Source organism: Hoplias malabaricus, chromosome 7, assembly GCF_029633855.1.
Source record: "Hoplias malabaricus isolate fHopMal1 chromosome 7, fHopMal1.hap1, whole genome shotgun sequence".
In the NCBI taxonomy this organism is placed as follows: domain Eukaryota; kingdom Metazoa; phylum Chordata; class Actinopteri; order Characiformes; family Erythrinidae; genus Hoplias; species Hoplias malabaricus.
In genome coordinates this window covers 11,310,257-11,598,614 of record NC_089806.1, presented here as the reverse complement: position 1 = coordinate 11,598,614, position 288,358 = coordinate 11,310,257, and the positions used below count along the sequence as shown (strand labels likewise).

Below are 288,358 nucleotides of genomic sequence, written 5' to 3'. Positions count from 1 at the left end.
AGCCAATAAAAATCAGATTCTTTTGGTTGCACCACTGTAAACCAAACCAGAAAATCTACTTACATTTTAAATTGCTGAATTTTCTAATTCCAAACTGGTGAATTTTGCAGATTTTATTACATGTCTGAACATATTTCAATCAGTTAAAAAAAACTTTAAATTTAACACTGATATCCACAAATGGATTAAAATAATTAACAAAACAGATGTCTAGCTATTGCTGAATTTACCACCAATTCCATGCTTTAGAGTGGTGCAAGCAACAAAAGCAGACAATCTACCTGCATTGTTTTGAAAGTGCACAGTTTAATCCAGGTTCCAAAGTTGTGAAGTATCAACCCAGCAAAATGCTGGTTCTCTAAAATAGAGACTGAATTCTTGAAGAGGAAAGTCACAGTCATAAATCTGAGTATAATGGCCAAAACCTTAACAGGAACACTTTCAAACAGGTGATATACCAGGTAGGGCTTGAAAAGTTTGCTGTATAGGGATTGAATTCTGTTGGTGCATCTGTCTCATAGTCCAACAAAAATGTTTTGCCTAATTTTTGTTTTAGTCCGTCTGGATATTTCAATTTCAGTGCATACTACTGTCCAAAAAACAAAATGAAGAATGTGGTGAAATGAAAAATCATTCCATCACCACTGCTCTCCTCTTGGGTAAGACTCCTTAGGATGGGTATCCTAAATAAAAACAAAAACATGAAAAATTATGGTGTCCTTGCATGCTCACTCAATTTTAATTACACTGTTTCTGAAACCTTTTACAATAAAAATAAATATATTTTCAAGCAACAGAATTTTCTGGCTCATTTACATTTGATTTTGATATCAAGCTAAATTCAAGCAAATCTTTTAAAAATCAGCGACAACCTTTTATTATTATTAATTTGGAAAACTTGCTGTGCTCCAGCATCTGTGCAATAATCATGCTGTCTAATCAGCATCTTGATATGCCACACGTGTGAGGTGGATGGATTATCTCGGCAAACGAGAAGTGTTCACTAACAGAGATTTAGACAAATTTGTGAACAATATTTTAGAGAAAAAGACCTGCTGTGTACATAAAAAGGCTTAGATCTTTGATGTCAACTCATGAAAAATGAGAGCGAAAACAAAAGTGTTGCTTTTATATTTTTGTCCAGTATCTAAAAAGAACTATCAAATATGTCTGATTTATCTGTGTTTAATGCTGTTTCACACTCCCTGTGGCAGTCCCTTTAGAGATGTAGTCCTTCTGTGTTGTTTACAAGATGGAAGAGAATCATATATAAAATTCACAAATACAACTCAGTTTACTGTAAACCAGAGATGTTCACCTCAGATCCTGAAGAGCCTGTGTCCAGCATTGTTGGATAATTTCCCTACTTGAGAAGACCCACTTAAACGCAGCACTTAATAGAGGAGTAGAATATGCAAATCCGGTTTACCAAACACATGCGCAAGTGCACCCAGCAATTTTATATGCCGTGTCTAAATCTATACACACACACACACACACACACATGTTGGCATAGCTATACTTATAAGGACGTCCATAGAAATAATGATTAATGTAGCTAAATAACGCTACCCAAGCTTAACTTCAGTAACCAAAAATAGACCTGTTTACTCTTATATTTTCACACAAAAGTACCCCTTTGCAAAAAAGCTGAGGACCAATAAAGTGCCCTGACAATATAACAAAATGTGAGAAACATATCCTTGCGAGGACATCTGGTCATAACAAACAAAAATATGCCACCCCACACACAAAAGCAGTGTTAATTCACTAAAAACTTAATCCAATCTGTAAAAGCTACCAAATACCCTTTTTCAACCCAAGTCAACTTCTATCTGAAATAATAGTAACAATTAAAATTAAGGTGCTCCGGTTTCCTCCCACAGTCCAAAAACACACATTGGTAGGTGGATTGGCCACTCAAAAGTGTCCGTAGGTGTGTGTGTGAGAGTGAATGTGTGTGTGTGTGTGTCTGTGTTGCCCTGTGAAGGACTGGCGCCCCCTCCAGGGTGTATTCCTGTTTTGTCAGTATGGTACTCTGTGGATTTTTTCAAAGTGGCCAATAGGTCGTCATTTTACCATACAGCAACGTTATTTAATAATAACCTTGTGACAACGTTGTGACAATGTTGTTCAGACAACGTAATCAGTTCTACCTTTTGACAACGTTGTAGCAACGTTGTAAGAAAGTAGACAACGTTGTGACAATGTTGTGTGTTTGCTGGGTGGTTGGTAAATATATTAAATATGACATACAATTATGGACCCAATATTAAATGTGGCATAAAATTAAGTACAAAAACTTTTAAAACAGTTTGTACACTGTAAAAATTGGGACTGGGGTCAAATAAAATTTAGTTAAAAACTAATAGTAACTTACACTTAATAAAAAAGACTTTATGTAGTTTGTAATCAAACTGAGCTAAATTCAACAAATTTGAACAAAGTATTAATTGCAATTTACACCATTTTTGGCTGAAAAAATTAGCTGGGATATGTTGAATAGAATTTATTCATGTTTTATCAGTAACACCAAATTAAATTATTAATAGGAAAAGAACAATTTGATCTAAAAATGTGTATTTTGTTTGAGGCGCTCTTAAATGTGGGGGCACGCAGTTCTAAGCTCCGCATTTTTAATGTGGATCGGTGTGTTTGAGGGGGAAAAACGACACTTGTTTGTATGTGGATGAAGTTTAACTTGTCTGTAAGTTTTTAATTCACTGACTGAATTACCAGAGACACTCATTTGTAACTCGAGATGTTTAGTTTTGTATCACTTTCAGTAACGCAGTTGGCCGTCTCCGGAGTTTGGAGGCATTTCCACCTTAAGTGATCCGAAACAGCAAAATCATGGAGCAGGAATAGAGTAATCCTCATATCTGTTCGTGGTTTTTAACGTTTGGGGTTCTTTTTGTTGTCTAAAAAAACACCCGATGCCGCTGCTATGAGCAGGGAGAGAGAGGTAACGGACTGAGACGGTTTATTTACAAATACTGATGCTTCGTAAACACAAGACCGGTTTCGAGCACAGACTGGAGAGTTAGCAGATGGCGAAGAACTACGTTTGACTAAAAACAAAGTGTTTTTGTGAATACAATCCTGAATTACGGCTTTAAGAAGCTGGACACTGCACACCACGAAATCAGTGGCAATGATTCGTCTGTTTACTAAACATTTAACATTTTACGTATTATGTTAGCATTCCATACTCAATATATTTGAATGCATTTTTTCATAATATCTGTAGGAACACCTAGCTACATTTGTTTTTTATTTTTATTCTATTTTGTTTTCTGCTAAGTTTAAAAAAATCTATTTCCCAATCGCATTTACATTTATTATTTCCCACGCCATATACCTGATGGTTTCTGTTAAAGTAGACCATTCAAATCACTCTTAATTTTTACTGCTGATGTCATTTCTGTGTCAGAAACGGTGTTATATTCACTGTTTAATTGCTCTAATTGGTGTTTCGGCCATTTTGTAGTGTTCGAAAACAGGCTGTAGCCGATATGGCTCCAGTTTACATTTTTACTGTGAATATAAAACCAAATTTGAGTGTGACTTGAGGGCACTACTATAAACAATATAATTAGTACTTTTTAAAAGCAAGAAAAATTCCAATTCCAATCCTTTCTATAAAATTTTATGACCTGTGTTTGCTCACGGTCTACAGTCTGGTTTAAATTATTTGACTGTACAGCAAGGTTATGTCTGTTTATATTTTATGTACATAATGTATTTGAAGTACAAGATATCATCTTTTGTTTACAATTATACAATCTAATTAGAACACAGGATGCACCTGCAAATAGATGAATAAAAAAGACTAACACTGAAACATTACACTTGCTTATGAAGTTAAAACTAATATTCATCTATTTGCAGGTGTACGTTGAATCCTAATTAAATTGATCTGGTATAAGATGAGTGCAGTCTCAAAACATTGTTGTGATTTAAGTGCACCAACAAGCTTTGACCTTGCATCACATCCCCAAAATATATTCTGCCTGTGATCCTTGTTGTATTTGTATCAATTTTCAATTTTTGTATGAATAAATGTTGCAAGAGTTGAATAAATGTTTACCTGGTATTATTTTTATGCATATTGATCTGTTGACTCAAACATGGCACAAAAAGGATATATTAAGTAGATTTAAAATAAAAAAGTATGGCAACAAAGTGACACGTGATATTATTGAATAGATATGAAGTTACTATAATTAGTAAATAGAAACAAGTTTTCTCCAGATACTTAGTAAATATAAATCAATACTTGCAAGATATTTAGTAAATATTAATTAAGTGTACTCAGATAAATAGTCCTTTCCTTGTGAAATTAAGTTGTACTTACTCAATATTTTTGAGCTATATTAATTCATATTTAGGCATTTTATTACTAAATCCAACATATTTTAACTGTGCATTTTATTAACATTTACATAACTTTTTTGCTTAAATTTAGTTAATTTATTCAATGAATGTTACTTAAAAGTTGGAAAATTAGAAGCTACTGTTACGTCTAGTGAATTTTGTGTTGTGTTTCTGTACTCTGAGTAAGTGCCACAGGTGCTGCTGCTGATTTGCTGCTGGAACCGTGCTCTGGTTGGCTGACAGGATTAAGGCAGAACAGATATAAAGCCCTGCTGGATGACTGAAAGAAACTTCTCCTCTTCTTCCTCCTTGCCATTGCTTCTTCCTGCCAGACTAAGGCTTGTGTGTGCATATGTTGACATGCTATTGTGTGTGAGATTCAGCTCATGCTATTGTGTGTGATTCAGCTCATGCTATTGTGTGTGAGTCAGCTGTCTAATGTGGTGTTAACCTAATAGTTATCCTACTAAGTTGGAAGCTGTAGGGGGTGTAGCCTTATTTCTTTTCTTTAAAGGGGTTGAATTGCTTCTATTTATGGTAGGGAGTTAGGTCATGTTTTTGTATTTTCTTTCTTTATTTTTTAGGGGTAGGTAAGTTATATATGTTGAGTGGAAAGGGGTTTTGTTTATTTTAGGCTTAGACCACTCCTGAAGTTTTGCTTCCATTATAATCTTGCAGTCAATAAAACATTTGGAGACTGGAGTCTGGTGACCTTGTGTAGTTTTCTTGGTCTGGTGGGATTGAAGTGTGAGGAGTTGGGGGAGACATATTATTATTTCTTTTTTTTTTTTTTATAATTTATGTTGCAGCTTACCTAGACAGGCTGTAACACTAATCATTAATATTACGTGTCACTTTGTTGCCAAAATTTAAGTAACTAATGGGTCACATTTTAGTGTATAGATGGTAAATATTAGATATAACATACAGGGAGAATGCATTTTAGAATAGTTAGATTAAAGAGTAAAAATTTAATATGGCATAACGTTAAGGCCAAAAACTTTTAAAATAGCTCACTTAAAGGGTAAAATATTAAAAATGGCATATAATTAAGGCCAAAACCCTTTAGAATAGTTTGCCTGGCTTCATAAATAAAATCTTTTAGAATAGTTTGCCTGGACACACACATCACTACATTACATGTGAACAGGTATCTAATTACTTTTTTACATGGTAAAAATGCATGTTTATTTATGTCTTGGAACCTTTGCAGCTAATTATTGACTATATCTGCAAGTCAATAAGTATCAATGTGAATACACTTAGATTTGCCATCTACAACACAATTTATATTTGTGTCTAGGTGAACAATTCTGGGAAATTTTCAACCCAATTTTATGTAATAGCTCAAAATATGTAGTAAATGATGCTTTTTGATGATAAGGCAATGCGATTAATCTTTGGGAAATCATCACAACCCTTTCCCTGTAGAATATGCTGGTTGAGTTAAAGTTGAGTTTGGAGGAACACAAAAATATGTAAAAGTTCCACAGTCCAGTAAAAGCATGGAATATAAGAGATTTCTTCAAGACAGTATTTTGTATTTGTGAAAATAAACCATTAATAATCCTTTTGAAATTAGAATGTTTTCTGTGAGTGTCACAGTTGAAGGAGGATGAGGAGGTGGACGTACATGCAAGGAAGATTTATTAAACCAAAACTAAGGCAAACAGCAAACAGGAGCAGGGAGGCAAGAAAACAAACAAGAACTCAGGGAACATAACTAATCCAGGAACATAACTGTGATCTGGTGGTAATGTGTAAGACAGCAGACAAAGAAACACATCTACAAACAGAAGAACCGACCAGGGACCACTGAAACAATGGGACTATATATACACAGATCACTGATAAGGAACACCTGGGGACAATAACAAGAGGGCAGGACTACAAAGGAGACTCAGACAAGAGGGTGGAGCTAAGGCGGAACTTGGGCGGAGACAGGAAGAATAAACAGAGCCATGTGCTAAATGAGCACAGGCTAGGAAAACAAACACAGGACGTGACAGTGAGAAAATGGCTAATTATTTTAGCAAGTGAATGATTTGAATATAGTAAAATTTATATTGCTGTCTCTGTGCCTAGGTTGCTTACTGCAACATGTTTTGTTCTCCTAGTAACAGTGAAACTTTGTCTGCAACCTGAATGCCTGAGAGAGGGTCAGGTCATTTTAACAGATGAATCAGGAACAGAAGTGGAAGATATCTTCGAGGAGCTTGTGAATTTGGGTGTACTGAAATTCAAGATCTCTTTTAGACAACCAGTTATAGGTAAGCCTATTTAGTGAATGGAATGATTTTTGCTCATAAAAATAGAGAGAACATGACATAATAAAGAATGCTGCTTTTTGTGTGTGTGTTTTATTTATTTCCTTAATTTTACTCATTCATCCAGTCATATATTGTTTGTAACTGCTTATCCAGTTCAGGCTCGCAGTGTGTTATGAGTCTACCTGGAATCACTGGGCACAAGGGAACCTTAATTTTACTACATCTCCTTATTAATACTTTATTGTTTCTTAGATCTGGATGTCCAAATTGTCCGGCATGAATCAACTTCTTCTGTAGTATCAGACACTCCTCTTTCCCCACTGTCATCCGGTTCATCCGATTCGACTGTCATACTTGAATCAACAAAGAGGAAGAGGGCAAAAGAATTTATGGATCGGGATCAAGCAAGACAAGTATAATTCAGTATATTATGATTTTAATATGAACTAGTTTTAGTAAAAATGAATTAGAAAATCTAATATGCCATTGAATTATGTTTTGGAAGATGGTGGAAGCTGTCCTCAAGGCTAATCCAAAGGGCGAAGAAATCTTCATGGAGTATGACAAGACTAAAACATTTACAGATGCAAAACGTAAACAGATGGTGAACATCCTGGTTGCAGATATGATCGAAACACATGGGTAAGACATTCAAGTGAATTTGAATTAGGGTCCACATACACTGAAAATGTCTAAGATATTTATTTTCCTTTTAAAGGAGGATTCCACCATCAAGTGCTCGAATTAATTATGCACTGGGAATTGTGACACTTTTTCTGTGCCTCCAAGATCCATACTCTGGTAATGGATATGTAAAGTAATGTTATTATTTTGCTGAACACCCAAACTGCTGTGTCACAAATTGGCATTTGTGTTTCTTAATAAAAAAAAATTGGTAGTGATTGGTTTGTGTTCAAAACAGGAACACTACTACGATCCTGTGGATAACACAGGCTACCTAGCATGGAGGTTTAAGACAGTTCAGCGCAATACCTCTGTTGGCTCTCAAAGGCAATCAAGGCCTACTTATTAGGATAGTCCAAAAAGCAGACAAGAAGCTCTGCCAAGTGGTGAACAACTCTTTGATGACGTGTGCAGGGAGGCTTTATCTACAATGAGGCACATAACAGATGAGTCTGTGGTCAAAGAGAGAATGAGAGCAACTTTCCAGTATAGGCAAAAGATGGTTCATGATAAGGATGCATCAGTTTCAGTCCTGGATGTCTTCCCTCGTTTCCTTGATATTCCTGGATTGGTAAGAAATGTCATCTTAAATATTAGACAGGTCTCTACTCTTTAACTAACCTGTATATGTAATCATGTATGGAAATTGCATGTCTCCTTCTTCGAAGATTGACCAGGACTTTGCCATGATGTTTTGAGATGAGGTGTCCAGTAGGTTTTTGGTGAAGTGGCCTACTTTTTTAAAGTCCAGAGTCATTAGTGACTGCAGGACCCTCAGCCCAAATCAGTATGTTGAGGAACTGCTGTTAGCAATTGAACCCCGTCCTGAGGAGATGTATGAGTGGGACTTTTTATTCCCCATATGTTTCTGAAGATTTTTAAAAAGCATTTGTAAATTTAGCACTGTTTGTTCTCTCTTGCTTCTGCATCTACTGCCCCCAACCTCAAGAGGCCAGAAAAAAAAAACAGTGAAGATCAGTTCAGCTCAGGCAGCCAAACATCTTGTGTGATACCTTCAAGTATGTAGTGTTTGACTTTTGTACATATTCATTGTTTTCTTTTGTCTCTTGTCATTTAGAAATCTTTGATTTATATTAAGGTTGGCACGGTGGTTTCACTCTCACACAGCTCAAGGGTTCTGGAGGAGTGGGTCAAACCCTGCATCAGGACACTTTGTGATGTGGTGTGTTCTCCCTGTGTTCTCCAGAGGCTATGGTTTCCCCCACAGTCTAAAAACACATGCTGATTAGTTGATGTATTGGCTATTGAACAGTATTCAAAAGGTGTGTGTGTGTGCTGCCCTGTGAATGGCTAGTACCTTGTCCAGGGTGCATTCTTGCTTTCTGCCCATTGATTCCAGATAGACTCTAGACCCATCATGACCCCGAGATTAATGAAGGAATGATTCAAAGTACATTTAGGAGTAGTGGTTCTCAGTCCTGGTCCTGATGGGCCTTTGCTCTGCGTGTTGTAATTTTCTCCTCTAGGAGAAACCCTAGGGTTGGCTCTTTAGTTGCATCAGGTGTGTTGGGAGCAGAGGAATCTCTAAAATGTGCAGGGTGGCTGAACAAACCAGTATTGAAAACCACTGCTTTAGAGGTTAGAATGGGAGATATAACTTCATTTTTACTTTTACTAATGCCATTTAGATTGCAATAGGTGGTCTAATGATGTAATGGCACTACCAGAAATGATCCTCAAAGAGAAAATGTCTGTGTCATCTATTTGCACTGACTTTTAACATGTCCTCCATTTCTAAACTATAAGAAGGGGCCAGTCTTACTACCTTCCTTGAGAGAGCTGAAACAAGACAACCCGTCTTCCTCTGCATTGGTGAGCAAAAGAACAAAATCTTAAAGTTCTACATCATCATCGATCAGAAGGCTGTCCCATGCAAGGCTCAGACATCGGTGGCTGCTTTTGATGAGCTATTTAAAGCTCACTTCGTCTTCAGTCTCGTCCTATGATGCAGCTCTGAGCAAATTCTATACATTGGTGCAAACCACAGTGTAAAATATTGATGTTGGAAGTGCTAAGGAGAGCCCCTGTGTTAAGGAACTTAGAGCAAGACTTCTGCAGCACTAAGTTTTTTTTTTTGTTTGTTTTTTTAATATATATATAAATAATGTTCATGTGTTTTGTTTGTAAAGTGCACCACAAAAGTTGTTCACTTATTTGTCAGCATTTAAAATTTCACCATGGCTTATATCCTGGCAGATGTTTACGTTTGAAATGTGGAGAGCAAGGATGTTCTTTATCTTTTTGTACTTACAGTGGCTTCAGAAAGCACCTGAACAATATACATAGGCATGCCACAGTTCCCCATGTGAAGCCTAGCCAGAATGTCACTATTCAAAGTGAAGATGCAGTACAAATAGCTTCAACTTCTGTTGCCACTGGAAGAGTTTCCTGTTACTTCAGAGAGCTCTGGTATGTCCCAACTGTCTTCTATGTGTGATTCAATTGTTGCACATTTGCAAGCGGCAGGTCTCTCTGAAAACACTGTCCAAACAATTGTTAGCTCAATGGAAGAAGTTGTTAGTGATGTTCACAGACATGCACGAGTGCCAGTTTTCAAAACATTTTCTCCTGAAGAAAAGGATTCAGATATTTGTAAAAAATCGTGAGAATGGATGTACATAGAAATAAAACTACAGGTACATACAGCCAGTTCCCTGTAACAGACAAGTATGTGCCCATTCTTGGTACTCTCAAATACATTTTCAAAAACAGTGAAATAAGAAGTTTCTTGCAGGACAAACTGAGTGAAAAGGGCATTTACAAAGACATTAATAACGGCTCATATTTCCAAAATCATTCTGTATTCTCACAAGAGACGCATGCTCTACAGCTTTTGCTTTATTATGATGATTTTGAAACAGCCAACGCTTTAGGTTCCAAGAAGGGTGCACACAAAATTGGTGGTGCCTATTTTACTTTTCAAACCTCTTTCACGTAAATGTAACTCTGTGCTAATGAATGTACATCTTGCAGCTCTTTTCTACACTAACGATCTAAAGAGATATGGTTTTGAGGAAATACTGAAGCCTCTTATTTATGACCTAAAAATTTTGGAAACAAAAGGACGTAGTGTGGTGTGAAGCAGTGTAATAATCATTTAACACTGGGTAGTGTTGAATAGTATTACATTTTAATTCTCCAGAGAGTCAGAATTAACCATATTACAGTGTTAAAATTCCAACACTTTGAAAAGTGTTCAAATAACACCCCTGAGAGTGGACCCATATAGACACTTTTAAAGTGTTGAAATTAACTCTCATGGAGTTATTTTGTGTCTGTGGATTTTGCTGTGTGGGAAGGGTTATGTGATCAAATCCAATAACCAACATTGTATAATCCAGGGCACTGGCCATTATTACAGCCACAGAGAATCGCTCTCTAATAACCCACTAGTAATAACTCATTAGTGCAGTGACTCCCAACAATCTGCTGAAGACCTGCTGGATGGGAACTTGATTAAGAAAGAGAGGGGCGGGAGAGTTGGGTGATAAAGAGGTAAAGAGTAAAGGGTGGAGATTGTGAGAAAGGGGTGTGTGTTAGAAAAATAGAGAGAGAGAGAGAGAGAGAGAGAGAGAGAGAGAGAGAGAGAGAGAGAGAGATGGGTGAGGAGATAGAGTTTATAAGAGTGCAACAGGAGCTGCATGTCGAACAGCTTGGGTCTTAGATAAAGAGAGAGTGTGTGTTCTGATATAGTCAAGCAGTAAGTTATGGGTGCTGTATCTCTTCTCCTGCCCCTGGCCTTGGCCCTGTCCTGTGGTTGGGGGGCTGCGGTGGACCCCACACTCCCATTTTTGGAATCTCTGGACCCAGGGAACAGTGTCCAGCTGCGATGGGGTTTTGACCAGTTAAAGGACTCAATCGTCTTTGAGCTGAGTGTAAAGACCACAGGCTGGGTCGGCTTTGGTTTCAGCCCCAATGGAGGAATGACCGGCGCTGATATTGTGACGGGAGGAGTGGGACCTAATGGTGTATATTTTACGGTAATAGAATCACACACAGAATGTGGTTTATAAACAAATAATAGTTCTTTTATTATTAAAAGGATGCAAGTGTGTATAAAGTCTATGTCTGGTATTATGCAGACACATCCTCTACAGAAGTTATATTCTATATATAAAAGGAAAAATGAAGAAATGTGTCTTATATAGCAAATATGTGCATATATTGTCACTTAGAAAATTAATTAAATGTCCAAATCTCCCCATATTTTGCATGCAACCGTATAATACATGCATGCTTTCAACCATAAAGGAACTAATATAAGAATTCTTATATTAACACGGTAGATCTCCTCTGTATTTCTTCTTGTTGTGTTGATCTAACTAATCAATCTAAATACAGCCGAAAAGACTCCAAATTTAAAACTATTCCTATATTTAAACTTAACTTCCACCCAAAAACCTGACACTAACACAGTAGATATCTGAATGAGTTCATTAGTTCAAATCTATAAGGGATTAACAAAACATAACCTGCATAATATCATGTATAATCATGTACTTTTATGTGGTTAATATATATCACAGGTGTGTAATTAAGATAATTAATCATGTCACGGTGCAATTATCACTATTAATTGCAGTTGGTTTATTTGCAGATATTTGAGCATAAACTATGGATTTACTATTTTAAATTATTGAATTTATTTATAGCCGAGTAGATGAGAATTGTCAGAACAGAATTTTATATAAATGCTTTTACCCATTAGCCACCTACTGCTGTGCCTCTAAACTATGTTTGAAGTGCAGAGCATTTTTTCCGCACTTGTCTAGTGTAGTGTATGTTGTGTATACACCGTGATATATATAAATATATATATTATATATATATTTATATATTGTGTTTGTAGCGTTGACCTTATTCAAACTCTTATGATTACTGATATTTGACTAATGATAATAATTAAAAATTTATAATTGGCTTAAGTAATTAAAACGTTAACAAGTAGTTTGAGAATGAATAATGGCCTAGCTACGTGAGTTCTTCAGGATCTTCAGACTTTTAATGAACAGACTCCACACACTGTGATTTCAAATAATGGAAGTATTTATTAAAAAGAAGAAGAATATTTACTTAACATAGCATAATCTCAAAATCTCACGGCGTCAATGCAGGTGAAGCCGATTCGAATTTAAAGATAAGCTAGGCGCTAGGACTTGTGACTAATGTGTTGCTAACTGAGGTTTTAATTAATGTATAAATTTACCAAGAGACTTAATTAGGCACCAGCTCCTGGAAAGTGAGTGAAGTTTGCTTGCTTACTCTTTTTGCTGTTTTCTCCGAGCCGTCGGGTCCCGCTGTTTTAACCTCTGTGCTCAGGGTTTTTGCTTCTTGTCCTCCCCGCGTTGTTGAAGGTAGGCTCGCTGGAAAGGGGATTCCTTCCAGGTTGAGTCAGACACTCTTGGTCTTAGACGTGGTGACGTCAGTCGGGGGTTCCCCTTCGCGGAGGACTGCAGGCCTGGCTGGTCTTTCCCCTGAGTGGGGTGGCGTCTCAGAATCGTTAGCTCGTCACTCGAGTCTCCAGAAGAGGTGCCCTCAGAAGTCGGCTTATGACGCTAATGTATCCGCTATCAACTAATCTAAAGGGGTGATATCTTATTCTGGCCACGAATAAGTTTCACCTGCTTTGATCAGTCATGAGATTAAACTTCGGTTGGGCGATAAAACATAAACACAATAAAAGAACAAAGGATTATTCGGAATTACTCGATGTTACTGGTAAATTTTCTTTCACACTCTAGCTAGCGCAAGACGTCTCCTGGGAAGCTGAGTGAGGTCCTTTTAGAGTCTTTGTTTCGTCGGCGTAAGGAAGAGAAAAACGTCTCGCTTGGAGAGGTTGAAAATCAGAGAGAGAGAGCGTAAGAGAGAGAGAGAGTGTAAGAGAGAGAGCGCGTAAGAGCGAGCAAAGTAGAGAATAAGTGTAGAAGTAGAAGTGAGTGGCGTGGTCCGGCACACTCTTTTCAGAGGTGGCGCCGTCATGCCCAACTGGGAGGTATCCTTCCTTTGATTGGATCCTGGGTCTGAAGCTCACGTGACTTGTTTCACGTTTCAGAGAGAGAGAGAAAGGATACACGTATACACAAAATTGAATAACATAAAAATTACCTATACATACCTGGTGGTATAGCATAATATGTGTCCTGGATTATTAATATCAAACATCTACGTATATATATCTTGGGTACTTTATGATTACATCCCACTACAATATTATGTTAGAAGATATGAATTCATTTTCTTAATTAGAGACAGAAATTTCTTTCATGATTGAAACAGTAATACACATCACTTCATTGGTTGGTAGACGTTCATCTGAGGACAACAAAAGGGGCTGACATTACTACATATTTGCATAAAACAATGTTCATGAACGCTCGTTGCTTAGTGTGCATTTAGGAGTCAGTAGGGCGAAACACGATTTCGCAAACGTCCACTTGGGGTCGCTGTTGGTCCATGCTGTTCGTCCTGTGCGGATGGGTTACCGGAGGTCAACTTGAGTTCAGTCGGCGCTGCCATCTGTTGATTTTCACACGAGATAAGGCTTCGCCGTTTAGGCGCCACAGCCATAAAGCTGAATTATCACCCACAGTTGTTCCCCACTTTGTTTGATCTCCCCTCTGCCTAAAAGCATAATAACTGGCTTGTTATGTTTCATTCATGGCGGAGATGAGGGGGTCATGGACAGCGTCCTGGTGAGTTCTTTGATGTAAGTTTGTGTGTGTGTGTGGGGGGGGGTGGGTGAGGGGGGTGGACGGGGGGAGTGCAGTGTCTTTGCACACACGCAGTTCTGTGGAATGTGGGGTTCTGTTCCAAACAAACTCCTTATTAGAGTGGAGAGTTCTTATTCAGAACTTTCCATTTCTTTATTTCTTCATTTGATTTGATCCATACTCCACTACATTCCCCCCTTTTTTCAGTTTTATGGTCCGGCAGGGAGCATGGAGCTGAAAAGAACTTTTGCTGTGGAGGAAGGTGAGATCAGCAAGCATATTCAAACACATTTCCAGAGCTGATGTCTTCCTATCAGTGTATGGGGGCATATGGGGTGTTGATGTTTGCATGCTGAAGGGATTCTAATTATTTAGGGGTATGTCTTGTTCAAACGCGACCTCGAGAGCTGGTTCTTCGACATGGCCTTCGGCTTCATATCTAAAACTTGGGGGTTCACCTCTTTGGGCTCTCTTATGTCTAACGAATTTGACCATTTTATTAGACCAAGTATCTAACCTGCTCTGGAGGGCTCAAGTGCGTTTGAAATAGAACCAAGCTATACCGAAGGTCAAAAGATATCCTAATCCTACCAGTGTAACTAGTAAGGTGTCCGGAGTGGACCATGCATAGGTGACAGGCTGAACTGGCCATAAGGGTTGAGACGACAGTTCTCTAAGAGTGTTATCTATGGGGGTTAGATCAATGACTTGAGTTCCCTCATATTCTAGGCGAGTTAGTGTTTTAGTATCTAGCTCGATGGTGTGTTTGGAGAAGAACTCTGAGATTTCTATGTTGCTCTCATATTGGTCAGGGTTCAGGTGATACAGGGCCAGGTCTCCTACATGTAGGATTGCGTTTACGGGGACATCTACCCAGAAAGTTTGGCTAGGAAGGAGTACCCTTTCTGAGATGTCATGTTGATCATAGGTTAGTAGGGCCTCTCTAAAGGAGGTGTTAACCAACCAACGGTTTTCAACAATCTCAGCTTGGGTACTAGTTACCAAACGTCGGGGTGTGACGACCACCGGACATTGAGTATTACTCATCATAGGCTTAAGGCCACAGATCCCATTTGCGCTGTCATGAATAAAAGGTTTGCTAGGGCACAAGTAGTGGATGTCTTTAGTTAGTGTGCACATAAGCAAGTTGGGTACCAGATATAGGTCAGTGTTATCGTCTTGGTATGCTACAAGAGATGTTGTCTTTACACGAACATAGGCAGAATCTTGCCAGAAACCAACGTTGACAACATCTTTCAAATGGTAGATGTTTTCAGGCGCCATTATGGGAAGGATAATGATGAATGCTAATTCTCTGTCTTGAGGATCGACATAAATTGGGATGGCGCTACCTAAGGTATAGGCTAGGTGGGCCTGGAGATCAGTAACTACTTCTCGAGTTGCTGTAGACAAAATCTCCTGTACTAAGGATAGAGGCACCAGGTAGGGAGGAATTCTTCCCATGGCTAGGCTATCCACAGAGGAGCTGATTTCTTGTAGCATATCAGACAATAGCATATTCACAAGCTGGATGTGGGCAAGGTCAAGTTGCACTACTGAAAGCATAGAGTTAACCGTCTGGAGCATTTTGTTCAAAGCGACACTGTGAGCATTGAGCACTACGATGGTGCCACGTAGGGTTTGCCCAATTGTTTGCAGGTGTTGTTGCTGTTTGTCTAATTGGGTTTTAATGTTTGGAATTTCAGCTTGCAATTCCCTTACTTGACGTTTGACAGTGGCTACATTGACGGCGTTGACAGCGGACATTCCGAGACTCAGTAGTAATCCCACAGTTGCAGCTGCCATTAGCAATCTGCCTATGAAGCATTTAGGTCATTTGTTAAAACCATTTAGTTCTGATTGTGTTACGGTAAACTTTTGTAGCTGGCGGAGCATATGAGTTACATCAGCTTCAGCATGGCTGATAGCTTCCTCAGTCCATCTAGCTTCATTCCGGCCAGTCTGCAAGGCAGTTATTGGTAGGTTTTTACTACACGCTTCGGCGGGATTCAACCGTACAAATACTCTCTGGGTATGGAGGCGGCAATTAGTGATTAGCAGTCCCGGCTGGTCTTTCAGTATTATTCCTGAGTCAGGACCCGGTTCAATCACTTCAGGGAGTACGGCGGTTCCTAGGGAGCCGACGATCAGGAGAATGACCAGCGGGGCCATCCTACCAGGAGAGATGCTCATGGTTAGAGTTAGGGTATTTTACGGCGAGTCGTTTTAGACAAGTTATAAAGTTTTTCACTATACCCCCCTTTTGATAAAAATTTCCTAGGGTAAACACTCTACAATAATTGACGATGAGGGACTAGGGTCTTGCACCCTGAGTGTCCTCAGTCTGGTTAGAAGCTTGTTGCCTGCTGAAGAGTGAGGAAAGGGGAAAAAGGGATAGAAGAACTAAGGTGTGAGTAGAAGGTTATAGTTGTCTGTTAACCAACACCCTTCCTGCCTTTGGTTCTGTTGTTTATGACCTAACACAAGCGTTAGTATCCCCTACAAGTCCCATGGGGGTTGTGTGTTGTCTGATTTGGTTGCGGTGGACCCACTTGAGTTCAGTACTGCCCCAAGCTTTGTTTATCTTGATCCTGTAAACAACAGGGGACAGTTTGTCTGTGATCTTATAGGGACCGGACCATCGGGGTAGGAATTTGCGGGCCAGATTCCCCCTACTTGGAGTTCGTCGTGGGATGCCTTGTGATCATAGTACGCTTTGCGACCTTCTGCACTTTTTTCCAGTTTCTGCTGGGCAAAGGCGAAAGTGGCTTTGAGGTGTTTCTGCAGATTCTCCATATACTGATGAGTGGTGTAGGCTACTGCTATGCTAGCTTCACCTGGCTGATATCAGGCGATGCCTTCGTTACAGTTTGAGACCGTGTAATAGCTAGGACTTCGATGTCGGGCGGGTTTGGATAAAGGGAGGGATCGAATATCCATGATGTGCCTTCGCAGGCCCCTTGTTTGGCTAAGCTATCTGCTTGGTCATTGAATTCTTTGTCATCTCCCGGGACTCGGGAATGACCCTTTACTTTCTTCCAGTAGATCTGCAGGTCATGTGTGTCTACCAAGTGTTCACACACCGCGAAAAGCTCTTTGTGTTTGACTGGCTTTTTGTTTGACGTGGTGTAGTTGTTGGTTTTCCACAGTTTCAAGTGGCATGTGAAGCTTAGGCGTGCGTAGTTGGATTCTGTGCAGATCACCAACGTTTTTACGCTTTTCTGGACCGCAGACTGAATTGTGATGAGAATTCCTGCTATTTCAGCATATTGGGAGGACTGAGCACCCAATTTGAAACTTAGGGGTTCGTGAGGCCACCCGTTTATTCCGACAATACCCACCCCTGCCATCAGGGTGTGTTCTCGGCGGAACGAACAAACATCTACATACGCAGTGACAAGGTCTTTGCATGTGTTAGGATCGAAATAGTGGTGGTTAGCCACGGTGGGTAAGAGGGTTTCTAGAGCCTGTGGCACTTGGGAAAGAATGTCTCCTTCACATCGCCTACAGGAAGCAAGGCCTGTGCCTAGGGGGCTCTTGTAGTTTTGTGCGTAATGTACCTCCAAATCAAAGCTTTGGAGAGCCATTAGCCAGGAGGCTACTCGAGCGTTAGTTACTACACCCTCTCGAATTCATTGGCTGTTCAGGAAAGTGACTAGCTAATGATGAGTTTCAACAATCACCTTCTGACCACCTAGGTAGTTGGAGAAATGTTTGACTGCCCACACTGTTGCTAGTAGTGCTTTTTCGCAGTCACTGTATTTGTTTTCAGCAGACAGCATAATTTTACTAGCATGGGCTATGACACGTTTGTCTCTGTCATGTAATTGATACAGACCGGAGCTGAGACAGTGGTCAGAGAACCCTACTTCTAGGTAGAATTCTTTGCTACTGTCAGGGTAGGCAAGGCATGGGGCCGTGCACAGTTTCGATTTTAGTGCTTGCATGGCTTGTTCCTGGGCTTCGCCCCAGGTGAATGGAGTATCCTTTTTTTAGTAGGTCGTAAAGTGTACGAGCTAGATCCGCATAGTTTTCTATGAATTGGCGTGAGTAGTTGCATACTCCTAAGAAACTTCGGAGTTCCTTAAGATTGGTGGGTGCTGCGAGGTTTGTTACCCCTTGCACTCGACTCACTTGTGGTTCAACACCATCAGTGCTTACGAGCAGACCGACGTAATTCACCTTTGTTCTGCACCACTGACATTTGGAGAGTGATATTTGCGCACCTGCTGTTGTGAGCTGGTCAAGAACATAATCAATCTCGTCAATGTGTGCCTGTAGGGAGTGGTTACGCATGAGTATGTCGTCCACATAAATGAGGGTGCCTCGCTCGTGGGCATCAGGGCATGCTTTGTTCAAGAAAATGTTGAACTCCGCTGGCGAGTTGGCATATCCAAAGGGGCACCGAGTGAAGGTGTACTGTCGGTTTGCAAAGGTGAAAGCTAGATTGTGTTGGTCTTCTGCTTGCACCGGGATGGTCCAGAAGCCAGAGGATACATCGATGGTGGAAAAGTATTTAGCGTTTCAGACCAAGGGGAGTTCTTGCTCCAATTGTGTCATTGGCCACCGAGACAAGGGAACCTGTTGATTTAGTTTTCGATAGTCGATGGTCAGGCGCCATTTACCATTGGGTTTTATGACGGGCCATAATGGTGCCGAGTACGTGCTGTTGCAGGGTCGAATTATGCCCTTTTCCAGCAAGTCATCAATGATTTCTTGTACCGGTTCATAGGATGCCAACGGAATTTTGGCGGACAAATGTGGGTGGTGCTCCTGGACGAGTGGGGATGCGCACTGAATGAATGTCAGTGAGACCACAGTCTGTTGAATCTTTGGCATTTAAGAAGCACTTCACAGAGTTTCTCACGTTCATCTTTGCTTTGGAGGGCATCGGCCTACTTTAGAACTTGTTCGACTTGGATACGAAATTCGGAGTCCAATAGTTCTTTCGAATTGCATGAATTTGAAGTGTCTTCTCCCGCTTCGGGAAGAAGAGATGGTTCCCAGGAGGATTCCGGGGATGAGTCTAAAGAAAGAACCATGACCGTCATTTGATCAATAGATCAAATAGATTTGATCAGAATAGATCGTCAGCAAGATCTATTCTGTAAATGGCGTCTTTACCCATGTCCAGAGCTGAGAAGAGAGCAACAGCTCGTGTCGGATGAGTATAGAACACCTTTGATTCTGGATGATCAAGAAGCAGGGATTCAGGCATTGATCCTATAATCGGGATTTGCAACTCGAAGTCATGGAATTTCGTACTGACCAACCAACCCAAAGGAGACGAATGAGGAATTGTCAAGGGTTGAGTGGTTTCGTTTCGTACGAACAGATAGGTGGATCTTGCTCGTGTTTCCACCAAAGGTGTGGCTTCAAGGGTGAGGCCTAGATCAAAGAACTGAGGTGACGGTTGGAAAAGTGCATGTGCGTGGCTTAAGTGTTGGCCAGGTCGCATGACCAAATGGATGGGTACATTTGCAGTGTTCGCAAGGTTCGCAAGTGAACCTTGGTTAGTGACCTGACATACCTCGGGAATAGTTTGTCCTGAGCCTAGGTTGCTGGGATCTGAAGACCAGGTTTCCGTTGAAACCTCAGTCAAGGACCACAGCACACTATTGAGGGTGTCTACGTGGACATCAAGGTGCACCAAGAAGTCACTTCCAATGTAAGCGTCATGCGGCAAGTTAGGGACGACCAAGAAATAGTGGGTGAGTACCCTTTTGTTCCACTGGATGGTTAGAGCGCAGATTCCTTCAGTGGGTGACATTACTTTTGATGTCAGGTCGAGAGGAAAGCGACAAGGACTGCTCACCAAAGGAATATTTGGTTGAGTGAGGCGCAGGGTTTCAAAGAGGGTTTGGCTTATGGCGGACTTGTCAGTCCACAGAGCCAGAACTACATTGTCCACCTGATGGTCCTGCATTCACGATGGGAAGGCCGGGAGTGTCTGTTGTGGATGGCTTAGTGAAAGTGCACAGGAATGTGTTCCGCTGTTCTAACATGGCATTAGGGGGCCAGGAAGAGACTGCAGTCTCTGGTGTGGCCGCCATGGGCTCAGTTTCCTCTTCCTCAAAGTGAGGGATCTGACTTGGTGGATCTCCTCTTGATTCAGGCCGGATTTCAAGATGGCAACACTGACCTTCCCGGTGGTGTGAGGTGCAGATGAACAAAGGCTCACGCATTTGTGCCCAGATCTTTGACCTTTTGAAGTCAATCAGTGGTTCGAATCGTTTAAGTAGATCTTTGCCGATGAGCAAGGGAATTGTTTCAAGAGGAGACACATGAACTGGATGCACTAAAGTCATTGGTCCAATGGCTAAGTGTATTAGTGCCATAGATTGGATCGTGAGGCCTGCATGTGAATACGGCTGAATTTTAAGAGAAGTTTTGGAGCTGTATCTCGCGATTTTCACGCCGTGCAATGGCTCGAACCTGGTGGAACAAGGTGGAAGACATGAGGGTGACATCTGATGCAGTGTCCAGCAGGGCCTCATGTACTAGCCTTCTCTCCACAATGGTGGACAAATAGAATTTGCGCGCAACCCCTTTCTCAGTTAAGTGTCCCATGAATTGTTGGACGGGTGTGTCGCCTTCAATGACTGAAGGGTCGTTTGGCATTAAACCTTCCTTACCATCTAACTGAACAACCAAGACAGCACTGGCGGGTGTTTGTGAGTCACCCCCCTGTTTCATTTGGTCTTCAGCGTTTGCTTGGGTCATGAGGAGATTGCACGGTGCGCTAGAATACGGAGCTTCGCTTGTCACTTCTCTTACATAACTCTCTAACATTTCTGGGGTGTTAGAGGATGGCTCTGGGTTAGACCGCACAGAGGTGATAGAAAGAACGTCAGGTTTTTTCTTTTTCTCTTTACAAATCATTGCAAGCATTCAGCGGATGTCCTTTAACTCCTTAGAGCTGAATTCCTTGGCTTTAAGCTTGTCTTTGGCGTGATTTTCTTTATTTTGATACCAGTATTTCTCTTTCTTTTCTCTATTAGAATCAGAAAGCTGGTTCTGAGCTGTTCGCTCATATCCCTTATGGGGATGTGCTGGTTTTCCGCGGCCCGCACCACGGTTTTCTGCAGAGTAATAGTCATGACCATACCCAGCCCTGCCCCGAGGGTTCCAGAAATCTTTGTCGCGATTTCTGTCTGGCCTGCGAGGAGGGTAGCGCTTGTATTGGTGTGAGGGCGGAGGAGGTTTCGGGCCCTCACTGGCCCACGAAGTGGGGGAAGGGTCCCGGGCGGATCTTTGTGGATCGGCCTGGGTGGCACCCTCCAACTCTAAATGTGGGGAGTTGGAGTCGACATTAAAGACTTGGGGTGTTTCGGACCGTCTGTTGGGAATTTGTTGGGATTTTAGGAAACCTCTGAGTGCTAAATCACGCAGCTGTCTGCTAGACAGGGTGCGAGGGCAAGCTGAGACTCCCAGCTGATGACTGGTGTGGGGATGGAGGTTTTGGATAAATAGTGATTTAAAGTTGAACTCTTCCTCCATTCCGGAGTCATTTCTAGGTCCGAAATATGCCTGTCTGAGTCGGTTATAATATTGCTGAGGGGATTCCTGGCGTTGCTGTTTTATGTTCAAAGCAGCGGCCAGTCCTGCCTGTGACAGGTAATTGGAGAATTCTACCTCCAATGCTTGGCACAGCACATCATATCGCGCTTTCACATAGTCTGGCTGACGTTCAATGAAGTTACTTATGTCTCGGTTGAAGGTCAGTTTAATCACATATAGTCTGTCATCTATTGTGATCCCGGGGAACCGTTGGAGGTAGAAATCAATATCTTTCAGGTAAGAAAATATATCATTAGAACCGTCAGGTTTGGGATCAAATGGGTTATATTACGCGCGATTTTGTCTAGGTCCTTGTATGAGGGACCGGGAGAGGGTAAAGGTTGAGGGGGCCAGGCACTGGGTTGCAGTGCTCTGGGTCTAGCAGGGCATTGTAAGGGACGGCTGACAGGTAACACAGGGGAGGGTGAAATACCTGTTGATACCAGAGGAGGTGCTGCAGCAGCTCTAAAGGTTACAGTACCTGAGTCTGGTTCCTGATCCTCACTATCTTCCTGCTGGCCTTGTCTTTCTGTAGCGGCACTAGGTGGCATGTCAGGAGTGACCCGGGGCAGTGTGTTCCCTTCAGCCATTTCACTTTGAAGTTGACTTAACTCTGCCTCCACCTTTGCCTGCTGTCGCCGTGATACGTCAAGTTCACGTTCACTGGCCCTGAGCTGTACTACAGCAAGGATGGCTATTTGACCTAATGCCTCAGTTCGGGGTTTGCCCTTGAGGATGTCTGTTAAGTGGTTCTCTATCCACTTGGCCACCATGTGGTTACGACTGACCTGTGAGGCTTTCTGCACAGTTTCTGCGAGTCCAGGCATCACATCACTGGTGATGCTGGTCAGAACAGAGAATGCCTCATCCCACAAGCCTTCTACATATACTCCAGAGGGAGAAGTCCCTTCTGCCATGTTAGCTGCGTCTAGCTGCGAGGTATAACTTACTTCTATTTAGTTAGGATTAATTCCGTTAATCCTTTTTAAACTAAACCAAACTAAATTCACCTGTACCGAGTGCTCTAAGAGTAACTGCAAGTCTGTATGGTGTTGGAGTTCACTTGTGAATCTCTAAAGGAAGTCTGTTAGTAGTAGAGGGTGGAGTGAAAGTTGCTATACGCAAGTGAGCAAAAGAAGAAAAAAAGTTTTTTTTTCAATAATTAAAATTATTAGAAATTTAAAAAATTTGAATTAAAGGATTGTCGAAAAAAATTCAGATTAAAGAATTTAAGAAAAATGTTTAAAGTAAAATGTATTAAACTAAATATAATTTCCAATTAAAGAATTATGAAAGTAAAAGAATTTTCCAAATTTAAAAAGTTGTTAAGAATAACGAAATTAAAAGACTTTCTCTTTTAACTGCGTTTATGATCTGGTATCAAGTTAAAATGTCAATCTCTAATTACTGCACACTGTTTGCTATAGCTGGATCAGCCTACTATGTTTCCAAGCCTTTAATCGTAATTAAGTCAACAATTTCAATTGCGAAATTGCAAGTTTCTCCACTAGAGGCTACTGAAGGTAAATCTGAATGGCAACAGCAAGCTTCAGTATTAAAGTTGAACTTAAATTGTACTACCAGACTGGGGTACCAGAGGGCGACAAGCAAGTTTATAATGCAATAACAGCAATGAACACCAGTCGGCGCTGGTGGGAATTCTAATACACACAGCACGAGCAGACACAATGTAACACAAATGGAAATTTCCACTGTATCGGGAAGTTTTAACACTAGAGGGCGTTATCAAATTAAAATCTAAAATGGGATAAAGATTTTAAACGCTCAGGTACTTTATCAAAATTAAAATTTAAAAGGGAACAGAGATTTTACACTAAGGTACTTTAAAAGAATTTCATCGGTAATGACAGCTTTTAAGCACCAGAGGGCTGCTAAACACTTAAGGTTGCCTCGGCGGACAACCTCCCAACCACTAGAGGGTGTACGGGAATCAAACGTCAAGGGTAGCACCACACTTGACCACAAGGAGGAGCACGGGAGGACACGCTTCAATAGACTCTAGTTATGAAGTGATTTCCCTGCAATTACGCACTTTGACCACAAGAGGGAATTAGTCTTCCTCTGTTTTGGGGGCGTTTCTGGGAGGTATCCTTCCTTTGATTGGATCCTGGGTCTGAAGCTCACTTGACTTGTTTCACGTTTCAGAGAGAGAGAGAAAGGATACACATATACACAAAGTTGAATAACATAAAAATTACCTATACATACTTGTGGTATAGCATAATATGTGTCCTGGATTATTAATATCAAACATCTACGTATATATATCTTGGGTACTTTATGATTACATCCCACTACAATATTATGTTAGAAGATATTAATTCATTTTCTTAATTAGAGACAGAAACTTTCTTTCATGATTGAAACAGTAATACACATCACTTCATTGGTTGGTAGACGTTCATCTGAGGACAACAAAAGGGGCTGACATTACTACATATTTGCATAAAACAATGTTCATGAACGCTCGTTGCTTAGTGTGCATTTAGGAGTCAGTAGGGCGAAACACGATTTCGCAAACGTCCACTTGGGGTCGCTGTTGGTCCATGCTGTTCGTCCTGTGCGGATGGGTTACTCGGAGGTCAACTCGAGTTCAGTCGGCGCTGCCATCTGTTGATTTTCACATGAGATAAGGCTTCGCCATTTAGGCGCCACAGCCATAAAGCCGAATTATCACCCACAGTTGTTCCCCACTTTGTTTGATCTCCCCTCTGCCTAAAAGCATAATAACTGGCTTGTTATCTTTCATTCATGGTGGAGATGAGGGGGTCATGGACAGCGTCCTGGTGAGTTCTTTGATGTAAGTTTGTGTGCGTGTGTGTGTGTGTGTGTGTGTGTGTGTGTGGGGGGGGGGGGGGGGTGCAGCGTCTTTGCACACACGCAGTTCTGTGGAATGTGGGGTTCTATTCTAAACAAACTCCTTATTAGAGTGGAGAGTTCTTATTCAGAACTTTCCATTTCTTTATTTCTTTATTTGATTTGATCCATACTCCACTACACTAGAGCAGTGTTCAAGACACCACTGTAGAGACACTGCAGTAAAAAGTTGGATAACGTGCACGATTCAGGGCCACTGTTCAAAAATCAGCTTTCTTACAGCTGCAGTCCTGTTCCTTGCAGAGTTTGTGCTAAATGTGGTAACTTCTCTTGAATGTTTTACTGCTTTGCTGTGTCCATGTAATGCTTGGTACAGGCTTTGGCAAAGTGCCTGTCTGGTGCCTGACCACAACCAGACGAGGTCAGATTACTGGTTATTTCAGCTACAGTAAGTTACTCTTTTTCTTTTTTTTTTTAATGAAAAGAAATCAATTACAAAATGACTATAGATTCCTAAACATTACTCTAGCAGTGATTGTAAATTTAACATAACTTTTAAAGAAAGGTATTAATAATATTAAAGAAAGAGAGGGAAAAAAATTAGCTTCCTTTAAAACATATGGTAATCCTCATCTTAGATGTAGTTTCAATTTTGCAAATTTACAAACAGCATTTTGTTTTAAAATATCACTTACTTTTTCTTTTACATTTTCTCTGCCATAATAACTGGTTCATTTAATCAGAATTTGTGTGGTTTACAACAAACAATATTTTCTTCCTATTGAATGTCTGTACAATCTAAACTTTGTATATAAGTCATTTTTCAGCATGTATGTTATTCTTTCTACTGGGAGGTTTAGTAACATGTGTCTTCTCCAATGTGAAATATTTGGTTTTATTTGGTTATATGTTTTTTTCCAAAACAGTGCTATTACATTTTTTCACATTTAGAAAAATAAAGGTCCATCAGTATCACTTTATATTAATTATAATTGTGATTTTCTGGGTATATACCTAATAAAAACAACTTGTGATCCAATGGAATATCTTTAGAAATAATCTGCTCACACGTCTCTCGTATCTCCTCCCAAAATGTTTCAATTCTTCTACACTGCCCCACACAATGAAACAAAGTACCTTTGGCCTTTATGCATTTAGTGCAAATATCTGGTATATTTTAATTCTACAAATTTAGGTTCACAGGGGTTATATAAGTTCGCATTAGTCAATTATATTGTGTATATGAGGCGTGTATCCATCGACTCAGTGTGAATTTCATCACAAGCTAATTTCCAGTCTGCTGCTGAAATGTTTCCAGACCATTGTTTCAAGCAGTAAGCTTGTGCAATGAGCTCTCTGGAGAAGTAGATAAAAAACATTCTGATATGATTTCTTAAGTGATCATCATAATTTTTTTCAACTATAAATCGTGGAGGTCTAAGAAACGTTTTGATTTGATTTGCTTTTACAAAACTTTTGTAAAATTTGAGTAAATTTTGAATACGCTTTGCCAAAATTTTACGCATTATTTTAAGATCTGAGTTCAACAGGCGCCAGTCCTTCACAGGGCAACACACACACACACACCTACCTACAGACACTTTTGAGTCACCAATCCACCTACCAACGTGTGTTTTTGGACTGTGGGAGGAAACCGGAGCACCTGGAGGAAACCAACGAGGACACGGGGAGAACACACCAACTCCTCACAGACAGTCACCTGGAGCGGGAATTGAACCCACAACCTCCAGGCCCCTGGAGCTGTGTGACTGCGACACTACCTGCTGCGCCACTGTGCCACCCCTCCTTTTAATTTTTTTTAATATAAATAGAAATCATTGGTAAGACATCAGGCCCTGCATTCATACCATCAATTACACTTTCAGTTTCTTCTATGGTAATTTCCGACTGCAGAACCCCTTTGTATTCATCTGATATGGTTGGTATTACCAATCCATCCATAAAAGCACTCATATACTTTGGATCAGGTTTAACTTAACTATTATACAGTTTTTCAGAAAAGGTTTAAAAGCATCATTAATTTAAATTGTTTCTATAAAATTTACGTTGTTACTTATAATTGAAGTAATTAAGTTTCTTGTTTCTAATTATTTAACCTGCCATGCTAAAAGTTTACCTGGTTTATCGCCTTGATCTTTTTTTTTTTACCTTGATTTTACTTTCCAAATACTGTCTTTTTTGATGTGGTTTTTTAGACTGAGGACTTGTGTAGCTTATTATGTGTCCCCTTAGAAAAGCTTTAAAAGTTTCCCACTTTGTGCAGGCAGATGTTTGTGTTGTATTTATTTAAAAAAATACCACACTAACTCACATAGTTTATAAATTCCTGATCCTGTAACCAGATATGCCAGAAGTGCCATCTTAAGGAGTCTTTTATTAGCTTACTATCCTCATAAACTAAACAACATGGTACATTATCTGAAATTACTGTATTATCATAAAAGCAGTTCTGTATTTTATAAAATAACCCATTCGAAACCAAGAAATAATCAATGAGACAATATGTTCCGGTAGTACTAGAATAACATGAATAAGCCTTACCTTCTAAATTTATTTTCCTCCATATATTTAACAGACCTAATTCTTCAGTAAATCGTCAAATAACAGATCGGCATCTATTATGGGATATAACTGTGGACCTGTCCTTACTCGGATTCAATATGCAGTTAAAATCACCTGCTATTACAAATTGACCTTCAAATGTAGGGAGTGTAAGAAATAGCTTCGAAAACAAAATTGGGGTCATCCAGATTCAGGCAATAGAAATTCACTTAATTTAACTTTTAAGACAGAAGTGAACCTTGAATAATTGAATACCTGCGCATCTTATCCTTGATTATATTCACCACTTGGAATGAGAATGATTTGTGAATTAGAGTCATAACTCCACTAGGCTGAGATGCAAAGGGATGGGCGGTATTCACATTTTTCATACCGTCATACTTTCTCAAAATATATTGTAGTATACGGTATTGCCGTGGAGAGGGGGTGATCTGTTGGGCTGCGCTAAGCCTTAAATCTGTGAGCACAAAGTAGAGTTAATTTAACTAAACACAGGCCGACAGTTACACGTTTTGATGATATAAACCCGTTTCTGAGAGAGCAAATTTCAGCGACTGGTGCTGAAGGGACAGAAAAGTTCAAAAATAAGTGAAATAAGATGGTGTACACTGTTTAGAAGCACAGCTGCCAGTAACAGGCACTTGCACAGCAGATTTTTCAGGGAACTGAGCCTCAAAACGCACATATTTAGAGGATAAAGCCATATACCTGTGAACACAAAGTCGAGTTAAGGATTTTCTGAGTATTTAAATTAAATTAGACACACCACACACATGTCATAAATACCGTCAACATTTTTAAATACAGCGATATACATGGTATTATTGTTATACCTCCCAGCCCTAATGGATGCTATAAATATATTACCCTGCCACCTCCTTCTTATTTTAATAATGTCTTCTTCAAATATATGTGTTTCCTGTATGAAAACAATTCTAGAGTCCATATCCTTCAGCCTATTCATAACCTGTTTGATTTGTTGAAGTTTGGGTAAACCTCTACAGTTCCAAGGAATAAAATTAAGCTTTAAACTTTGAGGAATAATGACCTAAAATATCTACAAAAATGGATAACCTACTAACATACAATTAGTCACAAACTAATTAGCAAACATCAACAGAAAAGCACCCAGTGCTGCTTTCATATAACCAAACTACACAATGGTCTGCATTTATTAAATTCTCTTTCAAAATGTATTGCTGTGCCAATGATAGAATAAAGAAACAGGCTGTTAACCCCAGTTAGGACGTTAAAGAGAATATCCAGATTATGTGGCAGACGTTATCAAAAATGAAATGCCCATTTCGATATATTCATATTCCTCCTATCCTTCTGACAGAGAGAATGTAGTATGTCATCCATGGGAGCTGCTCATTAAGTCCATGAGGTCTCATCTATCAATTACCTACAATCCCTTGACAACAAAATAGCCCTAATCAGCGGCTAGGACTTATTGTAGGTATCCACATTGTGTCACTGCTTAGGTTCCCAATTAGCTCTCACATGTTTTGCTTCTGATCTTCGCAATGAAGTATTGTGCCTCTGTTGGAGTGTTGTAGATGCGGGTTTCTTCTTTATATGTCACCAAAAGCTTTGCCGGTACAATCAGTGGCGAACAGGGCCATGCTCCTTAGCTATTTGTGGATTCCCCATCTAGACCTGAAAAAAATCTCACTTGTTGGTTCTTGTAGAAGCCCAGGCAGCGTGGTTGACTTTGAATTTGTCCCTGTAGTTCAAGAACTTCATTATGAGCATTCTTAGTGGAGCATTAGTATCCCTCTTTGGCCCGACCTGGTGTGCTCTTTCCAGAACAATTTTGCTTTCAACCACCAACACCTCTTGTATCCCGTTTTCCTTAAATAAGCACAGGTCTGATCCCTCTGTTAGTATCCCTCTGTTAGCATTCATGTTAGTTTACCAGCCTCAGGTTATTCAGTCGTGACCTGGTATCTAGGTCTAAAGATTTTCCCTCCAGTGTTTTAGAATAAAAACACCAGAGGTGTTAGCCTAAACCCTTGTCTTCAGCCATCGAAATTTGTAACTCGGTTTGAACTACTCGCTCTGCACAGTCAGTTATCTCCTTTCTAGTTTCTGCGAGGGCTGCTATGATTCCATTCAATTTTGAGGAAAACTCCAAAGTTTTCAGGATTAGCAGCAGAGCGCTGCGTCACACATTTTACACAGTGTCCACCATTACCGCAAGTCCAGTAAAAATATTGCTAATGCAGTTCTTAAATTTTGAAATAGGAATTAAGTGGTGTGTTCACGTGGGTTTCCTCCAGGTGCTCCGGTTTCCTCTCACGTTCCAAAACACACATGTTGGTAGGTGGACTGTCGATTCAAAAGTGTCCATGGCTGTGTGTAAATATGTGTGTTTGTGCCACCCTGTGCCACCCCTTCAGGGTGTGTTCCTGCCTTGTGCCGAATGATTCCAGGTAGGCTCTGGACCCATCGCGACCCTGAACCGGATAAGCGGTTACAGATAATGAGTGAGTGAATGAATGAATGAATGAATGAATAAAAGCCTCCAGAGTTATCTGAAGTGTATTCCAATCTTTAGCAGCAGATGACTGAAAAGATGAGGAGCCCAAAATGGTGTTTGTTTGGGGGATTTTCAGTTGGATGGTAGTTGAGAACCTGTTGTTGTAAGTAACAGATACTGGTAGCAACAGGTTTTGTACTATATGCAAGGTGGTGACTGACTAAACAGTGTTTTGTAAATGAGTGTGAGCGAGTGTACACTGCGACACGTGTGTAACAACAACCAGTTAACCAGAGTGTAAAGTTCTAAAGTGAGCATTTGTAACAAAGTGAAGGGCAGAATGGTACATCGGAGGAACACCCACACAGTGGGCAGAGCAATGTGGTGCACAGTTATACGGTGAGGAATAGTGCAAGTCAACGAGTCAAACTACAAAAACATGTTAACGGCATTTATAAAAACAGTACTGATTATGACACTCCTCAACCCACACAGAGCTGGTCAGTCCTGGTGGCCATCTCAATTTGTTGTGGAATTTCTGATAACACATAAATATGTACATTTAAAGACGTGAAATACTAAAATGTGATGATGTGCCATAAATGTACCTCTGTACTGAGCATCCTGTGTGTGTTTTGTGAAGGACAGACATTCGGTGGGGAATTCCCTGCCTCTAGAGGACAAGCAACAGGATTATGAATGGCTCTCTCTGACCGAAACAGATGGACAAACAGTGATGAAGTTCCAAAGGTCAATCAGTGCCTGTGATGAGAACGATTACCCCATCACTGTGAGTAAACACAGTCATTTCATAACACTCAGCTCGTCTTCAGATTCTGCTGCTGTCTCATCTGTATCAGCCTCAGAAATGGCTGTGGTACTGCTACAGAAAAGAACAAAAAACAGGACTTTAAGCCCCTGTGGATCGGCAGGTGTGTGTGTTTCAGGTGATTTCACTCCTGTAGATGGGTCTCATACAGAGAGAGGTCTATTTTCTGCAGGGAGCCCTGAGGTGGACAGTAACTACACTGTACACTGTGTGTTTGTTCCATTACATTAAACACCTTTTCTCCCTAAAAGAGATATCTTCTGAACATTTAATAATATGTATTAATAATATTATAATAGTTAAATTTTTTTTTTTTTATCATTACCTTTTTAGTAGGTGCTAATTCTACTTGTGAAGGCTAAATGTTGCTTTCTCACGTGAAATCAGACTTCTTTTCAAACTGCTTCTAACACAACACTAACAATAAAGCTAGGAGGAGGGTACTGCCTGTGCAGTTCCCTTATATTTGTTTTTTCACATGCCCACATTGGCCAACCCTGATATATTTAAATAAACCCAGTTCCAAATGGCCACCATGTGTTGTGCCTCCATGTTAAAATTTAAACAGTATCTACATATTGCATAAAAAAAACCCCTATCTTTTATAAGGAAGTGGCAGTGAAGCTGATTTATGCCTATGGAAAGAATGATGACTTCACCTACCATGGGAGCCAGAGGGGCACCAAGGAGGTGAACCTGCTGAAGTTCATGCCCAAGGCCAGTCTGCCGGACAGCAGATACTTTGACCTGACCATGACCAACGTAAGGCTGAATTAGTTCATTCATTCCCTTATTCATGTTCTGTAATGTTTCTTTGTCCCGTTCAGGGTGGGTGGGGGGTGGCTGACTGTAGGCTACACAGAATTACTGGGCGCAAGGCAGGAATACACCCTGGAAGGGGCCCCTGTCCATCAAAGGGCATCACACACTCTCTAAGTCACTCAGAGCTATGGGCAGATTCACAGAGCCAATGCTTCTACAAACATGTATTTGGATTGTGGGAGGAAATTAGTGCATATTTACAGATGAAGTACAATCGTTCATTTATTGTTGATTGTATTTACACACTTCACAAAAAACTACACAAATTAGCATTCCTAATATTAGTTTCAAATTATGCATTGCATAAGGATTTAATTTAAATTAAGAGGCTTCTTTAATACCCACATCCATGGTGTTTTAATCTGGTACTTAGAAATTCACTGGAAAAAGAACTCTTCACATAATCTATGAAAGAAAAATAACCCTATCTTTTAATGTACTTAAGTACATGTAAACAATACATTTCAAAATACACCCACAATCAGGAATCAATAATTGAGTAAAAGTTTCACACATAACAAATTGCAAAGTGTTCATTAGGAATTCTATAATTATTTAAAATATTCTGCATAATTCATTGTTTGAGCTGTAAGTACGTTTATTTAGAGTGATGATAGGAAGCAGGAATCATGGTATCTACTATGAAAATATATAGAATATAGCCATTTTATCATCCCAGTGAGCACACACTTTAGGAAAGGAATAAAAGAATGAGAAAAAAGAAATAATAAAAAAAAAAAAAAATCTCTGTCCCAAACCTTCTTTTACAGTTTAATGTCCCAGCCCTGAACACATACTACCATTGCAAGATGATGAGAATCCCTGCACTTGATCAAAAATACCACATCTATCGGGTAAGAAAACTGCACTTCATCTGGCCTCACATGAACTGGACAACCCTGCAGCTTTGATTGTGATCTGAAGTTTTGTTTAGAGATATAAATCTAAAGTCATTACAGTAGATTTCAGGGTTTATATATTGTTTCCAGGTGGAGCCTCTGATAGAGAATGTCGACTTGGTCCGTCACATGGTGCTTTTCCGCTGTCCTCCCACTGTAACATCACCCAAAGAAGGGCCCTGTTACTCTGGCCAAATCCAGAAAGATTGCTTCCAGACCATGGCAGTCTGGAGGGTCGGCGGAGGGGTAAGCAACACTTTTGAGAAATAAAATATTATCCTGGCTACTGTTCTAGATTAGTTCATTTAAATAGATTTATAATTTTACTCCGTCTATGGCCAGCCTTAGTTGTTGGCTAGGTTTGAGGTGGGGTTAGATCCATTAGGGTTCACTGTGCTTGGAAATACATTTTGCAATCATCTTGAAATACAGAAATACAGCTAAACATTAATTCAGTGGCTAATCCTTGTTCTGGTGATCAGCTACAGAGTTCAGTCCTAACCCTAATCAAACACAGTTGATCCAAGCTATAAAAGCATCCAAGGGAATCTGTATATCACTCGATCTGAACTCCCTGCACAGTACAGTTGAGTTATACGAGATGTTTACATTAACTGAGAAGTGGCTCAGGTACAAAGGCCAACTTAATTTAACGTTCAGGCAATCTGCAGTTCAGGTAAATATGCGCCACCATTTTACCACAACTTTCCCCAGCTTCCTCTTAGTTTTTAGTGGACACTTTGATGAAAAATATCAAAAAAGTCATGGAAACTTGTGACATGGTTATTATGGGCTGAAACTTCATATACTCATTAAAAACAGGATGTGTGTTTGTCTGTATCTATTCAGTCGAACTCTGCCTGTTCAGACTGCACTCTTGTTGCTGATGCTGTTGCTGATGCACTTGTCCCCTTTTGGTGACGTTTCAGCTTGGTCTAACATTAAATCTCGGACTAAGTTAGATTACTGCAATGTACTATTTCATGGCTTACCTTGTAAAACTCTTCACCCTCTTCAGTACATTCAAATTTCTGTGGCCTGAGTCTTAGTAAAGAGTAAGAAATCTCACTGGCTCCCAGTTACAAAACCCTTCTCTTATAAAAACCTACTGTTGATATTTAAGGCTCTGCAAGGCTTTGCTCCCACCCATGTGTCCTCTCTCCTACATCTGTGCACTTAGTTTCTTTGATTCTGGTCTTCTGGCCATTACTAGGTCTAGGTTTTGTTCTGTGGGCATCAGGTCTTTCAGTTTTGCTGACCCCACCCTTCAGAACTCTTTTCCTCTCTTTCCATTTCCAAAGCCTAGCTGAAAACATATCTAAGAATGCTTTCTTTTTTGTTTCATTCTCTCTGATGTTAATGATTTTTTTGTACGCATTTGTAAAGTGTCCTTGGGTATAGGTGAAAGATACTATATATATATTTAACATATTCCTCCTCTTGCTCTGAGAGAGTTTTCCCTTCCTGTCTACTCTGTAATTATTCTTAAAAAGTACTCCATCAACAAAAATAAAGCAGAAAACATCAGATGCCAAGCATAACATTTTTGCTGCACTTCTTTTATGGAAGCACAGACATTCTTCAGCACATCTTCACCAGTGTTTAATCAACACTTTTATTGTTAAATTACCACTTTAAGTGTAAAATAGTAACACTCATCAACACTAATAATGTAGAGTTGATTTGACACCGGCGAATGTGCTTTGAAGCTCTGTGTTTTTCACATTTCCAGACTTTTGAACTCCCTGAGGTTGCTGGGATTCCTGTAGGAGGTAAAGAAATGAACGTCCTCTACAGACTGGAGATACACTACAACAACCGGAATAAAGCTTCAGGTTGAGTAACCGGGTGCAAATGCTAACATGAAAAAAGCTTACTGGCTTAATAGATACGTTTATTTCTTTTCTCCATTGATACTCATCATAAAGCAACAGCTTTACCTGGCATATCAACACCTGATTTCTCTCACGTTTTTCATCATTAAAGCTATAAACTCATTAAAGAATGATGCCATGACCTAAATATAAAACAGGAATAAACATTAAGCTCCCTCCTCCCCATCATAAACTATAATAATAAAAAAGTTAAAATTTTACTACACCCTATGATGTGTTTTCATTAACAGCTGCAAAATATCCCAACCTTGCTTAAAGTGTCAAAATATATTTTCAAACAATAAAAGAAAAACATGTTTATTGTGGTCAGTTCTGTCTCTGCAGCACCACTCTCTGGTACAAAACAGTACAAAAACAGGTCACAATATGGAAATAGATTTTGTAATCCAAGGATTCTTGTTTACTGTTGTTATGGAAAAGAAACAAGCAACCCACTAACCCCTACCAGCCCGCCTCCAAACAGGGCCTGGAATAATGTATTGAACCTGTGACCTATCAACAACTAATTTCACTAACATTGTTTATCAGAACTACAATAAAGAATGATCCCATGACAACAACGCATATAATTACCTGATAGTTCCAACCCCTTAAATATAATAAACTTTCACAGAGGGAAGCATTTATTTTATACACAATTGTTCCAATCAGGAGGGTGCATTGTTTTCCTAACAACACGCCATTAATCACCAAAGATCTGAATGATCAACTGAACAAAATGCAGCAGGCATTCTGTGGTGGAGACCACTGTAAATCTTTGGAGGCTACCACTGATACGTAGTTTGTCTGTGTTCAATCGGGTGTGTCGGCCAGAACACCACTCGAGGCCAGAGTTAAATCAAGAATTTATTAGTCCATGGACATGAGGAATGAGAGCTATGTGTGTGTGGTGGTCTGTAGAAAACAAACACATACAAGATTGTAAATTTTAACACACAGACCATAAAAAATGAATAAATCTACACTTAAAGTAGGACACTATCAATAGGAAATAAATTCACAGTACACAACCGAGAGAAGGGAAACGGAACGTACAAAAGGAGCACATGGACTGAACACACTCTCCTAATTAAGCAATAATGCTCATAAACATGAACTCGCGGCATTTCCTTCGCATCAAGGTACTAATATGAATTAATAAAATTTGACTCACGTTTCATCAATGACGCACATTGGCTAGTTTTGAATAACACAATGCGGACTGAGAAGGAACTATGGTGGCTGCACTTAACTGCTCCCCTAGTAGACGATGCTGGAAACTCACACAAGTCATGTGACAGAGCTTCAACCAATTAGAAATAACTATGGCTAAATGCACATTTATAAGTATAACAAAATATTAACATACACATTTAAGCTGTTATGTACTGAATGATCATAGTCTGTTATGAACACTGGGCCTTTTGAACAGCCGCCCCAAAATGTATGTAATACATTTTGTAGCGTAGTAACAGTATTTGATCTGGTTATGTTTAATGGTGATTATCACTTATAATAATTATTACCAATTTTTACAATTTTCACTCAATTTCAGCGTTGGCTCTTATTCTGGCCAAAATAAGTCTCACCTGCTTTGATCAGTCGTAAAATTAAACTTGGGTTGGCTACAAACACAAATGAAAAACTTACTGACAATTAATTGACCATTTACTCTTTTAGTTTCTGTATTGTAATGCTAACTGGCACAAGGCGTCTCCTGCTAGTTCGCATGAAGGTCTGTCTTCTTTTAAGAATCTTTGGAAGAGTTGGCTTGTCAGCATAGAGAGAAAACAGAGTGTAAAGAGCGTAAGGGAGAGTGTAAGGAGTGAAAACGAGAGTGAAAGAAGAGTCGAGAGTGCAAGAAGAAAAAGCATAAGCGAGAAGAGTGCGTAAGGGAACGCGACTCCCTTTTTTATAGGTGGCGCGATCACGCCCATTTGGGAGTGTCTCCATCCTCTGATTGGTTCCTGAGTTTGGGGAGTCCACGTGACCATCTCCAGTTCCAGAGAAAGAAAAAGATCACATTTTCTGGGTGAATACATAACCTTAATTAATAAAAATACTTCATGCATACTTGAATATAGCATAATGAGTATACTGCAGTATTTTTATCAAATATATATATATATATATATATATACATATATATATACCGAGTATATTATCCACTATTCTAGATGTTAGAGATTAATTAATTTTTCTAAATTGAGACAGGAATTTTTCCTCGTGATTAAAACAGTAATTCACATTACTCGGTTAGTTAGTAGACAGTCACCTGAGAATAACAGAGGATAACATTAATAACACATTGCATAATACATGCTTAGTTTCAGCAGAAAAACATGCGTCCAATATCCTTTGTTATAGGGAGAGATGGCGAAAAATGATTTCGCAAATGTCCACTTGGAGGCACTGTTGATCCTTGCTGTTTGTCTGGTTTGAACTCGGGTTGAGGGAGGCCACCATCAGGCAGTCCTGTGCCGTCTGTTGATTTTTTGCGATAAGATTGCTGTTCGCCAGTCCGACGCTGACGATAATAAATGCTGGGGTTCTTTAATCCCGATCTCCAAGGCTCTGATTGATCTTTTAGGCTTAATGGGGTCATAAAATTGGGGGGTACCACTTAGTGTCAGAAGACGAAGGGGGTCTTAGTCGTCTGGTCATCATAAAGTTTAAAGAAGATGACTCAGTGCCATCCTGGGGGTCACTGAAAAGTGTTCCTTCATGATAGCCTTCGATATCAGATATAGGTGTGTGCGTGAGTTTGCGTGTGTGTGGGGGTATGTAGTCTTTCAACACACACACTCTGTGGAATGCAGGTCCCGTCTTCTCCCTCCATACAAAACAGAATGGAGAGTCAGAGTCTTAATTTTTCATTTCTTGATCTGGATCCATACTCCACTACATTCCCCCCTTTTTCAGTTTTATGGTCTGGCAGGGAGCATGGAGCTGAAAAGAACTTTTGCTGTGGAGGGAGGTGAGATCAGCAAGCATATTCAAACACATTTTCAGAGCTGATGTCTTCCATTCAGTGTATGAGTGCATATGGAGTGTTGATGTTTGCATGCTGAAGGGTTATTTGCATAATTACTTATGGGTAGGTCTTGTTCAAACACAGCCTCGAGAGCAGGTTCTTCGACGTTGCCTTCGGCTTCATATCTAAAACTTGGGGGTTCACCTCTCTGGGCTCTCTTATGTCTAACAAGCTTAACCATTTTATTAGACCAAGTTTCTAACCCGCTCTGTAGGGCTCGAGTGTGTTTGAAATAGAACCAAACTATACCAAAAAGGTCAAAAGATATCCTAATCCTACCAGTGTAATTAGTAAGGTGTCTGGAGTGGACCATGCATATGTGACAGGCTGTACTGGCCAGAAGGGTGTTATCAATAGAGGTTAGGTCGATGACTTGGGTTCCCTCATATTCTAGGCGGGTTAATGTTTTAGTATCTAGCTCGATGGTGTGCTTCGAGAAGAAATCTGAAATATCTATGTCGCTCTCATATTGGTCAGGGTTCAGGTGATACAGGGCCAGGTCTCCTACATGTAGGATTGCGTTTACGGGGACGTCTACCCAGAAAGTCTGGCTAGGAAGGGGTACCCTTTCTGAGGTGTCATGTTGATCATAGGTTAGTAGGGCCTCTCTAAAGGGGGTGTTAACCAACCAATGGTTTCTAACAATCTCAGCTTGGGTACTGGTTACCGAACGTCGAGGTGTGATGACCACCGGGCACTGATTATTACTCATTATAAGCTTAAGGCCACAAATCCCATTTGCGCTGTCACAAATAAAAGGTTTGCTAGGGCACAAGTAGTAGATGTCTTTAGTGAGTGTACGCATAAGCAAGTTCGGTACCAAGTATAGATCAGGGTTGTAATATTGGTATGCTACAAGAGGTGTTGTCTTTACACAAACATAGGCAGGATCTTGCCAGAAACCAACGTTAACAACATTTTTCAAACGGTAGATGTTTTCAGGTGCCATTATGGGAAGGTTAATGATGAATGCCAATTCTCTGTCTTGAGGATTGACATAAATTGGGATGGTGCTACCTAAGGTATAGGCTAGGTGGGCCTGGAGATCAGTGACTACATCTTGAGTTGCTGTAGACAGAATTTCCTGTACTAAGACAGCACGACTTTTTCAGTATGCTAATGACAGTTCTGTTGACTCGCCCTACCTGACCTGAGCTTTGAGGATGGTAGCTAATGTGAAGACTGGCTTTCACTCCTAAGAGTTGCCAGAGCTGCTGCATGACCTCTGCTGTGAAATGTGTCCCTCTGTCAGAGTCGACACGGCTGGGTAGGCCAAACCGTGAGAAGACATGGTTCATTAGTAAGTAGGCCGTGGTTAGCGCTGTGTCATTCAGTGCGGGGAGGCATTCTACCCATTTAGTGAATGCACACGTGACTGTGAGGAAGTACTAGTTACCTCTCACTGTTCGGGTGAGTGGTCCAACCCAGTCTATCTGGAGGTTTGACCAAGGGAACGATAACCCTTTCTTTTGCAAGGGGGCTCTATGAAGAGGATTTGAGGGTTGAAATTGGCAACATACCAGACAGCCTTTAATGTAATCAGCCACATCTTTTACCATGTGGGGCCAATATGCCACCTGCCAGAGCGCATGTTGTGTTGCTTTGACCCCTTTGTGTCCCGCAGATGGGGAGTCATGAGCGTGCATCAGCATCACCCCACTGTGGCACTTAGGAACCACGAACGCAGGTGAAATGTACGAGTCAGTGGCATGGTTTGGATAAAGGGAGGGATCAAATGTCCCTGATGTGCCTTTGAGGGCCCCTTGTTTGGCTAAGCTATCTGCCTGGTCATTGAATTCTTTGTCATCTACCGGGATTCGGAAGTGACCCCTTACGTTCTTCCAGTAGATCTGCAGGTCATGTGTGTCTACCAAGTGTTCACATGCCGCGAAAGCTCTTTGTGTTTGACTGGCTTTTTGTTTGATGTGGTGTAGTTGTTGGTTTTCCACAGTTTCAAGTGGCATGTGAAGCTTAGTCTGTGCAGATCACCAAAGTTTTTACACTTTTCTGGACGCTTTTCACAGACTGAATTGTGATGAGAATTCCTGCTATTTCAGCGAAGGACTGAGCACCCAATTTGAACATTAGGGGTTCATGAGGCCACCCGTTTGTTCCGACAATACCCACTCCTGCCATTAGGGTGTGTTCTTGGCGGAACGAACAACCATCTACGTATGCAGTGACAAGGTCTTTGCATGTGTTAGGGTCGAAATAGTGGTGGTTAGCCATGGTAGGTACGAGGGTTTCCGGAGTCTGTGGCATTTGGGAAGGAATGTCTCCTTCGCATCGCCTGCAGGAAGCAAGGCCTGTGCCTAGAGGGCTCTTGTAGTTTTGTGCGTAACGTACCTCCACGTCAAAGCTTTGGAGAGCCATTAGCCAGGAGGATACTCGAGGGTTAGTTACTACACCCTGTCGAATTTGTTGGCTGTTCAGGAAAGTGACTGGCTGATGATGAGTTTCCACAATCACCTTCTGACCACCTAGGTAGTTGGAGAAATGTTTGACTGCCCACAATGTTGCTAGTAGTGCTTTTTCTGAGTCACTATATTTGTTTTCAGCAGACAGCATAGTTTTACTAGCATAGGCTATGACACGTTTGTCTTTGTCATGTAATTGATCCAGACCGGAGCTGAGACAGTGGTCAGAGAACCCATTCTAGGTAGAATTCTTTGCTACTGTCAGGGTAGGCAAGGCATGGGGCCGTGCACAGTTTCAATTTCAGTGCCTGCATGGCTTGTTCCTGGGCTTCACCCCAGGTGAATGGAGTATCTTTTTTTAGTAGGTCATGAAGTGGACAGGCTAGGTCCGTATAGTTTTCGATGAACTGCCGTGAGTAGTTGCATACTCCTAAGAAACTACGGAGTTCCTTAAGATTGGTTGGTGCTGCGAGGTCTGTTATGCCTTGCACCTGACTCACTTGTGGTTCAATGCCATCAGTGCTTACGAGCAGACCGACGTAATTCACCTTGGTTCTGCACCACTGACATTTGGAGAGTGATATTTTCGCACCTGCTGTTGTGAGCTGGTCAAGAACATGATCAATCTCGTCAATGTGTGCCTGTAGGGAGTGGTTACGCATGAGTATGTCGTCCACATATATGAGGGTGCCTCGTTCGCGGGCATCAGGGCATGCTTTATTCAGGAAAATGTTGAACTCAGCTGGAGAGTTGGCATACCCAAAAGGGCACTGAGTGAATGAATACTGTCGGTTCACGAAGGTGAAATCTAGCTTGTGTTGGTCTTCTGCTTGCACTGGGATGGTCCAGAATCCAGAGGCTACATCGATGGTGGAAAAGTATTTAGCGTTTCGGACCGAGGGAAGTTCTTGCTCTAATTGTGTCATCAGCCACTGGACAATGGAACCTGTTGATTTAGTTTTCAATAATTAATGGTCAGGTGCCATTTACCATTGGGTTTTATGACAGACCATAATGGTGCAGAGTATGTGCTGTTGCAGGGTCGAATTATGCCCTTTTCCAGCAAGTCGCACTGTACACTAAAAGGCATAGCTTCGCTTGTCACCTCTCCTACATAACTTTCTACCATTTCTGGAGTGTTAGAGGATGGCTCTAGGTCAGACTGCACAGAGGTGATAGAAAGAACGTCAGGTTTTTTCTTTTTCTCTTTGCAAATCATTGCAAGCATTCGGCGGATGTCCTCTAACTCCTTAGAGTTAAATTCCTTGCCTTTAGCATGTGTTTGGCATGATTTTCTTCATTTTGATACCAGTATTTTCCTTCTTTTCTTTATTAGACTCAGAAGGTTGGTTCTGAGTGGTTCGCTCATATCCCTTATGGGGATATGCTGGTTTTCCGCGGCCCGCACCGCGGTTTTCTGCAGGTAATAGTCACGACCATACACAGCCCTGTCCTGAGGGTTCCAGAAATCTTTGTCGTGATTTTTGTCTGGCCTGCGAGGAGGGTAGCGTTTGTAGTGGTGTGAGGGCAGAGGAGATTTCGGTCCCTCACTGGACCACGGAGTGGGTGAAGGGTCCCGGGCGGATCTTTGTGGATCGGCCTGGGTAGCACCCTCCAACTCTAAATGTGGAGAGTTGTAGTCGACATTTAAGACTTGGGGTATTTCGGACCGTTTGTTTGTATTTTGTTGTGATTTTAGGAAACCTCTGAGTGCAAAGTCACACAGCTGTCTGCTAGACAGGGTGCGAGGGCAAGCTGAGACTCCCAGCTGATGACTAGTGTGGGGATGGAGGTTTTGGATAAATAATGATTTAAAGTTGAACTCTTCCTCCATTCCGGAGTCATTTCTAGGGCCAAACTATGCCTGTCTGAGTCTATTATAATACTACTGAGGGGATTACTGGCATTGCTGTTTTACACTCAAAGCAGCGGCCAGTCCTGTCTGTGACAGGTAATTGGAGAATTCTTCCTCCAATGCTTGGCAAAGCACATCATATCGCGCTTTCACATAGTCTGGCTGACGTTCAATGAAGTTACTTATGTCTCGGCTGGAGGTCAGTTTAATCACATATAGTTTGTCATCTACTGTGATTCCGGGGAACCGTTGTAGGTAGAAATCAATATCTTTCAGGTAAGAAAAGATATCATTAGAACCATCTGGTTTGGGATCAAAGCGGGTAATATTGCATGCGATTTTGTCCAGGTCCTTGTATGAGGGACCAGGAGAGTGTAGAGGCTGAGGGGGCCAGGCACTGTGTTGCAGTGCTCTGGGTCTATCAGGGCGTTGCAATGGATGGCTGACAGGTAACACAGGGGCAGGTGAAATACCTGTTGATACCAGAGGAGGTGCTGCAGCAGCTCTAAAGGTTATGGTCCCTGAGTCTGGATCCTGATCCTCATTATCTTCCTGCTGATCTTGTCTTTCGGTAGCGGTGGTAGGTGGCACATCAGGAGTGACCTGGGGCAGTGTGTTCCCTTCAGCCATTTCATGCTGAAGCTGACTGAAGTTCACGTTCACTGGCCCTGAGCTGTACTACAGCGAGGATGGCTATTTGAGCCAATGCCTCAGTTAGGGACTTGCCCTTGAGTATGTCTGTTTAGTGGTTATCTATCCACTTGGCCACCATGTGGTCACGACTGACCTGTGAGGCTTTCTGCACTGTTTCTGCGAGTCCAGGCATCACATCACTAGTGAGGCTGGTCAGGACAGAGAATGCCTCATCCCACAAGCTTTCTCCATATACTTCCGGGGGAGAAGTCCCTTCTGCCATGTTAGCTGTGTCTAACTGTGAGGTATACCTTAATTATATTTAATTAGGATTAATCCCGTTAATCCCTTTTAAATGAACCTGAATGTAAATTCACCTGTACCGAGTACCTTACGAATAAATACTAGTCTGTATGGTGTTCGAGTTCACTTGTGAATCTCTAAAGGAAGACTGTTAGTAGTAGAGTGTGGAGGGAAAGTTGCTATATGCAAGTGAGCAGAAAAGGGTAAAAAAAAATTTTTCAATAATTAAAGAATTATTAAAAATTTTAAAAATATTTTCAAATTAAAGAATTATTTTAAAGAATTCAATTAAAGAATTATTAAACTAAATAAAAATTTCAAATTAAAGAATTATAAAAGCGAAAGAAATTTTCCTAATTAAGGAGTTATTAAAAATAACAAAAAATAAAAAGATTTTCCCTTTTAAATGTATTTATGAATTGGTATCAGGTTAAAACGACAATCTCTAATTACTGCACACTGTATGTTATAGCTGTATCAGCTTACTGTGATTCCAAACATTTAATCGCATTTATTCATATATGCAGAGTTTAGAGACAGCCACTAAAACTGTAATACCAGGTTTTGTGAATGGGAAATAATCAAACAATTTCAATTGCGATAGCAAGTTTCTCCACTAGAGAGCACTGAAAGGAGATCTGAATGGCAATGGCAAGCTTCAGCATCGGAGTTGAACTTAAATTGCAATACCAGACCGGGACACCAGAGGGCGACAAGCAAGTTTATAATGCAATAGTAAACAATGCACACCATTTGGTGCTGGTGGGAATTCAAATAAACACAGCAGGAGCAGACACAATGTAACATGAATGAGAATTTCCACTGTAGCCGGAAGTTTTAACACTAGAGGGCGTTAAATAAAAAAATCTAAAATGGGAACACAGATTTTGGACACTAAGGTACATTAAAAGGATTTCATTTGTAATGGCAGCTTTTAAGCACCAGAGGGCTGATAAACACTTCAGGTTGCCTCAGCGGACAACCTCCCAACCACTAGAGGGTGTATGGGAATCAAACGTCAAGGGTAACACCACACTTGACCACAAGGAGGAGCACCGGAGAACACGCTTCAATAGGCGCTAATTATGAAGTGACTTCCCTGTAATCACGCACTTTAACCATGAGAGGGAATTAGGCTTCCTCTGTTTTGAGGGCGTTTTGAACTCCCTCCTTAGTTTAAGCGCCGCCCCTTCAAAGGGGTCGTTAGTTTCCTGAATTTCCGTTCAGTCTGCCAAGAAGGAGCTGAAGAGCGCAGACTGCTCTACACACAGGCCGTATTTTTCACGGCGGTGTTCTTAGTAACCTCCAATCGCCTAGCGCGCGATTCATGATTAACGCTGGGAGCGACCCAGTTTTAAAACGAGCGGAGGAGTTTGGTTTGGTGGTCCTTCGTGGCCAAGGGTCGAATCGTAGCAATAATCCACCGCGGAATACGCGCAATGGGGATGCTGAGGCCTATACAGTTTATGCATGCAAGATGGCGCAGAGCCGCGCACTTCAAAAAGCAACCAAGCTTATTTTCGACAGTATATATCACAGAACAGATTTTCAACAGTAACACACACACAACATGAAATTGCCCACATCAACCTTTGAATCTCAGTCGTTATTCAGCAACATAAACAGCGGAAAGGATTTCTCTACCCCAAGCTGAGATTATTTCAGTGTCTAGTCCGTTCATAAGTCTTTCTCCTGCCTCGCGGGGGCACCAAAAATTTAATAAAATGTATATATGTAGCGTAGTAACAGTATATGAGTTGGTTATGTTTAATGGTGATTATTATTAATTATTATTATTATTACTAAATTAAATGACAAAAATCTTAATTTATTAGAGATTGAAATACTGTCAACGCTAGGGATGAGTTCTTCAGGATTTTCAGACTCTTAAGGAACAAACTCCACACACTATTATTTCAAATAATGGAAATACTTTATTAGAAGGAATGATAATAGGTTGATAAACATAGCACAATTATCAAAATCTCACAGAATCAAGGCAGGTGAAACCAGTTCGAATTTAATAATTGGCTAGGCTATATGACTTGGGAATAATGTGTAGCTAAATTATTTAATTAGTGTATAAATTTATCAAGAGACTTAATTCATCATCAGCTTCTGAAAATGAGGAATTTACTTGCTTACTCTTTGTCGCAATTCAACCACTCGATGGGTACAGCAGCGCGTTTAAGTGATTGTAGAGAGGCCCAGCCTGGCTCCTGCTGTTCTGTTCGTGGGAGTGTTGAGGCTGGGTTAGCATAGGAGTTGTCACTTACGAGGCAGACCGCTTCAGGCGCCCTCAGAGCGTGGTGACGTCAGTTGAAGGATTTCCTCTGGCTCGCTGTCCTGAGTGGGAGTCTCCTCCAGAAGGAAGAGGAATCAGAATAAAAGTTCGCTGTTTTCCTCTGATCCTCAGAAGCGATGTGCTCCGAATTAATTAACTAATACTAATTTTACGTTAGGGCGGCACGGTGGCGCAGCAGGTAGTGTTGCAGTCGCACAGCTCCAGGGACCTGGAAGTTGTGGGTTCGATTCCTGCTCCGGGTGACTGTCTGTGAGGAGTTGGTGTGTTCTCCCTGTGTCCGCTTTCCTCCGGGTGCTCAGGTTTCCTCCCACAGTCCAAAAACACAAGTTGGTAGACAAAACTGTCAGAGTGTGTGAGTGAGTGTGTGTGTGTGTTGCCCTGTGAAGGACTGGCGCCCCCTCCAGGGTGTGTTCCCGCCTTGCGCCCAATGATTCCAGGTAGGCTCTGGACCCACCGCGACCCTGAATTGGATAAGCGGTTACAGAGAATGAATGAATGAAAGAACAAAGTAAATTTAAAAGAGTTTAAAGTGACCAGACCCTCTCTGCTGTTTGTGCAGGTCATGTAGATAACTCAGGTCTGAGGTTTTTTTACACTGCTCAGCTGCGGCAGTATGATGCTGCTGTTCTGAGGACTGGATTAGAAGTAGCTCCAGGTTATGCCATCCCCCCCAACGCCACGGACTTCCTCGCGTACGGCCTGTGTGACACCAGCTTTATACAGCAGGTACAGTGGGCACTTCTACACAGTCAGACCTCCCTGAAACTCCTCTCCCTAAACAAACACTCACATCTGGTCAGTACAAATTTTAACAAACTAAGCCCTTTGATATCCCTACCCTCACATTTCAAAGCTGATGCCTGTTTTCATAGGGAACGGATTTAAATTTTCAGTACAGAACATTTAAGAAAATTGCAGTTTCATTTAATTCCTTTTCATCCTCTTCATTTCCAGTCAAGACGGCTTTACAGTGCTGTGAAAAAGTTTTAAAAATCTAATTATCTGAGCAGTAAGAATATATTTGTTCAAAAACAATCAATCAAACAAACAAACAAAAAAAAAACACAGAATATTAGAATAAATGCTGGTTTAACCCTTTCCAAATCTCACATCATGGCAGTCCAGTATTATCTGAGGATATAATTCAATACCTAGTTTTACAGATTAAAAAAACCTTAATTGTCTTAAATCCAGTGTGCTGTTGGTTTAACAAATCCATACGATCAAGAAGAACATCTGAAAACCTTGTTCTTCACACTTGCTGAAAACACAGCTATATTTTAGAAAATAATTCCTTTTTCTGGGCGGCACGGTGGCGCAGCAGGTAGTGTCGCAGTCACACAGCTCCAGGGGCCTGGAGGTTGTGGGTTCGATTCCAGCTCCGGATGACTGTGAGGAGTTGGTGTGTTGTCCGTGTGGGCTTCCTCCGGGTGCTCCGGTTTCCTCCCACGGTCCAAAAACACACGTTGCAGGTGGATTGGCGACTCGAAAGTGTCTGTAGGTGTGAGTGAATGTGTGTGTGTCTGTGTTGCCCTGTGAAGGACTGGCGTCCCCTCCAGGGTGTATTCCCGCCTTGCGCCCGATGATTCCAGGTAGGCTCTGGACCCCCCGCGACCCTAAATTGGATAAGCGGTTACAGATAATAGATGGATGGAATTCCTTTTTCTGTATTTATGTTTTTGCATTTATTGTAATTAATTATAAAATGATAACAATCGTAGGTACCTAAGACTTTTGGAAAAATAGGCGCACTCTCTCACTCTCTTTCTCTCTCTCTCACACACACACACACAAACACACACTAATCAACCATAACTTTATGACCACCTCGTTTCTACACTCACTGTCCATTCTAGATTGTCACAGTCCAGACTGTTTTGACTAGAATTGAACACAAAGTTAAGTTTCAGGAGGGAATTGGGAATCCAGCTTCAGTGAATGATGAAAAAGTCCTAAAGTATGTTTCCTCTTTCTCTTCAGGTCATCCCTGAGCGTGCACAAGATCTACAGGTTTTTTCAGTCATTTTACACACACATCTGGCAGGAAGGAAGGTGCGAGTTGGCCACTTCAGGTAAAATTCAAGGACTGTGATGTGCATTGAACACATTGAAGAAAACAAAAAGGGGGTGGTGCAGACTTTAAGGTAGTTATCTTGCCACCTCTGTTTGGAAGCATTAGTAAACATGTATGGCAGGTCTTTCTAATAAAATTCCCATTGTGTACTGGTCAGTGTGTATCACAAGGTCACCTGGGAATAAGATTTATTCAGGAGTGAAGAAGTTTCCTGTTGGAAAAAAGGGATGGGACGTGAGACGAAAGAGAAGTGAGTCACGTGACACCAGTCCAAACAAATGGGTTTACAAACAGAAACCTGATGATTTTGTACTGAGGGAATATCTGATATCTTCCATTCTCTGACTGGGCCCAAGGACACTTCAAAATTAATCCATGGTCTCCAACACCACAGGAAATAATGGTCAGATGTGAAAACACAATGATTTCAAAAGTCCATGGCTGACTGTACAGTATTGTACTCCTTTTCTACAAATGAACATGGAGACTCTGGGGACTCTGGGGTCTTAATGAAACATCTGTGACATGCTTTAGTCAAAACATCACAAGGATCAAACACCACAACAGTGTTCCTCCCCCTGTCTGAACAGCCCTGTTCAGGACTGGTTCCATCGCCTGTTTGTTTAAATGAGAATGAGCCACAGCCCAGTGCAGAGCAAGAGCCCAGGAGTGAGGAGCGAGAAACTCTGGACTTTTGCCATTTTGTTTTCTTTCCCTCTGTTCTCGTTTTTCTCAATATTTAATCAGTACACTTTATCCCTCTGCGCTTATTGGGTTTATTAGGCTCTGTTAAAACTTGTGTTGTTTTATTTCACAGTTTGTTTGCTGTTAGGAGCTCCAGATCCCCAAACTAATGCACTAATGTGCTCAGAAAAGAGATTTTTTACCCATGTCTTTAAATTCTTGTCCATTTTTTTATGTTGTTTGCGGTGGTGTTGAACTTTCCTCACAAAAACACTGCCCAAATATATCTGCTCCACTCTTTGTGGTTTCTGCTGTGTGAATGAAGAAAACAAAGCAAAAAATGCAGAGCCAATTAGAATCTGTTGGCTGTTGCGCTCATGTCTGCTCTTCTCTCCCTTAGGAAAGGAATCCAGATTGATTTCTTATTGAAGGATGATAACTACAATTTTGAGTTTCACCAGATTACGAACCTGGGTAAAACCAAGACGGTTCAGCTGGTAGGTGTCTACTAGGAACATCTGTGGATTTCTTAATCACCATCTTAGTCACTGTGGGTGTGGCTTGTTAGGCAGACTCCACCACACACCATTCAACTAAACTGAGAGTGAGACAAGCACATGTTTCCTCTGAGATATGTGAAGCTCCTCTGCTCTGTTCAAACTCATGGACACCGGAGAGATCAACACGCTTGATGGAAAATATTAATTTCCTAGTTCTGTTATGTCAGCTCGCAGACATCCACAGGTGTCCGGGGTCATGCTGAGTCCCATTATGATTTTTTTTATATATATATTTTAATGAATTTCTTTATTTTGGTTTTGGAAGCTCCTGGTTCAGGAATGTTTTTCTGTCTTTTGTCTTGGCTCCCTTCTTTCTGCTAGTGGATTATTTAAAGGCTGTTTTTAATGAAAATGGTGGTTCTGACTATTGCCCAGTACCACACACAGTCATGTAAAAATGCCCTGTTATTTTAGTTTCTGCTATTTAGGGTGACCAGATCTGAGATGGTGAAAAAGAGGGGTGGGGGTGATGAGATCATGCCCCTCGCTGCAGTTGTATGCTTTTAGATGTGTGCTTTTAGGTTCTTTACACCTTTATTTGCTACACAAGACATGGGAATTTCTTTTTTAATTCATCTTTTTAAGTCTAAAAAGAGGACATATCTAGGTAAAAGAGGACATCTGGTCACCCTACTGTTAATAGACTGAAATCAACTTAGTTCTCCTCCTGCAGGGTGACAAGCTCCTGGTGCAGTGCACATACAACACTGAGGATCGAGCAGGTCTCACTTGGGTTTGTCACTTTACATCAATTAAAATGTTTTTTAATTTTCCTTCTTAAAATCTGAACCAACTTTAAATGGATGGAAGACGTAAGTCGGCCACTAACTCTAAAATATACATTCTTCAGATTTCTTTTTTTTATATTCTGCCCACAGGGAGGGGGGTCCACTACCGACGAGATGTGTCTGGCCTTCCTCTTCTATTACCCAGCCATGTCTCTCGGCAGTTGTGTTAGTTTCCCTGACACCCAGGCCCTCAGGCAGGAAATGGGAACAGCTAATAAAGAGTAATTCACTTAACATTTGACATTCTTCTAGGGGAAGTATCATTTATACATGTTTTAACCTTTGTCTGCTGCATCTCTAGCATATTGTCAGTGCTGGGACAAAACCAAAAAAAAATATATTCACATAAATGTAAACGATTGTTTCACATTGTGTTCATTGAGAATGGACCAATAGTAATGCTGCAAAATGAAATGAAGAGGAAGATGAAAGAAAAATGTTCCATGTCAATATCTTTCCTTTTTAATAGAAAATAAAAATAGCCATGATAACAGACTGTATTTTTAAACCTGTGACTTTTTTAAACATATGACTATATTAACAACATGATCACAGTCAGTCTTCAGACTCTTTATAAACCACTACTTTTTAAACTGAATTTAACATATTTTACAGTGAATGGGACAAACTAATGATGTCTAAGAGCTGGGATAAGAAGTCGGTGAAGGTGTATGAGCAGACCCTGATGAAGGTTCAGCAGATCACTTCAGTGGGAAACATAGCGGTGTGTAGTGAACATGTTTCTGCTGCAGCAGAGTTCTGATGTTCAGTTTAATGATTATATTCTCATTTTTCTGCTGCATTTCTCGCACATTCAATTCAATCAAGTTTAACTGTGTAATCAGTAAACATATTATAATTACCATATGCTGCTGCTGTCTAAAGGAAATGACGCATCTCTATTTGTTATTGTGTTATAATTTCCTGCCTCACTTCGCTGCTTGTTGGTTAAAGGTTTTTAACATATGGCCATCTTCTCAGACATGGATTAAACTTAGTCTTACACTAGAACCAATTGTGTTTGATTATAAAAGTCCTATTGTCTTTCAGGTTAGATCTAGCCTGGCTTTTTTGTGAAACACCTATGTGTCCACTCTTGACTAATGCTGATTTCATTTTTCCCCCAGAACAAAATCTTTGTACACATGGGTCTGATTCCTGAACTCAGAGACTCCACCACTGTGAGCTGTACCAGAAACAAGGTTGACATCCTGAGACCTGCAGTGGGGTTAGTGCTGCTCCTCTGGATCTTAGCATCACTGAGTCTGCCATAACATTCACAACATGAGCAGCAGAGGGAATCCAACCACAAGACAAGAGACATTCCCGGGAATACTTGATTACCTAAACTTTTTTTTTTCTTTGCATTTTTTGCTCAGACTGCAATAACGATGAGACCGATTGGTTATCAGTAATGAGTCTTCTTTATAATGCCACCTAGTGGTCTGCATGCATTAGAGCAGGGGTGCACAACTCCAGTCCTGGAGGGGCGGTATTCAGAAAGGTTTGGGGATTCCTCTGCAAGAACATACCTCCGAAACCTGGTAATTAACAGGTGAGTTGAGTCGTGTGTGTGTGTGTCTGTGTGTGAGTGTGATAGAAAAGGAATCACCAAATTTAGCTGGATACCACGCCTCCAGGACTGGAGTTGTGCACCCCTGCATTAGAGCTTCTATAATAATCCAATGTTAAATGTTTATTTCTTCGTTCTTTGATTCATGTAAGTTGCAGTTTATAGAAAGATTTTAAACATATAATTCACTTCTTTAAATATGTTATACTGATTTTTGTGATTAAGTGACTTTTCCTTTGTTCATGTGACTGATCAACAGCAGTATGTGATTTCTTGGCATGGCATTTTCAGTATGTCTATATATATATATATATATTTTTTTTTTTTTTTTTTTTTTTTTTTTTAGTCAGTCAGTTCAGACACAGAACTCAGCAGCTGCACACACAGTTTGCACAGTGTTCATGGAAAGGTATTGCCAGCACATGTGCTCAAAGCCCAGCATGGGCCAGAAGAGAATAAAACCACCCAGCAGTGAGCTAAGGAACAGTGGGACTGTGTTCTCTGGAGTGACAGAGATCAGTACAAAGCTTTTGGATGAGTTGGAGTGGTGTTTTTATTCCAGACCTATTCATCCAACAGCAATACCTGAAATCAACAATGCTCTTGTGTATAAATACAATCAAATCTACACTTTACACTTTAGTGCAAAATTTTCTGTGAAGATTAAAAGCTGCAGAGGAGTGACAAATGTCCTTTATTACCTTTCTGTTCACAGACAGCTTTCGATGACCAAAGCCTTTTAGGCCTTTTCCAATGTGGTGAATGTCACTTCAGATTTTTGTTCAAAATTAAGACAATGAATATATTGATCTTTAAGTTATTTCTTTAATGAATTTCAAAAAGACTGTTAGAAGGAATTAAATGATCTGAGATGATTACAATAAAAAATATATTTTTAAGAAGCAATTTTTTTGTCTTTTTTTCTTTAATATATAGTTTTTTCTTCCAAAAAGAAGAAAAGTATTCTTGATGTCAACAACTGGTTTAAAAGTGCACTATGTAATTTCCCTGAAGTTCCTGGCTGTGGTTCTTGCAGTTGCATCCCAAATCCTGATGAATGCAGTAGTGCATTGGTCAAGGTGGGCTCCAGTGGTCCGCCAGGTGAAGCACAACAACAGACAGCCACTCTGTTCAGGAGTGTATGTTTCCTCAGGCACAGAACATCCTTGTCCTGATTTAATTGTTAAAACAATTTTCGATTATGTTCTTCATATAAAAGAGTTAATTTGCGCTAGTTATAAATCTGATAAATTTGCCTAGTGCACCTTTAACCACGGTCACGCCATCTGCACTAGGATTTCCTGTGCGCGTCTACATCGCGGTTTACGGTAGAACAAAAATTAATAAGAAATGGAATTTAAAACATAATTCCACATAATTCACTATAGTTAATATTAAAAAAGGCCTGATTGGCTAAAAGAACGGTTTGCAAACCTTAAAAAGTCCAGAAAGCTCCATAAAATACAGAGAATTCAGTTTCACTGAGATTAAAATTAAAAACCCCACTGTTGTATTGAAAAACATGTCCTCAGGTACACAGGGTATAATATTTATGTCTATTTACTGTAAGAATTTGGAGTAATGGGCTTGAAAAAACTCTTAATTTCTATTATTAAATTCCATAATGTGGTTAAACTGTTACCAGACCACTCCACTGCAGTCTTGAAGAGCATGTTCTCAGGTACTCAGGGTATAATTTCCATACATTTTTACTGTAGGAATTTGGAGTAATATTATTTCAAAACCCATAAAAATGATGTTTAATTTACATATATGGCATATTTTGAGTGTTGTTAAAGGATTACATCAAATGGTTACCAAACCATTCCACTGCAGCCTTGAAGAACATGTTCTCAGGTACCCAGATTATGTTTTTCATACATTTTTACTGTAAGAATTTGGAGTAATAGCATTGCAAATTCAGTAAAATTTATGTTTAATTTACATATATTGCAAAATTGTGAGTGCTGTTAAAGGGTTACATCGCACAGTTTTTATATAAATATTTATATATATATCAGAGGCGATTGCTCTAAGACTGCAAGGGAAGCTCAGCTTCCCCTAAAATGTCAAAAAATAATTGATCAAATATATACTGTTGTGTGTACATGTCATTGAAAAAATGTGCACTACAGCGCGCTCATCTTTTGTTCAGAATCAGCTTCTTATCACTGATAAAGACGCAGCTTTCCTCTCAACCATTCCCCTAGCTTTCACAGTGATTTAAACAGTGTAGAGGCTGAGCATCCACAGAGTTCAATAGCGATGCAGCGAAACGAGATGAGTGATTGAATAAATGCTGGGCTTTGTCCCGCCCATCGGACGCTCAGCGTCTCTGGGGGTCTATGGGGCAGTGGGCTGGCCTCGGCCGGCCTGGGCGCTCAGCTTCTGCATGATGATTGGATGATCTGTCTGAGGCTGAATCCCTTTTTGATCGAGCGAATCAGCGATCCTTTGGTGTAAAGATCCGTGGGCGCATTACATTTTCATGCTGTTCTGCGTTGAACCGGAGATTTTCTGAATCCTCTTAGCAGTAGTTTCTGTCCAGCGGGTGCTGCTGAGCCCCTCCACCATCACAAAGCACTCACAGGCGGACACACTTCACATGGGCCAAGGCCGTTTAAGCAGCCTAGCTCTGCTGGCCATTGAGAGGACCCTAGTCAAGTCCCTGGAAAAGACACCTTGTTGGTATGACAGGGTCACAGATCATTTTCTTGAAAAGGAACGGAGGGTAGAATTTACGTATAAATAAACTGACACATTTTATGATGTAGGCCGAAATTGAGCATCCCCTCCATGAAAGACCAGCATCCGCCACTGATATATATATACAGGCATTTTCTTAAAGCTCCTCTGAACAAACAAAAAACATGTAAAGTTGCCCCGGTGGTTCCCATTTCCTGTGAGGCCGTTGCTAAGGTGTTGCCAAGGTACAGGTGTTGCTAGTCGGTTGTCAAGCGAGTACCTAAGCGAGTACCCATCCATGGACAGATTACACTGGAAATACAAAACACCACCACATTAAGATAACTGCCAGTACATTTTGATTGCTGCGTTTAAAAGAAACCCACTTTAAAATAGATATTTTCTTAGACTTCCACACTAACTAAATGACCACATCAAATATACCTTAAGACCTTAAAAAGACTGCCAACATATTTTGACCGCCACATAAAAAATTCCACATTAAAAACTGCAATTTTATTTACACTTCCACATTAAATTAATAAATGACCACTTAAAATAAACCTTAAAAACCTTTAAAACAAACAAACAAATAAGCCAATATCTGTTGATTGCCACATTGAAAAAAAATCCACCTTTAATTTAGACTTCCACATTAAATAACTGGCCACTTCAAATAAACCATAAAACCTTTAAAAACAGCCAGTATACTTTGACTGCCACTTTAAAAGTAATTCCAATACTTTCTCTCAATATTTGCAGCCCCTCCTCATCACTCACTCCCTCCCTCATTCCTTCCCCCTCTTTCTCTCACATGCACGAACACACACAGCTCCTGCTCTGAGAGAATTATTTCAATGCATTCCTATGGGAGCGTACACCCTCCAATCAAATGCTTGTAGCTTGGAAGATATTTCCAAAATTGCTAAACCAAAGACATCACTGTGACAAGAACAGTCTGGGGATTGATTTGGTCCAAATATTGAGTAGATTGAGAATGAGAATTGCTCATGTTTTCACAGGATAAACAGAGAAGAAAATTTGCAAAAGCCATGTGCTGACCTGCTCAGAAAATAAATTAAACTCTATGGTGGCCAAGACCCTCCCTAGTGCCAAACAAATACTCATAACTCAAAACCTGTATTGTCAAACAATCTCACATTTAAAGGTGCTAGAAAGGGGAAATGTCTCTACCATTTACAGTTTAAATTAACTCTCTAGGTTAAAGTATAAGGATTTTATGGGGAAATGTTCTGCTGAAAAGTGGAAAAAGCCTGCTTGGGCAGACGAGGCAGAGTGTATTGTGACATTAGCACTCTAGCCACCCCCATTCAAGTAAATGGAGGAATATTGATTGAAGGATAAAATGGGACAGATGAACGTGAGCGGTCAGAAATTTGACATGATGGTAGAGTGGCCAATTTCATAACCCTAAAAAGGAGGACATCACACCACCAAAAGAAAGACATGACACCAGAATATCAGGGGGAAAACCCTTCTAAAGATTGCAATTATCAATTTCAAGAAACTCACCGTATGGCATGGTGTCTAGCTGAAATGCTTTCATGAGTGTACACAATAATTTTAACATCAAATAACATCAAAACCTATATAAAAGAGCTAGCCAGCTTGAACTACACACCTCTAATACAAATTAGAATTATCCTCACCAAACCTAATTAAGTCCTTTCCTTGCTGCCTCCAGGAGTGCGTGGTGCATCTCTGTACACCCTTCTCAGAGATTCCCATAAATCTGCAGCTCTGCCTAGACTCTATCCACAGCGTTTGCTTGTGGTTGTTGTTAGAACATACTAATTCACTAGCACTTAGAGGGCTGCTTTTCTGCAGTTAGCTGTTTGGTGGGTTATGACATCACATAGCGATGCTGTAAAACCAATTAAATTCAATGTATTTGTTGCGACAGGTTAATGAACCAATGACACGCAAAACTATATATGTCAAATGCAACCTCAGCTGCCCTCCAAAAGGACTAATACGTGTCCGTCCAGGCATTGAGCCGGACGGAGGACAGGGACCAGACAAAAACGGGCTGTCCAACCAAAAGCCGGATGTCTGGCTACCCAACGTGATGGCCTGGCTGTGTGCCTGTGTCCAACCATGTGAAATTTCATGGCCTGTAGATTAAAAAAGGACTGAATTAGAGCAGGGAAAAATCCATAGAATGAGTGTGAATAAGTGTGAGTATCCAAAAGCTGTATTCAAGCCCACATCGTCACATAAGACGCACAATTTCCAGTTACAGGGTGGAAATCTCAAAAATTCTGGGTGGAGTTAACTGGAAAATGATAGGCTGAATATGAAATTATCACTAGAACTGCCATTTGTCAGTTATACCTTTAAATTTCAAAGAACTGCCATTTGGCAGGTGTGAATAGCTCTTCTTGCCTCCAGTGTTATGTAAATGAGGCCATGAGACACAGGAGTTGACATGGTTGAGGATCATGTCCAAAGCCTGCTGTGTACTGTAAACCATTGCCATCTTTGCTTCTCAGTCAAAAGAATAAGTGAAATATGTGTGGTGAAGTGGCTTTTTATCCACATCGAAGTGGATACACACATAATAGTTATCATCATTGTTCATGCTATCACCCATCATACCCATCCCTGTTCACTGTTACCTGGTACTGGCATATTTCGATCTAATGGCTGTAACAACATTTTAAAAATAAATATAGAACCCATCTCAGTTACCTCCATCGTGTATATTTGTAATATTGTATTATAGTGGGCGGCACGGTGGCGCAGCAGGTAGTGTCACACAGCTCCAGGGGCCTGGAGGTTGTGGGTTCGATTCCCACTCCGGGTGACTGTCTGTGAGGAGTTGGTGTGTTCTCCCCGTGTCTGCGTGGGTTTCCTCCGGGTGCTCTGGTTTCCCCCCACAGTCCAAAAAAACACGTTGGTAGGTGGATTGGCGACTCATTTGAACTATAATTCCAAAACATCTCAAGTCTGCCTCCTTTGTACTAATTTTGGATTGTTTTCTCACTGATGATTGGTCAAAAAAGCTAAAGTTCAGATTTTTTAACCATTACTTTAAGTAATTTTGTCTTTTGAAAAATAGGTAAAGATATTTTTACATAAATGTATACAAACAAAAACCACTCTCAGCTACTTGTAAATAAGACATTTTTACTCAAACTTTCTTAAAACACAAAGTAAAAGAATCTTATGAGGACATTTTGTCTTGTTTTAAGTCTAAATATCTCACCACATTGGCATTTTTTTGACAAGTATATATGACTCAAATTAAGATACAATACTATTTTTCAGCAATGTTTACTTATTAACTTAAGGTTTTTGTAGGTTTCACATCAAATAATATTGCATTAGATCAACAAATGTAAACTAAAAAGCTTAAATAATTCTTTATATAAAAAAAGCTTAAATAATTCTTTCTTGTGTGTATTCTAAATAAACAAGTATTATTTCATCATATTTTAAAAGATTATAATAATAATAGACTCAAAAGTGTCTGTAGGTGTGAGTGTGTGAGTGAATGTGTGTGTGTCTGTGTTGCCCTGTGAAGGACTGGCGCCCCCTCCAGGGTGTATTCCAAACCATGCGCCCAATGATTCCAGGTAGGCTCTGGACCCACCGCGACCCTAAACTGGATAAGTGATTACAGATAATGAATGAATGACTGAATGAATAATAATAATAATAATTGTTGTTATTATCAGCAGCTGAGAAAACTGCCAAAGTACCAAAATATTTTTTATTTGTTGATATATTGTCTGTGTTTGCCCTGAACTAAATTCCTGAATGTCTGGGCCTGCTGTGACTGTCAGAGCTTGATCAGTCATACATCCCAGAGCTTAGAATATCAAGAAAAATATGTCTGTCTGATGCTACATTTCTTTTATTTTGTCACAGTAATAAATTAGCATCAATATGCTTATGTTTTCAACTAACAGACACCTCACACTAACAATCTGTGTCAAGATATCTGATGTGGGAGTATGATTTCAAGGCTGTATATTGAGAAATATGAAAAAAAGAGCAGGCGCTAGGTAAAAGTTTTGTCAAAACATGACCAATTTATAGAAAAAAAGATTTATCGGTCAAGTGATTACATATTTAAGTAACAAAGGATCTTTAGAAAATAAAACAACATATTGAATATGGCTATGTCACATAATTACTGTTTAAATGCAACTGAAAGAGGCATTGAAAAAAAAAACGGAATAGCAAAATAGCTATATAGATAGGGTTCTTAGGGTTAAATTCCATTTCTTATGAATTTTCAATATCTGCATTTTTCTGTGAGTCTCCCCTCACGCTCTCACACGTTCTGTATTCACATGTAGACGCGCACAGGAAAATCCTAGTGTAGATGGCGTGACCACGGCTCTCTTTCCCTAGTTCTCTATTTTTCTAACACACATCCCTTTCTCTGTATTTATTTATCATCACATTTCTTTGTAGCGGTTTCGTAATGCAGCACGGAACATAGTGTTCTTCTTTTTATAATTTCTTATAACTTCTTCTTTTTTTAACACTAGAATTACCATGATTTTCATATGACCCCTTTTTCTACCAGAGACTGCCAAATGGCAGTCCTGGGGTGGTTTACATCCCATTAGACCATCTTTTGCTATGTACATTAAGCCACTACTAGGTGCTAAACGGGGGGGGATTGGTGATAGTGTGAACTATGTTGATCCATTGACTCAGATGGAGAAAAAACCCTTAATTTTAACCCTTCTTAAAACATAATTCCACATAATTCACTACAGTTAATATTAAAACAGGCCTGATTGGTTAAAAGAACGGTTTGCAACCCTTAAAAAATCCAGAAAGCTCCATAAAATGGAGAGAATTCAGTTTCCCTGAGACTAAAATTAAAAATCAACTTGTTACCAGAAAATTCCACTGTTGTATTGAAACACATGTCCTCGGGTACACAGGGTATAATATTTATGTCTATTTACTGTAAGAATTAGGAGTAATAGGCTTGAAAAAACTCTGTAATTAATGTTATTAAAATCCATAAAGCGGTTAAACTGTTACCAGATCACTCCACTACAGTCTTGAAGAGCATGTTCTCAGGTACTCAGGGTATAATTTTCATACATATCTACTGTAAGAATTTGGAGTAATATTATTTTAACACCCATAAAAATGATGTTTAATTTACATGTATGGCCAATTTTGAGTGCTATTAAAGGATTAAACCAAAGGGTTACCAAACCATTCCACTGCAGCCTTGAAGAACATGTTCTCAGGTACCCAGATTATATTTTTCATACAATTTTGCTGTAAGAATTTGAAGGAATAGCAATGCAAATCCAGTAAAATTATGTTTAATTTGCACATATTGCAAAATTGTGAGTGCTGTTAAAGGTTTAAATCAAATTGTTATATATATATATATGTATATATATATATATATATATATATATATATATATATATATATATATATTTCTACAGGCTGCAGCCCAGCCTTAATTGTCTTCCTTGTTTCCAGTCTGTAAATTTTTTTTCACTGAAACCAAATACAGCGTATAATTTTGCATCTAAGAAAGCAGACACTTAATCGCATTAGTGTTGCACATCAGCAACTTTAAACCTACAAACAATGTCTATTGAAATTCAGCATTATATACAGGCATTCTCTTAAAGGTCCTCTGAACAAACAAAAAACATGTAAAGTTGCGCAGCTAAATCGTCCCCGGTGGTTCCCACTTCCTGTGAGGCCATTGCTAAGGTAAAGGTGTTGCTAGTCGGTTGTTAAGTGAGTAACTAAGCGAGTACCCACCCATGGAGAGATTACACTGGAAATAAAAAAAACACCACCACATTAAGATAACTGCCGGTACATTTTGATAGCTGCATTTAAAATTTCCAACAATTTCCAGTTGTTTGGAGGAATAGCATTGCAAATTCAGTAAAAATTATGTTTAATTTGCACATATTGCAAAATTGTGAGTGCTGTTAAAGGGTTAAATCAAACTGTTACAAACCATTCCACTGCAGCCTTGAAGAACATGTTCTCAGTTACTCAGGGTATACGTTTCATGCATTTTTACTGTAGGAATTTGGAGTAATATTATTTCAAATCTCAAAAATATTTAATTTGCATATATGGTAAAATTCTCCTCCTTGGATCACCACCTTAAAGAGGTGGAGGGGTTTGCGTGCCTGCGTGAGCCTAGGAGCTATGTTGTCGGGGGCAATAGCCCCTGGTAGGGTCTCCCAAGGCAAATTGGTCCTAGGTGATGGGCCAGACAAAGAGTGATCCATAAAGACACGGATGAAAAAGATAATAGCGTGGACACAGCCTCCCTTGCCCGGAGCAGGGTTACCGGGGCCTCACCCTGGAGCCAGGCCTGGGGGAGGGGCTCCTTGGCGAGCGCCTGGTGGCCGGACTTTCACCTATGGGGTCCGGTCGGGCTTAGCCCGAAGGAGATACATGGGTCCACTCTCCCATGGGCCCACCACCTGTGGGAGAGGTAGTAATCCGGGTCTGGTGCATTGTGGATCGTGTGGCGGTCGGGGTCGGGGGCCCTGGCGTTCTGATCCTCGGTTACTGAAACTGGCTTTTGGAACATGGAACGTAACCTCTCTGGTGGGAAAAGAGCCTGAGCTAGTGCGTGAGGTTGAGAGGTACCGGCTACATATAGTTGGGCTCACCTCGACACACAGTATGGGCTCTGGAACTGGTTTACCCCAGTGGACGAGAGGGTAATTTCCCTGCGCCTTCGGGTTGGGGAAAGGGCTCTGACTGTTGTTTGTGCTTATGCACTGAACAGCAGTTCAGAGTACCATGCCTTCTTGGGGACCCTAGAGGGAGTGCTGGAGAACACTCATTCTGGGGACTCAATTGTTCTGCTGGGGGACTTCAACGCTCACGTGGGTAATGACAGTGAGACCTGGAGGGGCGTGATTAGGAGGAACGGCCCCGCTGATCTGAACCCGAGTGGTGTTCAGTTATTGGATTTCTGTGCCTGTCACAGTTTGTCCATTACGGACACCATGTTCGAGCATAAGGGTGTCCACAAGTACACCTGGCATCAGGATACCCTAGGCCGCGTTTCAATGTTCGACTTTATAGTCGTATTATCTGACCCGCGGCCATATGTTCTGGACACTCGGGTGAAGAGAGGCGCTGAGCTGTCAACTGATCACCACCTTGTGGTGAGTTGGATCAGATGGCGGGGGAGGATGCCGGACAGATCTGGCAGGCCCAAACGTGTGCTGAGGGTTTGCTGGGAAAGTTTGACAGAGGAAACTGTCAGAAAGATCTTCAACTCCCACATCCGGCCGAACTTCGACTGCATCCCGGGGGAGGCTGGTGACATTGAGTCCGAGTGGGCCATGTTCCGGACCTCCATTGTTGAGGCGGCTGAACGGAGCTGTGGCTGCAAGGTTGTCGGTGCCTGTCGGGGTGGCAATCCCCGCACTCGGTGGTTGACACCCCAGGTGAGGGGGGCTGTCAAGCTGAAGAAAGAGTCCTATCGAGCCTGGTTGGCTCAGAGGGGCTGAAGTGGCCAAGGTGGTAGGGAAACTCCTTGGCGGTAGGGCCCCGGGAGTGGATGAGGTTCACCCCAGGTTCCTCAAGGCTCTGGATGTTGTGGGGCTGTCCTGGTTGACACGTCTTTGCAACATCTTGTGGACATCGGGGGCAGTGCCTCTGGACTGGCAGACTGGGGTGGTGGTTCCCCTTTTTAAAAAGGGGGATCGGAGGGTGTGTTCCAACTATAGGGGGATCACACTCCTCAGCCTCCCCGGTAAGGTCTATGCTGGGATACTGTAGAAGAGAGTCCAACTGATAGTTGAACCTCGGATCCAGGAGGAACAATGCAGATTCCGCCCCGGTCGTGGAACACAGGACCAGCTCTTTACCCTCGCTAGGATCCTGGAGGGTGCATGGGAGTTTGCTCAACCAGTCTACATGTGTTTTGTGGATCTGGAAAAGGCATTCGACCGTGTCCCTCGGGGTATTCTGTGGGGGGTGCTCAGGGAGTATGGGGTACTGGGCTCTTTGTTACGAGCTATCCAGTCCCTGTACAAACAGAGCAGGAGTCTGGTTCGTATGGCTGGCAGTAAGTCACAATTTTTATGGACAGAATTTCTCGGCGTAGCCAAGTGGCAGAGGGTGTCCGGTTTGGTGGTCTCAGGATTCCATGTCTGCTTTTTGCAGATGATGTGGTCTTGTTGGCTTCATCGAGCCGGGACCGTGTGAAGCGGTAGGGATGAGGATCAGCACCTCCATGTCCGTGTCCATGGTACTCAGTCGGAAAAGGGTGGAGTGCTCTCTCCAGGTTGGAAGTGAGATCCTGCCTCAAGTGGAGGAGTTTAAATACCTCAGGGTCTTGTTCACGAGTGAGGGAAAGATGGAGCGTGAGATTGACAGGCGGATCGGTGCAGCGTCAGCAGTAATGCGGGCTCTGTACTGGTCCGTTGTGGTGAAGAGAGAGCTGAGCAGAAAAGCAAAGCTCTCGATTTACCGTTCAATCTACGTCCCAACCCTCACTTATGATCGCGGGTACAAGCGGCTGAAATGAGTTTTCTCCGCAGGATGTCTGGACTCTCCCTTAGAGACAGGGTTAGAAGCTCGGACATCCGGGAGAGACTCGGAGTGGACCAGCTGCTCCTCCACGTCGAGAGGAGCCAGTTGAGGTGGTTCGGGCATCTGGTTTGGATGCCTCCTGGACGCCTTCCTGGAGAGGTGTTCCGGGCATGTCCAATGGGGAGGAGGCCCCGGGGCAGACCAAGAACACGCTGGAGAGACTACATGTCTCGACTGGCCTGAGGAAAATGTGCAGGAGAAAGAAAGGGAAGTTCCTGGAAAAGATAAGAGACACAGTGACGAAGGAAGACAGGGAGTTAAAGATAGACCCCCACCGTATGCCCCTGAAATAAAGTGTGCAGCAGACAAGACAGCCAGAAGCACAACAGTATCAGAGATCTGCTGTATACTGTTGGACACGTAGTAAGCCAGGCCACTACAGTTGTGATGGCCAGAGTCAAGAATGGTATTGAAGGTGCCCAGGAGACCTAAGGGGGAGTATCTAAATTTGGTTGCTTCAACAGTGGCAAATGAAGAACCAGTAGTGCCAATTAGTATAAATAGTCAACACTTTGTGAACAAAGTGATTCAGAAAATCTCACAAGCACTAAGAATCAAACACAGACTAGGGTGTGTTTATCATCCTCAGTCACAAGGCAGAGTAGAAAGGCAAAATGGAATAATTTGTGCAAGGATTGCAAAGATTATGGCAGACAGTAAACAGAAAACAGGAAAAAAACTTTAGCATTGATGAGCATGAGAATGTCAACCAACAGAGTCACTCACCTAACGCCTCATGAAATGTTAACTGGTCGACCAATGCCAGTAACATACTTGAAGGGACCCCGTGGCCCCAAGCTTGAACATTTGCAAAAAGAACTACAAGAGTATGTCAAATGTCTGAAAAAAGAAACACTGCCATCAGCTACATCCACTGGGCAACAACAAAGCACAGACACAGGAACAGAAGCAAGGGACCAGACAACGCCAGCGCCAGACGTCATCAAGCCAGGTCTGAGTGCAATACAAAGACCAGTAACTAGGAGCGTCACTAGAGCTACACCACCATCAGCTGACAACTCTGACTGATTGATGTTGAGTCTAGGCAACGGCTGGCAAACAGTCATCCAGACTCATTTTCATTTTTATTTTTTTAGCTCAGTTTGAGCCAAGTGCAGAGCTCTGCTGCAGTAACAAAATAACAGGACACCTAATTAACTCTGACTGAATAATTTGACATTATGCCTGGTTGGCATCCATTTAGACATCCTGGACTTTGTGAACTGAGGGGAACCACTTGTGTATTGTTTATGTTGTCCAGTATCATTGTGATAATCATTCTGTCTGCAGGTATTTCTTACACAAATTATGACCCACAAGGTAACTTGAATGATACACATGTGTTTACACCATTAAACATATCCACACAGGTCAGAATAAATGACACAGGTCTAGTTCTAATTTCACTCAAACGTGAGAAGCGAGCAGTAGCCTTATCTATAGAATATTCTGTAGTACAGCAGACTTGGAATACATCAGAAGGATTAGTTTGTGAACGCTACTGTCCAATAAGTAGTCAGCAGGTATGCATGGGGACATTAAGTCTTTCACCAGGAGAATACAGTGTGCTTAATGAATGGACATTGGTGAGAGGAAATAAGAAGTACACAAGGTCAATGACATGCTTACATAAGCCAGGTATATCAAATTGTACTGAAATCCCAAATTGTGTTAATCCAGCTTCAACAAAACCAAGACAACAATTTCATAAAATACGTTGTGCCTTGGCACTAATAATGGTACATCACCTAAATCAGTCCAAGATAGAGCAAGATTATTTTGTGAAATCTTAGAATTTAGGAGCTAATGATACAATTACAGACATAAAGGGCAAGTTCCACTCAAATGGAACGCAAAAAAATTCACAATGTTCAAGCCGTGAGATTTTCACTGTTAGTGCACATTGTGACTTGTTGATGTGCTATGAAAGTATACACCTTAATTATTCACACAGAATAGTCATACACAAATGGGAAGCCCTAGAATTATACGTGCTAATGGGAACATTGATTCAGAGACTGACAATGACCAAGAGGATAAAGGTGAGGTAGTTACAATCAGAAGATGTTGTATAAATATTTGCAATTCACAGCTCATACTAATATTGATAATGATTGCATAGTGTGTTACTCTAAAAAAGGGGTCCCAACAATTGTTCCATTGGGAGGTTAGGCTGATTGTGTAAATAAGTCTGCAGTATGCCCATTAATCTGCTTATTGTGGACCATGAATGTTAACTACAATCCTGAACGGGCTCACAGTTGTTCAATATTGTATAGACCATTCACTCATCCTCCACCTATGGTGCAGGATGATGGATGGCCATACCCATATTGTTTCTGTCAATATTCTGTCCCAAATGAGAGAGGAATAGTTCACAGATGCAGAAGAAAATTAAATAGTACAGGTTGGGATCTGGACAGGAACACAAAGTTATTAAACATTGACTTGGGTGAGGGTAAAGTACCAGTGGCTGATATATTTTGGGTTTGTAATGATGGTAAATAAACAGCTCAATCTTGGATGTTGTGCTCCAGTTACTTTATCAGGTTGGGTTGCACTATTACCTGTGCACCTACCGACAGGTCGGAACAAGCTAGATGTATCATCTTGGCTCGCAGGTAAAGACACTATATTTTCGAAACCTACTTCAACATATTCTGGAGTGCCAACTGACGTACCAGCTGAACACATGATAATGTCTCAATCTAGTATTGACAATTGGGTAGCTTTTTTCCATGGCATCAGATTTATAAGAACGCCCATTGGATTAATTATATTTGGTACAACCAGAGGGGGCACGGTGGCGCGGTGGCGCAGCAGGTAGTGTCGCAGTCACACAGCTCCAGGGGCCTGGAGGTTGTGGGTTCGATTCCCACTCTGGGTGACTGTCTGTGAGGAGTTGGTGTGTTCTCCCAGTGTCTGCGTGGGTTTCCTCCGGGTGCTCTGGTTTCCTCCCACAGTCCAAAAACACATGTTGGTAGGTGGATTGGTGACTCAAAAGTGTCCGTGAGTGTGTGTTGCCTTGTGAAGGACTGGCGCCCCCTCCAGGGTGTATTCCCGCCTTGCGCCCAATGATTCCAGGTAGGCTCTGGACCCACTGCGACCCTGAATTGGATAAGCAGTTACAGATAATGAATGAATGAATGGTACAACCAGTAAAGTTTTATGAATGTCACTATAGGTGCTCTGGCACTTCTAAAATGGTGGTACAAAATAGGTTTGCTATAGATTCTATGAGAGCTCCAGAAGATGATGTTTGTGTTCTGTTTGGAGAAGAGTGTTGTACTTGTGCACACTGCTGAAGATGGTAACTTCACTAAATTTATGACACAATTAAAGGAATTGAGAGATGAACATGTGGCCAACACAAAGGGAGGAGTCCCTGGAGAGGGATGGTTGTCTTGGCTATTTTCAGGCCAATGGAAAGCTGTTTTGATTAGAATGAGTATGTTTTTGCTTTTGTTTCTTCTAATTTTGTTTTTATTGGGAAGTTTTGTTATGCCATTTATTCAAAGTATGGTGGGCAAGATTATGTCTGGACTCACAGGACCATAATCTTGTAATTCAACCTATACAATCCAGTAGATCTTCTCGAACTATTCGTGTGACATGTCATGTCCGACCTTACACCAAGTCGGATCGTCAAGCCATCTGACTGAGGTGAAGTGCTAGCAACCTCTCCCTATAGTCTGCAACGTGCCTATCCACATGATGTAAAATCACAATAGGTAGAAGACAACGTCTTCAGGAGAAAACACCTTCTTTGCATGTTTGATGTTATCCATGTATTTACTCATATGTTATTCTTTTTGTTATTATTTGCTGTAATCAATTATCCATATATTCATTTGTATTTACTCATGAGAAAATGCAGTTGCACATGCCATTCTTGTTTATTAGGAACAGGGATAGTTAAGTTTGCTAAATATTTACATATACATTGCTCCCAGACTCTGTATTGTAAGGTAATCAATAGTAGGATGTAATTTGGCCTATTGGGTATTGGCTGATTAGCCCCAAAGACTGTGAATAGGTGTGAAGACAGGGCTATAAGGCCTGAGCAGTTGTGGAATGCCCATATAATGGGAGAAAGGAGGACCAGAAAATTCAGCATTATGGACCTATTACCCAAGAGAGGGTTTGTGCTTCATTGTTGAGCATGATCTATGTATATAAGCTGTGCAAGCCTCCAGTTTTGACTGACTCTTAAAGTCACCCAGGACAGTTTGTCCAAGGACAGTCAACATTTCTAAAAGTTGTTATAGCCGTCCATGCTGGGATGTGTTTTATTAAGGGTACCTGCCTAGTATTCTATCATACAATAGTATGACCTGTCTGGGGAGGAATGATGGTATGTTTTGGTATGTTTAGTTTTTTTTTTTTATGGTATGTTTTACTTAGTTTATTTTTAGTTCAATACTCTGCATTATTCAGACACATATATCTAGCTATTGTACACAGTATATACCAACATCTATATAATTGCATATATGTACCCTTATTTACATTTATAAATAAAAAAAGATGCAGGGGTTCACGACTAGTAGTCGTGAAAGGGGGGAATGATGGAGAATTAGGAAAAAAGTGAGCATATGAAAAATATATGAATCCACTTATTCGTAGATCAGGTATGGGACATTTCCCCAGAGGTAAGAATATAGAAACATGTGACTATAATAAACAAATAATATAGAGATATGAGAATTAATTTAAACAAATGAGTTTTATGGCAAAAATATTTTAAATGGTCAAAGGGATACTTTTTATATCCCTATAACTCAGGCCTGAATTCTGTAGAAAAAATGTTGTAGCATGAGATTGTCTGGTAAAGTGTGTAATAAGGGTACCATTTTGTGTCCTATGAAATGCAACCTAATAGGAGGGGCGAGATGAGCTCACCCAAAAAAGTGTATGTAAACTGTAGTTTTCCGTGTGTCTTTGTGCGTGAGTCCTTGGGAGGCTTCTGGGACTGCTCCCCAATGTTTTAAGAAATTAAAGAGCCTGCTGATCTTCCAAGAGGTCGTCTTTCAAGTATTTTTTAAAAGAACTAGAAACTTTTATTTTAACTTATTCTTTCAAGTATTATAGTTAGATTAGATATAAGATTAACACTTTGTGGTAACGACAGTATTCAGCCTTCTTGAAGGTAGTGAGTGGAGTTCTAGTTCCATGCACGGACTCTATTGTTATAGGGAGGACTAAAATGCTCATGTTGGGAATGACTGAGAAACCTGGAGAAGAGTGACTGGGAGGAATGGCCTGCCTGATCTGAACCTGAGTGGTTTGATGTTATTGGATTTCTGTACTAGTCATGGTTTATACATAAAGAACATCATGTTTGAACACAAGGTGGCTCATAAGTGTACTTGGTACCAAAGCACCTTGGGCCAAAGGTCAATCATCGACCTTGTGGTCTTTGATCTGAGGCCATATGTTTTTGACACTCGGGTAAAGAGAGGGGCTGAGCTGTCAACTGATCACCATTTGGTGTTGAGTTGGATCCGATGGCAGGGAAAGCTGCTAGACAGACCTGGTAGGCCCAAATGTATATTGAGGGTGTGCTGGGAAAAGCTGGCAGAGGTCTCTGTCCAGATGTATTTCAACTCTCACCTCAGGGAGAACTTCACATGTTCCGGAGGAGGTAGGGAGAATGGAGTCTGAATGGACCCTGTTCCGGACTTCCATTGTGGAAGCGGCTGCATATAGCTGTGGTCAAAAGCTTGACGGTGCCCGTTATAGTGGCAACCCAAGAACGTGTTGGTGGACACCAGGAGTGAGGGAAGCTGTCAAACAGAAGAAGGAGGCTTTTCAAATTTCGCTGGCTCAGGGTACTGCCGATTCTGTAGATGGGTACTGGCAGGCTAAAAAGGCTGCAGCTGTGACAGTTGCAGAAGCAAAATCCAGAGCATGGGAACAGTTTGGAGAGGCCATGGAGAATGACTTCCAGGAGGCCTCAAAGAGGTTCTGGAAAACACTCTGACAGCTCAGGAGGGGGAGCGGGAACACTATACAAGTTGTGCTCAGTAAGGATGGTGAAACTTTAAACTCAACTGAGCATATTGTGGGGCATTGGAAGTGGCACTTTGAGGAACTCCTAAACCCAAGAGAAATGCCTCCTAGACAGGGGGTAGGGCCAGAAGTGTCTGGGGTGTCATTTAAATTTCCTAGGCTGAAGTCACTGAGGTGGTAAAAAAGCTTTGCAGTGGCAAAGCCCCAAGAGTGGAAGAGATTCACCCAGAGTTACTGAAGGCCCTTTATACTGTGGGGCTGTCTTGGATGACTCGCCTCTACAATATTGCATGGACCTGGGGAACGGTGCCTTTGGATTGGCAAACAGGGATGGTGGATCCCATTTTTCAAAAAGGGGACCGAAGAAAGTGCGCCAATTATAATGGCATCACACTTCTCAGCCTCCCTGGGAACATCTATGCCAAGATGCTAGGACCTATTTGAGAACATAGGACCATAGTCGAACCTAGGATTTTGGAGGAAGAATGCAGATTTCATCGTCACCGTGGAACTATGGACCAACTCTTTTCTTTTTCACAGATGATTGAGGGGGTGTGGCAATTTGCTACTCTACTCTACACATGCTTTGTGGATTTGGAGAAGGCATATGACCGTATTCCCCGAGAGATCCTGGGGGGAGGTGCTTTATGAGTATGGGGTGTAAGGATCGCTCCGGCGGTCCTAGTACTCTCAGAGTTTGAGTTGTGTTCACATCCTTGGCAGAAGGTCAGGCTTGTTCAGTGTGGGTATTGGACTCAATCAGGGCTGTGCCTTGTCTCCACTCCTGTTCTTGATGTTCATGGACAGGGTGGCGAGGCATAGCCTGGGACAGGAAGGCTTCTGTTGAGAGGGTTCGGGAGGTGGCATCTCTGCTGTTTGTGGACGATGCTGTTTTTCTAGCTTCTTCGCACATTAATTTTTAATCTGTAAAAGGATTTTGGATTGAACAATGTTCTATATAAAACCATTTTCATTACTAAATCACCATTTCAAACTTACCTCTACACACAGTCAATCCTCTCATACACATCATCAAACCTCTCACACACACCATCTTACCTTCTCACACTCACCATCAAACTCTGAGACACCCCTTTTATACACACCATTGAACTTCTCACACACACCATCAAACCCTCTCACACTCACCATCAAATTCTCTTTTACTCACACCATCAAATCCTCTCATACGCACCATCAATCTTTCACACACAACATTTGATAATGTGTGTGAGAGGTAAGTTTGAAATTTGGCCTAAACAGCCTGTCATAAATAACCCTTGAAGAACCATTGTTTTTAAGTTGAAATATTTTCAATAAATAAGAAAGGCCAAGTATCGTGCCACCTTAGGGGGTCATTCCCTTGGAGATTAAGCAAGATGTACAGGGTGGGCCATTTATATGGATACACCTTAATAAAATGGAAATGGTTGGTGATATTAACTTCCGGTTGGTGGCACATTAGTATATGGGAGGGGGAAACTTTACAAGATGTGTCGTGACCATGGCGGCCATTTTGAAGTCGGCCATTTTATTTAACTTTATTCTTTCATGAGTTATTTACAAATTTGTCAATGCAACCCTGTTCTCCCACTCTTCACACACTGATAGCAACACCGCAGGAAAAATGCTAACACAAGCTTCCAGTATCCAGTATTTCAGGTGCTGCACATCTCGTATCTTCACAACATAGACAATTGCCTTCATGTGACCCCAAAGATAAAAATCTAAGGGTGTCAGATCGGGAGACCTTGGGGGCCATTCAACTGGCCCACGACGACCAATCCACATTCCAGGAAACTGTTCATCTAGGAATGCTTGGACCTGACACCCATAATGTGTTGGTGCACCATCTTGCTGGAAAAACTCAGGGAACGCGCCAGTTTCAGTGCATAAGGAGGGAAACACATCATCATGTAGCAATTTTGCATATCCAGTGGCCTTGATGAAAAATGGCCTCACTATCTTTGTATCTTTTTAGATGTGCAGCACCTGAAACTACAGATACTGGAAGCCTGTGCTAGCATTTCTCCTGTGGTGTTGCTATCAGTGTGTGAAGAGTGGGAGAAGAGGGTTGCACTGACAATCCAACACAATGGGCAGCACTTTGAACACATTTTATAAGTGGTCAGAGACCTGTAAATAACTCATGAAAGAATACAGTTACATTAAAACCAGGCACACAATTTTTTTTTTTTTTTGTGAAATTCACAATAAGTTTGATGTGTCACATGACCCTCTTCCCATTGAAAAAACAAAAGCTGGAAAGCTTAAATGTTTATGAAAAAAGCAGTGTTGATTGGGTTTAAAAATGTTTGCTTCATCAATGCAGAGGCAGTGATGAGAAGTCAACCAGGGTCAAACGCAGCAGACACTGAGGCTCACATAGCTGAAACTCAGAAGCATGCACCAGGGATAGCGCAGCGAAAAAGGAATGTAAGTAAAAATCTAGTGAAACATGCAATGTCTAAGATTTAGGAGATTTATTAGCAGAAATACAATATAGAGTACAAAACCATATGCTTATTAGAGTATAATCACCTGTAACTACAAATCTGTGTGCAAGAAGCATTATGAGAAGCATCATTAGGAATTAGAAGTAGGGATGAACAGATTTTTTTTTTGGGGCCAAGAAAGGTAAGATAACCAATAATTAGAATCTTGGATATTTATGTTTTTGTAATTAAAGCAAATTCACCTTGGATTAAAACAAAATAAGGTTTTTTTTTCATGGGTTGTCATAGGATAAGCCTTTCCTTCAGTATTTGTACATCTCTGTGCTTTGTATTTTATCTTTTAAGTTTATTTGTTGCAGGTCCGTGTCCATTTTGGTCATTCTATTTTCATTTTAAAAACAGATATTAAAAAATGAAAAATGGGTAGTTTTTTATTTTTATTTCATATTCCAAATCCATATAATGTAAAAATGAACAATTTCTTTTTTTCTTTGAAATCAAAACATAAATATTTGCAAAGAGTACGAAACAGAAAATCTGTCACCTATATTTTTCTCAAACCTAAGTTTAACACCATCAAGGCAACTCAAGGCGTGTAAATATAATGTGCTCACTTAAAAAAAATTATTTTTGCTTTTGTACGTTTACTGTTTTCAGAGCTGTTAGTAAGAAGGATGGCTTTAGATCCACACTCTGAAACAATTGTACACATGGCAAGAGGGGACTATTCTTCAGCCAACTCTGGGATATTTCACATTGTTATGGAACTGGCGTTTAATATAATATTAAACGTGTCGTTATAAATAATGGTACATAAATATATGAAATAAGCAATACGTGTTTTGCCTCATTAAAGTGACTTGAATAGAAAACTAATCAAAATGACTTGTTAATTTTAGTCAAATATATTATTGCATGCATAGTGATGTAATAGAGACATCGGTGCTCAAACATGGGTTTCTGATTCTCCATCTGTTCTGAAGCAGATGTTGTGTACTCTGTAATAAAAAAAAATTAATGTTGTGCCTATACGTGAAGCGCGGATGGCATCGTTAGTTTCCAATCCCTTTCTCTTCCATAACAATGAGAAATAGCCTCAGAGATGGCTGTAGAATAGTCCCCTCTTGCCATGTGTACAATTGTTTCAGAGTGTGGATCTAAACCCATCCTTCTAACTAACAGCTCTGAAAACAGTAAACGTATTAAAGCAGACATAAAATAAATATTAAAATGAGCGCCTTGTAGTTACACGCATTGAGTTGCCTTGATGACAGTGTTAAACTTAGGTTTGAGAAAAGGTAAAAGACAGGCTGTTTTTCTTTTTCTTACTCTTTGCGAATACTTAAGTTTTGATTTCTAAGAAAAAAGATATATTCTTGGTTTTTGCATTATATGGATTTGGAGTATGAAATGAAAATCAAATAACCATCCTTTAAAAATTTTTTTAATATGTTTTTAAAATGAAAAAATAGAATGACCAAAAGTACATGGCCCTTCTATGTATGTAACAGCTAAAAGATTTCCATTTATAATCGGAAAACAAAAATGAGAAATTGGTTTGTATTCATTTTATTTCTATTCAAGGCAAATAGTTAAACCAAAAAATGACTGCAGACTGCGCAGATACAAGTGAATGAGTGGTAAGACTCAATAAAAATGTCATTTCTAATAGGTACTTCATAAATCCAACAGATATCAATTCAGAGTTTATCATACTATGTACCTATGAAATATAAAGTGATATTACTGTATAGTTTTTGAGTAAATGGCATCTAAAATTTCACATTTTCTAAAAGGTTTTTAATAATCGGTCAATTTCCATGCTCCATAAAATTGTCATTTCTAATATGTAGTCCATACAAGCAGCAGATCTCAGCTCAATGTTTATCGCACTATGTGCTTATGAAATATACATTTATTTTAACTTTGTAGGTGGTTGGTCAGGAGGGATTTTAGCATGTTTAGGCACTTGGTGCATCAGTACCTCTTTCCATACAGAGTGATATTTCTAGTTAAGGGCATATTTGTTATGAAGGTAAAAGTTAAAAATCAAGGTATATTTCATTACATATATTTCAACAAAAATTGAAGTTATACTATAACAGAATTTTGGGAGTTGGGCCACGCCCACGCTCCTCCCCCCAGGCCTATTCATACCCTTCAACCTCACGTAATCTCCGTGACAATCAAGTCGCTAGTCTTGCACTTTCTGCTTGCGCCACTGAGTTGCCAGCTGATACCATGGATCTCGACCTGCTCGTTTCTGACCACGAGCTCTTCTCTCTTTCCTCTACTCGAACGCCCAACGCCGTCCCTGTCATCGGCACTAAGAGACTGTGTTCGGCAGTCGTCGTGCCTGCCTCACCTGCCACTTCAGCTGCTCCAAGCTCCTCCGCACGCTCTCGTCATTCCCGCTCCACACTCGCGGGTTCTGCGCGCGGACGCCGCTCCTCTCCGATTTCTCCTCCTCCCCAGCGACCTCATCGCCGCAACCAGCGCGCTCGGCAGCCCTCCTTCACCGTCGGACGAGTACGGCCCGATCCGGCTTGTCCGTCCATCTCCGACTGGACCGTGGCGGGCCTCCAGAGAGTGCTGCGAGACCGCGGTATCCCCTTCGCTCGTTCAGCCAACAAGAGGTCCCTTTTTTCCCTGTTTTCGGCTCCTACCCGGGAGGATGAGGTCTTTCCCGCTCAACCTACGCCATCGCGCCATGACGTCACTGCACCTGCGACGCGGCGCCGAGGACGCCCCGCGAGGGCCTCCCTTCCCAGCTCAGTGCCCCCTGCTGGTGCCACAGATCCGGCTCCTGTCTGTACTACTGGGCCCGAACCTGCCCCGACTTCCGTTTTGTCTCGTTTGTCCCCCCTTCTACGTGCTTCTGATCTTCCTGCTCTCTCTCTCCCTGCTGCTACTACTTCCATCTACCCTGTTTTTTCCTTATCATCCCAACCCCTTCCCCTCACGGGCACGCAGTATCTCGTTGTTTATCATAACGATTCTCTCTCCGCAGGTTTTGCAAGTCAACCTCTCGCTCCGGCGCCCCGAGCTCCTGACGCCACATTCTCTCTCTTCACCACTGCTCCAGCTCCTCCTCCTCCCAATGCTCGTGTCTTCAATCCACCCCTGGTGCAGCCTACCCTTCGTCAGCGGATTCTCCAAGGTGCGGACGTTGACCTGTCCTCTCTATTGCTTCCCTCAGCTTCCTGTACAGCACCCCGCTCCATTGACGTGGGGGATGTGACCCTTTCATTGAAGACTTCAGAGCACAGAGCTTCCAAGCTCCTCACAACTTCCGAATTCGCACTCGCATTTTTCCTCTATCGTGACGTGGTGTGCTCCTCCTTCCCCGCAGGCAGGAATTGGACGATTACCTCTCCATCATCCTCGACCTCGCAGTCCACTTCGGAGGCTCTGGTTTTTTTTGACTACCATCGGCTCTTCTCTGCACAAGCCGCCACCCGCTTGCAACAGTGGAATATTCCATCCTACTGGGGTGCACTCGACTTGGAGCTCTACTGCTGCATTTTCGCTGGCCGAACTGCACTTTCCTGCGGGTTGTGCGGCAACCCTTCTTATCCCACTTCTGCGTACGCCCACTCCGGGCCCTAATTTTTCTTTCATCCCTGACCAGGCCCCCAATCAGCATATCACCTGTTCTAGCTCCTGTGATGCCCGCGGTAGATGCTTTTTCTTTCTTAATGGCTCCATGATCTGCAATAATTTCAATTCCGCTGGCTGCTTTTTATCTTCCTGCAGGTTCCTTTATGTATGCACCTACTGCACTCAAGCGCACGCTCGGCCAAGCTGCACCAAGCGGCCGCCTAAGTTCGGTAACAGCTGACTGATCTGTTTTCTCTCCACCCCTGTCAACGTTCATGAGCTCACAAGCTGCCTCTCGCGCCACCCTGACCCCGCATGCGTATGTTATCTCCTTGATGGTCTATTGGTTGTTTTCTCCCCAGGTTTGGTGGTTCTGCCCGTCTCCTCGTTCCATGCCTCCAACCTTTTCTCTGCTGAATCAGAGCCTGATGTGGTTACGCTTTCCATCGCCTGGGCATTCCCTTGTCTTCTTTTATTGGCCCCGCTACCTCACTTGAGTTCTTGGGCATCTTTCTGGATTCAGTTTATTTTCGTGCTTCACTCCCACACGACAAGCTGGCCCGCATTACTGAATTCCTCCCTGAATTTCTTACTTTTCAACGTGTCACCAAACGACAACTCCTCTCCCTTTTCGGGCATCTTAATTTCGCCATGAGTGTTGTCCCACAAGGTCATTCCTTCATCTCTCATTTGCTGCACCTAGCCTCTTCGGCCTCTTTTCTCTCTCAGTTAATCTCCCTGGACCAAGCCTGCGCTTCAGAGCTACAATTCTGGTTGCTCCTCCTCCGTAGATGGAATAGCATCTCTTTCTTTTATAATGACGCAATAGCTAACCCAGAGGACGTTTATTTGTTCGTTGACGCAGCCCCGTCCGTGGGGTGTGGAGGTTTTTACAAGGGACACTGGTTCGCATCTTCCTGGCCTGATCAATTCACCCGTCTAGCGCTAGACTGCGGTGACTCCATGGCGCTCCACGAACTCTTTCCCACTGTCATTGCTGCAGTTCTTTGGGGACATGAATGGTCTGGCCAAGTCATCCTTCTCCATCCAGATAATGAATCAGTCGTTCATATTATTAATAGAGGACGCTTCAGTTCACTCAGTCTCATGCCATTTGTCCGCCGCCTCACTTGGCACTCAGTCGTCCATCAATTTCTATTAAAAGCAGTTTACATTCCTGGTCACATTAACCCTGTTGCTGACTCTGTCTCGTTTCCAATTTCACAATTCTTCTCAAATATTTCTCTTTAAACTCCCTGCCCCTATGAACCTCTTACACGCTACCTCCAGCTTAGATTATCTCAAGGTGCCTCCCAATCCGATCCATTGTTTATAACTCAATCAGGTTCGGTCGCCACTGGTTTCAGTCCCACTTACAACGAATCCTTTCACGTAGTAATCACATCATTTATACATCCGCACCCATATCCGTGATCTTTTCGAAGCTCACCAATGTATCGCTTCCCTGTAATTTTTGGGGGCCTGGTTCTACACACGCTCAAAACCGCTCCGAACTCCATCCCTAATTCCTCTGAGTTCGCCCCCACTCCCCCCTTCCCCGTTCCAAACTATAGGGCGTGGTGCATACTAGTAAAATACATATATCCTTTATTATTTATATTATTATTATTATTAGGCTATAGACATTACCACACATTACACACACACATACAATAATTTTCAACTGCCTACATTTTCTGTTTTATGTGTGGGATAGCTTACACCACATCAGAGTAATTCTGAAAAGCTAAAGATTGTATATGGTCTCTACTTAAAAGTGGCTAACTTATTTAGTGCTCTTAGGTCTTCTGAAAGGTCATTATAATGTTTAGGGGAATAATAGAGAACACAGCTTCTCTGCATTCAAATTGTGACCAAACTATTTGCTTTGTGCAAGAAGCGACATCTAGTCATTATAATGTGTCAATAACAGCTTCCCATTGCAAAGTCTCAGCAATCGTTTGACAGCTAAAACATACTTCTAGGAGGAAAGAACACTGCACAGCTTGCATGAGGTCCTTGCACCAGTCAGATGTCAGTCACTTTTACTGTTAACTTTTCACACTTCCAGTCCCAGATACTCGAGTCCTCACCTTGGACCGATTTTGGAACTGGATGGGCAAGAAGCTCATAGCTGGTTTACTTTTAAATACAAGAACTCCATCTGAAACTTGGATTGATGTCGTAATTTCATACATAACTTTTCTGTAGGTTTACAAAATGGCAGGAAAAAGCTTCATGCGTTTGCTGCTTTTCATTATTTTTGTTGGATATAAACGCTCAGGGGTTTTTTGGGATGCAAGGCATTTCACAGTGCATGACCACGTGCAAACAAGGAGTTGTTCTCCAAAGTAATACAAAAATGAGATAAAACCTTTTTAGATGGTTATGTTCAAGAGTCTTTTTTTTTTTCTTTTTTTTTGCCGAAACCTCACAGAACATGAACTCAGTGATCCATTTTCATAGATGATGATGTTTGGCTATGCAGGTCCTGCAGTTCGAGACATGCGTTTTTGGAATTCTTTCAGTACATGCACCAAACATGGAAAGGGGAGTAACACCATAAATTGAAACGCCACATTACAAAAGGAACCAATCACAAAATCCCACTAAGTAAGGACAGATATCTGTGCAGTAAAAAAACAAGGAATGAGCCCCACTAAAAACTTGGAGAGTTGCAGAGAACATAGGGATTGTTCTGAGAGCCACAGTGCTCCTTATAGGGCAATTTTAGCACAATTATAGGGATACAAGCAATGTTTATCACTTGTGAATTGTCTCTTTTTATTCTCCACAGCCTTTGGCAAACCCAGAACCAGTGGAATCTGAAATGTAGCCAATGATTTCATTAGTTCATATATATGATATCTATAGTAGTTGAACCTAGTTACTTTATGTTACATTTATTACTCACATCCTATAATTTCTTTACTTCTACATGAAAATTTTCCAATCTCACTGTTCCTTAGAATTCAACAGACTGTTTTTGATGTATAAATAAATGAACTTTCTTCTGACTGACTCCTGTTTATTGTGCTCTGTATTTAAAATGCAGTTTGTTCTTAACTTCAGTGTGAATGGATGGAGCTTAACTGTTGTAAAGAGTATGTGTGTGTGTGTAATGTGTATAAACGTGTATTGTCTTTTTGTAAAATTATTTTTGATTAAACTGCATTCTGAATTTTATTGTGATTGTCTGATATTTATTATGTTTGTGTAATGCTTGTAGTTATGTTTTGCATCATTCTAATTTTGGTAACAAAACTATGCCATAAGTACATTATCATGTAATTATGCTGAAATATGAAAACAAAATGGATGACATAGATTAAACTATGATATCTAATTTTTTAAGTGTGTCTGTTCTGGCCACAGTAAAGTCTATATTTTGTATCAGACTAAAAAGTATTGATGATGTGGATCAGGAAAATTACTATGAGAAATATAGAACAGTATTTGCATAATGTTGTGATGTAACTTTATGTCTACTTTGTCACTATTAATGAGTAATTAAATTTTAGGTTTTCAGAATGTTGCAGAATACATGAAAGGAGCCTTCTGGAATGTTGTAAATCTGTTGCTTAACTGTAGTGTAATGTTGCACAAAAACATTGTGACAACCCTATAAACGGTTTCATTTTGACTTTCTGACAATATTTACACAACGTTCCAAATGATTAATGCAGTGGTTTTTACCACGTTGTGAGTGGTCTGGTAACAGTTTGATTTTGCCCTGTAATAGCACTCAAAATTTGCCATATATATAAATTAAACATAATTTTTATGGGTTTTGAAATAATATTACTCCACATTCCTACAGTAAAGATGTATGGAAATTATACCCTGAGGGTGCTCTTCAAGACTGCAGTGGAGTGGTCTGGTAACAGTTTAACGGCTTTATGGAATTTAATAACTGAGTTTTTTCAAGCCTATTACTCCTAATTCTTACCATAAATAGACAAAAATATTATACCCTGTGAACCTGAGGACATGTTTTTCAATACCACAGTGGGATTTTCTGGTAACACTTAGATTTTTAATTTTAATCTCAGAAAAACTGAATTCTCTCCAATTTATGGAGCTTTCTGGACTTTTTAAGGATTGCAAACTATTCTTTTAGCCAATCAGGCCTGTTTTTAATATTAACTGTAGTGAATTATGTGGAATTATGTTTTAAATTCTATTTCTTATGAATTTTCAATATCTGCGCTTTTCTGCGTTTCCCCCCTCTCGCTCGCACACTTTCTACCGTAAACCGCGATGTAGACGCGCATAGGAAATCCTAGTGTTGATGGCGTAACTGCGGTGTAGACACAGGAAATCCTAGTGTAGATGGTGTGACTGCGTTTTCGCGAAGTGCAGACGGCGTGACCGCGGACACAAAGTATGCAACATCTAAATATCTTATTAAGTAACAATATTATTTATTTATATATTGTTATATTTATTTATAACAATATTTAATATTAAAAAGAAAATGATAAGATTATTCAGCTTAGTGCTAGTAATATTTAATTATGTATGTACACCTGTTTTTTTTACATAAAATTGTTTGGTTTAATGGCAGATAGTTTACTTGAATTAAACATTATTTTAAATCTAAAATACATTCATAAATATATCTAAAAATGATTTCTAATCTAAAACACTTTCTACAGATAAACTCAGAAAAAGAAACCTCTGGAAAGTAATAATCTCCCATGAAGAGAAAAATATATTCATCATCATATAAATATTCTGTTGTTGTTATTATTCATTCATTCATTCATTATCTGTAAGCGCTTATCCAGTTAAGGGTTGCAGTGGGTCCAGAACCTACCTGGAATCATTGGGCTTAAGGTAGGAATACACCTTGGAGGGGGCGCCAGTCCTTCCCAGGGCAACAGTCACACACTCACTCATGCCTACGGACACTTTGGAGTCGCCAATCGACCTACCAACGTGTGTTTTTGGACCGTGGGAGGAAACTCAAGCGGACACAGGGAGAACACACCAACTCCTCACAGACAACCACCCGTAGCGGGAATTGAACCCACAACCTCCAGGTCCCTGGAGCTGTGGGACTGATACTACCTGCTGCGCCTTACCGTGCCACCAACATTTGATTTAAAACTTATTTTATGTCATAGAAGGGATTTATTCCACTGGTAGGTCATTTGACTAGACCAAAGATTTAATTAGACATAGTATGAATTATTGTATAGATTTATATAATATTGTGTGAGCTGCATTTAACCCATCCATGGTTGTCAACACTCACATACAGGCAGCTAATAAGCAAACAGCTAAAATAGGCAGGCTTTCTGTCCCAATCCAGCTTCTTTAACCTTTAGGCCACTGATTTTGCAGAGTTCTATAACCATGGACTAAGCTCCTGGTAACAGCCTGCTTCATTACTACTGGGAAGTGTTATGTGATCAAATCTAATAACCAACATTGTGCACTGGCCATTATTACAGCCACAGAGAATCTCTCTCTAATAACCCACTAGTAATAACTCATTAGTGCAGTGATTCCCAGAAATCTGCTGAAGACCTGCTGAATGGGAACTTGATTAAGAAAGAGAGAGGGGCGGGAAAGTGGGATGATAAAGAGGTAAAGAGTTAAGGGTGGAGACTGTGAGAAAGGGGTGTGTGTCAGAAAAATGTCCCACAGCTTGGGTCTTAGATAAAGAGAGAGTGTGTGTTCTGATATAGTCAAGCAGTGTAAGTTATGGGTGCTGTATCTTTTCTCCTGCCCCTTGCCTTGGCCCTGTCCTGTGGTTTGGGGGCTGCGGTGGACCCCACACTCCCATTTTTGGAATTTTTGGATCCAGGTAACAGTGTCCAGTTGCGATGGGGGTTTGACCAGTTAAATGACTCGATCGTCTTTGAGCTGAGTGTAAAGACCACAGGCTGGGTCGGCTTTGGTTTCAGCCCCAATGGAGGAATGACCGGCGCTGACATTGTGACGGGAGGAGTGGGACCTAGTGGTGTATATTTTACGGTAATAGAACCATATACAGAATGTGGTTTATAAACAAATATTAGTTCTTTTATCATTAAAAAGATGCAAGTGTGTATAAAGTCTATGTCTGGTATTATGCAGTCACATCCTCTCTAAGTTATATTCTATATATATTAAAGGAAAAATGGAGAGATGTGTCTTATAAAGCAAATATGTGCATTTATTGTCACTTAGAAAATTAATTAAATGTCCAAATCTCCCCATATTTTGCATGCAACCGTATAATACATGCATGCTTTCAACCATAAAGGAACTAATATAAGAATTCTTATATTAACCTCTATGTATTCCTTCTTGTTGTGTTGATCTAACTAATCAATATAAATACAGCCGAAAAGACTCCAAATCTAAAACTATTCTTATATTTAAACTTAACTTCCACCCAAAAACCTGACACTAACTCAGTAGATATCTAAATCAGTTCATTAGTTCAAATCTATAAGAGATTAACAAAACATAACCTGCATAATATCATGTATAATCATGTACTTTTATGTGGTTAATATATATCATGGGTGTGTAAGTAAAATAATTAATCATGTCATGGTGCAATTATCACTATTAATTGCAGTTGGTTTATTTGCAGATATTTGAGCCTAAAGTATGAATTTACTATTTTAAATTACTGTATTTATTTATAGACGAGTGGATGAGAATTATCAGAACAGAATTTTATATAAATGACTGCTTTTACCCATTAGCCACCTACTGCTGTGCCTCTAGACTGTGTGTGAAGTGCCCAACATTTTTTCTGCACTTGTCTAGAGCAGTGTTGAAGACACCACTGCAGAGACACTGCAGTAAAAAGTTGGATAATGTGCATGATTCAGGGCCACCGTTCAAAAAGCAGCTTTCTTACAGCTGCAGTCCTGTTCCTTGCAGAGTTTGTACTAAATGTGGTAACTTCTCTTGAATGTTTTACTGCTTTGCTGTGTCCATGTAATGCTTGGTACAGGCTTTGGCACAGTGCCTGTCTGGTGCCTGACCACAACCAGACGAGGTCAGATTACTGCTTATTTCAGCTCAAAGTTGCTCTTTTTTTTCTTTTTATAAAAGGAAATCAATTACAAAATGACTATAGATTCCTAAACATTACTCTAGCAATGATTGTAAATTTAACATAACTTTTAAAGAAAGGAATTAATAATACTAAAGAAAGAGAGGGAAAAAAACTAGCTTCCTTTAAAACATATGGTAATCCTCATCTTAGACGTAGTTTCAATTTTACAAATTTACAAATAGCATTTTGTTTTAAAATATCACTTACTTTTTCTTTTACATTTTTTTCTGCAATAATAACTGTTTATTTAAACAGAATCTGTATGATTTACAACAAAAAATTATTTTCTTCCTATTGAGTGTTTGTACTATCTAAACTTTGTATATAAGCCTGTCCCAACATTTTTTAAAAATTCTTTGCTTATTTTTCAGCATGTATGTTATTCTTTCTATAGGTTTAGTAACATATGTCTTTTCCAATGTGAAATATTTGGTCTATAGGTTTTTTTTTTTCAAAACAGTGCTATTAACTTCTTCACATTTAGAAAAATAAAGGTCCATCAGTATAATTTCATATTCAGTATAATTGTGATTTTCTGGGTATATACCCAATAAACCTGGGATCCAATGAAATATGTTTAGAAATAATCTGCTCACACGTCTCTCTCACTTCCTCCCAAAATGCTTTAATTCTTGTACACTGCCAGACACAGTGAAACAAAGTACCTTTAGCCTCTATGCATTTAGTGCAAATATCCCATATACTGTATTTTTATTATATAATTTAGTTTCACAGGGGTTATATAAGTTCGCATTAGTGAGTTATGTTGTGTTCATCTGAGGCGTGTATTCGTCGACGCAGTGTGAATTTCATCACAAGCTAATTTCTAGTCTGCTACTGAAATGTCGGTTTCGAAATCCTTGTTTCAACTGGTAAGCTTGTGCAATGAGCTCTCTGGAGAAGTAGATTAAAATTCTGATATGATGCTCTTTCTTAAATGATCCTCTATCATAATTTTTTCAACTATAGGTCGTGGAGGTCTAAGAAGCGGATTGTTTTGATTTGTTTTACAAAACTTCTAAGCTGAAGGAATTTGAATAAATGTTTTCTTTCTAGAATAAATGTATGTCTGAGTTCTTCAAATGACATCATATTATCAGAGTTTAGTGGATAAAGGTCTTGAATTTTCCTCAGCCATTTAGATGTCCATGTTTAAAATGTAGCATCAGCTCTTTCTGGAGAAAATAACTGATTACCCAATATTGGATTATATTGAGACATCGTGGATGATTCTTTTAAAAAAACTTCTCACATCGTACCATATTTGAATCACGTGTGTGGCAGTGGGTTTACAAGTTTGTTTATGCAATTTTTTCAGAGTATCAGAGTATATATATATACACACGGCAAAAGGTACTTTCAGACCCCGAGATTCCATTTCTGTCCAGTGAAGGTTATCATTTGTTGAAAAATAAAACATAATGTACTTTAGTTGTGTAGCCCAGTAATACTATAGTAAATTTTAACCCCCCTCCGTTGAATGGTAAATACAGCAAAGAGAGACGAAACCTTGCTCTCCTATTATTCCAAATGAATCTCCCAAATATTTTTTTATTTTCTGGAACAAATCTATAGGTGGTGGTGAAGTAATGTTTTGAAAAAGATAAAGTAATTTTGGCAGAACATTCATTTTTAGAATATTAATTCTACCAAATAGTGAGATGGGTAGAGACATCCATCTATCAATGGAATCTTTTTTTTTTCCATCACGGATTCATAGTTAACATACATTTTCTACATTTTCTCTTTTTGGTACAATTTGTATTCCTAAATATGTAAATTGAGTCACTTCAGAAGGTGGGATTCTTTTTTAATTTTGACTAAGGAGTTATATTGCTGATATGGATTTTTTTACTGCATATATCCTGAAATATCAGCAAATTTTTGAATTAGCTCTAATATAGCAGGTATTGATTTACTTAGTCTCGTGATAAACAAAATAACATCATCAGCATAAAGAGATATCTTATGTTCGCTTCCTCCTATTGTGATTCCATAAACGTGTGGGTGTAACCGTAAACTATTGCTAAAGGTTCCATCGCTAATGTATACAACAGAGGAGACAGGGGACATCCTTGGCGACATCCTCTTTTAATAACAATCAGTCGTGATATATTCCTATTAGTCACGATTTCTGCTTATTGTATATCAGATGTACCCACCTTCTGAAGTTTTCCCCAAACCCAAATATTTCCAGTACACGGAATAAATAGGGCCATTCAACCCTATCGAAGGCCTTCGCGCTATCCAAAGATAGCAGGGCTCTATCTAAGGCTTCTTTGCTATGATTGAATATATTCAGTACTTTTCTAACATTATGAAATCCCTGCCTTCTGGTAAAAAATCCATTTTCATCTCTATCAATTATTTCTGGCATTAAATGTTGAATACGCTTTGCCAAAATTTTACATATTATTTTAAGATCTTAGTTCAACAGGCTTATAGGTCTCATATTTTCACATTTATTAGATGGTTTTCCTGATTTGCAAAGTTATATAATCAGAGCACCATTCATAGAAGTGGGAAGATTCCTATTTTGAAAGGCCTCTAAAAACATTTCAATTAGTGGCTTTAAAAATTTCCTCTTAGTTTTTTTGATATAAATCTATTGGTAACTCATCAGGCCCTGCCTTTTTACCTGCTTTCATACCATCAATTATACTTTCAGTTTCTTCTATGGTAATTTCTGCCTCCAGAACCTCTTTAAATTCATCTGATATGGTTGGTATTACCAATCCATCCATAAAAGCACTCATATACTTTGAATCAGTTTTAACTTCTGTATTATACAGTTTTTCAGAAAAGGTTTTAAAAGCATAATTAATTTCAATTGTGTCTATAATAGTTACGTTGTTACTTATAATTGAAGTAATTGAGTTTCTTGTTTCTAATTGTTTAACCTGCCATGCTAAAAGTTTACCTGGTTTATCACCTTGATCATAAAATCACTGTCGGTGTCTTAAGAGATTTTGCAGCTGCTCTAGAAAGCTTTTCGCACTCAGCTCTCAGGGCCAGTATTTCTGATTGTGGATTATTTTCCTTAAAAATACCTTCCAAAACCTGAGATTTTACCTTCCAAATACTGTCTTTTTTGATGTGCTTTTTTAGACTGAGAACTTATTATGTGTCCCCTTAGAAAAGCTTTAAAAGCTTCCCACTTTGTGCAGGCAGATATTTTTGTTGTATTTATTTTAAAAATTTGTCTGTTTCTCCACATAGTTTATAAATTCCTGATCCTGTAACCAGTTATGCTCTTATGGTCCTTTATGAGCTTACTATCCTCATAAACTAAACAACATGGTTCATGATCTGAAATTACTGTATTACCATAAAAGCAGTTCTGTATTTTATAAAATAACCCATTCGAAACCAAGAAATAATCAATGCGAGAATATGTTCTGGTAGTACTAGAATAACATGAATAAGCCTTACCTTTAAATTTATTTCCCTCCATATATCTAACAGACCTAATTCTTTAATAAATCGTAAAATAACAGATCGACATCTTTTATGGGACTGATGACAAACTGTGGACCTGTCCTTACTCGGATCCAATGTGCAGTTAAAATCTCCTGTTGTTACAAATTGACCCTCAAATGTAGGGAGTGTAAGTAATAGCTTTGAAAACAAAAATGGGGTCATCCAGATTCAGGCCATAGAAATTCACTAAATTTAACTTTTTTGTGACAGAAGTGAACCTTGAATAATTAAATCTCTGCCCATCTTATCCTTGATTACATTCGCCACTTGGAATGCGACCGATTTGTGAATTAGAGTCGTAACTCCTCTACCCTTAGAAGTAAAGGGCGCTAGGGATGGGCAGTATCCACATTTTTCATACCGTCATACCGTCTCAAAATATTTTTGCGGTATACGGTATTACCGTGGGGAGGGGGTGCTCTGTTGCGCTGAGCCTTATATCTGTGAGCACAAAGTCGAATGAATTCAGCTAAACGCAGCCCGACAGTGCACACTGACACACGTGTTGACGATAAAAACCCATTTCTGAGAGAGCAAATTTCAGCGACTGGTGCTGAAGGAACAGAAAAGTTAAAAATAAGCTAAATAAGACTGTGTACACTGTTTAGAAGCACAGCTGGTACTAACAGGCACTTGTGTTATAGCACATCACAACAGATTTTCAGCAAACTGAGGCTCAAAACACACATATTTGGAGGATAAAGCCATATACCTGTGTTTGAGTGAAGCTGACTGAAGGATTTTCTGAATATTTAAATTAAATTAGACACACCACACACGTGTCATAAATACCATCAACATTTTTAAATACCACGATATATGGTATTATCGTTATACCGCCCAGCCCTAAAGGGTGCTATACATATATTACCCTGCCACCTCCTTTTTATTTTAATAATGTCTTCTTCTAATATATGTGTTTCTTGTAGGAAAACAATTCCAGAGTCCCTATCCTTCAGCCTATTTATAACCTGTTTTTTCATTATCTGTAACTGCTTATCCAGTTCAGGGTCGTGGGGGGTCCAGAGCCTACCTGGAATCATTGGGCGCAAGGCAAGAGTACACCCTGAAGGGGGCGCCAGTCCTTCACAGGGCAACACAGACACACACACACACACATACCTACGGACACTTTTGAGTCGCCAATCCACCTACCAACATGTGTTTTTGGACTGTGGGAGGAAACCGGAGCACCCAGAGGAAACCCACACAGACACAGGGAGAACACACCAACTCCTCACAGACAGTCACCCGGAGCAGGAATCGAACCCACAACCTGCAGGTCCCTGGAGCTGTGTGACTGCGACACTACCTGCTGTGCCACATAATAACCTAGAATATCTACAAAAAATGGATTACCTACTAACATCATTTTTTAACTTTTGAGGAGCATAAGAAATTTAAAAGCAACAACCCACAAACTACACACTGAACATGTGTGAAAATAAACCGCAATTTCCCTTTCCTGTGGGAGTCCCCCCCATTAGCTCTGAATCCAGTTATCACCATCGACTGTTCCACACTATGTGGATCAGTCTAATCTCCATCTGGTCACAAACTAATTAGCAAACATCAACAAAAAAGCACTCTGTGCTACTTTCATATAACTAAAATACACAATGGTCTGCAGTTATTAAATTCTATTATTCATTCATTCATTATCGGTAACCGCTTATCCAGTTCAGGGTCGCGGTGGGTCCAGAGCCTACCTGGAATCATTGGGTGCAAGGCGGGCAATACACCCTGGAGGGGGCGCCAGTCCTTCACAGGGCTAAATTCTATTATTTATTATTAAATTATTAAATTCTCTTTCAAAACGTATTGCTGTGCCAATGATAGAATAAAGAAACAGGCTGTTAACCCCAGTTAAGACGTTAAAGAGAATATCCAGATTATGTGGCAGAGGTTATCAAAAATTAAACGCCCATTTCGATTTGTTCATGTTCCTCCTATCCTTCTGATAGAGAGAATGTAGTATGTCACACATGGGAACTGGTCATTAAGTCCATCAATGAGGTCTCATCTATCAATTACCTACAATCCCTTGTCGACAAAATAGCCCTAATCACCGGCTAGGACTTACTGTAGATATCCACATTGTGCCCCTACTTAGGATCCCGATTAGCTCTCAGTTGTTTTTCTTCTGATCTTCTCAATAAATTATTGTGCCTCTGTCGGAGTGTTGTAGATGCGAGTTTCTTCTTTATATGTCACCAAAAGCTTTGCCGGTACAATCACTGGTGAACAGGGCCATACTCCTTTTGCTGTTTGTGGATTCCCCCAGCTAGATCTGAAAATAAATCTCATTTGTTGGTTCTTGTAGAAGATGACATTCTTAGCCCAGGCAGCGTGGATGACTTTGAGTTTGTCCCTGTAGTTCAAGAACTTCATTATGAGCATTCTCAGTGGAGCATTAGTATCCCTCTTCGGCCCGACCTGGTGTGCTATTTCCAGAACAATTTGGCTTTCAACCACCAAAACCTCTTGTATCCACTTCTCCATAAATAAGCACGGGTCAGTTCCCTTTATGCATTCATGTTAGTTTACCAGCCTCAGGTTATACCGTTGTGACCTTGTTTCTAGGTCTAAAGATTTTCCCTCCAGCGTTTTATTCTTTGACTCCAGAGCTTGTACCGTAGCCTTTAGTCTAACCACCTCGTCTTCAGCCATCGAAATTCGTAACTCGGTTTGAACTACTCGCTCTGTACAGTCTTTTATCTCCTTTCTAGTTTCTGTGAGGGCTGCTATGGTTCCATCCAATTTGGAGGAAAACTCAGTTTTGAGGGTGTCAGTTTCTGCCAGTATGGTGCTCGCTTCAGCACAGTCAAGCACAGTTGTTGTCCCGGCCCCCTCATCCATATTGTCTCTAGCCTGTTGAGCCACACCGCTAGCACCAAAACGTGTTAGTTTCGATTGTTTCATTGTTCTTCTTTTCTCTTTGCTTGTCTTATTAGAAGACACCATCACTTTTACTCTGTCCCCTGGAGCAAATTACTGCTTCATATTTTGCAGAACCAAGTTCAGAAGTAGTTTTCAGGATTAGCAGCAGAGTGGTGCATCACACATCTTACACAGTGGCCACCATTACCGGAAGTCAAGTAAAAATATTTCTAATGCAGTTCTTAAATTTTGAAATAGGAATTAAGTGGTGTGTTCACGTGGATTTCCTGCAGGTGCTTCAGTTTCCTCCCACGTTCCAAAAAACACACGTTGGTAGGTAGATTGGCGACCCAAAAGTGTCTGTGGCTGTGAGTAAATGTGTGTGTTTGGGCCGCCCTGTGAAGGACTGGCGCCCCCTTCAGGGTGTGTTCCTGCCTTGCGCCCAATGATTCCAGGTAGGCTCTGGACCCACCGCAACCCTGAACTGGATAAGGGTTACAGACAATGAATGAGTAAATGAATGAATGAATAAAAGCCTCTAATTTCAGAGTTATCTAAAGCATATTTCAATCTTTAGCAGCAGATGACTGAAAAGATGAGGAGCCCAAAGTGGTGTTTGTTTGGGGGACAACAACCAAGTGTGTAACAACAACCAGTTAACCAGCGTGTAAAGTGAACAGAGATGAGTTCTAAAGTGAGAATTTGTAGCAAAGCGGAGAGCAGAATGGTACTTCGGAGGAACGCCCACACAGTGGGCAGAGCAATGTGGCGAGCAGTTATATGGTGAGGAATAGTGCAAGAGAACGACTCAAACTACAAAAACATGTTAACGGCATTTATAAAAACAGTGCTGATTATGACACCCCACACAGAGCTCGTCAGTACTGGTGACCATCTCAATTTGTTGTGGAATTTCGGATAACATATAAATATGTACATTTAAAGACGTGAAATAGGAAAATGTGCCGTAAATGTAGCTCTGTACTGAGCATCCTGTGTGTGTTTTGTGAAGGACAGACATTCAGTGGGGAATTCCCTACCTCTAGAGGACGAGCAACAGGATTATGGACTGCTCTCTCTGACCGAAACAGATGGACAAACAGTGATGAAGTTCCAGAGGTCAATCAGTGCCTGTGACGAGAACGATTACCCCATCACTGTGAGTAAACACACAGTCATTTCACAACACTCAGCTCATCTTCAGATTCTGCTGCTGCCTCTTCTGTATCAGCCTCAGAAATGGCTGTGGTACTGCCACAGAAAAGAACAAAAAACAGGACTTTAAGCCCCTGTGGATCGGCAGGTGTGTGTGTTTCAGGTGATTTCACTCCTGTAGATAGGTCTCATACAGAGAGAAGCCTATTTTCTGCAGGGAGCCCTGAGGTTGATCTGTGACCCTGTCGTACCAACAAGGCGTCTTTTCCAGGGACTTGACTAGTGTCCTCTCAATGGCCAGCAGAGCTAGGCTGCTTAAACGGCCTTGGCCCATGTGAAGTATGTCCGCCTGTGAGTGCTTTGTGACGGTGGAGGGCTCAGCAGCACCCGCTGGACAGAAACTGCGATAGAAGTCAGAAAGAGTGATAGAAGTCAGTCTCCAAACACAAGCAGCTACAAAAAACCACCAGAAATAGAAGCTCGATTTGTCGTTAGTTGTTTTTAACAAAGAAAATGCCACTAAGAGGTTTAAGAAAGTGTCCGGTTCAACTCAGAACAGAATGAAAATGTAATGCTCCCACGGATCTTTACACCAAAGGATCGCTGATTTGCTCATTACGCTGTCAATCAAAAAGGGATTCAGCATCAGACAGATCATCCAATCATCATGCAGAAGCTGAGCGTCCGGGCCAGCCGAGGCCAGCCCACTGCCCCATAGATCCCCAGAGACTCTGAGCGTCCAATGGGCGGGACAAAGCCCAGCATTTATCCAATCACTCGTCTCGTTTCGCTGCACTTCGCTGCTTCGCTATTGAACTCTCCACACTGTTTAAATCACTGTGAGGCTGCGGGAATGATTGACAGCAAAGCCGCGTCTTTACCAGTGATAGGAAGCTGATTCTGAACAAAAGTTGAGCGTGTTGGAGTGCATATTTATTCAATGACATGTACACACAACTATATATTTGATCACTTATTCTTTGACATTTTAGAAGAAGCTGAGCTTCCCTTGCAGTCTTAGAGCAATCGCCTGTGCTGTACACTGTGTGTTGGTTCCATTACATTAGACACCTTTTATCCCTAAAAGAGAAACGTTCTGAACATTTAATAATATTTATTAATAATATTATTATAATTTAATAATATTACTTAACATTACCTTTTTAGTAGGTGCTAATTCTACTTGTGAAGGCTAAATATTGCTTTCTCATGTGAAATCAGACTTCTTTTCAAACTGCTTCTAACACAACACTAACAATAAAGCTAGGAGGAGGGTACTGCCTGTGCAGTTCTCTTATATTTGTTTACATATGCCCACATTGGCCAACCCTGATATATTTAAATAACCCTAGTTCCAAATGGCCACCATGTATTGTGCATCGATGTTAAAATTTAAACAGTATCTACATATTGCATCAAAAAAAACAAACAAACAAAAAAAAACAACGAAACACCTCTCTTTTATAAGGAAGTGGCAGTGAAGCTGATTTATGCCTATGGAAAGACTGATGACTTCACCTACCAGGTGAGCCAGACCTACACAGCCAGAGGAGCACCAAGGAGGTGAACCTGCTGAAGTTCATGCCCAAGGCCAGTCTGCCAGACAGCAGATACTTTGACCTGACCATGACCAACGTAAGGCTGAATTAGTTCATTCATTCCCTTATTCATGTTCTGTAATGTTTCTTTGTCCTGTTCAGGGTGGGGGGGGGGGTGGCTGACTGTAGGCTACACGGAATCACTGTGCGCAAGGCAGGAATACACCCTGGAAGGGGCCCCTGTCCATCAAAGGGCATCACACACTCTCTCAGTCACTCACAGCTATGGGCAGATTCACAGAGCCAATCCCTCTACAAACATATGTTTGGACTGTGGGAGGAAATGAGTGCATATTTACAGATGAAGTACAATCGTTCATTTATTGTTGATTGTATTTACACACTTCACATAAAAAACTACACAAAGTAGCATTCCTAATATTAATTTCAAATTATGCATTTAATAAGGATTTCATTTCAATTAAGAGGCTTCTTTAATACACACATCCTTGGTGTTTTAATCTGGTACTTAGAAACTCCCTGGAAAAGAAGATTTCCAAAGAAATCTGAACTCTTCACATAATCTATGAAAGAAAAATAACCCTCTCTTTTAATGTACTTAAGCACACATAGACAATACATTTCAAAATACACCCACAATCAGGAATAAATAATTGAGTAAATGGTTCACACATAACAAAATTACAGTGTTCATTAGGAATTCTATTAATTGTTTTTTTTTAAATATTCAGCATAATTCATTGTTTGAGCTGTCAATACGTTTCTTTAGAGTGATGATAGGACGCAGTAATCATGGTATCTACTATGAAAATATATAGAATATAGCCATTTTATCCCAGTGAGCACACACTTTAAGAAAGAAATAAAAGAAAGAGAAAAAAGAAAGAAAGTGTTAAAAAACAATCTCTGTCCCAAACCTTCTTTTACAGTTTACTGTCCCAGCCCAGCAGACTTACTACCATTGCAAGGTCATGAGAATCCCAGCACTTGATCAGAAGTACCACATCTATCGTGTAAGAAAACTGCATTTCATCTGGCCTCACATGAACTGGACAACCCTGCAGCTCTGATTGTGATCTGAAGTTTTGTTTAGAGATGTAAAGCTAAAGTCATTACAGAAGATTGCAGTGTTTTCATATTGTTTCCAGGTGGAGCCTCTGATCGATAATGTCGACTTGGTCCATCACATGCTGCTTTACCGCTGTCCTCCCACTGTAACATCACCCAAAGAAGAGCCCTGTTACTCTGACCAAACCCAGACAGATTGCTTCCAGACCGTAGCAGCCTGGGGGGTCGGCGGAGGGGTAAGCGACACTTTGTTATAAAATGTTATCCTGGCTACTTAAACTACTGTTCTAGATTAGTTCAGTCAAACAGTTTTATAATTTTACTCTGTCTATGGCCTGCCCTAGTTGTTGGCATGGTTTGAGGTCAGGTTAGGTCCATTAGGGTTCACTGTGCTTGGAAATACATTTCACAATCATCTTGAAATACAGAAATACAGCTAAACATTAATTCAGCGAGGCTAATCCTTGTTTTGGTGATCAGCTACAGAGTTCAGTTCTAACCCTAATCAAACACAGTTGATCCAGGTAATAAAAGCATCCAAGGGAATCTGTATATCACTCGATCTGAACTCCCCGCACAGTACAGTTGAGTTATACGAGATGTTTACATCAACTTAGAAGTGGCTCAGATACAAAGGCTGACAATTTAATGTTCAGACAATCTGCAGTTCAGGTAAATATGCACCACCATTTTACCACAACTTTCCTAAGCTTCCCCTTAGTTTTTAGTGGACACTTTGATGAAAAATACCAAAAAAGTCATGGAAACTTGTGACATGGGCTGCAACATCATATAATCGTTAAAAAACAGGATGTGTGTTTGTCTGTATCTATTCAGTCAAACTCTGCCTGTTCAGACTGCACTCTTATTGCTGTTGCTGATGCTGTTGTCAGCTCATCCCCTTTCAGCTTAAAGTTTCAGCTTGGTCTCACATTAAATCTCAGACTAAGTTAGATTACTGCAATGCACTATTTCATGGCTTACCTTCACCCTCTTCAGTACATTCAAATTTCTGCAGCCAGAGTCTTAGTAAACAGTAAGAAATCTCACTGGCTCCCAGTTACAGAACTCTTCTGTTATAAAAACCTACTGTTGATATTTAAGGCTCTGCATGTCTTTGCTCCCACCCATGTGTCCTCTCTCCTACATCTCTGTGCACTTAGTTTCTTTGATTCTGGTCTTCTGACCATTACTAGGTCTAGGTTTTGTTCTGTGGGCGTCAGGTCTTTCAGTTTTGCTGACCCCACACTTCAGAACTCTTTTCCTTTCTTTCCTTTTCCAAAGCCTAGCTGAAAACATATCTAAGAATGCTTTCTTTTTTGTTTCATTTTCTCTGATGTTAATTACATTTTTTGTACACATTTGTAAAGTGTCTTTGGGTATAGGTGAAAGGTAATATATATATTTAACATATTATTCCTCCTCTTGCTCTGAGAGTTTTCCCTTCCTGTCTACTCTGTGATTATTCTTAAAAAGCACTCCATCAACAAGAATAAAGCAGAAAACTTCAGATGCCAAACATAACATTTTTGCTGCACTTCTTTTATGAAGGAACAGACATTCTACAGCACATCTTCACCAGTGTTTAATCAACACTTTTATTGTTAAATGACCACTTTAAGTGTAAGATAGTAACACTCATCAACACTAATAATGTAGAGTTGATTTGACACTGGTGAATGTGCTGTGAAGCTGTTTTTTTCAAATTTCCAGGCTTTTGAACTCCCTGAGGTTGCTGGGATTCCTGTAGGAGGTAAAGAAATGAACGTTCTCTACAGACTGGAGATGCACTACAACAACCGGAATAAAGCTTCAGGTTGAGTAACCGGGTGCAAATGCTAATATGAAAAAAGCTTACTGGCTTAAAGGATACGTTTTTTTTCTCCATTGATACACATCATAAAGCAACAGCTTGACCTGGCATATCAACACCTAATTTCTCTGATGTTTTTCACCATTACAGCTATAAACTCATAAAAGAATGATGCCATGAGCTAAATATAAATAATAATAAACAAATATTAAAAATAATAAACAAATATTAAGCTCCCTCCTCTCCATCATAAATATATGATTATAATAATAAAAAAGTTAAAATCTAACTACACAGTATGATGTATTTTCATTAACAGCTGCAAAATATCCCAACCTTGCTTAAAGTGTCAAAATATATTTTCAAACAATAAAAAAAACATGTTGATTGTGGTCAGTTCTGTCTCTGCAGCACCACTCTCTGGACTGGAGTAGAAAAACAGGTAACAGTATGGAAATACTTTTGTAAACCAAGGATTCTCGTTTACTGTTGATGAACTACCCACCACCCTGCCTCCAAACAGGGCCTGGTATAATATATTATATCACACCTCTTCCCAGGTGTGATGGGTGTGGGGTACTTAGCTAACAGAGTGGACCTGGAGACGACAGAAGAACTTCTGAAAAAACAAGGGTAATGTTAATAAAAAATAAATTTAAAAGAGTTTAAAGTGACCAGACCCTCTCTGCTGTTTGTGCAGGTCGTGTAGATAACTCAGGTCTGAGGTTTTTTTACACTGCTCAGTTGCGGCAGTATGATGCTGCTGTTCTGGGGACTGGATTAGCAGTATTTCCAGGTTATGCCATCCCCCCCAATGCCAAGGACTTCCTCACATACGGCCTGTGTGACACCAGCTTAATACAGAAGGTACAGTGGGCACTTCTACACAGTCAGACCTCCCTGAAACTCCTCTCCCTCATCCACACAAACACTCACATCTGGTCAGCACAAATTTTAACAAACTAAGCCCTTTGTTATCCCTATCATCACATCTCAAAGCTGATGCCTGTTTTCATAGCGAACAGATTTAACAAAAAATCTGTTCCCTATGAAGTTTTAAAAGTTTTAAAAAGCTAATTTTCTGAGCAGTAAGAATATACTTGTTTAAAAACAATCCATAGGAAAAAAAAATCCATAGAATATTAGAATAAATGCTGGTTTAACCTTTTCCAAATCTCACATCATGGCAGTCCAGTATTATCTGAGGATATCATCCAATGCCTAGTTTTACAGATTAATAAACACTTAATTGTCTTAAATCCAGTGTGCTGTTGGTTTAACAAATCCATACAATCAAGAAGAACATCTGAAAACCTTGTTCTTCACACTTGCTGAAAACATCTACATTTTAGAAAAAATTCCCTTTTCTGTATTTATTGTAATTAATTATAAAATGATAATAATCTAAGGTACATATAAAATATGTAAAATATGCGCACTCACTCACACACACACACACACACTCACACACACCCACCATTCACCAATCAACCATAACTTTATGACCACCTCGTTTCTACACTCACTGTCCATTCTAGACTGTCACAGTCCAGACTGTTTTGACTAGAAGTGAACACAAAGGTAATCTCTTAGCTTTTTCAGGAGGGAATTGGGAATCCAGCTTCAGTGAATGATGAAAAAGTTCTAAAGTATGTTTCCTCTTTCTCTTCAGGTCATCCCTGAGCCTGCACAAGACCTACAGGTTTTTTCAGCCATTTTACACACACATCTGGCAGGAAGGAAGGTGCGAGTTGGCCACTTCAGGTAAAATTATACCAGACGCTTCAAGGACTGTGATTGACTGCTGGTCAATATTTGTTTGTTTTCTGCATTGAACACATTGAAGGAAACAAAAAGGGGGTGGTGCAGACTTTAAGGTAATTATCTTGCCACATCGGTTTGGAAGCATTAGTAAACCTGTATGGCAGGTCTTTCTAATAAAATTCCCATTGTGTACTGGTCAGTGTGTATCACAAGGTCACCTGGGAATAAGATTTATTCAGGAGTGAAGACGTTTCCTGTGGGAAAAAAAAGGGACAGGATGTGAGACGAAAGAGGAGAGAGTCACGTGACACCGGTCCACACAAATGGGTTTACAAACAGAAACCTGATGATTTTGTACTGAGGGAATGTCTAATATTTTCCATTCTCTGACTGAGCCCAGGGACACTTCAAAACAATTAATACATAGTCTGTTAACACCACAGGAAATAATGGTCAGATGTGAAAACACAATGTTTTCAAAAGTCCATGGCTGACTGTACAGTATTGTACTCCTTTTCTACAAATGAACATGGAGACTCCGGATACTCTAGGGTCTTAATGAAACATCTGTGACATGCTTTAGTCAAAACATAACAAGGATCAAACACCACAGCAGTGTTCCTCCCCCTGTCTGAACAGCCCTGTTCAGGACTGGTTCCATCGCCTGTTTGTTTAAATGAGAATGAGCCACAGCCCAGTTCAGAGCAAGTTCCAGGGAGTGAGGAGCGAGAAACTCTGTTTTTTTTTTTTTTTTTTGCCATTTTGTTTTCTTTTTTCTCTGTTCTCGTTTTCTAAATAGTTATTCAGTACACTTTATCTCTCAGCGCTTGTTGGGTTTGTTAAACTTGTGTTGTTTTATTATATAATTTGTTTGCTGGTAGGAGATCCAGATCCCCAAATTAATGCACTAATGTGCTCAGAAAAGAGATGTTTCCCCATTTCTTTAAATTCTTGTTCATATTTTCATGTTTGCAGTGGTGTGGAACTTTTCTCACAAAAACACTGCCCAAATAAATCTGCTCCACTCCTTGTGGTTTCTGCTGTGTGAATGAAGAAAAAAAATTCAATGTAGAGCCAAGCAGAGTCTGTTGGCTGTTGTGCTCATGTTTGCTCTTCTCTCCCTTAGGAATGGAACCCAGATTGATTTCTTATCTAAGGATGAAAACTACAACTTTGAGTTTCAGCAGATTACGAACCTGGGTAAAACCAAGACGGTTCAGTTGGTAGGTGTCTACTAGGAACATCTGTGGATTTCTTAATCACCATCTTAGTCACTGTGGGTGTGGCTTGTTAGGCAGACTCCACCACACACCATTCAACTAAACTGAGAGTGAGACAAGCACATGTTTCCTCTGAGATATGTGAAGCTCCTCTGCTCTGTTCAAACTCATGGACACCGGAGAGATCAACACGCTTGATGGAAAATATTAATTTCCTAGTTCTGTTATGTCAGCTCACACATCCACAGGTGTCCGGGATCGTGCTGAGTGACGAGGAGAGAGCGAGGCCTGTTGTGATATCTTCGACTCTGCCTCAGAGGCTGAGGGAATTGACAGCTTTAAATGCTTTTTATCTGACAGTGATAATCATTATGAGTCATATTATGTTTTAATATATTTTAATAATTTTCTTATTTTGGTTTTGAAAGCTCCTGTTTCAGGAATGTTTTTCCGTCTATTGTCTTGGCTGTTCCCTTCCTTCTGCTAGTGGATTGTTTAAAGTCGGTTTTTAATGAAAATGGTGGTTTCTGACTTTTACCCAGTACCACACACAGTCAGCAGTCCACATGTAAAAATGCCCTGTTATTTTAGTTTCTGTTTTTAGACTGAATTTAACTTAGTTCTCCTCCTGCAGGGTGACAAGCTCCTGGTGCAGTGCACATACAACACTGAGGATCGAGCAGGTCTCACTTGGGTTTGTCACTTTACATCATTTAAAATGTTTTTTAATTTTCTTTCTTGAAATCTGAACCAATTCGAAATGGATGGAAGACGTAAGTCGGCCACTAACTCTAAAATATACATTCTTCAGATTTCTTTTTTTTATATTCTGCCCACAGGGGGGGCAAGCAACTACTGAAGAGATGTGTCTGGCCTTCCTCTTCTATTACCCAGCCATGTCTCTCGGCAGTTGTGTTAGTTTCCCTGACACCCAGGCCCTCAGGCAGGAAATGGGAGCAGCTAATAAAGAGTAATTCACTTAACATTTGACATTCTTCTAGGGGAAGTATCATTTATACATGTTTTAACCTTTGTCTGCTGCATCTCTAGCATATTGTCAGTGCTGGGACAAAACCAAAAAATATATATTCACATAAATGTAAACGATTGTTTCACATTGTGTTCATTGAGAATGGACCAATAGTAATGCTGCAAAATGAAATGAAGAGGAAGATGAAAGAAAAATGTTGTTCCATGCCAATATCTTTCCTTTTTAATAGAAAATAAAAATAGCCATGATAACGGACTGTATTTTTAAACATATGACTATATTAACAACATGATCACACTCAGTCTTCAGACTCTTTATAAACCGCTACTTATTAAACTGAATTTTACATATTTTACAGTGAATGGGACAAACTAATGATGACTAAGAGCTGGGATAAAAAGTCGGTGAAGGCGTATGAGCAGACCCTGATGAAGGTTCAGCAGATCACTGCAGTGGTAAACATAGCGGTGTGTAGTGAACATGTTTCTGCTGCAGCAGAGTTCTGATGTTCAGTTTAATGATTATATTCTCATTTTTCTGCTGCATTTCTCACACGTTCAATTTAAACAAGTTTAACTGTGTAATCAGTAAACATATTATAATTACCATATGCTGCTGCTGTCTAAAGGAAATGACACATCTCTATTTGTTATTGTGATATAATTTCCTACCTCACTTCGGTGCTTGTTGATTAGAAGTTTTTAACATGTCCATCTTCTCAGACATGGATTAAACTTAGTCTTACACTAGAACCAATTGTGTTTGATTATAAAAGTCCTATTGTCTTTCAGGTTAGGCCTTGTCTGGCTTTTTTGGGAAACACCCATGTGTCCACACTTGACTAATGCTGGTTTCACTTTTCCCCCAGAACAAAATCTCTTTACACATGGGTCTGATTCCTGAACTCAGAGACTCCACCACTGTGAACTGTACCAGACAAAACCCACCTGCAGTGGGTTTAGTGCCGCTCCTCTGGATCTTAGCATCACTGGGTGTTTTTGTTACACTTTTTTTTGTTGTTTTTTTTGTTGTGCGTTTTTTGCGCAGTGCATTAAGAATGAGACTGACTGGTTATCAGTAATGAGGACCCACTATATGGAGCGTAAACAGGGACAGAAAAGTTTTTTTTTTTGTAGAAAGATTTTAAGCATATAATTCACTTCTTTAAATATGTTGTACTGATTGTTGTGATCAAGTGATTTTTCCTTTGTTCATGTGACTGATCAACAGCAGTATGTGATTTCTTGGCATGGCATTTTCAACATGTCCATATATATATATATATATAGTCAGTCAGTTCAGACACAGGACTCAGCAGCTGCACACACAGTTTGCACAGTGTCCATGAAAGGTATTGCCAACACATGTGCTCAAAGCCCAGCATGGGCTAGAAGAGAATAAAACCACCCAGCAGTGAGCTATGGAACAGTGGGACTGTGTTCTCTGGAGTGACAGAGATCAGTACAAAGCTTTTGGATGAGTTGGAGTGGTGGTTTTATTCCAGACCTATTCATCCAACAGCAATACCTGAAATCAACAATGCTCTTGTGTATAAATACAATCAAATCTTCACAGAAATATTCCTACACTTTAGTGCAACATTTTCTGTGAAGATTAAAAGCTGCAGAGGAGTGACAAATGTCCTTGAATACCTTTCTGTTCACAGACAGCTTTTGATTGGAAAATGTCTAAAAGTCTTTGGTCATGTAGTGAATGTCACTTTAGATTTTTGTTCAAAATTAAGACAATGAATATATTGATCTTTAAGTTATTTCTTTAATGAATTTCAAAAAGACTGTTAGAAGGAATTAAATGATCTCAGATGATTACAATAAAAATATATATTTTTAAGAAGCAATTTTTTTTTGTCTTTTTTTCTTTAATATATTGTTTTTTCTTCCAAAAAAAAGAAACGTATTCTTGATGTCAACAACTGGTTTAAAAGTGCACTATGTAATTTCCCTGAAGTTCCTGACTGTGGTTGTTGCAGTTGCATCCCAAATCCTGATGAATGCAGTAGTGCATTGGTCAAGGTGGGCTCCAGTGGTCCGCGAGGTGAAGCACAACAACAGACAGCCACTCTGTTCAGGAGTGTAGGTTTCCTCAGGCACAGAACACCCTTGTGCTGATTTAATTGTTAAAACAATATTCGTTTATGTTCTTCGTATAAAAGTGTTAATTTGCGCTGGTTATAAATCAGATAAATTTGCCTAGTGCAAAAACATCACAGAAATGAATACAGTTTAAAAAAAATGTAATTTAAACGAAAGAAGTACTCATTATTTACTGTAGTATTAATGTAGACTTTGATGTGAGGAACCTGGCACTGGTGCGAAAAAAAAATAACCCCAAAAAATTTCATGTCAAAGTTCAAATGGAATTTTGCTAGTATGGACCACGCCCGTAGAGGCTGAAACAGGGAGGTGAACTCAGAAGTCATTTGGGGAAGAGTTCAGGGCGGTTTATTAATGCGCATGAAGCCAGACCCCCGTTGGATAAATTAATATGAGAAAAGGGAAAGGGTGGAGGCGGGAGCGAGTTTAAAAACAGGAGGCTCAGTGGACTTGATAAAGGCCGAACACGGCTCCGAATATTGGGATCAGTAGGAATGACCCAGTTCGGAGGAGCGAGCTGACGTTGTGAAGCAATCGAGTCAAGATCCATCTCCTGAACTAAATGAGGCGAGTTTGTCCGACGCGGAAATGACATGAATTTGCAGGGTATATATAGGGCTGAGAGGAGGAGTTCGGGCGTGGTCCAACTCCCAAAATTATGTTATTACATAACTTCACGAAAACACTTATGTAATGCACATTGGCTCTTAGTCTATTTGCCAAACAAGTGTCAATTATCAGTTTATTATTATTTAATTATATTTTTAACAACTAAAACCACTCAAACACTTCAGTAAAACATTAAGTGTGGACAGGTCTTTAGTCATGTTTAGAAAGTTAGGACGGTACACTGGGTTGAGGTCAAGCCATGTGCTGCCCACTTTGAAAGGTGCAGACTGGTTAAAGCACAGCCGTTCATTTTAAGCAGATTACCTCAACCGTAAGATTAGGGATACTTCTTTGGAGGGTTTGTATCGCCCAGTATCTGACACTGAGGAGAGCTTAGACACACAAACACAAGAACAGGAAGCAATGTGTTAGATGAGTGTGTATTTAACAGAATATGAACGTCCAAATCTGTGTATAGCTGACTTAAAAAATATATAAGGAAATACATTCTATATAGATAGTAAATGTGTTTGTGTGAGAGCAAATGAGGTGGCCGTCCCACATCCTGTCCACTGGATCCCATTCCTACCACCCTACTGCAAACCATAGCCCCGTCCATTGTGTCCGCAGCCACTCATGTAATCAATTCCTCACTAACCTCTGGAACATTTCCAAACACCTTCAAGCAAGCTCAAGTAAGACCTCTACTCAAAAAACCTGCTCTTGCTCCTTCTATAGTAGAGAACTACCGACCACTCTCTCTCCTCCCCTTCCTGTCTAAAATCATTGAAAGAGCTGTCTTTAAGCAGGCAACAAAATTCCTCTCCCAACATAACCTTCTTGACTCGAACCAATCCGGCTTCAAGAGCGGCCACTCGACGGAAACTGCACTTCTGTCAGTAATGGAAGCTCTTAAAGATGCAAAAGTAACAGGTCAATCCTCAGTTCTCATTCTGCTCGACCTATCAGCAGCATTTGATACGGTCAACCACCACATCTTACTAAACAAACTCACTGACATAGGCTTCAAGAACAATGCACTCTCCTGGTTTGAGTCTTATCTCACTGGACGATCCTTCAGTGTGTCATGGCTTGGACAAACATCAGCGCGACACCACCTCACCACAGGTGTGCCCCAAGGCTCAGTGCTGGGACCCCTCCTCTTTGCCTTGTACACTACCTCTTTAGGCCCAATCATACATTCGCACGGCTTCTCCTATCACTGCTATGCAGATGACACACAGCTCTATTTATCCTTTCCTCCAGGAGACACTTCAGTGGCAACTCGAATCTCTGACTGTCTCTCTGACATATCTACATGGATGAAGGAACATCACCTCCAATTGAATTTATCCAAAACTGAACTACTGGTCCTCCCAGCCAAGCAAGCTATTCTCCACAACATCAGCATCAAGCTAGGGTCCCTATCAGTGTCTCCCACCAAGGTTGTAAGAAACCTAGGTGTCATGGTTGATGACCAGCTGACCTTCGCAGATCACGTTACCGCTGTAGCTCGATCGTGCCGCTTCTCCCTATTCAACATAAGGAAGATTAGGCCATACCTAACTCAACATACAACACAGCTCCTCGTTCAGACGTTAGTAATCTCCCGTCTAGACTATTGCAATGCCCTCCTGACAGGTCTTCCGGCCTGTGCTGTGAGACCACTACAGATGATCCAGAATGTGGCAGCACGCCTGGTCTTCAACCAACCAAAAAGAGCACATGTCAAGCCCCTATTAGTTGAGCTGCATTGGCTACCCTTAGCTGCTCGCATCAAATTCAAATCACTAATGATGGCCTTCAGAGTATTCACTGGTTCTGCTCCCATCTACCTCAATAGACTCTTAAAACCATACGTTAGCGCCCGCCCTCTCCGTTCCTCAAAGGAGCGCCTACTAACACGACCAACCCCCCGTACAGGTCAGTTGAGGCTATTCTCATCTCTGGTACCACGCTGGTGGAACGAGCTTCCAAGCACTATCAGAGCAACAGAAACCCTCTCTTCATTCAAGAAATCATTGAAAACCCAGCTCTTCCGAGAGTATCTTTTGCACTGAATGTCTTTCTTTAATGCACTTATTACTTCCTGGCATATTGCACCTAATGTAAGGTATTTTGTATAATTTTGTGCTGTAGTTCGAATGTTAGATCCTCTTTTGTAAGTCGCTTTGGATAAAAGCGTCTGCCAAATGCATAAATGTAAATGTAAATGTAAATGAAATATAAATGTTCGTATCTCAGTACAAAGTCCTTTCAGACTTTGCAAATACTGTATTGTATGTCTATGATTAGACATAAAGTAAATCTAAAATGGGCGGCACGGTGGCGCAGCAGGTAGTGTCAAAGTCACACAGCTCCAGGAACCTGGAGTGTCCACTGTCTGTGAAGAATGTGGTGTGTTCTCTGTGTCTGTGTGGGTTTCCTCCGGGTGCTCCGGTTTCCTCCCACAGTCCAAAAACACACGTTGGTAGGTGGATTGGCGACTCCAAAGAGTCTGTAGGTGTGTGTGTGTGTGTGTCTGTGTGTGTGTATTGCCCTGTGAAGGACTGGCGCCCCCTCCAGGGTGTATTCCCGCCTTGCACCCAATGATTACAGGTAGGCTCTGGACCCACTGCGACCTTAACTTGGATAAGCGGTTACAGATAATGAATGAATAAATCCATCCATCCATCCATCCATCCATTATCTGTAACCCTTATCCAATTTTGGGTCGCGGGGGGTCCAGAGCCTACCTGGAATCATCGGGCGCAAGGCGGGAATACACCCTGGAGGAGGCGCCAGTCCTTCACAGGGCAACACAGACACACACACATTCACTCACACACTCACACCTACGGACACTTTCGAGTCGCCAATCCACCTACCAACGTGTGTTTTTGGACTGTGGGAGGAAATGAATAAATCTAAAATATAAATAAAGAAGGACCTAACTGAACTGTCAATTTAAAGCACATTGGTGACACCTGGCGGCTGAAAGCATGAAGAACAGCTATAAATTGTGCTGTGCTGATTGGTCTTTATTCAAGTTTTTTCTTGATGTGACATTAATGCAGTTCCTTTGTTAAACCAGGACAAACCTAATTCATAACCCTGTGATGTGTTACTCTGTGAATGAAGGGAAAATACTGCAAATGGAACATTTTTATACAGTGCGTGTTTGTGCCCACTTTCAGTCCCTCTCCTAAGTTTAGTTTACTTCTCACTTTACTGTACACACACAGTTAAAGTGGAGCATTGTCCCAGTTCCTGCTGTGTGCCCTTGTTAGGTAGGGTGACCAGACGTCCTCTTTTCCCTCGCAGTCAGGAAATCCTAGTGTAGATGGCATGGCTGCGTTTTCGCGAAGTGTAGATGGTGTGACTGCGGTGAAAGAGAGGGAGAGTAAGAGAGACTGGTGTGGAGATGATAAATAAATACAGAAGAGTGCAGCTTTCAGATAAGGATTTTATAGGACCTTCGGACTTTACACAGTCCATTCAACACTCAATCCACACACACACACACACACACACACTGGTGATGACACACACAGTATGACACTAAACATCTAAATATCTTATTAAGTAACAATATTATTTATTTCTATATTGTTATATTTATTTATAACAATATTTAATACTAATAAAAAATGATAAGATTATTCAGCTTGGTGCTAGTAATATTTAATTATGTAAGTACAGAATTATGTACTACATTAATTATGTAGTTATTATTATTTTTGTTTATTATTATTATTATTATTATTATTATTATTATTATTATTATTTTACATTTGATTTAAAAATTATTTTATGTCATAGAAGGGATTTATTCCACTGGTAGATAATTTGACTAGACCAAAGATTTAATTAGACATAGTATGAATTATTGTATAGATTTATATAATATTGTGTGAGCTGCATTTAACCCATCCATGTTTGTCAACACTCACATACAGGCAGCTAATAAGCAAACAGCTAAAAGCGGCAGACAGCCACCTTGGAACCTGGAGAGCAGTTGAGGCTTAGATACCTTGCTCAACGGCATTTCAGCAGTGATGCTGAGGTTGGTGAAAATGCAGTTACTTCACTCCTTTGTCCTATTTTTCCCTGCCGGCCCAGGACCAGCAAGCTTTGTGTCCCAATCCAGCTTCTTTAACCTTTAAGCCACTGATTTTGGACTTTTAAGGTTTAGAGTTTGATAAGCTCCTGGTAAGAGCCTGCTTCATTACTACTGGGAAGTGTTATCTGATCAAATTCAATAACCAACACTGTGGACTGGCCATTATTACAGCCACAGTGAAACCCTCTCTAATAACCCACTAGTAATAACTCATTAGTGCAGTGATTCCCAACAATCTGCTGAAGACCTGCTGAATGGGAACTTGAGAGTGGGGTGATAAAAAGGTAAAGAGTAGAGGGTGGAGACTGTGAGAAAGGGGTGTGTGTTAGAAAAATAGAGAAAGAGGGAAAGAGAGAGAGAGAGAGAGAGAGAGAGAGAGAGAGAGAGAGAGAGAGAGAGACGGGTGAGGAGATAGAGTTTATAAAAGAGTGTAAGAGGAGCTTCATGTCCCACAGCTTGGGTCTTAGATAAAGAGAGAGTGTGTTCTGATATAATCAAGCAGTGTAAGTTATGGGTGCTGTATCTCTTCTCCTGCCTCTGGCCTTGGCCCTGTCTTGTGGTTGGGGGGCTGAGGTGGACCCCACACTCCCATTTTTGGAATTTCTGGACCCAGGGAACAGTGTCCAGTTGCGATGGGGGTTTGACCAGTTAAAGGACTCGATCGTCTTTGAGCTGAGTGTAAAGACCACAGGCTGGGTCGGCTTTGGTTTCAGCCCCAATGGAGGAATGACCGGCGCTGACATTGTGACGGGAGGAGTGGGACCTAGTGGTGTATATTTTACGGTAATAGAACCATATACAGAATGTGGTTTATAAACAAATATTAGTTCTTTTATCATTAAAAGGATGCAAGTGTGTATAAAGTCTATGTCTGGTATTATGCAGTCACATCCTCTGCAGAAGTTATATTCTATATATAAAAGGTAAAATGGAGAAATGTGTCTTATAAAGACAATATGTGCATTTATTGTCACTTAGAAAATTAATTAAATGTCAGATCTCCCCATATTTTGCATGCAACCGTATAATACATGCATGCTTTCAACCATAAAGGAACTAATATAAGAATTCTTATATTAACTTGGTAGATCTCCTCTGTATTTCTTCTTGTTGTGTTGATCTGACTAATCCATCTAAATACAGCCGAAAAAGACTCCAAATCTAAAACTATTTCTATATTTAAACTTAACTTCCACCCAAAAACCTGACACTAACTCAGTAGATATCTAAATCAGTTCATTATTTCAAATCTATAAGGGATTAACAAAACATAACCTGCATAATATCATGTATAATCATGTACTTTTATGTGGTTAATATATATCACGGGTGTGTAAGTAAAATAATTAATCATGTCATGGTGCAAATATCACTATTAATTGCAGTTGGTTTATTTGCAGATATTTGAGCCTAAAGTATGAATTTACTATTTTAAATTACTGTATTTATTTATAGACGAGTGGATGAGAATTATCAGAACAGAATTTCATATAAATGACTGCTTTTACCCATTAGCCACCTACTGCTGTGCCTCTAGACTGTGTGTGAAGTGCCCAACATTTTTTCTGCACTTGTCTAGAGCAGTGTTGAAGACACCACTGTAGAGACACTGCAGTAAAAAGTTGGATAATGTGCACGATTCAGGGCCACCGTTCAAAAAGCAGCTTTCTTACAGCTGCAGTCCTGTTCCTTGCAGAGTTTGTGCTAAATGTGGTAACTTCTCTTGAATGTTTTACTGCTTTGCTGTGTCCATGTAATGCTTGGTACAGGCTTCGGCACAGTGCCTGTCTGGTGCCTGACCACAACCAGGCGAGGTCAGATTACTGCTTATTTCAGCTCAAAGTTGCTCTTTTTTTTCTTTTTATAAAAACAAATCAATTACAAAATGACTATAGATTCCTAAACATTACTCTAGCAATGATTGTAAATTTAACATAACTTTTAAAGAAAGGCATTAATAATACTAAAGAAAGAGAGGGATAAAACCTCCTTTAAAACATAATTCTTTGCTTATTTTTCAGCATGTATGTTATTCTTTCTACTGGGAGGTTTAGTAACATGTGTCTTCTCCAATGTGAAATATTGGGTCTATGGGTTTTATTCAAAACAGTGCTATTACATTTTTTCACATTTAGAGAAATAAAGGTCCATCAGTATAATTTCATATTAATTATAATTGTGATTTTCTGGGTACATACCTGAAAAAAAACAACTTGTGATCCAATGGAATATCTTTAGAAATAATCTGCTCACACGTCTCTCTCACCTCCTCCCAAAATGCTTTAATTCTTGTACACTGCCCGACACAGTGAAACAAAGTACCTTTGGCCTTTATGCATTTAGTGCAAATATCTGGTATATTTTCATTATACAAATTTAGGTTCACAGGGGTTATATAAGTTTGCATTAGTCAGTTATATTGTGTATATGAGGCGTGTATCCATCCACTCAGTGTGATTTTTCATTTCATCACAAGCTAATTTCCAGTCTGCTACTGAAATGTCAGTCTCCAGATCCTTGTTTCAAGCTTGTGCAATGAGCTCTCTGGAGAAGTAGATAAAAAAACATTATAAAATTCTGATATGATTTCTTAAGTGATCATCATAATTTTTTCAACTATAAACCATGGAGGTCTAAGAAACGTTTTGTTTTGATTTGCTTTTACAAAACTTTTGTATAATTTGAGTAAATTTTGAATACGCTTTGCCAAAATTTTACATATTATTTTAAGATTTGAGTTCAACAGGCTTGGTCTCATATTTTCACATTTATTAGATGGTTTTCCTGGTTTTTGAATATAATCAGACATATATCAGAGCACCATTCATAGAAGGGGGAAGATTGCTATTTTGAAAGGCCTCTAAAAACATTTTGATTAGTGGCTTTAATAATTTCCTTTTAAATTTTTTTATATAAATAAAAATCATTGGTAAGACATCAGGCCCTGCATTCATACCACCAATTACACTTTCAGTTTCTTCTATGGTAATTTTCTGCAGAACCCCTTTGAATTCATCTGATATGGTTGGTATTACCAATCCATCCATAAAAGCACTCATATACTTTGGATCAGTTTTAACTTCTGTATTATACAGTTTTTCAGAAAAGGTTTTAAAAGCACCATTAATTTCAATTGTGTCTATAAAATTTACGTTGTTACTTATAATTGAAGTAATTGAGTTTCTTGTATCTAATTATTTAACCTTCCATGCTAAAAGTTTACCTGGTTTATCACCTTGATCTTTTTATTTTACCTTGATTTTACCAAATACCTTGATTTTTTCCAAATACTGTCTTTTTTGATGTGCTTTTTCAGATTGAGGACTTGTGTAGCTTATTATGTGTCCCCTTAGAAAAGCTTTAAAGGCTTTCCACTTTGTGCAGGCAGATGTTTGTGTTGTATTTATTTAACAAAATACCACACTAACCCACATGGTTACTATCCTCATAAACTAAACAACATGGTTCATGATCTGAAATTACTGTATTATCGTAAAATCAGTTCTGTATTTTATAAAATAACCCATTCGAAACCAAGAAATAATCAATGAGAGAATATGTTCTGGTAGTACTAGAATAACATGAATAAGCCTTGCCTTCTAGATTTATTTTCCTCCATATATCTAACAGGGGGTGCTCTGTCGGGCTGTGCTAAGCCTTATATCTGTGAGCACAAAGTAGAGTGAATTTAGCTAAACACAGCCCGACAGTGCACACTGTCACGTGTTGACGATAAAAACCCATTTCTGAGAGAGCGCAAATTTCAGCAACTGTTGCTGAAGGGACAGAAAAGTTTGAAAATAAGCAAAATGAGACAGCGTACACTCTTTAGAAGCACAGCTGGTGCTAACAGGCACTTGTGGTTTAGCACAGCACAGCAGATTTTTCAGCGAACTGAGGCTCAGAACACATATTTAGAGGATAAAGCAGTATACCTGTGAAAACAAAGTTGAGTGAAGGGTTTTCTAAGTATTTAAATGAAATTAGACACACCACACACGTGTCATAATACCGTCAACATTTTAAAATACCGTGGTATACGGTATTATTGTTATACCGCTTAGCCCTAAAGGGTTACCCTCCCCCCTCCTTTTTATTTTAATAATGTCTTCTTCTAATATATGTGTTTCTTGTAGGAAAACAATTCCAGAGTCCATATCCTTCAGCCTATTTATAAGCGGTTTGATTTGTTGAAGATTGGGTAAACTTCTACAGTTCCAAGGAATAAAAATAAGCTTTACCCTTTGAGGCATAATAACCTAAAATATCTACAAAAAAATGGATTACCATTACATATTCACTTTTGAGGAGCATAACAAATTTAAAAGCAGCAACATTCAAACTACACACTGAACATGTAAATTAAACCCCAATTCCCCTTTCCTGTGGGAGTGACCCACATTAGCTCCGACTACAGTTATCACCATCGACTGTTCCACACTATGAGGATCAGTCTAATCTCCATCTAGTCAGGAACTAATTAGCAAACATCAACAAAAAAGCATTCTGTGCTGCTTTCATATAACTAAAATACACAATGGACTGCAGTTATTATAAATTCTCTTTCAAAATGTGCCAATCTTAGAATAAAGAAACAGGCTGTTAACCCCAGTTAGTACGTTAAAGAGAATATCTCAAGAGAATATCCAGATTATGTGGATTATGTTTTTTTTATCAAAAATTAAACTCCCATTTCAATTTGTTCATGTTCCTCCTATTCTTCTGATAGAGAGACTGTAGTATGTCACCCATGGGAACTGGTCATTAAGTCCATCAATGAGGTCTCATCTATCAATTACCTACAATCCCTTGATGACAAAGTAGCCCTAATCACCGGCTAGGACTTACTGTAGATATCCACATTGTGTCGCTACTTAGGTTCATTTGTTTTTGCTTCTGATCTTTGCAATGAAGTATTGTGCCTCTGTCGGAGTGTTGTAGATACGGGTTTCTTCTTTATATGTCACCAAAAGCTTTGCCGGTACAACCACTATGTGTTGGATCCCCAGATCTTGCAGCTGCTGGCGAACATGGTCATACTCCTTTTGCTGTTTGTGGATTCTCCCAGCTAAATCTGAAAAAAAATCTCACTTGTTGGTTCTTGTAGAAGATGACCTTCTTAGCCCAGGCAGCGTGGATGACTGAGTTTGTCCCTGTAGATCAAGAACTTCATTATGAGCATTCTCAGAGGAGCATCTCTCTTTGGCCCGACCTGGTGTGCTCTTTCCAAACCAATTTGGCTTTCAGCCAACTAACACCTCTTGTTTCCCGTTTTCCATAAATAAGCACGGGTCTGATTCCTCTGCACATTCATGTTAGTTTACCAGCCTCAGGTTATTCAGTCGTGACCTTGTTTCTAGGCCTAAAGATTTTCCCTCCAGTGTTTTATTCTTCGACACCAGAGGTGGTTAGCCTAAACCCCTCGTCTTCAGCCATCAAAATTTGTAACTCGGTTTGAACTACTTGCTCTGCAGTCTGTTATCTCCTTTCTAGTTTCTGCGAGGGCTGCTATGATTCCATTCAATTTGGAGGAAAACTCGTCAATTTCCGCCAATATGGTGCTCGCTTCAGCAGAGTCAAGCACAGTCGTTGTCCTGGCTCCCTCATCTATATCGTCGCTAGCACAAAAATTTGTTAGTTTCGACTATTTTGTTATTCTTCTTTTCTCTTTGCTTATCTTATTAAAAGACAACATCACTCTTACTCTGTCCCCTGGATCAAATTAATGCTTTATATTTTGCAGAACCAAGTGTTTCAGAAGTAGCTGTCAAGCTTAGCAGCAGAGCGGTGTTTCACACATTTTACACAGTGGCCACCATTATCAGAAGTCCAGTAAATGTATTTATAATGCAGTTCTTCAATTTTGAAATAGTAATTAAGTGGTGTATCCACGTGGGTTTCTTCTGAGTGCTCCAGTTTCCTCGCACGTTCCAAGAAACACACATTGATAGGTGGACTGGCGACTCAAACGTGTTTGTGGTTGTGAGTTGTGTGTTTGTGCCGCCCTGTGAAGGACGGGCGCCCCCTCCAGGGTGTGTTCCTGCCATGCGCTCAGTGATTCCGGGTAGGCTCCGGATACACCGCAACCCTGAACTGGATAAGCGGTTACAGATAATGAATGAATAAAAGCCTTCAGAGTTATCTGAAGCGTATTCCAATGTTTAGCAGCAGATGACTAAAAAGATGAGGAGCCCAAAGTGGTGTTTGTTTGGGGGGTTTTCAGTTGGATGGTAGTAGAGAACCTGTTGTTGTAAGTAACAGATACTGATTGCAACAGGTTTTGTACTATATGCAAGGTGGTGACTGACTAAGCAATGTTTTGTAAATGAGTGTGAGCAAGTGTATACTACGACACGTGTGTAACAACAACCAGTTAACCAGAGTGTAAAGGGAACAGTGATGAGTTCTAAAGTGAGCATTTGTAACAAAGCGGAGAGCAGAATGGTACATCGAAGGAACACCCACACAGTGAGGAATAGTGCAACTCAACAACTCAAACTACAAAAACATGTTAACGGCATTTATAAAAACACTGCTGATAATGACACCCCTCACCCCACACAGAGCTGGTCAGGACTGGTGACCATCTCAATTTGTTGTGGAATTTCTGACAACATATAAATATGTACATTTAAAGATGTGAAATAATAAAATGTGATGACGTGCTGTAAATGTAGCTCTGTACTAAACATCCTGTGTGTGACTGAGCTGTGTGTGTTTTGTGAAGGATAGACATTCGGTGGGTAATACCCTGCCTCTAGAGGACGAGCAACAGGATTATGGACTGCTCTCTCTGACCGAAACAGATGGACAAACAGTGATGAAGTTCCAGAGGTCAATCAGTGCCTGTGACGAGAACGATTACCCCATCACTGTGAGTAAACACACAGTCATTTCACAACACTCAGTTCATCTTCAGATTCTGCTGCTGCCTCATCTGTATCAGCCTCAGAAATGGCTGTGGTACTGCCACAGAAAAAAAAACAAAAAACAGGACTTTAAGCCCCTGTGGATCGGCAGGTGTGTGTGTTTCAGGTGATTTCACTCCTGTAGATAGGTCTCATAGAGAGAGAGCTCTATTTTCTGCAGGGGGCCCTGAGGTGGACAGTAACTCTACACTGTACACTGTGTGTTTGTTCCATTACATTAGACACCTTTTCTCCCTAAAAGAGATACTTTCTGAACATTTAATAATATTTATTAATAAAACTATAATAATTAAATTTTTTTTATCATTACCTTTTTAGTAGGTGCTAATTCTACTTGTGAAGGCTAAATGTTGCTTTCTCACGTGAAATCAGACTTCTTCTCAAACTGCTTCTAACACAGCACTAACAATAAAGTTAGGAGGAGATATTATATACCTTATATTGGTTTATAACTGGCCACCATGTGTTGTGCCTCCATGTTAAAATTTAAACAGTGTCTACATCAGTGGCGGATGCTGGTTTTTCAAGGAGGGGAAGCTCAATTTCGGCCTACATCATAAAATGTGTCGGTTTATTTATATGTAAATTTTACCCTCCGTTCCTTTTCAAGAAAATGATCTGTGACCCTGTCGTACCAACAAGGCGTCTTTTCCAGGGACTTGACTAGTGTCCTCTCAATGGCCAGCAGAGCTAGGCTTAAACGGCCTTGGCCCATGTGAAGTGTGTCCGCCTGTGAGTGCTTTGTGACGGTGGAGGGGCTCAGCAGCACCCGCTAGAAACTGCGATAGAAGTCAGAAAGAGTGATAGAAGTCAGTCTCCAAACACAAGCAGCTACAAAAACCCCACAAGAAATAGAAGCTCGATTTGTCACTAGTGGTTTTTAACAAAGAAAATGCCGCTAAGAGGATTAAGAAAGTCTGGTTCAACTCAGAACAGAATGAAAATGTAATGCTCCCACGGATCTCTACACCAAAGGATCACTGATTCGCTCATTTCGCTGTCAATCAAAAAGGGATTCAGCCTCAGACAGATCATCCAATCATCATGCAGAAGCTGAGCGTCCGGGTCAGCTGAGGCCAGCCCACTGCCCCATAGACCCCCAGAGACACTGAGCATCCGATGGGCGGGACAAAACCCAGCATTTATCCAATGTCTCGTCTCGCTTTGCTATTGAACTCTGTGGATGCTCAGCGTCCGCATTGTTTAAAGCACTGTGAAGCTACGGGAATGATTGAGAGGAAAGCCGTCTTTACCAGTGATAAGAAGCTGATTCTGAACAAAAGTTAATCACGTTGTAGTGCATATTTATTCAATGACATGTACACACAACAGTTTTTGACATTTTAGGGGAAGCTGAGCTTCCCTTGCAATCTTAGAGCAATCGCCACTGGTCTACATATTGCATCAAAAAAACTTCTCTTCTCCTTTATAAGGAACTGGCAGTGAAGCTGATTTACGCCTATGGAAGGACTGATGACTTCACCTACCACGGGAGCCAGAGGGGCACCAAGGAGGTGAACCTGCTGAAGTTCATGCCCAAGGCCAGTCTGCCGGACAGCAGATACTTTGACCTGACCATGACCAATGTAAGGCTGAATTAGTTCATTAGTTCAAAGGGCATCACACACTCTCACAGTCACTCACAGCTATGGGCAGATTCACAGAGCCAATCCCTCTACAAAAATGTGTTTGGACTGTGGGAGGAAATGAGTGCATATTTACAGATGAAGTACCATTTCATTCATTTGTAGTGAAGTATCATCGTTCATTTATTGTTGATTGTATTTACACACTTCACAAAAACTACACAATTAGCATTCCTAGTATTAGTTTCAAATTATGCATTTCATAACAATTTCATTTAAATTAAGAGGCTTCTTTATTACACACATCTTTGGTGTTTTAATCTGGTACTTAGAAACTCCCTGGAAAAGAAGATTTCCAAAGAAATCTGAACTCTTCACATAATCTATGAAAGAAAAATTACCCTCTCTTTTAATGTACTTAAGCACACGTAAACAATACATTTCAAAATACACCCACAAGGACTCAATGATTGAGTGTAAGTTTCACACATATCAAAATTACAAAGTTTTCATTAGGAATTCTATTAATTTTTTAAATATTCAGCATAATTCATTGTTTGAGCTGTCAATACGTTTCTTTAGAGTGATAATAGGAAGCAGGAATCATGGTATCTACTATGAAAATATATAGAATATAGCCATTTCATAATTCCAGTGAGCACAAACTTTAAGAAAGAAATAAAAGAAAGAGAAAAAAAAAGAAAGAAAGTGTTAAAAAACAATCTCTGTCCCAAACCTTCATTTACAGTTTACTGTCCCAGCCCTGAACACATACTACCATTGCAAGGTCATGAGAATCCCAGCACTTGATCAGAAGTACCACATCTATCGGGTAAGAAAACAGCATTTAATCTGGCCTCACATGAACTGGACAACCCTGCAGCTCTGATTGTGATCTGAAGTTTTGTTTAGAGATGTAAAGCTAAATGCATTACAGAAGATTGCAGTGTTTTCATATTGTTTCCAGGTGGAGCCTCTCATAGAAAATGTCGACTTGGTCCATCACATGGTGCTTTACCGCTGTCCTCCCACTATAACATCACCCAAAGAAGGGCCCTGTTACTCTGGCCAAATCCAGACAGATTGCTTCCAGACCGTGGCAGCCTGGGGGGTCGGCGGAGGGGTAAGTGACACTTTTGAGAAATAAAACATTATCCTGGCTACTTAAACTGCTGTTCTAGATTAATTCAGTCAAACGGTTTTATAATTTTACTCTGTCTATGGCCTGCCCTAGTTGTTGGCATGGTTTGAGGTCAGGTTAGGTCCATTAGTGTTCACTGTGCTTGGAAATACATTTCACAATCATCTTGAAATACAGAAATACACCTTAACATTAATTCAGCGAGGCTAATCCTTGTTCTGGTGATCATTCAGTCAAACTCTGCCTACTCAGACTGCACTCTTGTTGCTGATGCTGTTTCTGATGCTCTTGTCAGCTCATCCCCTTTTGGTGAAGTTTCAGCTTTGTCTCACATTAAATCTCGGACTAAGTTAGATTACTGCAATGCACTGTTTCATGGCTTAACCTTGTAAAACTCTTAATCCTCTTCAGTGCATTCAAATTTCTGCAGCCAGAGTCTTAGTAAACAGTAAGAAATCTTAGTGGATCCCAGTTACAGAACTCTTCTGTTATAAAAACCTACTGTTGATATTTAAGGCTCTGCATGGCTTTGCTCCCACCCATGAGTCCTTTCTCCTACATCTCTGTGCACTTCTTTGATTCTGGTCTTCTGGCCATTACTAGGTCTAAGTTTGGTTCTGTGGGCTTTCAGTTTTACTGACCCAACACTTCAGAACTCTTTTCCTCTCTTTCCATTTCCAAAGCCCAGCTGAAAACATATCTAAGAGAGCTTTCTTTTTTGTTTCATTCTCTCTGATGTTAATTACATTGTTTTTGTATTCATTTGTAAAGTGTCTTTGGGTATAGGTGAAAGGTGTAGGTGTAGAGTTGATTTGACACTGGTGAATGTGCTGTGAATCTCTGTGTTTTTCACATTTCCAGGCTTTTGAACTCCCTGAGGTTGCTGGGATTCCTGTAGGAGGTAATGAATTGAACGTCCTCTACAGACTGGAGATCCACTACAACAACCAGAATAAAACTTCAGGTTGAGTAACCGGGTGCAAATGCTAACATGAAAAAAGCTTACTGGCTTAATGGATACGTTTTTTTTCTCCATTGATACCCATCATAAAGCAACAGCTTTACCTGGCATATCAACACCTAATTTCTCACAAGTTTTTCATCATTACAGCTATAAACTCATAAAAGAATGATGCCATCAGCTGAATATAAAACAGTAATAAACATTAAGCTCCCACCTCACCATCATAAACTATAATAATAAAAAAGTTAAAATCTATCTACATCCTATGATCTGTTTTCATTCACAGCTGCAAAATATCCCAAACATGTTTATTGTGGTCAGTTCTGTTTCTGCAGCATCAGTCTCTGGACTGGAGTAGAAAAACAGGTCACAGTATGGAAATAGCTTTTGTAAAACCAAGGATTCTCGTTTACTGTTGTTATGGAAAAGAAACAAGCAACCCACTAACCTCCCCTACCACCCCGCCTCTAAACAGGGCCTGGTATAATGTATTGAACCTGTGACCTATCATCAACTAATTTCACTAACATTGTTTATCAGAACAACAATAAGGAATGATCCCATGACAACAAAGCATATAATTACCTGATCCAACCCCTTAAATATAATAAACTGTCACAGAAGGAAGCATTTATTTTATACACAATAGTTCCAATCAGGAGGGTGCATTGTTTTCCTAACAACAACCCATTAATCACCAAGGATTTGAACGATCTACTGAGCAATAAGCAGCAGGCATTCAGACTTTCTCTTCACCCTGTCTTTGAAGCACTCTGCTAGGCAGACCTCATTTTTCATACACAAGACATTCGCCTTGGTCTTTTTCATTTTTAAAGTTTATTCTGTAGACATTACATTAGTAGTATCTCAAAAGAGGTGATGGCTTGCTTCATTTGTATCAGAGGAAGCACATGCTTGCCTTCACCCTTTCCCAGCTGTGATGGTTGTAGTGGAAATAGTTATTCACACGTTGCGGTGGCATAAGCACAACATAGCGGAGTCATTCATCCATCCATTATCTGTAACCGTTTATCCAATTTAGGGTCGCGGGGGGTCCAGAGCCTATCTGGAATCATTGGGCGCAAGGCAGGAATACACAGGGGGCGCCAGTCCTTCACAGGGCAGCACACACACTCACGCCTACGGACACTTTTTGAGTCGCCAATCCACCTACCAATGTGTGTTGTTGGAGAACACACAAAACTCCTCAAAGACAGTTACCCGGAGCGGGAATCGAACCCACAACCTCCAGGTCCCTGGAGCTGTGTGATTGCTGTGAACACTACCTGCTGCGCCACCGTGCCGCCCTAATTATTATTTTATTAATAATTAATTATTTAATTCATTTTGCTAAGCTCCATCTTTGGGAGTCATTAAATAATATGTAGTGTCATTTCCTGTCGAATTATAGCTTAGACAAGTAGGTCATCATGTTAGATCACTTTACATATTATACAGCAGAATTAGCTAGAATTCATTATTATTAATGAATTATGCTCATTGACCCGCCGTAGGTTCTTGACTCTGAAATTGAATCTGAACTAGAAGTTATAATTCTATACAAGAAAGGTGTACACACAAACAAATAATATAGGATTGGTTTTAACACACAACTGGTTTATTAACTGTAATATCAAATAATGAATATTGATTATACATTCATATAATGAAATGGATTACAGCGATACATGAGGGAACAGGGAAATTCATATATGAAGGAATTTCTCTATGATAATTACCAGCACGACTTCCTGGAGAATTGCAGATGCGGGCGTTGTAGGTTGTAGCTGCGGGCATTCCTTTTCTCCCCCTTTTCAGACACGGTGACCCCTCCGTCGGAACTGGTGGCGTTCTGAAATTTTCTGTGGGGATTCTTTGTCATCGCTGGTCCACTTCCTTGTGAGACACGTCCATGTCGGTCTCTCCTGGGCAGGTCTCTCCTCATCTCAGAAGGTCATTCTGAGGGTGAATGTGGCCGTTTTCTTCGTTGCTGGTCTGGAAGCTTTGTCAGAGGTCTCCTTCATGCTCTGGGTGTGGCGTTGAATTCTTGCTGGAATAACTACAGCCCTATAAAGTTCTCTATTAGGGACAAAATCAATATAGAACTTCTGTTCTATTTGGACCACGCTCGAGGGGCCCAAGACTGTTTAGGCTTAAAAGAGAAAAGGTGTGGGGAAAGAAGAAGCCTTGAGTGTCTGAAGCCTGGAATCTTAAAAGTCTGAAAAAGTCTCTTTCATTTGGTGCCACTGGCTTTTTAATCAGAATTTAGAAAGCCCGCCTTTAATCTGTGATTGGATAAGATTGGAACCTCTCTTGCTCCTGATTGGCTGCTTCCTGTACCTTGGTAGTGACATCACATAAAATTTACGACCCTTGACAAGACAAAGGCTTGAAGACCATCCCTTTTTGAATGAATGTCCCAGGATTCTGAATCATACTCTGCAAATATAAAAGTTTATATGTTAACACAAACTAATATCATTAAGACACCCATGTTTTACATAATTATTAACCAACTACACCTAAGTATGTGGCTACCTTGGTTCTACATAAATTCATATAAAACAAAAATGAGTTTAAACACATGTAAATTAATCCCACCCATTTTGATTGTCCAAATGGAATTAATTTCAAACAGTTGTGCACATATGTAACTTCAAATTGTTATAAACCAATGGGAATTAAGGCTTAATTATATAGTTTGAGAAGTTCTTCATTAAGCAGTTTTATACAGAGCATAAACTGATCTTCAGGAGTGTCACCCAAAAGATTCTTCTCTTGACCCTGTGTGGCCTTGGGTCATAAAAACGGTCCCTGGAGAGTGGTTTATGAGCCTGCTCTGTGTTATCTGAAATTCCCATCTGGACTAGTGTGGCTTGGAGATGTCTCTGAAACCATCTAAAGTTTGTGTATTTAAAATAAACTCTCAGAAAGTCACAATTTCATATTAGAAATTAATACACATTCATCATATCACACTACACATCCCCCCTTTTTTGGTTTGATATTGTCTCTCAGAAAACATCGGACCAAAAATATGGAGATGAATGATGATGGTAAGGTCAGTGTAGGCATTCATTCATACACTCAGGGTTGATACTTTTCTGTGATCATTTAATACCGGAGTAATCCTTTATTGGACTTTATCCCATATGCCATTATGAGTTTTCACCTTACTTTAAAAGTGTTTGTTAACTAGGAAATGTTATTGTTATTATTTTAATCAATTTCTTTCAATCAATTATTTTCACAATTTCTTATTAGTCATCATATCACACTACATGGGGGTGGGGTGCTCAGCTAACAGAGTGGACCTGGAGATGACAGAAGAAGTTCTGCAAAAACATGTGTAATATTAATAAACAATACAGAATAAATTTAAAAGGTTTTAAAGTGACCAGACCCTCTCTGCTGTTTGTGCAGGTCGTGTAGATAACTCAGGTCTGAGGTTTTTTTACACTGCTCAGCTGCGGCAGTATGATGCTGCTGTTCTGATGACTGGATTAGCAGTAGGTCCAGGTTATGCCATCCCCCCCAACGCCACGGACTTCCTCACGTACGGCCTGTGTGACACCAGCTTTATACAGCAGGTACAATGGGCACTTCTACACAGTCAGACTTCCCTGAAACTCCTCTCCCTAATCCACACAAACACTCACATCTGGTCAGCACAAATTTTAACAAACTAAGCCCTTTGTTATCCCTACCATCACATCTCAAAGCTGATGTCTGTTTTCATAGCGAACAGATTTAACATTTTAGTAAAGAATGTCATCCTTGTCATTTCCAGTCAAGACGGATATACAGTGCTGTGAAAACATTTTAAAAACTAATTATCTGAGCAGTAAGAATATACTTGTTCAAAAACAATCAAACAAAAAACCACAGGATATTAGAATAAATGCTGGTTTAATCCTTTCCAAATAAAGAATAGATAGGTAGAATAATCATGGCAGTCCAGTATTATCTGAGGATATCATTCAATACCTAGTTTTACAGATTAATAAACACTTAATTGTCTTAAATCCAGTGTGCCGTTGGTTTAACAAATCCATATGATCAAGAAGAACATCTGAAAACCTTGTTCTTCACACTTGCTGAAAACATCTACATTTTAGAAAAAATTCCCTTTTCTGTATTTATGTTTTTGCATTTATTGCAATTAATTATAAAATGATAATAATCTTAGGTACGTAGTTTATTAGACTCTTGGAAAAATATGCATACTCTGTCACTCACCCACACTCACACACACCCACCCACCATTCACCAATCAACCTTAACTTTATGACCACCTCGTTTCTACACTCACTGTCCATTCTAGACTGTCACAGTCCAGACTGTTTTGACTAGAAGTGAACACAAAGTTAATCTCTTAGCTTTTTCAGGAGGGAATTGGGAATCCAGCTTCAGTGAATGATGAAAAAGTCCTAAAGTATGTTTCCTCTTTCTCTTCAGGTCATCTCTGAGCCTGCACAAGATCTACAGGTTTTTTCAGCCATTTTACACACACATCTGGCAGGAAGGAAGGTGCGAGTTGGCCACTTCAGGTAAAATTATACCAGACGCTTCAAGGACTGTGATTGACTGCTGGTCAATATTTGTTTGTTTTCTGCATTGAACACATTGAAGAAAACAAAAAGGGGGTGGTGCAGACTTTAAGGTAGTTATCTTTCCACATCGGTTTGGAAGCATTAGTAAACCTGTATGGCAGGTCTTTCTAATAAAATTCCCATTGTGTACTGGTCAGTGTGTATCACAAGGTCACCTGGGAATAAGATTTATTCAGGAGTGAAGAAGGGATGGGACGTGAGACGAAAGAGAAGTGAGTCACGTGACACCGGTCCACACAAATGGGTTTACAAACAGAAACCTGATGATTTTGTACTGAGGGAATATCTGATATCTTCCATTCTCTGACTCTAATGGTCATATGTGAAAACACAATGTTTTCAAAGGTCCGTGGCTGACTGTACAGTATTGTACTCCTTTTCTACAAATGAACATGGAGACTCCGGAGACTCTGGGGTCTTAATGAAACATCTGTGACATGCTTTAGTCAAAACATGTCAAGGATCAAACACCACAGCAGTGTTCCTCCCCCTGTCTGAACAGCCCTGTTCAGGACTGGTTTCATCGCCTGTTTGTTTAAATGAGAATGAGCCACAGCCCAGTCCAGAGCAAGAGCCCAGGAGTGAGGAGCGAGAAACTCTGTTTTTTTTTGCCATTTTGTTTTCTTTTTTCTCTGTTCTCATTTTCTAAATAGTTATTCAGTACACTTTATCTCTCAGCGCTTGTTGGGTTTGTTAAACCTGTGTTGTTTTATTATATAATTTGTTTGCTGGTAGGAGCTCCAGATCCCCAAATTAATGCACTAATGTGCTCAGAAAAGAGATGTTTCCCCATTTCTTTAAATTCTTGTTCAATTTTTTCATGTTGTTTGCGAAGTTGTTGAACTTTCCTCAAAAAAAACACTGCACAAATAAATCTGCTCCACTCCTTGTGGTTTCTGCTGTGTGAATGAAGAAAACAAAGCAAAAAATGTAGAGCCAAGCAGAATCTGTTGGCTGTTGTGCTCATGTTTTCTCTTCTCTCCCTTAGGAATGGAACCCAGATTGATTTCTTATCTAAGAATGAAAACTACAACTTTGAGTTTCAGCAGATTACGAACCTGGGTAAAACCAAGACGGTTCAGCTGGTAGGTGTCTACTAGGAACATCTGTGGATTTCTTAATCACCATCTTAGTCACTGTGGGTGTGGCTTGTTAGGCAGACTCCACCACTAAATCAATTAAACTGAGAGTGAAACAAGCACGTTTCCTCTGAGATATGTGAAGCTCCTCTGCTCTGTTCAAACTCATGGACACCGGAGAGATCAACACGCTTGATGGAAAATATTAATTTCCTAAATATTAAATCCTAAATATTCCTAAATATTAAAAAAAAATATATTAATCTGTTATGTCAGCTCACACATCCACAGGTGTCCGGGATCGTGCTGAGTGACAAGAAGAGAGCGAGGCCTGTTGTGATATCTTCGACTCTGCCTCAGAGGCTGAGGGGATTGACAGCTTTAAGTGCTTTTTATCTGACAGTGACAGCTGTGGTAGTCTACAGGGCGTTATAAGTCCTATTATTTTTTAATATATTTTAATAATTTTCTTATTTTGGTTTTGGAAGCTCCTGATTCAGAAATGTTTTCTGTCTATTGTCTTGGCTGTTCCCTTCCTTCTGCTCGTGGATTATTTAAAGGCTGTTTTTAATGAAAATGGTGGTTTCTGACTTTAGCCCAGTACCACACACAGTCAGCAATCCACATGTAAAAATGCCCTGTTATTTTAGTTTCTGTTATTAGACTGAAATTAACTTAGTTCTCCTCCTGCAGGGTGACAAGCTCCTGGTGCAGTGCACATACAACACTGAGGATCGAGCAGGTCTCACTTGGGTTTGTCACTTTACATCATTTAAAATGTTTTTTAATTTTCTTTCTTAAAATCTGAACCAACTGGATGGATAAAATGGATGGAAGACGTAAGTCGGCCACTAACTCTAAAATATACATTCTTCAGATTTCTTTTTTTTTATATTCTGCCCACAGGGGGGCCAAGCCACTACGGAAGAGATGTGTCTAGCCTTCCTCTTCTATTACCCAGCCATGTCTCTCGGCAGTTGTGTTAGTTTCCCTGACACCCAGGCCCTCAGGCAGGAAATGGGAGCAGCTAATAAAGAGTAATTCACTTAACATTTGACATTCTTCTAGGGGAAGTATCATGTGACAAAACCAAAAAAGAATATATTCACATAAATGTAATTGGGGCAGCACAGTGGCGCAGCAGGTAGTGTCGCAGTCACACAGCTCCAGGGACCTGGAGGTTGTGGGTTTGATTCCCGCTCCGGGTGACTGTCTGTGAAAAGTTTGGTGTATTCTTCCTGTGTCCGTGTGGGTTTCCTTCGGGTGCTCCGGTTTCCTCCCACAGTCCAGACACACATTGGTAGGTGGATTGGCGACTCAAAAGTGTTTGTAGGTGTGCATGAATGTGTGTGTTGCCCTGTGAAGGACTGGCGCCCCCTCCAGGGTCCCGCCTTGTGCCCAATGATTCCAGGTAGGCTCTGGACCCACCGTGACCCTGAACTGGATAAGCGGTTACAGATAATGAATGAATGAATTGTTTCATATTGTGTTCATTGAGAATGGACCACTGCTGCAAAATGAAATGAAGATGAAAGAAAAATGTTGTTCCATGTCAATATGTTTCCCTTTTAATAGAAAATAAAAATAGCCACGATAAGGGACTGTATTTTTAACCATGTGACCTTTTTAAACATATGACTTTATTAATAACATGATCACACTCAGCCTTCAGACTTTTTATAAACCACTACTTCTTAAACTGAATTTTACATATTTTACAGTGAATGGTACAAACTAATGATGACTAAGAGCTGGGATAAGAAGTCGGTGAAGGCGTATGAGCAGACCCTGATGAAGGTTCAGCAGATCACTGTAGTGGGAAACATAGCGGTGTGTAGTGAACATGTTTCTGCTGCAGCAGAGTTCTGATGTTCAGTTTAATGATTATATTCTAATTTCTTTTTCTGCTGCATTTCTCGCACATTCAATTCAATCAAGTTTAACTGTGTAATCAGTAAAGAAAATGACACATCTCTATTTGTTATTGTGTTATAATTTCCTGCCTCACTTCAGTGCTTATTGGTTAAGGATTTTTAACATATGGCCATCTTCTCAGACATGGATTAAACTTAGTCTTACATTAGAACCAATTGTGTTCGATTATAAAAGTCCTAATGTCTTTCAGGTTAGGCCTTGACTGGCTCTTTTGGGAAATGAGCATAAAAAAAATCACCTGTGTCCACTCTTGAGTAAATGCTGGTTTCACTTCCCCCCCAGAACAACATATCTGTACACATGGATCTGATTCCTGAACTCAACACCACCACCACTGTGAGCTGTACCAGAAAAAACAAAGTTGACATCCTGAGACCTGCAGTGGGGTTAGTGCTGCTCCTCTGGATCTTAGCATCACTGAGTCTGCCATAACATTCACAACACGAGCAGCAGAGGGAATCCAACCACAAGACAAGAGATATTCCAGTGAATACTTGATTACCTCAACTTTTTTTTTCTTTACATTTTTTCCTCAGACTGCAATAACGATGAGACTGATTGGTTATCAGTAATGAGTCTTCTTTATAATGCCACCTAGTGGTCTTCATGCATTAGAGCAGGGGTGAACAACTCCAGTCCTGGAGGGGTGGTATTCAGAAAGGTTTGGTGATTCCTCTGCAAGAACATACCTCCAAAACCTGGCAATTAACAGGTGAGTTGAATCAGGTGTGTGTGTGTGTGTGTGTGAGAAAGAGAAAAGGAATCACCAAACTTTGGCTAGATACAGTGCCTCCAGGACTGGAGTTGTGCACCCCTGCATTAGAGCTTCTATAATAATCCAATGTTAAATGTTTATTTCTTCGTTCTTTGATTCTTGTAAGTTTACAGAGTTTTGATTCTTGTAAGTTTATGCAGTTTATAGAAAGATTTTAAACATATAATTCACTTCCTTAAATATGTTATACTGATTTTTGTGATTAAGTGACTTCTCCTTTGTTCATGTGACTGATCAACAGCAGTATGTGATTTCTTGGCATGGCATTTTCAACATGTCCATATATATATTAATATATATATAGTCAGTCAGTTTAGACACAGAACTCAGCAGCTGCGCACACAGTTTGCACAGTGTCCATGGAAAAGTATTGCCAGCACATGTGCTCAAAGCCCAGCATGGGCTAGAAGAGAATAAAACCACCCAGCAGTGAGCTAAGGAACAGTGGGACTGTGTTCTCTGGAGTGACAGAGATCAGTACACAGCTTTTGGATGGGTTGGAGTGGTGGTTTTATTCCAGACCTATTCATCCAACAGCAATACCTGAAATTAACAATGCTCTTGTGGGTAAATGCAATCAAATCTTCACAAAAATGTTCCTACACTTTAGTGCAATTTTTTCTGTGAAGATTTAAAGCTGCAGAGGAGTGACAAATGTCCTTGAATACCTTTCTGTTCACAGACAGCTTTCGATTGGAAAAGGCCTAAAAGGCTTTGGTCATGTAGTGAATGTCACTTTAGATTTTTGTTCAAAATTAAGACAATGAATATATTGATCTTTAAGTTATTTCTTTAATGAATTTCAAAAAGACTGTTAGAAGGAATTAAATGATCTCAGATGATTAGAATAAAAAAATATATTTTTAAGAAGCAATTTTGTTTTGTCTTTTTTTTTAATATATTGTGTTTTCTTCCAAAAGCAAGAAAAGTATTCTTGATGTCAACAACTGGTTTAAAAGTGATTAAAAATTTCTCTCTAGTTCCTGACTGTGGTTGTAGTAGTTGCATCCCAAATCCTGATGAATGCAGTAGTGCATTGGTCAAGGTGGGCTCCAGTGGTCCATCAGGTGAAGCACAACAACAGACAGCCACTCTGTTCAGGAGTGTAGATTTCCTCAGGCACAGAACACCCATGTCCTGATTTAATTGTTAAAACAACTTTCAAATATGTTCTTCATATAAAAGAGTTAATTTGCACTGGTTATAAATCAGATAAATTTGCCTAATGCACCTTTAAGACATCAAAGAAATGTATACAGTTTAAAAAAATTGAATTTAATTGAAAGAAGTACTCTAATTACTGTAGTATTAATGTAGACTTTGATGTGTGGAACCTGGCACTGGTGCGAAAACCAAAATCACCCCAAAAAACAGGTATTTGATGTCAAAGTTCAAATGGAATGAAAACACTTAACTAATGCACATTGGCTCTTAGTCTATTTGCCAAACAAGTGTCAATTATCAGTTTATTATTATTTAATCATGTTTTTAACGAGTAAAACCACTCAAACATGTTAGTGAAACATTAAATTTGGACAGGTCTTTAGTCATGTTTAGAAAGTTATTACGGTACACTGGGTTGAGGTCAAGCCATGTGCTGCCCACTTTGAAAGGTGCAGACTGGTTAAAGCACAGCCGTTCATTTTAAGCAGATTACATCAAACGTAAGATTAGGGATACGTCTTTGGAGGGTTTGTATCGCCCAGTATCTGACACTGAGGAGAGCTTAGACACACAAACACAAGAACAGGAACCAATGTGTTAGATGAGTGTGTATTTAATAGAATATGAACGTCCACTCTAAATCTGTGTATAGCTGACTTAAAAAAACATATAAGGAAATACATTCTGTATAGATGGTAAATGTGTTTGTGTGAGAGCAAATGAAATATAAATGTACGTATCTCAGTACAAAGTCCTTTCAGACTTTGCAAATAGTGTATACATGATTAGACAAAGTAAATAAATAAATAAATAAATCTAAAATATAAATAAAGAAGGGCCTATCTCAGGGGTTGGCAACCTTTACCACTCAGAGCCATTTGGACCCGTTTCACACAGTAAAGAAAACACTGGGAGCCACAAAACCCTTTGGAAATTTTACATAAAATAACACTGTATATAACAGGGTTTTTTTTTTTTTGCCTTTGTGCTGTGTATAAACAAACTATAGTGTGTTACATTTATAAAATCAATGAACGACTGCAGAGAAAATGAAATAACTTTTCTGCATGCAACAAAATATTTTTAACTCTGAGAAAAAAGACGTTGTGTTGACGGTTAAGTAAAATACTCAATGTCTATTTGAGTCCTTGTAGTAATGGGGGGAAAACGCTGAACTTAAATTATCCACTGGCAACAAACAACAACGCTGTCCTCTCTCTGCGTGACGTCATTATTTCACTGGCGCCGTGCAGTCAGCGGTCAGAAAGTTCAAGAAACCGCTCACTGGCGGGTGTCGCACGTTGGAAGTTGTGACGTGTATTAAGAGCGACAAAATATTTTAAATATTAATATATTTTAGATGTTACAAGAGCGCCATAATCTTCATAGAATTACATTTTGAAAATGAACGAACTAAAATAAATTACATTTTAAATAAATACTCAGTAATGATTTTCAAAAGCTGAGCCGCATCAGAGAGATCAAAGAGCCGCGGGTTGCTGACCCCTGTCCTAACTGAACTGTCAATTTAAAGCACATTGGTGACACCTGGCGGCTGAAAGCATGAAGAACAGCTATAAATTGTGCTGTGCTGAGTGGTCTTTATCTTGATGTGACATTAATGCAGTTCATTCGTTAAACCAGGACAAACCTACTCAGTGAATGAAGGGAAAATACTGCAACTGGAACATTTTTATACAGTGCGTGTTTGTGCCCACTTTCAGTCCCTCTCCTCTGTTTAGATTTCTTCTCACTTTACTGTACACACACAGTTAAAGTGGATCATTGTCCCAGTTCTGTTGTCCCTCTGTGTGCCCTTGTTAGGGCTCAGGGCAGAAATTGGACAAGGCCCTCCCTTCCCTCGTGTCGATGCGAAGCTTGAGGTGTGTCGGGTGTTTATCACGTGCTCCGGAGCGTCGTTATCCAAGGTTCTTGTGGACGGTCTGAGGATTTCCCCCGAGTCTCTACGGCGCGCTCTCAGCTCTGACTGTGTGCGAGTCCGGGTTTTTGAAGCAGGGTCTGAAGGGAACATGTCTCAGAACTCCGCTCGTCCTGAGAACTTCTCCTGGGTGGTCCCCGGGAAACTGGCGGGTCTGGCTCAGCCCTCGGCTCCGGAGCACTATCGGTTCCTGCTGCAGAGCGGAGTGCAGCACCTGGTCACTCTGTGTGAGAACAAACCCCCGAACTACGAGTGCTGTCCCCAGCTGATCCTCCACCACATACCCGTGGTGGACTTCACCCCGCCCAGCCCCGCGCAGACCCAGAGCTTCATCAGCACAGTGGAGACGGCCAGCTCCAGAGGAGAGGCAAGAGTCCATTTACACTTTTTGCGTCCTTTGAAAAACATGTAGCCCATTTTTTTTGTGGATTTTTAGTTTACAACATCATTTAAAAACAGCAGCTGTGTGAAATACTCGTGGTAAACGGACCAGTAGAAAAGTTGGTTTCATATTCGACATTCGGAATTTTTTTTTCGCCAGTTACCAAACGTATATTCACCGGTACAGTTGCAGATTCCTAATGTAACAAAGGAGACCAAAAAATGGCATTCATAACCTTTATTTACTAAACTGTACTTGCTGAGATTAAGCCAGAAACGCAGCCAATTGTTTTTACCCCTGCGCCCAGCTCCAGCGTTAGGGACCGTCGCACAATTACTAGAATAAATGTATAGTGTTTAATGTAAATATCCAAATATTAATCTCTTTCGTTATTGTACCTAATGATGTCACATCAACTTGCAAATGTACACAGTTTTATTCCTTACACACTAAGGAATAAAAAGGAATACCAAATAAATATTAAAACTTATGGGACAAAATTATATTTATTTATATTTAATCAGATATTTATTCTTTACACATTACAAGGTTTGTTTTGGTGAAAAAAAAGTATTTTATTTTATAATGATTAAAATATCCATATAAATCTATTAATCTCTCACATCGTTGGACCTAATGATGTCAAACCAACTTACAAAAATACAGATATTTCTTCTTCACACATTACAAGGGGTATTTTGGTGAAAAATTGTCGTTTATAAAATTAACGTCTGAATTTTTCACCAAAATAAGCCTTGTAATATGTGAATAATAAATAATCTATACTATTCTGTGGTGGTTTAACATTATTAGGTCCAACGACGTGAGAGAATAATAGATTTATATGGTTATTTTAATCTTTATAAAATGAATGACTGAATTTTTCACCAAAATAAGCCTTGTAATGTGTGAAGAAGCAATATCTGTACTTTTGTAAGTTGGTTTGACATCATTTGGTCCCATAACTTTTAATATATATTTGGTTATTGAATTTATTAAAAATAAACAAATAAATAATACATTTTCCACCAAAATTAGCCTTAGTGTGTAAGGAATAAAACTGTGTACATTTGCAAGTTGATGTGACATCATTCGGTACAATAAGGAAAGAGATTCATATTTGGATATTTACATTAAACACATTTATTCTAGTAATTGTGCGACGGTCCCTAACGCTGGAGCTGGGCGCAGGGATAAAAACAGCGATAGTCGGCTGCGTTTCTGGTTTAATCTCAGCAAGTAGAGTTTAGTAAATAAAGGTTATGGATGTCATTTTTTGGTTTCCTTTGTTACATTAGGATTCTGCAACTGCACCGATGAATATACGTTTGGTAACTGGCGAAAAAAAGCGGAATTCCGAAAGTCAAACTAATGTCGAATATGAAACCGACTTTACCGCGGTCCAGTACAAATGCTCTGAAATTACTTGAAATTAAAATGTTTTACACTGACTTCCATTAAATTATACGTTTTTTCCTCCACCTATTAATGTGGTATTCTGGAGACAGTGACTATGTACAACTCCAGGGCAGAGGTGCGAGTTAATATTATTGGCTGTAGATGACAGTTCAGAGGAGAGATGAGAGTTAACACTGACAGAGTTAGGGGTCAATAGAGGGCGCTAGGGCGCCGCACTTCCTGGTGGAGGAAAAACATTTTTTCACTTAATTAAATAAACATTTATGTGAAATCAATAACTATATATTTGAGATACGAGTATTTTTGCAAATGTGAAATATGTAACAAATTATATTGATAAAAGGGAGTTTCTGTTACATTTATGTTGCTACTGGGCAGTGTTTCTAGGTGTGCTCTGCATGTACAGGGCCAAATTTGTAGCACCCACTCTGGCTGTGTTTGTTTTTTTTAAATACTAGCAGCCCAACCTAGAATATTTTTTACCTGCCACCACTACACTGACAGCTCTAGAGGAGAGAGAGAGTTGATGCTGTCAGCTCTACAGGAGAGGAGAGAGTTCACGCTGACAGCTCTAGAGAGGATTTGATGCTGTCAGCTCTACAGGAGAGGAGAGAGTTCACGCTCACAGCTCTAGAGAGGATTTGATGCTGTCAGCTCTACAGGAGAGGAGAGAGTTCACGCTGACACCTCTAGAGAGGATTTGATGCTGTCAGCTCTAGAAGTGAGACTTCACGCTGACAGCTCTAGAGAGGAGTGTTGATGCTGACTGCTCTAGAGGAGGGAAGTGTTGATGCTGACTGCTCTAGAGGAGGGAAGTGTTGATGCTGACAGCTCTAGAGGAGAGGAGTGTTGATGCTGACTGCTCTAGAGGTGGGAAGTGTTGACACTGACAGCTCTAGAGGAGAGAACACATTCTAAAATATTATTCTAAAAAACTGAAACAAAACTTTAAAATGATGAAAAAGTGGGGAAAACATATATATGATTCTGCTTCTGACAGAGATGGAGCAGTAATAGAATTCAACATTTATTTTATTAAAATAATCATCCAATCACAGCCTGTTTCTCAGTCTTAAGCAAACATGGCTGTACAGCTGATTGATATGTTGATATTTTAGTTGAGTACTTGTTCTTGTTTCATGTGTTCCAGGGAGTGGCAGTGCACTGTATGCATGGCCATGGCCGGACAGGGACGATGTTGGCCTGTTATCTGGTGAAGACGAGGGATATTTCTGGATTGCAGGCAATAAAAGAGATCCGCAAACTTCGCCCAGGCTCCATAGAGACAAGGGACCAAGAGCAAGCAGTAATAAACTTTCAAAAATACCTCCATGAAACTAAAGGTTAGCACCCACTCGGTCAAAGTGAAATTTTTGGGAGATCGTTACATTTTTTTCTCCATGTTTTATTCCACTTTTTCACAGCTTGCTTTGGCATTTTTTTTTTTTTGTTGGACAGAGTCAGAAAATGTCAGGTGTTTTTCACACTATGTGGAAAATTCATGTAAATGATCCTTTTAGATTTACTTCAAACTGGAAGGGAATATTGTTTTGCTTTTCCTGTAAAGTTACTTTGCATAAACAGGGTTTTTGTATAATTCCAGCGATACACACAGACACACACACATGGATATGGGTGTGTTACAGCAGGGAAAACCTGAGAAACAGAAACAGAAGTTGAGAAACATGGCTAATCCATACTTTTGCAGAACAAACAATTCTGCAAAACAGATCTTAGTTGTAACCTCATTGGGACCACACCTGAAAACTGTCTTTGATTCCTGTTCAAACAGACACTAAGCTTCAAACAGACTTCTCTCGGTTTCATGTGAGTGTGGTTTCTGTTCATACTGAAAGGAAGGACAAAAGTTCTACATTCCTACTCATGGTCATGTCATTATTTAAGGGGCCAGAAGTGAAGACAGCAATTTATTAACACCTATGTAGTGTTTCTCCAGCATTCTTTATCATCTCAGCTGTCATCAGGTGCTATACTCTTCATTTTCAGCTGTGGACAAAAGGGCACTTCTGAAGATTATTCCCTGTTTGAATTGACAGATTTCTGGTTAATTTAATCTTTTAAATGTAAACTGTAATTGGTCAGAGACCTGTGAGATTTTCCTTTAGTGTGTGTCTTGGCCATAGACCGTGTCCATAAATTAAAAAACTGTAAGAACTGCTTTGCCTTCTCTACCTTTCACTGCAGTAAAAAAAAATATTACCCCCTTCAAAAAAGTAGTTTATTTTTTGTAAAATCTGCATTTATTTATGATTTACAAAAGCCTAACATGTAACAACCATTAAAATGAATCAAATAAATTCTTTAACCTAAAATGGAAAACATGAACGTGTATACATGTCAGTTTACATTTTTTGAAGCAGAAAAAAAGAGGATATTGACACTATAGCCTTATGCATCATTTTAAATTTACAAAGTTTGTGTAGTCTGAAAAATTATTTACACATACACCAGCAAATCTAGACTGTCAGTGGAGATATGTAACCACACCTTCAATGCAAATATAATCTCCAATACTGTAGTTAAGGGAAATCTACTTAAACCCAAAATGAATCTGTATAACAATCAGGGCTTTTCTGTCAGAAAAAGGTATACAAATAATTCTCTGATGTGTATGCTTCTCACAGGTTAATTTCCAACAGATGGTCCAGACTTATAAATAGAAAACAATGCGCAACTGTGTCACAAGGTTCAAATAAATACCTGCTAAGCAAAGGCGAGGCATCCACTTCTCATCTCCTTTTACCTCTTTTCTCAAATCACCTCTTTAACGTATGCTACCATCAAACTGGTCAGAACTACATCAGCTGCTCAGTGTCACGCAACTATACAAACGCCCATTCAGTTCAATCGAGTCCATTCAGTAAGAGTACAAAACTTAAGTGGGAAAATAGAAAACTCTGAATATTATAAAACTGAAACTTCTGCTCCCCCTGGAATGACACATTTGCCAACAGTCAAAATAAAGATTCTGAAGTCAGAGGAAGACTGACGTTTGCAAATCATGCTGACGAGGTCACGCGAACTTCGTCCAAAGAATAAAAATGAGTTCAACGCAGACGCACCAGAGGTGAGGAAAGTTCAACAGTGTATATGAACATATAAGTGAACCAGCAGCTCTATGTTTGGAATCCATTAAGGTGGTTGCACACTTTACTCAAAAGCTACAAAATCAAATCTACTGCGACCAACTCCATCCCATAAACTGGTGGGTCACGTGAACGCAAGATATCGGTCTGTTCTATATCAGCACTTGTTTTCAGAAGGACACTAAATGTGTAAGTATGCAGATAGAGCATAATAGACCACCATAAAAATGTCCCACGTTACTGAGTGATACTTAAAAATAATAATAAAACGTGAAGAGAGCATCACTTTGTTTGAATAACATTTCACAAACAAAAATGTCATTTGAAATTTATCATTAATATAATTAAAACATTTTACAGTGCTTTATTATAATATCGTCTTTGTTATTTTAGAGGGAAACAGTGAGGCACTGTCGCTCTTATTGCAACGATGCTTCTAAATTATATTCAGTGGTCCAATAATTCAACACAAGTCAAAAAGGAATTTTGGAAATCTGTGGGAAGCTCTGGCTGGATCTCTGGATCATTTCTTTTTATTTTTTTCTCTGTATTTTTCCAGTGCTGGGTCAGGGATTAGTGATCAGTCCGGCTAAGGCTGCTGGTTACTGTTTAGTGTTCAGTTCGTTTTCCAGCTCCATCAGCTTCCGAGAGGCCTTCACTTTGTTTGAAACTTCTTTTCCCTGTGAGAAGAGTCTCTGGCGCTCCTTAAATGTGAGGTTCTCAGGGGCTCCACCTAAGGAATTCTCCTGCTCTTGACCACTGCAACGAGACAAGTCCCTTCATCATTCAAGCAAGATGTTTATCTTTGTCTGCAAAAATGGGCCTAAAAATCTAGAAGCCATCAGAACCAGACATTTTAGACATCCACAGATGAAGCTGAACAGTTTTATTTGGTTTGATTAACCCTCACAAGACGCCTTTTATATTTCCAAAGCCACTCACCCTTTTGTCCATTTCTCTCGTGGGTCCTTGTAAACTTCTCCTGATCCTACAACTCCTGCTGTTGTGTTTCCAGTGTATGAATTAAATCCTGTTTTGGTTTTGGCAAATGGTGAGAAACAGAACGCAAACAGTGAACTTCATGGCAAATATTGGCTGCTTTGTTTCGAGTAAATGGTAATTTCAGTTGTTAAAAAGCTGCTGGGTTTGAAATGGAACATTGCTTGGCTGGAAAACTGGACTGTTCTCTTGTTTCATCTCACTGCAGACTAGGGATGCACTCTGATATTGGAATCATATTGGTAATAGGACAATTCTCTAAAATATTTGGCACAAAAAGACTTTTAGGTGTAACATATTTCAAACCAACATTTGATTTTTGAAAAGCAGAACTATTAGGCGGCAGACCTTCACCATCAACAGCATACAACACAATTATTGGCTATAAGTAGATAACTAGAATTCCCAAATCTGTGCATTCCCTGTGCAGACACAGAACATTCAGTAATCTTCGGGGCATCATTTGTTATATTTATTTGTTCCAAAACTCTAAAGAACGCAACTAAATGTTAAATAGTGCCCCAAACGGTCTTAATCTTAACCCAGCAACTTTTGTTAACATTTTAACATTTCTACAGTAAGTTGCATTAGCCACAGACCAGAAGCTGAAGATCTAGAAGAAGCTGGCTGTGTTAGTCTAGAAGCATTTGAAAGCACACCTGAAGCAGGGTCCCTGGATCAGTAGGTGAAGGTGGAGGTCAGCCAGCCAGCATGAGCTTCATCAGTACGAGGTTGGCTTTAGACACACTAGCCCAAATGTGAACTATAAAACTAAAATGCTTGCTGTATCTTTTCAGCTGACTCTGCTACTGAGTCTAAAACCGGATTGGAAAGGAAGCCTTTATTTAGGCATGTTTAGTGTTTCTCTGATCTCTCACAGTGTTTACGAAGTGCTGTGGCCAACGAAAGTCAACACCACTGGCCTTTACCGTGACCTCCACCTTTGACCCGCCGACAGAATCATCTTGAGGGCTCACGTGTCTGTGTGTGTCTGTCTGTCAGGGTGAGAAGCAGCATGGTTCTCCTTCTACAACCTGGAAAATCAACCTTAGTTCATACAGCAGTTGTGGTTTTGGCACAACCTCGATCCAATGCATGTTGTTTTAATTTCTTGGATGATGAAATGAACTGGGAAGGGGTGGAGGGGTGCAGACACAAACACATTGACGTGTGTGAACTAAAAAACCCACTCTGCTGGTGGAGGAAAAAAAAAATTTCTCAAGCAAAAAGGACCAGAAGAGTGCTTGTCTGGAACTGGGCTTGGACATTTCAGGAAGGTACTGCTCAAACCACAAATTTAGAAACCACTGCAACATAAAAAAGGGTCCTTTCAAGTGAGTTATAAATATGGATTTTGTAGATAATTCAATACCAAATATATTAACTTACAAAAGCCACCCCAGGCTCCATTGGTATTCATGGCCTATGGATAATATTCTTCCTTTTCACGCACCATAAAAAAACCCATCTGAAAGCGCTCTTCAGCCCAAAAAGCCCTTTAGCTCAGAAGCCTTGGCTCCACCAGGAGAGGGATGAACCTCCAGGGACTGGAGGCAATGAGATGGGTCTGGAGCCTCAGGTGCTGTGTGGTCACCTGAAGCTTCAGGGTGGGTCTGTGAAAAAGGAAGGCGTGCAGAAGCCAATGATGATGTGATACAAACACACAAACCCAGAAGAGGACAGCCAGGCAGTTTAGAAAAGAGCAGGGACAGCAAGCCAAAGTGGCAACTGCAACACGTACAGCTGTGTGAATGAATATACAATGTAGAAAAAACGTTTAATCTACTCATCAGGAGTGATTACATGATTTATTACAAATGCCAATGGTATAAATAATCTCCTGATATTATAAGGAATGCATTAGCATATTTCCAACAGCATCAGTCAGAAGAATTACCAAAGACAACACTTTCCTTGTACATACATTTACTTATAGTAAAAGCCAAAAGCAGCTACTTTGTTTTTTTTTCCTTTCTTCAGTACCTGCTTACTAGCTTTTACCATGTATCTTTGAAATTATTGTCTGTGGTAACTGCACACACATGGGAAAGATGCTTAAAATAATGCATCCCTGTAATACTTGACATTTCCAATTTGTACCTATCAAGCTTCAGCAGTGTTGCAGACCAAAAGGAATGGCTAAACTGATTGGGGAGATGGAGAGCAGAGCAATGCATGGGCAGTAATAGCAAATAGCAGTGGACATACAGCCAGATTAAACTCAGAAACAGTCTACGCAAGGACGGATGTTGCCAGTGGGATTGGGCATTTACTGCGGTGGGAAAGCAAGGTTTGTGATTTGTTTCTTAATTAGAAAAAAATGCAGCTCAGATCATAGCAGGGTCCATTGGATGCGGGGAGTAGCTAGCTTTGTGCAGGTTACATGCAAGGTCAGATACACTGGGCATCTTTGTTAGACTGGGTTGCATTACAGGCATTTTTTGGATTTTGTGCAAAGCTGTTTAAAACATCTGGCCTAGAAGAAGTTTCCATGTACATTCAAATGACCTGATGAATAATATGAATATGTACCAACACAAGTATGAATATAATAAGGCTAAAAGAAATTTGAGACATTTCTGCTAAAAGATGATTCAAGAAAAACATGACAATTCTAAAAATTGTGACCAAATGTGAAGCAAAGAAAGAGAAAAAATAAAAAAGATGAAACAAACTAATGTGATGTAAATCATATTGAGGAATGAGATACATTTTTAAACAGCAATGCACAAAAAGTGTGTGCCTCATGTGACAGATCTTTTCCCCTTTGCCAGTGACAAGAAGCCAGTGTCTCGTTCCCTGAGCTGATATTGGACGAGTGAGCGTCTGCGGAGGCCTGAGCCTACCCCAAAGCAAACCACAGAGAGATGAAATGGCCGGCGAAACCAACAGTACTCGAACTGAATTTGGAGTGGACAGCCAATCACGGGCTCTAATCGATTGCTTTTACACCGTCAGGATGATTGGAAGAAGAAGAACTAGGGAGTGGAGGCGAAGACATCAAATTTGGACAGATAATCCAAAAACAATACAAATCTGATTGACTAATGGAAATAAAGACAACACAAAGTGATGGAAAACAAGAAATGAGCAATCACGCAAGTGACTTTGCTAAAAGTTCTATGGAGATTATACAGAGAGAGGGGGAGAATGGAGAGAATTGCCTCTCACTTGGAAACAGAAAAACAAACAAAAACCAAAAAAAAACTAAACATGAATGGGAAATCAACCAATAAAAAGGAAGGAGGAGCAGGGGCAGACGAGGGGCCTCCTCTCTCTCCTCAGCATCTCTACCTTTTGGGGCGCCTGATGGAATGAAGCTGGGTTTGGTGGGAGGGGGAGGGGCTTGCCCTGCCTTGGGTGCGGTACTGTTGGCATTGGCCAGCGGGGGCTGCTGGAATGAGCTGGACAGAAAGATGCCGTCTGAAAGCGGCCGGGGCTTGCGCACGGCTGGAAGAGGCGGCTGGGGCTTTGGGGCGGCTGGGAGGTCGCCATAGGACTTGCGTGTGGCCGAAAGCTTAACCTGACCTGCTAAGCCTGCGTCCTCCTCCTCCTCGTCATTGTACGAGACAAACTTGGCAGTGTACAAGGTGTCGGGGGAGACGACCTGGGTTTTGAGGTAGGAGGTGTTTCTCTGAGGCGGGGTTGGAGGAGGGTTGCTGCTGCTGTTGTTGTTGTTAGTGGCGGGAGCGGGTGCGGGAGTGGGGGGCTGGTAGTCCCGGGGCAGAGGAGGTCTGTACAGACCAGGCTCGTCCGGCGTCAGCAGCTTGCGCTCGGCCTCCTCGTGCTGCCGGCGCCGCTCTGCCTCCAGACGGGTGTAGTATTCCTCCTCCTGTCTCCTCTGAGGGGGAATAGAGGGAGAGCCGGTTAGAGCTGCTTTAGACGAGCCTCTTTGTGCTCCTGTACCTGCACAACAGGTCACTGGGGAAGTCCTAATATCTCACGGGGAGGTCCTAATGACCATTAGCTTTTTACATATCCTTTATTACATCTATTACTAGAAACCATGTTTTATATTTATTTAGCCAGATACAGCTGCACCTACATGCTCCTTTACCTGGTTACTGCTGAGGTTTAAGCTAAATGCTAAAGCTATTATTACTGGGATGTACCAACATTTTCTGGAAACACTGTAGCCTTGAAACTATGTACAGAATGTTAGATATTTGTCAAGTCCATTTGCATAGATATGAATTAATGACTATGTTTAAAAGATGTTTATTAAAGTACTATTAAAATACATTAAAGCATTTTTGCAGGTTGTTACACCTGATGCTGTAGCCAGTTCTACAATGATATACTAATACCATACAGTGACTTTTCTTACAGCTAATAATTTTAGGCTGTTACTATAACCTTCACTAGAACAATCAACTTGCACTCTTCTTTTATTTGATTCAATTCAATTTAATAAGCATTTTAAAGGTGTGCAAAAGAGCACTATTTAAAGATAATGTCTTTTTCAGGGCCCTAGCCCCCATTACCATTTGGGTCCACTAGGAGTCGCCAGAGAGTTGAGAAAGTCAGCTAAGGGCACAAGCAAATTGGGCTGGTCCTAACTGCTGTGGGAAAATTTGAGCAGATTATGTGTAAGGTGCTCTGGGACTGTCTGGCATTTGAGTGTTTGCTCAGTGGAAAGGCTGCTCTGGTCTCTGTAAATGGATTCCCTGGGTTAGTGTGTAGTGCAGATGTCACTGATGAACGAATGAGAGGGGGCTGGAATGGCCTCCACAACAGGTGTTGGATGTTTCCAATAGCGGTTCCAAGCAAATGTCTATGGAATGACAATGGCTTCCCAACAAAATGTTGGACTCTGTATAAAACCTGACAAGTGATTTGCATGCTTTTTTGTGGGGGGGGGTGGGTGGGTGGGGATACATCACAAACACAGGAGAGGGAGACATGCAATTGGACATCATAACAGGGCTCTGAATTTCCAGTGGTCTGAAAATGACAGACAGACAGAATAAATGGTCACAAACACTGAGACAATGTTCTGATTGAGCACTCGTGATGAATGAGGTAGATTCAGACCACTGGTAATTCAATGGCCCGGTGAAACATTTCATAAGCAACTGAGACTGGACATGTAACACACACGTGTTACACAGATTTAAATTAATCTTGAGCAGAGATAATAGCATAGTGCGATTATTGATCCTGACTGACCTAACAAAGCCTGCTTTAACTGGCTCACTAAGGAAACCGTATCTCTACTCCAATGTCACATGGTCAACCCAGAGTACTGGGCATTTGTAGGAGCCTCCTGTCACAACCACTTACAGCTTCTGGCAGAATTCATCCATATGGAACTCAGTTGAAACCTTAAAGAAGGTCAATGTTAATACAAACACACAAAGCCCACCACTTCCGGTTCAGGAAAATGATAATACATAACGGATCCTTTGGAAATGCAAAAACCTCAGATTCCATCCACATAAAAGTCACTAGTGCGTAGGGGGCCGAGGTAAACTATAATTAGTTTGACATATGCCAGCATATCAACTTCAAATACAGGCCATATTAACAAGCACAAATATTATAACATCAATAAACAGGAAAAAATCTGACATGTGGCTATCCTAAAATGAAAGCTCTCCCCACTACAGCTACCATCTAAATAGCTCTTGCACTCCATCATTACGAAATGGCCTTTCATTTACTCCTAAACGCCTCTAAATGAAATGCACTGTTTGTTACCAACATAATCTAACATTATGTTGGAGAGACAGATGTTCAGGATTTATAAAGGTTGTAGCTAGCATGTGCTGCCAGCTCCTGAACTGGTCAACCTGGTGTACCTTCTCCTCAGTCTCTCGCCTGGCCCTCTCCTCTTCTCTCCAGCGTCTCTCCTCCTCCTGTTTGGCCCGTTCTTCTGCCTCACGTTTACGGATCTCCTCCAGCTGCTGCTTCCGCCTTCGCTCCTCATCCTGCAGCTGAGGAGGTGCACACACAATATAACTGAGAAACACACACACACAAAAATGCACAGCTGCTTCCACGTTGGGAGCTGGATTAGATCTGGCATCCTTAACAATGCTAATTGTTACGGTTGTTGCATTGATTGAGTAATCAAGTGTATCCCAATAGTGGCAACTAACTGACATATTAATTATAATTGATTAACACAGAGGGAGGTTCTGTATCATGTAAGGACAGTTTGACAATGTTTCTCACAACAGTATCTGAGAGTACTAGTATCTGAACAACTGCATGCATCATTAAAAGACACATTTATACAAATTAAAAAGCAGTAAATAACTAGTTGTGTAAAATAATCAATTGTATTTTTTTCCTCTTACTGTGACAAACACACATCAAGCGCATTGAAGACCCAAGTATTTAAAAGGAGTAGCACCATTGTGAGCATATCACAGTCCTGTAGTCTGAAACTCAATTCTGGAATTAGAGCAGAATTAAGTATATACATATTGGAAGCTGTAAATGGGCATGCATTTGACTAGAGATTTACACTAACATACGGTTAAACAGTAAAACAGTGGGTTGAAAAAACCCAATGCAGTTTTAGACCCATGCCAAAACCTCTGTATAAACAGTGCTCGTTTTCAAAAGACTAATCTAATGTATTGTGAAAAGGCATTTTTTGTATATTTTAAAACGATTCAGCCACTACTAGGACCCTGTGGCACAGCATTGTGCACTGCAGCTAGGCACACAGGCAACAACCATTCATGCAGACAAACACCAACATGCGACAAAACCTGCAAAGAGGAGCTTAAGACTCCTTCCCATCAGCACAAACACATGAGCAAAATAATAATAGCCCCCAAACACGATAAACAAAGGAAAAACCACACAAAACGCCTTTCCACGTTTGTAACAGACATATGCATACCACAGTACAGCTGCATCCAAATATGGAAGGAAACTGAAGGGAAGAGAGCAAAGCACGGATGATAAAAGGCAATGTAGCATAAAAGCATGGAGACTCTCAGCCTGATGGTAATGAGCAGAATGGGAGAGAGCAGCTGACCGTTGTGGCCTGAGCATGCAGCCAAGGCCTCGCAGCAGGAAAGAGAGGGTCAGAAGAACATGCACCCACTAGCCGTCCCTTCTCATTTTGACCACAAGAAAACGACAGCTTCGGAAATCTATAGAGCCTCATCAGCTCTCTGAAGGTCCAGGAGAATATATCTAATTTAGATCTAAGCTTTTAATTTAGTGCAGACCTTGAATCCAGGTTACGGTCTGGATTCTGTTCTGACTGATGACACCATGTTGCCAGTCACTGACAAAGAGTTCAGTTAAATACAGGTGAATACAAAAAGACTGGAAAGCGATATATGATGAGACAATTTTAATATCAGGATTATTACATGCATTACTGCAAACCTATTGGGGGACATTTGGTGTACAGTTATAGTCTATAGTTCATCTTTTTCAAGGCTCAGTTGAGTTTGTCAGCTTCAAGCCCTTCCTCAGTGATCCAACAACCACAAAAATGAGGATGTCAAAGCAGCAAATTTTCAATTAACAATATTTGGTCAGCCATTTACAATGGTGGATGGGATGGAAAGGGCTGATAAAATGTTCAGCAACCGAGGGACTACAGTCAGTGATGTAAACCTACAAAATGCAAATGTGCGGCTATTAAAATGGCCAATGAATGTAGGCGAAATATGTGTGTCGCTAATAAGCTAGAAAGTGCATCATGAACAACTCTCTTGGCCACAACTGACCATATTATAAGCTCAATCTTAGCCAAAGGTTCAAAGCGGCAGTTTTTGTGTGAAAGAAGGGAACGACAACAAAACACATCCCAGGATGGACTCCCCACAACCAGATGATGGGGAAAGAGTGAGCTAGAAGACACAAATGTGAAGTCGAAAACAGGAAGAGAGCATAAACAGCATAAAGAACGTACCAAGTCTAGAACAGAGATTGCTGGGACAGCAGTCTGCTGCAAGGGGTGGGGGGGGGAAAAAAGAAACCATCGAGAACAGCAGAGAAAAAGAAGAAGATTGGGAGAGAGAGACCAAAGAAAGAAAGAAATAAAAAAGGAGGGGTGGGGGGGAGAAAAGATAAAAGTGAAAACGCTGGTGCAGTGGGCTGGGACGCAGTGTTGCACTGCCAGCAGCATTCCTGGGCAGTATGGGATTGATTAGCGCCAGCGGCCCACTTCCCCTCCGCAAAAACATGCATGGAACTGGAGAAAGGCTGGCTTGCAGGAGAGCCTGCGAGGAATTTCCGCATCATTCCACCACCCCCCTGCTCAGTTTAGGCAATATTTTCCCTTGAAACAAGCACAGGAGCTGACCTCCACTCCCAGCTTGCCTCCTGTCAGCATTTCAACACTATAAAAGGGAAAAGGTAAGTTCCTGCTGTCAGCTACAGTAGCCTCTCAGTAGGAGACATGCTGCTAATATGTGGGGAGCTCCCTTGAATGTTGCCAGTTAAGGTAACGGCTCTGAAAGATTAGAGACTGTTTTTTTTTTATGCTTTAAACTGCACTCAATTAGGTAATTTATACAGTCAATAAACTTTATAAGGTCAATGGAAAGCCTTCCTGAAAACCTGTAAACACCAGCTTTTAAGTAATCAGACACTCACGAAACACTGTGCTGAACTGTCTGGAACCTAGAAATTTCTCTTTACTCACATTATGCTAATTAGTGCATTAGTTAGTGAGGCCTTACTGAAGATTTGTTTAAATTAAGTTTTCATTTAGCTGTATCTACTGCTAATATCTGTCACTTAACCAATGCTTTTTCCGTTTACGTAACTCCTGACCAAATAAAATTATACTGCCTGATAATATTTATGGGAAAAACATTCCTATTGTTGGAAACTTAAAACTCAATGCTTGAATGATTTGACAAGTCAAGGCTGAATGATTAAGCTTGGTTAGTAGCCATGTGTTAAAGCACACTCAGTATAAAGTGGGTTAGTTCTTACAGGTTAGTCTCTATGGTTTAGGTGATGGGAAATTAGTCCTTCTTGTCTAAACGATCCTATGGGTTTCAGTTTTAACATCAGACTCAAAACTTCATGAGATGTGCTGACTTGGACGTGGTAGGTTGAGATGGATCAAGCACTGGCGCCAAGGTCAGTGCTTGGCATCCTGAAGCCCTGCCCCTCCCCGTCATTAGTGCAGCAGGTATCAGCAGCTTAGCATGGCAAAGCAATGACATAAGCATGTTGCAGGTGCACATTGCAAAACATTCATTCTTTCAAGTTGAATGCAAAGCTTCAAAGAATTCTGGGATTCGTTTCCTTGCTGAGCTTGTGATCTGACTTTCAGTGTTCCTCGCTTGCACTGGCCTGGATTGAATTAGGCACTATGTTACATGGACATAAAAGGAGAAAATCATGTAAGGAGAAAAACCTAAAAGCTCAACCTGCTGGTCTAACCAAGAAGACTTTTGATTGGACATTAAAACTGAATAAGTACAATCAACAAAAATGAATCACAATCTTTGTTCAAACTAACTATGAACTAAGGACTGTACACAAAATACAATTTCGTCTCCTCTGCAGACAAGAAATACACACACAAAGAAACTTACAACACATTGCTTTAGCTGTCTACACCATTGTTAGTTTATGAAATATGAGTAAAAAATTAGGCTGACAATATTTCAGCAATCTGGGCATATCCACCATGTTCAAACTGCATACTTAAATGATCAATCACTTGTCTGATACCAGTCCTAAGAAAATAGTTTGGCAGAAAAAGCACACTTTCCACTTCAAACTCTACCAAGACATGATTTTCGTTAAATCATTTTTTTAACAGCTAAAAACTATTCTGCCAAATCTGTGACCATTTAGACATACAGCTGCTAATTAATTCAATTACTTTTTCACTACATTATCATCCAAGTCGCTCCAGTAAAAAAAACAGAAGATGCAATGTTCTAACACCATGTCTCGACTACACTTGAGGTAAGGGGATGATTTCTTTGCACTTAATTGCTATTACTGATGTTGTCTAGTCTCTAGGTTTATCTGTTACTTATGCATGTATTCAGACAACCGTGGCTCACCCGTGCTCTTTTCTCTGCCTCCAGCCTTTGCATGATCAGCATGGTGTCCACATCCTCGTCGTCCTCCTCCTCCTCATCCTCCTCGCTCTGCTTGGACTCCTGCAGCCTCTTCTGGAACTGCCATTCCAGCATGAGCTTGCGAAGGCGATCACTCTCCTCGGCCGTACGCTCCGGTTTGGACTGCAGTTCTTGGATCTCTTTGTCCAGGAGGTCCACAATGTGCATCTGCTGCTGTTTCTCCAGCTTCTCACGGGCATCCCTCTTCCAGGGGTCAGGTGAGAGGCTGTCCCCAGCAGACAGCTCCTCCTTACTGATGGTGATGTACTGCAGGTCGCGCCGCTCAATTGTGCGAGGTTGCTGTTGGGGCTGCAGGTCCCGGATTACTGTGTCTTGACCCTGTGTAGGTGGAGGAGGGGCACGGGGCAGTGTGGACAGCTTCTCTGGTCTCGGTGGCTGAGTTTGGGGTTGCTGTGGAGGTTGGGGCAGATAGGGCTGAGGAAGCTGCATGGACACTGGTGGTTGAGGAGGGGGCATCTGCTGGTGTGGTGGTCCTGGGGGCAGTGTAGGGACGTGCTGGTTGTTATGGAGCGCAGGGGGTGGCGCCATGGGGTTACGGATTTGCCCCAGCTTCCTCTCTTGCTCCCTTCTCTTCCTTTCTCGCTCTTCCTCGAGACGGGCCTTCTCCTTCTCATACCATCGCTGCTGCTCCTCGCGCTTCTTGCGGTCAGCCATGGCCAGCTGCTGCTGAGACATGGAAGGTGGAGGGGGCAAGGGCAGGTCAGTTTGAGGATCAAAGTCGTAGTGTGCTGGGGGTGGGGGTGGAGGGGGAGGGGGGAGGTCCATACGGGAAGGCTGGGACACACCCACAGGGCCAGAGTGGGGAACTATGGGAGTTTTCCAGCGGCCGGCACCAGTCTTGTGGTTGCTCTGGGGCTTGGAGGCAGATGAGGATGAAGAGTAGTTGAGGTGCTCCTGGCTGGAGGTGCTGGACTCTACAGAGGAGGAAACCTGGTGGTTCCAGTGTTCTCCAGCTGCACGATCCCGCTGATACTCAGCCTCTCGCTGCTGCTGCAGGAGTCTCAGGTCCTCTTGCCTCAAACGCTCAGGTAGACGGTCAGCTGGGTAACCAATTGGGGCGTCACACAGCTCCTCCTGAGAGCGTGATCCCCGCTGCGATGAAATACAAACATACACACACATTACTTACTGTTCTACTATGTCTGAAAACAATACAAGCTCTAACTGAGAAACAGAGTGAAACTGGCTGAGCAATATAAAAACCTCAAATATTTTAGTTAAAAAACAAAACACAATTACATAACTCTCTAGACATCCAAAGCATCTCACAAGCTAGGAAACTCAAAACAGAGACAAAATGTAGTTTACCACAAAGGAGAACAAAAGTTTAACACAAATAGTCTTCAAGATTTAAACAAGGCATTCAAAACAATGTAATATAAAATGTATTTTTCTAGAGTACAGGAAAATAAAGATTATAAAAATCGTTATGAATATATCTACTCTTGGAGGTTTATGATAATTCTGACATAAAATATATTTCTAAACGTACATTCATGGTGGAAATGTGATGCAATTGATGCAAGCCAAAATATAGAATAAAAAAAATATATAGAATTTCCCTTTCAATTTTTCATATACACCGCGACTCTGAAATGAATTAAGTGGAAAACAATGATAATGATAATGATGATGATTATTCATATAGGATGAGCCTGGTTCTGAAAAGCCTAGTCCAACATGAGTATTAATTGCCTGTAAAGTTAAACTAATCACTAACAAATTTGCACTGGACTAGACAGCTATTTCATCACTACAGGTGAAAAGACATGAAAGTTTGTGAATATTTATAGACACTAACCTCCATAGCCATGCTGTTGTTGTGATGATCAACCATAGGAGGAAGTGGCTCTGGCTCATTGCTCTGCCATGGTTGGCCGGGACCAGGGCCCATCCTGTCCTGAGATTTAGAGGCAGGGAAGGTGAAGTACTCCCTGGGGTATGTCTGGGTGGGGATGGGGTATGCTTCTGGACGGGGTGGGGACGGCTCCTCCTGTTAGGCAAAGCAAACAAATTAAGAGCTGATGACAAGCTGTGCTTTGATGAGGCTTTTCTAAACTTGAGAGCTCTGTGTGCAAGCCACTGATGAAAACAAAATGCTCCGATATGCTTCCCAAAACGTTTCAGTCAGACTGTTACTAATGCCCGCATCATCAGTGAGGCTGCTTCGGCGGTGACGGAAACCAATGTGTTTGTTGACATGGCATGTGATTACGGAGGAACACAGAGCTGGAGCTGATTAGCTAATCAGAAACGGTGGTTTAACAACGTGATTAAAATTAATTGCCGGGTTTAAAAAATGTGCAGATAACACAGGTTTCAATTACTTTGCTTTCAAGCAAGAATAATGTGCCAGAAACACGTGTAAATGCTAGTATTTTCAACTCTGCGATGCCTTGATTAAAAACAGAAGACAACGCAGAGACAAGGCTTGAAAACGTTAAGAGTCGAACATCTGTAACAACACTGTCATCATTTGTTCATTTTGCTGCCATTGCTTGTCTTGTGCTGTGTACACAGTAGGTCTAGAATGGTAGAAAGTGTTAGCTTTGATGGTTTGCTCTGGTATTCTCCCTGTGATGTGTAAGTACTTCACTCACATCTGGGCAGAGGTTGCCAGTGGAGACGGATGTGATCTTTCCTGGTGCTCCAGGATACACAGGCTTTCCCCCTGGACTCTGGGCTTGATCTTTGTATAGGGAACACAAATTATGAAGAGTAACAGTATGATTGTTCATTAGAAGTGGCCCAAACAACAGAAATAGATACTTGAGGACACATTCCTCAAAAGGCTGACTGATCTGGAAAATGGCCTTTAAGCCATGTTCACAAACAAATAACCAAATAAAATGACTTCTTTTTAATAATTGAAAAAATTACTCCAACATTTTCCTCTGGAGGCCCACCATTGGCAGTTGTTTTGGCCAATAAAATTAAATTAAATAAAAATCAGCACATGTAAATAAGAACAGAACACATGCTCCTGCTCTGGGGATTCTCTCTTCATTCATGGGTCCACAAGCAGCATTAATTCCATGATTAATTCCAGCATTAATTACATTTCTGATGTGACACTAATTTTGACTATTTACTGTTATCAAAATAAAATAAACCAATGCTAATAAATGAGATGTCAGGGTATGAAAATAAAATGTTGAATTTCTAGTAAACACATACTGGCCACATTGGGACTGGAGCGGTGGTCTGCCCGGTTCTTCAGCAGCCTCTCCTCCCTCTTTGGTTCAGGATAAGTGTCCCAAGCTCCCTGGGGGCTCTCTGGAGATCCGTTCTGAACAGAGTTGTTGTAAAGCTCGAAACCTTCACTCTTCGGTCTGGCTTTCCCCTTGTCCCCTCGACCCCTGTCTGCTGCTGTACAGACCAGAGAGAGATACGCATGTGGAAAATTGTAGAACAATAGATTGCAGGTGTTATTAACCAAACCCATATAGTTATTTTAATTATGCTTGTCCTTTGTCAACGACCTCAAAATCTCCCAGTGGTCAGAGGCACAGAAACACAATAATATCAAGGCATGTATGTCAGCCTTCAGTTGGGAAATCTTACCACGAGGCATCATGGGAGAGGGCTGGTTGAGAAGCGTGGCCAGGCCGTGGTAAATAGCCCCCTGCTTAGCCACCTCAAGCGTCACCACTGAGCCGGTCCTAGTCATTAACTCCGCTGCCCTGGAGCACAAATGAAACATCTTAGCAGTGGGACAACATAGTTGAGGCAAAGCTTTAAACAACTATATAAAAAGATTATAATAAAATTATTTTAAATAAATAAAAAATAGAAGTCAACAAAACAGCTATTGAATTTGCTTCTGCAATCCCATGAGAGAATTACCTCAGAAACCTCACTTAACAATAGTGGCAATCTGTATGTTTGGCAATGACAAACAAGCGGTAAAACATTGGCCGTATCTAGGAAATCTCAAAGCGACCAACAAAACCATGTTTGAAATGACTCTTAATGTCAAATCCTTTAGTTTTAGCTCAAAGAGTTACAAAATCACATATGCTTTTAATCCAATACAAGTCCTCAAGTTAAAAGCTAATCAACTCATTCACTTCTTCTATTTACAGATGTGAAAGGATAAAACTTTTTCTTTTATTATTTTACTGACAGATGAACAAGCATTTTACACTTTGCTGTGCTGTAATGCTATTTGCGCATAGGGCAGTGTTTCAAGTCAGAGTGCAGGCCAACAGTTTACATGTTTCACACAAATATAAGTAAAGACTTATTGCAGGAAAGAGATTTGTTGAAGGTTATGACAAACCAGAGGGGTCCCATAAAGGCTCAATCTTATACCTTTGTTTCTGTCTACCCTCTCATATTAGACTAAAAGTACAGACAAAAAGCAATGGTATGAAATCCTTCACTTCTCCTTCTGAGCAGCAGGATATTACATGCTTAGGTTTTAAATCCACAACAGAAATCCTACTTAAAAAGCCTTTTAGTGAAGCTCTCATGGTTACTAAATTACCTTTCTTGAGAAAGTCCCACCAGACTTCTCCCGTCCACACTGAGTAACTGGTCCCCAGCTGCCAGACGTCCATCCTGAAGAGAACACAGAAACAAACAGATCAGCTCAGACAAACTTGTATTTTTGTATTTTTGACATGACATAAACCCTTTATTATCTCATCACTGAGTCATCGCTGTTTCAGAGTAGCTCTGACTCACTGCACGAGGTCATGACTTGTATTCATGTCCTAAAAGCATACTTTGCCCAAATGATATTTACCATGTCTGCAGCTCCACCCTTTACTACAGACTTGATGTAAATTCCAAGTTTTTCCTGGCCAGCACCCTAATGAAACAGGGAGAAAAAAGCAGATTACGATTAGGACAATATAAGATTTTTACACAGATGTATTCAAACACTGATGAATCTCTTTTCTGATACCAAAACAGATATAAGCATTTAAAAAAATCCCTAACATAAATAATAATCCAATATTCACTTTCCAATGGTCAAAATCACAGAAAAAAACAATTAATTAAAGTTTTATTTAGTTAAAGTAACACATATCACAAGTTCCAAAATATTTATAATTTATAGTTTTAATATATGGACTTTTAATGTGTTCAAAACAATACAATAAATAAAAATAATAATCGCGTAATTAAAAGTTTGAAAGAGGCACAGTACAGGCCATAATACTGATACTGGCCCTCTCATCATCAGGTTTTCAAACCTAATTTATGTGATTTAGAACATTTTACATGTACGGAGGGCAGAAAAATATAATTATAATGTAAGAGGCATTAACTGGCCACTGTAAAATTACAGTAAAGAGGATTATTCAGAGTCTGGAGGTGAAATCATTTGTAAAGAATGACAAATAAGATCAGTTACTTCATTCATTCATTCTCTGATACCAGATGAATCCAAGTGTTTGTGCTAAATTTAACATCTCACAACTGAAGCATCTACACCATGAAAAGCACAGCTATTCAATATGCAGCTCAGCTCAAGGATCACTGACCAGCCATGGCTTATCCCCTGCAACAACAGTCACTCATTCAGACGTCACCACAATCCAGCACGACAAAGGTTCTCCCTTCATAAAACAAGGGGCTTTCCGTCCTCACATATGTTCGTCTCCATGTTCACGACAAAGTGCTCTTTCAGAAGCTTCATGTACTGGGCTGTGCACACTTCCTGCAGGGGGCATTTTTATCCCAGTGAGAAACAGTCTGCCACAGTTCGGCAAAACTGACAGAGCCATCCAACACTCAACACATGCCCAAAAGAGGAGACATAAGGCACGCTAAGACTTACTAAATCAAATGCACTGCTCTGAGCTTTGTCCTGTCCAAATGCCAGTAACATCTTGTCCAAGAGAGCTGAGCTCTAGAGGGGTCCACTTTTTATGAACATGGTTTAACTCTTTATGTTGCATGTGTTTTTCCACAAAACGCTGTCGTGGCCAGAATCCAGAGAAAGAGGAACGTGAAATCTTCTCTGGGATATGAACTCAAATTTATAACTAGAAATTAAAGATTTACTATTGTTTTACACATAAAGCACTATTAAATTAAATATTATTTGCTCAATATACTTGTCTGGCAAAGAGAATAATGTAATATACAATTTTAACAGAAACCTCAGCAATTAAACAACGTCAAAAATGTGTTTTATACTGCTGTGTTAAACAGAAGAAATAAAAACGAAGCCTTTTTCCCACCACAAAATTAAAAGCTGTGCTAATTGTGACTACTTCTGTAAATGTTTAAACGGACCTTCTTGTTGTTTTCATAATACTTACAAAGTAAAATGTAATTTAGCTTGTTTATTATGTACTTTTTCGTCTAACGATCAGTACTCGCAATACACTAATATCCATAATGTGGAACAACTTAACAGCAGCTTCAAACGATAAATGTCAGCTTCCCACCTCCACGACATTCAACAGTTCACACCTGAACAAACAGCTGCAAGAGAGCTATAGAAGTCTTCGCACAGCTCTGTGTGAAATGTTTCACTATTTGCCCAGACGCCATTTTTATTCCCAGTGAAGAGATGAAACATATTTCATTCGATTAAAACTTTAAGAGCGAGAGAATGTGCAGGTCTCAGGATCATCACATTCTAGGTCATGCTTGAACTACAGTTCCCAGCAGCAACATATCACACACACACTTCCCACCCAGTCTGCTGCACACCACATGCTTCATTACTCCACCACAGACAGAGTGACCTCACTAGCTCTTCTGGAAGCATGGGTAGAGGTCTGTGGTCAGAGAATGGCTAGAGGAAAGCACCACAGTCCGTACCACAGGAGCAGTAGCCTGAGTGAGTAATCTACCTGTCATGCAAAACGACCGGCTGATGTGTCTCTAAATGGAATCTTGTGTTCCTTCACCATATAAAAAAGGTATAACAGTCAGGCTGTGATTATGCTGTGAAAGACTCACCCTTCATTACAGACCTGGGCAACAAAACAATCATTAACAGCTGAAGCCAAATTATGTTTTTACAGTATTTTTGCATTCATTATTGGATTCTATTTCTTGCTGTGAATTATCAGCCTCACATGTGTCAGGACACTAGGTTGCCACTTGTAGCTTTTAGGCACAATAACATTCTGGAGAAAAGTGTGGCTATGTAGAGAGTTAAATAGGTGTGTTAGAAAAAAAAAACTCTTGAGTTTTGTGTATGAAATTGTAAACAGGATCAAACACCTAGTGTTTAATGTAAAATTAAAACGGCACATAGGAAAAATGCATGATTTTGGACTGTCAAATGATTAAAGTAATGAATAACCACATACCTTTGTATTTAATTTACATCAACATTAAATAATGATACTGGAATTCAGAGGATTTTTGTTTTAATAATTTTAATATTATTATAATTTTTTTTATCTTATGCCTCACCTCTAACCTCACCCCATAATTCTTCCATCAAAAGCAGAGAAGTTATTCTGTAATATCCCCTAAATCCTCAACACCTGTAAAGGCTTTTGATGAAGCCTGTTTTGCACTGAGCATCAAAGATCTACCCACATGGCCTTGAAAAAGAGCAGTGGCTGCTGTAAACCAGTAAAGGTGGCTATGTACACTGAGCTTCTTTCTCACACATAAACACATTTATTTAGAACAGAATTTTAATCTGGAGATGTTCCAAAAACTCTTATGAAACAGAGTTTAGTCTGACTGGTTTGTCTACAAGTGGCTGCCTGGAGGTTTGGTGTCTTGAATCTGAGTAGTTTCGTGGGAAACCGTTGTTTACTACAAATCTCCAATGATCAGAATCTTATTGGAATCAAAGAGCTTGGATTTCAAAGTGATGTTTGATGTTTGCTGGTCTATACCGTTAAAATGTTGGACTTTGTATCAATTATGCAGAAACCAACTTTCGGTATAAAACGAATTCAAGCTGATTTTGGAAAAACAATAATAGACACAAAGAAAATGGATATTGGATATGACACACACTAATGCATCACTACTGGTGCTGCTAGAAACAGCACACGTGGCTGAGGAAGGACTGCTAACTGTCCTTGTCCATGGCTGCAACTAGTGGTCATAAGTGTAATTTGTGAGCGAATTAAGACGGTAGAATAAAAAGTACTGTTGCCAGGAACAGCACACTGTGAGAAAGAGAATATGTCTGGGAAACACGCAGTGTGCCTCAGCAATAAAGCATACATAAGTGCCCACACACAGCACTCGCTATTACTGGAATATACACTCTCCACCACAAAATATTTAACTTCACACAGACTTCTTACGGACACCAAACACATACCACAGGTCTAAACATGCATAACCTAACCACAAATATGAAAAGTTATGTATGAATATGCTGTGGCGGACTGACGTTCAAGCTGGGAACACACACCACAAACGCACTCACACAAAGAAACGAGATGCCAATTGTGGCTCCATGGCTGGGCATCTGTACAAACGAGGCAACGGGAAGTTAACTGCAAAATATTTAACAGCCTAAAGGTTTTTAGGGCACCACACTGGTCCAGAATTGCATCAAGAACGAAATAGCTACACAGATAAATTAGAACTGACCACCATAACTTTAATCCCTGCATGCATGTAACTATTTCTCTCTCCAAGAACTATCAGTGGAAATGTTACAGGGCCCACATGCTGCCAGTGACTGGTTTACAATCCTGTTTTTAAAAGAATAAGTTCCTTTGCAATTTTGTTATAAAAAAAAACACAGAAAGGAAGCAGCACATGCGACGAAAGTAAGTAAAGTAACAACTTACCGATATAGTGTACTCTGACTGGATAGGAAATCAAGCTGTGGCTCAACGGCAGAACATACCTGAATCAGTGGTTCTTTATCGTTTATATAATCCCATTATCAGCACTGGCCCCGCCTCAGAAGGAGGCATATTTGAAGTCCCAAAAAGACAACCAAGACCCAGTGAGAAGCCCAGATACAGTGACACTAACAAAGGTAACAGCATATAGCTGAAACAGTCAGAAAATCCCCTGAATACTGTTACAGCAAACACACTGAAACCCACAGGCAAAACAACAGGCAGAAATCTGAGCTTTAGTTCAAAAGAAACAGAAAATACCGCAGGCCACTGACACTGCAGTAGTGTTCAAAATAATTGTTTCTATTGTTTTTTGAAATGAGCAAAAATGGTGAAAGTGTGTGCTTTGTTTGTAAATTGTAGAAATATATTAAACATGTATTAAATGATGACGACTGAGTGTGAATCCTTTGCAGAGATGTGCCAAATTTCATTCCCAAGACAGACCAAAATAAAACCAATTCTGTCTGATCTTCATAAGGTCCTCCTAACTGAACAAAGACTGCATTCAATTTTGTGAGCATTGGACAGTAATGTAATAGTCACGTACTTACAATATCCTCCAAGCTTGAACCAAATCTATAAAATGAAATTTCAGACATCAAGCATACTATAGCTGATGGACAACAACTGTGTAAGAGGGAAAATACACATTTCTATTTTCCATCAAGCTATTCCTGGCGGATTGACACCTGCGCTCCAGCTGGGAGAGTCTCACACTCGCAGGCACAAAACAAGAATGTATTTCTTAATCACATGCAAGGGAAAACACAAAGCATGAGAACCAAAGTATCTCTCAGCTCCAGGCACTTTGGCACATGGGACTCAATGACCCAGAATGCACCTTGCTGCTGTGTCTCCTCCAGGCCATCCCCCCACATCTCCACTGAGGAACACAGCAAAACCTCAGCCTCTTACACGGCCAACAAAACAGGAGGGAGGACTGTTAAATTTGTTAATAAAAGTCAGGTGCTTGTTAACAAGAGAAGTGCTTCAGCCTTTTTTTTTTTTTTTTTAAAGGAGTGTAAGGCGAGTGTCAGACAGAATGTTAAAAGAGTACAAACACTTTTTTTTTTGTAAGATACTAGATCCACCTTAGTCAGAGTGTGTTGTATTTGAGATACAGATCCCAGCAAGAGCCAGAGCCAGCAGGATCCGGAGTCTGTGTTTTAATTAAAGACTGGCTACAAAACCATATGGTTGAGTCCAGTTCTCAGCTACTGGAGCCGGACACATCCACAGGGCTCAGCGAGTTGTCTGCTCATTAGTCACCAGCAACACAAACATCTCATGGCCAGACCACATATCACACCTACCTGCTGCGACCTGACACAGCCATTAAAGCAGCCAGATCACCTCACAAGCCAGACAAGACGCCTGGAAAAAAATACCTTAGGCTTTCAAACGCCCACTGCAAACTACCCAGTCTAAACAATCCATCCAGCTACCAAACAGAACCCAGAGCCACACAGACCCCACCCTGACACTTCCTGTCTGCGGAAGAGCTCTGCAACCTGCCTCTGCAAACAGAGGAAGCTGGAACTGGACACTGACGACTCTGGCTCCTGCTCCATTCCACAGCTTCATCCACGCCGAAGCTCTGTTCTCTCTCTGCCTTAAGACACACAAACACAGCCCCTCGTAACCCATACCTCTGACTTCCTGTTAGGGATTTATAGTGGTGTGGAGAATGGTGAATTAACTGCACGCTCTGTAGGGACCTATATTGTTCAGCAGAGATGGTTAAACTGACTACGTCTGCAATTTGTTAACAGCCCGGGGAAGCCAAGCAGTTTGCACAAGGCCCCCGGTGAGTGCTCACTGAATAGAGCTGTGTCTATACTACAGCTGGGCAAGAGTAAATCATCATAATTCCTTGTTACAAAGTGAAGATGATCAATTATATTGTCACTGGGGATGCACATCATGGACAGAAAATGTCTCTATAGTGGTTGGATATTGCAATGATGCTAAGAGAAGAAATTATATAAGATTAAAATGACACTGAATGCTGCGTAACCAGAAATCTATCTAAAATGTTTTAAATTAGAAAAGGGACCATTCACTATTGTGCAAAATAAAACACCAATGAAAAGCTGTTAGAAAACAGTAACTCAGGCCTAAAGAATGAGTAAACGTATGCATGCTTGCCTATACAGGCCGACAAAATCAATAAATACAGACATAGCGAATGTTATTTAAGGAATGACTGAGGTACTACTCTATATTCTGCACTCAGACATTGGAATGTACATATGGGTATTTTACTTAATTAATAAATACATATGTATGTTTTTCTATAATTGTGTCTTATAAAACCTCAACAAAAACAAGGTTCTTATGGTGATTTAAGTTGGTTGCGACACTGACCATGATTTCCTGCACATCTCACACATAAAAACAGGAATAAACATAGATGTAATTTCTGAAATATTTGTGGGTATTTTCGCTGATATTATCACAGCTGCTATTTTACACATTTGAGTGGGGTTCAAGCCCAGTTCTGAAAGCACACTGGTATTCCCACTAGTTTAATAACAGCTTTCTCGTGTAAATGTAATCAGATATGTTCTGTCTTCACAAAACTGTCCTGAAAGTCAGAATTTGTATTCAATGTTCAGTGCTAATTCACAACACGGTGTTTAGGAAGAATTGTTGAGGACATTACGTGTACTCTTTGCCAAAATGGAAGGCTGTCAATTTCAAAGGCGTGAATATGATTACATACTGTCTTATACACATTTAGATTTTTTTTATACAATTAAACAGTTTAATCAATACTCAATAACAAACTTAGTAACGAAACCCCTTCTTATACCTAACTTGCCTTTAGGCTGTAGGAAATTTGAACAGTCTCCAGAGGCCTCTATAGTTCCTAAGCCCAACTTTTTGCTACATTGTTGAAGTGAGCCCAGTAGAGAGGTGAGCTTTAACTGCATTGTCATGATGCATTGTAATAAAGTCGCATAGTGACACGCATTATATTGTCATATAATTGGCAATGCCAGTACCATCCTCTAAACAGATTCCTCCAGCCAATAGCCAGATAAGCTTCACTGAAATACAGGTCACGTGGCCAAAAGAAGAATGTTCTTTGATATAGTTCTCTGACAGGGTGCCAGTAAGTCTAATGGCAGCCTTCAGTATCTGCTGAAGGAGTGTTTCAGCTCAAGCGAGATCATGAAGTGAGGACAGACAGACCACTGGGGTTGTTCAATTGTCCCACTGAAGCCGGGTGCAAAATGTCATCGGCAGAACAAGAGGCTTTCAGTAATGAGCTGCTTGCAGCCAGGGGTATTCATCACGTCTAAGAGGCTTTAATGACCTAAAGGCTGTGGGCTTCTGGCTTGGGTTAACAGAGACCAAGCACTGTCTGCTCCACTTCATACTCCACTGACTGCGGGGTGGGGACAGCTGAGAATATGACTTTCTGTTAAACTAAGTCAGTGAGAATAATGACTCCAACTACAGAACAGTAGAAAAGGCTCATACTTAGCTCTCTTTCAAAATGTCTTACAAGAGTAGATGCTTCATTCTTTTGCTTTTTAGATGTGAGGCATTCTCGTGCCACAATAAGACATGTACGTCTCTTAAAAAACAACACCTAATTTATTTAGTTGCCATTCATAATCCTAATTTTACAAAATGTTTCTGAGGAGATAATCCACTTTGCATAAAGAAGTGAGGTGGGGGTGGGATGCATCCTTTCACCATGTGAAGACAACACTTACTTGATTGGGTTACTGGAAACTGAATGACAGATAAAGCCTAGGGGTGGGCGGTAAAATGATAATAACGTATACCGCAGTATGTATAAATGTGGACAGTATCTTAAAATGAGGGCGTTATTCATGACGTGTGTGCGGTGTCAAATTTCTATTCTGTGTCTAAGATTATGGCCGAACATTTTTGTGCATTTAAGTGAGCAACAGGGAGGGGGCGCTGTGGGGCCACACTGACTGGAGATGTGGCAGTCTGAAAGCAGGTTGTGTGTTGGCGTGCGCTCTCGGGCACTGCTGAGCTAAACTGCACAGCATTTACATTCAGAAAGCACTTCACTTGACTATATGCTCATAAATATAGGCTAAGTGCAGATCGACAGTACATCGCTGATACGGCCACAGCCTCCCCAAAGTAAAACCGTGTACCGCGATAACATTTTGAGATCGTATGTCGGGATGTAAAATGTGGATACCGCCCATCACTAAATGAAGTTCTTGTTCAGACCCAAAGGTATGTCATACTGTGCTACCAGTATCATTTAAAACCATGATGTGGTTTGAGGCAGTACAAAACGCACTACCAAAGCAAAGGGCTATGTAATTTCAATACGGTGCAACTTTTAACTTGGTCATGCACTACAACTCTTATTACAATTCCCTGCAGCCATTTTTTGGCAAGCAGGGACAAATATGGAACAAACACAATGTCAGACATGTGACCGCTGTGAAGAATGCAGGCTGACAGTTTGAAACTATTCCGTTTGAACAACTGAAAGGGCTGTCAGGCCTAATTTTGCATTTGGACTAAAGTGAACTGGCTCTTCTGAGGTGTTGCACTCACAGCTGTCAAAAGACTCCATCTTCAGCCAAAAGCATAAAGTACAAAAAAGGAACAAAAAAAGGGTTCAGCATTCAAATCAAAATACAGAGACACAAGTGTGAAGTCCGTAGATCCTTAATAAAAAACAGTTTCAATGTGGAATTATGTAATCACAGTTTTTTTTTTTTTATTTCTCCAAACACCACCAATTCTTCCACATTACACTATATTAATTGATATATATTAGATTTTTCACTAAACTGCTGCTTTAACCAAAGATGGTCAATGTTAAACAAATCCCAGATTTCTATTTGGCATGGTTTTCTGGAAACGTGAAACTAAAACAATATTCCCTTTTGGTGCATCATCATGAATCTACATACACCAAGCAATCACAATTCAGTACTGCTTCTGCTGTTAACAGATCCATAAAATGAGGACACACAATACAGCCACTTCAGGCCCTTGTCCAGTCTCTCCTGCTTCTCACATTGCTCAGGAAGTCCACGCATTGGCAATGAAGCCATATCCTTCCATTGTTAGTCCAGTAAACATGAGAGCACAGGAGATCAAGAAGCCTACAGAGAGGGAAGTCACTGCACTATTGTGCTCCACACTGGACAAACAAACAAGCAAAACCAAAACTTGCACTGACCTGGGAGAGGTAACTGGATGGATAAAGTGATAACGTACATCAAGGAGGAACGCACATACACACATTTAGGCTCTGGACGCACTGCGACCCTGAACTGGATAAGCGGTTACAGATAATGAACGAATATATATATATACTCCAAGCAGAAGTTCTGGCACGGCGGATGAAATGTGGAATGGACCACACACACTTGAAGGCTTCAGAGAGGAGTGTGAGGTCTCAGGATTTCCCTCGGCTTTTGTGCCTGTTCAAACAGTCCCGCTGGAGCTGTTATCTCACTCTAGCACATGCACACACATCTGCTGCCCAACACAGGGAGCCTCACGCCATTGGGTTGTCCTTATTAATATAAATTATATATAAAATAATCACATATCTAAACCAATCACTTTATTGACTGTCCTGTGAATACAAGCAATTGCATTATTTTTTTGTCTATTTTCTTTCATCAGTAATAGCTCCATCCACATCCTTTTAGACCCACAATATTTTCCAAGTTTTCTTATCACAGGGAAGAACAAACACAAACACCTGCAGTTTTTCCAGCTCAAAAGCAGCTTCATTTTAAAGTATTGTGTATTATGTATTTCTATAATCTCTTCAGAAATATTTCCTTAAATAATAATAATATTATTAATGTATTTAGTTTTAATTAATTTTAAATACAACAAGTTATATCTGTCCAAAGCATTTCTGGAGTTGTGTAACTTCTGTTTCCCTACAGAACCTTTCATTTGTGTGGTTCCAATAGAACATTTCAGTGAAATTGTGTACAGGGAACAAAAAGTCAAAAAGTGCTTCTCTGTGGTACCACTCCAGAAAGGTTCCCTTTACAGTTTTAAAAGTTTATCCAGTTACAAACCATCCCTAAAGAAAAATGCAGATTATTGTACTGTGGTAATGACAGCACTCAAGGTGGAAAACACATGCATGCACAGTGCCATGAAACACAGAAATTTAATCATTAATCCTGCGTCCCTGACAATGAGATAACAAATACAAATATTGTAACAAAACAAAACAAAAAAACCCTTCTCTCAATGTCATAAAGCATAGCTTTATGAAACTCTGATCCATAATGCACCAACCACCTGGAGAGGAAGGGTAGCCAACCATTCTAATTGTCAAGTAAACTCATGCCAGACACATGAAATGAATAGGCGTCTGGGCTTCCACTTCCCCCTTTAGTTCACCCGCACCCAAACATCTGCCAGAGTTTCCTTATACATTCATCCTCAAAACACACACGCACACCTACGCGCCAACCCACCGACTGGTCTTTCCTCCCGACCACAGAGAACCACATGGTGCTGCTTTCCTGGAAAAACTGAAGATGTTGAAGGACCCAGGTGCTGGACAGTCTGGTCCAAATGCAGCAGATAACTTCCCAGGTTAAGTTGAACAAAAGCTGGGGAAGGTGTAATGCTACACGCTAGAGTAGCATCTGCTAAAGAGCAGCAGCCACTGTAGGAAATGCCATATCCAGACTGGTGTGTAACGGCTGTGGAACGTGAGAAAGCCCTTGTGGTTCAGCCACAGTTTGAGTGAACTTTTCGAGCTTCTCCCAGCTGCGTGTGCCACAACACACCGGGGCAAAAACCTATCACTGCTCTACTCTCCTCCTCTATGGATCCTCCCCTCCACTCCCTCCCTCGCTCCAACTGCCTTTGCAGCCTTCGTCTTTCCTCCCCCGCCTTCCCTTCACCACTCCTCTCCCACTCTCTCTCTCCCTCTCTCTCTGCTACCTTTTTGCTCATGCACACATATACACTGTTTAAGAACAGAAGTAATAAAAACAAGGGGGAAGGGGTAGTCATTTCTGAAAATCGAGAGTTTTTAGAGAATGAACAGAAGCCTTCAGTAAGACTGTCCCATCTACGACAGAAGAGGGGGTCCTGCTTATTCACAGCTTGAACCTTACAGCAAAAAGCTTCAGTGCAGCACAGCCAGCTACAAACAACGGCAATATGTGAGAAATAACTAATGTAAACAATCCAGCAAAGTAAAAGCTGTAGTCTAGCCCCAAAATCTGACCATTCTTATTTATTATGTAATATGACCACTCATATGTTACATGAGTTTTTATGTGTAGTTCTGACATCTGCAAAGAAACCGAAACACACTTTGGGCATTGTTTTGCCAATGCTCTGCCTTTTCCTCTACAATATCAATGTATTTAAAACTTAATTTCACTTCAAAACCTTGTCCAAAACCAAAGCGATGTCCAAAACCTCTCTGTATAATAACGTAGAGGTCTTTGTTAATAGTTTAATGGACTAAATATCTGGCTCTCATCAACTCCACTGTAAACAGCCTTGACATTTTCAAGAACAGAGCTGTTCTCAATGTATTAAAGCACTTTAATTCATTATTAATATATGAACAAAATTTCAAATACAGAGAAATGTAATAGGTTTCCTCATGACATTAAAAACAACAACTGTGCTTTACATATTGAATTTCTTAACAGAGTTGCCACTCCCACAACACACACCCAACAACAAGGAAACCACGGGTGAAGGGTGATTTGTTTATGGCTTGGTTTTGGATTCCAATTTGAATGTTTGCTGTCCAGACAGAGGTGCCAGTGACAAATATAAACAAAGTTTTTCCTGCTTTACACATACTGTGTCTGGAAGATGTTAGCTTGTGGACAAAAGGAGGAAAACATTACATGCCTGCCCTAACAAGAACTGATCAAAGTGTTAAATGCCACACCTATAGCATATCACTCCACACAGGTGCTTCTACAACACTGCATCGTACTTTTAAAAATAATGAATCTGTAGAAAACAAGGATGAGGAAAAAACTCTTGGCAGACTTCTACTGAACAGTCTGATTTTAAGAATGCTCTTTACTCGTACCAGACTGACCACCAAAGCAGTGTTTATGCCATGTGTTTTCTTCTGTGAAATCATCTCTGGAATTCCAACAAGGAGCATGCCTATTCTGCACACAATCTGTACACTTCTAAATAAGGAGAAGCTCTTACCTTGGCTGCCACGATGCTGAGGCCCATGCCATTGTGCTTCTTCAATGTCACAGTGACAACTTCTGGTTCCTTCCTCATTGGCTACGGAGAGAAAAACAGGCGAGTGAAGAAGCAGGTGGGAGAAAGGGGAGGAAAAAAAAAAAAAAAAAAAGAAACCGGGACAGGATCAGAGTGCGAGTGTGTTCCTGTTCTAGAGCTAGTCTCTGAGCTGTGTATGGTGTGTGTCCCTGCAGCAGACTGCCTAAGTGGAGGAGAGAGAAGGGGGAAGACGTAGAGCGGAGGTTTTTGCTGCTTCTCAGAGCGAGGCCGACCGCAGGGAGAAACAGTGGGTGCTGGAGACAAGTCAAGAATGAAAGCCACATGTGCCGGCTCCAGAGAGCACGCTGAGGCCTCCACAGGCTCCCTTCCACACAGCCTGGGAAGGCCTGGGAGAGTGAGAGAGAGAGAGCATGAGAGAGAGAGAGGCCAGCTTCCCACAGAGAGGCAATGGGCTACAGCCACTCCTTCCCACAGTTCCACTGCACTGGTGATGTGCTTTCTCAACACTGCTCCTGGAGATTGCAGTGCTTTCTCTCCTCAACAAATCCTGATTAGTTGGATGAGGTGAAGTCTAAGATCAGGTTTGGAAATCACTATAATAGAGCAGATATCAGTTCCTACACTGGACTGCTGCGTTTATCACTGACATACTCAGCTCAGCGTTCAGCATAGTGCCCTATTCAGCTATGCAGCCTGGCCACATACTTAGGTAAATAGCAGAGGAGGAGCATAAAGAAGACAATCCCTCCTGAAACATTTAGGCCAGTCACACTGATGCCTCAGGGAGAAGGAAGGCCAGAAGGTTGGCTCCACCAATGTTCGAGATTCTCAGTTGTGAGGATTAAATAGAACATACAAAACAGTCCTTTAATTTGGTAGGCACTGTTCGTGTTTCAGGGCAAACTGGTGGCTCTGGCAGGGTGATGCTCCTCGGTGGGAAAGAAGAATTACATGCAAAACAACCTATTCATAGTTTGTAACATTATCAACCCAGAGTGGTGGCTTTGATAGGTTTGAACTGCTCAGTTTATTTTTAAACCACTTCCCTTCAGGTTAACCCAACTTTACAGAACTGTTTGGTGGGTGTGCGGTTTCAGGGGAAGCCACATACAGCCTCTGGTTAGTGGGGAGCCTGTGCAGTTTGTACAGCACTATTTCAACCCTTTGATAAAGCCAGAGAGCGAGGGAGTCCTGCCAAATTGAGGCTGAGTTGATGGAGAAGATGAGTGAGGAGAGCCGGAGGTGCGGGGGTGGGTCTCTGGCATGAGGCCAGACTGCATTAATCAAAGGCTGCATGGAGCCCCAACGCTCAATGCTGGCTCCCGGTCCGGCTCAGTCTGGGGCCGTTTGAGCACGACGCATGAAAACCGAGTCAGGAAAAACAGGGCAATTACAGGGAAAACAGTACAATTTGGGGGCTTTGTGTGATTAGGGTGAGGTGAAGGCTATCATTTACAGCCAGTCCACAAAGCGCTCTTGGTCACTAATTAGCCCCTGCGGTGGAACCGGTGTTGACTGAAATCTAACACTGAGGTAGGTCTTCACCAACACCAGCTTCAGCTATTTTCCTGTATCAATCTGCAATAGTGACAAAGCTTTGATATGTCTGTGGTTTCAATTCCGTAAGTCAGGCTGAAACCTGGTGCGGCTGTAAAACAAAACCTGTCCCGAAAAATGCAAGCAGACTGTACTAGTGATTTTACACCGGTCAGGTTGATTGATCTATTTGTACACAAATTAATCTTTACAAATGCTGTAAAGAAACACAAAAAAAAAAATAAATGTTGATATGACATGATGATGACGAACATAAGTAAAGCATGTTCCTAGAGCGATGTACAGTGTGCTCACAGGACAAGTGTTCTCAGACATTTATCAGAATACAAAACATGCATCAAGTAATCAAATATAAGTAAGCTCTTGCAATCTAGCTGAGATTTCCTTCTTGTGCCATCCTTGACCTTGATGTGACCTACCATTTCTGAGTTGCCTGAAGAGAAGTGGCTGTCACAGTCAGCTCCTTCAAAATAGACAGTCCAGGTGCCAGGAGAACGAGGGTGAGGGGTCAGGCGACAAAAGCCTGGAGAAAACCAAGAACCAGCAGGTTAGCACAAGTCCACATCTTCAAATACAAAGGCATACACCCTCCTCTCTCTCCCTCCCGTACTTACAGATACTCTCACACACACACTCACTAACTCTTACAGTCTCTCTCGGGTGAAAAACAAACACAGATAAGAGAATGAGCAAACAGAACTGTTCTTTCTGTGAGACCTTAACGAACCACATTCCACTGGCTACACATCAGCATTAAATAAACAAGATCGACCTGATGCCATCTTCACAAGCACCAACCACAACAGGTTTTTGACCAAAATACTGAGAGAACCTGCTGGAAGCAGGACTTTTAAACATCGTGTATCCAACTCAGACTCTACCTCTCTGACAGAGCGGCTCCAGAAACTCCTGGAAGCCATTGGGAATGTTGCGGACAACGTCACAGGAGTAGCCATCCTCTGGGAGCAGGAAAGGCAGCTGTAGGTCAGGGTCCTCTTGCAGCTGAACCTCTCGACCATCGCTCCGTGCCAGTTCATCTGCTGTGTTCTCTGCAACGGCCACCACGTGGTCAATCAGTTCCTGCAGATAACCACAATGAAGTCACAATACAGACAATTATCCACTACCACAACAGACTCCCAATTACATGTCCCAATATAAAAAACAAAAACACTGATTAATTTTTCATCAAATGGTTTCTGATTAATGTTTGTATGTGATTTACTTGCTGATTTTTAAGGCAACATTAGTGTGTCAGAAAGCAAATAAGTGAGTTGACAACATTTAAGGCAAGCATGTGAGGTATGCATGATGTTTGTAAAATCTATTTGCTTATGGCCTTTAAAGAATCATCTGTAGAGCTGAAAAAATAGAAGATGACTCTCCTAATTCATTTCATCTGCAGTTCTTACTTCAATACCCTATTTATTCTAACTAGTTTTCATGACCAGTATTTCCCCCCGTCTCATTAGAGGAAGGTGGAGAATTGCTCACAGGAGGAATGTAGGGCTCGTCTGGGGCACAGTGGTAGTTGCTCAAGAGGGCGTTGAGCTGCAGGGAGTTGAGCTTGAAGCATGTGTTGCTTATGTTCTGTACATCTTGCAAGGAGTACTTGTCCATGGTAAGGAGAGTTGTTGCCTAAAAGACAATTGAGGTAAAGAACAACAGATCAACATCGATGACAGAACAGAGCTTCACACAAAGTGGCTATGGGAAAAAAACACCCAAAAGGAGAGGACTTCAGTAGCGCATGCATTACATAGCTGAACGTGGTGTGTACCTGCACTATGCGGCTAAGGTGGCAGTCTGCAGCCAGCTCAAGCCCTTGCTTCTCAGCCCAGGCTTCTATGTGGCTGAGCTGCTGGCGTAAGATGGCGCCCCAGTAATGTGAGCAAAGGCCTGAGTCTGACTCTGTCACCAGCTTGTTGAAGAGCCACATGTTGATGAAGTGAAATAGCTGAGAGAAGAGCTGGATGGTGAGAGCAGCATTGACACGGCAACGTCGCAGCAACGACATGGCACCAGTCAAGGTGTGCAGCACGTCCTCTGAAGGAAGAGAACAAACATAACATTGTTTGCATATAATATTATTTGCTGAGATTTTGTGCAGTTAAAAGAATAGCTTTTCACAAGCATGCCATGATAACGGTGACTGGAAATTAGTAGCAAATTTGAATTATTTTAATTATGTTTACATACATGCTAAATAGCGACTTTCTGTTTATGGGGCCAAATCAGAACAAACATTTTTGTGCATTTGATAAAGAGGAAAAAACCCTGAAAAACTATTATTTGAAACTAAGTTTTCAATTTACATATAATTAAGATTAAATTCTGGATTTCTTTTTTTAATTAAAACATTTGAATGTTTCACTTTTATAAATGTTTTGAAATTTCATATTGTTTTTAGTCGCAGATTTTGCTTTCAGATTTAGATTTTATATTTTAGGGTTTCAAATAATGTATTTATTTTAGAATTTCTTTCCCAGATTCTCAGATCCTTTTATTTTCAGTTTTAGTCTTAAGGCAAATGCTGGAGTGGAGTGTTGCATCGACTGATGGGAACATGGAGTAATGACTGACAGCATAAAAACAAAAGATGGGGATGGCGCCCCAATCACGGGCCCTTGAGCTAACATTAAACATTTCTATACACTATATTCTCAATTTGATTTAAATGACTCAGTGACATGAAAAGACATGATCTGAAAGTGAAAAAATGTGTTTTTAATACAGTAAGGTATAAGATTTGGATCTGAAAACATACAACTTAAGACTCCAAATATCAAAATAACTAAACACATTTTAAATGAACAAGTATAGAACTGGTCGTTGCCAAGCTAAGTGCTGTTGTGACTCAGAACTTCCACAAGGGGGCCCCTAGTGTTTTAACGTGCAAGTTAATTTTGAACACAGCAGCAACAACAACCTAAATGTTCTTTTTAAATGTTTTAAATAGCTCTACTCTGTGGAAAGTAAGATTTTCTACAAGGTTATAACATAACGTCCCTGCTCACCAATCTTAGGCCTCTGTGGATTCTGTTCCTCAGGGTCATCAAGGAACGCAGGCATATAGTTATTTAGATCTGATTGCAAACAGTGCACCAAGTACCTGAAAGAAAGCAAAAGTGTGTAAAGATCAGACACTGAGAACCAAACAGACAGAGCCAAGAAGATAAACAAAACAGATACCAACAATAATTTAGTGCTATGGTCCACTAAAATAACTGGCCTTCAGAGTATTAAAGCCAGCAAACAGGCACTCCTCAGCCTAAGGCTCAGCCAATATAAGCCTGGCCTAAAAAATTCCTCACACAAATACACTGGTGAAGGGCAGAGGAAGTTTAACCGCAGTGTTGTATGACCATAAAGAATACAAACAAAGCAATTATGTTATGCAACGTTTCTTAAATGACTCTTACACTCATGATGTCATATTGTGGGACATTTGGGAAAGGGCTGGTACATGTGAATGCCATAAAGCATTAAAGGAGTAAAACTGAGACTGCCTGGGCTGTGTTCTGTACTAGTGTCTTTTCTTGTTCATGCAGAGGCAGGCAAACTGAGCTCAATTTTCATTCTGCAAATTAACAAATCATCTTCTAATCATCCAACATCCGTCAGCACTGTCAGAACACTCACATGGTCTGTGTTATCTAATTTACCTTTCTTTCCCACTCACTTAAGCTAAAGGAGAATGAAAGAATGACGAGGAATCTGAGGAATCTCAATCCCAAGTAACTTGAGACACTATATAAAATACTAAAAACATTTTAATAATCTGTAAATCTACTGGTAACTTCTGTCCCCAAACAACTATTAAGTTAAAAGGAAAGCTAAACAGCTAAAGCATCAAAATTGGAATAAACATTAGCTTACCAAAAAAAAAAAAGTTTCATTGACCTGCCAAATAGTGCCCAAGCAGAATTAAGGTTTGAACCTCATCTTATCACCAATAATTATCTATAATGTGGGCAGATATACATATGAAATGTCTGCTTCATGACACAGTTCTTACTTGAAGGCCATCTGGACAAGGTGTGCAAGGACATCTTGTGCATCCAACGTGATACGACTCAGGTCTTTGTCCTGTTTGATGAAGTTGAGCAGTTCTGAGGCGTTAGCCATCCAGAAGGCCAGAGCCCCGGCAATGTTCTTCTGCTTCTGTGAGAGAGCGCAGAGTTAGAGGAGGCTGAAGAGAATGGGAATGAGGAGAGGGGTTTCTCACAGCCACAAAGAAGCAGCAGCAGCAGTCCCAGGATAGACTCGTGCCCCTGTACATCCCACCCCTACTCCCTCCACAACCAGACACTCGGGAGCTTGCTGCTCTCTAACTGGACGGAAGAAGCACAGCCTGGTAAAAGACACATTCTCACAGACATAAACACAGTCATCTCATTGTGACGTAATTTACACAATTCCCCAAATGCATTAAGCTAACACATGTTGGGCATCCAAATGTCACTCATTTATTTTGTGTTCTGAGCCTGTAAAGTGTAAGTGGTGTAAACTTGCTGCCACCAGGTTTACATCAGGGGAAATTACTTCAATAAATCTGTTAAATCTAAAAGGCTTTTATTTTTGTCCATGGTGTAGTGAGAGATACACTTGTCACAATTAATTAAACCGAAGCTATCCTGTGGTGCTTTACTCAGCAGTGTGAGAAATGATGGGCCAGTTCAATGCAGTTTATTAACTCCTTAATATTCAAACGTAATGTTTATTGAGCAGAAATGTGCTTGGGTTGGGTCCAGACTCAAAATGAAATGAACAGAAATGTAATGTGGCCTAATGAAATATTTAATTATAAATAATAATATTGGGCGGCACAGTGGTGCAGCAGGTAGTGTCGCAGTCACACAGCTCCAGGGACCTGGAAGTTGTGGCTTCGATTCCTGCTCCGGGTGACTGTCTGTGAGGAGTTGGTGTGTTCACCCTGTGTCCCCTTGGGTTTCCTCCCACAGTTGGCGCCTCAAAAAAGTGTCCGTAGGTGTGAGTGTGTGTGTGTCTCTGTGTTGCCCTGTGAAGGACTGGCGCCCCCTCCAGGGTGTATTCCCGCCTTGCGCCCAATGATTCCAGGTAGGCTCTGGACCCACTGCGACCCTGAATTGGATAAGCGCTTACAGGTAATGAATGAATGAATAATAATAATAATAATATTAACAATAAGAGAATGTTTGACAAAAGTTATGCATAAGGCTAAGCTTCCCTTACTTGTAAGCAAAATTAAGCTGGTAGTCCCAGTGTCCCAAGGGTAGTCCCAAGGTTAAGCAATAAATGTATCACACTAACCATGCCTTAGCTACATTTTGGGAAATGTGTTTTTGGTATAAGCATTATTTTACGGTAGCAATGGTCATCAACGTCTACTGTGCTCCATCGGTCATGAATAAAGAACTGCAGGTTTAGATCAATTATGGACAAATATACTCAAACATTTCAAGCTAGATATAAAAACTAAGAACAGGACAAATAGATGCTGAAAGCAACAATTGAAGCAGTGTCTGGTTGCTGTGGAGTTTAAAAATGTCCCCAGTTCACAGAGGGATACGCATGGCCCCGACGCACACTCTTTCTGAGCCGGAGCCGTGAGTATACCGCACGTGTCTATCCCCCCATTGACGACGACCGTTCCCCTCCCACCCAGCCTTGGTTTCAGCCATAGGACGCATCCAGAAGAACAATGACGTTAACCACAGACAAAAACAATTAAACAAATTAATAAACAGAAATTAAACAATGACAAAGAAACAATAAGCCAAAGAACGCAGGGTTGTCTCTCATCCATACTGAAGTGCAGGAAGCAGAGGTAACATGGAGATGCCAGAATTAAAAATGTTGCCAGAGTCAGAGATCTTTAATTGTAGTTTTTAGTATCACATGGTCCAGGTTGGAGCTGAATGAGGGTTATGTTTCATTTTTAGAGAGTCCAGCTGCTGGAAGTGGGATTATTTGGTGGGTTTGGTTGGGTTGTTTGGTTTCTGTTATGGGGAAGAAAAAAAGGCATGGAAGACTGAGCCAAGCTGACTTAGGAGGGAGAGGGATAGAGACAGAGAGAGAGGGAGAAAGAAAGAGAGAGAGAGAAAGAGAAAGAGAGAACTCTCCCTGGCAGTACAATCTCCTACCTGGTCACCTTCAGCAATCTCCTGCAGAGATAGGAGGAGTGGGAAGAGGGGGAACAGACATCCGACAGGACAGAGAGAGAGACTGTCAACAACAGCCATGGCATGGACAGAGATTTCACAAGCATGTAAATACACACACACACACACACACACACGAACGCACTTTACTCATCTAGATGCACACAGTCACACACAAAAATGCAGCTAAACATCTCCCTAGACATACATTTTTTATTATTATTATTATTATGTTTAAATGTGGCCCAGTAGTCAGCAAGGTCCTTGATATTTCAAAAATTCTGAATAAATTTAAACAATTTAAAAAGTGTATTGATGAGAAACAGTGCAGACTTCTTTACAGTGGTAATGACAGAAATTAGGAGTCGCATGTTCTATCACAGACATTTTAAAGATTCTGCCAACACCTGAACGCATTCCCCTACACAAGACGCCCATCTACAGAATTTAAGACATACACACACTGTATAGACTGTAGCACAGTGTGAGGATCATTCTGTTCACTCTACCTCTGGTTACAATGAATGAAAAGACTGTAGATTTACAGCTGTCTCTCTGCAGAGTCACTGACCACACTTCATCTGCTTTGGGCCATGGATTAAAGCTTCTATGTGGGGCTTAAGATTTGGATTTCTAAAAAAAAAATCATAGGACAGGAAAATCCACTTTTAAAAGGATTTGAAGACTTTAATCCAGATTTTGGCCAGACAGACACAGAGTGAGTGAAGCGCCTACAGAACTTCACTGATGCCACAAGTATGTGCCTGCTGTATGTGTATTCATTGGTACAGAGCCAGATCAGATCAATGACAAGCTATTAGCAGTAACTCCATATGTGTAAGTGTAGTGGGTGTGATAGAGAGGTCAATCTCATGCTAAAAAAAAACCCATAGGTCAAAATGAGGCACCATTCACTGGTGGAAGGAAAGGAGAGATTTGTTAAATTTGTTAGATTTGCGTTTCATCCTTCATGGTAGCTCGTCAGTTACACTTTTCACCGTCACACACAGCTGGATGGCCCACCCACTGCACCGGCAGCTGTGCGCCAGCCAAACCAGTGAAGCAAATAAACTCTCAGTGTATGTGTTTCATTCTTCTGGCACAGGATCACAGGCTCCTCAATGCTAACTTAGTGCACAAATCAGATAAAACAGAGGGTTGGGGAAACACACGGACAAAAATGAAGACACAAACATACGCACCCATCCAGAGAGAGAGAGAGAGAGAGAGAGAGAGAGAGAGAGCGAGAGAGAAGAGAGACCTACACTATCACAAAAGCAGAGGCAATGATTTGAGATCTAATGCTAGGCCAAGCCAAAAATGCACTCGAGAGTTGTCATGTCTTAATCAGAACAAGAGGTGGCTTTAAGCTTATAGACAGATCAAGCAGAACACCGACTCCACAACCCTGGTTGTGTTTCATCAGTTGGTTCCTTCCTTTTCAAACCAATAAATCTATTTATGTTCCACCAACAAATGTGTTTTTCATTACTACTGTTACAAGGTTGGACATGCTTTACAGGAAAATCCCACTCATAATGTTATCTGTTTAAAATACTGCCCAGTAAACCAAACCAGGCAGACTGAAAAAGAGGGCTGTGGCACGTGTGGAGGCAAGCCACACCATAACCTATGACCCCTGACCATGCAGGCGAGCTATGGAGGTGGCTGGCACTTCAACCCTGGGGTGGGGCTCGGTGCCAAGCCTCGGGTTGTATGGGCTGAGGTGGGGCCGTGTGCCACATGACTCTCTTCACTTGGTTCGGCTCCTATTACCTGACAGCGTAATAGGATGTTTCTTTTTGAAAACCCTGGGCAGTGACGTCCGGACCGGTATAAAAGGTTGGAGACAGATTAGAAGAGGAAGAAAGAGACCAAGAGAGACTTGGGTGGACTGTTATTTTTTTTTTGTTTATTGGTTAGATGAAAGGCTTTCCATTCTCAGTTTCAATTATATTTCTGTGTGTAAATAAACAGGCTGAGAGCCAAACCCCTTCAGCATCCTCCTTCCTGGGGTGGCATGGATATTGCCACAGCGGCAAAGTGTTTTCCACTTTGACAAGATTAACACACACAAAAAAATAAATAAATAAAAAATAACACTAAACTATAATTAAGCACTTTATTAATGTTTATGGTGGTGTTTTTTCCTAAGTAGCTCCATAACGCTGATAACAGAAAACCTCATTGCTTTCTTCTTATTAATTTCCTGGCCGTTATCAATCATTATTATCAGAGAATACTCGGTGGTCTCAGGCTCAAAAAATATTCCTACATTGACTTAGTTGTGACAAATCAGTGCTGCTGTTTTTCATTATGCTGAGCCTCTGTTAAGCTTGTCCAACCGTAACTATGAAATAAGACATTAGTCGGTGTAAATGTTTTGGTCAATTAAGGTGTGCTACTGCTTGGCTGAACAATAAAAAAAAAAAGCTTGCAGCTACACCGACTCTTCATGGACAAGACTGGACACCTCTGCACTACACCTACAGAGCAGCTGCAACAATGGGAAAGCAACTTATTTTGATCTAACACTGCTATAATCAACAGCACATGCCTCTGATATTCACAGACATATGAACAGCTTCTTTTGCTGGATAAGGCATGTTAGAGCTGAAACTAGCTTAAACACTTAATAGCAGTAAAAAGAGCTAGCCTCTATATTAAAGATAGAGGTGGTGGTAGAGAGTATATCGGGAGGACAGTTTGCCAAAAGAACCTCTGGCAAATCTCTTTAATATAGCCTTATAAATTCACCCTAATTCCCATAATGTGGTGAGCTTTTACAGCTGTTTTTAAAATGGAAATAAGAAATGGAACTTTTACTGATTGTGGACACATTCCTGCACTAAAATAATTTACAAGGGAAGGAAAAAAGTGAATTGTGAAAATGACGGACACTCACCTGAATCACTGCTTCCATCATGCTCACCATCTTGTTGACGATGGCAATGACTTTGTGCGTCCGCTCTGACGGACTGATGTCTGGCCGGTAGTGGCTGGACATGACGTAGCGGCAGGTCATATACAGCACATAGGTGGGGGACAGCTTGAAGTGCACAGTGGAGCTGTTTGTGTAGTTAATAATGGCGGACAGGAAGGCATCTTCAGCTGCGGGTTGAATGAGGAAACAGAGAAACTGTGATTCATGTAAATAGTATCTGGATTGTTAACTGATTAACAAACCTGATCACTATATGGTCGGTAGTATGCAAATCAGCCCATATGTAGACACCTTATGTCTCAAGTTACTCTGTGATTTACTGGTTAATTTCAAAAGATGCTTGTCATTGGCATTTCCTTGAATCATCTTCACACCAATTTGTACAGGACAGGAAGTAACGGAAAAGTGACACACAGTTCAACCAAAACCGGCACCTATTTTTAAATATGTTTGCACATTACTTTGTAATATGCATTCAAAAATAACTTAAGTTATGGTAACAATATAGTTTTATTTCATTAAATCCACAAGGGCAGAGAGAAGCATTGAGAAAAGTTTTGATTTTTAAACTTCATTTTGAAGAAATGGATAGCCAGCTATTTAGTTTGTTATCATCCTTATCTGAGGGTTATCTATTCTCTACATTTAAATGGTGACTTGAAGAGGCTTCATAGCAGTGACATTATCTGAATGCCTTCTTTTAGCATTTGCATTTTTTTACCTTTTTTCCCCCTCCCTCACCCTTTTATTATATCTTGAGAAAATGTTTTTTTTTTTTTAGTCTAAACTCTGTCACTTCTGTAGCACCAGTGTAAGATGTGAATAAACAATTTCGCATCAGGTGATGGTTCAGTTTTACTCAACGTGTCTTCAGTTACATTTAAACCCAATCCTCATACTCAATATCCATGAAGCAAAGGAGTGAAAACTGGATTTATGAGCCTTTGGATAGATGACGTTTTAATTTAAATCAGGCCAGAATATTAGTACCTTCATACTAGTGCATTAGAGAACTCTTTCCAGAGAAAACATACAAGCAACTTTAAGAAACAGCTGAAAAAAGCGTTACACAAATTGGGATAGCACTGGATGATAACAGAGGGTGTGACACGGTCCTTAAAATAAGTTTCCCATGTTTCAACAAAAGCCAAAGAGGAAGCATTGTGAAGAGAGCCCTCTACTTGGAATCAAAGATCCTGACTTAGTTCACACCACTAGTGAAGGGCCCTAAACTAAAAATATGCAGAGAATGAGATATAACACACTCAGAACAACTTGAAGAAATACAGGTGGTAAAATGACCTCATGTCAGGAAGTAAAATATGCTACAGGCTCCATATTACGCAATCTATGCAAATAAACGATATGAGAACAAAGAGAGGCATTGTTTTTAAGGTGCTATATCACTTTTAACCTCACCACCGAAAACTGAGCTAAAAACGTGGCAAATCATTTCATATTCAACAGTCTCACGGACAGAATCTGGGCATTTGCTTGTTGAATCAGAGAGAGAAAAACCATTTAAAAATAAAAATTTATCCACCACAGCCAGTAAACACCAAACATGAATAAACAGTTTCATTATCGGTAACATAACTGGCATTTCGGAAGACAATAATAATGATAATTAAAAAAAAAGAAAAAATTATTTACTCTTTTGCGAGTCCATAGCAAAATGTCATTCAGAACTTTATTGCTGCTGTGTATTTTCAATGTGACGATGGGAAATGATGTGCCTATTTCACAACTTCCAGAAAAAACCTCCACTTCACTGGTAAAACTTGTAAACTGATAAATACTTGATGCAGGTGTGATTTGTGTGTGCTACTGGGTCTGCTGATAACCATAACTCCTTATGATAGATTTATATAATACTTATTTTGCAATGTCAAATGTTTAACTTCTAGGTCAGACAGTCACAACAACAACAACAAAATGTCCCAGACTAGAGTATCACGCTTGTGGTTGAAGGGTCATCAATGTTTTCCATGTATTGACTTCAGAGGGACCCCACCCTCCCTACTCTCTAATAATAGATTGTCATTTACTTTTAACTGCAACAACCACTGAAAGCACGGATGCAACTGAGCACTGAGCTGAAAAATGCTCTTTATTCTGCAGCCCATAATTGGTAAAACATCAAGGCCAATATGGAAACATCTACACAAACACTGTCAGTTGCACTCCCTAATTAAAAAGAGTAACATACAGCTAACGCCCACTCCATGACCTCTAGGCGCAGGCAATGGTCAAAACGAAATATAAAACGTCCAAGAAAGACAAATACACCCTAAACCAACTGCTGTAAATTGCAGTGTGTGTGTGTGGGTGGCTGAATGAATGGATGGAATATACTCACAGTTCTCCCTGAACTCGATGCTGGCTGGCAGCGTGATCTCAGGGCCGTCAGGTCTGTGGGGAGAGAGGAGACACCCATTAAACCAGCTGAGATAAGACACATTCACACCACTGTCCACAGAAGCCCACCGCACCAGTCCACCTGCTCCACTCCTGCCACATAGCATTGTGCAGCAGACTTCACTGTGCTTACAGTGTGAATGAGACAGTGAGTGTTTGGGATCCAGTACTGCTGGATTATTGATGAAGAGATTGGCTGCAGGAGGATTGTGGGGGATCAGGTAACCTAGGTTTAGATAGCAAGGATGTGGCTCGAGTTTCACAGATACGTTCTCTGTCACTATTTCTCCTAATTCTAATACTATAAACTTCTGCTCCATATGCTGACCTCACCTAGGTTGCTTTTATGACTTTTACAAACATCTTGTCTTGTGCAGAAGCATCCGTCTTCTTTAATTTAATTTAAATAGAATATTTAATAATACTGAAGTGAAATTTGTTTCTAATTGAAAGGTGTTAAGTAACAAACAAAAACGTTTCTCTACAGACTTTATACATAGCCTATATACATACTGAAATGTCAGTACATGACTGCAGGTTAATATAACAACTAAAAGGACATCCTGGATATGCCTGGAACAGCATTATGTGTGCAGACAGCTGCTGAAAGTACCTTCCATCAAGTTTGCTGAAGTCCTGCTGTTCTCCGCGGATCATGGGCTTCACCATGCCTCTCTCACTGCCATTACCGGAACGATCCATGTCCAGCTTCCCTGAGCTCTGCTTTCACACACACAAGCGGTCAGGTACATCTCTTTCAAACATGTACTCTCCCTCTCCCACCCACACACACGCACAAACACACACACACCTTGCTGGTAGGCAGAGCAGTGCCACTGTGAATGTCCCCGTGCAGGTCAAAGGTCGTCTCTGGGACACTCCTATAGGACAACAGAGTTTTCGAGTTTTCAGTAAGATAAAGTTAAAAATTCAAACAGATGATGTGAATGTAATTTTTCATCCATCTGACTGCATGGACTAACTGATAGGGGCATTGAGTACATAATGGAAGTCAAAATCCCCACAGCGCACAGCTGCACTGTGAAGATATTTATTATAAAATACCTTTTTTTTGTAGCAAATTCTATACATTCATTTTCATACTGTAAATACATACAGTTATAAATGTTCAGCTGCATGACAATAGCCTTACAAACAGGAGGCTTTAAAAGGTACAGACATCTTTCCCAGGCTAAGGGGAAAACACAGAACAGGGGTGTGCACACACTCAAATACCCACACACACAGACAGAGAATCTGTAGTGCTGGATTCAGTCAGGGCTGTCGTGGAAATTCTTTGGCACTGCCTTATCAGACTAAATGAATGAGTGGGAATCTAGCCATCTAAATATACACCCAAACAGCATCTGAACTAAACCTCACAAACCACATAAGAGCATCTAAAGCATGAGGGTGCTGTATGGAACAGTGATTAAAAGCAGCTCTCCACGAGGAGTCGCCACACACAGCTAAATGCCTCCACAACGATGCTTCACTTCCAGTAGACACACAGCAGAGCCATTCTGAGCACGCTCCAACTACACATGGACCACTTCACAGAAAACCCCACTGACAATTCAGTCACAAATTAGGCATAGTTTTCAAAACCCTTAAGCGCATTTAACTGAAGCTATACTGGCTACACTTACAAGAAGCTATTGGTGTCTCATAATTAAACAATGCTTCAAAGAGGGTATTCAAAGAAACATAGGCCTTAACCATTCCTTCTCAAGACAAACCCTTATTTGCCTTCTGCTTCAATGCGTAATGTCAAGAGAATCAATACCAGAATAAAGGAGAACAACAATATAAATAGCAATCTACAATGCACCGGCTGGAAAAGCTGGATTGGTATGAGCGCAGCATTTTATTAGTTTAAATTAAAGTACACAGAACTGGGTTTGTATATGTACTACGAATTGGTTCCTAGCTCAGATTTCTAAACCGGAGCTGTCCATAAAGTCTGACATATTGATATTTTCAAGGAACATAATCAAATTCAGAAATACAAAGAAGCAAAAACGACCCTCACAGACTGCCACTGTACTCTATTGCATCGTGTACTTTTCTGTCCTGCCACATCTGTAATCCTCTGAACCACCCGGCTGGGCCATTTACACAGGATTAGAGAATTCCACTCTACAGCCATGAAGAAATTAACCACACGGCTTCATGTTTCCCATCACACCAACTAATGCGCCCCGCAATTAACCTAATCAGAGTCTTTTCAGTGGGATCAGGCCATTAGGGCCAAATCCACCACGAACCGGACATTAATGAAGAGCTTATTATAGCACAACCACGTGCATTCAGAGAGAACATATGGCACCACTTACGATCTTACAAAGACAGATATAAATAATGGATACCAGTGAAAGGCCATCCATATTTACACCTAACAGACATGACACACATACAGCACGACTCCATAAGACTGGTACATACTAAGTCTAAAGCTTGCCTAATACATACACCGATATTACAGTGTTCAATAACCTGTCAAATCCAGTACGGAATTAAATGCTAGCAAAACAAAACTGTGACAGCAGCTAGGATATTTCATACTTGATACTACATACAGTTCTCTCTGTCTTTATCATCCTACCATACTGTAAACATGCTGTGTTCCCTGCCTTAAGACAAATAACACACCCACCTCCCAGTGCTGTCTCTCTGAGCCTGTGCTGATGTACACTGCAACCAGTTGGACCAGGACACTGTATGTAACTCCTATGAAGAGCCTGTCCCTCTGCAGTGATACAGCGCCACACCCACCCTACTCCACTCCAGCCAAACCCACACTGATCAGATTATAGAGTATGTGTGCCTGAAGCCTGCAATAACCGCACTCTCCCTCCTCCATTTCTCACTCCTTTTCTTTCCTCCTTCTCAATCTCTCACTCTCTCAAACTGTAGTCTGTCCTCTGTCAGGGTCCCTCTGTTCCTTCCCTCCCACACTCTGCTGTTGTGAACAGAGACTGATACAGTAATTACAGACTGTGCCTTAGCTGGGAAAGACACTGCAGAGGGCAGCCTTCAGCAAGCAGGCCCTAAACCAAACCTCCCTCTCTTTCTCTCACACACACACACACACACACACACACACACACACACACACACACACACACACACACACACACACACAAAATTGTTTTTATACAATGTCTGGATATTGGGTTCAAAAAGTGTCATATATTTATATTAATATTTATGTTTGAACCTCAAAATACAGACAGTGAATAAAAATAGGTTTTTGTGTGTGTAGGTATGTGTTTATAAGAGAGAGGGAGAATTGTCCTAACATCATTAACTCAGTAGAAACAGAAACATAGCCTCTGGTCCTGTAAGTTCGGTCAGTTTATTTATTTATTTTTACGTTCATTTTCAAGACACTCAGTTTTCCAGAATAATTATGAAAATACACACACACACACACACACACACACACACACAAAAGTGCGCACACACACACACAAACAAACACAAACACAGCTTTTGTTGCTATGGCAGACTTTGTGGTTGTCCAGACCAACGGAGGGAGAATAATATGGCAATGGAAACACTGAGCAAGAGCAAACAAACACACACAATAAACACACACACACAGCACTGACACTAATGGACTTACACAATCTGTGTATGCAGGATGATATGCTATTAATGTTGCCAATTCCTTACTTAATATCTCTCTCTCGCTCTCTCTTTCTGTGTAAACTGCTAGTTTATAATGTGCAACTTACCTTTACAGATCTAATACATTCATTCAATAAGTATTTTTTTTTCTTCTAATTATTTTAAGGGGGAAAAAAAATTGAGCTAACAGAAATAGCCTGCTCTGTTAAGTGACCCGTGGAGTCTCAGCAGTGAATGTGCAGTTGGCTAATGTGATTACAGGCCACGCTTGGCAGTATTACATCACCCTCTTATGGACAACTAGTGTAAGGAGTTGGCCATTCTCAAATACAAGTTCAGCTTTCTAAAGCTACGTACAGTTCAGCTCTTTCAATTTAGTCCTGCAGCATCTTCCTGTGATCTGTTCTCTTTTGAGTAAATCTACATGTTACACACTGAAAGGATGTTCAAATTATATAAACTGCTCAAATGAAACGTTCAAATACAGAATTGAAACCCTTGTAGTCAAACTTTATTAATACAACCCTAAATAATCTGTTATTAATCTTTTTAGATTTCATGTCCCTGGTCAAACTTAACATAGCTGATTTAAAAGACACAATGTTTGCCTTTACATAATATTGTATTAAAATGAAACATTGTTTTTCCACCTTTAAAGCACTCACTGGTACAGTATTTCAATATTGATACAGAAATATGAAGTTGTACAGAAGGAAATTATATTATTTCCCCATTCGCACTAATTCTGAGTTTGTGTTTAGTTTAAAAATGAATGAGTACATTACCAATTATTCAAAGCACAATAAAATTAATAGGTACATTATGTAGTCAAGTGAGTGAAGAATTTAAGTGTGGACGTATATACAGTTTTAAACAAGACTGCAGCCATTTATATTTAAACAAGTATTACACAAATTTTGATCATCTTGAGTATGATCAGCCATTACAGTCTGAGTGATCACCTATGCCAGCAAGAATGATCCTAATTGCTGTAAACTTTTCACACTTCTCCATTTCGTGTCAAAATACCCCCCACTACAGTTCCCTTGAGGAACACAGAAAAAGATACACCATGAGACACATCATAAATCAAGAAAAGTAGAGGTGCTTGCTTTTATGTAAATTATATGCATCAGCACTGCTCTTTTGACTTTGTCATTAAAGTAAAGAGATTGCCTTTAATTCTGGTCGAGATGTATATTCTACAAGGACAAGCAAATGCAAAGGTTCATGTAGCTCAATAGCTACTAAACAGATTACAGAGAAAGAGACAACTTACTTTCCTCTATTTAGGCACTTTGATCATAAAAATGTGAAAGTGAAATTCTACAGATATAAACAGACCCCTCAAAAAAATAAAAGTCTAGACCACTGCTATTATATGCTATTAAACTATTTAGACTCTGGCTTGAGGGATGTTGATGCTTTGCTACAGTATTTAAATTCCTTTAGTCATTAATCAGTTATGCTGCAGATTACACTTCTTCAGGCAAGTAGTAAAACCATTAAACCTGATAGAAAAACAATGCTGTAAAGACGAGACTTTAAAAGCTAAAGTTTGAATTTGGATGCATAGAAAATTGGGAAATAAAAAGAAAACTTATTCAATAAGGTAATAAGCTTCAGACTACAAACTGACCACTCTAAAAATAGACATTAATATTTTAGTTCCTAATCAACCCATTATACATTTTGCTGTATATTTCATTTACAACAGACCACAGCCATCTGCTCTCGCCTCATTCAGTGTTCTACTGAAACCTACACTTTATTATTCTATTTTCTAACCAATAGTTAATTAAAAGAAAAAGAAGATTAAGAAAGATGCTGGACCTGACCTGACATGACCAGTAAAATATAAGCATTGTGTAAACCGCTACTTTCATCTCTGGATTCACAAGTTGTCTTGTCCTGTTCTGACAAATCTATAAGAACTCCTGTGTCAAAGACACAGCGTGCTCCTGTTTGAACAGCTTCAGACGTACAGAACAAACTTTTGTTATTATCAAAACTTGTGTGACTCATTTTGTTTCTCCTCAAAACTACCGCAAGAGATTTTCTGGATCCTTTGTGGTATGTTTACAGAGCTAAGAGGTCTGCTGTTGATTCAGTGAGCTTAGGATTGCAAGTCTCCTTCCAGCCCCTGAATTCCCTGTGCCCTTCAGAAAATACCTAGCCTGCAGAAAATGAGGAAAACCTGTGATGTAGGATCACATTTCCTAAATTTGATTATCACTCACGATTAGTGAACAAAGTCTACTGAAGTGTGCATATTAGCCATAGTCCCAGATTTTACCATTGCAATCACCTTTGAATAACCAACATTGATTTGCCTATTTATATTAGTGTACTACAATTTTACAGAGAGCATAGTGGCTCAAGTTTCATCACATTAAAAGCTTAAAAACCAACAAAGGCTTGACAGTTACATACTTTGAATTAGCTGAAGAGTGATATATACAGTGATATCTGTTTGTTGCTTTACCAATTCTCTCAAGTAAATGTTCAACTATGAGAAATGCTTTCCTTTGATTGGCCAGGAGATCTTCAATTTCATACAGTGTAATGTCCACACTGTTTGGCTTACGTGCAGCCTTAGTGAAGCCACTGTGGAAAAACTGGTTCATAGTTTACAGTCGCACACTTCACAGATCAACAACATAAGAGTCCACTCACCCTGACTTGTGCCTGCCCTTGACCATAGGCCCAGGGTCTCTCTTGGCCATGACGTGGTCATAGCTGGGGTCCACAAATTTAAAGACGTGAGCTGCGCCGAACTGCAGAGTCATCCCGCTGCGCAGAACCGTGGTGTCCGAAATCCGCTGGCCGTCCACAAAAGTCTCAGCATCAAGGCTTACCGGAGTGACTGTCACCAGGCCGTCAGCATGCATGAGGTTACAGTGGTGAGGCAGAATGCCTGGCCCAAACAGCTGAAGAGGAGGAGGCAGTTAATGAAGGCTCAAATTAGAGTCCGGTAGCTCTGCACAAGCATTATCAACTTCATCTGCTGTTCAATTATTTTAGCAGATTTGGCCATTTAGAAAAAAAAACATTCACTTATTTGTAGGCTACTTATACATAGCAATAAGTACAAAACTTCCATGTTTACAGTGATTTGTTTTTGTAGCCTATGTCTGTTTGTTCCTGTAGCAGTTTGCAGATTTATGTTCTTTCCTGTAGTGGAGTTTTGTGCAGGTGCTGCCTACCTGGATGTTGCCATCCTCACTCCGGTCTGAACCAACCTCAGTAAGGCTGTGCTGCAGTCGATAGAGTTTGGGCTTATCCCTGGAGTCTGAGCCATCTATACACGCATCCCAGTGAAACATCAATTTATATTAAATGATTTATTCACAAAACAAAGCATCTAAGCCAATCAATCTATTTTAACTCATGCATTTCAAACCTGCAAGATCATACAAAGATTAATTCACACGTTTACAAAAAGCAAGACACAAATCCACGTATCTGCATGCTCCAGCATTAGACACTCTGTACGTTTCACAGCCTAAATGTTTGCAAAGGAAATAATACTTGTACTGCAAAATCTGACACATTAACACTGCTCTAAAGCTTACTTCCCAACAAAGCAGAAGGTTCAGAAACATGTCTCTGTAATCAAGCTCTGCACAAACTACATCTAATAAACGAATACACAGAGGGGCTGGAAATGTGATGAAAGATTTAAATGGAGTATAATTAGTTGGATTAGTGAGATGATTTTGTAATAGGCAATGTCCAGCAACAGCGACACCATCAAACACAAAAAAAAGCTGATAAATCTCTTTAGTGCATAAACAGTGATAAATGTCTAGGGCAAACTCATTGATTTGTTAATTTAATGTCGGATGACTGTGTTTTAACTTCATAGTTCTTTGTCTTTTGATCCTGGAAATTGGTCATTCTTTATCTTTTAAAAACTGATTTATGTGAAAAAGAGAGATACAGAGACAGCAAAGGGAGCTAAACAGCAGGTGAGGAGAGGTGTGTTACCTTCATGTTGACGATAGCCGTAGTAGGCATAGTGATTCCCCCGCCCTAGGAGAGCAGACATGCAGAGGAACCAGGAGGACACAGAGCAACACACACACACCATGCAGAGAGAGGCAAAGAGAGAGAGAGAGAGAGAGAGGCAAAGAGAGAGAGAGAGAGAGAGAGAAAAAGAGAGAGGCAGAGAGAGAGAGAGAGAGAGAGAGAGAGAGAAATAAAAAGAAAGAAAATGTAGCAGGAGAAGGAAAAGAGTGCCATAATAATGTTAAAGCTTGTGCCAAATCCCACAACCAAGACCAATATATATATATCTATCCTCTACTTTAGTTCCCCTGTCCAACTGAAGGAGGGCCCAATTGATTTGGAAACCACAGCCAAAGACGTATACTCTTTTTAAGAGCCTAAAAATTCCTTTTAGTCATTTATAGTCTGTATTATTTTTACAATGTAAACATCTAAACAGCGTTTACATACTCAGTTAAACAGACTCCAGCGTACACTGCAAAAATGCTAGAAATGAAAAGTTCAATTAAATTTGTTGGAACATATTTTTGATTTGACCAACTCAATGCAAACAACTGTTTCAAAATAAAATGTTCATGTTCCTGAGTTGAGCATCAGTGCTCTGTAAATAGGGAAATAAAACACATCAAGTTCTTTGATGCGTAATAAATATCTAAAAAAAAAAAAAGCTTACTTTTTTGTCAATTATATCTGAGAAACAATTTGTTGTCAAGTCCCTACTATATGACTTCATACTGTCCTCTTAAATAGTTAAGGTATTAGCTATTATCGGTTATAAATAAACATGAATATAGAGACAGGGTTAGTGCAGCATTTGTACAATTAGAGCCAGTCAAAGCAGCAGGAGAGGGTGAGTATGCAAGCAGCAGTTACAGAGTCATAGGCATTAGAGCCTCTCTAGTGTGACTGGAGCTGAAGTGTGGAGGAATGTACTGTAAGTTTAAATCTAAACCAAATGTGTCATGAGAGCTTATAGGCCTATAGTGAATATATGAAATGTGTGTATTCATGCCATGAAGTGCAGGGGCCAGAGACTGGGCTACACACCTGACTAAAGAAGGCTACAGTAGGCCAGGGACTAGACTGAACCACCTCTGATATGCTCCATTAACTGTAGACTCAGCTGCTCTACTGGAGTGTGAATGTCAGTAAGCAATCAGCCATGAGGGCAGTGCTACTGTCACCAACACTCGTACAGGAGCTCCACTACACAGAAGTAAAATCATCTCCGTTTTACTCCTAACACAACACACTCAAGGTGTTTATTTGGGGGAAAAATAACTACATGTGAAAAATTACAATGTGCTTTTGTAGCTTTGCGCACTTTATAATACACTGCTAACAATAAAATCTACAGACAAATGAATAATACATAGCTGCAGTAGACAGCTGTCATATATTCAGCAATCACTATAACTTGAAGGCTGCACGTGAGCAGTTTCTGTCCTACATGAACACCTTAATAACAATGTTTTCTGTAGGTGTGTGTGAGAAGCACCTGGACTCAGTTCCACTAGGTAGGGTAGTTTTTCTGGAGCCAGACCTCCATGAATTTGCCCCATCCGGTCATCCTTGCGGCCCTTCTTAGCGACATAATCTGGAGGTCTTTTCTTCAGCTGGAACACTAAAGCCTCTGTAACAGTAACAATCAGAAAGAGCAGAACATGCTTTACACGGCCAACAGAGGGCACTGCTCCTAACTCAACTGCAGTGACACAGTGTAATTCACTGAAACTGCAATTCTCCCATTATGATTTTAAAACACAAACTCTTTCACAGACCTTTATCACTGGTCCAGTCTCTGAAGATCTGCAGTGGGCACTCATTGTCGTCCAGTATAGTCTCCTTCACAGGCTTGTCATCAATGTGTACCACCTACGAAATAAACACATCAAGGACAAGTGTCATACTTCTGTCATTTTTCTACATTCTGGGCAAATGTAGATTAAATTAAATGTCAGAAGCAGTAACAATAAACGCCGGAAAAAAAAGGTTTTCAGTTTCATTAATAAGAATAGGTGCATAATTTTGAATTCATGATTCATGTTACTTTTAGCAGAATTTGGAAAGAAGAAATTATGGCTATAATTTAATCTCTGTAACATTAGATGATGAGATCGATTGATCTTTTATACAAAGATTTTATAACAAACCTCCTAGAATGCAAAGGGCTGCGTTCTGACTGACTGAACCGGTTATGCTCCAGGGATTAGCACAGTTTAGCACAGAAGCTCTAGTTCAAGGTCACGGTGGGTCCAGAGCCTACCTGGAATCATTGGGCGCAAGGCGGGAATACACCTTGTAGGCGCAAGGAGGCACCAGTCCTTCACAGGGCAAGACAGACACACCTACGGACACTTTTGAGTCGCCAATCCACCTACCAACGTGTGTTTTTGGACTGTGGGAGGAAACCCACGCAGACACAGGGAAAACACACCACACTCCTCACAGACAGTCACCCGGAGCGGGAATCGAACCCACAACCTCCAGGTCCCTGGAGCTGTGTCACTGCGACACTACCTGCTGCGCCAATGGAGTCATCTGGACGTGATAGTGTGTCTGACTCGCACACTCCACAGACTGATAAGAACAGGTCTTTACTTTATTCTAAATATAGAACTGCTCATTGTGCACCTTACTCACCATTGTTTCATGGATTAGCTCTATGTCAACCACAGGAAGATATGCTCCAGAAAACTCACCTACACTTATCATTAAGGCTTTAACTCTTTACTCCATGGCTCCAGTGTGATAAAATATTGAGAAGACCTTTGAACTAGTCAAGACGCTGTGGAAGCATTTAGTCAGCTTGATGACGAAACTAAAGCCATGGTCAAACATTGTCTTGCCAACTTAATTTTTTTTCCTTTATCTACAGTAAATTAGTTCATACACAACCCTGATGCTGTGCCTGCTTAATATGTGGAGGTTGTGGGTAAGTTAGTTCAAAGGAATCATCTATTGAATATTTTAAAAGGGCAGAGGAACCCATAATCCTAATAATTAGACCAAAGAGACAACGAGGATGAATGATCTTAAGCGGGTTTATTAAGCATATCCTCAATCCTCAACACTACATTGAGCTGCTGCTTTCCTTTTCTGAGGACTGCTGTGGTCTTTTCCTTATTCTATGTATTTCTCATAGTTTTAATGGAATATCATCAAGAAGTTCTGACTGTTTTTTGACAATGAAAAATAAGCAGTAGTTCCCTGTTTTCGCCTCTACACTGAAATCACCATAGAAACAAAATGAAACATTCAAGTAATCATCTACTGTAATTAAAAACTGTGTCAGAATGAAGAGAGGTTCTATTTGAAATTTAAAAATCGCTTCTGCAGTGGCTCCTAATAACCTTCGATCAATGACTACCAAAATACTATAAAAGATAAAGATGGCGGGGATAATGGTTTTAACTATTTAAATAAACAGGAACATATGAAAACATCTGACAGTGCTTGAGGAACCCAATCACTCTGAATGAGTTTATGTATCAACTTTGAACATTAAATTTACTATTTCAGATATTTTAATGGATCAAAGGTTTACACTTTGTTGGTGCTTTGTGGCTTGGCCTTTTTAATTTCTGAAATTCAATCACACCTTGGAGTGGACCTACATAAATTTCTTATGGAATACATTAACCTTCTCTTTAAGCCATTTTGTCTGAACCTCACAGGAATGCCCTGCTGGAAAACCAATTTGGGGATTTTTTGCTTCAGTGTTTAAATAATCCTTCTACATGATTCCTTCTACGTTCTGAAATGCACCAGTCCCTTTGTCTGCTAAACAGCCCCGCTCAGAAGGCTGCTTCCCTATGCTTCACAGCTGAGACATTTCCCTACACAATAATACACAAGAGGAAGTGACAGAACATGATGTATTGGCAGGTATAATGCAGGAAGATCAGAACACCAGTGCCAATCTCTCATGTTATAGCACAAGCCTTGAGTTTATTATTGCTGTCATACCACAGTTCTGTTACCACTGTTTATTGTTTGTTGTTATTGTAAGTTTTAAGATAAAGAGAAACAAAAAAAGAATACGTTTGTTTATCATCGTTCCCGCAAGGAAAATTAGTTCCACTTTGTCATAGTCCTTATACACAATGAACTCTGGTTCCCTTCAGGATTCATACTATCGAAGTAATACTTGAATACTTGTAATATTTGCACTCCTAGAACATCTCTTAAACAATGATATTTTTTTCCATTGATCATGAACTAATGTAATAAAACATTTGGAGAAACTACTTGTCCTTCAGGATGAACACTCTGCGTGGAGGAAATGAGAAATGGCTGTCTTGCTGTGAAAGGGACTGATGTACTTCAGGAAGTTGATAGAACCATGACAAAGGAGAATCAAGACATCAGTCAGAAAGCTAAAACGTGATCCCATATGGGTCTTCCAACAGGACAGTTATCCTAAACATCCCTTCAAAGAAGGAGTTCTGATATAGTAAATAAAGTCTGAAATTAATTTGTGTCTTGAAGTAATGAATGACAGATCCTACAAAAATTCTTGTGTTTAATGTTTCCACTAAGAATCCACATTGCAGCAGTTTTGGTTCAGTGTGAATGATGAGGGTAGTGATGTGGTTTATGTGGGGGTGTGGTTTTTACCCTGGCAATGCAGTATTCCCTGGGATTCTCCTTCTCCAGGCCATATTTCTCTAGAGCCTCAGCCACTGCAAAGTCAGCTGTGTCAGTAGTGGAGAGCAGGATGGTCTTATATGGGATGTTGGGCTTCAGACTGTCGGCATAGATCCTCAGTGTCCCCCCTGAGAGAAGGCATAAAATTGTGTTAGTGTGAGAAAAAGCCAGATGGAAGGGTGGAATGCTGTCTCTGCTGTACACACTCATTATCACAAGGCAAACACCCCCAACCTTCTCGTTCTCAATTTCACACACATACATCTCTATTAAAGAACTACATCTGCTCAGCATGATAATGACTGTGGCTTGCTAACGTTTCCCTGCACTCAGCACCTTCTACATCAGCCTCACACAGCAGCAACTTTCCACACGCCTCTTTGGAGATGCAAATCCCTTACATCATGTTTTAGACCTCATGATCTCAGTTTAAAACTGACTTGATAAGAGTTAGTTTGGGAAGATCTACAAGTAATTTAATCAGATTCCAATCACACTGACGGAATATTAACAATAAACAAGATCGTTTGAGAGCGTGTGGTGTTGCTTATACGCTACAAGACATATCACAGCTGAAATAAGCAGTGTACACCATGGCTTAGCATTTCTTCATCTATACTCCAGGACTCCAAAGACCAAGTTTAAAACAGTCAGGTTCAGACAGCTGGTGCTCCTTAAGAAATAAACCTAAAGAACAGCTGTCAGCTTGCAGGGTGGGGCTTTTGAGCTGCAGACGAGCAGTGGGGGTGTAAGTGGAGATAGAGGCAGGGATTCATTTCATAATTCATGGATCCGCGGTACTGAACGAAAGGAAGGTGTCGCCATTTTCACATCTGCCCTTTCCCACAGGTACTACACTGCAAAAGAATGTCCGTGTCAGTCGCGTTCTTACTACAGGAAATGTTCTACTTACTACAGGACGTGCTTTAGGTACGTGGAGGCACCTGTGCAGCACGTGCCGGGGAAGCACACAATGAATTCAATGTGAATTCTTTGGATAATTACCTGCTGTATTCACAGAGGAGCTCACTTGGGCATTACCCTGACTTTGTACTGGGGACTGGCAGCATAATGCCCTGCAATGCTGGAGTTGGACATTTGCATTCAAACATTAGCTTCCTTTGGATAATGTCTGGAAAGGTTCCAGGTTACCAAGCATGTCTGAAAGGGGTTTAAGTCCCTTTAAGGCTCTATAGGAATTTTTCTATAGGAACCAAACAAACAAGTAACTCAACATCAAAGAACACCCTAATATCATTTCTACCATGTAATGTATGTCAAATCAAATATGACAATTATATCCATCCTTTGCCTCCTCACTCCAGCACAGTTGGGGAGACTAGTTTACATGTGTCCTATCATGATTCAGGATATGCCTCTGAAACAAAGCCCTTTTGCTGTGAACACAGAGTCATCACCTTGGTTTCATAAGAGATCAAATCTGGACTTCTTTTCAGCTTTTCATCAAATTTATTCTACGCTCCTGCATACACAGGCCCCAAAACGTAGGTCCCCAGGATCAAACCCTATCCTAGAAGTCAATTTTTTGTGGCCTGGGATCTGCATTTGGAAGCGGCACTGAAACCTCACAGAACAAACTGTCCGCCAAGTTGATGCCAGTCCTTCGCAAGAGCAAAAGCCGAGGGCCAGAGCAACAACTCAGCCCTCAGACCAAACCCCTCATTATAAAATCCAAATGCAAGTGGTCACAACACTCTCTACTTCAGCGAAGTGGAGGCAGAGCAGCACAAACTGGGACATGCATTGATTTATGCACATTTAGTCAGTGTCTATCTCACACAAAAACAAAAGCTCAGAGAGGGTGAATACAATCTATTAATCTGCTCATGCAGAAATGTGGGCTAAAGTAAAGGAGTTAATCAATAAGCAGTGGATCTGTAAGGACACAGTGACCTACAGATGACCTGGCTGGAGCGAGAAAGCCACTGTGTGTGTGTACGTGTGTATTTTTTTTGTGTGTGCGAGAGCATGTGCAAGCTCTAACCTGAGTCCGGCCGGCCATCACCGCTTCGGAACTCCTGCATTCTCTTCTCCAGCTTCTGTTGCCGCCTCCTCTTCATCACCACCTCGGGGTTGGAGATAGTACGGGTAAAGCTCGTCTCTGGCATGTCCTTATACACTTCTGCAGCCAGTCTTGAGTTCTCTCTAAAAGTATAAACACACAAAGTAGTAATGCAGAAACACATATACACATAACATGGGAGTATTACTGACTAAGTAAGAATTCCATTACTGCTTACAATGTTTCAAACAGCTACAATTTTAATTATGTGCAGTTTCATCTATATGTTTCGCCTGTGCTTGTCGTTGTATGTAATTTGCATGGACACATGCTACCTGTCAGCTCACTGCGCAGCTTTGAATGTCAATATGATGAGATAATGTTAAATGTGATTCATCATACGTGTATAAGATGTCGCATTTGTTTTATTCATCTTTGATAAACAAAGCATATATAAATGACTAAACATTGCTTTAAATTACTGAACAATACGAAATCCTCTACATTTTATTGGTATTTTTAACAAAAATACATTTAAATTGTACATTTTAAATCTAATGAACCGTTATTAAAGTAACAGTCGCTGTATAAACTGTGCGCAACATGAGCAACAAATAAATAACCAATAATGCAGTGGTATCCCAATAGAAAAGCAATATATGCTCCAGTTTTGTTTTCCCAGCTCCCATCACATCTGCTTTAACACATCAGTTCATTACTAACCCCATCCTGAGTTAAAGTGGGTGTGTTACAGAAGGGAAAACAGTAGAAAAAAAATCATGCAGAGCAGAGGGCCTCCAAGACCAGCACTGAGAAGCACTGTTCCAAGGTCCAGTCATTATTTATTGTCCCACTGAGTAGTCTCCACTATAACAGGCAAAAATAAATGACCCTGCAGGTCCTCACCCATCCTCTCTGTTCAGTGCATGTTCATCTCCATCAGGAATCCGTGCAAAAGCCTCTTTATCTCTCTTCTTCTCTTTCTTTTTCTCTTTTTTGGAGAGTGTCCTTTTGAAGTTCTGGATCACTCCCTCTTTCTCTTTCTCAGGGCCATTGCTCTGCATTTTCTAAAAGTGGAAAAACAAACAAGAGTTAAACTGTTTCCTCAGGCAGGTTCCTGAAGTAACGATAAGCTTTGCATGATTTCCTACTTCAGGACTGGACGTCTGGTGCAGAGGCAAAGGCTACTGATATCTACCAGAGAGACAAGAAGAACTGAAAAGCAAGGTGAGGGAACACAATGCCTTAAGCTGCAGTTATCGCCATTCCACTGCAGGCATGAGATTTCACAATGGCTCAAACTAAGCACAGAAGTTTTTACGAAGGATTTAAAATATTTTAATGAATGAATATTTTCATCAAATCACATCCAAAGAAAATATTACTTTGCATCGCACACAAAGCCTCTGTGGATTATATATTTAAAAAAAAAAAAAAAACTTTCACCACAGTATGTCAAAAAGGGGGGGATGGTAGAAGTAGAAAGAAAAGCTTTTCTTCTGATCAAGAGGCTGAGGAATGATATTCTTCTTTCCATATTACACAGAAATCTCAATTGAGACCACACCGCCACACTTTTCAATGTACACACACACACACACACTCTTGAGGTCTCCAACTTTCCTTCACTGACTTTTACTACACTTTTGGGAGCTTTTCTACATGGCATAGTAAGTATTTCTGAAGCAGAACCAACACATGCCACTGCTAAGCTGCTGAGAGAGGGAGAGCACGCACAAGGGCTAGAAAAAGAGAGACATACCACCCTGCATGAGGTAATGAAGTATTTGCTGAAGTCCATGCCTCTGACCAAGATTATCAGCATCTCATGCTGAGTGTATGCACATCATGTACTTGTGTGTCTATGAATTTGTTAGAGTCTGAGCAATGTTTTTCCTTTCCTGCATTAAGGGTATTGATGGCGATGGTGGTGTGTTATATTGGAATGAATGGATCAGACACAGTGTTGCTGCTGGAGTTTTTAAACCCCTTCAGCATTCACTGACCAATGATTAAGGATTAGACGACAGCCTGGAGCTGATAAAATGGATAATTATTGTAGAAACATGGTCAATTAATATTATTGCTCCTCAGTGTTTACGTGAATCAGGACTGTTTTTTCCAAAAAATATAAATGTCTTAATATGAGCTCATTAAATCTACAATACAAAATGGATAACCCCGGAAATGGCACATGATAACACAACTCTTTAAAGGTATTCCTGAAGAGATGATCTATATGTATGAAGGCTCCTTATATACTACAAAGACTGGAAAAAAATCATTCAAATATGTTTTTATCTGTAAGAGATCACAACAAAACTGTCTCCTGAACTATGGGTGACAGGCATACTGTAATAACTCAGGCCTGAACAATAATCCAATATCAATATATATCATAATCTGAAATGACAATGACATGATTTTTAAACACATCTTCAATATTGCAATACACATTTTTTGCATCTCAGAGAGAATATTGAAAATTTGAACATCTGCACTGGACTCTTTTATATTTTCCTATTTTATGATCTTGGACTTCTCTGTAAAATGGGGTCTCACCTTTGGGACTATGTCATTCTCGTTCTTAAGGACAAACCGTCCCTCTCTGTCATCTTTGTTCCAGTTGAGCTGCACGACCAGTGGCTTCTCATCCAAGTCCAGCTTCCGTTCTTCTGCCAAAGAGGGGAATGCACCAGTCATACTTCTGCATGCATCTCATTTCAGACTATACCAGTAAACCAGTAAATATCTCACAAAGATTATGTTTGAAACAAAAACATCCTGCTGTCTACACTGAACAGCAAAAAAGTAGCAGTTGCTAGCCTGTGATCTATTAATAACTACAATTTATAAAATCAAACTTGCCATTGATACGAAGCACTGAACTGTACTCACTGTTGAGTATTTGTTAAACAAATGCAAGTTACAAGTCAGCTCCACAAGGTGTTTCACATCTAAAAACGCCTGAACACTACCCAGAGTCTCCGCAGTGCTACTCACCCCCGCTGACGTGGACCTCATAAAGGGAGTATTTTGGCGAAGAAAGCATCCTCATATCGGGCCGGAATTTCTCAGCCAAAGTCTCGATCACGTCCTGAGTGGTGGCCGTGCTGGAAACTCGTATGCACTTGGTGGCAAAGTTCCCTGCCACTCTGTCTTGGAAGTAGAACCGCATCACGCCATGGAATTCCAACTCCTGTAGGAAGAATAAGAGAAACTTTTAAGCCATGCTATTTATATCCATATCTTCTTCTCCATAGGAACCGTTTCATAAGAACATAGCTTCGTGTTCACACCAACACAAGCAGGTAACCCCGAGCAGAGGCTGATATTTGAGCAAAGCAGGAAGGAGGCTCTTTTCTGGGACAAGACAAGTCGAGAGTGGCCTGAGGAGATCTGCTTTTGTCTCCACATAGAGCAGTTACAGCACACTCCAAGCAGCTTTCGACTGAATACAATAGTCAAGAAGGTATTTCTCCATTCTGAACAAGGGCAGGTAATTTCAGACATTATCAGGGCAATGTAAGCTGAAATTGAGCATTCAGTCGTGTTTGACGTACCACAAAGCAATCATTCCACAAAGCACTGCCACAAAACATGAATGAAGTGGCCTCAGTTTCACAGTTTAGCTTTTTATTGTGCGTCTATTGTGCATAAGAGCAGAAGAGTGAATAGAAGTCCTTTGTTCAAAACTATGTCAATTTGCTAAACGCTACAAACGAAAACAAAAATAACGTTTATTGGTAAATCACTACAATTAAATCCTGACATTGTTTGCCCACTATCAATTAAAAATGAGCACATTTTCATGGATTTCCACTTTGACTACCGCGACTGCTCCATGGCAACGAGAACAATGAGGGTCAGCAGGACAATATCTGCTTCCTCTCCGCACACTGAGATGTTTCCTGCCTGCACTGATTATATTGTATAATGTGCGCAAGCAGTGGGATTTATGTGAACAAAACATAGACATAATTTTCAAACACTTATGGCACCAGCTCTGTCAGCAACTCAGTAGATGTTTTATTTAATTTTCAAATTTCTTTTTCATATATTTATTAGTAACATATGTATAAAAACAACTCTGTCTACAAATCACACACCCATTCCCTATTTTAGAGTGATGCAAACAAGAATGCATCCACGTAAAATAACAAGAAATATCAAATGAATGAAAACGAAAAAGACCAGTGAACAACACACACACACACACAGGAATGTGTTACAGGGTGAGTCAGAGTCACAGTGAGAGTTGAGTGTTTACTCTTCCTCAGAAACACTCCTACCTTTGACCGAGACTACTCCCAGAGAGAAACTCTTCAGACCTACACCAACTTAGTCACCGTACTCATACGCTTGTTTTATTTCATTTCCAGTCCAAAATTCACAGGTATCAGTGTTCACACATCCATTGTGAAAACAAATAAATCAACCGTGTGGGTCCGAAAGGACGTGGCACAACCAAGGAGCTGTTACTGAGGAAAGTAAATACACAACGATAGTTTGAACTACAACACTGAAATAGAAGACTAAACATCTTATATTGCATTTGAAATATGGCCAATGTGTGGTGTGAGGAGTGAGTGGATGTGTGTTCTGCTGTTCACACACACACACACACACACACACACACACACACACACACACACACACACACACACACACACACACACACACACACACACACACACACAGAGGTTTGGCTAGAGTCCTGGGATGTGTAAATCAGTAATGGGTGGAAGGTTGTTTTTCATCTGTAATCCATTTTCATTTTCAGAATTCCAACACTAGGGTGGAAGCTCACTGGCCCAAATATCTGCCGAATGACCCTGTATTCCCACAGTGGCACATAAACATTTCATATGTTGTAGGCAGTGTCCAGAAAAAAAAAAAAAACTGGTATACTACAGGGACATTGGATTGAAACAGTCATCTGTCATGCTGACATATGGTCCAATGAAGGAGGTCAATGTCCACAGTACTTCTCTGGCCACAGCTTAGATTAAACTCTCGTGCTGCTGAGGCGTTAGCTCCAAAACACTGTAAATTCTCTAACATGATGAGTCCGTTTTCCAAGGTTAGAGAATGTCCACCAAGGCAGTCAAAGGATAACTTCTGACCTGACATGACTACGACAATGGCATAGCAGCATGCATCAGTATATGTCAATAAGGGTAGACCACACTGAAGTAGTATGATTAACTGGTTGTTATTTATAACAGATGCCCCTTCAGAGGGCGAAGGTCTCTCTTTGAAATGGGTTCTGATGTTTTCGCCATTCAAAGAAGCATTCTGGTTCTATGCAGACCTTTTGTCATTGGTAGTGTGTGAAAACAAAATGTCCTATAGTTATAAGCCCTCAGGCGAGTTGAACGCAGAGCTACCAGCAGGGGGCGACAAAATGTCAGCCATTTGATTGAAATCTCTAATATGTGTTAATGGCAAAGGCCTGAGAGTGAGTTCACTGTATCATCAAGGGAGTTAACAAGCATGGAAGGAATTTTACACCAACTCAGAGGTGAAAAGGCTCAGCCTTGGCCCACTCCAACTCCAGCAGCAGCAGAAGCGATGGGGATTGTAGATATGTGGTTTTCAGCTTGTCGGTGGGAGCTAGTCAATAGATGCAGGTTGTTTGTAGCTTTCAGACCTCCAATAAAAGTGCTATTGTCTTTGACAGGCCATGAGGGGGGGGGGACTCTGTATAGAGCCCTTGGAACAGACAGGCAACAGGCTAATCTACTCTCCCCACACACACACACACACACACACACACAAACACACACTGTGTATGACTAAACACTGCTCTGTGCCAGACCGATAACTCTGACAATTAGAGGACAAAACGGGAAGCAACAATCAGCGTGTGCAGAGAGAGAGAGAGAGAGAGAGAGAGAGAGAGATAAAGGAGGGGCAGAACATCATATAGGACAAGAAATAACCCACTGAGGGGTCACCACGCATTACCCCTTGACTACAATTAGCATACTAATGAGGCAAGTGTTGTACCCCATAGGCCTGGCAGTCACACTGACTGATGTGCAAACAACCTCCAGCCAATCAATCCTCATAAAGCACAGGGCCGAGACACAACCCTGACACACAGGTCCTGAGACCAGGGCGAGGAGCGGTGTAAGAAATTTAATTAAACATCTGTGAGGCCGACATTACGTGAAGGCCAAGCCAAAATACACACACAATGAAATACTTTGAAAATGAGGAAACCCATAAAACAAAGCTAAAATGTTACATTTTGATAAGAAAATATATCATTGTGAGATTACAACTCAGGGTACAGAGTGTGAAATGTTTTAAGCAAGAATTACACATGATGCTAACTGGCGAGCTATAAACATTAGTATGTCACTTCTTCGGTGTAAATCTAAATAGAACCACACAGCAGACACTAGCCATAACTACATTTGTAGAAGGGAGAAAATCAGGCTTTCAGCTTGGCGCAGAAAGTAAATTCTTGCTGTGTCACCTTTCACCTCCATCCCAAGTGTAGTCTTGGGAGGAATCAATGCCTCCGACAGGATTCTGACCTGGATTAGCACGAGTGTGTATGCGTGTGTGCAGATGTGTGCGCGTTTGCATTTGTTTTCAAACCAAAAATGTCCTGATTTTTCATGAAAAGTTATGTTTAACTGATGAAAAAAACTAAATGTCTCATTTTAAAGAGCTTTTTACTAAATCGGCCATAACACCATAACACACCAGCTCTTTGTTTCTACACTCACTGTCCACAGACTAGCGGTTTCAAAACTCCAGTGGCACTGCTGTGTCTGATCAGTGGAGCTGAAGGAATGGACAGTGAATGCAGAAACAAGGTGGCATTCCTAATGTTATGGCTGATTGGTGTGTACCTTTATATAGAACATAATACCAATAAAACAACTCAAGAATTTGAATATTTTGCCACACACTTCAACTTTTACTGCTGGTAAACCAGCAATGTGAAAATGGTCTTTATGTTCACCAACCCTCCCACAGAAGAGTTCAAACTGTGGTTGGTCAGAAAAAAAAAAAAATGGTAAGAGCAATTACACAAGGAGGCGCAGAGCACAAAGCCATGTCAGTGTGACACAGCACCGTCTCTAAAAAGAGAGGATGAGGGTCTGTCAGCACATCTAGAAGAGCACAGGGATTGGCCAAGGAATGTGTCACCGTTAGCTCACACACACACACACAGCACAATGCTAAGCATTACGTCATTTACCAGCAGCCACTTCGCACAACAGCAGCAGCCAGTGATGAGAAGACCAAACACACACACACACACACACACAAGCTCAGGATTTGCCATAAGACATTTTGCCTTCTGTGCAGAATTTAAAGCAGCTTTTTCCCCCAGAGAGAGAGAGAGAGAGAGAGAGTGTATAGGATTAGAGAGATGAATGGAGAGAGAAAGAGAATGAATGAAAAAAGAGAAAGAAACAAAGAAAGAAAAGGAATGGAGGCAGAGTAGATCAAAGATAAAAGTTCTGTTTGGCCACAAGTCTGAGGAATCTCTGAGCTCTGGCCTGGGAGCTTCTCCAGATTAGGCATTTCCGAGGTGTCCTTAATCAGATGTGAGCGGAGAGCAGAAGAGAAGAGTTGAAAATCTAATTACGACTGAGTTTACATAACGGAGGAGCAGTGAAACGGTTTTTGTAAACAGCACTCTTCAACCACATAAACACAGCCCGCATGGAGGGGGTGGTTCAAAAGGAGAGAGAGGGAGAGTGCATTTGGCAGGAGAGCCCTCTCATCTCAATGCCCATGGTCAGGTGTGTTAATTGGTGAACTCACTCACCACTGGTAGTATATGGTGCCCATTTATCAGGTCATTTCAAGCTAAACCATAGCAAGGCACTAGTAAACAGCTGTTGTACAATCTGATGGCAGGTGAGTGAGTTCGGTTTAACTTTAGCGGTTCTATTCTTTCTGAATAGATTCATTACAGTCTCGTGGTCAAAGAAAACAACTTCTAGTCAACTGCAGTGTTATGGTCTTTCGCAATGAGCTGACCTTGTGTTTCTGCATGTGCTCTTGTAAAGTTACTGGAGGTGTGTGGTTCCAGTTAAAGTTTGGTGACTCTCAGTAATAAATTGAGTTCCATTATCGTAACTACAAACACAAACAATAGTGGCTAATGATATCTATACATTGTTATCACATTGTTCACTAGCATCAACACGGTTTGCCCAACTACATTTGATACATCTTTTTTTGGCTAGATATCTTCTTCATCTTTTGTTACTCACTAGCCTTTCCAAACCTGCCGATCTTCAGAGGGTGACTCAAACAGGCCCTCATTCTCTCACTGCAGACTACGCCGCTGTCCCTGTCTGATGCACTTCGTCGGCTCATCGATAATGAAAGTCATTAAAATAGCTGGGATTTCTGGGCCTCTCTCTCACAGCCCTCATTCACAGTGGCGGATGTGCTAACAGGTTGTGGGAGGGCTTACTCACAGAGCAGGGACAAAATTGCCAAACAAAACTGTAAACCACAGATGAGATAAGGGCATGAGACATGCAAAACACATGACCTCATGAGGAGAAAAATAGTCCAGAGCCACAGGCAAGCTAATTGACAAACACATTCATGATACTCTCATTATTAAGTACAGTATAATAGCATTCATATACTAGTTCGGCTGATCCAAACAATTCTCTACTCAGCCTAGAACAACGAGTACAATTATTAAACCCTGTGGCACCTCCAACAGCTAACCAATGGTTAATGAATAGACAAAGAGTGTGGGAATGGTAAAGAAAGGCACTAGAAAAGTAAGAGACCCAGCAACTAGAGAAGTAGTGATGGTACTGTTCATATATCAACACATGGCTTTATGGCATTAAAGGTTGGGTGGTGATACATATTTTCATATAATACAATATCTAGAACTCAAAGATATCCATTCACTAAGGTTCAATTCAAAAATAACAAGCCGATTTACTCTCTGCTCCAAAAATATTGAGCTAGACAACAGCTCTCACTGCCAAACGGGTTTTGGTGTTTGTGCGTGAACAGCCAGAGACCTCCCTCCCTGTCGAAATATTAAAAAGGACAACAAGTTCAAAATCCTTGAAATTCTAAAATTTACAGCTGTTCTACAGTACACAGTAAAGCCTTAGAGGAACTTTCACATGTTAACTTTGGTGGATGGCATGTATTCAATAACCCCCCTACTCCCCCCCCCCACAACCACCACCACACACACAATCTTCCAGCCTTACCATGTCTAGGCCCGTGGTAGTGTTCTGATTAACTCAGTGAACTCAGCATTAGACGATCCAAGACTTTCTATTCACAGCATTTGCTAAGAAACATGGCCAAAAATAAGGCTTTTCTATTTCTAAGCTATTATATTCTAATTACCTGAACTTTTTAAACATTTTAAACTTGAAGTACTTAAACTGTACTGTATTCAAACTGATCCAACTCAAGAATTCAAACAGTGACATCACCAAGCACCAATCTGTTCATGCTGCAGCACAGGAAAGTTTCAGAAATAGGGCTGGACGATATGACCAGAATTTATATCACAATATTATTCTAAATTTCAGTCAAATAATTCTGATATTAATATAAACACAATAAAAGCCAATTACAAACAAGAAACATAACTTAAACAACCATCTTGGTTTTGTCAATATTAACATTTTTAAAGTAACTTAAAACAGCTAATATATATGCCACTTCCATTTGTGTTTCACTTATGTTATTATAACACACTATAAAGCTTAAACAATGTGTATTAGAAGTAAATACTGATTTTATTATTAGTCCTGTCTTTCCAAGTCATCTTTCTTTTGTTTAAAGAACATCTATTCTTTATCTCTTACAGATACACAAATATGAAAATTGCTCATAACTCAAACAAATATATTTCATTTTAATGGCCACAGGGAAAAAAAACTGCAGAAGAACTGGTTTAAGGATTTAATTACACAATCATGAACAGAATGCTCTGCACCACTGAAAAACCACAAGCCAGAATGTGAAAAGTGTTCCGTTTGCATCCCAGAGGCATGTATATTTATCACCGGCGCTACTTTATGCCCATACTGATTTATCTGTGGTACTCAATGTACTCCTTTGAGAAATGCAGATGTAAATGCAGTTTACAGGATATAAAAACAACCTCGTGTATCTGAAATGTGCTGACAAATGAAGTGACTCAGATTCAAATTCTGATCTGAAGTGGTTCCCCAAAAAGCTGGAGCTGAGGGATGGAAGCCGGTGAGAGGAGTTCGGTGTCATGATATGCTGAAACACACACACACACACACACACACAATTGTATAATTCACTGTAATTTAAGCACAGTGGTGTTTATTGTCTAATCATCTTCTGAAAACGTATCACTAGCTCTCCCTCATTAATTTGAAACTGAAATAATTGCACATTTTTCGTCCATATCACTTTGCTTTTCTAAGTGGAACATGGCAGGATCTCTGAGCAAGTTCTTTGCCCACTAATGTATGGTGATATAACAAAAAAAATCAGAGAACAAGGCAAAATTGCTTATATTTCAGTGGAGGCGTGAAGAAGGCTTAAGTTATATGAAGAATCATGCTGAACAGTGACATGAACTAACATGGTAAATTCAATTTGGATTATGTCCTTGCTCCACACGCCTGGGCTCTCGCGCTGAACAGAGCTGTGGCTCATTCTCATGTAAAAGAACAGGCGCTCGAACCTGTCGTTCTGAAGAGGGCTATTTAGACACTGGAAGAACAATGCTGTGCAGTTTGATCCTTGTGACATTTTGACCAAAGAATGTCACAGAAATTTCATCAACACCCCAGAGACCTGAGTAAACTTGTGAGAAAAAAGGGATGTGTCTCCTTTAATCTTGATAACAAGACGTTGCAATGCTTTGTAGGTTTTGAATCAACAATTTCTCTGCAGAAAGCATCTGCTGAGCAATTAGTTTAAACAAGCTGCCTGAATCCTGATCAACATCTAAATGCAAGTGCGCAAAGAGGAGCGGCATGGACCACAAGGAGTGCGTGGGTGTATTAGACAGACATTGGAAGGGACGGCTGATGGAAGCAGACGCAAACTCAGCTCTGAAACTGCCTTTCCCCGGCCTGTTGCCTAAAATAGCTTGGCCAGCCGGCATCTGCACCCTGCTCCTGCTGACAGCTGTCAGAGCCGGCCAGGAGCATGCTGGGAAGATGGTGCCAGCACCCAGGGCTAATGCCATTTTCACATCTCACCGCGTTGGTGCTCAGGCAAGAAAGGCGCATGCTTTGGTCAAAAAGGACCAAACCCTACAGCGTTGGTCTCAAAAGCCCTGTCCAGAACAACCAGTTTCAGCACTTATTCCTTTAAGTGAGAAAGAGCCACATTTCACATTGATAAGAGGGCACAGCAGACAGTCCTTAGCTTGTTGCCTAAATGGGCTCTGAATGTGGCACACTCCACACCACAGCTAATCCTAACACTGTCTGAGCTGCAGTCTGGAGGAGGGGGCATGCTACAGAACGTAAACATATGCAAACACACACACAATGTAGCACTGGGGGTTTTCAGGATGTTCTGAATCCATTAGTATTATAATAGAAGAAAACAACAACTAACATTAGGCCACAAGGAAAAGAAAACAAAACTATTTCAGCAATATGAGCATCCATTAAAATACATGAAAACATTAGAGACTGCTTGTGATATGCTGTAGGAGTGTGTAGTGCAATAAAACAAAATCTTTCATTGAGGTAATTAGTTTTCTTCCCTTGGGGCATAAAAATGCTTTGCTAACTCATTAACTCACAAATCTCTTAATCTATTAAATCACTCCATCTCAATGGCAGCCCTCCCCCTTTCCAGACCAGGCGTAGGCCTGACTCTGCACCACAGACCACCTGTTCTTCTACTTGGCCTCATTTCACCAGGCTCTGTGTGGTGACGTACAGCTTGCACCAGGTTCTCTCCGGGCAGATGCAGTCAGCTGTCGAGATTACACAGATGGGTCCAAAACTGTGTATCTGAGCAGAGTTTGAAAAGGTGCCAAAGTCCTCCCCACGTTACAAGTTGTTACCCCAAAGGACTATGTTTATAATTAGAAAAAGACACACCCTATTGATTAATCTACATATTACACCTTTATGGTTCATCCAGCACTGCACTGCTGTTTTCAGATCAGTTTCAGACAAGACTGTCACCTTCAGTTTAGCACTAGGCTGTTTCTTTGAACAATTCCTCCAAAGTTATTCCAATACTCAAGATCACAAATGAGCAGAATAGTTCAAGTACACGGATGTGGTTCTCAATCAGCTAAAAATAAAGATACATACTTCGTCTCAGTATGTTAAAATCAGCAAATGATCCATACCAGTGCATTAAAGAGTGTACAAGTGCGTTCTTAGTTGATGTTGTTTACTTGTTCGCAGAAACTCCACAAATTATAATTTGACCAGGGATGTCCAAACTGTACTGTACAATTATTCAGCCCAAGACCACAGAGCATTTCCTTGAGCTTTACCAGCTTTACCCTCTGTTCTGGCATGCCTCCTCTCAGGAGTAAGCACAAACACAGCTGGCTAAACACTACAGGCTGCTGAAGGTCTGCTCAGCCAATCGAGTCTGAGTCCTGCCATCACCTCGGCTCAGGTCTGGTCTCTGTGAGCGCGAGCCATGGGACACACCCCCCTCAAGCAGAGTTTGTGCTAAATCTGATTAGCAGCCTGTTTGTGTACCAGGATTACCAGTTCCTAGAGTCTGGACCTGCCAAAGCTCTGTAAAACAAGTACATTGAGAATGAAGGGTTAACCACATTACTAATGCCCTGCTGACCAAGCCCAACCCCTCCAGACTTCAACCCTGACTAGAGATCAGTCCAGAACACGTGTGTGTGTGTGTGTGTGTGTGTGTGTGTGTGTGTGTGTGTGTGTACGCATGCGCGTGTTGGCAGGGAAGGGGGTGTAGGACAGAAGGCTAGGGGCATGAACCACCTCATTAGTGCAAACTCATGCACCACTGCATCCGACACTGAGATATAAAGCATTACACAAAATATGGTACAAAAGTCAGAGACCACACCCCTTTCATTTAAATTCCTGTGTATTTCAAGTGCCAAGATAAATACATGACACACACTGAAACCAAAAATCACCCAACTTTTAACAACTAAACATATTATTACTTTAAAGTATTCAGTGTTTTCACCCTTTACCGTCCTTGGCATGCATAATATTTTAAATATCATTAATAGTTATCTTTGTGGAACAGCGCTTGATTCATACACATCCCTTTGTGGATTTGATTTTTGGAAACGGGGCACCCCTTCCCCCCCCTCGAGACAGGAATGCAATAATGGTCACATGCCCTCTTGTTCGATAGAAGCACACTGCTTGCTCAGCAGTAACCGCAGGATGAGGCGGGCAGTCCAGCAGCAGCTGGCCCCAAAGCCAACTCTCATTAACACAAACACACACACGAGACTCTGGAAGGCAAGCATTAGTCACATTAGGCAGGACATTAGAAGTCAGACAGATGATATTATGGCTCAGAAATAAATACAGGGGATTCTGGTGTAGTTTCCACTTGTCATGTTTGCGTCTGCTGTGAGGAAAATCACGACTCTTGATGCCTAGCTGCAATAATCCGGCTGAGAGGAGCAGAATTCTTAAGTAAAGTTCACACAATAATGCAAAATGTAAAGCAGAACTGCATTACTCTTATATAAATGCCCATTAAGCTATACATTCTTTTGTGGTTACACTCCAACTTTATGTGCAGTACCTGAACACAACCCAATAAAAACTAAACACAGTGAAAACGTGCAGAATTCAGATAAAACCGTGTGTCTATGTTTCCCCCCGCAGGATAAGTCAAGACCGGAACGGAACACAGATTTCCTCTCTCCGCCACATGCAGAGGGGCACATCCCTGAGTGAACACTTTTTAAGGTCAGGAATCATTTATACAAACAACATAATCCCTGTGAGCATTACTAGTCAACAAAAGCTCGAACTACGACCACAGTGAAAAATAAACACCTCAGTATGTGGTTTACGTTACACAGACGCCTAGGAATTTTAGTTATCCAATGTCTTAAAGTAGAACATTTAAGATGAGAAAATCTAATTCTTTAGATTGAAGGAATCATCAGTAGCGGAAGCCATGATATATACTTTAAACATATGCGCATTGGGATTATTTTTAAGAACACACTTTGACGACACTTGTTCCAGGTTGAAGAATACGTTTTATTCAGCAACTTTAAATGTTTTAAAGACAGACAATCAGCCAACATAATCAATAGGTTGTTATATATATAAACTTCCTCTCATAGTAGTGATCATACTATAGATATCCTGTGAAGTACACAGGCAACATTCTGGCGTTCGACCACAAAAATGTGACCCGTCAGTGTGAGGCACTGACAAACAGCCTGGTGACACAGCTCTCAATGTTGAATGCGCTCGCCTCCGCAGGCTGGTCCTCTTTAGAGCCTGTGGCTCAGCAGCTGGTCTCAGTGGCTAACACAGAGCCAGCGTGAGGCTTACAGTTCTTCCTGTTTGATAGCGGAGTGGTGACGGCTGCTGACCTTGGGACAGTCTCTCCACAACCAGGAACAATGAAGCCCTTTTACACACACACTTGTTGCCTGTCTATGCCACCGCACACTTGCTCACTGAGCTGGAGAGTGGTTTCGGTCTCTCTCCCTGTGTGTGTGTGTGTGAGAGAGAGAGAGAGAGAGAGAGAGTGAGTGAGACTGAAGAGGGGAAAAAAAGAAAACTGCAGGTCCGTTTACTATAGGAATGTGGGTCAGAGAGAGCCGTCCCTCAGACCCGTCTACGTCGCCTAGGAGACAGGGCACAGCTATGTGTGGGTTAACTACACGGTCATAAAGAGAAAGGGAGTGAGAGAAAGACAAAGAGAGAAAGAAAAAGACTGAGAGGGGCCCAGCAACTAGCCATGAGACCGCTAGACAGCCATGTGTGTTTGTGTCTTAGTTTTCCATACAAAAACACAAATCTACAATATCAACCAAAGGATAATGACTGCAGAATAGCTGTAATTTCACACTGCACATACACAGTCAACCCAAGCTATGAACAATCATTTTATTCTCTTTTTAAAGGCTAAGCACCACTTAATGGACCTCCATGAAAATGTCACATTATTTTAGTTACTGACATATATAAGTATGAATTAAAATGAAAATAGCTGCTTAATTTGCTTTAAAACTGACAATTTTATTAAAATGACGGAAAAACCCGAGCTCGCTACGGAAATTCTTGAACGCGACCGTGACGTCACTGGTGGACAACAGCCGAACAACGCCGCGGTAAAACACCGTTATGACTGACTGTTATGACAGTATCTAGCTAAATAACCAACATTATTCATGACAATAGCCTAGCAATAAGCTAAACTCAAATTTAGGTACCGTTATTCTTGTAAATGTGATCGAAGTCGAACTCGAATTCATCCGACACTATAAACCTCCGTAATGCAGCTACGTAGCCGAGTATAATCTGAGCCACCGAGTTTAGCAAGTCAAGCTAACGTTAACTAACACCAACTAAAACAGGCGAAGTGAGTGTCCTTACCCTGTTTACCTCCATGTTACAGAGGCTCTTGAACACCTTTCGTTGGTGTCCTTACATGCCCATATTGTTGGAAAAGCGCCAGTGAAATGAGCTACAGATAACGGAGTGAGCGGACGGTCCTTTCCAAAGTGCCCGTTTAAAGTGGACAAATTTGGTCCATTTTCTGGATATTTTGGGATCTTTGGGCCATTTGTGCACAGATGACCCACTGTACATTGAATGATTGCAGCCAAAAACAACACACCTTTTCGTCATTTTGCATTAAATTAAGTGCAACCTCTAGAGTTGTTGTCCACCATCTACGTCACAGGCAAGACGCCTATTAGAGTTTCCGAACACTGTTTGGGGGGAACAACAGTCTTTTAAACCTTATTCCTTGAATTAGTAAGAAATAACATGTTTTCTGACTATCAATAAACACAAGTTAGGAACTCAAATTCCACTGTATTTATTTGTTTGACACTTTCATAGAGCTGGTGCTTAGCCTTTAAGCTACCCTTTTGGAGGTGGGCCTGTCATGATACCAGTTTCTTTGCTGATATATTGTCCCAGAAGTAATTACGATAAACTATATTACTGCTGTCTTTTCAAGACCATTTTATGCCACTGAAATAATGAATGTAATAGCATAACATTAGCGATTACACCCCTTCAAAGAGCAAAAGAACATTTAGCAAAACTGTAGTTAAGAATATACATAAATAAAACAAAACCACTGTTTTCAAAGAGACCAGCATAATGCCCCAGTACAGAGAGAGCAGAGAAAACCAGAGAACAGGACAGAGCCAATGGTTAAAATATTGTTGACGCAAACAATAAAAGTTAAACGCAATGGAGGATATTGTGGTCAGCAAAAACTACTGAGGAAATGTCCATGTATTGTACGTTGAGTCAGTGATATAATTATAGTGACTATTTGAAGGTACTAGCTTGCTTTCAATAATATACCAGTTACATCTGAGTTACAGATATGACCCCAGATCCTGTCAGTATACAAAGTGTGTGAGAGAAAGAGGGAGGAACTGTACCCTGTGAGTGCAGGAAACAGGGAGGAAAGTTCAGAGAATGGCCACATCCTGCACTGCCCACTCCCTCACCAACCACCACAGCGCTGATGAGTGAGGGCCACTGAGGACACACACCAGACAGCCTGTCTTTTATACACATATTTGTTCCCATTTCCTCTTCCCCTCATTTCCATCCGTTCCTTACACATTTCCTTTTGTAGCCCTCCTTTCTGCTGCTATCTGAGCCACATTTGGTGTGATGCTTTGATTCTCCTTTCTTCCTTAAGCCTGAGTGAGCAAATTGTAAAATAGCATTTATTTGGCCATTTATCAATGCATCTCTATGGTGCTTATGAACTCACGTGGTTCTCACGTTTCTGGGTGAGCGGTAAATATGAGAACGGGATTAGGAACCTTAAACAGTACACTGCACTAAGATAAACAGCCGTACTTCATCGTTTACAGGCTAATTAATCCCACGTGCAACTGTCTTCCTATGTTTTGAGAGGCATCATAACAACAACGATGAAAACAGAAGGATGTGACTAGTTGGCTCAGTCATTACTCTGTAAGAGTCTGTGAGACAGCAGCAGAGAGTAAGAGCGAGAAAGATGTAGTGCTGGAAAAGAATGAAAATAAACCAGCAGTCTTGACTTCCAGATGACAATATAATCCGGAGAAGCACAGACACGGCTACAGCATCATTTTCCCGCTGTGGAAAGGAAACATGTTTTATTTTTCTTCCAGAGAAGCAAACGATTACCCGTTTTCCACTTTCCATCCATTATACATGCTCAAGTCAGATCCAGGGATCTACCATTACATTATAGAATTACTTTATTGGCCACTGCGCTTGCACAGAGGAATTTGTTCTCTGCATTTAACCCAATCCGTGCAGTGAAACACACCTTTACACAGACACTAGTGAACCCTAGAGGGGCAGTGAGCACACACGCCCAGAGCAGTGGGCAACCCAGAGCTGTGTGATCGAACCAGCAACCTTCCGGTTACAAGCCCAGTTCCCTAACCACAGGCCAGAGCTGCCCCCAGCACAAAGCTCTACAGAGTCCGCTTAAAACCTTAACGAGGAGGATATTCCCCAGTGACAGTTCAGATTATTTCTCCTGATACTAAAGGTCCGATGCTGCTCTAAAAAGGGCCAAGAGTTTAAGCCTGCTTCCAGGGCGCACAATTGAAGGCCACGATGAAGGGCTGACTGTCAAAAACCACATCTCTCTATAGACCGCATTCATCAGGGACAAGGCTGACAGGGGCACGGCAGATCTCTCACTGTCTCTCTATTGTCTCATCCCCAGGGAAGGGTGAAGGGTGAAAAGCCGCTAGTGTCAGCGGTGCTACAACAGTGGCAGCAGCATCTAATCCTCACTTTCGGCCCTGCAGGTATTTATGCACACGTCACCCAGTGAAAGGTACGTCCTTCTCAAACTGAAGAGGAATTTGCAATAAGATCAGGATCCTAGCCCCTTATTTTGCTGAAAGACAGGAAGTTTGAGAGACTAAAAGGAAACAGTGCAGAATGTTAATCTCCGTAAATGATCCAAATACATTTTTAGGTCAAGGATTTCTCTGTTTTGGTTCCAAAAGCCCATTCCACATGTAGTTACACACCTCAGTGGCCTGTCACAGGAAGCCGCAAGATTCCATTCGGTTTCCATCAGTGCTGGAATGCGAGTTGTAAAGCGTACAGGTGTTTTCATGCGGTAGACAGAGGAAACGGTTCTTAACCTTTTGACTTCACAAAGGAAACCTCAATTTCCTCCGCGCTTCATTAAGACAACAGTAGGGGTGGGGACAGCAGAGCTTTCACCTCTCCTATACTGAGGCCTACCTCGTCCGTCACTTGGGAACTGCTCTCCTCAGGCTGTGAAAACATAAACCTGACTCAGCATCCTCCAGCAACAGCCTCTGGGCATGTGGCAACATCCTGTGCTGCATCTCAAATGCCAGGACATTGTGATTCCAATGAACCCAAGGCCACGTATTCACACGGCACAGACAGGGACCAAACCACATAGTACCTTCTGCACAGAGATTTCATTTCCAAGACAAATGTGCGTTTTGCAATGCTAAGTCTATCGCCACGGTGTGGAACGCCTTCATCATATTTCACCTTAACAGGCCAGCAGCAACAATGTGTGTGAGAGCAAGTGTGCAAAGTGTGTGCAAGTGGGTCTATCGGGTCGTTCATCATGTTGAAATGTCCACCACGTAAACAGCAGTGTAACAGTACCTGGGGTGGTGGAGGATGGGAGCTGTGTTTCTGGTTACCGCAGGAACAGGGAGGAACATTGTGTGATGGGTCTCTGTGGTGCACAGCTGTCAGAGAGCCAAACCAGAATATTTCTGCTGCTCTGCGATACGCAAGGCACACCATGGGCTATCATTCCATAGCAATCTCCCATCAGCCCCTTCATCCATCTTTGGCCAGGTGCGGTTAAACCCATGCTTAACTTATGTCAGCTCTCATCTACACCGACGGCTTAATCTAACAACAGGACAAGCCCTATTTACAACCGGTACCAACAGCATACAGAAGGGCATTAATTATGAAGGACGGCAAATTACACGCATGTGCATCCTATGAATCAACCAACTAAAACAAACAAACAAACACGCAGCTCAAGATGACTCACTACAAATGAGACAGGAGCTTATGAGAGTTTTTTTTTTTTTTACATCAATGCGGAAAAATACATTCATCAAGATAAAACAGCCACTTGACTGATAAAGCCATACGTTCATTTAAGCAAAGGCCTCTGTACACTAAGTACTTGATATTAGATCATAGATATTAACAGGCCTAAACACCGGATTTCTGGTGTTAATATTATTAATATAAAACAGCATACTGTTAGCATATTTCAGTATGAAACATCTACGGTGCAACACCTCACAGCAGAAACACAGCCACGTTTGTAGATAACAATGAAAGTATCAGTCTATTTAGCAACAACTGGAAGCAGAGAGAAATCTACACGCTTAGCTGCAACTAGGACCTCAGCAGGCAGCTGAACGCTCCTAAACAGAGAGTGTCAGGTTTCTTTTATCAGTACTCTGGTCTTTTTTGTACCCCTCAACATGCTCTTTAGAATTCCACAGACTTGGCACCTGAAGAGTCCTGCTGTACTTTGGCAGTGTCTTTATTTGCTGAAACTAGGCCAGGCTTTATTTGAATCCATCACAGAAAGGAGGCAAGAATCAAATGGAAGGCAGACAGAGGATTCCCACCTAGCTCTTGATCTGTCTGTTTACGTTTCCCTGTTTGAGGTCATCAACGTGGGCCCAGGGACAACTGTGAGGAATCAGGTGTGGTCATGCAGGTTTCCTGGTAGTAATCTACCTCCTGTTTCTCAAACAGACAGAGTTCCAAGTATCTCAATGTGAATATTCTAGGACTATCACAAGAGGACGAGAAGCCACATCCATTTGTATAATGAGGACTGTATTTGTACTACATGCTTTGTTATGTTTATATAATTCCTCAACAATGAAAAGAGTTTTTTAAACAATCAAGGCTCTGCGATGAGGGAAACCTAACCAGTTCTACAAATGGTATAAGAGAGCAGTTCATTAAGTGAGATGCATTGACTGGACTCGGCAGGAGAGGACAGGAGTATAGCTGGGAATGGGAAATCAATAAGCTCTCAGAGCCTGTCGAGCAATAGTAGTGGCAGGAACGTGGATCTTGGCCACACACCCTGTGGCCACCAACAAGCCAAGCCAGTTTGTCAACACGCTAGCGATACCCACATTCAGTTCCTACTCAATCTTAAAAGACTGGTCCCACAGTTTCTGCTAGAATGACTGTACCATGTCCCCACCTCAACACCAAAAACTCGCATGTGCCTGATCATGCCGTAACATAGTACCAACCTCCTTTAAATAATACAATTACCTGTTGATCTGGTGTCTGTTACCTGATAAGCAGAGTGCTGCAGCCAAGCCACTGAATAATTCACTGATCTTTAATGTGGTAAAATGTGGCAAATTCTTTCCAGACTTACTCCATCTTCACTGTTACTAGAGCTGTAAACCAGGCTCAGAAATGACCGTTTGCCCTGGTTTGGTTGTGTCTTTGGCAAGTCGCACACTGTGGCAGTCTAGTTAATTGATGCATACTGAATATTTTTTTTAAATATTCCTACGCATTTAAACATCTAATTAAAGCCAAAATATGTTATGTAGCTTATTTGTACTCAGTGGTATGTTCTCCCCAAATACAAAGGGACCATTATGTGTAATTAACTGGTCTAGGATCCCATGCAAAAGAAGCTGTAAACATTCTAAAAGACGAATGTGGCCTAGACTAGTGCTCATTTGCTAGCAAAAACTAAGGCAATCGCATCATTTGATCAGTGATTTAATCAGTGTTTATCATTTAGAAAACAATCGTAGAAATGAAGTCTTGACATTAAGGGAAGTCAATGGCTTTCCCACATAACGTACACAGCCAAATCAATAGTCCAGAACCACATGTACGTCCATCCTCACTGCTGTCAACAGGCTCTGACAGAGACAGACACCTAAACATGCTTTTGAATTGGGAACACCTGGGAATACTTAGCTACGAGCCATGAGGAACCAGTAAAAAAGCAATTTCCTTTTCCTACCTCCCCTTTCTGAAATACCTGACCTTCCTCCCAGCCTCGTGTAAAAGGCCTCTGGAAAACCACACAATTAACTGTATAATTAGCAGCTGTCCTACACTGTGTTATCACGATGGTGGTGGAAGCGAGCCTGAGCTTTCCTCCAAGCGTGAGACTGTGCGAGACGGCCCTCCTGCTGGCATCAGGCTGCTGGGAAGGTGAGCGCATGACTCCACTCATGTCAGCTCAGCACTAATCGCAGCCATCTCTGCAGAAAATCATTTGTTCCCCTCAATCACAATAATGAATCAGGAAATAAATCAGCCCGAGGTGATTAAAGCTGGCTTCAGGCTTTCACATTCACTCATGCAGATACAGAACAGGGGCACTGCACTGTGAGCAAGGGAGCAGGAAGTGGCATTGGCTTCATCGCTGTTCATCACAGAGCTTCATGAAAGCAGCATGTGAACAGTCTCACACTATTCAGGCTTTGGCATCTACAGTTTGGGGTTTAACCACAATACTCAGACACTCATCCATACAATGCTAACTGGTTTTATTGTGAGAGAGGAGTGTGGGGGTGCAGAGACAGACAGACCAGACAACAAAGACAAATACATTCCAGAAAATAATAATAAAAAAAAAAATTAAAGAATGAAAGACACAAACAGAAATACACACAAAGAAAATGAACATAAATGAGGAAAAAGAAAGAAATAAAGAAAATGAAAGAAAAACATGGATAAGAGGAAAGTAAAGTGAACATGAAATAAACTCAGACAAAAAAAAGATTTGAAAAATTACTAAGACCAACTGCAGCATTATCACTAGAGAGGTAAAGTGTGAGGCAGTAAGCCTGCGGGGCTGCTAATCTGAGATGACCTGAAAGACAGAAAGCAGTGGTCAGGCTCAGCTGTGTGGACACTTTGCCTCCTTTGGGGCAGCCTCTGATTGGGGCATGACGCCAGCTGTGCTCTGACGTTTAATGCTACAAAGATAAATCATAACTGATCCATCACAGCGCCTCAGCAACTGCAGGACATTAAAGATGAAGGAAAAGCCTCGTCTCTATATGGGAACACTAGGTATGACTTGGTATTTCTTGCTCCAAGGCTCTTCCTTCAGTTGCAGGGTATAATTAAATTTTACAGCACTGTGCTGAAATCAAAGGGAAGGGGGTGGGAGAAAGCACGGTCTCCTGCCCACCTTTAGAAGGAACATAGTACAGATTCTGGAGTGCTGAGCCAGGAGTATTGCCATGCAATAACTGAGATTTATTTTTACATTGGGACTTAAATGGTTCTAATCATTTCAGCTTTACATTTTGAAAATCAAAAAATTCAGCTTGAAATGTATGTAGACCTTAATTTAGAAAATGGATATTATGCACAAACAATCTGCAGAAGTACTGCCTTTGTAAGTGGAAAAAACTCTATAGGTATCAGGCTGTGGAATGCAGCTGAGAACTAGTTTCACAAACTGGCAGCCCCTCATTTTCACCCGCAGTAACACTTAGACGGATTAGCCATTGTTGATGTATACTGAGATTATTGGGTGCATAATTTGTCTCTTGATAAACACAGGGATTAAATGACCATCAGCTCTCCTTGGCAGCTTTTAGAACTGGCTCAAATAACAAAATGCTGGACAAAAGTGTACACAGCACAGGCTCAGGGAAGTGAAGACTGTTTAGCTCACTGGGTTCTTCACCCCCACAAAAATCTGCATCTTCTCAGAGTGTGTATATGTTGGGGTGGGAGGGTGTGTGTGTGTGTGTGGGGGGGGGGGGTCTTTTATAATCCTCTCCCTGTACCAGGCAGTGAGAGGAGCATTGGAGGAATGTGGCAAGCTGGACCTGACCAAACTCAAATGGGTAATTGCTTTCCCAGAGAGGACCTCATGCTGAGGCTGGGAGACGTTGCAGAAAGGGTGGGGGAAGATGGTAAGACCAACATCTTCATATGGTCAAGCAGGGATAAAGAGGAAAAGGCATGACCCTGAAGAACTGCCAAAAAAACAACCCCTGTGGAATCTCAGAGAGGGTGTTGGGGCCTACAATGTCTGGGGTTTTGATAGTGTGGAAATAATTACCACAAAAGACCTCGCCTTGTCTCTCTCTCTCTCGCTTTCTGCATTAGGGTTGGGGTGTGACTCTGTGGTTGTGGGCGGTAACTCTCTGGTTTCGCTGTATTGTGAGAGCGTTTTCTGAGAGATCTGACACCGTTCATTACACAAAACATCCAGGCCTGTGCACATTGAGCTTTATAAATGTACTGCCACACTGTCATTTTTCCCCATTCCACTTAGGCTTAGTCCATATTTTAACAGATACCAACCATTTTAAATACCTCGGGTCTGTTGTCACATCCGACTGCGACACGCTGCCAGACGTTAGAGCAAGGATCAATGCTGCATGGATGAAGTGGCGAAAGCTTACCAGCGTTCTCTTCAACAAGAGAATGCCCATCTACAAGTCAGTGGTGCCAGGTGGCACTCTACAAGTCAGTGTTGGCCAGCCACAACCAAACACGAGCAGGCCATGAATACCATGGAAATGAAGATGCTCAGGTGGACTTTAGGTCTGACCCGCTTGGATAGAGTGACAAACGAGCACATCAGGACCATCACAGACAAGATGCGTGAATCCAGGCTTCGATGGTACGGCCATGTTGTCCGCAGCAAGGAGGAGTCAGTGGCCAGAAGGGCCCTGTGAATGGACCCGGGTGTTAACGGGCCAAGAGGGCGACCCAAAAAGCGGTGGATGGACACTATCGCACAGGATATAAAGACCGTCAACGTCAGTTCCGAGGACGCCATTGATCGTAAGAAATGGAAGAAGGCATGCCGAAAAGCAGACCCCGCACCAAGCGGGACATAAAACCGCAAGGAAGAAGAAGAGTCCGATCAGCTGTAAACATTATTATCACCTCATTGTTTGTACACTCACTGTCCATTCTCTCAGCTTCACTGACCATACAGGAGCACTTTGTAGTTCAATTACAGACTGTAGTCCATCAGTTGCTCCGGCAGCACTGCTGTGTCTGATCAGAGCAATGGATAGACTACAGTTTGTAGTTGTAGAAATACAGAAGTGCTCCTCTATGGTCAATAGAGACGAGAGAATGGACAACGAATGGAGAAACAAGGAGGTGGTCATAACGTTCCAGATGACCGGTGTATTTCTAAAAACCTAATAGGTTCACACACCAGGATACAAACTCTCTTATATTAGTAGATCACAAGGAAGCAAAATTAACTAAACAAAAGTAATGTCAAATGCTAAGGGATGACATGTGTATTGCATGAAATTATGTTGCAGATAACACATGATAGAACACAACAAATGTTCAAACACTCTGGCTCTGTCTAACAGTGTTAATGAGAAGAATGACTAACAAGTAAGTTCAATAAAGGTAAAAGTTAGTAATAATAACCAAGCCCAGTATAACTGACCAGTGACCTAAAAACACATAAGCAAAGTGTCATAAAATCAAATATATTTGTATATACACATGTAGACAGCACTTTCAACAGCACATTTTACAATCTGGCAAGGCAAACCTGGCATATGGTCATAATCAAAATTTCAAGAATCATATCCATGAAAAATCTCCTCCCTTACAACTAGAAAGAATTATTGTCCATGACAAGCTGGTCAGTCTGGACATATCCAGGTGGACCTTGTAAGGGTGAACTGAAAGAACCATCAGGAAACCCGTGACTAAAGAGGTGCCAGACTTAGACGATTAACGACACCGGCAGAATGTGCTCCCTGCACTCCAGGTTATGAGTGAAGGATAGTGTGAGAGAGCTGCATTTAAAGGGGAAAAACAGGACTCATCCTGTGAACTAAAAGCTAGTGCCTTCTACATGTTCACTAATGTAAACCATATTTCTCTTGCACTCCCCCTCTACCTGTAGCAAACACCAAAATAAAACAGTTGGAGGTAAAGAAAGTAGTATGTTCTATTTACCAGACTGAGTGCAATTAGGAGATTCAGAAGCAAAGACTAGAATGAAAGACAGACTCTTCTCTGGATGTAAAAACATATGATAAACAATCTTATCCCCTACTTGTGCACGTTGGGTTCAAAAGCTGATGTTAATACTTCCTTGCAGCATGTGCAGCTGGGGGTGTGCAGTGATTGTAACTTTCCTTGTCAGTGTGAACATCCTTTGAGCCTTAATGGCTTTAATTAGAGTGGTGGCAGCATCAGCCACAGCCTCCGGAGATCAAGGAGCAGAGACTGGCAGGACTGCCCACCCCCTTTACCAGTCTCCCCTTTTTTTTTTTTTTTTTTAACCTAGCCTCTGGCAGCATGTGAGAGGTGGAGTGCTGGAGACAGGTGCAGCAGTACTCCAGAAGACTACTGAGGAGAAACAAGCGTAATAAACTTGAATGATGTCGCTGTTCAAACTGCCGAGCCATGTACGTCAAGCTGTCCAACTCCAGTCCTCCTGGATATATTACACGTGGAGGGTTTAGTTCCAGTGAACAATTGACACTGCTCTTGCCATGTGCTCCTGTCTACAATATTTCACATTTCGACCACCAGAATAACAGAGCCTGTGGGCTGCGTGGCCGCTCGAATAGAGTTCTTTTGAGTCCGGTTAACTGTTCACACATAATATCACGCATGTCATCAGGCAAAGAGCACAATATGTTTTTTTTTTAACAAGTAACTGACAGACAAATATCTCAATATATAAACATAATGTTTCTATAACTCTGGCCACAAATGTTTAATGTAGGCCTTGCTATAGATAGATTGCCTAGTGCTGATTTCAACACACTCAATTATTCAGATATATATATATAAAGCTTTGTATTAACTGGATCAAGTTATGAAGTTGTGTCACATTAGGACTGGAAGTAAACTATATATATATATAATTTATAATTATTCAGGGCAGATTTTGTAATTGTTTCTGCAAATTGGGCACTTGACAATATCAAAGCTCTCCAAACTGCCTCATGCAAAATCGAACTACAAATCAGGTAAAACAGATCTCCAATTGACAGAACATAAATCTAGTGCCAAAATAATTGATTAAAACCTGTATGCTGAACACAAACACAACACATATTCTTTGGTTATAGAGGACACTGTGTTGCTGTATGGGAACAACAGTCTGGGTTGGGTGTAGTCAACATTTATCCACAGATTGTGTCAACATGACTGTGATAAACACCCTAGGAGCTTAAAGTTGGTGCGAATGCAAACACAACCCAATGACTCCCAGCCAACTCCACACAACACACAGCACCAAGGGCATCACATGTTTACTTGTCAGGCATGACACTTGCAAAGAGTAAAACGCTGTGCAGTCACTTCAGCCCATTACAGTAGTATTAAGTTACTGTTTGAAGATTAACTTGTGGGAGGAACATGTTTCCCACTCAGCCTGTGATAGCTAACTGGAGTTGATCTTTAACCCAGCAAGTGAAAACATTTCGTTATGAAAGTGACTGACACTCTATGAATTCTAAAAGGCTGACATAGGAAATGTCTAGAACTTTTCCTGTAAAGTTCTACAATTCAAACCAAACCACAGTGAACACCTCAGAGGAAGAACTAATCAAAAACACTGCTGTTCTAATGGGAATAAAAGAGGTATTTCAAAAAGTATTTCAAAAAGTTATTGTAAACATTATGTGGCATAGCATAATGTAACATATACCTCATATACATATACTCTTTTGTTTGCTTTTTGTACGTAAACGTTATTCAACTAAAAAACCCAGCAGGTAACACGCAATTACATTATACAACCACTGGGAAACTCTATAGTCTACTTTGACATTCAGGTTCCTGGCAGTTAAAGGGGATGTCTACAACTGTGGGGAAACACAGTTCTCTCTGGTTTAAGTTCAGAAGCTCTGTATCTTTTAAGGTGAAATGGGCTTGTCTGGGGGAAAAAAAAAATTTCCTTTAAATTTTAGATTTCATTCACAGTTTACATTACCACAGAAACTCATTTGCTACTCATGTTGCTTTGTTTTGTATCACGTTCTGTAATGAAATTAGCCATCTCCTGAATTTGGAGACATTTCCATCTTAAGTAATCTGAAACAGCTAAAATGAGTCAATGATACACATCTAAGGAGCAGGAGTAGAGCAATATCATCTCGGTTTGCACTTTTAAACGTTTGGACGCAATGTTTGTGCATTGTCTAAAAACTCCAGATGCCATTCCCTAGAGATTAAGGAAGTCTAGTATACTGGACCGAGACACTTCAGTTTTCTTACTCATTTACACTCACTGAGGATTCAAAAATACGTTAGACCGGTTTCGAGCACGCAATCAGATCTGAGAGCTAGTAAACAGCGAGGAAACATACTCTGAATTGTATGTGTTTAAGTGTTTTTTGATTACAGTCGCCTTTAAAGTTGCCTATATGTCTTCCTTTTCATTTGCCTCCAAAGTCCATGTAGGAAATTTAAATCTCCAGTGAGCTTTTAGGGTATAGACGTGCAATGACATATTCAGTTTCCCGTTATCCTTTAAGATAAATTACATTAAAAACTCTTAGTATGTGACTAAAAGGCCTTGGAGGGGGTTGTTAATGTATACACATAAGTATGTATATCTTCTCCTGATTAGTAGAGAAAGTGTGAGCTTGAGTTTCATCTGTTAAGCCAGACCAACTCAAGCTTGGCTGCAGAGCACAGCAGAGACAACATTCAGTTGCAGTGTTTTCCTGAACTCACCTCTTGCCTTTTGTCAATTTCAAAAGTCTCTGAAATGTCTAATCTCCATATAAAATTAGGATGGGACGTCACAGCAATATCCACACAGACAGTATTGCATTAATGTGAATTAGGGTGACACAGAGGCAAGCACACAAATTAAACCCTGCAATATGGAAATCTACCAACACCCACTGCTTGTCACCACAATGTGAGAGCATCAATTAGTGTCCTCTAAAGCAACAATCATCCACGACAAAAAGACAGGCTTTCATTTTTACATGTCTGCCTTATGGCCACGAATAAGGGGATTTTGGTTAAGCTTTCATCACAGTGTGGGGGAAAACTATCACGTCCAAGGATGACGCAATGCAAAAGTAACAAAGTTAGGCTACCCAAAACCCAAAAAACCAAACTCTTTAGCAACTCTCTTCTTTCCCAAATATGGAACTCTGCAAAAATAGAAAAAGGGTATACATCGCCCCCTACAAAGACTTGCAACACCACTAATGAAGCCATTGTGGAGCAGGTGTATCCATAGGTTTGTGTTTTTATAGCTTTGTTATCACAGAGGGTTGAGCAGAAGTAGGGGATCAAAAGATAGAATTATCTTCCTACATCTTATAGCTCACCACAGTAAACAAATGTCTTTTCACACACCTGGAGATGATGAAGAAAGCTCAGCAGAAATTAAACAGCAACAAAGAAAGAAAAGACATTCACCAGAGACATGTCTAACGGCTATTGCTTTTTCAGTGTCATTTTGCTGAGGTCTAACATTTCATTAGCTGACATCACGCAGTTTATCAGGGCTTCAGTTGAATGAGACATTGCATAGCAGTACAGTTTCAAACAGAGTTACACAAGGAAAAAATTGGAAAGATGTGACCTGGAAAGAATGGAGGACAGCACACAGACACAAGACAAAATTGAGAGAGCGAGAAAAAGTGTCAGATTCAGTGCTTAATTCATTCTCATACAAGTAACTATTATTATTTTCCATGTTTTATTTGGCACTGTGTAAAAATAAATAAATAAATAAAGTGGTGTTTTTATCTATTTCAAGTATTAAATGTTACTCCTCATTATCAACTTTGCTTCTTGTCCATTTCATATCATGCCCTACTGGACAGCCTAAGCAAGCATCATAAAGTGTAGACTAATGATTTAACCTGCTCTGGCTTAACTCTCAGTCCGTTAAAACATCACAAGAACTAAAAACTAAAAGCATCATAGCTTTCAGAGCAGCACAGGGCAGGGTCAACTATGCCAGAAGAAACACTTCCATAGATCAGAACCTAGTGAACTTATCCAAGAGAGATAAGCATGACATCCAATCACTCAGAGTGCTCTGTTATCAGAACTCAGTATCAGAGCAGAGACAGCCTGTGACATACAAAAAACAGACGACTTTTAAGTCTCACCAGTGAAAACAAAAAAGTGACATGAAATCTCTTTCTAATACAATACATATCAATCTGCCACACTCCAGGGCCTTTTTTCACAGGCTTGGCACTAGATTGGATATACAGATCTCCAGGCCACATGCTTTGTGTTACAAAAAAGCACCAAGTGTTGCTTTATGTTTGAGGACAGACACGGATAACAACCATTTATGCACCAGGCAGCTGGTGTGGTCTGCACATGGAAAACCAAAGTGGTAGTTTTTAAAAGACCCAAATGACGCAAGCAAGTCAAATATTGAGATTCCACACAGCCTTGTCTGAGGACAAAATACCACTCCTTAACCTTCAACCTCTTCACACACATCTGAAGGAAGGGCAGTTAGCCCATTAGCACAGGCTTGATTTCAAAGAGTGGCTTGAAAAGCTATTAGGGTCACAATTCTTTGCCTAACAAGGAAAAAACTTATTCTGGATAATAAAAAGACAACTTCACAGCTGTGCTGGACCATATATCACAATGAGGCTTGGCAAAAAGCACAAAAATGAACAGACGACTGCCAGAACACTCAGCTGGGGCAGGCAGAGATAGATGCACTAAACACAAAAGATGCTCTAAACTAGATAGAGGATACACACAAATCAAATCCTTAAAGGTGACATCCACGATTTTAATCATAAAACACTTTTATTAAAGTTCTGAGGATATTTCCTCACCATTTGCTAGCTCTCTTCTGTTTGCATTTCTGGAAAGTTCTTGTGTTTGTACACATCACTAGGTCTGTAAATGGGAACAAACAAAGTGGCTCATTCCAACACAATGCTGTGTGTGTGGCTATTTGAACCATGACAAATGATATCTGGAGGCATTTGGATGGCAGAGAAAATTCAGAACTTTGAAAAGTATGTAAAGTAATGAGAATGCTGCTCTTTATCTGCTCCATATGTGGGCAATATTAATATGCTGTAGTTCTCACTGCATGAAAGTAAACACAGACAGAAATAAATGGGTTTATGTGGAAAATTTGTTACTGTGCAATGTTTGTCTCAATAAAAGATGCACAAGTCTAGGTAAGAACAGTAAGCATTTATTGTATGTTTAAAGAGCAACACAAGCTAAACTTCAAGAATTATATACAATCTGGTCATTAATCGTGTGTCCTTTACGTGGTTACGTCATTTACATCTGTTGACGAGAAGACAAATAGCTCATTTCCAGCTAATCTCTGAAAGAATTTGCTGGCTAGCACTGTTTAAGACACCTGCCATGAAATCAGAAAGTCTTAAAAGCATGGCTATAAAACAAGAGACCAACCTTTGTCTTACACTCATGTATCTGTAATTTCCTCCCCCATGTTAACGTCATAACAATAGGTGGAAGTTACCTCAATTTTTGAAAGAGGGCAGAAAAGCAAAGCAGATCTAAATGGCTGTTCCATTCAAATTGTGTCAATATTTATGCATATTTATGTCCAAAACCTTTTATTTAAGCACAAAATGAAATTAAATAAAGAACCTACTTATATTTCTGCTAGAATATAGGCCTACATCCAACATGAACAAGCCTCACAGGATTAAAATGGTTGAAATAATGAGTCTCTATTAACACTGCATGTCAAAGGTAAATGAAGGGTAGTGGATTTATGCAGCAGTCTTATAATCCACTAAATGTTGTTGGGAGTACTTTAATGGGTCTATGGTTTGGCTAGGTAAATAGAGCATAGGCAGAACTTAATGCCACTCATTAGATTTACTGATTAGCATGAAAAGCTGTGGCTCATTATTAACTGCACTGAAATAATATTCTTTTTTTCCCCCTCTTTTGAAGGTTCTTTGTGTTTGATGACAACTGATCTGATTAAGTGCAGTTCCGCCTAAGAATTTGTAATGAATTCCAGATGTATGTCGTCATCTCCCAGAGTCTAGTGTCATTCATTTGCTGTGCATTATTAAAGGCTTTTTAAGGCGTGACAGCACAGTGGGAGTAGCAAGGGGAAGGGAGAGGGTCTCCTTTCTGTGTAAATATTTGTAGAGGGTGATATATGAGTGATTACAGGGAGGAAAATGATGGTAAAGTATTGTGAAGTATGCTCAGCACAGTTACTTCTTCCATTTCAAATTCTTTAAATCGAGTTTAAAAACCTCTTATCTTTCCAGATGTTTGTGTCATCTTAGTACCTACAGAATTGAGATTTCCTACTCTGTCCAGTTTTGCCATCTATAATTTGCTTAGCTGTACCTCTATAAATTCCTTCATATTATTAGATTTTATTAAACATCACTTTGTTTGACACTATTATTTACATAACATGTTTAAATACAACAGTGACTTGACTACAGATACCACAACAACGCCAAACCATAGGTTTGATTCTCACATGCTGCTTATTATGGCTGACATGCCAAAACCTGCTACTCCATCTCAGCCAGAACATACCCTGCCATTTTTATGTAGTGCTGATAGACTACACAGGTTCCTCAATTCATAGCCAGAACTTCAGGTGAGTTATTTGTTGCCAGGTGCTCGCCAACTAACAAATCAACCACAGCAAACATATGACTGAGTTAACATTGGGAGGCCTGATGAATTGAAGGATCAAGGTTAGGTGAAGCTATTCCACAAGTGGCGTTCTGAACAGGGGCCACCAGAGGTGCTACACTATGTCCTTAGGAAAAAGTAAATTACTCTGGACCTCTGGATCGCCACACAAGGCCAAGTAGCCCTCTGGACCAGTAAATTGCAGGAACAGCCGGATCCAGCAGTTAAACAGAAACTGTGCGGTTAAGGGCCCTTAGATTTAAGGGTCTTCTCCAGGCACAGAGGAGCACTAAGTCACCGAGGCTTGACTGTTTGAAGTTAAGATCCTGAAATCAGTATGATTGATGTTTTTCTTCAGGAAATAATTCTTGCTGTGACTTTTTCAACCAAGGTGGTACCATGATAAGAGCAATGCTGTATCATGGCCGTGTGAATGTTCAGCTTGTGGGGGATTGTTACAGATATACATAACATAAAACAACCCAGGCTTCCTCACTGTTACTTAATAGAGGAGCCATAGAAAAGATGCAGCATGGCTGTCTAGATGTGTCACACGGTAAAGGTTTACAAACAGCAATGCGGTGCCATTATAGTATAACCCATAACAGTGTAGGAGACAATAAAACACACATTATGACTGCCCAATCCCCCCCACCTCTCAAATAACTACAGAAAAGTGTGTGCCAAGAAAAGTTGCAGTATGTTTCAATGGAGCACAGTGAGAATAGCCCAACACAGGCCCCCGATTGTTCTTCATAGGACATCATTCAGCCTGCTCTAATAGCATGAGCAGTGACAGTGGACTCAGACAAATGGGCTTTTGAGCACACTGTAGAAATGAGCTGGGCCAAGCAGACAAAAGAAGCTTTCTAAACAAGCCAGTGTACCTTAACTGCAAGATAGTGAAAAACATCCTCTGCTGCGAGTCGATTTATGTAGAACAACTTTTCTATATGCAAACGGAAAGTGGAGGATTGAAGATGTTGTATGATATATTGCCTAAATTTTGTATAAATTACAGACTGTGGGCATAGGAGACAAGCGTGCAAGCAAAATTGACATTTTGCATGTAATTAATTAATATAACACACACTTGTCTATCTGGCCATGTATGTACTTGCAGGTTTTTTTTACACTTACAGGTAAAACCCAACACAAAAGAATTTAGACTGAATTTAGTCATCATACATTTCTCTATTCATGGTGGACAGATTAGATTAATTAGAAAATTAGACAAATAATTAAATAAAGCTGTAATTTTATAGGGCTTTTAATAGGACTGGAAAACTGTCCACATCTGCAAGTTATTTGTTTTTAAGTAATTATGTAACTTCCATATTATACACGTGTCTTAACCTGAACACGTTGCTAAGGATGCATTTTTGAGAACATGGTTAAAAAGGGTAGTTGTGCTGCCTCAGGCAGGACATAATCACTAACTACTTTAGTTGATGTTAGCAAAGTGCAGAAGCAAAGAAAAAACACATTTCATTCACATGTTAATGCAAGTCATCATCAGCATCCAAAAGTTGAACTCATTTACTAGAAAGACTGACACACAAAAATGTACCGGACTTGGTGCATTTATTTCTAATGTGACTTTTTCCATCAGAGATATTTGGTGCTGATTTAATCTTTATGAATCAGCCAGATGTAGTGAGCATGTTTGAGCAAATGCCATGCTTTGTGAAGAGTTAACTGGGTTTGCCTCAATGCACAGGAGACGGCATACGCCAACACATGAACACGCTCTCACTACTGAATTATGCAACACAATGCAGCCCCGTTTCCATCAGCCATGGGGTCACTTTGGTGTAGGTGGAGAAAGTGCTGACCAAAGTCGTCCAATTATCGATGACCAATTTTGCAGCACTAAGACACAGCAATATTTTACAGCACACAGATCTAACCTATTGCTTTAACCCACTGTGGCCATGGAAACAAGAAAGAAGTTAAACCAGGAAACACAACCAAGGTCTGAAATTCCATCCTCATCCAAAACATCTCTAGACTTATATAGCACAATAATAACACCAGCTGTGGATAATCTAAATACATATGCATGATGGCAAGTTGAGTGAGGCATAAATATGTCAGGACATTAGACCTTCATGGATGTGGGCTTCCTTTCTTGCTGCAACAAAAAGGTTTGTGGAACACCTTGATGACCTTCCTTAGTGCAGCTAAAATGCATATGTAGAGAGAAATATTAGACAATAGACAAAAGACAAAAATCCTAAATAAATGTATGCTTTCTCTTTATGACTGTAGGCCTCTTTTAGTCTTAAGGAAATGTGAGATTTCTGGCTCGATTACATGACAATGATGTAAACGGATTGAGCAAGTTCTGAGTGCTGCCAAATGCAAGCAGTCCAACGCCTTGCTTGCGCACAGGAGCCAGACTGCTCATCACATATGGAAGCCATTTTTTTTTTGTTTAGTGCAGGGTTTCCCCAGGCTCATGCCAAGTCCAAAGCCACCCACCAGAGCCAGACAGCACGCAGGAGCCCTTCACAGCTCAGACAGACTGAGAGCAGACCACATCCTACTGCCTGCAGCACCCATCCACCACAGTCCATACACACAACACCACTGGCTCAACCACAATCCTATCCCCAACTGTGTATAAGCTTAGGCTCCAAACATCAATAACAGGCTTAATGCACTGCAACAAACAACCGAGGCCTAAGACTCAGTGTTTTTAGAGACGGGCGGTAATAAACTAACAGAGTACGTAAACACCTAGTTAAATAGAAAAACACTTCTTGAAACTTGTTTCTTGATGGATTGTATGGCTTTGAGTACGTTTTCCGCAACAAAAACAATGCTCCAGGGTGGGAAAAATGGTGTACAATGATTTGTGCCATCCTGGAAATGCTGTGTCAGCTTTATATACAATTCTCAGATTTTAAAAATGCCCACTCCTAGTTGTGACCACGTTTGGGGGGGAAAAAAGGGAAAGGAAGACCATCTGTGTAGGGTGGAGTAGACTTGCATACTGAAGCCATTCTCTGGGGCTGGATTCACACTTTAGTTCAACAAACATCTGAGGGGCGATGTTGTACTTGGAAGCTCTCCCCTGCAGAGGTCATCTCTCAGACACGCATTTTCTCCTTCTTACAATATTATTGCTCTCAGCTGGTGATGTCCCCCATCACCGGCTGTTGTGAAGGCTGGGAGGCTGCAAACAGAAAGCTCCCAAAAGCCTGCAGGCCAATGCAAAAATCACAGTAAGAAAAAGCCTGCTTCTTTTGGGAGTTATGAAAAAGCCAGAACAGTTTCATAGATGTAATTTTGTGATAAAACTCACAAAAAATCTTAAAGGAATTATTATTTTAGCTAATTGCATAAAGTGCAAGATAACAACAGGTGGGGAAGAAGGCTGAAAACTGAAGGCACATGGATAAACAGGGGAAAGGATAGTCAAACAATGTAAATGAGAAACAGCACATGATCTGAATTTGGTCTCTATGGGCGAGGCTCCCTCCAACACAGCTTTTTGTTCCAGGCAATGAATTTCATAATTCTACAAGAATGCAGACAGGAATATCGTATTATTACCATGTGATACTTGATAGTCATGATTTATTGAGCATAATCTGCTCATGTTCATTTATTTTCAAATTTTAGGACTTGTTTGTATGTCTCAAAAAAAAATACAATAAGGAAACCTTGTGACGTACATTTAACATCAAACCTATGAACACCACAGATTCTAAACCATCTGATATTAGCCGTGTGCTGTGATTTGTTTTGAGGAGAATGTAAAGTCCACTCTCTGGCCACATGGGTTGTTCCTCCCAGAGCTTTGGGTCTTTTCCTTTGAGGCCAGAGACTCATTCCGGTGTTATCTTAAGGCTCTCTCTGACCACCAAGCCCCTCATCCTGCACCCCCACTACACACCCACACATGCTCACAATGACCGAGCTTATCTCCCCTGTCCAACACAAATGGGGGCTGTCTGTGGGGTTGTTCCGCTCCGCTTCCCTGTGGGGCAGAGGCTGCCCTTTACCTCCTCCCCCAAAGAAATATTAACAAAAAAAAGCAAAAAAGCTTGGTCATCCACTTTGAACCCTTGCTTGAAAAGTCTGCAAAATTCAGAAAAATGTATGTGTGTTTATGATATGTGGGGACGCAGTGATGATTAAATATTAAAAATAAATTGATGATTAAAATGAAACAGCCCAAATTTAATGTATTATACAGTATTTAGATTTGGGGCATTTCTGTGAGGAAAAAAAATGATGACACAAAAATGACATTCTTTATTTAAAAAAAATCTAATAATTTCACAAATGTAAAGACTTTTACAATAAGTAATGAAGCATGTACACACACATATATAGCTCACTAAATACATACTTTACACAAAGCACTAAAGCTGTCTCTCCAATTACAAAGTACGTACCAGAGCTATGATGTAAGATGATGTAGTAAATATGGCCTCCTTCATTAAGACTTAAATATGCATACACTAAAAAAGAAAAAAAGCCAACAAACACTGATAGATGAAATCAGAGAGAAACACAATGAGCTAACACAAAGCCAGGGGACGTATGAAAAGGTACAAAGCATGTGAGGTCACTGAAACCTAATGAGGAACTCAGAGTATAAACACTCTCTCTGGATGAGCAAGAAGTGAGGAGCATTTAGTAACAATGAAAAGAGGCCACTGTGTGTGTGTGTGTGTGTGTCTTGCACATGGAGTTCCAGCCCCCAAGACTTTCCACTATTCTTTGTCTCGCTAATCATGAGAAAGAGTCATGGGCTTTATTCCTCTCCACCTACTTAGCTACTACATTTAGCAATATCTGCTTTGAGATTTGAGTCCCATGAGCACAGGTCTAAATAGGGACCTCAGAAGAGTTGGTGCCCACCTGACAGTGGAGGTCTGGACTATGTGAAGATAAAGTAAGTTACCCGTGCTGACACACAAGAGAAGAGTCCTGAAAGACTTAAAGATCTTACAACCACTGTTAAAGATTGTTAAATTATACAAAAACATTCACATATAGAAATATAGATATTCTGCATAAAAATGTCTTGTCTGACTAAACAAAGATCTATTATTTTACCTCCCACGCATTTTTCCTTTATAAATTTACCCAATGTAAATGATTTAACATGCAAAACACTAGTAAAGATTGTATTAGCATTGGCAGCAGACACACAAAAATTAAACAAAATTCATTGTTAAAAATTAAATCTAATGAATTTGTGTAGACTGCATCAGAAATGCCATACAAATTCTTGAGAAATGTATATGGTAATCAGTACTGAATAATAAACAAAATCCTAACCACACAGGACACTTCAGAGCACTGAAGAGGCTTTCCACACCAGCCCACTGAATGAGAGTGCATCAACTATTTGTAGAAAAGGCCCGAAATAACAAAAAACACAAAGATTCATTCCAAAATGTGAGACACCACCAACACTTGGCAGGCTATGAGTACATTTGCACATATGGAACAAGTCTTTCACAGAAGCTGAAGCAGAAGGCCTGGATGTGAAGGGTCACAAGCCTCTGCACCAACAATACGATCAGTGTACCCCACGCACCACTCGTGGTAAATATAACAGCAGCTGACATCAGACACCTAACAATCATTTCAATTGCTCTAGTTCTGAGTCTCAGAGGGGAAAAGACTGGAGAAACAGAACAACTAATAGAAGGGGGAAAACCGTTAAACAGTTGTGAGATCTGCCCGATCCTGTGAGGTCACCTGGTGCTTGCGCAATGAGTCGGGCGGGTGGGGAGTTTGGCGTGCGCTGTGAGGCCCACAGGCTGACTGACCATCAGTGCCTCCCAAGAGATTAATGAAGGCTGACAGGCCAAGGCCAGGGACAGACACAGGCCTCCCCCTTAACACAGCATCCATAGCCCCATATTTTCTACATTGTCAGAAAAACGTGTTGAATATTATTACAAAAAACAATTTTGAAGTTTTCTCAACAGCAGAACCATTTTAGGGGCTATACAGAACCATTTTAGACAGTCAGACAATCTCTTTTCAAATGCAGAAAAATAAAAAATCAGGGAAGATGGAGATGTGTTTTTATCAATTAAATTTAATGGCTGCTTTTAATAAAAGAACCCATGGAACCACGTTCTTAAAAGAGCGTGCGCTACATCAGGGGAGCCCAGATAGCAGCTTGTGCACACACATAAAAGGATCAAAGCTGACTGAGAGGAAGAAAGCAACACAAGTGCTTTCATCTGAAAATCGGGCAGTCGGCTCAATGACCATCTCCTCAAGCAAAGCCCTTTCCTTACTCTTGCCTTCAGGTAGTTACCACTAGCTACTCCTCATGCCAGTCACTGATGTTGTCACATCGCATTTACAGCAACAGATTTAAGTAAAGCAACACGGTATGATGCACTTTAATGGTCCGATGGAATCCCCTCATAAAGTGCATAAAATCCTCGAGTGCGTGTGGTTCTAACTCATAAGATGATTCATATTGTCTGAGGCTTTGAGTGTGACCCTGTGAGGATGAATGGCCTATGAAGCAACATGTAATAAAGACAGAGCAAACACTGGCCAAAATTATTAACTTTCAACTTGCAAGCACGTAAAAGCTCATGTGCTTTAGTGATGAACTGACCTCATAAACATTGTTACTCTATGAAGCAGGGAGAATTTTGAGCTAGTAAGTTTCAGACAAAAACATACACCGCCCAAAGGCAAGAAGCCAAGGAGACGTGTGCAGGTGTGTGGAGAAGGGAGAATCAAGAATGTAACGGGGAGGAGGGCCCAACCCTTATAACTGTTACAGGAGGTCATCCTTCAGCACAAAGCCTGCAGCGCCACAAAAACAGAGGCCTATGCCCAATATAAGCAGGAACAGATATGTCATGGATCATTCTTTTTGGGGCTTTAACAAAACACTCACCTCACATATTGATTAGATTTGTGACAATGGGTACAAAGTTCTATATTCTATATAGACACAAAGACAAAGGATGACAAAACATAACATTGATTTTGTTGCTGGTACATGTAAATGCTCTCATTATGGTATTACAGTTGTGTTGTGTTAATGTATTGTTCCAGCCATGCTTCCTTATGGTCATGTGAAGTGATCAGTGGCACTAAAATGGTGGTACACACACACACACACACAGTTAGAGAAGGCTAATCCCAGCCCATTTCTAGCTCCCAGCAGATTAGAACTGTGGATTATGTTTTCCGTTTACTGCTGTTTTGTGCAGTGGATAACCTCATCTATTTTATGTCACGTAAAATTACAGTGCAGAACATCCAGAAATGCTTCAGGACTGAGGATGTGGATATGCACGCAGAGCACATTTAGAAGCAGCAAAACCATCACCATGGAGATAGTCTGCCTGGGAGTGGTACGCCGATGACAGTGCGCATTACCCTTCAGAAAGACATCCATGGACCTGCAAGAGTGCAAACCACTACCTGCTGCATGTACATGCTGAAAAAGCTATAATAATATCAGTACAGGACCTAAAAATAACATTTAAAACAATGAGCAAATTTTAAATTTCATGTAAACCTCTATAAATTTCCAAACTTAACATCTACATTTAGCTGCTGGTATGTGCTACTAATATTAATCAGAGCTATCTACATGTGAATAAAGTATAGAAACCCCCCAAAAAGTATGCATCATTAGATCTTCCCTGCCTAAGTGATGAATCTTGCCAGAGATTTTGGAAATTCCTGAATTGCTGAATCATGAAAAGCTGTGCAACTTTCATCTCCATATTGAAAACAAGGCAGCATATCTGATGTTCCATCTGCTCAAAAGCCTGGTTCGTATAAGGTGAAACCAGCAGCATCCAGCAGGGTTTGAAGCCTGCATTTCCATATTGCAGAGGGAAAATAAATTATCCAAATCAGTTGACCCTCTATTGGAAAGAGTTTTTAAAATCAAAGGATTAAGGAAGAGAAGAGAAAACAATTATAATAAATATTTAAGTCAATTAGTCATCATTTCACCAATAAATCTGTTTGATCTGCAAGTCACGTAACGTATATCAACAGTAATATCTGCTAGACTAATAATAATATAAATTTATGACAAATTAAGTATGGAAATGCTTTATTGTTATCATCATCTTATGCCAAGCGACTGAATTAAAATACATTATAATGCTTAGTCATTTATTTAGCATGAATTCCATTGGAATTGGAAAAGATAACATGGTACAGTGTTATTATTTCTATTAATAATCAATTACTGCAGGTAATGGGTGTTTTGAGCTAATGTAGTTTAATCACAATAGCATTAGCAATTAGCATTACAGTGTAATGTACCAGAGTAGCCCAGGGTCACCCAAATGTCAATCTTCGGGAGTAAAGTAAAAACACCAAAATAATTCTTACTCAAATTTAAACATCTGTTTACTCATTAAATAAATACGATTATAATAATGTGAATGATCAGAATTCCTACAGGAAATTAGCCATCTCCCTTTGTGGACTTCTCATCCAAAAAGTGTTTTCTTTCCAATCACTCATTCCAGCAATGGACAGCCTCTCCCAAACAACACACAACCCTGTGTTTCCCAGGTGACCATTTCCACAATCTCATTTCCTTCAGCCATAGAGTGGATACACACCAGTGGCCAAAGCGGATGTAGCAAAAACTTCACCAAGTATCCAGCACAGAGAACAGAACAATCGGGCCGTTGCACTCCAAACTGGGTGGGGACGGCCTGCAACTGACTTTTGTATTCAGACAAAACTTCTAACAATCAGGATTTCAAAAATGGAAAACATGTTCATACCTTGGCTCTCAAACCCATGCTCTCCAGACGGCTGTTTAGTAAATGGCGATCAATGCAGGAGTGGAGAGTAAAGTGCTTGTGGTGGGCTTTGAAATCATGCGTGAGGTGCTGTTTTCCAAAAGCTACAACCAACCAGTCAGCAGTTTGCCTCAACTGCCACAGCTCCAAACAAAATGACTAACCACAAACTAATTGAACTGATCTTAAAATGCGCCTCACAGCTTAGAAAATGTACTATGTACATAGGTGTAAAAGCGATGTGTATAAATGTGCTAAAACCAGCAACAGGCAGCAGTTATAGCAGCCTACCTTGAATCATCTGATATATTCATAGCACTTGTCCTTGTAAAATACAGCAATAGGTGCTCTGAATGTTAATTACATGTAGGGGCTTTAGTAAAACCCATTTAAAAGAACCCTGCAGAAAAATAGGTCAGAACAACTGCATCTGTGCATTCATACAGAGCTCATTTCAACTAACGTACCCATAGTGGTTTATTTTAGCCTGTCAGTCCGTACAATCACACCCAACTTAAGTATTCAATAAAGAAAACCTGACAAATCATAGAAAATTACTCTCATGACAATTCTTATACTCTTAAGCACTTGAGTTTCTTCAAAGCTGCTTGGTGAGAAAGTCTATTGTAATAATAAAAAAATAATGATAAACAAGGGGTCTCCATATTAAATTTCAAACGTACAATGTGTGGCTTCAAAGGAACATAACTCAACAGCGCAGCTTCAATCATAATTAAGTCAAGAAAGCAACTTGGGTTTATGTTCATCGATCTAAATTACTCCATATTACACCTAGATCTTTAAAGCTAGCCCTTTTGCTAAATTAATGAAAATAAAAAGCCTCCTCAGACAACTTGCCTCAAGTATATAAAAGGTATATAAAGCCACCTCTATACACCCACAGTGCTTTCTGCAGCCACTTACAAAGTTCCAAATTGATTACACCAGGGATTTTTAGGTTTCTAAACCTCAGGCTTTAACAAATACCACACTTAAGACTGAGACAGTTAATGAAAGCATTTTGAATATTTATGAATCGTACAGTTACAATTCTACACACAGCAAATACAGATCAATGCTGCTCAACACAAGAGCATAGATCTAAATGATGATAAACACCTCAAATATCAGAGAATGAGAGCAGAGCTGTAATTCGCTAAAAAAAAGATAAACTAAAGTTTAAGAGAAGACTATCTGTGAATACAAACAGTTTACTTTACAAATATATTTGGTAGCTTAGTACACACATAGTAACTATTAAAGTTTTAAATTCTAAGTATATTTCTGGATCAGTCTGAGCCATGGCCACTGTTCTAATACCAGGCTGGCAGAGCTAATGATTATGTCAGATGCAGCTGTGGAGTGAAAACATGGCTGTGATGTCACCCACTTGTGAAAAACTTCTGCTGAATTCATGGACTTTAGAGTGAGGAGATCTGCTCTGGAGGTTTCAGGCTGTGCCAGGCACATGTTCAACCAATTGTACACTCTGCAAGACTTTGGCTCCCAACCAAATCAGTGTTGCATGGAAAATGTGCAGGTGTTTAACATCCACAAAACAAACTGATTTATGGAGCAACTGTATCTTTTCTTAAACCCTGATAAGATAAACAATAAATACCATAATTCTTCTGAAATCCAGAGAATTAAAAGAGAGTTTGTCTCCCCTTTGCTGCGGTGATAGCCTCTTCTGTGAAGATATGACTACATTTAGTCATAACAGTTGATATTGATACTGATGATTAGCTTTAAATAACAAGTTACAACTCCATCTCATCCTTATGGCATTTGATGCTCCATCACTCCAGAGAAAGAATTTCCCCAGCTCCATAGGGAGTGACCCGAAACTCATAGTGGCTCAAGAGAATGTGTTTTTATTGTCAAGCAATGGCAGCTTTGGGTGTGCCTTAAAGCAGCACTAATTAAAAGAGGTGTCTGGATACTTTTGAAATGAACATAAATGCATTTCCATCTTACACCCTCCTTGCTTTCAAAGTGTGAATGACATGCAGATGTCAAGCAGTAAAACATATGCCACATCAGGCCAATATTAGGAGTCATAAAATGACACTGTGGCAGTCATTTTTCAGAAAGGTCAAGCAAACTAATATGACATTCACTCGAGGCAGATGTTTTTGCCCTTAGCTCTATGAATATTTTACTCTTGCTGCTCAAGCAGCAACAGCACGGAAAAACCTAGAAGTGAGTAATAAGATCATATTTTGTCATGTTCTTGATAAATACTGTTATTGTGATTAAAGATGCTTCTCTAGCAATCACGGACATCACCAGTAAACAATACCGCAGACCACCTTAAAGTTGTAGAGCAGTGTTTAAATATTTAAATAAAAATGGTGTCCAGAGGTTCTAAGAATATATATATTTTTCCAAATGCAGCACTAGTTCATTGTGCCTAGTGTGTGACAGACAGTGTAAAGTGCCGTTAAAGCTGTTTAATATGATGTTGAGGCTAAATTCTCAACCAAACACTCTGACAGACTGTGATTGTGCTGAAGTCAGACATTAAAATAAAGATTTCCTGGGGATACATCCACAATGACAGAAAATAACAACATCCTCCTTGAGTCTCTCCAAGCCACGGTGTGGTCACGTTGCATGATTTTGGACCAACATTTCTCAAACTGCCAGAGGTTTTGGTAACAAAGCTATCTGTTTCCATGTGGCATTACATATGACGAATATCATAGTTTAAACATGCATTAGGTATCCTGGTCTGGCTTGTTCTACCAATACAGCCCACCCCAAAAACCTGCTATAGGGAAAAAAGAACTGTTCTTTATTCGGCACTTTAAACACCCTTGTACTTTCTTTCCATTGTGTATATTAAGAGTGTTACACACTAAAATGTCTATTGTTTTTTTGTGTAAACAAAGACTAATTCCTTGTATGTGAAAGAATACTTGGCCAAAAAACGCCTGACAATGTGCAGCTGCAGGTGTCAGACACTGGAAACCAGTGGATGCGCCACACTGAAATGGATGCAATATATCAGGCCTATATTAGAAGTCAGAAGGATGCGTTGTAACCATGTTTTAGAGGAGTCAATCAAACTAATCTGAAACTAGCTTGAGGCAGTCGTTTGTGTCCTTCTTTGAATAGAACATTAAAAATTCAGACAGCCACTAAACCAACATGGGTACCATTCATTGCGTTATTTCCCAGGCTAAACGGGTTTATCCCGAGGAGATGGGTTTCACAAGGGTTTACCAGAACACGACTACTATGTCATTAAAAAAATCTAATCAAGTGTGGTTGTGGGGGTTTGTATATCTCCATTTAGCTCTTTTAAGCCTCGTCGAGGTTTATCCACAGCTGAATGAAGGCTAAGAGCGCTAGCCAGCTAAGCTACTGTTATTAGCCAGTTACCACACAGACACCACTGCTTCCAACATACTAAAACATCATCCAAGTTTATTATAGAAATGACTGTTCATACAAATCATGTGTTCCTTTGACTGACCATCGTCAAAGGCTCCCTACAAGCTCGGCATATATTTATACTGCAAGTTAGCTGCTTAGAACTCATCAAAAATCCTACATTTGAGTCTGCAGAGAGTTGATAACGTTAATGAGAGTCAGGAAGATAAATCTGCGTCTTTTTAATCATTATCGTGGAGCTAGTTTTTTTTAAAACGCTGTTGTTGTGGTGAAAAGGAGGCCAGCGTTAAACCTTACCGGCGTCCGCAACGTTTCCCCGTTTCATTGATTATACAGATTATCTGAAATGGACTTAAAAGGCGCATTTTATTCATCTCTCCGTTTCTGAAAAAAAAACAAGAGTTGGTCTTTTCTATGTTAAAATGTATATTATGCTTCAATAAACTGTAACCCTTCAGTATTTATTAAAATGTTACCACGTACGTTGTGGTGTATGAGTATTGTTTATTAGCTGCATAGTGAACGGAGTAGAACCTTAACGGTTAAATATATCGTTTATTTTTAAATGATAACTTCAAATATTCATTTTCCCAATTCATAAAACCTTACACGAGGCGATATATCGAAGAGAAAATTAAGTATTTTGATTAAAAACAAAACACGAGCCGAGGTAGGCTTCTGGTTTGAGTATTCCGTTCCACCTTAAATGGTGCAGCAGATTCACTCAGGTTCCTCAGGCGTCGTAGGGCAAGTGCTGCACCATTTAAGGTGGAACGGAATATTTGAACAAGAAGCCAATCTCAGCGCGTAAATACGTGAATGATTTAACATTACAACTGTGTGTATACAACGTATAATACTCGTACACCTTTTATGGAGTCGAAATAGAGTATTTTAACTGCTTGTTAACCAATTTTAGGCCGGTTTTTCCTCGCCGAGAGCTCACCTCGGTCGGCTGGCTTATTTCGAACAGGTCGAGCCGGTTGGCGTTCCAGTGGTTGATGATGTCGGCCAGTTTGCGCCGCTCCTCCTCTCGGCTCCCCGACATCTTCGATAGAGAAAAGCGACAAAATCCCTCTTCCTGGTGCGCTGTTAAACACAGAAAATATGCCGTATATTCTTATCCCGCAACTTTAAGCCCGGAGCTTCTCCAGGCGTGAGTGCGACTGTACGAGAGTGGGTTGACGCAGCTCTCGCTCTCGCTCTCCTCCTCCTCTCAGTGAAGCAAAGTGAAACGAATCGGTTCTGTAGAATCGATACTTTTACCAACGATTCGGCCGAACCGATTCACACCTCTTAATCGAACCAACTGCTTGCTGTGAAATTAGCATCCATGTTATTCAAGTTATAGTATTAATTGTTTAACCTGCTAAAACCATACATACAAATATATATATATATATATATTAATATTAAATTTATTAACATGTTAATAACCACTTTAATATTACTCTGTCCCAATTAACTCTCCAACAGCACATGAAACATGAACGTGAGGATGATAGCTTCAATATCAGTCCATGGAGGTATATGGCAGTTTCCTGTGACAACCTCCACTTCTTATGGCACTCATCCATTCACCTAGGCACACCAGACCTCCTCTGGGCTGACTGACTGCAAGGATCTCCCCTCTGTCGGCTGTCAGTGCAGATGGCTTACTCAAGCCCTGCTGTTGTCAATGCTGTCCTCGCAGTCATGGTCGACACTGTGGTCAGTGCCAACACTGCAAGCTTTGGCGTTTAGCATCACCAACTACTCCCTGGGCTTTGACACTGGGCTGCCAGAGTAAGATGTTGAGAATAGTGAGAATACTGAGCTGAGGAAAACCTGTTTTACACTGTTCTTATCTCAGTGTGTTTAGCTTATCTCAGTGTGTTTAGTTTAGCTGTGAACGGAGCTGGAATGCTTATTTCCGCCACTGTGCAATTGATGCCACCCTCAGTTTGCTACATCATTGCCACATCTCCAATGTCTAGTCAGTGCGTTGCTGAAGTATGTCCTTTTTACGTGCCACATCCCACATCCCAGCACAGCTAATATGTTGTTAAAGGCATGACATCTTTTAGCCAAACACTTTATTTGAACCAGCATTGAGCTCATACTCTGCTCCATAACTCTCAGCAAATCGAAAGTCTTTCACAACTGAAGGGAGGATTTGGCGCACAGTAGGAATTGCTTCATATTCGTCTGTTCCTTAGAAGCTAGCTTACAATAGAAATTATTTTCACCTTTATCAACACAAAAGTTTAATCTGTGTTATATTCCTTCATTCAATGTCTGCAAGCGCTTATCCAGTTCAGGGTCACGATGGGTCCGGAGCCTACACGGAATCACTAGGCACAAGGCAGGAATACACCCTGGAGGTGGTGCCAGTCCTTCACGGGGTGACACACACTCACATATTCACTCAAACACTCCTAACTATGGAGATTATAGAGCCACCAATCCACCTACCAACATTTGTTTTTGGACTGTGGGAGGAAACCAGAGCACCTGGAGGAAACCCACACGGACACGGGGAGAACACACCACATTCCTCACAGACAGTCACCCGGAGGAAACCCAAGCGGACACGGGGAGAACACACCAAACTCCTCACAGACAGTCTCCAGGAGCAGGACTTGAACCCACAACCTCCAGGTCCCTGGAGCTGTGTGACTTCGACACTACCTACTGCACCACCGTGCCACCCCTCAGTGTTATATAGTTAATAAAATTAAAATAAAACTTTGACTCTTTAGCTTTACAAAAAAAAAGTTATGATCCTTTTGGACCTCTTTGAATTCAGGTTGGTTGTAGCTGGCTGAACGAAATAAGAATTTGAAGTTTGCAGTTCGAGAAATTTATAGAGGAAGGAAAATGAATCTTTGAATCGGATCTTCAACTAATTCAATCTGGGTGAAAGAGTCGGTTCCCTCAGTGAATCATTCCTCGCTATTGCCTCCTGATACTGAAGGGCACACGCTGATTTAACACCGACGAGTGAGTATCTTCTGAGTATCTTCTGTAACTGCTTTATCATAAGACACAAGGCAGGCAGACCCTCTGGACAGGGCACCAGCTCCAGTTTAAAGTTTGCGAAATTTGTACTATTAATGTTAATCAATAAAAACTACCCACTATAAAGTATTTATTTACAAATTTCACTGCTGGAAATGTATATGATTTCATGGATCTCCAGGCCACTCAATTTACATTTCAAATACACCACTCCCCTTTTAAAAAGGAAGGCCATGCCTAGGTCATCTCCATGGCAACGAACATGGTACAAACCTAAACACAGATCAGAAACTACAAATAATATTCATTCACTCATTAATTTATCTTCTTTATCTGCTTCATCCTGTTCATGGTTGCAGTGAGTCTGGATCAGAGCTCACACTGGACAGTGTTCATCGCTACATTTATGTCCTCATACATTTGTCTAGCTGAGCTCCAGGGGCACTGTGAGGGATTTGGGGCCCCAGGGTGAAATATCCCATTTGGACCCATCATCCAATGTTGTAATGCTTTTTTAGGAGCCCTGTCAGTGAAGCTGTTGTTGTAGTGTGAAGATGCATTTAGTTTACGAGTTGCGTTTTATCAGTTTTGTGTATGAGGAGTTTTTCCATTGTCCTGCCTGTGTGTTTGTGTTGCAAAGCACTGGGGTTTCTCTTTAGTCTTTTTTAAATATTGTTGCATTGCCTTACAATAAAGAGCATAAGTGATCTAAGTGCTATGTTTTCTTTGCCTTCTTTGATGCTAATACCACCAATTTCAGGGTTTAGATTTATACCTGAAAACTGCTGAGGTCCAGGTTTGGCCTCATTTCCCTGAATGAACTGAAGAACTGATTTGCATTGCCACTTTGTATCCGTCTCTAAACTCTGAGATCTGATTTTATTCTCCAGAGATACATCACTCAGTGGATTAAAACGAATCTCTTATTTGTGGTGAGCAGTAAAGCGGAGAGCAGTTCAGTATTGCTCAGCATTTCCAGAGCCCCTAAAGCCTTTTGCTGGTCGTCCAGGTGTAGGAGGAGGTCAAGGTTAGAGTCAATCTGTGATCCATTAATCAACCTGGTGATCTAATGATATGTATTGGGTGTCAGCAGCTTCCTACCGTCATTTGTCCTTCCACAGGTCACTCCCACCGACACAGTTCAAGAGTGAAACATGTGCGGCTCACCCAGTAAACCTCAGACTAAAATACAGACCAGATTAGATCTGATCTAAGTTCTGATGTGTAATGTAGAGTGACACTGACTAAAGCACAAGACCATATTCTGGTCATCACTTGTAGATAAATCACTTGGAAGTTAACTGTTTTTATCCACAGGGATATTTCTCACAATGAAAGTAACTCCAAACACGTTCCAGGATCCTGAGGTCTTGGCTCTGGAGCAGATCCTCCAAATGTTCCTCTAATGTGTCTATATTATTTTCTCTCTAATGACTTATGGACAGCTCCACATCCTTTCAGAACTGTAGTTTTGAGTTCTTTTCACAGTGGAGGGATGGATACAAACAGCTGTGGAGTCTTCAGATCTACTTGCACTCCTCTGGTGGACGGTTTGTTCTGAAACCCAGACATAGGATTTTAAGGTTCTGACTGTAGTTCAGTGGCGAAGAGTCTCATATAAGACATCATCAGTTTTCAGTTTGTGATTGGACGCTGTGAAACTGAGTGAATCTCAGCCGTATCTGCGGCAGTGCGAAACAGGAAGTGGCAGAGTGCTGAGGGTAATATGGTTTCCTGCTGTGGTCTGAGCTTCTGCTCTTTGAAAGGACTTTCGTGTTATCTCCCTCTCACACTCACTCATGCACGCTTTTAAAGCCGTGGCTTAACCACCAGCCTTCAGCCAATGGGAAATGTGTTCGTCGTGATATAATCATAAACTTCTAACGTAAAATGAAGATTATAAAACCTCGCAGCTCCCATCACTGCTGTAGTTAAACACAAGCCTCTAAATCTCAAACCATTCGATTTGATTCAGTGATGATTCAGTGCATCAACGAAGCTCAGATTTCACCACAATTCAAACAAACTTCTTTTGATAGTTTAAGTGCGATTCCAAAATTCAAATCCCATTCCCAAAAACATGGGTACAGTTTCTAAAATGCAAATGCATTTCCCAGTGCTTAGGAACTCCTGGCTTTATAGTATATGACCGAAGCATTGTGTGGAGTTGTCCCAGAGCACCACAATTTAATAATCAATCCTTTTCAAAGATGATAATACACACTGTGTGTAATCAAACTGCTGAAAAATTGAATGCTGGTTCTGATAGAAAGGAGACAGAGCACATTTAATTACAGTTTGCTGTATAAATCTGCATACTCATCCTGACCCCTTCGCTGCCTCCTGCGTCACTGAGCCTTGGGTGTCCATGACCTGTCATTGGTTCACCCCTTGTACTTCCTTAAAACACTTTTGGTTGGTAATATCCACTGCGTATCAGGAACACCACACAAGAACTTTCGTATTGGAGATGCTCTCGACCAAAACATTATGTCCATCTCAACTTAGCCCTTGCTGAGGTGGCTCAGATCCCTATATTCACCGATTTGTCCTTCTTCCAACATCAACAGAACGGACTGTTCACTTGCTGCTGAATATCGTCACACTCCAAAGAAAATTACATCTCTCCAATCTTGTCAATTTTTTATTTACTACATCATTTGGACTCAGCAGCAGTGTGAACATTTCATGATGAATGGACCAATAGAAATGCTCCATCATTTCTTGGAATTAAATCTTTTAATACTGACATCCATTGGAAGCTAATATGTTTTTTTCTTCTTTTTCTTATGAAGTTACTATTTTGGAGAGTTGTTTTCTTTTGGACAGTGACGCTATATTCTACCTCTCCACGGGTGCCATTGCCAAAAGATAATCAATGCTACTTCACTTGTTAGTGGGTGTAATCGTGTTTCTGATCAGTGTATACTGAGGAATGACTATAAAGACCACCAATATGCATCATACTTTCTGAAGCTGAGTGTCGTTGGAGCTCAGCAGAAATATGCACTGAGGCTGTTAGCTTCCTATCAACATGTCCGATATCTCTGATGACAAATCTTCCAAACAATAAAGTGGGGGTTGTGGAGAGGAAGTGCTGACTGTAGCAGAGAAATCATGCATCATTACTAATCTAAAAGCAGATGTTATGAGAGCATGCAGAGACATGTAACTGGGGAAAACAGGTCGAAGCCTGAAGAACACCGCTGCCATGCTGAAAATTCCTTCAGTCTCAGGAGTCAGGAATGACTTACCCAGAGCGCAAACACAAACTGCAAAACAAAACAAGTAGCAAAGTGGAACATCACTGTTTGGTCTCTCAAAACCACCCAGCCATCTGTAAACCATTCAGCACAAACCCAGGGAGGCTAATTAGCCACGAGGCTTCCACACCATGTTCTCATCACCCGAACCATTCCACCTTATTCCACATTCTCTTTGAGGGAGCGAGGCTGGAGCTCACAGATGGTGCAGTAAGACCAACTCTGTGTGGGGCATCGGGGGTGAACCGTCATCTGGAATAGAGCTCTACTTCAGAGTGAGCAGCAGTGATGTGAAGACACAGCTGGTAGTGAATGTATACAGTTCACTACTGAGATCTCTGGCCTCTCTCTGACACGTCGTACGTTGTGCAGACTCAGTATGGACTGTGCTGGCAGTGTACAGAGAGTGAACAGACTCTTTAGAGACTCCATATAACACCACAATCTATGACCAAAGGTTTGTGGTCACTGGAAGGGAATTAATAGGGAGATTTTCCCCTTTCTACCCTTCTGAGAAACATTTGTACTACATCAGAACATAGCTCTGAGGATTTGATGGCATTCAGAAACCATCAGCATTCCTGACGTCGGGTGTTTTTGACGTTGACTGATTAACTCTGGATCACAAACTAGGGTGACCAGACGTCCTCTTTTACCCGGACATGTCCTCTTTTTTAGACGTAAAAAATTGTCCGGAATTTCATAAACGTCCGGGATTTTGGTGAAGTAGCCTAAAATCTTCTGATTGGACGGTCTGACTGTAGAGCTACCGTTATTGGTCGATAACCTTCTCTGTAAACATTTAATTGGTCAGTCTGCATGTCAGTAGTCGTCCACCCCCGCCCCCCCTCCCCGGAGACGTGTCCTCTTTTTAACCATCTCAGATCTGGTCACCCTGTCACAAACACAACTCCAACTCGTCCCAAAAGTTATGGATGAGGCTCCATCACGCTGGGGAATACTGTTCCACTGCTCCACTGCTCACTGATGGGGGCTTTACACTCATGTGTGCCCGGTCCAAAGATCACAGTCCCAAATCAGACTGAAATCAGACGGGACGTGTAAAATCCTGTCAAACTGATCACTCCCATCTCAAAAATGTACACAATGCAGCCCCAGTGTAGATGGAGGTGTGGTTCTCAGCTGTTACTGCTGGGAAGATGTTAGATCTGCACAGCTGCTCCATAATTTTTGGCAAAAACATATTGTAATGATGACGAACATTTCCACTGTGAGAAGTTCCCACAATCACAGCTTGCGCAGGAAAGAATAAGAGACTCTTCTTGTCTTATGATAGTTGTTTAAAACTGAACCATTATAAGAGATGCACAAACAGGGGAAGTGTACCCCCCCGCCACCGTGCCAGTATCCTGTTTTTCATGTATGAATCAGCCAATACTAGTACATTCATTTATTCATTCATTGTCTGTAACTGCTAATTCAGTTCAGGGTTGCGGTGGGTCCGGGGCCTACCCAGAATCACTGGGTGCAAGGCAGGGACACACCCTGGAGGTAGCGCCAGTCTCTAACAGGGTATACTGGTACATAAATATGCATAAAGTGTAAGATTTGAACTAAATCAGTGTAAATTAGCACTACATTTTATTGTGATTAGAATCATATATTGCTACTGTATTAATGGGCTTTACTGATAACTACTTTCATGATTTTAACCCAAAACATGTTTTATAAATTCAGAGAATATTTCCTCATCATTTGCTTGCTCTTCTGTCCGTGTGCACTCTGGAAAAATGTCAGCTGTTTGTACACAGTCCCAGCTCAGTAAAGGGGAAACAAAGAAAGCGTCTCGATCCAAATGGCTCAGGCGTCCTCTCACTGAGTTGCTGGCTGAACCACGGCAGAGAAATGGCATCTGGAGGGGTTTGGACAGCGGAGAGACCTCAGAATGTTGGAAAGCATGAAAAGGGTTGAGGACGTTGCTACCATCAACGTAAATTCATTAACGTAAGGTGTAACTTAATAGTAAAAACAGACCAAAAGTGATAAGACTAACCAACTTGAGTTAGAAATGAGATTCTGTGGTAAATCAAACAGTGAATAAAGACTTACAAGAAACGGACAAGTTCAACTTTAACCACGAATATGTTACTGTTGGCTTCTAAATCAAACCCACAATTCCATCTTAAAAGCTTCCAAATGAGCAAAAACTCAGGGAGAGTTTGTTTTGCAGCAGTTCCCCAGGATCGTCTATGTTTTCATTGAAGTACTTGTCTCCCACATAAACAAATCTGTGCATAGGTTTGCTTTTATCAAAATAAACACTGATCTTAAAATCATTTGCGATAATCCATTATATCCCCACAAACTTCTCTCTGGTCATCAGAATGACATATTTGAACTCACTGGAGCTGGTGGAACTATGAATATACAGTCAGTTCACAGCCCCAGGTTGCTAGTTGACAAGCATGGTTCCTTAGACGTGAGGTAAATCCTGGATGTCTGAATTTGCTTGTTTTAGACTGTGTTTGGAACACTGCAGTTTCAAAGAGGAAAACTGCTCAGCCATGGTACTGACTGCTTATTTCACTCATGATACATTTAGCTTATAAAGAACAACACAGGGACCTGTTAATCATGCAAACTTTATCATCACAGCAGGGCTTTTTATTTTTAAATAGCACTCCATACACTCAGTGTATTTACACTGTTCAGGAGTTTGTCAAAAATGCATTGACACTATATTCACGGCCAACTTGTTTCCTTTTAGAATCCCATAAATAAGGCAAAGAACTGGCTTAACTGGCACCTTGTGTAAAAACTTTATTGGCCAAATAAAACCATCAAGCCGGACATTCCTTTTCCACTGTTGAGCTGACTGACCAAGCTGAGGTAATGGTATGTTTCCAGATGAATGCAGCATCTCTGTGAGTCAATAGAAGGCCAACAAATAGCCACCCAACTGGTGCTCCATTTAGGCTCCAGTGAGTGTCTGCATTTGGCTGTGGTCTGCTTTCTGCCAGGTGCCAACACAGCTGTGGTCGAGTGGAGTGTGAAACTGTAGATCCACCCTCTCTACTCACTGGAGGAATAGAGGCATAAAGAGGAGCCCTCCTCAGCTCCTCTACAATTTGGCACCAAGCGATGCCGAAGTTGTGCCCTGGCACGGATTGTGGTTTCCGTGGCAATGGCTTTGGAAGGAGCTTCGTCTTATTCAGACCCAGAGCCATTGCACGTTAGTGTGGCCCTATTGGCATCTCATTAAGCGTCTACACAAACAGAGATGGCCTCCTTTATAGTTTTAACATGTGGCTAGGTTAATTATTTAAATTTACACTGTATAGAAATGGTCCAAAATAAATGTATAAATACAGAAAATATATAGAGTTATTGTTTGTTGCTTTGGTATGAGTGGATCAGACACAGCAGTGCTGTTGGAATTTTTAAACACTGTGTTCGCTCACTTTCACACTCTGTGAGACACACCTACCTACACTAGCTCATCTGTCGCTGCACAATGTGTGTTGGTCATTCTCTAGTCCTTCATCAGTGGATACAGGATGCTGTCGGCTGGATATTTTTGGTCGGTGGACTATTCTCACCACAGCAGTGACACCGAGGGGTTTCAGCACTCCAGTATCACTGCTGTGTCTGATCCACTCGTACCAGCACAAGATAAACTAACACACCCACATTGGAATTCTCATGGTGAGATCAGACTGCTAGCTGTTAAGCATCCTTTGATATTTATTTCTCTCCCCCAGACCCAAGATCAACCAAATGGCAAGAGGCGTCTGAAGCATTTGCCTAAAAACAGGCCAGTGAGCACAAAGAGGGGGGACGCAGGGTCCTTAATAGAAACAGCGAAGCTTTAAGAAGGCACCTGTTAATTGCATTTGCCATGGCAACCATCTCCAGACAGAGCAACTCCCGCATCTGCCACCGAGCTGAAGAGAGTTACCACCCACACACTTCAACTACAAGGAGCTCGCAGAGCACTGGGTTGAAAGGAAGCCAGCAGAAGCACTAGTCTAACTCTACACAGCTCTACACAGTTCTACACTGCCCCCCAAACACTGTAAGTTCCAGTGTAAATGAACTGACCAGCCCTGCAGCGTCATCACTAAGATGTCCAAACCTCTCTTCTTGTTTCAGAATCGTTTTGCTGGCAATGTACACTTGCAAGTCTGAGGTTTTGTCCTAATCTGTTGCTTCCATAAACGGACAATACACATCTGAGAATCCACCTTAGAAACATAAACACTGTTGACTTGACGAATCAATCAATAGAAATGATCTGGAAAAACTTTACATCAAAGTACAAGGGACATTCTGCTCAAAAAGAAAAAAGGTAAGCGTTGAATCCGAATTAAATCTGAACATCCTCCTGAGTCACAGGAATGTATCTGATTATATAAGGCCCTTTGCTCAGAGGCATGAGCGCGAGGGGTACAAAGCAGTGGGCTGTTACTGAGCAGGTGAATGAGATGAAGTGGTATTTTCTGATTCAGACCTAATCATCCAACATCAGTACCTGACCTATTTATGAGGTCGAATGCAATCAAATCCTCATGGCAATGTCGAGTAAATACTTTCAGAAGAGCAGAGGCTGTTAGTAGAGGTCTATATTCCTGCAGGCCTCACGGGTCCCTTCACAAGTGGGAGGTTAATCAAACCATTGACTGTGGGAGTGAGACAACATAAATGTGTAGAAAAATCCTGAAAATGAATAAGAACTCTGTCTAAACAGATAATAATCACACAGTAATTCCAGTGTATACCTAACATAAGAGAACATAGCTAAATACTATATTATTTCAGAAGACGATGATATATATTTTATTAAGTATGTGGGACTACGGTTGGGAGTGGGCAGAAACAGAACAAATGCTGCTGATTTTTGGCGGTAAGTGGAGGAATTCTAGCAGAACCCCCTCCCCCAGACCTTTAGTAAAGTGGGACAAACACTGAACATGACCTATTAGTCCTGAAGACACACCGAATGAGCCATGTTTACATTTACACAGTCATGGCAGTGATAGTCAGCAGGGCCATACGAGCACATGTTGTGATTTGGAAGTTGCCACCTACGCGGATGCTTTGCGGAATGTGGTCCAGGGTTTGAAGCCTCTCAGTCCAGCGACTCCTGTGAGGAGGCCTTGAGGGGCTGTTATTGTATTCAACCCTCCAACAGTCACGGCTGACTGGACACTGTGCTTGGGTGATCGCTGCTTTTCATTCTAGTACACCACAGTTGTGTAGACCTCTAATTCAGCCTCTAATTCAGTCAGCCATGTTTTCACACTCCAACTTATTTCATCCTTCATTACAGCTAGAAAATGAACAACAAAATTACAAGGAAATGTCTGATAAACACCTGTGAAAAACAGAAAGTGTACTTGGGCTCATGTGCTTAAAGTATCTAAGTTTGAAACAAGAAATTTTGCACAAATTCATTACTAATATGTAATTTAAAGTATATGAACTTACATTTAATATACACTGCGTATGGTATTTTCACCACTGCTCTAATTGTAATTTGTAATGCTATTGGCGGCACGGTGGTGCAGCAGGTAGTGTCGCAGTCACACAGCTCCAGGGATCTGGAGGTTGTGGGTTCGATTCCCGCTCCGGGTGACTGTCTGTGAGGAGTTGGTGTGTTCTCTCTGTGTCTGTGTGGGTTTCCTCCGGGTGACTGTCTGTGAGGAATTTGGTGTGTTCTCTCTGTGTCTGCGTGGGTTTCCTCCGGGTGACTGTGTGTGTCTGTGTTGCCCTGTGAAGGACTGGCGCCCCCTCCAGGGTGTATTCCTGCCTTGCGCCCAAGTAGGTAGGCTCTGGACCCTGAATACGATAAGCGGTTACAGATAATGAATGAATGTAATGCTATTTATTGTTGTGTTACTGCTTGGTTTGACACAATCTCTTGTTTATATTAATGACAATCTGCTGTTTGTATTAATGACTTTTATTTTATATTTAATTTTCAGTATAATTTAAGCACAATTTTAATGTGTTCTTAGATTTCAATCAAACAGCTTAGAGAAATGTAACTTAACTTATAACTAGTGTATTTTAAATGTATTTTCGGACCAAACATTCATTCATTATCTGTAACCCTTATCCAGTTCAGGGTCACAGTGGGTCCAGAGCCTACCTGGAATCATTGGGCACAAGGCAGGAACACACCCTGGAGGGGGCTCCAGTCTTCACAGGGCAACACACCCTCACACGTTCACACGTACGGACACTTTTGAGTCGCTAATCCACCTACCAACGTGTGTTTTTTGGACTGTGGGAGGAAACCAGAGCACCCGGAGCAAACCCACACAGACACAAAGAGAACACACCAAACTACTCACAAACAGAGCAGGACTCGGACCCACTACCTCCAGGTCCCTGGAGCTGTGTGACAGCGACACTACCTGCTGCGCCACGGTGCCGCCCTCAGACCAAACAGATCCACAAAAAGAAGAACAGAGTCATACATACTTCAGTCCTTGGGTTAATGGACGAAGAAACTCAACTGTAGCTCTCTTTAGTTTCACTAGTTGTTTTTAGGACTAAACTTTTTCCTTTTACTGGAGTTTTCCTGAAGTGACAAAGCTTACTTTGGGCTCAGCCCACGTCACCCTCCTCCAATGTAGATACAAAGCCTGCATCTGCAAAGAAATAACCTGGCTCTGTTTAAAAATGCTAATATGTTGTTCCTAAAACTTTTACTAAATAATAGGGTCCCATCTCAGCTGCTTCCCCTTACAGTGCAAAGACAAAGGCAAAGCTGGGGGGACGCACGTTTCCCACAGGCCTCCGCCTCACAAACTCTGAACACTCCTGCAATTTGCAGCCCAATTAAAAGGCCATTTTAGGAGTGTGAAGGAGACGAGAGAGACACTCTTTCCTCCTCAGACAGGCCTGGAATAAACCTGTCAGAGAAGCTGCTTCCACTGCTGCCTGAAGAGGACAAAGAGACAAAGGAGGAGCTGAATAATTCATGTTAGTTTTTACATCGGGAAACACTCTCCGTCTCCTTCTCTCTGACCTTGACATCTCTGATTCTGCTCAATATTAACCAGCAGATCCTGTCATTAACACACTGCACACGGCCATTGTCCACTCCCACAAGTCCTCTTGCTGTCGGGAAGCTTGCACACACACAAACACACACACACACACACACACAAAGTGTTGGCACACATGCAAATGTTTGGACATCCCTGGTTCCATTGAAGATCAGTGAATACTTCCTCTACAGAGAAAAACTTAAGAAAATGACCAGATTGTTACCAGTGTAAGGATCAAAGGCCAGTGTCTGTCATGGTATGACATGTATAACTGGTGCTTTATGCCTAAAAGTTTATAGATATCCGTTGTCCCAATGTTTCCACTGAAATCAAGGCTATCAGCAGGGAGCGTGTAATAATATTCTAACACCAGGCACCTGTTAAAACACATCATTCCAGTCCAAAGGAAAAGACCTAAATGGGCAGTAAATGTTGACCACGCTGCGTGTCACTGCGAGCCGTGTGGATTCTGCTAAATAAAGACATTTTTGTAGGGTGTCAGCATCCCTGTACCATTGTGCATTGTGCTGTTGAACAGAAGCAGATCCCCACACACATCAGCAAACAGCTCACAATGAATACACATACACACACACACACACACACATACACACACAGTGACTCACTCACTACTGCAACTCACAGCTTTCACCAAACAGGAAAAACATGCACCTCCTGCTCTACCACTTAGACGCATACAGAGAGTGCGATAAACACTTACTTAAACACACACACACACACACACACAAGGGAAAGTAAACTCAAGATGACCTTGTTGACACTATAAAAATTATCATTTCAATTCCAATTTAAGACTTATATTTATAATTATTTTATTCTGAATCCAGTATGCTAAAAAAGACATTTTGAATGTACTCAAATTTTATTACTACAAACTGGATTCCAAAAAAGTTGGGACACTAAACAAATTGTGAATAAAAACTGAATGCAATGATGTGGAGATGGCAAATGTCAATATTGTATTTGTAATAGAACATAGACGACAGATCAAAGTTTAATCTGAGTAAATGTAACATTTTAAAGGAAAAATATGTTGATTCAAAATTTCACAGTGTCAACAAATTCCAAAAAAAGTTGGGACAAGTAGCAATAAGTGGCTGGAAAAAGGAAATTGAGCATATAACGAACAGCTGGAAGACCAATTAACACTAATTAGGTCAATTGACAACATAATTGGGATAAAAAGAGCTTCTCAGAGTGTCAGTGTCTCTCTGAAGCCAAGATGGTAAGAGGATCACCAATTCCACCATTGTTGTGCAGAAAGATAGCGCAGCGATACCAGAATGGTGTTACCCAGCGTAAAATAGCAAAGACTTTTAAGTTATCATCATCAGCCGTGCATAACATCATCAAAAGATTCAGAGAATCTGGAACAATTGCTGTGCGTAAGGGTCAAGGCCGTAAAACTCTACTGGATGCTCGTGATCTCCGGGCCCTTAAACGTCACTGCACCTCAAACAGGAACACCACTGTCAAGGAAATGAGAGAATGGGCTCAGGAATACATCTAGAAAGTATTGTCAGTGAACACAATCCACTGTGCCATCCGCCGTTGCCAGCTGAAACTCTACAGTGCAAAAAGGAAGCCATTTCTAAGCAAGCTCCACAGGCTCAGACGTTTGCACTGAGTCAGGGGTCTTTTAAAATGGAGTGTGGCAAAATGGAAGACTGTTCTGTGGTCAGATGAGTCACGATTTGAAGTTCTTTATGGAACACTGGGACGCCATGTCATCCAGACCAGAGAGGACAAGGATAACCCAAGTTGTTATCAACGCTCCGTTCAGAAGCCTGCATCACTGATGGTATGGGGTTGCATGAGTGCTTGTGGCATGGGCAGCTTGCATGTCTGGAAAGGCACCATTAATGCAGAGAACTATGTTCAGGTTCTAGAACAACATATGCTCCCATCTAGACGTCATCTCTTTTTTTCATTTTTCAACAAGATAATGCCAGACCACATTCTGCAGCAATCACAACATCATGGCTACGTAGGAGAAGGATCCGGGTACTGAAATGACCAGCCTGCAGTCCAGATCTTTCACCTGTAGAGAACATTTGGCGCATCATAAAGAGGAAGGTGCGACAAAGAAGGCCCAAGTCGATTGAACAGTTAGAGGCCTGTATTAGACATGAATGGGAGAGCATTCCTGTTTCTAAACTTGAGAAACTGGTCTCCTCTGTCCCCAGACGTCTGTTGAGTGTCGTAAGAAGAAGGGGGCATTGGCCTTCAGAAAAATGGCCTTATCCCAACTTTTTTGGGATTTGTTGACACCATGAAGTTTTGAAACAACATATTTTTCCCTTAAAATGATACATTCTTACAACTTTTGATTTGTGTTCTATTCTGAATACAATATTGACATTTGCCATCTCCACATCATTGCATTCAGTTTTACTTCACAATTTGTTTAGTGTCCCAACTTTTTTGGAATCCGGTTGTACATCAAAGCATAACATTAAATCATCGACATTCAGAGAAATAATCCGAGTAACAAGTACTCAAAATTATTGAGCAGCAAATGATCTGGATGTAGATTATTTAATTTTATGCAACCCTTTTTATTTATAAAGTAAACTCAGAGTCCTTATGTTGAGTGCAGAACTGAGAAAGCTATTGAATATAAATCTTAAACTCAATAAATGCATTAAAGCATAGAAAACATTTAATGTAAATAATTTCACATACTAAATAATATTTACAAAATGAAAAAGTACTTTCTCACCTTTTGAGACAAAACTGAATACAGAAAAAAATGATGATCTCAAATGTAATGTGTCTCTTTCATTCATTATCTGTAACCGCTTATCCAATTTAGGGTCGCGGGGGGTCCAGAGCCTACCTGGAATCATTGGGCGCAAGGCGGGAATACACCCTGGAGGGGACGCCAGTCCTTCACAGGGCAACACAGACACACACACATTCACTCACACACTCACACCTACGGACACTTTTGAGTCGCCAATCCACCTGCAACGTGTGTTTTTGGACTGTGGGAGGAAACCGGAGCACCCGGAGGAAACCCACGCGGACACGGGGAGAACACACCAACTCCTCACAGACAGTCACCCGGAGCGGGAATCGAATCCACAACCTCCAGGCCCCTGGAACTGTGTGACTGCGATACTACCTGCTGCGCCACCGTGCCGCCTCTCTGAATCATACCAAACCTTATCTTACTTAGCATTCTTTCATACACGCAAGCCAACCCATAGATCTCCATTCATTACGCTAAGCTAACAGAGCTATCTACACGCTGCAGGCTGAGAGGGGGCGAATAGAGCGTATTTTTGCATTAATCTGTTTTTCTGTAAGTGGAAAAGGGGCTTAATGACCAGTTGCCAACCAGCTGAAACCCTTTAATGCCTTTAATAGCATTCAGTGTATGATGAGGCTATGAGTCATTAGCATTAGCATTAGTTCAGTGGAGATAACACTCTGACACCTCTGAGGTCAAATAGGGTGTGTAGTCTTCAGAAGTGACTCAGTAGGTTTTGGTGTTTAGAGTTTGGAGTTAGTAGGGTTTGGAGTTTAAGAGGTTTTAAGTCACTGTGCTGTTATCTCTCTGAACGTTTTTCTGCTTCCCAGAGGATTAGGCCTCAGCTCCGGTGCGTGAGTGCTTGGAATTCCACAGAGGATTTGTGCAGGAGCAGGAACTTTCAGAAACAAGAAAATACATTGGTTCCCATGACAGCTTCTTACATTCAGTGAGTATATTAAAGAACACGTCTCGCTAAAGGAGCACTCTTGTTTTACACTGTTTATGAATGTAATTTTTTTTCTCCTATAATGTGCATTTCGCATGAGACAATCACAGTGCTTTGCAGCCCCGGAATGAAGCAGTTTATTCTCCATAGAGTGGGTTCCTCACAATGGAGGGACCATTTTTAAAAGTGGTTTGGTACAGAAACCCTGATACATCCAAGCCACTAGATGTCTGTATAATGTCCGTTTAACAATGTGAAGAATTATTAGATCATTTCACATAATGAAAAATAAAAGGAACATTAAAAATTTAACCCTTAGGAGTTGTTATCATGCCGGTGTGGTCAAACTTAATAACTGTGCTGCCACATGGTTGAACATTGCTGCTAATTTCAGTTGAAAAACAGGAATATTGCTCTATTTTTGTTTTCATTTTATAAAGTTATTCAAAGTTGAAACTGAGATATTATTTAAATCTGATGTAAAAAAAAAAAATCATCCTCCCACACGAGTAAAAGTCGCATGGAAAAGGCACTGCATTTATTTAAATTTGCTAAAGAAATGGAAAAAGGTTGGATTTTACTTACTCTTTACTGCAAACTACTTACTAAAGTAAGGGGTGTGTGGGTGTGTGTGTGTGGGAGAGAGAGAGACAGTAGAGAGAGAAAGAGATAAAAAATAATTGAGAGTGCAAAGAAGAGACGGCTGAAAAATTAGAAGTCTACAAAATGGGCAAAACAAGCCAAGACTAAGGACTAATCAAGTAATTAATTTTTTAGTAAATTAAATAGGGTAAAACATTCACTCATCTTCTATAACAGCTTCATCTTGATCAGGCTCACTGTGTGACAAACATTATCATGATAAAAAATATAAATCTAGGACTTTACAAGACAAAAACTTAGGAGAGAGAGAGAGAGGGAGAGAGAGAGAGAGAGAGAGAGAGAGAGAGAGATGAGACCAGTGGCCAAAGGTTCAATCACTAAAGAGGTCCAGAAATAGTCCAAATTTGTTACAGTAGACTTTACAGTTAGTGTTCAACATCTCCCTCTAGTGGTAGAGTATGACATTCACAATGCACAACAAAACGGCCATTAGGAACAAGGTAGTAATATGACACAAAGTATTTATGAGGGCATATAAAGAGGGATAACGAGAAAACAAGACAGCTAGGCCACACAGATGAACAAATCCATGGTATATAAGGAAATACCAGTAAAATGAGAACCATAAACCCATGATGAGCACATTACAGGCATTCTAAATATATGAAAATATGAATATATAATATATATATAACACTCTGAATATATTTATTTGTGAAACATGTTTGTGACTTGTGTTTAATTGGTGGATTAACATTTATTGGTGGATAACTAGTGCTGGATTTGTCAAGTATTTAGAGACTAATCTCTCTCCATTAATAATGAGTATCTTGGCCCACTCTGATGCGACTGCTTTTGTGGTATCTGTGCCAAACACACAAAGATGTCTGTGTCCTGTTGTACTCGAGGCCACTGTAATGAAGTGACTGAGTGGGAGAAGGCCCCAGGGACCTGCAGGCCTCAGACCTCTGGGTAAATGAGCAAACAGTCTACATAAACAGAGTCCTCAGGGGGGCAGTCAACCACACGAAGAGCTGATCGATGCTGGAGGCCCATGACCCCAGACGGACTCGCTGTGTTTTCTCTGGCCAGCTGTGCTGTGTGGAGAGACAGACTCGGTCTCCAGACACATGCTTGGACACGGAGCACTTGGGCCACACTCCACCCAAGAGACAAGAGAGGCAGCAGACCACTGGGAACCAGGGGTCATTTGGTGAGGCCTCAGCATTTAAACCCATATACACTCTTAAAAATAATGGTTCTCCAAGGGTTCTCCATTAAAGGAAATTGTCCTGTATAGAACCATGAACACTTAAAGGGTTGTGCTATATAGAACCTTTTGGTCCTTTGCATGCTTTTTAGAACCACTATTTTAAGTGTGTACTACCATATTATATACAGTTGAATTACACAGAAACAGAAGAATCAATGCCGTTCCTCTTTAAACTAGTTTTATTAGAAGATCATTTTGAGTGAGTGCGTGTTTTAGAAGCTTTAGCCGTAGAGTGCAACTAATACTGTGTTTCGTTCATTCTGATTCACTCTGAAGGGAATAACAAATAAAAATGCCTGAAGAGCTCAGGAAAGTCTGTCCTCGACCCGGACAGGAATATTGCAGCTTAAAAGATTCTAGGGAATTTCCTTAAAGTTAAGTTGAATTCTTAGGGCCCTCTGTGGGGGCTTTTTTCTCCCCTCTGGCAAGAACTGAGGAGTAAACAGAAAAATCAGATCTCCCAGTTGTGTCTCGTCACAGAGCGGTTATTGTTCTGTGGAAACATTGTTGAGGATTTACTCTGGAGGACCTCCAGCCATTCACCTGCTCAACAACATACTGCATGACTGGCTCAGATTAGTGTCAGTTTGAGGAGTAGCTTCAGTCTTTCCACTTCTGCCTGAAAGTGCTGTCAGAAGGCCTCAGGAGACACCCACGGGGCCTCAGTGTTCAAGCTGGCTCATAAAGGAGCACAGAAAACAGTGCAACAGCGCCGTATCTAAATCCCTTTCGCTCCCTCCCTCCGACAGCACAGGATTCAACACCTACCTCCTTTCACTGTTAAATTGCAGAATGTGCTTCATAACTTTCTGCTGTGACTTATGCTAATCGGCTCAATTCTAAAGTTAGCAACAAACGACTGCATTGGGCTGATTTGCTAATGCCCCCTTAAAAAACCCTTCAGCGGTATAAAAATGAGCAACAATAACGGATTCATATTGTGTTCATTCTTTATTTTTACCCACATTTCTCCCCAGTTTTATTCAGTGTCGGTTCTGCCTCTTAGCCTCTCCTTTCTCACTGATATCATGCTGAAATGGCGAGACTAGCACATGCTTCCTCCAATAGGTAATGTATCAGCATCTGTGGAAGCTAACCTCGTAGAACAGCTCAACACGCTTAGAGGAGATCACTAACTTCACATATCATAGGCTAGCTTTATGCTGAGTGATGGGCGACAACCGTGGTCTAGAAAGTTACCAATGAAATCCCTACAACCAGCAAGATTATTGGGGCAGTCTCTGTCCGCCTCCTTCATTCCCTTGCTGACCTTGAGCAAGGCACCTACCCCCAGCTGCTCCACGGACCCCAGGATGGCTGCCCACTCTGTCTGTGTGTGTGTGTGTATGCATGTTCACAGCCAAGGATGGGTTAAATAGGGAAGGCACACTGTATCTTAGTGTATCTTAGGTGAAGAATCTATTCATTTTCTGTAACAACATATTTAGGGTCGTAGCGGGTCTGTTAGCTATTAGGAATCACTGAGCTCAAGGCAGGAATACGCCTTGGATGGGCACCGGTCCATCACACTCACACATTCTCTCACACCTATGAACACTTTTGAACAACTATACCACCTACCAACATTTGTGTTTTTGGACAGTGGGAGGAAACCGGAGCACCTGGAAGAAACCCATGCAGACACAGGGAGAACACACTGAACCCTTCATAGATAGTTAATTGAAGTGGAGCTCCAACACACAATGTACAGTACAGTGCCACTACCTATTGCACCACCTGCCAAAAGTGTAGTGTAGTGCCATCTGTAATGTTTGATTTCATGCTGTATTCATAAGGATCTAAAATGCCAGCCATGAATAATAATTATGTCAGATTATGGAAAAGTGAATGAGTCTATTCTTCTTTCACATCACTGACAGTGCAGACAAAGAAATGTTTTCCCTCCATGAGGCTGTAGCAAGCCTCAATTAAAGATGATAGTCAAGATTTTCATAAAAATAAATAAATAAATAAACTATAGAATTCTGAGGCTCTCTGGTCAGTTTCCATTCTGGAAAGTCCTCTCTATGTGGGAAAACAATCAGTGGCTCGCTCTCTCTGTGTGTCGCTACGAGACACGGTATCTGACGTTTGGGTAATGGAGAGACCTCAGAACTTTGAAAAGCACGTAAAGAGATGAGAAGTTGAGAGGTTGTGGGTTCAATTCCCGCTCTGGGTGACTGTCTGTGAGGAGTTGGTGTGTTCTCCCTGTGTCTGTGTGGGTTTCCTCCGGGTGCTCTGGTTTCCTCCCACGATCCAAAAACACACGTTGGTAGGTGGAACGGCGACTCAAATGTGCCCGTAGGTGTGAGTGTGTGAGTGAATGTGTGAGTATGTGTGTGTTGCCCTGTGAAGGACTGGCGCCCCCTCCAGGGTGTGTTCCTGTCTTGTGCCCAGTGATTATCCACCTCAACTGTATAAGTGCTTACAGATAATGAATGAATGACTGCTATAGTTATTACTTAAGGTAGAACTTTACAGACAATTTAACTTCAGCAGCATACCAATAATTGTTGTTTCCCTCTCAAACACATCGTTCCACCTTAAAAGATAGCGTTTTTTAACATAAACAAAGAGAGAACAGCAGTTGCCCAGACGCATCGACGTTGCCTTTAACGAGTAATCAACTTTTTATGACTGCTTTTAAATGAGGAATGTAGTTGATACAGAGCCCCAGTCATTATCAGTTTAGTCAGTTAGTCTTTATCAGTGAGACAATGTGAGTAATAAAAGATCCTGTAAACTATCTGCTGGAAGAACGGGAATAATCACATATCTCTTTTTGAACCAAGCATTTCTAAATAGTTAAGATTGGTTTCGTGATAAGTAAGGTGTACAAAACCAAAGTTTTATTTTGGTTCATGAATTGCATGATAGTGGTTTACAAAAGTATAGCACTTATGCAGAAAAGAAATCACAATAACAGACCCCCACAGTTTAACACTTGCATTTTAAAACACTCAATTCAGTGATGGTCTCTGATTAATAAAGGACGTTATATGCACAACCATCTATAAGGACAGACTTCTTATATCCTTGATGTCAGAGGACATGTTGTATGAGCACAAACGTCTGGTCATGTAGTTTATATATGCATAAGCAATACTGTTTCTAATAAAGTGGTCAGTCAGTGTACTAAGTCCATATTGTTGATAGAAATGTGTTTAATACATTTATTCTATTTGATTGAACTGAAAGGCTATGACACAGATGAATAGTCATATTCAGGCCCGTTCAGTCTCTATGTGGAAGGGTGGAGATGCTGCTGTCTGAGCATAACATTCTGAAAAACACATAAAAGCAATAAAGCCCTTTCATAATCAGCAGTCATACAGCACTTATCTTATCTCTCTGTCTTAAATGACTGGACCTTGCTACTCTGATGTAGTAGAGAAATTTGCCTGAAGACTTTACGGTAATGACTGCATCCTGAAAGATATGAAAGATATCAGAACCAGAAAACAAGCTTAAATACACGACTCCTCATTACAGTCATATACAGTTATCTCTGCTCTGAACATATATATATTATGAAAATGAAGGCATACACACCATATAGGTCCGAATCGCCACCTCCAGGAGAGATAGAATAGGAGCTTATTCAAGGCTATTAGGCCAGGCTATAGGATCTAAATGAACCAAGTGATTATTCAGTATACACAGCACTGCACAAAAGTTAATTAACTTCCAATCAAAACAGCCATCTTAACTTTTTAGGAGATATTTCTGAGAAGATTCATTCAATCGAATAAGGAAAATAAAGTCAGTGGAAAAACAATTCTATACAAATCTAGAGTTCAAAAATAATTAAAAATGTGTAGAAAAAGTGGGTCACTTAACAACCGGAACAAGAAAGGGAGACCAATTTTGTACAATAAACAGCACTTAAAGGGGACAAATGGTGGGGAAACACCGTTCTCTCTAGTTTGTTTACATTCAGAAGCTCAGAGTCTTTAAATGTGGAGTGGTGTGTCTGATTGGAGAAAACAACTGTTGTTTGTATGTGGCTGAAGAAGAAGTAGAAACTCAAGCTTCACTTCAGCTCTGAAACACATCCACAGCTGTCTGTGTCCATGCTAATACCTTGTGAACTGAATATTATGGGTCTGAATGGATGGGTGGCTGTCAAGAAGTAAAGAGAAAAAGTAATAAACATGTAAATACACAAATCATGCAAAGAAGGTGCTGGTTTTCTCAGAACAATAGACTCGCCACCCCAGAACCCAGACCTCAACATCACTGAATGTGTTTGGGATTAGTTGGATGATGAGAAGCAGAAAGTGCAACCAATTTCTACAACTCAAATTTGGAGGGTTGGAGGTTAAATTGATTTTATTTTCAATATATGTGTTCTCTTTTTTTCTGACACAGAAATACTAACAATTTTAACTGGAAATAAAACAAATAAAGGCTGGTTAACTGCTAAACTACTGCAGAAAAAAGTTCTGATATTTCAAGCAACACATTTATATCTTGAATCTTGAAAGTGTTCAGTGCACTTTCTTCTTTGAAACATTATCTGCTCATTATTTACTTCACACCTGTTACACTATTCAATGTGTTGTGTTTGAGTTTCAACACTCGAGCTGTCTCTGTGTAATCTCATTAACACACTAATAAAAAACTAATGGTATGTGATGTGAAGTATCAGGTCTGCTCTACTTTTCATTCCTCAGTGTGTCACAGGCAATAATGACCATTATGTAACAGAGTTAGTTATTAATGTTCTGTAAGTCAGGCCTCTCACTGCTCTCTATTCCATTCTGTAAATGAGTTTTACATTTCTTTGCCCCCTTTTTCACATTAGTCATAAAATGTGCTTTCTGTCTGTTTGTGCACAATGCAGTCATTAGGGCATATTAATAAAAGTTTGTATGATTTACAAAAACTGCTGTGAATAATTATTTGTATGTTATCAGGCAGGTCTAATCCTCTCCACAGTTGTATATAATCTAATCTAAAGTCTTACTAGAAGAGTAGAAGCGGGGAGAGAAACTGTCAGTGAATACATTCATTTCAGAAGAAATATTCGATGATCTTGTGTCAAAAAGGAAACCACTAAGGAAAGTTTCTTAGTGAAAATACCTGGTCACATTACAGTGCACACACTTTGGTACATTAATCCTTTCCAGTGGAATTTAAGTAGATAAAAGGCACATATGATCAAGATTTTGTTATCTCTGTCACACTTTTGCCCAGTTTCTTGTTTTCCTGCTGTTTTTGTTTCCTTTGTCTGCCATGTGCACATGGCTCTATTTGATTAGTTGTAGTCTCCTCACTATGTATAGCCCTGTCTAGTGTTTCCCTGCTGTCTTGCTGTCTGTGTCTCATGGTTTCCTTTGTTTGTCATGTATGTATTAGCAAAAGGTTCTTTGTTTTGTTTTGTTCCTGTTTCTTCTTGTCTCCGCCTTTGCTCCACCCTCTCGTTGTGCCCCCCCCCCCCCCCCCCCCCCCACCCACCCCCATTATGAGTTCCCGGTTGTTTCTTATTTGAGTGGTTGTCTTATAGTCCATGTTTGTGGGTCTTTGTAGAAGTTTCTGTGTAGATGTACAGGAGTTGGACAATGAGACTGAAACACCTGGTTTTAGACCACAATAATTTATTAGTATGGTGTAGGGCCTCCTTTTGCGGCCAATACAGTGTCAATTCGTCTTGGGAATGACATATACAAGTCCTGCACAGTGGTCAGAGGGATTTAAAGCCATTCTTCTTGCAGGATAGTGGCCAGGTCACTACGTGATGCTGGTGGAGGATAACGTTTCCTGACTCGCTCCTCCAAAACACCCCAAAGTGGCTCAATAATATTTAGATCTGGTGACTGTGCAGGCCACGGGAGATGTTCAACTTCACTTTCATGTTCATCAAACCAATCTTTCACCAGTCTTGCTGTGTGTATTGGTGCATTGTCGTCCTGATACACGGCACCGCCTTCAGGACACAATGTTTGAACCATTGGATGCACATGGTCTTACTGGTGCAATGTGCAGTTAATGAAGATTGGCCACCAGGCTGCTCCAATTTAGCCATGAAACCTCCCACACTACAATGACAGGTGTTTCAGTTTTATTGTCTAACCCCTGTATCTGTGTACCGAGATTGTGGTCTGTACTTGTCCTTGTTTTTGATTTCTGCTCCGTTCAGTGTTTAGCCTCTCTGTTTAGTGTTTAGCCTCTCTGGTCATTGTTTAGCCTGTCTGTTTAGTCTCTCTGGTCATTGTTTAGCCTCTCTGTTTAGTGTTTAGCCTCTCTGTTTAGTGTTTTGCTTATGTTTAGTGTGTAGTCTTCTTGTTTAGCCTTCAGCCTTCTTGTTTAGCGTTAGTCCCTTTGTTCTGTTTAGTTCTTGTTTAGCGTCCTAGCCCTAGTCTTTAGCCCCTTTTTCTAGTTCCCTAGCCTCTCTGTGTAGTTCCCTTGTTTTCATTAAAGTCTCCTGCAATTACCTCTGTTCCTGTTTCTATCTCCTTGACCAGCACTACACCCACCATGTGACAGAATGACCCACCAAATCAAGGAGGTAATGGGAGACTTGTCTATAGGACTTATCAAACTGACTACTGCTGGGGATAAGTGCAGGGCAGGGACTCTCTAGCGGAGAGTATCAGTTCCAGAGTTCAGAAAAAGACCAAAAAAAAGTCCAAGAGTCCTGTCTCCAGTCACGCTCCTTCAAAGCCAGCCGTGAGTTAGGGTACTGTGGACAATTCTTTAATGCAGGCATATGCCCGATCTCTAAAGGCAAAATTAACTGAACTGGTTGGGTCCATAAAACAAACATTGCCTGAGTTTAGAGCCAGCAGCAATGGAGACCTCTCAGACTTCATTTTTAATTAACTATTTTAGTGAATCTGTTTGAGCTCCCAAGTACTAAGCCAGAGAATCCAGAACCTACGGCTGCTCCAGTGGATCCAGAGCCCCTGGCTGATCCAGGGCCACTGGCTGCTCCAGAGTATTCAGGGCCCCCTGCCTCCGAGGGCAGGGCTGTTTAGTGTTTAGTCTCTCAGATCATTGTTTAGGCTCTCTGTTTAGTGTTTAGCCTCTCTGGTCATTGTTTAGCCTCTCTGGTCATTGTTTAGCCTCTGTTTAGTGTTTTGCTTCTGTTTAGCATGTAGCCTTCTTGTTTAGCGTTAGCCCCTTTCGTTCTGTTTAGTTCTTGTTTAGCGTCCTAGCCCTAGTGTTTAGCCCCTTTGTCTAGGTCCCTAGCCTCTCTGTCTAGTTCCCTTGTTTTCTTTAGTCTCCTGCAATTATCTCCGTTCCTGTTTCTATCTCCTTGACCACCACTACACCCACCACGTGACTTATATATATTTATTTATTATACACCCACTTGATTTCAGTGTTCTTTTGTCTGGTGTTGTGTGTAGATGCATGCTTTGACTATATTTACACCAGTTTCTGTTTGTGTTAGCTTTTGTTTGTTAATAAAGCGATTCCTTGGGTGTTCATCCGCCTCCTCATCTCCCTGCGGCTGTGACAATCTCCAGACAATGCACTTTGGAATATGTGTTGGTCAAAATGTGTGTTAAATGAACTTTGAGATGCACTGATCATTCAGTTTCTTGATTGAACCTAAACTCTACTTTACAGTGTTGAGCAGATGTTCATGCCAGGGATGAGACATTCACAGCAAAAAAAACAGGCTCTAGGGAGACTAATTATTTTAATGAATTATCAACTCTTGCATTATTGTAATATATGGATGTTGTTTAGTGTAAAGGAGGTAGCAGTAATTTTATGATTGATTTTATAAACCAAGCAGTCACTGGATTAGGAACAGCTGGCAGGTGGTTTATGATCACTAAATGGTGCCCCAGTTGGTGGTTACTTCACAATGTGGCTCTCATACAAGATGTTGACCTGTCCAATGCTCAGAACAAGGCAACATGGGTAAACAGAACGACTTGAGTGACTTTGACCATGCACAAAGAGTTGGAGCACAGTGGTTTCGGTATTACTGGCATTTGTGGGTTGTTCCTGTACCATGGTACCTAGAGTGAAGGAAACCAATGCAGACGGCCACGTGGTTGACAGAGAAGCAAGCGTCATGTCACGACTGAAATCGCAGCAACCATGTGAAACCGTGGAACAGATCACCCAGCAGTACAGCAGTGGGCAAGAGCAACCAATTTTGGCCATGACCATGTGATGTACCCTGCATCAACTGGGTAGAACACCTGAAGACAAATATGTGCCACTGCTAACAACCACGCATCACAACCAATGCCTCGCATTGACCAAAAAAAGGCAACAGTGGACCTTGGACATATGGAAGATGGTTGTCTGGAGTGTTGCTGAGTTGCACCAATGGTACTGGCCAATGGTGGAGGTGTGCCCTAGGACCGTTAGCCATCCTACCACCATCCATGACTGGTGAACACTACAGGGACCTGCCCATCTGCACCCATATATTCAGGAGGTCTTTCCCACAATAGTTGGAACAGGACAATGCACTTTGTCATCAGGCTTCAGATGAATGGTTGGAGGAACACAACAATAAATTCTCCACACTGCCTTGGCCTTAAACCCACCTGACTGTAACCCCAATGAACATGTTTGGCACATGTTGGCTTTGCAATCTGCTCCCACCCACTTGCGAAATGCCCATAAACTAACAGAGGTGCTGTTGCAGGCGAGGGTCAAGTTGGAGGATGAAGGATATATATAGACACACACACACACACACACACACAACGACTATTGCTGACACAGGTGGTTAACAGTACACTGGGTGGCTACACAACTGTACAATTTCCCAAGAAACGCACTCTTATATATGCACTCAGGAGTGTCCATATATAAGCCTAAGGTGATCATGCCCAATGCTAAGCATTTAAATCTAGAGCACTGGGCTGTGGAGCAGTGAAACATTCTTATGGCAGCATCACGAGAGCAGCCGGAGTGGCTTTCGTGATGATCCATTATCAATGGGCGATGTTAGTGTACTTGCTTATACGTTTTTATACTTGGCTCAAGCTGAATACAAGATTGGACATGCACTGCTTGTATTTTAAAATACACACATTTCACTTCACATTAGAGAGTACTTTAGTACATAAGTGCTGTAATGATTCTATAAGAAGTAGTCATGACACTTTAAGTACCGCTGTGTGGTACTCAGCTTCATTCCGTTATGTCAGCACTGTTTGTAATAGCAGATTTGAGTTTAACTGTCACTATAAAACAAATTCTCTTTGTATGAGGAAGGCTGCTGTTAAACGATGAGCTCCTCTGATAAGCCTCTGCCTTTTCTATTGACACTTATATGGCTTCCAGTTTGAACTTTGTCCTTCCAGGCAAGTGGCACTCTATATGAAGTCTGTCAGGATTTGAAACCCACCTGGACTTCAGCTGAAATCTCCACAAGCGTGGTTTCCCTTTCTCGGAATTTCAGGATTTCCAGCTTGTCAACATGATCAGCCGAAATACCAAAAACATTCTTGTGGTGTCTTTTGGATTTCTGTCCTTGTTCACAGCCTATGGAGGACTGCAGAGCCTGCAGGTAATAAACATTCAGTTACAAAACTTATAAACAACTTCAGTTTATTTAAACTACCTAATAAATGTGAAGAACACAATAAAAGATGCAATCAAGTATATATACGGTTACACAAATTATTTAAATACCATTCAACCCTATGTATTATTCAGTTATTATGTTTAATAAGACATTACGCACAGTAGATTGGCACCAGAAGGCTGTGGTCAATTCACCAATAAAATATTAATCTGAATATGTTTAGTCAATGATCAAACCATTTCCCACATATGTCTGTTAGCAGTTTAAAATGAGCACGACTTGTTCTCTTTGTGGAAAAAGGTTTACTCCGTGTTGAACTGCTAGTAAGCAACGTGTGGTGAAAGGGAATGGGTGAGAACCCCCTGCTAGAAAAACAGATGTCCTGTCTCCAAAAAGCTCACTGCTGAGATGAAGGATAGTTACAAATTTTACACCTGAACAAATAAAAAACAGCAGTTAAACATATTACAAAACATTTTAAAATACTGACCGGCAGAATCACTTTCAAAGGTGAGCCAACTGACATCCAGTTTTATAAATCATACACAAAGTGCATAGTGCAAAGTGTTTATGAGGAGAAAAATAATAATAATTATAATAATAACAACAATAATTTTATATTTATGTGGAACTTTATATTTCAAACAAATCTCAAAAACATGTTTATTAGAAAAACAAACAAAAATAATTACCAAAACAGACAAACAAACAAAAAATGCTGGTTATTTATGAGTCATACATTCTTTTAAACAGGAAGGTTTTAAAATTCTCACTCGTCCGTGGTGCTCTGGGATGGTCAGGGAGTGCGTTCCATAGACGAGGGGCAGCAGAGCAGAAGGCCTGGTCACCCATGGTTCTGAGCTTAGTTCTGGAGGGTAGAAGGCGATATGAGGTTGTACACCGGAGAGATTGTGGTGAGGTTAGAGGGGTGAGCAGTTCTTTCAGGTAGGAAGGGGCATTGAAATAGATGCACTGGTGATTAAGAAGGGAAATATTGTATTCAATCCGGGCAAAGACAGGAAGCCAGTGAAGAGAATGGGAATAATGTGCTCATATTCTCTAGGACTCAGGACTTCTCAGTATCTTTTATTCTATTATGGATTATCTACAGCTCTGGTCATAATTCTGGATACTTTTAAAATATCTAATTATCTGAGGCTGTAGAGTATTAGCAACTAATTGCTACTACTCTCTTACAACTCTTTGCAACTAATATAACATTTGTATTTATACACTGGAATTCATAGTACTGAAAATAGTGATCCCACACTTTTGAATGGTAGTGTATACATTTGTCTTTAATAGCTGATATTTTGAACATCAGATATTTTACTTTATCCAAACTAATACTAAATTAATCCACATTGCACCTTTAATACCTGAAATGAAAATGATTTTAGATTAAAACACTAGGTGGCTAAATGTTTCTAGACAACTGCTCACACACATTCTTGTATTCAAGATGCTTGAACATTGCTGTGGGGATATGATGGCATTCACTATTAAACTATTAATTACTCCAGATGATGTTAAATGATTAGTACTGGATCACAAACACCAGTCCAGCTCATCCAGCTACAAGATGGATCTCCATCACTCCAGAAGACACACATCCACTGTTCCTCAGTACATTGCTTGGGGGTTACACCGCTCTATCTGAGATGTATGGATGCTGAAAAGCTGTTGTGTATGCTGTGTTACAGAGCAGTCTGAATCATGAAGATGGAATGGGTGTTATATCACTAAGTGTCATCTATGGAACCATTATTCTGTCCTCCATGTTTCTGCCACCCATTATGATAAAAAATCTTGGCTGTAAATGGACCATCTTCATCTCAATGGCCTGTTATATCTCTTACTCTTTTGGAAACCTCTTCCCAGGATGGTGAGTGTGGACAGCTATAATCAGCAAAATCAGACATAATCATGACATCATTTAAAAACTCCAGATGGTCATTGCATAGTGTGACCAAAAGACATGGTCCAAAACATTGTTCAATTATCTTCCAGTTAAGAATGACTTCTTGCTTTCCTTTGCAATTTCTCATTTTTGAGATACAAGGGTTGAACCTTAAATACATCTATTTCCTTTTGAAGTATATTAACTGCATTTCATAAGTAATAAACATTACATACAAAATAAATCACAGTAACAGTCCTACCCTCGCTATTAAATGTGTGCAATAAGACATCTGCTCTAGCTGGCAGTTTTAATTATAATCGAATGGATTTAATAAGATGTGTTAGGGGCCGCACGGTGGCACAGCAGGTTAGTGTCGCAGTCACACAGCTCCAGGGACCTGGAGGTTGTGGGTTTGATTCCCACTGGTGACTGTCTGTGAGGAGTTTAGTGTGTTCTCCCTGTGTCTGCGTGGGTTTCCTCCGGGTGACTGTCTGTGAGGAGTTTGGTGTGTTCTCCCCGTGTCTGCGTGGGTTTCCTCTGGGTGACTGTCTGTGAGGAGTTTGGTGTGTTCTCCCCGTGTCTGTGTGGGTTTCCTCCGGGTGCTCCGGTTTCCTCCCACAGTCCAAAAACACACGTTTGTAGGTGGATTGGCGACTCAAAAGTGTCCGTAGGTGTGAGTGTGTGTGTGTTGCCCTGTGAAGGACTGGCGCCCCCTCCAGGGTGTATTCCTGCCTTGCGCCCAATGATTCCAGGTAGGCTCTGGACCCACCGTGACCCTGAACTGGTTAAGGGTTACAGATAATGGATGGATGGATGGATGTGTTAGATAAGGAAATTATTTGATGATAAAATTGTGCTTAAAGAACCCACCAGTTGGCCTCCTTTGGTTCACTTTTGATAGGTAATTACCACTGCATACTATAAATACCCCTCATGATCTGTCAATTTGCAGAGAGTCATGAAATTATGATGATGATTTTGGCAGGATATAGGCCCTTCATTACTATTACAAAAGGACATTTCACCACACTGTGTTGCATTATATTTTCAGGGCGAGTCTAATAACCACCTCAGCTGTTCTGGGTCTGGGAGGCTCTCCTCTATGGTCAGCGAAATGCACCTACCTCACCATAAGTGGAAACGTCCAAGCAGAAAAGGACAACAAGAAAGGCCAGGATGTCATCAACTTGTACTTTGGCATCTTCTTCCTCATTTTCCAGTCTTCTGCTGTGTGGGGAAACCTCATGTCGTCCCTCATATTCAGACAAGACTCTAACATAAGTAGGTTTGAACAAAATTGAACACGGTCAGTGCTTGGTCTCTTTGTTTGGCTAAAATAATCCACCTGCACCCACTGGTCATTTCAACTAGCATTACTGCACTGTTTATCAGCTCCTTCCATCTGGTCCATGAGAGAACAGTAGTGTCAGGTTTCAGTTCGGGCATTAATGGCAAAACAATGGGGCTTCTAGGAAGAAGTAAGTGCTAAGCCGACAGCAATACACAAAAATATTTCTGTCTGTCTTAAATTAAAGACAAAATATATTCAAAACATTAACAAAAAAACATTATAATGTGGCAGTTTACAGCTAGTTTTTCAGTATTAAGCCCTGAAATGAGTTGCCACTGCTGAGTTCACGTCTATTTGTTTTAGTCATATGTGCTCAATGTTTAGACGTCTAATTGTTCTCAGAATCAAAGGCATATCTAGGATTTAAATCCTTACTATGTTAGTACTTTACCTGATATATCAGGCCTTCTATCCAGCACTAAAGTCCTGATCAATGGGAATACTCATTTGACCAGATTTAACTAGATACCACCCAAAAATACCTGGTCAGTAATGTTCCTACGGTTTTCCCTCGACTGAACTCGACTGAGACTGATGAATTGCACAGCAACAGAGTCACTGTGTTCAGTAATTGTAGGCCTACAAAGTGCACGCAGATGGTAAGTGCAGGTGGATTTTGGGTAACATGTACAGGTAAAGAATCAGGAGTAAATAATAAATCGGCAGCTCAGTGAAAGACCTGTGTTTGTTTTTCTCTGCTTTAAGCTGAAATCCCTGAAGAGAGACTGCAGTTTTGTGGTGCAGCTGTCTGTGATGTCAACATCACCCCAGCAGAAATCTCCAGGCCAGACCAGAACCTGGTCAACATACTGATGGGCTGTTACATTGGTAAGCAGTTATTACTCTCTTTAAACAAGCTATGAGCCTGAGTGTCACACTACTTTTATTGAAATACATTATTTTTATTTCATTTTGACCGAATATTCTCCACATTTTAAATAATTTCTAATTCTCCCTGTTAGCTAAGACTCCCTAATCACACGGCATTACCAAGATGAGAGAGTAATAGGCAGCACAGGCTCCTTCTTTCAAACTGGAAGCCATCCACAACTTCCATCCACACTAGGCAGCTCAACATGCTTAAGGGAAAATGCTCAACACCCACTTTCATTATGTTAGCAAACAAATATCCATACTGGCTAGCATCACGCTGAGTAATGGGAGAAAGAGAAAGGGCTGTCCTAGTCCCCCAGAGAGAGTACAACAGACTTTGGTAAAACATTAATACTTTCACATTTAAATTAGCTCATGGCTTCGTAAATACGAGACGAGTTTATAAAAACGTGATACTGACTTGTTGCCCTACAGTCTCAATAGCCTTGGGGCAGATGAAGCAATGTGGGCTTGGAATGAAGGGTGGCTGGTTTAAAGACAGGGCGATATGAACTTCAACTGACAGGAAAATTAGGAGAGGTGGGAGTGAATGAACAACACTGTCTCCTTCGTTGAAGATGTGTATTCAATGCCACAGAAGGGTAAAATGCAGAGGCACTATTTATTATTGTAAGCAAGTTCCTTTTCATGTTTTTCATAAGCTCCAGATACAGCAGTCTGTGCTTACCAAGAAAAGTATCTATGAGTGTATTACTCGAGTTTACTGATTCAGTTCACAGAATGGCATTAACATTGAGGCCTTGCTTATGGCACTTAATACCAGAGATGCTCATGAGTCATTTCTTGCAAGTCCAAGTCAAGTCTCAAGTCTTTGAAGGCGAGTCTTAAAGGCTAAGCACCACTTAGTGGACCTCCATGAATATTTTACATTATTTTAGTTACTGACATATATAAATATGAATTTAAATGAAAATATCATGCTTAATTTGCTTTAAAACTGACAATTTTATTAAATTGACGGAAAAACCCAAGCTCGCTACGGAAATTCTTGAACGCAACTATGACGTCACTGGTGGACAACAGCTGAACAACGCCGCGGTAAAACACCGTTATGACTGACTGTTATGACAGTATCTAGCTAAATAACCAACATTATTCATGACAATAGCCTAGCAATAAACTAAACTCAAATGTAGAGGTACCGTTATTCTTGTAAATGTGATCGAAGTCGAACTCGAATTCATCCGACACTATAAACCTCCGTAATGCAGCTACGTAGCCGAGTATAATCTGAACCACCGAGTTTAGCAAGTCAAGCTAACGTTAACTAACACCAACTAAAACAGGCGAAGTGAGTGTCCTTACCCTGTTTACCTCCATGTTACAGAGGCTCTTGAACACCTTTCGTTGGTGTCCTTACATGCCCATATTGTTGGAAAAGTGCCAGTGAAATGAGCTACAGATAACGGAGTGAGCGGAGGGTCCTTTCCAAAGTGTCCGTTTAAAGTTGACAAATTTAGTCCATTTTCTGGATATTTTGGGATCTTTGGGCCATTTGTGCACAGATGTCCCACTGTACATTGAATGATTGCAGCCAAAAACAACACACCTTTTCGTCATTTTGCATTAAATTAAGTGCAACTTCTAGAGTTGTTGTCCATCATCTACGTCACAGGCAAGACGCCTATTAGAGTTTCCGAACACCGTTGGGGGGGGGGGGGAACCAAAGGTTTTTTAAACCTTATTCCTTGAATTAGTAAGAAATAACATGTTTTCTGACTATCAATAAACACAAGTTAGGAACTCAAATTCCACTGTATTTATTTGTTTGACACTTTCATATCGCTGGTGCTTAGCCTTTAAGTCAGACTCGTGTCCCCAGTGTTGCTACCAGCTTTGCGCTGCTGTCCGATTTGCACAGCGCATGCACAGAACATCAGGCTTGTGTACATTTTGCTGATAGCACTGATACTTTATTAATTTCTTCTTCTGGCGTAACTGTAAATAGACACCGCCCTTTTTTGTTTGAACGGCATGTCTGTCCCACATTATTGTCCGTCATGTTTTGTTTAAACAGGAGAATATCACAACATCTACACAGAAACACTCAGCTCTAAATAAACACATTTTGCCGGTGCTCAAGTGGTTAAAACTGTGAAGGACAGTGAGGAAAGGCTTACTTTTTTAAAATGTGTGTTTAAAATGACTCACTCTTCAACATAAAGCGTAGGAAAACAGCACGAAGGTCTGAACATGCTCCGTCCAAATTGGGTTAGCAAATTACATCCTTCAAGCCAAGCTAATATATTTGTATACCTTAAACATCTCGTGTTATAACTGCAAATTTAGAAAAAGGGCCTTGCAGAGACTCCAAATAATTGCCCTAAAGTTTCTTCCTCTTCTTCTTGCTTAAATTCAGAATAGCTTGTTGTTTGGCTAGTTCAGTGCCAGAAAACTAGGTCCATTGTTGACAGCTCTTAATCAACAGTATAGTAGCTAACTACACTGTGCTATACCTCTGTAGGTGTGGGAGTTCTGGCCATGTTCTTGATTGCAGTCTTCCTGGACAACATTGATGGACATACAGCCCGGGAGTTTCGTAAAAACAGAGGCAATCAGTCCTTCTGCAGCACCTTTTTGGCCACGTTCAGACTCCTGAAAGATAAAAGGCTATTAATGCTCATTCCTCTGACCATGTACAGTGGTTTTGAGCAAAGCTTCCTCGCTGGTGAATACACTAAGGTAAGCAGATCAGAGAAAACATTTATATTCAGTAAACCTATCAGGGGAAAGCTGCAGCACTGAGGAAGGGTTGAAGATGGCTTTTGTTCGTTTACTCTGCTGTAATGACCCCTTCATTAAACCAGCGGGGTCATTGCTGCATATTAAATTCAATTTGAAATACAGTGATATGATTAACTGGCCTCCAGAGATTCTAGTGACGCAAGAAGAACGATTTATTTCACCATAACAAATGGCAATAAAACAACTCATGATATTACAGGGAAATCTCCCACAGCCAACTCATCAGTGTTTTATCAGTCAGATTGATTATGATACAGCATTCACTCTGTAGTGTCATCTTCCAAATAATAGAGTATTCATGTTAAATTCATTTTCCTTTGCAGAACTATGTGACGTGTGCATTAGGAATCCATAACGTTGGTTTCGTGATGATCTGCTTCGGTGCTGTGAATTCTCTGTGTTCATTTTTCTTTGGGAAACTGGCACAATACACTGGAAGAATTCCCCTCTTTTGCCTTGGTAAGATTGCTGTATAAGCACAGGACCTCAAACAACAGTTTTCATCCTCATAAGGGCCACTATGGTTCCACAGCCCACACAGAATCATAAGGTGCAAGGCAGGAACTCAACCTAGACAGGGTGCTAGTCCATCACTGGGTACAACACACTCACCCCCATGTGCCAGTTCACAACAGACAGTCCACCTACAAACATGCGTGTTTTTGGACTGTGGGAGAAAACTAGAGCACCCAGAGGAAACACAGGGAGAACGCACCACACCACTAATTTAACATTATCTGTTATGCCACTGTGGCATTTGTCGTAGTATTTAAACAGTGTTATAGCTTCAAACAATGCCCCAATAAATGATATTGAATCATGAGTCAAGTTCACCTCTCCTGCTCCTCTTCGTAGCTGCAATAACGAACCTGAGCTGTGCCGTGGCTCTGCTGTTCTGGAGGCCTCATCCGGATCAGTTCCCCGTCTTCTTTGTGTTCCCCGCTCTCTGGGGCATGGCCGATGCTGTGTGGCAGACACAGACCAATGGTGAGTCTCTGAAACAACAAATCTTGTTTATTTCAAAAGAATCGGTGAACAGAGTGTTATTCTGCACATTTACACACGAGATCTCCTCTACTCCCCTCTGAGAATTTGAGATCCAGCTTAACTCAGTTTTCCTTTCCACACACAGCTCTCTATGGCGTTCTCTTTCCCAGCCACAAGGAGGCAGCATTCGCTAACTATCGCATGTGGGAGTCTCTGGGCTTTGTGATAGCTTTTGCCTACAGCACGTTCATCTGTCTCTCCATCAAACTCTACATCCTCATATCAGTCCTGGCAGTGACCATGGTCACCTACCTCTTGGTCGAATACAACGAATACAAGCATCCGACAGCAGCGAAAGTCATCGACAACATTACGGAGAAGAAGGACTTCAAAGACATGTCTGACTCTGGGCAGACGATCATCTCTCAGACTCTTTTCTAGACCAGAGAGAAGCCATCTGTCATCTTCTCTATTGCTTCTAATTCCTGTAAATGAAAACACCCAGTGAAACATAAACTGATTAATTCAGGGACTACAAACCTATTTCATACTTTATCTCATGTGAGTTGCACTTTGTTCACAAAAAAATGTCAAAATAAATGATCACTTCCGTAAATATCGTTAAGCACTTTTTTGGTGGCGAAAATTACTTGCTGCTCTTTTAGACAGGTCAGTGCCAATCAGAAACTGACTTGATTTCTACAAACACAGCAAGGTTTTACTGTTGAGTTTCAGTCTGGAGGGAATGTCCTGGTTAAGATTATATATATTTTTCTTTAGCAATAGCCTCATTTACATCTTTTTGTATGGAAAACATGTATAAAATTCATGTATTTTTATAGTTATTTGTGAAGCAAAAATATGTTAAAGGTTTATAGTTTGATTTTAAAAGTGATTACATTTTCTAAACATTGACCTCATAAGGCTTTCGATGTGTGATTTAAATATAAAAGTGTTATTAAATAAACCACTGACCGAGCATTGCAGTGGCCCAGGCTCGTGGATCACTAACATATTCAAAGTGCCTGAGGTTGAAGGTAGTGTGGTTGTCAAGGAAACTTTTGGTTTTATGTTTGCAAAGTTAAAACGACTTAACTTTTAAATAGCCAGATATATTAGGTAAATTTCTGTTAAAAATTGACCAGGAACTGTTGAATGATTATTTATTTTGTTCTGATTAGCCATATGAACAATACAGAGGTTGGTTTAGTATCTAACTTATACATATACACACGTGTGTTTGTAAAATTCAGAATATCTCCTCAGTTTGCTAGCTTTCATTTGTTTGTGCACTGTACAAATATCTAGTGTTTTAGGCAATACAGGCTCTGTAAACTGGAAACAAAATAAAAGTGTCTCTGTCTGAAAACCAGCTCAGCCTCTGTCTTGTCCTCACAGCCTTTGGAAAGAGGAGGAAACCCCCGGAATTTGAAAAGCATGAAAAGAGTTGAGTATAATATTCCTGCTCCATAGCTGGGAGACACTGACTGCTGTGGAACTAACTTCAAATTTAGGAGACAGTTAAGTGTATGAAAATTAACACAGACCAAATGTGTTTCACAACAAAACAGCTTGAGTTACAAATGAGCTGTAATACAAACAGTGAACAAAAGCTTACATACAAGTTCAGCCTTAACCAGAAATAAGCTACAAAGCTTTTTCCAAAACATACTGTTCCACCTTTCAAAATAAGGAGCTCCGGAATGAACACGAACGCTTGGGGGTAGGGAGGTATTTTGTTGTAAGAACGTTCTCCAGAATTGTCTACATTACGGTAAATACCCTTCATTTCAGTAAAAGGGGTGTAGTTGTGTGCACACTTAGTACAGGTGAGGATGCAGTGAACAATACACTGAAGACAAACTAAAGCCTTACAACAAAAACAAAAAACAGGACGTCGTTAAAATGTTGTCAGTGAACGAGAATGATGACGTATATCACGTTTTGGCGCCAACGCCATGTCCCCGCTCAATAGTGAAAAAGCCCGCCTTTGCCAGAACGTTCTGCACTGTGATTGGCCAAATGAAGTTAGCCAAACCTCTTGTTGGCCGATCCTGAGCTGAATACAGGTGGGGAATAATAATAATAATAACCAACGCTGGGTCCGTAAGGTGACCCTGTTACTATAGCAACGCTGGAACGCCTCCTCTGAACTGGCACGCAATGAGTCTCCCAGCAACGAGTGATGCGCCGCGAGGATGAAAGACAAGAAACCCGACAGAACTGAACTCAGGTAAAGAGCAGCAGCTTCACCAGCTCCGCACAGCGCGGCTTCAGCAGGTAAGAGTCTCCGCCAGAGAACAGAACTGAATTGACAGGTTTGCTGGTAAATTCTGTGAGAACCGAGCAACTGATTCTTTTCACGCTGCCGATGTGGGCTCTCTTTTCTGGACTCATGCTGATATTTGATTTCTGTAGCCTACTTTGAATTATTTCTCAATAACACGTTGTTTAAATTAATTTGAATTCGAATCTAGCTTAAATGTGGTATTAAACATATTTATATTTTAAATGTAAATAAAATAAATGCTTAAATATTTAAGTAAATAATTACTATGGGATAAGGAAAGTATGATGGCAGAGATTACCTTCCACTTTTTTTTGTATAAATTTCATCAGTACTTTAATAACATTTTTGTTATAAAATTGATTATAAGGTGTAGCTAAGAACGAATATATCTCAGCTCTAACTGAAAGTCCATATGAATGCTATTGTTGTAATAAAGTTAAATTGTTTATGAGCTCATATAAAATCAGTAAATGCTTTGTGATATTTTGGACAAGGGGGGATTTGAAACAGAATTTTCACCCTTCACACACATTTTCAATTCAGTGCAGCATTTATTCAAGTGTATTTTATTTTTTATGTTTTATTTCTTGGAAAACTGATTCAATTACTAACATTCCCTGTTGACATGCAGTCATTGGTGGCTCTCCTCATGGCGGTATCCAGCCCTGCTCCCCTGGTGTTCCGGCTCCACGACGGAGCTCCAGATGTGGTGAGGGAGGTGCTGCTGGAGCGCGGCTGGGAGGAGTATGACCCCCAGGAGCAGGACGAAGGGGACTGGAACCTGTACTGGCGCACCTCAGCCTTCCGTAACTTTGATTATGAGAACATCCTTCCCTGGCAGAGGCTGAACCATCACCCAAAAACCGCAAGCATCTCACGGAAGGACTGCCTAGCACGCAACTTGAGACGAATGAGGGGCACATACGGCCCTGCTTCATACGGCTTCAGCCCCATTGCTTTCATCCTCCCAAACGACTACACTAGGTTTCTGGAGGAGTATGGCAAGACTCGTTTGGAGAGTGCTGGAAAGCCCAGATACTGGATCTGTAAACCGGTGGATCTCTCCAGAGGGAGAGGCATCTTTATCTTCAGCGATATTAAGCATCTGGCTTACGATTCTCCTGTCATCGTACAGAAATATATCAGCAACCCTCTTCTAATCTCTGGCTATAAGTTTGACCTACGGATCTACGTCTGTGTGAAGAGCTTCCATCCTCTGACCATCTACATGCATCAGGAGGGCTTAGTGCGTTTTGCCACTGAGAAATACAACCTAGACTCTCTGGACAATCTGTTTTCCCACTTGACCAACACCAGCATCAACAAATTCGGTCCGTTCTACACCACGGATAAAGAACGTGTAGGTCAGGGCTGCAAATGGACCTTGAGTAAATTCCGCAGCTTTCTCCGCAGCCAAGGGATCAATGAACTTCTGCTGTGGCAGAAGATTAACAACATAGTGACGCTGACTCTGCTCACCATTGCCCCTTCCATCCCTTCTAGCCCTTCCAGTCTGGAGCTATTTGGCTTTGATATCCTCATCGATTCCAACTTCAAACCATGGCTTTTAGAGGTCAACTATAGCCCTGCACTTTCTCTGGACTGTGCTGCTGATATAATGGTCAAAAAAGGAGTCATAAACGACCTCATCGACTTGATGAACTACAGAAGGGTAGATAGTCTGAGACAGCAAGGGTATCTCAGACCGAGACAACGTCGGACCTGCTGTTTTAGTAGCCCTTCTTTACTGAAAAAAAACCCCGCAGCACTTCTGATTGCAAAGTCTGTGTACAGAAAGGAGAGGCGGAGGGAGTCTGGGTTAAACTCTTTAAATGCTGAATATTTCGAATGCCCGTCAGTGGAAAGAAGAGGCAACAGTGAAGGCAACACTCTTCAAGATCCAAAGGCCATCGCTGTCAGTGTAAACAAAAAAGCAAGCCCTCCCCAAATGGAAAGCCCCTCTTGCTGGTATGAACATGAAGGTGTGCAGTCACTTGAAGATTCATCAGTCCACACCTGGAGCTCAGCAAATAGGAACACTTCATCAAAGGTATTCAGTTTACCTGCAATTCAATCCCATAAGTACAAGCCCACCATGTTCTCATGGGACCATATGACTCATGACAGAAATGTACCATCCCACCGCGTGGGGGACTTCATACTGACATTTCCTTTTAACGAGGTCACTCGGAAGGCCTCCCAAGACACGCTGGATGTTAAGACTGTATTGCATGAGGTGCATAAGCTCACGAGTCAGCTTACCTTCTCTTGTGTCAAAGAAAAGAAGAAGAAAGTGAACAATGAGAGCAGTGCTACCAAAAAAAATAAATGCACATCTTTACTCTGGGGTCCTAGAAACCCTCCATCACTCAGTGAATATTGCTCCTCACACTGAAAAAAAATGTCCATACCACTTTGAATGACTTTGTCTTGTTTGTCTAATTGAATTGGGCAAATATTTAGAAGTTTAAAAAGAACCCAGCGAAATTCCTCTTTAACACCTTTGATGCTGTGTCTGCATGCTTTTGAATGTAGAGTGTATTTCTTTGTGTTGAAACCAAGGCATTGTAAGTTCATGAATACGTTTGCCTGAATACAGTTTCAGTTTTTCTTTCTTGTTCACAGAGTGACAGCTTCATGAATAATAGGCTCTCTGGTGCAACATTAGAATCTTAGAACTGATGCCAAATGCAGCGAAGCAGGATTAGTTAATGCTGACATACATACAATTTACCCTGAATTCAAACAGAGGACAAGGTGTTGCCTTTCACGTACCAACTACGTCAGATGATATTTATACAGTTTGATGATGTGATGTTCTCTGAAACACTAAGGTGTTCTTTATTCTGTTTTCAGATGCATTACAAACCCTATTTCATCAGCTGTACATCTCCAACGTATTTGAGAAATATTTCCAGTTTTAGTAATTTACTTTTTGTCGATAAAAATATTGCCTTCATTGTTTTTAAGGTTGACTCTGCCAGATGAGTATTTTGTCTCTTGCCTCCCATTTAAAAAGACCGTTTTCACAGTTCCATCAGGGTAAACTCTCTGTTTGTACTGTGCAGTGTGGATCTCTCGCTGGCCATTGGTGAACTGAACTGTTTTCTCCCCATTTCTGTAGAAACAGCAAAAGAAAATCATACATTACACAACTGCATGCATTACACACAAGTTGCAACACAGAAAATCAGCCATTAAAATACTACAAAAAAAAATCCATGGTTTTACTTTGATAACTTGACAACAGTTCCATCGGGGAATATGCTTTCCTGCTGGCCATCGGGGTACATGGTCTTTACCGTCCCGTCAGGAAAAAAGACCTCCCTCTTACCATCAGGATAATGCTTTTCTAGAGTAAAGAAAAGACATTTCAAGATGGAACAATAAAGGTAAATAAACAGATGTCAGAACACAGAGTTGTGTCTTACCTTTTTGATTATTTGGAAACTCTAGAATCTCTAGACCAGACGGGTATGTGGAGTGAGTTGTCTGAGAGTCACAATAACAGTAAACCTACAAAGAGAAAGCTAAGGTGAATCATCACTCCTTCTTTATAAAGAGAAAAGTCCTGTTTCTCTAGAATTGAGTTGAGCGACACCAGAATGCTGTAATCCGTTGGGATTTTAAGGTGTGAAGATAAACAAAGGCTTAAAGAGTGATTAATAATACTATGATGAAATACTCACTCAAAGACTTCCTTAACAGGCCCTAATGCAATATCCGTAAAGAAACACAGAGTCCCCCAATCTCTCTCTCTCTCTCTCTCTCTCTCATATATATATATATATATATATATATATATATATATATATATATATATATAAAATGTAATTATGTCAGTTAAATTGCCTATTTAACTCAGTAATTTAGTGAAAACACAAATATATTAGCATTCTATTTGCATGTATTCCATGAAATATTACCTATAATGTAATACACAATTCCCTTCAGTAATGTAACAATCAGCACAAAACAGGCTCTCTAGAATATAAGGATGAACTACATGGATGTAGCCACAATCAAGTCAAAAACATTAGACTTATTTGGGCCTTTTTAAGTCCTGTACATGGTCTAAAATTTCTTGCAGTATTCACAGCTCATTGTCTGGAAAAGAGCAGGTATAAATAACATTCTGATTTATAAACACTAGATGGGTGGTCATAAAGTGGTGTTCAAATAAAGCCTGTGCATACGCAATGGGGTGAATAAAGCAGGGTTTAACTGTGAAGGGTGAATCAGTTCAGTTTGTCACTCATATTATAGTTGGACTATTTGTCATCATTTAAGATCATAGCAGTGAACCATTAACAAATCCATCCATCCATCCATTATCTGTAACCGCTTATCCAATTCAGGAACACGGTGGGTCCAGAGCCTACCTGGAATCATTGGGCACAAGGCGGGAATACACCCTGGAGGGGGCGCCAGTCCTTCACAGGGCAACACACACTCACACATTCACACCTATGACCATTTTTGAGTAGCCAATCAACCTACCAACGGGTGTTTTTGGACTGTGGGAGGAAAACCGGAGCACCTGGAGGAAACCCATGCGGACACGGGGAGAACACACCAACTCCTCACAGACAGTCACCCGGAGCGGGAATCGAACCCACAACCTCCAGGTCCCTGGAGCTGTGTGACTGCGACACTACCTGCTGCGCCACCGTGCCGCCACCATTTACAAATATAAAACAAAAATAAATAAATAAATCCAGTCAAAACACAACTTTTCATTCCTTTATCTTCTCTAAACACACTGGACCCAAGGCAGGAACACAGGGCACCAGTCTATCAGAGATCTCTTAAAATGAAACATGCTTTAGTTTCTGTGCCTTTAAGACTGATGTATTTAAATGACCTCTGTTCTGAGTTTTTAAAGTATACCCTCCTTCGTCAACGTGCATACACAGAACTCTCAGTAAGATCTAGGATAACATTATTTGCTTAATTATGCACTAACAATTGTTCACAAATTGGCGACACCAATCCCCTCAGTCTACTGAGAACATACCACGGTCCCGTCAGGAAATGTGTGTTTAACATCTCCATTAAAAAACGTCACTGTGACTGATCGCGGATCCACTCCAATCTCCTTTTTAGTGCCGTTACGGAAAACAATCACGCGTGAGCCATCTGAGAGTAGCTGCTCTATCTGCAGAACATTGGGGGGAAGAAAGGACAAAAAAGACAACATTTTAAAACACACTCACTGTTTACTGAATTTTGAAAGTTGGGAGACAATAAAGCATTAAATGTGGCCTGTGCAGTATGATAAAGTTAGAGTCTGCCTAGAAAAAGGTGCTGTTAAATGCAGAAAAATTGCATATTTATTTGTGTTATGTAAATTATTAAATGGCCAAAAGTTTGTAGACAATTAGTCATCAGCACATGACTAGTTATATTGAAACCAGACAAAACCACATGTGCATACATGAGCACCTTACCTTACCATCTGGATATCGAACCTCCTCCATGACAACAGCTTTACTGCCTTCAGCAGCAAAAGGCATGTAACTGTTATTCATCCCAGGACTGAGAAAACTTACCTGAAATAAAACACAATTATGTGATGGTAACACTCCCCAACTGTAGAGAATAACAGAATCTATCATCAAGCCTATCACAGGCCTTACAGTCTTACACTCCTCTGATATGTAAAAAGTGGAACGTGGTAGTAGCTGGAGTGTTATTCAGGTTTAAATTGATATAAAATATGATAAGATAAATTTAGCTTTGCCTAATGTTTTAACATAAACCTCCAGGTTTCTTATATAAGAGTGTTTATTGCTGTTGATAGTTACATAGACTGCAATGTAATCAACTGCATTCCAACAATTGCTGATTAGTAAATATTATAATAAGCCTGGTATTTTAAGGAGGAAACATCCGGTTTCTATAGAGTGTGGGCTGAAACACATCACTGTTTCTATATCAGTAAGAAGGAAACATTCTTTGGAAACATTACCACTCCACAATATCTCCGTCATGTCTGTTCATCCAAGCTCTGACTCAGAACATGCTGTTTTTTTTGTTGATGTACAGTGAGTTCCACTTTAGCACAGAACAACTGCTTCTGTCACCTTTCACCCTAATTTGCCTCCATCAGAACAAGCCTTGAACAAACAGCATTTAATATAAATGTGACCCCCCCGAGCTTTGTCTGAGTTGCATGTGAAACACTTACTAAGTGTTACTTACTAACACTTACATGTTGCTCTATGTAAGTTTGGAGACCTCAACATATATAAACACAACATATTAATGAACATGTGATTGTGCTTCAGTCCCTTTGCCTGAGTGGATGAATTTGAGGATGGTGGTTGAACAGGAAGAGTTTTCTAAAGAGACCTTTAAAATTTGGCATGTTAAAATTCAGGTGTTAAGGTTGAGTGAAATGTGGAAGCACAAACCTTTGCTCTGTTGTTACTGTATGGAACCGTGTCACTCTCTTCTGGGCTCAGTGACTTTGTAGACTCCCTTGAATTAGAGGAGTCCCTACCTTTTGAAAAATAGATGACATATAAGAGCAATGTATACAAGTGAAATTTGATCAAGCATGTCCTACAGGTCACTGCCTCCACTCATTAAAGAATGCCATAGAAAACGGTTTTACTACTATACTACCTTTGCTTTTGCATTAAATGCTAGATTATAATGTTTGGATAAACAAAGTACACACTCACTTATAGAACAGGTTTCCCACTCTTTCTTTTCTTGACCTCTATTAATGCAGAGCTTGTTCAACTGAAGGTGCACAATAAAGTAATAGATTACTGTATAATATTCAGAGAATACAATTATTTTGAAATAAAATTAGCCACTAAACACTTAAACTATGAAAAGCAGAAAATCTTAAATGAAAAACAAAATATTTATTGGGAAAATTCAGCTTTTTATGGCTGTTTTTAAAAAGAAAATCTCCCTAATCTTCATAATGTTATATAACAGACTGGAACATGGTGATGAGAATATTGAGCAGCACTGACAAGTGCTCTTTGACATTCACCACATAAGAATTCCTATGCTAAGTTTTACTGACCTCTGTTCCATGGTTTATTAATCAGTTAACCGGATCCATGAATTATGAAAAGAGCCAACAATGGCGATCTAAAATCAGGTTTTAACCCTTACACTGTGAGAGATGGCGTTGGGCATATTCATTACACAGGTAGGAATTATTGATGCAGTTCTGGGTCGATTAGCTGTGTGAACCATCATGAACTATTAATGGGCTGCTTAACCAGCTCTTCAGACCACATTACACACTCGAATGAGCCAATAGAAATCAAATTTACCTTGACCACAATCTGTCAAATGGTTTTATTCAATAAATGTAATGTTCAGTAGGTGTACTGTAATTGGGGTTTTTAAGCATTTTGACTGTGAAGTAATGCACTGTGTTCTTTGAAATGATAGAGCTCCATCGAATGGAATGGAATGGAATGTTTATAATCCAAATCTAACCAGCCAAAGATCAGTGTCTGACTTGACTAAATTTCCCATGGCTGAATGCCATCAAATAAATGGACAGAACAGAAATATTTCACAATTTACTCTAAAGAATTCTCAGAAGAGTAAAAGCTGCTATTACAGCAAAAATGGATACAAATCTATTAATATTATATATTCTGAAATATTTGGACATACATTTGTCTAATTTTGGCCACATAGTCTATATTTAAAATGCTTATTTTAAAATGGATAGTTCCTTGTAGAAGTTCCTGTTCTAAGGAGTGTGCCCAGTTACATCCTACCCATTGTAAAAAATACTTACAAACAGACTTTAACAGCATTCAGCGAAGTTCCTGTTCTAAGTTCCCTAATAGCACTGTCATTATGAATGTGTGCAAGTACAGAATATATAAATACACACACACACACACACACACACACACACTGTCCAATAAAAAACATGAAAAACAGTAATTTTACAGGAGAAGGAAAACCCTTTTAATTTTCAATATTTAATATCGACATGTGCCATGTGCATGTGTGTGTATTATATACATATATATATATATTTTACATACAGACACACACACACACAAATGATCCATAAGAACACCTGTCTAGCATGCTGTCTATTTCAAACCTATGTCCTCATGAATTCCTGGATCGCCACTAGAACACTGCCCAGTGCATTCCACTCCCTCAGCTGGCTTGTCTTCTTCCCACTGGTGCCATGATTTCAACACAGAAATGTCACACATGTACCTGGCTGTCCAAGAGATGGACAAGAAAACTGGACTCATCTGACCAGGCAATCATTTCTCATTGTTTTCAGGTTCAGTCCTGACATTCACAGGCCCATTACAACGATTCAGATCATTTTGAGGATGTTCATGGATGCCGTGTCTTACTGCAGTTGGTTGCTCTTTCATTATTTATAAAGGTGAGAGAGCAACGGAGAGCAAAATTCAATATCTTTGGCATAAGTTTGAGTTAAGTTTGTGATGCAGAGTTCATTATCCGACATCAGGACCTGACCTCATTGATGCTCTCACGGCTGTATGACCTCAAATCCCAGCAATGTCCCAGCATTCACTGTAGAGCCACCCAGAAGAGTGGAATCTGCCTTTATTTATAATACCTTTATTTCAGCTGATATTTTGGATGTGCCAGTGTCCATAAATTATGGGCCATAACTTTTGCCAATTAGTCATATTGTATTGTATTAAATAAAACAAAAGAAATGTTAGTATGCTGACCATGTTTCCTGCTGTTGTGGCCTCGTTTCTCTCCCTGAGAGCTGGAGTTGAGCTCCTCCTGTGTGAAACTGATCCCACACGAGCAGAAGCCTCACTGCCTTCTGCACTCTGTCAGAAAACACAACATTCAAACAGTACAACAATACTTAAATATATTTAAAGATCCTACAGAATAAAAAACAAACAAACAAACAAAAAAACAACAACAAAGGGTATATATTCATAAGCACTCACTTCAGATTACAAAAGAGCCTGGGATCTGAGTACTGTTTTAGAAACAGCACCAGGTGAAAAACTTAAATTGTGTGCTGCCACATTACTATAAAAATAAGCAGTTTTCATTCTAAAAATGCATCAACTCTCTTAAAAGCTCAACTGTTTTAGAAACACATAGGTAATTTATTTATAAATGCCATATTATAGGGTCTGTTGTGCTCTGCAAGTACAAATTTGCATAAAATTCAACTAGTGGAGCTCAGGCAGAGTACAAACAGCGTAAAACATGCAATGGTCTGTTCAGCTGAAGAGCTGAGTCAGAGGTGTCAGTTCAATATTTCTTCACAATGTAGTCATTTGCAGTCTGACGTAAAATTAATCCAGTTTAGAGTGATCATTATATTACACAGGAATCAGCAATAACTTTATGACCACCATCTTATTTCTACACTCACTGTCCATTGTGTCAACTCCACTGACCACAGGAGGACTTTGCAGTTTTATAATTAAGACTATAGCCCATTTGTTGCTTTGTATATTTTATTTCCCCCCTTTCAACCTGTTCTTTAATGGTCAGGATTACCCCACATAGCAGGTATGATTCCGGTGGTGGATCATTCTCAACACTGCAGTGACAGTGATGTGGTTTTGGTGTGTTAATATGTGTTGCGCTGATATGAGTGGATCAGACACAGCAGTGTTGCTGAAGTTTTTAAACAATGTGACCACACACTGTCCACTCTGAGACACTCCTACATCATTAGTCCACCTTGTAGATGTAAAGTCAGGGTAGCTCGTCTGTTGCTGCAGTTTGTGTTGGTTGTCTCCTTGTCCTTGGACACAGTGGACACAGGATGCTGGACTATTTACAGTCCAGCAGCGACACAGAGGGCTTTAAACTCCAGCAGCACTGCTGTGTCTGATCCACTCATACCTGCACAACACACACTAACACACCACCACCTCGCCAGCGTCACTGCGACTCTGTGAATGATCCACCATTCAAATCATACCTGCTCTGCTGTGGTCATGTGGGGGTTCTGACAACTGAAGAACAGGGTGAGAGGAGGAAAATAAAATACAGATAGTAACAGATGAACTACAGACTGTAATTATATAACTAACAAAGTGTGACTGTGTGATCAGTGAAACTCTGAATACACAATGTATTCCATCGCGTATATCTGGCTGCACACCTTAAAGGGACCTGTGCTTCCTTAAAAAGTAGGTCTTCCCTTTCCTATACAAAGACTCTGTGTTGGCCCCCCAATCCAGTTTGTTGTCGAGGAGGACACCCAGGTATTTGTACACACTTAACATGCTGACCCATGGTGGTAAAGGGCCTGGTTGTGGTCACCTTCATCCTGAAGTCTACCAGTTTGTCTACCCGGATGTTTGTCTGCGCAAGTACATAGAAAACCCAGCAGAAATATCAAAGCATCTTCTTGGGAAATGCGTACCATATCAGCATTTGTTACAAACAGGAAATGTAATCTTCTAGATTACACTTCTAGATTAATTTATCAGAAAGCCATCTGAATAACACTTCTTATGAAGAATATTTGCACCTTAAACATGCTGACCTAATGTGAGAGCAGACTGCAACTTTTACGGCTGATGGTTCACAACAGATAATTTACTCTAATTTCGCAACATGCGCGAAGAACAGAATACAAAAGAAAAAGCAGAGATTCTGTAACAACAACATAATCCAACCCTGAGGGAAGGGACTCTGGAAAAAGTGCAAGTGGATATGTAGCATTAGCCTAAAAATATAGATAAAATATAAAAAAATAATGTATTAAATAATAATTGTGCTGTAAAAACCTTTGCGTATACTGGCTCAACTACAACTAACATGCTATTAAAATGTTAATGTTTACACCACTACAAGCTATGAATCATACACAATAACAAAAGTAAGGTGCCTGCAGTATGTTTAAGATATTATATCATCTACACCATAAAGAGATCACAAGCAAACCACATGTGACTGATGTGTTGCATCACACCAGCTCAGGTCATGCAGTTTGAGTAACTCCATTTTAGGAACAGAGAAGTCTGCACCACTCTGTCACAAGGGTTTTGGGTGTGGCAGGAACATGATGTTCAGTTTAACTAGAATTCAGATCAATTTAGTTCAAATTATTCAGTTAGGAACAGCAACGTTGTCTTGCAGAGAGTGGATCCTGAATATATTTTAAATGAAAATTCTGAAAGAGTCACAGGTTACGTTTGGCTCTGTGAGTGAATGGTGTGGGATCTGATTGCTGCACAGCTACAGAAATAAGGCTAAACAGAAAAGAGTCTGAGCAAGAGATGCATCTCTGTATTCAATCCTCTTAAATGCAGGGCAATAGAGAAACTCCTCAGATTTGTTTTGTTGCTGTCTTCACTGCTTCTTGCCATTGGAAATTTGGCTCCAGTCCACACACAATATCAGGCAAAACTCTATCACAAACCTGGGCTAAACTGAGAATCAAATGTGATTAACACATTTTAAAATCTTGTACAAACTGTTAAAGAAAAGGGAAAGCAAACATCCATATAGTTCTATTGAAAAGATCCACCAATTTGTCCTGTCACCAGTAAATAAATAAAACTTGGTGAATGTAAATTATACTAGTTACAGAAGAAACTGGGCCCCTGTGGATGCAACCACACCTTGTTAAATCATGCCAAAGTTCTGAGGGCATGGATGGGATTAATCAAGTTTGGGCACATGAAAAGTTGTGCAAAAAAACAAACAAAACAAAACAGAGGTTTACTATACACTTGCAAAAAGATTAAATATATATGTTAAATGACAATAACAAATTTGTTGTTAACAATTTTATTTGTGGTTGCAGATAGTATTGGACAATAGAGACCACTCATTATGTTCAAGTCAAAAACACTAAGTTAACCTAACAATAACAAAAAGTGTTATGTTATTCAGTGCAGCAAAAATGAGGACTGTAGCTAACGACTTTAATGTCTTGGTGCTGAATGATAAAGCAAATAAATCCACGTCTGAGTTTCTTGCTGGAACCACCACACCACAGATAGTCAAAACTCTAACTGTCACTAGAGTGTGTGTGTGTGTGTGTGTGTGTGTGTGTGTGTGTGTGTGTGTGTGTGTGTGTGTGCTCACCACAGCTACTGCAAGCAAAGTGGACTGCTGTGTTTTCGTTGTTAAAATATTATGTTTAGCCTTAAACTTAAACCAACAAAAATCATAAATTCACTCATAATTTTAGGGGTGCTCTGACTCGTTTTAAGTGTGCTTGAGCACCACTGTAACAGGGCTATACACCTTTGGAGTGAATAACCTTTTGTCTTTATTACAGCTTACATTCACAGAAGACATGATTCTAGTTTTTTAAACTAGCTACAGGGATAATGTTTCAGAGTCCTGTCTAAAATCTTGGCTTAATATTTGGTTGCACTTCCTGCTTCTGAACAAGTGGTTTCTTACCAAACATCCTGAATGATGTTGACTGTGGTATCCTGAGTTGCCAGTCCATTGTACTGAGAAAACCAGCAGTTTGAGAGTGTATGGGTCTAGGGTAAGATTACAATACTACAGATCTACACACCAGATTACTTTACTACAGGTCTACACAACAGATAAAATTGCTACAGGTCTACAGACAAGATTACAATACTACAGATCTACACACCAGATTACAATACTACAGATCTACACATCAGATTACTTTACTACAGGTCTACACACCAGATAAAATTGCTACAGGTCTACAGACAAGATTACAATACTACAGATCTACACACCAGATTACAATACTACAGATCTACACACCAGATTACTTTACTACAGATCTACACACCAGATTACTTTACTACAGGTCTACACACCAGATTACAATACTACAGATCTACACACCAGATTACAATACTACAGGTCTACACACCAGATAAAATTGCTACAGGTCTACAGACAAGATTACAATACTACAGATCTACACACCAGATTACAATACTACAGATCTACACACCAGATTACTTTACTACAGGTCTACACACCAGATAAAATTGCTACAGGTCTACAGACAAGATTACAATACTACAGATCTACACACCAGATTACAACACTACAGATCTACACACCAGATTACTTTACTACAGGTCTACACACCAGATACAATTGCTACAGGTCTACAGACAAGATTACAATACTACAGATCTACACACCAGATTACAATACTACAGATCTACACACCAGATTACTTTACTACAGGTCTACACAACAGATACAATTGCTACAGGTCTACAGACAAGATTGCAATACTACAGATCTACACACCAGATTACTTTACTACAGGTCTACACACCAGGTTACAACACTATAGATCTACACACCAGATAACATTACTACAGGTCTACAGACAAGATTACAATACTACAGATCTACACACCAGATTACAATACTACAGGTCTACACACCAGATTACATTACTACAGGTCTACACACCAGATTACAATACTACAGATCTACACACCCGATTACCATACTACAGATCTACACACCAGATTACAATACTACAGATCTACACACCAGTGTGTTGGACCACACTTGGCTACAACTGCTACAACATTTCAACAAATGCATACATACATACACACATTCACATATACACTGTATAAAAAACATCTCAAGTTACCCAACTCACAGTCTTTAAGTCTTAAAAGTGTCTTTGTATATTGCACAGTCCTTTAGCATTGTACATCACTCTCAATATTGCACAACTCCTAAACCTTATTCAAAAACTTAAAGGAAACTGGCACCCATGTGTTTTTATTTCTATTGAGCCTACACCTTGGCAAACAACCTTCTGCCTGACAGTAGGAACTGGTACTCTGAATAGGACAGTTTAGCTGCTATTTTCTATGCTCCTCTGTGAACAGATCGCTCGTAGATAGCCTGTAGAGACTTATATTGTTTCCTCCCTATAACCTTCATAGCTGTCTTAACCACAGAGATAAGCCAAGATTTTAACTGCCCTAAAAGATTTCCACATCATGCCTGCATACCATAGTCAACCAAGCTCTTTAAAACCATGTGGTAGAATACAAATATAAGCCTCTGGCTGATCACATACGGTATGAGACTTCTAAAAAAAATATAAGCTTTTTTGTAATCTAGAGCACAGACTCTCACCTTCCAGGTGAACACACTGTCTATATAAACACCAAGGTATTCATAAAAGCAAACCTGTTTAATGGGGGTGTCATGAATGAACAAAGGACAGACTTCTACTAAAACTCTGGTGCCAAATATATTTTTCCGCTTTCATCAGATTTACAGTGAGATTATTTACATCACATCACTGAACAAAAGTTGCCATCTCTGAATGTTAGCTGGATGTACCACCATCTTTATATATAATATAAATTCAGTACATAGTTGCCTGAATGTCTACTCATACATTAATTTGTATACAAAGTTTAAACAATCAGTGAACTCACAAAAGCCTGGAGAGCATCAGTACTGATAACTGTGTAGTGGTGTAATGTTTTAAGAGTGTGGGAACTGTATGCACATGCAATGACTGCTGCAAAATGGGGCACCATGCTGGTATGGGTTCTTCTGCACAATCCTTCAGTAGTAGGGCCAATATTCCAACAGGACTTTTTTAGTGCACAACTGAAGGAAACTGAACTGAACCCTGTGTGGGTCTGCTTCCAGCTGTACCCAGGATCACATAAAATAGTTCCAAACACATAGTTACATTTATGAGTATATTCTTTTGTTTCAAACCTATGATAAAAATTATTTAATTCATTAGCTTTATGTAAACATCTGTGGTAACAAGGTGATTTATATTTGGTTCCATTTGGGTTATAGCTTTCATGCAGTCGCAGAACTTTTTATAGTTTGTTCTATATCTCTTTATCACCCCCAGGCTTCTTTCAGCAACTAGTTATTCTTTTGGTGACACTTTAAACTTTTCTCAATCCCAATTCCTAAAAGCTGCTTTTTTTGCTATTGATATGATCCTTTACTTGTTTTATGTATGGCTTATTGTTAGAATATATTATTTTGTCTTTTTTTAACAAGCACATTGTCTGTACAAAAGTTTATATGATCAACATAACCACATGAATTAATTAACACATGTATTATGGACAGGGCGGCACAGTGGTGCAGCAGGTAGTGCCGCAGTCACACAGCTCCAGGGACGTGGAGTTGGTGGTTCAAGTCCCGCTTGGGGTGACTGTCTGTGAGGAGTTTGGTGTGTTCCTCCCGTGTTCCCTTGGGTTTCCTCTGGGTGCTCCAGTTTCCTCCCACAGTCCAAAAACACATGTGGATTGGTGACTAAAAAGTGTCCATAGGTGTGAGTGAATGTGTGAGTGTGTGTTGCCATGTGAATGACTGGCGCCCCCTCCAGGGTGTGTTCCTGCCTTGCGCCTAGTTATTCCAGGTAGGCTCCAGACCCATCGTGACCCCGAACTGGAATAGTAGTTACAACAAATGACAATGAATGAATGAATGTATTATGGACAATGACCCAAACTGTAAATGAGAAACAACTTTCGATGCTTTCCTACTTCCACAACGTCACAGTTTTAACCAATGGCTGAGTAAAGTCTTATATACTGGTATTAGATGTACTGTGCTTTAAGAGTTTTCTAAGGGGGGTTAGGTTTTTCTAACCATTCATAATGTAACCATAACATTTATCTAAATATTACCATCTCTTGTTCTTCAATTGCTTCCAGTTTACAGTGGTTAAAATCACCTAAAATGAAGGAAGAGGCGCCAGTTGAGCACTGCTTTGGACACAGTTGGCTAGAACATATGCAGCTCTTGATGCATTAGTGCTGGGTGGTACAGATGATCACATTTCCAAATTAAATAAATATAACAGCCTTAAGCTCAGACAAATACTGTCAACGTCAGGAGTGCAGATAGCTTCTCTTACTGTGTATTATTTGCACCAACTCTCAAAAACATACAGACACCTCCACCTCTGCCCTTTCCTAACGATTCATTTCTATCAGCACGAACAAGCACGAACTCTTTTGCTTTTCCACTGGCCAAATCTGATACCTGGACCCTGGAACCAGGATCTTTAGTCCCTGCTTACATCTGGTACAAACTGAGCAGTGTAGGTACTATATGTAACGTGTACACATAGCACAGCGAGGTTATCGCTGGTTAAGGTCTTGCAAAACATAGTGGAAGCAATTTATTCCTGATGTATTCAAGCAGAGGCTGTTGTCCACTGAAGTTGTTTGACATATCACAAAAGACCCCAAAAAAGTTGCACCAGTTCCAACATTTTTGTGAAAGTCACCATATTCTTACTATATCTCTAAATCATATAAAACCTAAAACACAAAAATATTAAACCAACAAAGAATACTCCCAGAGTTAGTAAGACTTAATTTGGTCTAGTAAACTGGCCTCATTTTAGCAGTGTACGATAATGCTTTACTTTTTTTTAAATTCTCAGAACTCTATCAGCATCACTTTGTACAGAATACAGGTTAGAGTTAGGAAGCCATATTGTTTAAAAAGGTTTACTGGACTGTTTTGTTCATCACTTATAATCAGATGATTTTGGTAGTTATTAGAAACTACTATATGAAATTTAAATTTTGAAAGAGAATATTCTGCGAACCCATTTAATAAGTTCAGCTTTTCCATAAAGGTTAACAAAAAAACAAAAGGCTGCCATAGATTAAATCTGTCCAGGTGCATGGATGTCCAATAAGCAGGTATCCTTTTTTATTATATTTATTTAAAATAAGTTGTAATTCATATTAAATTAGCTTTTCCTAATTCAATGTAACTTCATTGTATAATATATGTATATTTTTGTGTGTAATTGTCAATAACAACATAATACAATGTATTTCATTAGTCAGTGTTATTCAAGCATTACTAGGATGATCTCCACTTTGCTGGCTATCACTGAACTGGCATGGTGCTACTCCTTTACCTTGCAGATAATTTGTAAAGCAGGTACTGAATTGACTGTTATATCAACATTTACAATGTTGAATAAAAATCCACCATTTTAAACAAGTGCCACTTCAATATAATCCAAGCCGAATATGAACTCATCTTCTGAAACTCTGCTGTGGCCCCTTCACACCCCCATATAGCCTTCCAGGAGGCAACTTTCCCAGTCTGAGAACCTGGATGTTTCAAGTGTGAGAAATCTCACCGTGACTGGTGATCCTGTGTGAGGGGAGGTGCTGTCGGTGCTGTGGTTTGGTCTCTTACATTCTGCAGACTCAGGAGACTGGCTCAGCAGCAGCTGGTTCTCTCTGGTGAGAGCGTCCACACGACTCTGCAGCTCACTGTGAACCTGCCACCACTCACATTCCCTTTTATTCAACTGCGCTTTTAGAGACTCAATTTGCTGCCTGAGATCCTTCACACACACACACACACACACACACACACACACACAAAAGGTACACAGTGAAAGGTGGATTTATTCTATTTACAAAGGGTGGCTGTGACATATTTGTGGGATATAAGCTATGAATTGCAATGGGATTTTTAAAAGGACCACAGCTTCTGAAGCTTTAGAGTTGTTGCCTGAGATTCTAAACAATCATATGCTAAATAAATGCTCTGGGGGCAGCCGTGGCCTTGAAGTTAGAGAAGCGAGCATTTACGGCTGAAGTGCCCTTAATCAATGTGAAATTAATCGATGTCCATACGAACAGCCAGACCCAAGGTTTTCTTACAGAAGATTGTCTATAGCAGGGATCACGAATAGCCGTCCCACAGTCCGGGTCCTGTCACAGACACTGTCCTATCCGGACCTGAATCTGTAACTGAAACTATTAAGAGCCGTTTAATTTTGAACAGAAAGTTTGTTTTAATTGGTGTAATCTTCTAGTTGTTACAGTTCAGGTTTAGCGCTCCAGGGAATTACCAGAATAATCGCATGCGTTTGTGCATGTCACACATGAGGCTACTCAGCCAATCAGAGCTCTGCATTATGATGAGCGCCGTGACTCCAATGAGTGACACACACAGGGCAGGGCTCCAGACGGCACTGTCCTGGGGCCAGTAAAAATAGCCCAAAGGGACGTGATAAAAGCTCTTTTGGGACACTTTCCAGAAACTTTAATAAGAAGGGAGCGATTACCGGTTGAAATTCTTATAACGCTGAACATGGATCTTGTTTACGAATAAAGTACCGTCCTTCAGCATAAAGACCCATTCGGCTTGCTGTTAAAAAAGTCCTGCCATCCAGGATTAAGAGCCAGAATCAGATTACTGGTTAAGGAAAAGCAGTAAAGTCAACTGCAACTACATATTTAATTGGGGAATAATTTAAAATATGCATTTGTTTTTAAAATAAATCTGTTTTATTTGTAAATTTTACTTGAAATAAAAAAGTAAATTTTATTTACAGTATTTGTTATTTATAAATCTTGTTGAAATATACTGAAATGTAACTGAAAGTGTAATTTGATTTGTCATATAATTATAAGGCAATTTTAATGTACAGGATACTGATCATAATGCAAATTATTGAGAAAATATTCTCTAACTGAATTTTAATTAATTATCCCTAGTCTAGAGGATCACACTCCCTCTAACAAATTGTTTTATTCCCACAGTGAACCTAGTCTATCACTAACAAGTCTCGGATTTGTGCCACAGTCACCCTTCGCTTGGTTCAGAGCATTACAGACCACAACATGTAGGTACTCACCATAGCTAACCAGGAAAACCTGACCCTTGTCGCCTACCCTTTACTCCCATATACAAGAGATTCACTATGAAAACAGACTGTTCTCTTGTTGTATAATAATGACTAATAATTATATCCCAAAGCTTAAAATGGTATTTAACTTCTTTGGTACCTGAGGCTTGTTGAACTCCTGACCTTTGTCCTCAGGGGTGTGATGTGAAGATTTTGGGCTTTTTTTGTTAGCCAACTGATCCATTTCAGTTCTATCAAGATCAAATCATGTAAAATAGATTGTTAATGTATTACAGGTGTATTGGCACATACATGAGAATGTGAATTGTCTCACATTAAAATTAATGACATATATCCAAGTGTAAAATGGAAATCTATCTTATTTCAGCTTTATAGCTTTTAAAGCTTGTAACAGGAACTCTTTAGCAACCCTTTGCTTTGTCCTCCTTTCACAAATCTTTAGGACATCGTAGGTTGGTTTCATCTAAATACTGTGTGAGTCATCTAAAATTCTAAAAAAAAAAAACATCCAGGAAGTCTGACATATATTAAAAGACCACATCAGAGATTTTCAGCCTAATTGCCATGTGGTATAGGGATTGACATCACACTGGCATGACATTTAGAAAAATACTCTGACAAAATTAGGGCAAGAATTTCAACATCTCCACACCGACTCCTTTTAGTGCATCTGCTTAGAATAACTGATTTTCTCTTTTCATTCTCCACACAAGGAAAACATCTGCATTATGCACCATGTTCCCAGATGTCACACTCAGAGATTAAGTTGAAAACTCTACACATATTAATCACTAAATCTTCTATAATACCTGATGAAGGTCAGCGCTTTGTCCTGCTCTGTCTTCATCTTGTCCATCATCAAGTAAGTGCTTGGTGTAGCTTTGGTGCCCAAGTCATTCTTGCCCAGAACTTTCTTTGATGGTTCATTACCTGTAAAATTTCATAAATAGAAACATTGGTTTGGAATGGTGTTCTCTGAAGTGAGGAAGCCCCATTTATCAACTTTGGGACTGAGATGGTGTTTGTGATCCAGAACCTACAAACTTCCAAAAAAATAGACTAAAAGCTCTTAATATAATAAAGATGTTAAAAAAATCTCTCATATATTATCAGGGATCCATCAAACTAAAGGTGTGAGTCCAAAGTTTAAAAACCCTCTCACCATTTGCAGAGTGCTGAGCATTACAGTCTCTGCCCAAGTGTCCACTGTCAGCTTTGTCTTGTCTAGTAGAACTGATCTGAGGGAAGATCTTATTCAGAAGGTCTGAAGAGCAGGATGTTATAAAGCCACCACTGTCCTCTGTGGCCCTTT

At 40.5% G+C, this 288,358-nt stretch overlaps 7 protein-coding genes and 1 pseudogene across 25 annotated transcripts in view; 6 read left to right on the top strand and 2 right to left on the bottom strand.

The window, feature by feature from the left end:
- The first annotated feature begins 11,059 nt into the window (after positions 1-11,059).
- LOC136702637 (DBH-like monooxygenase protein 2 homolog) lies at positions 11,060-50,513 on the top strand. Its single transcript, XM_066677785.1, has 13 exons — positions 11,060-11,332; positions 30,169-30,319; positions 30,968-31,116; positions 31,947-32,030; positions 32,166-32,321; positions 33,808-33,910; positions 45,056-45,222; positions 46,477-46,568; positions 47,655-47,751; positions 48,488-48,547; positions 48,693-48,823; positions 49,218-49,326; positions 49,730-50,513. Exons 1-13 carry the CDS (start codon positions 11,060-11,062, stop codon positions 49,874-49,876), a joined length of 1,719 nt encoding a protein of 572 aa, XP_066533882.1. The 3' UTR covers positions 49,877-50,513.
- A 28,722-nt stretch (positions 50,514-79,235) lies between these two features.
- On the top strand, positions 79,236-98,337 carry LOC136701466 (DBH-like monooxygenase protein 2 homolog; annotated as a pseudogene).
- Positions 98,338-103,825: 5,488 nt separating this feature from the next.
- Positions 103,826-123,181, top strand: LOC136702032 (DBH-like monooxygenase protein 2 homolog). Of its 2 annotated transcripts, XM_066676851.1 has the most exons (13): positions 103,826-104,127; positions 110,072-110,218; positions 111,707-111,859; positions 112,608-112,691; positions 112,827-112,982; positions 113,862-113,964; positions 117,388-117,554; positions 118,423-118,514; positions 119,566-119,662; positions 120,350-120,409; positions 120,563-120,693; positions 121,378-121,486; positions 121,874-123,181. In XM_066676851.1, exons 1-13 carry the CDS (start codon positions 103,855-103,857, stop codon positions 122,021-122,023), a joined length of 1,722 nt encoding a protein of 573 aa, XP_066532948.1. In that variant the 5' UTR covers positions 103,826-103,854; the 3' UTR covers positions 122,024-123,181. The 2 variants fall into 2 exon arrangements, 1 of the variants encoding a protein (XP_066532948.1); XR_010803880.1 differs by lacking the exon at positions 121,874-123,181 and having other exon boundaries at positions 120,350-120,398.
- Positions 123,182-125,282: 2,101 nt separating this feature from the next.
- Positions 125,283-134,239, top strand: dusp23a (dual specificity phosphatase 23a). The gene is made up of 3 exons (XM_066676925.1): positions 125,283-125,836; positions 128,421-128,613; positions 134,151-134,239. Exons 1-3 carry the CDS (start codon positions 125,561-125,563, stop codon positions 134,177-134,179), a joined length of 498 nt encoding a protein of 165 aa, XP_066533022.1. The 5' UTR covers positions 125,283-125,560; the 3' UTR covers positions 134,180-134,239.
- afdna (afadin, adherens junction formation factor a) lies at positions 129,496-231,062 on the bottom strand. 15 transcript variants are annotated; one of them, XM_066676908.1, is made up of 34 exons: positions 230,801-231,062; positions 188,871-189,066; positions 188,430-188,542; positions 186,774-186,934; positions 185,850-186,010; positions 183,815-183,972; positions 180,976-181,069; positions 180,693-180,827; positions 179,174-179,218; positions 178,390-178,484; positions 177,860-178,113; positions 172,362-172,431; positions 172,164-172,270; positions 171,492-171,544; positions 169,094-169,299; positions 166,171-166,191; positions 164,064-164,209; positions 163,063-163,157; positions 161,826-162,091; positions 161,540-161,683; positions 160,927-161,125; positions 160,465-160,568; positions 158,450-158,530; positions 146,212-146,277; positions 145,951-146,024; positions 145,026-145,144; positions 144,639-144,830; positions 144,062-144,150; positions 143,263-143,454; positions 141,384-142,553; positions 137,178-137,312; positions 134,671-135,217; positions 131,320-131,407; positions 129,496-131,136 (listed from the first exon to the last, which is right to left on the bottom strand). In XM_066676908.1, the coding sequence occupies exons 1-34, from the start codon at positions 230,900-230,902 to the stop codon at positions 130,980-130,982; spliced, it is 5,835 nt and encodes a 1,944-aa protein (XP_066533005.1). In that variant the 5' UTR covers positions 230,903-231,062; the 3' UTR covers positions 129,496-130,979. The 15 variants fall into 15 exon arrangements, with proteins under 15 accessions (XP_066533005.1, XP_066533012.1, XP_066533013.1 ...); XM_066676915.1 differs by having other exon boundaries at positions 134,905-135,217; XM_066676916.1 differs by having other exon boundaries at positions 135,121-135,217.
- Positions 231,063-258,081: 27,019 nt separating this feature from the next.
- Positions 258,082-268,428, top strand: unc93a (unc-93 homolog A). The gene is made up of 8 exons (XM_066677457.1): positions 258,082-258,227; positions 259,949-260,130; positions 261,200-261,429; positions 262,205-262,327; positions 264,858-265,075; positions 265,462-265,597; positions 265,994-266,125; positions 266,271-268,428. Exons 1-8 carry the CDS (start codon positions 258,138-258,140, stop codon positions 266,564-266,566), a joined length of 1,407 nt encoding a protein of 468 aa, XP_066533554.1. The 5' UTR covers positions 258,082-258,137; the 3' UTR covers positions 266,567-268,428.
- Positions 268,429-268,751: 323 nt separating this feature from the next.
- ttll2 (tubulin tyrosine ligase-like family, member 2) lies at positions 268,752-270,810 on the top strand. The gene has a single exon (XM_066676849.1). The coding sequence runs from the start codon at positions 269,041-269,043 to the stop codon at positions 270,808-270,810; it is 1,770 nt and encodes a 589-aa protein (XP_066532946.1). The 5' UTR covers positions 268,752-269,040.
- si:ch211-140l13.3 (centromere protein J) overlaps positions 270,716-288,358 on the bottom strand; it is a 27,076-nt gene continuing 9,433 nt past the window's right edge. For 3 of the 4 annotated variants that reach the window (XM_066677146.1, XM_066677148.1, XM_066677147.1), the window contains 12 exons: positions 288,209-288,358; positions 287,856-287,976; positions 287,186-287,276; positions 285,523-285,732; positions 277,130-277,237; positions 275,105-275,165; positions 274,832-274,920; positions 273,866-273,967; positions 273,433-273,573; positions 271,847-271,931; positions 271,647-271,767; positions 270,717-271,533 (listed from right to left, as the gene is read on the bottom strand). The exon at positions 288,209-288,358 is cut by the window's right edge and continues 1,009 nt beyond it. In XM_066677146.1, the coding sequence (XP_066533243.1) occupies positions 271,344-271,533; positions 271,647-271,767; positions 271,847-271,931; positions 273,433-273,573; positions 273,866-273,967; positions 274,832-274,920; positions 275,105-275,165; positions 277,130-277,237; positions 285,523-285,732; positions 287,186-287,276; positions 287,856-287,976; positions 288,209-288,358 (1,469 nt within the window). In that variant the 3' untranslated portion in view covers positions 270,717-271,343. Of the gene's footprint in view, positions 271,534-271,646; positions 271,768-271,846; positions 271,932-273,432; positions 273,574-273,865; positions 273,968-274,831; positions 274,921-275,104; positions 275,166-277,129; positions 277,238-285,522; positions 285,733-287,185; positions 287,277-287,855; positions 287,977-288,208 lie in introns of all 4 variants that reach the window. The other variant, XM_066677145.1, reaches the window with a different exon arrangement.

Coding starts and splice junctions, on each gene's coding strand:
- afdna (XM_066676908.1), bottom strand. CDS start 230,902: ATGTCGGGGAGCCGAGAGGAGGAGCGGCGCAAACTGGCCGACATCATC. Junction 178,485..179,173: donor CGGCTATCGTCAACATGAAG/GTAACACACCTC, acceptor ATGCGTGTATAG/ATGGCTCAGACTCCAGGGAT. Junction 146,278..158,449: donor TCAGCATCGTGGCAGCCAAG/GTAAGAGCTTCT, acceptor CTGTTTCATTAG/GGTGCTGGCCAGGAAAAACT.
- ttll2 (XM_066676849.1), top strand. CDS start 269,041: ATGCAGTCATTGGTGGCTCTCCTCATGGCGGTATCCAGCCCTGCTCCC.
- LOC136702637 (XM_066677785.1), top strand. CDS start 11,060: ATGGGTGCTGTATCTCTTCTCCTGCCCCTGGCCTTGGCCCTGTCCTGT. Junction 45,223..46,476: donor ACACCAGCTTTATACAGCAG/GTACAGTGGGCA, acceptor CTTTCTCTTCAG/GTCATCCCTGAGCGTGCACA. Junction 49,327..49,729: donor CTTCAGTGGGAAACATAGCG/GTGTGTAGTGAA, acceptor TTTTTCCCCCAG/AACAAAATCTTTGTACACAT.
- dusp23a (XM_066676925.1), top strand. CDS start 125,561: ATGTCTCAGAACTCCGCTCGTCCTGAGAACTTCTCCTGGGTGGTCCCC. Junction 125,837..128,420: donor CGGCCAGCTCCAGAGGAGAG/GCAAGAGTCCAT, acceptor CATGTGTTCCAG/GGAGTGGCAGTGCACTGTAT. Junction 128,614..134,150: donor ATACCTCCATGAAACTAAAG/GTTAGCACCCAC, acceptor CCCCTTTGCCAG/TGACAAGAAGCCAGTGTCTC.
- unc93a (XM_066677457.1), top strand. CDS start 258,138: ATGATCAGCCGAAATACCAAAAACATTCTTGTGGTGTCTTTTGGATTT. Junction 260,131..261,199: donor GGAAACCTCTTCCCAGGATG/GTGAGTGTGGAC, acceptor TTATATTTTCAG/GGCGAGTCTAATAACCACCT. Junction 262,328..264,857: donor ACTGATGGGCTGTTACATTG/GTAAGCAGTTAT, acceptor ATACCTCTGTAG/GTGTGGGAGTTCTGGCCATG.
- LOC136702032 (XM_066676851.1), top strand. CDS start 103,855: ATGGGTGCTGTATCTCTTCTCCTGCCTCTGGCCTTGGCCCTGTCTTGT. Junction 110,219..111,706: donor AGAACGATTACCCCATCACT/GTGAGTAAACAC, acceptor CTCCTTTATAAG/GAACTGGCAGTGAAGCTGAT. Junction 111,860..112,607: donor TTGACCTGACCATGACCAAT/GTAAGGCTGAAT, acceptor CTTCATTTACAG/TTTACTGTCCCAGCCCTGAA.